The 288,358-nt window shown below is 43.0% G+C and overlaps 3 protein-coding genes and 3 pseudogenes across 4 annotated transcripts; 4 read left to right on the top strand and 2 right to left on the bottom strand.

Moving 5' to 3' along the window:
- Positions 1–62,305: 62,305 nt before the first annotated feature.
- FOXJ3 (forkhead box J3) lies at positions 62,306–199,733 on the top strand. 2 transcript variants are annotated; one of them, XM_075554646.1, is made up of 13 exons: positions 62,308–62,490; positions 95,371–95,431; positions 126,625–126,949; positions 153,520–153,594; positions 166,321–166,404; positions 174,310–174,411; positions 181,290–181,418; positions 184,921–185,095; positions 187,600–188,016; positions 191,990–192,091; positions 192,533–192,724; positions 195,352–195,459; positions 196,923–199,733. In XM_075554646.1, the coding sequence occupies exons 2-13, from the start codon at positions 95,388–95,390 to the stop codon at positions 197,036–197,038; spliced, it is 1,869 nt and encodes a 622-aa protein (XP_075410761.1). In that variant the 5' UTR covers positions 62,308–62,490; positions 95,371–95,387; the 3' UTR covers positions 197,039–199,733. The 2 variants fall into 2 exon arrangements, with proteins under 2 accessions (XP_075410769.1, XP_075410761.1); XM_075554654.1 differs by lacking the exon at positions 174,310–174,411 and having other exon boundaries at positions 62,306–62,490.
- LOC142424709 (small ribosomal subunit protein uS5m pseudogene) lies at positions 77,198–79,951 on the bottom strand (annotated as a pseudogene).
- On the top strand, positions 135,718–136,700 carry LOC142434773 (peptide chain release factor 1, mitochondrial pseudogene; annotated as a pseudogene).
- On the top strand, positions 158,923–159,050 carry LOC142438101 (small nucleolar RNA U3; annotated as a pseudogene).
- A 14,109-nt stretch (positions 199,734–213,842) lies between the features above and the next one.
- GUCA2A (guanylate cyclase activator 2A) lies at positions 213,843–215,639 on the top strand. Its single transcript, XM_075539378.1, has 3 exons — positions 213,843–213,917; positions 214,947–215,163; positions 215,575–215,639. Exons 1-3 carry the CDS (start codon positions 213,843–213,845, stop codon positions 215,637–215,639), a joined length of 357 nt encoding a protein of 118 aa, XP_075395493.1.
- A 14,265-nt stretch (positions 215,640–229,904) lies between these two features.
- GUCA2B (guanylate cyclase activator 2B) lies at positions 229,905–231,776 on the bottom strand. Its single transcript, XM_075530034.1, has 3 exons — positions 231,687–231,776; positions 230,367–230,553; positions 229,905–229,966 (listed from the first exon to the last, which is right to left on the bottom strand). Exons 1-3 carry the CDS (start codon positions 231,774–231,776, stop codon positions 229,905–229,907), a joined length of 339 nt encoding a protein of 112 aa, XP_075386149.1.
- Positions 231,777–288,358: the final 56,582 nt, after the last annotated feature.

The following is a 288,358-nucleotide window of genomic DNA, read 5'->3' as shown; positions in this document are numbered from 1 at the left end:
CAAGCACAGTTTCTATTCTTTCTGATAGCCAGGCACCATCTAGTTTCTTCACATCTCTGGTATGACCTTTAGAGTATGTTGTCTGCCTCAAAGATCCAGGGTTTAATGTCCCAGGGAAAATGTGTCTCTTATTATAAACAAGAAAGGGCTTTCTAAGAAGCTCTCAAGCAGATTTACGATAGTCTTGTTGGCTAGGGTTGCATCCTATGCCCCTGTGAAGTCAAAGGGCAGAACAGAACATTTCAAAGGGCAGCTCAAGAAGACAAAGTGAAATACTGAAATGTGCAAAGATCTAGAGTTAGGAAGAACACAGTTAAGAAAAACCTTAATCTGAGAGAAGTCAATAAAAACATCTAAGCCATGAGGTGCAATATTGAAAGATTCTATGGGCAAAATAATGAGGCAGGAAGCGTCAAAAGGAGGTAGAAGAAATACACAGAGTCACTGCACCAAAGGGAACTAGTCAACATCCCCCCATCCCAGGAACTAGCAAATGAGCAAGAACCAAATGGTATTGAAGGAAGAACTTCAAGCTGCACTGAAAGAATTAATCAAAAACAAGGCTCTAGGAATTGATAGAAAAGCCAATGAAATGTTTCAATAAGTTGATGAAGCTCTGGAAGCACTTACTCATCAATGCTAGGAAATTTGGAAGATGGCTACTTGGTCAACTGACTATAAAAGAGATTTATATTTGTACCCAACCCAGAAAGAGAATGTTCAAAGTACAGAATCATATCATTAATATAACAGGCAAGTAAAATTTTGCTTAAGATCATCGAATAATGGTAATAGGAATACATTGACAGGGAGCTGCCAGAGCTTCAGGCCAGATTCAGAAAAGGACATGGAAGAAGGGATATCATTGCTGATGTCAAATGGATCTTGGTTCAAAGCAGAGAATAACAGAAAGGTGTTCCCTTGTGTTTCATTGACTATACAAAGGCATTTGACTACGTGGATCATAACCAACTATGGATGACCTTAAGAAGGGGAATTCCAGACCCTTTCTTGTGCTCATGAGGAACTTGTCCATGGACCATGAGGCAGTTGTGTGAACAGAACAAGGCATACTGCATGGTTTAAGGTCAGTAAAGGTGTGTCAGGGTTGTATCCTCTCACCATATTTATTCAATCTGTGTGCTGAACATCAGAGAAGCTGGATTCTATGAAGAAGAATATGAAATCAGGATTTGAGGAAGACTTATTTACACCCTGCGATATACACATGACACAATCTTGCTTGCTGAAACTGAGAACTTGAGGCACTTGATGAAGTTCAAGGATTGCAGCCTTCAATATGGATTATGACTCAATGCCAAGAAAACCCAAATCCTTACACCTGGACCAATAGGTGGCATCATGATAAATGGCACATGGGGTCATTAGAAAGTTGCCAAGGATTTCATCTTGCTTGGATCCACAATTAATGTTCATGGAAGCAGCAGTCAAGAGATCAAAAGATACGAGGGGAACCCCCCCACCAAAAAAGTGGGGGAAAAGCTCCACCTTCATAGTACACATTTTACCACTAAGTGATCAACCAGCAACTTGCTCTGAGTTAGTGTGCCCAGTGGTGTTGCCTGGGAAGGTTCTCTCTGGTCACGGTGAATTTTTTTCATGAGTTTCACTTGAACTTCGTTTTTTTGTGATGGCTGATTAAAGAGAACAGTGTGCAACTGTGAAATTTTGTTTCTTGCTCTGGAAAAATGCCACAGAAACTGTTGTGATGTTGAACACAGCTTACAAGGACAGTGCTATGGGAAAAACTCAAGTGTACATGTGGTTTTCTCATTTCAAAAAGGGTGAAGTGTTGATTGGTGACAAACCTTGCTCTGGACATCTGTCAACTTCCCAAATGGACGGAGATGTCAACTCACAGTGGAGTTCGTTCCACCAGGTCAGACTGTTAATCAAGCTTTCTATTTAGAGGTTTGCAAAAGCTTGCATAACAGTGTGACAAAAAAGGCCTGATTTGTGGCAGATGGGGGACTGGTTTTGCCACCACGGCAATGCACCTGCTCACTCCATCTCAGTGGGTCAGTTTTTGGCAAAAAACAGCATGACTCACCTGACCTTGCTCCATGTGACGTTTTATTTCTGAGAATGCAGAGGGACATGAAAGAACAGGGATTTGATGATGCAGAAGCGGTGAAGAAAAAACAAGGGAGGTGCTGTCAGCCATCCAAACAGATAAGTTTGAAAAATGTTTCCAAGAATGGAATCTCTGATTTGACAAATGTATTAAGTGTAATGGAGAGTACTCTGAAGGTGATAAGGTTGTTTTCTAAAAAAAGAAAAAAAGTTTAAATACATAGCTTTGAAAAAAAATCTGTTTCGAGGGGATGCACCCCCTTGTACATTACAGTGGGTACAACTGCTGCACAAGTGCTGAAAAGCAAGGTGGTGACTTTGAGAACTAAGGTGTGCCTGACCCAAGCCCTGGAATTTTTTAATTGCCTCCTAGGTATGTGAAAGTTGGACACTGAATAAGGAAGCCCCAAAAAGAAATAATGCATTTGAATTATGGGGCTGGAGAAAACTGCAAGTACCATGGGCTGCCAAAAGAACAAACACATCTGTCTTAGAAGTACAGTCAGAGTGCTTCTTAGAGGCAAGGATGGTGAGAGTTCGTCTCATGTGATTTGAACATGTCGTCACGAGAGACCAGGTCCTGCAGAAGGACACCATCGTCATAGCGTAGACTGGCAGTGAAAAAGAGGAAGGAGCTCGATGAAGTGGCCTGACTCAGTGGTGCATCAGCGAGCTCAGACATGAGAACGTTGTGAGAATGGCGCAGGACTGGGCTCCGCTTCCCTCTGTGGTGCATGGCGTCATGGCGAGTTGCAACCATGTGGTTGCAATGAATAACAACCACAGACGGGCTGTGAATCAGTTCATTCTAGTTCAACTTCCTACTGAGAATTTGCATTTCCATCCCAGACATCCTGAACCAGAATCTACATTTTACAAGATAGTATGCATACAGAAAGGAGCCCCGGTGGCACTGTCGGATAAGCATTTGACTGTTAATTGCAAGGTTTGCAGTTCAAACCCACCAGCCACTCCAGGGGAGAACCATGAGGCTATATGTTCCCTTCAAAATGTACAGGCTCAACCCCCGCCTATGGGCAAAGAGACTCCTGATTGGTGGTGGTGGTATTCTTAATGAGTCAGCGGCCGAGCAGCCGTGTAGTCAGTCCTTAGTTCATCCTAGCTTGATGCCTGCCTTGTGGCCAGAGGTGTTTTATGCTTACGGCACATAAAATTCTAATGGTCAACTCTTAATTTCTGGGCAAAGGTAATCAAAGAATTATTGGTAGAATCCCATTCTAGGGTCCTTGTGTCCATAGTCCTTACCTGTCACCTGGCTCCAGTTCTGTGCCTAAGGAGCAGTGGATTGTGGATATGTATAAGACTATACTGGGAGGTGACAGTGGATTGCAAGTGGTTTCCAGGACGTTTAATGCATGGGTTCGACTCCTCTCTGGAGGACGAAATCATCTATGTTGGTAGCTTTTCTTCGAGAAGCAATATTTTGAACCAGCAGTCAGACTGAGTTTATGTTGTTTCTGCCCTATTTTATTGCCAGTATGATCTGCAAGGGATTTAATGTTCCACTTTTCCTCTGTAAACTGTTTAAGTGGTATTTATCTCAGTGTTGTTAGGAGGAGTACAGTAAACCTGGCACAGTTATGGTTAGTAAACACACACACACACATACTTATAGCCTTGGAAATCCTACATAGGATCACTATGTGTCAGAATGGACTTGAATACAGTGGTGAGTTTGGGTGGATATGCAAATTCTCAGCAGGGGATCAAAGCCCTGGTCTAACCTTAATCCTTGTCAAGGGGTAAACTGCCATCAAAATGGCCTAAATTAATTATGATTCCCCCCTTGTGGATGAGAATTGGCTTCTCTTCCTCCAAACAGATGATCACGTAGAAGTGTTCAAACTTGGGGCTCTCTTAGGAGGAAAGGAGCCCTGGTGACATAGTGGTTATGTGTTGACTGCTAACCACAAGGTCAGCTGTTCAAAACCACCATATGGGGCTTTCTACTCCTGTAAAGAGTAACAGTCTCAGAAACCCACATGGGCAATTCTACCCTGTCCTTCAGGGTCCGCTATGAGTCAGCATCAACTCAGTGGCAGTGAGTCTTACAAGGAATGCAGGAACTAATAGGTGTTGGGTGGACAAACAGTGGTGTTTGATCCAGATCATAATAAGGCAGGTGTAAGCCCTGTTAAATTGGGTTAGACTGTGCTAACACATGATCCCCCAGTGGCTTACAACAACAAAGGTATCAACACAACCTAGGTCCCAACGCACCATACATATCCATGGCAGGCCAGCCTGGCTCTCCTATGGGCTGTCTCCATCCTGAGCCCAGGCTAATACAGAAACCTCTCCCTGGACAATGCCAGTCTCATTGAGGAATAGCAAAGATCTTGGTGAACCACATGCTGGCTCTTAATGCTTTCCCCCGCAAGTTGTACATGCTAATCTAGCCACGGTTTCTTGGTCAGAACAATCTCACCTGGCTGAGATTGACGTCAAGAGACTGCTTTGATTGTTGTGCGTTGCTATTGAGTTGACGCTACTTCACGGTGCCCTTCAGGTGTTTATTTGTGTTTCCTCGAGTAGGTGACGGCATCTGTGATGTGGATAATCGCCCGTTACAGGTAAACTTTCCAAGACCGGGAATTGCCAAGCCCTTCGGGGTGCTCACGCAGAACCTTTGGCAGCGCTTCAGACTGCTTGAAAGGCAGCCTCTCAGCCAGAACAAGGGGCACGTGTGTGACTCAGAATTGGAACAGGTGTAATGTAGGGCTGTTTCTTTTCACATTGTGTGTTCCATCTGCATAGAGAACAAATCATCCGAGAGGCTGGATTGTATGAAGAAGAACATGGCATTAGGACCAGGGAGAAGACTCACGAACAACCTGCAATATGCAGCCAATACAGCCTTGCTTGCCAAAAATAAAGCTAAGTGGAATAAGGAAGAATAATGCTTCCTTAGGAAGGGCACTGAGAACAAATGGACAACTGTATATCCTGTCAAATCTTGCTCTGCCAATTCCCCCTCCTCTCCCTAGGGCTCCCAAGGGAATTATGGACAAGCGTGGGACTGGTAGAGTAACCAGAGGATCATATTATTCTTAAACGAGCTAGTACCTAAAAACCACAGAGCACAGCTTTGCCAAAAGATGAGTTGATTCATAGGACTCAGGTTTGAAGTTGAAGAGTAGCTTTCTGGTTCTGTGCTCCCCAATCCAAATCTTGGGGCCAGCATGCTTAGGCAAGGCATGCCTGCAGAAAGAGAGAGCATGAGTCTTTTAAGCTTGTGCTGAAGGGAGACTGGGCTGAGCCTACACGTAGGAAATGGGGACCATGAGTATCACACAAGAGCATATGACCTCTTAGCACACTGTAAAAGGTGGACTAATATATATCTGGACACTGACCAATCAACACAGCAACTTCTCTTTCAGAAAGTAAGCAGGGCAGAGGAGGACTTTCTTTGCAGTGTTCCCACATTTTTGCTTTCATGCCGAGTCCCTTGGGGAGGTGGGCGGGAAAGCCCTCTATTCAACAAAGAGCGTGTGCAGTGACTAAGCACCTCCTCAGCTACACAACGAGCTCTCCAAGAACGGGAACCACTGCAGCTTGACTGTTGCTGTACACCTCTTACTGTCCAAAAGTCACTGCCACCAAGTCGGTTTTGACTCATTGTGACCCTGTAGGACAGAGTAAAATGGGTTCTGAGATTTCATTCATTTCAGGAGAAGATAACCTCATCTTTCACCCATGGAGAGACTTGTGGGTTCCAACCACTGGCCTTTTGGTTAGCAACTCAATGTATACCCCACCATGTCACCATGGAAACTCTGTACGCTCAGTAGCTACTAAAATCAAGTAAAAGGAAAAACCAAACCAAACCAAAGAGCAGCCACAGAGTCAGTTGTGTCTCATAGCAACCCAATAGGCTAGAGTAGAACTTTGGCCACGGGTTCCTGAGGAGACCAGCTCATCTCTCTCCTCCACAGTGACTGGTCGTTTCCAACTCTTCCATTCGCAGCCTAATGTGTAACCAACTCTGTAGCCAGCACTCAGCATGTAAAGAAGAGGAGACATCATTGACATCACATCGCCTGCAGCAATATACTTGGAAATATGCTTTGAAACCTTTGCAGTAGAATTTTGTGACACAGTGAGCTACAGGCCAAAGTGGAACTGCTCCACGAGGTTTGCTAGGTGAAAGCTCTATGAAAACAGACATCTCACGAGGGCAGCTGGGACGCTAGAATGCCGACCTCAGAGTTAGCAGCCAAGCACTTCAGCACAGCACCATCAGGGCCCCGCATCACTTCCCCCACCGGACACAACTCTGATCCACCGAGCTCTCTATAGCGCTGCCTTTAGGGAGCCTTTTCCACTTTCTGCCTCCTTGCTCCCTCTAGTTTTGTTGCTTTCACTTTTAGTAAGATGCAGGATCTCAGTGCGTTTAACTCCTACAACCAGATCCCTAGAATTAGAAAATCAAAAGGGAAGAATACACTCAGAATATCGGAAAATGAAAGAACTCAAGAAAAAACTCAAGCCTTGAGCTGAAATCATGAAAGATTAAAATCTTGGAGATTATATATATATTCATATAATGATATATTATATATGTAATAAGGAAATCTTGAAAGAGTCTATGGGCAAAATATTTCATGATGCAGGATGCCTTGCTAGAAGATGGAAGGACTACACAGTCACTGAAGAACTGAAAAGAACTAGTTGACAGGAGGTAGCATATGAACAAGAACCAATGGTACTGAATGCATTAGCCAAAAACAAGGCTCCAGAAATTAATGGCCCAGCCACTGAAATGTTTAAGCAAGATGAAGAAGCAGTGGAGGTACTGGCTTGTCTATGCCAGGAAATTTGGAAGACAGCTACTTCTCCAAGTGACTGGAAGAGATCCATATGTGTACCCATTCCAAAGAAAGGTGGCCCAACAGAATGCACAAATTATAGAACAATATCACTGATAATCACACACAAGTAAAATTTTGCTTAAGTTCATCCAACAATGGTGGCAGTAATACATTGCCAGAGAACTGCCAGAAGTTCAGGCTGGATTCAGAAGAGGATGTGGAACAAGGGCTGTCATTGCTGCTGTTAGATGGATCTAGGCTCAAAGCAGAGAACACCAGAAAGATGTTTGCTTGTGTTTCATTGATTATGCAAAGGCATTCAACTGTGTGGACCATAATCAACTGGATAACCTTGAGAAGAATGTAATTCCAGAGCACATCAGTGTGCTCATGAGGAACTTATACATGGATGAAGAGGAAGTTGTATGAACAGAACAAGGACATTGTGGTAGTTACACAATCTGGTGTCAACTTGGGACTTGCGAGGATTAAGAGTGAAGGGCTGGAGTTTAGTCCGTCAATTAGGTTATAGCCATCATTATGCCTCTGTGTGGGCATGGACTTCCCCTGAAGATTCTGGGATTTCCTGTATTTTCCCTCCTTGGAGGTGACAGATACATTCTTTCTGCTCACTCCCTGTGACATTTCTGAGGAGAAACCACATGAAGCTACCCTGAGGCAGTCAGAGTTTGGGAACTGAATGAACCATGTGGAGACCCCTACAGGCGCTGAGATGCTTATGCCACTGGATCCACAAGACTTCCCACCCACTGGCCTGTGATCTTCCTGCATTCGGCATCATTGCATGTGTTTCGTGCGTCTGAAGAGGACTTTATAGATTGGTATTGGACATATGAGCTAATATCGGACTTATGGATTTGATCTGGACTAGGCTGGGATGTGTTCTCAATAATCAATTGCTCTTGTATATAAACCTCTTTCTTATATACATATAAGCGTCTATGAATTTGTTTCTCTAGTCTACCTGGACTAATACAGACATACTACAGGGTTTAAAATCATAAAAGGTGTATGTCACAGCTGCATCCTATCACTGTATTTGTTTAACCTGTATGCTGGGCAAATCATCAAGGACGCTGGCTTATATGAAGAAGAATGTGGCATCAGGATTGGAGGAAGGCTTATTAACCTGTGGTAGACAGATGACACAATTTTTCTTGCTGGAAGTGAGGAGGGCTTGATGCACTTGCTGATAAAGATCAAGGATTGTGACCTTCAGTATGGATTGCTCAATGTAAAGAAGACCAAAACCCTCACAATTGGACCAGTAAGTAACATGATAAGTGGCAAAAAGATTGAAGTCAAGAATTTTTTCTTGCTTGGATCCATAATCAATGCTCATGCAAGCAACAATTAAGAGATCAAACAATGCATTACATAGAGTAAATCTGCCGCACAAGACCTCTTTAAAGTGTCGAAGAGCAAGGATGTTACTTTGAGGACTTAGGTGTGCCTGAAACAAGCGACAGTATATTCAATTGCCACATATGCATGAGAAAGTTGGACATCAAATAAGGAAATGGAAGACAATCAATGCATTTGAATCATGGTGCTGGTGAAGAACACTGAAAGTACCGTGGACTGCCTAAAGAACAAACAAATCTGTCTTAGAAGTACAGCCAGAAGGATCCTTAGATCATTAGAGACTTTGGACGCATTGTCAGCAGAGACCAGTCCATCATGCTTGGTAAAGCCGAGGAGCAGGGAAAAAGGGACCCTCAACAAGATTGATGGGCACAGTGGCTGCAACCATGGGTTCAAACCTAAGAAGAATGGTGATGACGGTTCAGCGCTGGCCAGTGCTTCGTTCTGTTGTGCAAATGGTTGCTGTGAGTTGCAACTGACTCAATGCTTCCTAACAACAACAGTATTAAAAACTCCAAACTTACTACTGTCAAATTACTTCTGACTTGTAGTGATTCTATAGGGGAGATTTCAATTGCCCTTTTGAGTTTCCAAGTCTGTAAATCTTTTTCTTTCCTTTTTTCAATTAGAAAAAAAAAAAAAGAAGTCAGAAGCCAAATACATGCTTTCTTCTGTCAGGCCTAAGTAAAGTGTTGACCTTGGTTATGTCATTGTCATGGAGCTTCTTCACAGTCTGTCTGATCTTGTTGACCTTGACACCCACAGTGAACACACGTGTGCTGTAATCTTCACTCTTGTTCATGGCTGACGCAGTGGACAGGGAACTTGATGATGGCATAGTGGTCAAGGTTGTTTGTCTTCTGAGGATGTTTAGGCTGCCCTCTTAGCCTCAGCGTCTTGGGCCATCAATAGGTGGGTGATGTGTGGATCTTCTGTTTTATGTAACCGTGGATACCTTTCAGCACAGCCTTCTTGGCCTTCAAGGCCTTTGCTTTGACTGTGGTTTTGGGAGGGGAGGGGTCTTCCTTCTTTGTTTTCAGTTCCATAGGTGAGGCTGTAAATCCTTATGGAAGCAGAAAACCTCATCGCTCTCTCTCACAGCAGCTGGTGGGTTCAAATTACTGACCTTGGTAGCAGGTCAACATGTAACCCACTACAACAGCAAGGCTCCTCAATAGGACATTAATAATAAGGGAAGTGGGTGCTGGGAATGTAGGAACTTTGTATTATCTGTATATCGAAAAGTGTTCTACAAATACATTTTAAAAAGGAGCCCTAGTGTCTGATATAGCATTCCTTATGAGAACAAACCAAAGACAAGCAAGCCATTAGTTTTGTATCTCTAGAGAAGTGCACAGGGTTAACGCACTCAACTGCTAATCGAAAGATTTGGAGGTTCAAGCCTTTACAAGACACAGAGGCATTACAAAAGAAGAGCCTACTGATTTACATGGGGGGGAAACGCCATTGAAAACCCTAGGGGGCGCAGTTCTGCTCTGATACACGTGGGCCTGCCATGAGTAGAAGCTGACTATTCAAACACTCCCTTCTGGGAAGGTCCTTAGAATACAGTTCCTGTGGAAACTGGGGAAGAGAGCGTTTGTTGACAAATTCTCTACACTCACATCGTTAAGAGTCTGGGAGGTAGACTGATGGAGGGAGGCCTTCACATTTGTGAGCTGGAAATGAATCCCAGTCAGTCTCCTGCCTAAAATTATTCCCCACAATGTCCCCTCATAATGATGCCAACTTTAAGATGATCTTATCAAGCACATGGCTGCTCTCTAGTACAGACCGAGGTTATCAGAGCAATCAGACCCTATTGTCCGCCCAACTGAGGCACAGCTAACTCCCTTCTGATAAGGATCATGGATTGTTATCCTGGATAAGAGGTCAGGACACCTGAGGACAAGTCAGCTCAGGGATGGCCAAGGTTAAGCCACCATCTTAACTTCAGAACCGGCCTACCTTGTTATGCACGTGCTTTCCTGTCATGTGTGTACCCCTAGTACCTCCCATTCCTGTTACATATGTGCTTCCAGGACTTGCTAGCCCAAGACTATATTAGTGTGTTGGAGAATACGTTGGCCATCTCGCTTTGGTTCCAGTCTCCATGGGAGAGGTGAGCCCTTGCATGTCTTGTCTGATGTTTCTTTAATTTACCCTTCAATTACACAACCACCGCTTGGGACCCATTAGGTGTGGAGGCTGGTCCCCCACAATTTCAGTGAATAACTAACTCAATATGGCCCTTCTCACTGTACTCTACTGGCTGCAACAATGGGCTCTCCAACCCAACAACTATGTGGATGGTCCAGGACTGGGCAGTGTTTCACTATGTTGTACAAAGGGTCAGTACGAGTCAGAACCAACTCAATGGCACCTAACGACAGCAGCTATAGTCTTTGTAATTGCCACCAAATGACTGGTATGTTCAGCCAGGTTGCGTAGAGAAACAAATCTAGCGACACTCAGATATATATAAGGAAGACCTTTTATCAAGAAGGCACCCCAGTCCAGTCCGACCTAAGCCCATAAATCTGATGTTAGCCCATACGGCTCTCTTCAAGCTCACGTAGCGCAGGCCAGTGATGCAGAAAAGTGAGGCAGGAAGATCACGGGACTGTGATTGCAAAGCCGAATGGATCCAAGGTTGGTCAACCATGACAAGACACAGGCAGCTCTCAGTCTCAGTGGCTGAGTGCCAGCAAGCAGGAAAATGAAGTTACAGAGAGGTAGTTTCTCAGTCTCCTCTCCCAGCCCCACCCCTGCTTACAAGAAGGTTACACCCTCCAAGTAGCATCATCTGACCAGGTGGGATTCCACCCCTACACTTTCATACATCTTCATGTTGACACAAAATCATCTATCACAACTGGGTAGGACTATGTAACTGTGAGGTGTTGATAGCCTTCCAAAGGGACTGGATAGCTTGCTAATCATGTAAATCAGGTACATGACATTCTTGTGAGGTGTTCCAATCAACAGCAGTTCCATATACAACAGAAGGAAGCACTGCCAGGTCCTGCACCACTGTCACAACTGTTGTAGTTGTGTCCACGGTTGTGGTCATAGTATCAATCTATATCATCAAGGGTCTTCCTCTTTTTCCTTGATCTTCCACTTTACCAGGTTTGAGGTCCTCTCCAGGGACTGGTCTCTCCTGATGACATGATCAGAGGATGTGAGACAAAGTTTCATCATCTTAGATTCTAAGTAGCATTCTGGTTGTACTGCTTCTAAGACATTAATTTGTTATTTTGGAAGTCCATGGTGCTTTCAATACTCTTTGCCACACCATTAATTCAAAGGCATGAGTTGTTTATTTTTTCTAGGTCTTCCTTATTCAATGTCCAACTTTCACAATCATATAAGGTGATTGATTGAAACTACCATGACTTGGGTCAGTTGCACATTAGTCCTTGCTGTTCAACACATTAAAGAGGTTTTGTGCAGCAGATTTATTTACTGCCATACATTGTTTGCTTTCTTGACTGCTGCTTCTGTGAGCATTTATTGGGGACCCAAGTAAGGTGCAATCCATGACGACTTCAATGTTTTCTCCATCCATCACCATGTTACTTACTGGCCCATTTATGAGGATTTCTATTTTCTTTACACTGAGTCGTATTCCATACTGAAGTTTATAATCCTTGATTGTCATCAATAAGTATCTCAATTCCTCCTCATTTTCAGCATGAAAGGTTGTGTCATCTGCATACCACAGGTGGTTAATAAGCCTTCTGCCAATCCCGAGGCCACGCTCTTTTTCATATACGCTAGCTTCCCTAGTGATTTGTGCAGCATACAGATTGAATAAGCATGCGGAGAGGATACAACCCTGATGCACACCTTTCCCGATTTTAAACCATGCAATATCCTCTTGATCTGTTTGCACAACTGCTTCCTGATTGATAGGAAGGTTCCACGTGAGCACAATGAAGTGTTCTGGGACTCTCATCCTTCTCAAGGCTATCCATAATTTATCATGATCTACAGCCAGATGCCTTTGCATAAACATCCTTCAGGTGTTCTCTTCTTTGAGCCAAGATCTGTCTGACATCAGCAATGATATCCCTTGTTCCACGTCCTCTTCTGACTCTGACCTGAACTTCTGGCAGCTTTCATAAATATAGCATACAAAATATCTTAATAATTGTGCACATTATTGGTAAAGCTTCTGGGCTACCTTCTTGTTGTTAGGTTCCGTGGAGTTGGCTCCAAAGCATTTCTACTCTTTGTACAACAGAACAAAAACACTGCCTGCTTCTGTGCCATCCCCGCAATGGTTTCTGTCTTGTAAACATGCCTAAAGTATGTGAGATGAAGTCTCCCAATACTCATTTCTAAGGAGCATTCTGGTTGTACTTCCTCCCAAACAGATTGACCTGTTCTTCTAACAGTCCAACACTATAATTCAAATACATTCATTCGTCTCTGGTCTAGAATTTGTTACGTTTTGCAGGAGTCAACCATGGATGTCAGACTGTGCAGGGAGTGGGTGTCCAAACCCCCACATTGTAACGAGGTCAACCACACTCCAGGGCTTATTCCCTAGAGATCAGAGAGCAGACAAACACACACGCAGTCTCCAAAGTAACCCAAACCTAGATGGAATGGGTAGTTTAGTGAACCCACGACAAAATTACTTCCCCAGGACTACTTGTCAATGACCTTGGGTTCAATCCGTTGTGGAAAATAAATACACACTTTATAGCTGTTCCTCTGGCTTTTACCGGCTAGGGCCTGTTGCCTCTTAGTTTGGGGCTCATTTTGGCTCATTTGTGCTTGGCTCCTGCTGTGAGTCTGAGTTTCTTGAATAGCCTATTGACATTTCCAAGGAGACTGTGCAATCACAGCATTTGAGAGCAGTCTTAGAGGGTATCAACACAAAGCCTTCCTTTTTCAGACAAGGCTAGTGAAAGCTGTGTGATTTGCCTGAAGTCACATTGTTAGCTAATTAGGAGTTATAGGCAGGGCAAGTATGAGTCTCAGTTCTGTGCTCTTTCACTCCTTTTGCTGCCTCATATTTTCCACATGTTGCATGCACTGCACTCTCTGCTGCTGTCTGTGACTATGTCACCTGATGGCGCCTAACAATTCTGCTTAGGAGCCCCTAGCTGGCTTCCTGATTTAAACACACACAAAATACTCTAGTAGGACAAGGCAAAATAAACATATAATACTGACGATATGTTGTCAGATTTCCAGGAAAGGAGGGGCAGAACTAAACCCAAACTAAACCCATTGCTATTCACTTAATTCGGACAGAGGAATTTTCAGGTGCCGTTCAGTTGGTCTGACTCACAGTGACCTTCATGATGTGCAACTAAGGAAACACTGCCTGATTTAGCCCATTGAGGCAGCCACTGTGTGAGTGGCTTTTGCTGAGCCCCTTCCTCCTTTACATTGCCCCTTTACTTTACGGAGCATGATGTCCTTCCTCCGCCAGGGCTTAGGTTTCTGGGGTGGTTTAGCTTGGTTCTTGCTTCGCAGCGCTGAAAAAATTCACATGACACAAGCACTTTTGTAAGTCCAAGTAAATGTTATGAGGGAAAGGGAAGTTTCTGGTATCAGAGTCTCAAAAAGTACACGCTATCTCTGAAAAGGTAATGCCGGGACCACAAAAGAGTTTGTGTGTGAAGCTGATCACTTCAGGGGAGCGCGGAAAAACTAGGGCAGCAAGCGGGCACGCAGGTGCATGTGTGCCCCCATGCAAGGCTCTCTCCTTGCACCTGCAAGAACACATCCAAACAAGAGAGGAGAACACGGCCTGCCCACAGCCTGCTTTCCCCTTCTGTCCCCACTGGCTGGGAGGCGTGGTTGAGGGTGTTGGCTGATCTAATTGGCTGCGTTGAGGTGCACCTGTGGGATGTCGTGTTGCTGGTGCTTAGTCTGTGTGCCCAGGTGGACCTCTCACCTGGGCCTGGGTGACTTGGGTCTGAGCATACTCAGTTCTGGATTTTCCCACAGGTGTCTCATTAATGTGCCTGATTTCTTTCCAACTCTTTCATTAAGGCATGGACAGCTAATTTTCATTTAGCGTGGGCCTTTCGGGGAGACAGCCCCCTTTATCCCGAGTCTGGCTCCCTTTCACAGGGAGTGGTCTCTCTCAACATGTTCACAGTAAGTGAGATGAAGTTTTGCCATCCTTGCGTCTCAGCAGCGTTCTTGCTGGACTTCTTCCAAGACACATTTGTTAGTGCTTTTGGCGGTCCCTGTGACAAAATGAATATGACATATTCTCATTTTACTTTTTTTCTCATTAGAACTGACTCCTGGATGGCCAGTTTGAATTAGTCAACACTTCTATTATTGAAATTCTCTTTCATTCATCATTTTTTTTCCTCATCAACACAGTCAGATTTAAGGTTCCAAGGTTAGGGTAATCTATTGTTCTCATGCTATCTCTAGCTAAATTCTTTAAATCCTCTTTGCTTTATTCAGTAAACCTCCAGAACTTCCTCTTATGATTACCCTACCCTTGGCTGTAACCCATAGGACCCAGTTTTATTGAGGATCGATAACCCAAGAGAAAAACAAGACTGTCTCTGGATGGCAGCTATGAAGCATTTCTACCTAAATTTCAAGCCTGTGATATTTAGGTTTTGTGTCAACTTGGCTGGGCCAGCCTTCTCAGTTAAGGTATAGTAACCCCCCATGACATCACTCATCTGTCAGTTTGTCTGACTGTGGTAGCTTGTGTGGTGCTGTGATGCTGGAAGTCATGTCACGGGTATTTGAAATAAAACACAGATTCATCGAATGTGAAGGAGTTTTAACAGAGCTTTCAGAGTGAGAGCAGACTATAAAGAAGGAATCAGCTGTCCGCTTCTGAGGAATTAACCACTGAAAACCTTACAGACCACATCAGAACATGGTCCGATAAAAATAAAAACCCCCTAATGAATAGAAGCAGAGCTAGTGTCAGATGATGAGCCCCTCGTGTTGAAAGGCTCGCAACATATGACTGAGGAAATGCTGCCTTCTCCCAGGAGAGTTGTCAAAACTGACACGGATGGAGTTACGCCTGTGGGAGTAAAGCCTTTGGGTCCTCCATTTGCTGATGGGGCAAAATTAAAAGACACAGCTGCGAACATCGGTTAATAATTGGATCGTGGAATATACAAACTATGAATGCAGGAGAATGGGAAGTCATCAAAAATGAACTGGAATCCATAATGGACCAGAACTGACCGTTTCAAATTAGAAGCTCATATGGTTTGCTTGCTAGGAATAACATACTGAAGTGGAATGGCGTTGCATTCATCAACAAGGACACTTCAGATCTACCTTGACGCACAACGCTGTCTGTGGTACCTATCAACATACAGGGAACCCAGTCAATTCAACTAGCATTCAAATCATGCGTCAACCACTAAAGCCAGTGATGCAGACATGGAGTAATTCTACCAACATCTTCAGTCTGAGATTGATCAAATATGTGATTAAGATGCATCGAAAACACTTTTTTTGTGTGTCTTGGTTTTTAGGCCTGTTCCTGGGGTTACTTGGGGCGCTGATTCAGAAAATTGCTTTGGATAGACCACATCAGCTCTAGCTTCTTAGATGGTGTTCTATTATATGTACAGCTGCTGAGTTATACTACCTTATCATCCTCATTTTAAAGATGAGGAGAAGTCAGACCCACAAATTACAGGACAAGATCAAAAAAAGATTAGAAATACTTGAGAAAATTAGATAATAAGGGACATGCAAGAAAGTTGCATAGGAACCTTTGTGGCAAGTTGGGTACACATTGAACTACCAATCATAAAGTTACTGGTTTGAACCCAGCAGTCGCTCTACAGTTTTTAAAAGATTTAAAGGTTCGGAAAGCCAATGGACAGTTCTTCTCTGCCCTGAGTTACAATAGATGAGAGGGCAGAGTGTGTACTTTTGGTGTGGGAGGCTGTGCGGTATGTACAGAGTCTACAAGTGGGATCCTGCAAAGCCAGAACACAGCTTGAGACGCGAGGAAGACTGCAAAGGCACACATGGAATGCCTGAGGGCATCTAAGAGCATCAAAAAGGTAAGACTTCATAGCAATTTTCAAAAATGATGTGAAGATCTAAATTTTTCTTCAAGTCATGCAGTAAAGATTTCAGAGCATATTTTAATAAGTAGAAGTCAGTAGATAATTCATGTTAAATGTTTCAGAGGTGAGGTTGACTTCAAATTTCTTTTTAAAAAATCATTATATTGGGGACTCGTACAACTCTTATCACAATCCATCCATCCATCCATTGTGTCAAGTGCATTTGTACATTTGTTGCCATCATAATTCTCAAAACATTTGCTTTCTACTTGAGCCCTTGATATCAGCTCCTCATATTTCCCCACCCTCCCTGCCCACCCATCCCTCATGAACCCTTGATAATTTATAAACTATTATTATTTTGTCATGTCTTACACTGTCTGCTGTCTCCCTTCACCCACTGTTCTGTTGTCCTTCCCCCTGGGAGGGAGTTATATGTAGATCCTTGTAATCAGTACCCCCTTTCTACCCCACCTTCCCTCCACCCTCCCAGTATTGCCACTTTCACAACTGGTCTTGAGGGGTTTATCTGTCCTGGATTCCCTGTGTTTCCATTTCCTATCTGTACTAGTGTACATCCTCTGGTCTAGCCGGATTTGTACAGTAGTATTGGGATCATGATAGTGGGTGGGGAGGAAGCCTTTAAGAACTAGAGGAAGGTCGTATGTTTCACTGTTGCTACACTACACCCTGACAGGCTCATTTCCTTCACGCAACCTTTCTGTAAGGGGATGTCCAGTTACCTACAGATGGGTTTTGGGTCCCCACTCCACCCTTCCCTCTCATTCATAATGCTATGATTTTTTGTTCTTTGATGCCTGATACCTGATCCCTTTAACACCTCATGATCACAGGCTGGTGTGCTTCTTCCATGTGGGCTTTGTTGCTTCTGAACTAGTAGCCGCTTGTTTACCTTCAAGTCTTTAAGACCCCAGATGCTATATCTTTTGATAGCCGGCCACCATCAGCTTTCTTCACCACATTTGCTTATGTACCTGCTTTGTCTTCAGCGATTGTGTTGGGTAGGTGAGCATCATGGAATGCCAGGTTATTAGAGCAAAGTGTTCTTGCATTGAGGGAGTACTTACTTGAGTGGAGACCCAATGTCCATCTGCTACCTTAACACTGTGGGGAGAGGAGAGTCCCCACCAAATCATCACAGGTCCGGTAGGTGCAATTGTACAGTGATAAGTAAATATTATAGTAAAGCCATAGGGAGCATGAGAAGTAGAGGAGAGATTGGAATAATGGAGTCAGACACAATTCATGGTAGCATGCTCACCTCAGCCCCACTTGGTGGTCCTCATGGGGGGAGCCCAGCCGCGAGAGCAGGAGAGAGCCCCCACTTTATTGCTAGCCAAGGGTTATACCTCCTTAGGGGGTATGATTGCAGGTAACCACATGTCACAGGAAGGGGCAGTACAATAGGCACACACATCATAGGAAGGGGATGTATGATAGGCATAATGCATGACAGGAAGGGGATGAGCTAGGGGTGTACCCATAGGAATGGGAAGGTCTAGGGGTTTACATGTGACAAGATGGGCGGACCCTAGATTCATGATGGCAGCCTAACCTTGGTCATCCTAGGGCAGGTTTGACCTCTCTGGGGTCTCCTACAAGGAAACAGACAACTACTATCCTTATCAGAAGGGAGTGGGCCCTACTTGTTGTGGGATAAACAGTGGAGTCTTCTTGCTCTAGATGGCTGATAGCTCTTAGGGAGAATGACCCCCTGATCTACTCCTGATGACCTCCAAGTGTATAATCATTTGCAAGCAGCTAAGTTTGGCATATATTTGGGGGAGACAACTTGGGAGAAATCCTTCTGTTTCCTACATAATACTAAACCTAGAAATAAATGCACATAGATCAATTTCCCTATCATCATATATAAATATATTTACATATGTACATGCCTGTATTTAGACCTCTGTAAATGCCCTTTGGATCCTAGTTCTTTCCTCTATTTCCTTTTACTTTCCTCTTGCCCACTATCATGCTTAGCCTTCATTTGGGTTTCAGTAATTTCTCTCGGTTACATTGCCCTTGATCAAGTCCTACCAGGCCTCTCACACCCTCCTTGCCACTAATTTTGGATCACTTGTTGTTCCTTTGTTTCTGGGTTTGTTACTACCACTCCCTTTCTTCTACCTCCCCCTCCCCTTCTCCCATGTGCCCCCGGAACCATTGGTCTCCTTGTTTTCTCTTCCAGATAGTTTATCCAGCCTATCTTATCTACATAGACCTGCAGTGATAATAATATGCACAAAAACAAGACAGAGAAAAAAGAAGCAACCAAAGAAAACAACAACAAACCAATGACCAAAAAAAAACAAAAAAACAACCCTGCAAATAGTTTAAGGTCTGTTTGTTGACCTTTAGGAGTGTTTTCTGCTTGAGTCTGATGGGGAGCCAAGTCTGGTCCCAAAGTCTATTTTGGTATTCCCTTGGGACTTCCTTGGTCTGCTCCCCTTGCTGTTCTGTTGCACACCCTTAGTGTTTTGCTTCAGTGTGATGGGGCCAGATCGGGCACAATTCCCATACTGTGTCTCCAGTAGCACCTGTAGTGCTATGGGTCAGTGAGGGATGTCGTGTCTCATAGTGGGCCAGCTCTGAGTGGGAATATCATCCTCAAGGGTTGGTGGGTCAGGATGTGCTCCACTCTCTCTTCCTCCCCCTTCATTTGCTCTTGTGTGCTCTGATTAGACATGTCCCTCTCCCTGAGCTGTAGCGTCAGTACTGTCCTCAGAAGTAAATTCTTCTAGGGGGAGGAGTGGCTGTCCATAGACTCCAAATTTCTTTATGGAAAACTACTTTTTCTTTTAAGAGTTCTGTGTTTAGGTGGAGAAGTTGGGCCATCTTATATTAAAAACAAAAGACTGCAACTTTTTAATTTTACTAAAAGAATTCAAAGCCTGACAAACCCATTTTGGGTCTTGGAACATTGAAATCTCTATTTATCGTACCAAACTGACTACCAGTCAGTTGGTTACGACTCATGTTGTTGTTCGGTGTGATGGAGCCAGCTCTGACCCTTAGTGACCCCATGCACAACAGAATGAAGCAGTTCCCAGGCTTGCACCAGCCTCTCCATTATCCTGTCTGAACCCATGGATACAGCCACGGTGTCAGTCCATCTTGTGGAGGGCCTTCCTCTTTTTCGCTGTCCTTCCACTTTACCAAGCATGATGCCCTTCTCCGGGGAATTGGTCTCTTCTGACAAGATGTCCAAAGAATGTTAAGACAGCCTGTCATCCTGGCCTCTAAGAAGCACTCTAGCCATACCTCTTCCAAGACAGATGTTTGTCCTTTGAAGAACCATGATATTGTCAGTAGTCTTTACTGTGGGATACTAGCACTGTAGGGGAATAAAACTCGGACTTATTCCCTGACTCGAACGGAGGGAATCCGGAAGACTAGAATTCCACGGCTGGAAGACCGCCACTCTGGTAGTTGGGGATATAGTCCAGGTACACGTTCCTGCGGGTGTCTAAGTTTTCCACAGTTTCTCCCTTAAAGATGTGCTACAGAGTGAGCACATGGTTGATTCATTCTCCCTATGGAAGCAGACATTCCTATATGGCTCTATTTTCTTCCCGCAGCGGCATCCAGCCCCTCTCATACCTTCCTCCAATAGCAGATGGACATAGGGGGACTTTATCCTCCATGCCTGGGTTCAAAATGTTTGCTGTAAGCCTGAATTTTGGGCTATATTAATTGGATCATGAAGTTTTGCCTTGACAGCTTTTAATGTATAGAAAATAACCATATCGCCCATGTGGCTTTTGAATTTTATATATAAAACAAAAGGGGGACTTGTGGGGGGAGGTCAGATGCTTACAGACATCCTCCCTGAGGGCAGTTAGTCACCACACTATATGGCAGGCCTCACTCCCTGCTACTGGGGACAATAAACTATTCCTCCCTGAGGCCTGTGACCAAGTGTTCTAACCCTACCCATAATGATCTCTATCAGTTGAGTCAGGGAACAGGCCAAACTGACTCTGTGACATCCAAAGTTAAGTTATCCACCCATTTTATCACATGTATCCCCCCAATCCCTCCTCTTACTATTGCATGTATGTCCCTAGACCACCCCCTCTCATTACTGTATTACCTATGGCACAACCCCTTCCTGTGATGTATGTACTCACCTGTAATTAGGGGGCTTGCATGTCCCCAGAGAATATAAAAAGCCTGGGCTAGCATTAAAGACTCTCTCTCCCTCCACACGGACCACCAAGTGGGGCTGAGGTGAGCATGCTACTATGAAACGTGTCTGACTCCATTTATTTCTATATTTCTCTTCTATTTCTCATGCTCTCTATAACTTCGCTATGATCTTTACTTATTATCGCTGCAAATTGCGCCTACCGGACACGTAGTGATGTGTTAGGGGCTGGCTTCCCCTGACACTTTACCAGCACCAGAATTCAAATACATTGATTCCTCTTCAGTTTTCTTTATTCAACTTCTAACTTTCATTTGCAGTTGAAGCAATGGGGAATACCGTGGCTTGGGTCAAGGGCACCTTCTTCCTCAAAGTAACAACCTTGCTTTTCAATACTCTTAAGGGATCTTTATGCAGTAGATTTACCTAATGCAACTTGTCTTTGAGCTCTTGACTGCTGCTTCCAGGAGCACTGATTGTGGATCCAAGTGAGACAAAACCCTTGACAACTTCAACCTTTCCTCATTTTTATCATGATGTTACCTATTGGTCCAGTTGTGAGGATTTTGGTCTTCTTTGCATTGAGTTGTAATCTATACTGAAACCTGAAATTTTTGATCTTTATCAGCAAGTGCTTCAAGTCCACAGAACTTCTCCTGTGGGTTTCTGAGATTATAAATCTTTATAAAAGCAGAAAGTCTCATCTTTCTCTTGCAGAGCAGTTAGTGGGCTCGAATAGCTGACCTTGTGTTAGCAGTCAAACACATACTCACTACACCAGTGGCTCTCAACCTTCCTAATGCTGCGACCCTTTAATACAGTTTCTCATGTTGTGGTGACACCACCACCCCCAACCATAAAATTATTTTCATTGCTACTTCCTAGCTGTAATTTTGCTACTCTTATGAATCGGGTGACCCCTGTGAAAGGGTCATTCCCACAAAGGGGTTGGAACCTACAGGTTGAGAACCACTGCACTACACCATCAGGGCTCCTTATTGACTGTACAATAATTGTTATTTCTGCCCCTTTTAAAGATAACAGATTGTAACGGCCTGTTGTTTAGCTCCTAATAAAAATGAAGTGATACTTGGGGAAATTTCCAAGTTCATGTACAAATATATCTTTGGATCAGAGGATACCTTACATGTAAAGTACAACTCACCCTAAATATTTAATACAACACAAACTACTTTAAATAAAGCCAAAGTGCACATTCTCTATCTTAGGCTAGCTAACGCTACATTAAAATATCCTGATTTTTTAATGGGCATTCAGAGTGAAGAATGGTATGTGGCATAAGTTCTGTATCTCAAAAACTGGAACGTTGACAGGAGAAAACCGGTGCCATTTTGGGAAGAGCGTGTCAAAAATGTTAGACCCAGAAACTATTCTAACATTTGGGGCACCAAACTGTGAGTTGACCGATGTAATTATTGGTGTTTGGAATATAAAACTCCCCCATCTGCCACAAATCAGGCCGTCTGTCACATACTGTTATGCAATCTTTCCAAAACTGCTTACTAAAAAGCTTGATTAACAGTCTGATTGGTGGAATGAACTCCAAAATGCACTATGAGTTGACATTTTCATCCATTCGGGAAGTCGACAGACATCCAAGATGAGGTTTGTCATCAATCGACAGTTCACTTTTTTGAAATGAGAAAGCCACTCATACACTTGAGTTTTTCCCATAGTGTGTTCTTGTAAGCTGTGCTCAGCACCACAACCGTTCCGGCGTCACTTTTTTCCCGAGCAGTAAACAAAATTGCACAGCTGCATGTTGCTCTCTTAAATCAGCCTTCACAAAAATGAGGTTCGAGCCACACTGCTTTTACAAAAAATTCACTGTGACCAGAGAGAACTTTCCCAGGTGACGCCACTGGCTGCACTAACTCAAAGCTAGTTGCTTGATGCTCGACTAGCAGGAAAAATGCGTAGTATGAAAGTTCTGCCAAGCTGAGTTTTCCCTGCCTCCCCGACCTTTTTTGGTACTCCCTTGCAGTCTTCGTGATAGAAAGATAGAGACCGCATGATAGAATTGTGCAAGACCAACACCTTCTTCATAGTCATGCACTTCCCCAGATGAATACATAGAAACCAAATTGACTATATCTGTGGGAAGAGATAATGGACAATCTCAGTATCAGCAGTTAAAACCAGGTTAGGAGCCAATTGTGAAAACCATCAATTGCTTATATGCAAATTCAGGTTGAAGCTGAAGGAAATGAAAGTCCACGAGAGTCGAACTATGACCTCAAGCGCATTGCACCTGAATTTCGAGAGCATCTCAAGAAGAGATTTTCTACATTGAACACTAATGACACAAGACCTGATGAGCAGTGGGAGGACATCAAGAACATCATATTCAAAGAAAGAAAAAGGCCATTAAAAAGACAGGAAAGAAAGAAAACATCAAAGTCGACGTCAGAAGAGACTGAAATTTACTCTTAATCATAGAGTAGCTAAGGCAAATGCAAGAAATGATGTCAAAGAACTGAACAGAAAATTTCAATGGGCAGCTTTAGAACACAAAGTAAAATATTATAATGAAATGTGCAATGAACTAGAGTTAAAAATGAAAAGGAAGAACACACTCAACATATCTTAAAAAAATTCAAGCCTTGAGTTTTAATATTGAAATATTCAAGGGCAAAATACTGAATGATGCAGAAGGCATCAAGAGGAGGTGGAAAGAATACACAGAAATCTCCCTCCCAGGGGGACGAACAACAGAAAAGTGGGTGAAGGGAGACATTGGTCTGTGTAAGACATGAAAAAAATAATAATTTATAAATCATCAAGGGTTCATGAGGGAGGGAGGGTGAGGGAGAAAGGGGAAAAATGAGCTGATACCAAGGGCTCAAGTAGAAAGAAAATGTTTTGAAAATGATGGTGGTAACATATGTACAAATGTGCTTGACACAATGATGCATGTATGAATTGTGATAAGAGTTGTAGGATCCCCCAATAAAATGATATTTTTAAAAGGATACACAGAGTCACTGTACCACAAATAACTGGTTGACAGTCAATCGTTTCAAGAGGTAATATATGAGCAAGAACCATTGGGTATTAAAGGATAAAGTTCAAGCTGCACTGAAGTATTAACCAAAAAATAATCTCCAGAAATTGATGGAATACCAATTAATATGTTTCAACAAGCTGATAAAGCATTGGAAGATTAGATGTGAACATTAATTATTTGGTATACTTGGATATCATCACAGTCAACAGGCAGGCCTCTCTCTGGCTCTCCACTTATTGGCCTGGGTCTGTCCTCTTTGCCCAATGTTACAAAGATCTTTTAGGGTATATTAAAGAGCTTAAATTCTGAGCACCCTGTTGGCAGAAGGTTATGGATGGCAGTGAAAAACCATAATCCATTTGCAGAATCCCAGTGTGTGTTAAACCTCCATTGAATTCTTCTACCAAGGACATAGATAGACTTTCCCTCATAGCGTGCATTGGAAAGTAGATAAATTACCACCAGCCCATGGAGCCGCAGTCTATCTTAGATGGTTGTGTGGGTGATCACCACACTGATGGAGCTCACCTTACTGGGGACAGTACAGGGGGTTACATTACCATGAGTTATCCTCTCAGTCGTGCCCTGACAACCTTGGTTGGAAGGCCTGGACCATTCTTGTAAGCATTTCTAACATAATGTACATGTCTCGATCATGATCCTGTTCCCACTTCTGAAGTCTCACTTCTAACTGTAATGTACTGACTTGCCATCAATCATGAGTTTGTGACAGTTTCCTTTTTTCCCTGCCTTATTTAACTAACAGCCCAACTGTAAATCCTGAGACATCATGATCTCGTGCTAATGACCTCCCTCATCTGGATTATGTGTGTCTCTGTCTTTGAGTTGTCTTTATCCTTTTAATGTCTTAATAAATGTTCTCCTTAAATTGTATTTGAGATCGGGGTCTCTTTAGTACCCTAAAACAATGTCTCCCAAAGAGCCTTAATCCTAAAACACTCAGCTCCAGCTCCATGAGTCAGCAAACCCAGCACTCCCAATTAAGTGTTTAGAGGTACCCTACTCCACAAGCCAGTCTTCTGCCCCAAAGAACCCAGCTTTAGTTTTCTCTGGGCTGGGAGGTCCACCACTATGTTTCATGCTCTGGCTCGTCTTTCTGCTGTTGCTGCTCCTCTGCCACTCCTCAGAAGTCAACGCTGTCTCCTGGATCAAGGAGGTTAAATTCATAAGTATTTCAGGGTCCAAAGGAGACACACGTCCACTTCTGGCTCTTCTCACCTGCTGGTAGCTTCCTTCTGAGATGGCTAATTTTATACCCAGAAGGATGAAAAATAACCCTGCTAACAATTGCAAGTGAATCATATAATATAATGAGTATCTTCGCCCACCTTCTTACTAAGCACATCAAGAAAACAAAGATCATTTGGTGGGAGTGACAAAAGCTATGGCTAGAAGATCCATATTAAATAATTCACTGCCTGCATATCTTCCCATCACATGTAAATCTGTTCCCTCAGCAGATCTTGGCGGGACTCAGGTTTCCACCTAAGACCCACTGGCTTAAAATAAAGTTTGTTCCTTCTGGGCAATTCCTAACTGCTTTTAACATATCCAAATCAAACACAGGCTGAAGGTAAGCTTGCAAAAGCTCTGTAATCATGGGAATCATGTTTCTTCCCATCACATGTGTGGCTATTTTATAATACCAGGTAGGATAAACACCCAGTGGTCATATTGAAGTCTTTTAAGAATACGGGAGTTTAATCTTCTCCCCTCTACCCTTGGGTTGTGTCCATACATGTGCATATGGGCATCGCCTCCAGCAAGGTAGATCTACTAAGCCCTCGTTCCCTATTGCTTAACCAGCCTAGCTTTTGCTCCAAGTCACTCCAGAAGCAGCTTTTCTCCCCTCGGCTGTAGCATATACTTTCTTACATTCCTTTCTTCCGTTACAAGTAGCAACCAAAGTCATCATCTAAGAATCAAAACTTTTACTTCCCAAGGCCCTCGTTTTTTCTCTTTATATGAAATCCCATGCTTCCAGGTGTATTGATTAGAGTTTGGAAGGAAAAACACAAATCGAACTCTGAGGCAGAGACTCCTAAATAATCCCCCTCCCATATCCATTATTTCTTTCTGCCATTAGAAACAGAACTGCCACCACACCTATCTACCACTAATTTTATATTGGCATGTGGTCATAAAGAGATATTATACAGCGATGAAGTAGCAACCATAACAACGTTATGCTTGGGGGTCACCACCACACGAGGAGCTGTTTGAAAGGGTTGCGGCATGAGGAAGGTGGAGAACCACTGCCTTAGAAGATGGTAGCACCATGACACAGAAGGCACCGGGTCACAGGACATAAAAACAGAGTCACCTACCAACCTGTACATCCTACCTTTCTCTGGTGTGTTTTGTAAAAGAGAAATAAATCTCCATTGTATCTATGCTGCTGTATTGTAGCATCTGTTTATTATAGGGATGTACACTGTATCCTAACTAGTACTGTCACCTTTCAGTGCCTCAATTTCTTCTTCTTTGAAGTAGCAATGGGGTTATTCATTCTACTACATTGTTGTAAGGATTAAAAATAATATAAATAAGGCTCCCAGGCCATAGCTATTATATGTAATAGTTATTATCCTAGGTTTCATGAGTGGTTTCTTAAAAGCTGATTAAAGTACTTGGAGAAAATAAGCAGCATGCTGCCCAACCAGTATAATGGGGGAATATTATGTGTAATTGGATCCTTGACTTAGCAGCGAAGGCATAAGAACAATACGTTTCTGAGATTCAAATGTGAGTAAGCTAGTTAAAATGCTTTCAGGAAACACCTCCTGATGCATTTCCCGGTCTTATAAAGGTGGCTCATTTCCCTCACAGTCATTGTCTCAAGGTAAAAACCAGTTGCTACTGAGAAATTTCAACTCATGGTGACTACATCTGTCAGAGTAGAATGGAATTCCATAGGAATTTCAGTTGCTGATTTTTCAGAAGTGGATCACCTACCTGGCTTTTCTCCTCAGGCACCTACCTGTTGGCGGACTTGAACCTCCAGTGTTCTGGTTCCCATTGGTACCACTCAGAGACCTTCCCAGTTTCCAGCTGGGACATTGGGAGCCAGCTGCTGTGGGGTTGCTCCCAACTCACAGAGACCCCACTCACACTAGTACAAAAGTCGGCCTGAGCTTGCCCCGCTCCAGTAGCAGCTTGCACTGTTGTAATCCATAGAGTTTTATTGCCTGATCACTGGGTCTGTCTTTATAGTCCAGCTTCATCTGAAAGGTCTGCTGAAATCCTTCAGCATCATGATATTGTTGTTAGTTGCCATCAAGTATATTCTTGTGTCATGGAGCAGGGTTTTTAGGGTGGTGACCTTTCAGAAGCAGATCTTCAGGCCTGTCTTCCAAGGTGCCTTTTTCAGCTAACTGTTGTCAAAAATCATAGGAAAATGCAAATCTTCACTAACATAGAGTTGGTGGTTGCAGATGAGGTACCCTGGCCGGGAATCAAGTCCAAGCCTCCTGCGTGGAGGTGAGATTTTTAGCACTCCAGTTCTCAAAAAGCTCGCACTGACATTGAGTCAATTCTGGCTCGTAGCCACCCTACTGAACAGAGGAGAACTGCCCCATGGGTTTTCAAGGCTGTAAATCCTCACGGGAACCTTATCGTTCTCCTGTGGAATGGCTGGTGTGTTTCAAAGTGCTGACTTTGTAATTTGCAGCCCAATATATGACCACACTATGGCACCAGAGCTCCCTTTGTCACTTAAGGTAGGGGAGGGCAAAAGCTATTGTGGAAGGAAGAGGGTATTAGGTAAAGGGCATTACTGAGTGACAGGAAATCAGTAAGCCTTTCTAATCCGGAGAGAGCAGGTGAGTGTGTGAGGAGAGGCATCAAAGGCGAAGAACAAAGATTTGAAGCAATCTCAAAATATGACTAGAGCCCACATCCCAGGTTTAGTTTGGGAAGATTGTGAGTGCCTCCAAACAACCCTGTATTGGGTTTGGTACCGTGTTCAGTACAGACATTGGAACAATGGCTGAGAGTCCTGGAGTCCCCCCACACCATGCTGCGGAGAAAGCAGTCAAGAGCTCCTTGGACACCCTCACGGGACCTACAGGTGTTGAGAGGCATCGTTTGGCTGGAGGAGGCCTGGCACTGGTGTGAGGAGAGTGCTGGGTGCAGGGATGATGAATCTCAGTAATAGGCAGCAGGACAGGCTGGGAAAGGTAAGGAAGAACCAATCCACCTGCAGCAAGACAAGAGTGCCTTTAGGGGAGTCCATTAACAGTGTGGGGCTCCTCTGCCAGCTGTTATTGTGGGGGCTGGGCAAGGGGAATTGCCAGCGGGGAGCCTGTATTGACTAAACCAATTAAAATTCATTAAAGTGTATAATTACAAACTTCCCCTTGCTATTAGCAGGAATAGAGACTTGAATCTAAGGGAGAATGAGTTACAGAAAAGAATGAACAATATTACATTTTTTGGCACATCGAATCACATTATGCAAATTCCTTCCCTGCTACATGACACTTATAAAGTCAGTATTAAAAAGCGTATGTATAATGATGTTCCCTCACTGGATCATACCATGACAGAGGACAATACTGGGGACACACAGCAGATCAGCAACAGGAGCACAGCAAAACCACAAAGCCCCCGAAGAGTTCCCCCAATAGACTTCAGGCTAGGAGGGCCAGCACCCAGAATTCCCCAGGGCCAGTGGGGAGATAGTTATAAACGTTGGCAGACAAACCTGGAATTATGTATGCTTTTTTTTTTCTTTTCAATCGTTTGTTTTCTTTTTGTTCCATCTCTGTTAATGCTGGGTTGCCTACTTATATAAGATAAGCATGGGAAGCAAGCTTGAGGAGAAAGCAAGGGGACCGATGGTCCTTGAGGGACTGGGGGGAGAAGGAAGTGGGGGAAGGGGAGCAGTGAGAAGCAATACCATAAACAGAGGAACAAGGGAATTAAAAACAAGGAGAATGTAGAGATCCTGGGGATGTTGGAGCAATAGCAACTAGCTGAGAAGTATTAAGAGGCAGACGTAGGGTGAACTGGATAGTGGGGCAGGAGGAAGGTAAAAGGAAACAGAGGAATGATCTAGGATGCGAAGGTATGGATAGAGGTTTAAGCGTAGTATGTATATATGTAAATACATTATTTCATAAAAATAGAGGTAGTGACCTATGTACATATATTTATATGGGAATACACTGAGATAGTGGATGGCCTTCTGGGCTCTGCTCATGCCCTCCCTCAATGCAAGAACACCTTGTTCAAACAACCTGGCATTCTGTGATGCTCACCTACCTGGCACAATTTCTGAAGACAAAATGGGTGCACAAGCAAATGTGGTGAAGAAAGCTGAAGGTGCCTGGCTATCAAAAGATATAGCATCTTAGGTCTTAAAAGCTTGAAGTTAAATAAATGGCCAACTAGCAGAGAAGCAACAGGCCCACAGGGAGGAAGCACACCAGCCTGTGCAATCATGAGGTGTTGACAGAATCAGGTAGTAGGCACCAGAAGATCCAAAACAAACGAACAACAACAAAAAAACCATATTGTTGAGAAAGAGGGGGGGTTGGGACAAAGCCCACCTGTCAATAATGGGACATCCCCTCATTGAAGGGTCACAGAGAAGGGATGAGTCAATCAGGGTTCAGTAAAGCACTGATGAAACACACAATATCCTCTGGTTCCTTGAGACTCCCTCACCCCCCACTATCATGACCTCAGTACTGTCTTTCACTGTGGGCTAGACCAGAACATGTACATATATACAACTAGAAGTTAAGAGCTCATGACACACAGAATCCAGGAACAGGAATAGGAGTAGTGATACCAAAAGGGTAGGGGACAGGTAGGGAGAGGAGGGAAAGAAGGGGGAACTGATCACAATCGACACATAACACCACACACACACACACACACACACACACACATACACACACACACACACACACACACACCCCTCCAGAAGAACAAACAACGGAAACTGTAGAGGAAGGGAGACAGCAGTCTGTATAAGATATAAAAAAATAATAATAATTTATAATTTCTCAAGGGCTCGTGGAGGTAGGGAGGGAGGGAGAAAAGAGGAGGTGATACCAAGGGCTCAATAGAAAGTAAATGTCTAGAAAATAATGATGGCAACATATGTACAAATATGCTTGATACAATTGATGTATGGATTGTTATAAGAGCTGTAAGATCCCCCAATAAAATGATCTTTAAATTTAAAAAAGCATATGTGTATAGGTCAATTTCATTTATGAACATATAGTCTAAAATCTTCAATAAAACATTGACAAATTTAACCCATTAGGGTAGTAAAAGAACAATACTTCACATTCAAGCAGTATTTAGCTCACAAACAAAAGTGTAAACAAAGAAACAAACAAAAAGCTGCCATTGAGTGGATTCTGACTCACAGTGACCTACTCGGTGAGGGTCGAACTGCCCCAGAGGGTTCCTGAGGCGGTCACTCTGCCCAGGAGTAGAGAGCCTCTTCTCTTTCACCTGGAGCAGCTGGGAGTTTTAAGCTGCCGACCCTGAGGTTAGCAGCATAATGCATAGCTCTATGTCACCAGGGCGAGGGGGTTGAGGATTGTGTAACTGCTTTTTTATGATCTCTTTTGAGACTTCTGCAAGATAGTCTGCAGGCAACTTCATTATCTAATATCTACTGTCGTGGGGTTTCAGGATGAAACTTCCCATTTAAAACGTCTATTACATTCGCCCTCCGTGCTATAAAAGGTTGTTGGTGGAGGATTTTGTGAGGAGGATTTCTCTGAAGAGAACTGTGCTGTGAAGTGTCCCATTCTCCTTCTCCCAAAGGACGCAAACTAAACTCGCTACCAGCTGCTCCTAGGGAGAAAAATGGGACTACCCACTCCTGTAAAGAGTTCATCTTGGAAACGCACAGGGTCAGTTCTACCCTGTCCTGCAGGGCCACTATGAGTCAGCATCAACTCAATGCAGTGAGTCCCCAAGAACAGGCTGGGAATGCTTCCCCATTCTGTTCAAGTCAAGAAGGAGCCATTTCAATGGGTCACCTGATATGGATAAGCCTTGATGTGGAACTCTTCCAGGTCTCGTTCAACACAGTGGACCAGTATTTGACTCAACACACACTCACACACACTCACATACACACACACACACACTCACACACACACTCACACACACACACACACATACTCACACACACACTCACACACACACACACTCACACACTCACACACACACACACACACACCAGTTGTTGTCAATTCAGGGTCATAGCAAGCCCACATAAGTCAGAGTATAATTGAGTTCGATAGGCTTTTCAGTGGTTGGTTTTTTCCCTAAGATCATCAGACCTTTTTTTCCCCTAAGGTGCCTCTGGGTAGACTCGAACCTCCGACTTTTCAGTTAGCACTAAGCATTTAAACTTTTTGCACCAACCTGGGACTCCAAATTAAACCAAACTATCAAAGTTGATTTTTAAAATGACTTTCTTATTTCATTCCATGATTCCTGCTCACAATACACTATTCGTTGTGCATGATGGCTCAATAGTAGAAACTCCCTCAATGTAATTCACTTCATTTTTATATTAAATCCTAATAGCCGAGGCAAAAAAGCACCAGGATAAGTCAAACAGGATTGTTACTGGGGTTCTAATTCACACAAGCTTATTCAAAATAAAACATGGCTAAACATGTCTCTGTGGTCAGCGGATGGCTGCACATTCTCTCAGTGATGCACCTGTCTTAGTCTCATTAGTGTGCTTTCAAATGAAAAGGCTCAAGCAAACCATGCTTTTCCAGGGGATCTGCTGGGTCAATCAAACTCAAAGTAAGCAGATGGTTATGGCAACTGTCTGGGGGGAGTTCCACAGCAAAACCTTTATCTATTTTCTTGAAGGACAGGAGAACCATAGAGCTTAAGTTTCAAGAAACTCGAAAACTGCCCTGGTGAGAAAAAGACCCAGAAAGGTATGCTGAAGAATTTTTTTCCATAATGGACTGACAGTACTCATTCTCCAAGGGTAGCAAGGCTGTTCTGTGACACGATCATGGGGAACCCTTACCCCGTCCCGCTACTGTCCTGATCTTGCTCTTTCAGATGTTCTTTTGTTCTCTGAACTCAAAGAGCGGTGAACAGGACTAGTTTGCACACCTGGATAATGCTCATCTTTCTGCTTTGATGGAGTGTAATTCAAAGAGTACAGACTGCTTTGGGGACGGGTTAGAGAGATGGAAACAGGGCCTGCAGAAGTGTATAGACCTAGATGGAGGACTTGTCCAGAAACAACACCTTCACATTTTGATATTTTTGTTTAATAAGAGTATCTATGATTTTGTGGCAATTGTTTCTTATAATACATTCTCTTTTATAAGCTGAGTTTTTCAGCACATTTTTAATGCCATGTTTGTGGGAAAATGATGTGCCTCGGCTGATATTTGGGTCTGCTTATACTTGAGCATATGTGGTATTTCTAGTATTTGATAACATTTAAGATTTGTATTAGTTAGGAACCCTGTACACTATTGAAACAAGCTCTGAAGTCTCAGTGACTTAATATTCTCAAGGTATTTCTCTCTCAGACAGAAAAATGAATCTTCTGCAGGTTCTGCGACTCTCCATAGTAGTTTCCTTCTAAGAGATGATTCAAGGATCCAGGCTTATCATCACCTGCCTCTTGTCACGTCAACTTCTCATCTCCTCTCCACAGCAAGGGAAAGGAGGATCTTTTCAATTCCTCAGACTGGAAACAATGTGTCATTCCTACTCACAGCCCAGTAGTCAGAACTACTGACATGGCTCCATCAACTACAAGAGGGCTAGAGTGAATACTACAGTGCTCTGTGTACCCAAGAAAAGGAAAACCAGATATTGATGCCAAAACCCCAAACTCACTGCTGCTACTGAGTCAATTCTGATTCATAATGATCCTTTTGGACACAGCTATGAACATTTATGGGAGTAGAAACCTTCATTTTTCTCCTGAAGAGTAGCTGGTGTTGTTAACAGCCCAATGTGTTAGACTGGGATGGCTTGAGAAACAAATCCATGGACATTAATATATGTATAAGAAAGAGCTTATATAAAAGAGTAAGTGTATATTAGGAAAACATCCCAGCCCAGTCCAGATCAAGTCCATAAATCCAATATTAGCCCATAAAGCCATTACTACTTCATAACTCCCTCTTCAGACTCACACAGCACATGCAATGATGCAAAATGCAGGAAGATCACAGGTCAGTGGATGCAAAGTTTTGTGGATCTGGTGGTGCTGGAAGCATCTGCACACTGGTGTCAGTCTCTGTGGCTTCTCCAGCTCTCCAGTGTGTCTTCCCAACAGAAAGGGAAGCAGAGAGAGTGTGGACCGTTTCCCAGAAAAAAGAAAGGAATCCTCATGAGAAAACCACACCCCCAAGAAAGCATTATCAGGCTGTGGCTTGATTGACAGGCTAGACTTCACCCCTTCACTCTTAATGCATTCAAGTTGACACGAGATTTTGTAAATACCACAAATCACTCCTTGCCAACTTGACACTTTTATACAACTCCTTAGCGATATATAATTTTTAAACAAAACAATATCAAAATCATATTTGTACCTAATAGGACAAAACTAAAATGCATAAAACTCAAATTGTATCAGCCTCATTTAAATATAATATCCTATAAGTGTGCAAAACAAAAATATTCTATGCTTAACAATTGAAGTTATATGAACACTTACACCATAATGCTATGAATATATTCCCCTACCCAGGAAAGTTTGTAGCCAGCCACTTCATGCCCTTATCCTCCCCATTTTGGGTATCCAATTTCTATGCTTCCCACTTACATTAATCTAGTGCTCTGAGGAGACAATCATGTTCTTTGATGTGAAGACTCTTTATTTCAGTTGGAACCTTGTGAATCCACATCCATAAGCAAAGCCAAATCAGGATAGACCATCCACAAAGTCAGCAGCAATATACACTAAGTCACAGGCTCAAAAATCTTATCCTCATCTGGTTGGGTTCTGGTCAGCTCAATGTGGACCACCTCCCTTAGCCTCACAAGGGTGCCCATCGACTACCTTGCCTTTTGACCATGGGCCCCATCATAAATTCTCAACAGCCCTAGCCCTCTTGGGCTAGGTTATAAACTCCAGATCAACCAACCCACTCTCATTTTTCCTCTAGTCCCTCTGAACCAGGTCCATGGGTATCAGTGGCCAGATTCAACCCATCTCTATTGCTGCATTTCTCCCATTTCTATTCAAAAAGTGGATCTCGGTGTTCACCTCGCAAGCATTTCAGGCTTCCTGCAGGCTCCCTTTAACTTTCCATCCTAGAGAGGAGTTTCTTCATGTCTCCAGATTTTTCCAGTTTCAGGCACAAACCACTAGTTAAAAATTTAAAAAGCCAACGGGTTCCTTTCTTCCTTCAATCTGTGAACAGCCCACTAGGCAATCTCTTGAAATTCAAATATCCTCAGTACTCAAGATATTTAGTGGGGCTTATTTTTTCAGATCCTTCTTTGTAGGTATGTCCTATGTCCATTTAAAGAGCCAATTTATTGGCTAAAGGCAAGTAGGCTTACAAACTCTCTATTTCTACTTTCCAATAATCGTTTCTGTCGAGCATTATATAAATAACAATAGGCAGAAGAAAACAATATAAATCTAGTACAGCTAGATCTTAAACTCAATTCTTTAAACAGTTTACATTCAATCCTTGTGTATCTTATCTTAACCCTTACCCAATCTATTCCATTGATATAAAATATGGCCTCAGGCCTCTGCATCAAGCCAGGACTGGACCTTCTGTTTGCCATTTTGATTAAGCAGCATGGTCTCCGAGGAGAAGTTCATGGGGCCATTTTGCCAACTGAGCTCAAAAAAAACATTAATCACATTCATTTTCACCATTTCAAAGAGGAATAACCAAAGACAAAAAGCAAGGAAAAGAATCAAAACTTTAATTTTCCATGTCCTTTTCAGAAAATAATTGACTGAACAGTGTGGCTAACCTCTGACCTCTGGCTAGCCAAAGAAGAAAAACTACCATGAGGAGAGGTCAAACAAGCATCCACTCTCCATTTTCATGAGTTCTCTGGTACCCCACTCAAGGTTTTAGATATGTGGAGATATATATATATATATATAATAACAGCTAATTAGTCCACACAGCAGTACAAAGGGCTCAGCACAATTCACTTTCATGAAACAGTTACCAGACTGCTGGTCCAAGGTCAAGGAAGCAAACAGCGGAGTCTGCCTTCAGGCAAGACTAGAAAGGTGGGACAGCAACAACAGGAAGAGTAGTTGAGGCCAGTAGCTTGGGAGTGTAGTGAAGCAGTCCTGATGGATCCTCAAGAAATGTGGCTCAGCAGGTCTCCTTGGAATCTTAAACTCTAGCAATGCATGCCTGGGCAACACAATCCATGGGCTGGATCAGCCCGCAAGAGCACAGCACACAGTTGAGGCAAAGGACTTGCTCAGGCAGCAGAATGCTGGTCTGACCACCAGGGAGAAATAGGGAAGGGGGCTGACCTTGGAAATCCATTTATCTTGTCCTCTAATCAAGCTGATAAACTCCACCCACATGTTCCTATGGAAGCCTAATTGGCATAATAAACCTAACTATCATAGCTAACATATAACCACTAAACCACCAGCACGTCTTTAGATGGTAATAAGTACTCGGTGTATCTACAACAACATCCACACTTAAGAAGATCTGACTACTCTTAACACTCAGTAACTCACTGCCATCAAGTTGATTATGACTCATAAGAACCCTATAGGACAGAGTAGAACTTACCTTTTGGGTTTCTGAGGTTTAAATCTTCACACGAGTAGACAGCCTCATCTGTCTCCCACTGAATAACTGGAAGGCTCAACCATTTGTGGTTAACAGCTCACTGCATAGCTTGCTATGCCATCTGGGCTCCCTTTACTACTTTTATGACTCAATAATAAAAAAAAATAACCCAGTTTAAAAATGGACAAAATCTGAGTTGACATGAGTGAAATTCTTCCAACTCATCGTGACTCTATGTGTGCAGAGTAGAGCTGCTCCACAGTACTAGCAGCACACCTTGTAAAGAAAAGAACTTGAATCTATGTGTAACCTCCTCTCTGGGAGATTGGCAAGGGGGAGGCAGGTGAGGGGAGACGCCGGGGAGTGTAAGATAAGATATAATAATTATTTATAAACTATCAAGGGACCAGGGGTGGGATCGGGGAGGGAGGGGGAGGGCGGGGGAAAAAAAGGGAAACCGAGCTGATTCCAGGAACCCAAGTGGAAGATGAATTATGAGAGTGACGAGTGCAACGAATGTATAAGGGTGCTTTGCTCAATTGATGTATGTACAGATTGTGATAAGAGCCTTATGAGCCCCAATAAAAAGATTTTTAAAAATAAATTAAAAAAATAAAATAAAGAAAGAAAGAAAAGAGCTTGACATCATTAGTTATCAAAGAAATGCTAACCACAATCACTATAAGATGATCACTTCAGACTCACGAGAATCACTAACATAAAAAACATATAATAATAAGTATTGGCAGGGATAGGAAGAAATCAAAGCTGTCAAACACCATTGGTGGGAATGTAAAATGGTCCCACTGCTTTGAAAAAGAATATCGCAGCTTCCCAAGTGATCAAACATAGTGTTACTATGTTTAACCCAGCAATTTCACTCCTAAGTATATATTCCAGAGAAATGAAAACATGTATCTACTCAGAACCTTGTACATAATGTTTAGAGCTACATTATTCATAAAAGCTAAAAGTTGGACGCAATCCTAATGTCCATTGACTGGCAAATAAGGAGATATAAGACCTGCTAGAGCTATGAAAGGCTCTATTTTTATTTGCCATGAAGAGGTATGAACTATGGCAATATGCTACAACACGGATGGGTCTACCAAACCTTGTGCTAGGTGAGAGAAGCCGATCACAAAAGACCACATCCTCTAAGGAGGATTCCATTCACACTAGTCTGTAAGAGGGCAGCACGTAGAGGCAGACTACATAGTGATGGTAGCTTACAGTTAGGGTGGGATGTGTGGCAATGGGAGGATAAAGGGGTGATGGTGAAGGTGATTGGGTTTCTTTTTTGAGTTGATAAAAATACTGTGACGTTGACTGTGATCATAGTTGTATATATCTATGAATATACTAAAATCATTAAACTGTACCTTTGAAGCAGGTGAATTATATTGTGTGAATTATATAACAATAAATATTCTTTTTTTTTTTAAAGAAAACTAGAAAAGTCAGCCCATTGGTAGCCAACCGGACACCCCTTACTGAAGGGTTGTGGGGAGGAGATGAACCAGTCAGGGTGCAGGGTAGCAACGATGAAATATATAACTTTCCTCTAGTTCTTAAATGCTTCCTCCCCCGCCCCCTCCCCATCATGATCCCAATTCTACCTTACAAATCTGGCTAGACCAGAGGATGTACATTGGTACAGATAGCAACTGGAAACACAGGGGATCCAGGACAGATGACTCCTTCAGGACCAGTGGTGAGAGTGGGACAGCAGAGAACAAGGCGGGGGGAGAATATCGGACAGTGTAATATATGACAAAATAATAATAATTTATGAATGATGAAGGGTTCATGAGGTAGGGGGGAGTGGGGAAGGAGGGGGAAAATGAGCAGCAGATATTAGGGGCTCAAGTAGAAGGCAAATGTTTTGAGAATAATCATGGCAACAAATGTACATATGTTTTTGACACAATGGATGGATGTATGGATTGTGATAAGAATTGTATGAGCCCCCAATAAAATGATAATAAAAAGATGAGAAATCTAAAAAAACAACAACTACAAAAGTCTAGAAAATCATAATCTGAAAAAGGGTTCCTATTAAATCCAGTGCAAGCAGTTACTGATGTAACTTTAGAAGCATTCTTATGCATTTGGAAGGAAGAGCAAGAATTAGAGGTTGGCAAAGCAATTTAACCCATATTTTAAAAACAATAGCAGTTGTAGAGCCAAACACAACACAATGGAAGATGTAATCTAAAATAAATACTAATGCTCATATAGATTAAATATGAAAGAACAATTATGGTTATTATTTAACCAGATATCAACATATTACAAAGTTATTGTTGATGTTGGGTGCCCTCAAGTTGGTTCTGAGTCATAGCGACCTATGTTCAACTGAAGAAAACTCTGCCCAGTTCCTGCATCATCCTCACAACTTTCTGCGTGGTGAGCACATTGTTGCAGTCGCTGTGTCAGTTCATCTTGGTCCTTCTCTTTCTTTACTCTCTGCCCCTCTAACTTACCAAGCAGGATGTCTTTTTCAGGGACTCATCTCTCCTGACAATTTGTCTGAACCAAGTGAGGAAAAGTCTCACCATCTTTGCCTCTAGGAAACGCTCTGGCTTGGATTGTGTCAGGGACACCTTAGTCCTCAAAGGAACCTCCTGGCTTTTCAACACTTCTAAGAGGTTGTGTGCAGCCGTCCTCACTTTCAGCAAGCAAGGTTGTGTCATCTGCATGCTGCGTTTGTTAATAAGCCTGCCTCCAATCCCTACGCCTCACTCTGCTTCATATAAGCTGGCTCCTTTGATGATTTGTTCAGCATACAGATTAGATAAGTATAGAGAGAGGATAAAACCCCGACATCTTTTTCATCATCCTCTACTTTATCAAGCATGTCCCTCTCCAGGACTGGTCCTTCCTGACGTGAGGTCTAAAGACATGAGACAAAATCTTGTCACCTGCATTTCTGAGGAACGTCCAGGCTGTATTTCTTTCAAAATAGATGTATATGTTTCTCTGGTAGGCCATAGTATATTTAATGTTCTTCATCAGCATCATATTTTAAATGCATCTGTTCTTATTTGATCTATCTTATTATTAAATTTCAGTAGTAATGTGAACAAAATTTTTGAAAGAATGTGAAATTTTAATAATCTATTTTATTGTACTCAGCATACTCAAATAATGATCATTTCAACATGAAGTCAACATAAAATATGAATCAATGAATTTACAGCTAGTTTTCTTCCTTTTCCTAAATCTTTGAAATTCAGTGTGCATAAATTATACATCTTAGTTCAGACTAGTCATATTTCAAGTGCTCAGTTACCATCCAGTGGCACATGGCTACCGCATTGAACAATGCAATTTAGAGAAAAGTGCACAAAGAATGGAGCCTTGGGAGACAACTGCATTAAGGAGACAGGGGAAGGAAAAGAACCATTGAAAGAACAGACTGGGGAAAGAGATGAACCAGGATAGGGTAATGTCTTAAATGCGAGAGGAATTTGACTTAGGGAAACGTGGAGTAGGGTATCAAATGCTGTCTTTCTTCAGTGTGGGCTCATTCCATCCTTCCCGCGGGCTGGAGTGAAGCTCTACACTATGAAGTCACTTTCTTTTGCTCTGTCTTTAACAATCCCCCCTATCCATCTACCCACAAGTTTAGGGGCCGAGCACAGACGGCTAGAGATCAAGGGGTGGCTGAGGGTAAAGAAGAAAGGAGCACTGAGGTAGTGTGAGCTGATGGAGGATGCAGTGATTTAGAACAGGTGCCTGGTGGGAGTAAGATGGAGATCATGTTACCATGACAACTGATTATTTCATTGGTCCAATGATCAGTTGCCATAGTGACAAAATCTTTTTGTCGGTGTGACATGGATCCCAAGGGAGAGGATGCTTGTGCAAAGGACCCTTTCTCATTGGTAAACCTTTTTATTTGCAATGATTTCTGCATTGCTTGATGAAGCTTCCCCCAGGAACTTTAGTCAACATTGACATCCCACCCCTCCCCACACCCTTCCGTCTTGCTCATTTTGAGCATTTACCATTTGCAAAATGCACATATTTTCATTGTTCACATTCAGTGTTTTCTTATGCGACCATTTAAAAACTGTTTCGGTCATTTATTTTTCTTTCTACACAGAAGTAATTCTGTTGAAGGCAAGATTGCTTTTATTGCTCAATTGTGTTTCCGAAGGAGGTAGTGGGAAAATGTAGATATTAGTATGTCCCACTTCACTTTATACTATTTTCCAATTAGTTTGCCTTGGGATGATAAGTGATCATGTTGAGATTAAATTTTCTCCTATAAAATGGGGCAATGAAACTTGAACTGTAATGATCTAAGATATCCTAAACAAAGAACCTTCCCTATAGGAGGAATTCAATGAATAATCATCATTATTCTAGTGTTCTGTCCAGCTGGAGCTGGAGCCCATGAGTGTTGTTGTTGGGTACGATCAAGTCAGCTTTTTGACTCATAGCCATCCTGCGGAAACCAGAATGAAACATCACCTAGTCCTGCATCAACCTCGCTGTTGTTCTTATGTTTGGGCCCACTATTACAGCCACTGGCCAATCCATCTTGTCTACGGTCTTCCCCCTTACTTTACCAAGCATGATGTCCTTCTCTAGGGACTGGTCTTTGCTGACAACATGTAAAGTAAGTGAGAACTATCTTTATCCTTGCTTCTAACGAGCATTCTGGCTGGACCCAATGATTAACACTTAGTAATACTTGATGAACAATAAGATGATGACAAGTGATAGGATGGTAATAGTTGGATGAAATTTGACTTTCAGTTTCCTTAATGATCCTCTGATGGCAAAATTATAGATCAGCTGCCATCCGTCACATGCAATCCAAGTTGTGCTGATTCTTGTAAGAAAAAACTCATCTAATTAAGGGAAATGGAAGGAGAGGTAATAAAACCGTTGTGACTCCTAGTCAGAGGAAGAACACACTACTAATGAACTATTTATACCACCCCTCTCCCAAATGCACATAAATCTGATCCAACCTCTAGATCCAGCTACAGGAATAATAGAAATACATATTTAACACTTCCACAGGGAAGCAAGTAGCAAAATCTACACTGAGGGAAATACTACAGGAAAAGTGGTGTGGTTTCTTAAATATGTGTGGATCTTGTTTAACCTTTATTGAAGCCAGAAAAAAGATTCATAGAGTGAGCCCCTTGAAGTTTGGGGTTTAAGTGCATCTGGGAGCTGAGGGACCCTCTAGACACTCCTATCCTGCAGCTGTAGCAGCCATGGCTGGCAGCATGCTGGTCCTCACCTGCCCAGGCCAAGGGGACCAGAGCCATGCATTCCAACCTCAAGGACATGGTGTGGTGCTTGGGGAAGCACACAGACAAGCACAAGTGATCATGTGGGTGTATAGCCAGAGGACCGTTTTGACCCCGATCTCAGGAGAGCTAGCCATCTTTGGCAGCCTGGCTGGTGATGCCCTATTCAAATACTACCAGCATACTGTGGGGCAGCTGCCAGTTGCTGCTCACCTGACTGCTGAGGCCAGGGTGATGGACCCCTAGCCCTGGACCACACTAGAGGACGGTGTGCAGGATGGGCTGGGCATGTTCAGCTGGATCTACCAGGACGTGTCTGCTGTCACGTAGCACCTTCAGGACATCACCTAGAGCCTGCAGAGATATCTGCCAGCCATCAATGCTCGTGCTGGTGGTGACCAAAGGCCAGGTAGTACACTGAGGCTGACTTGCTGGAGTGTAGGAGCCAGCCCCTTGCCTCAAATCCTGCTTTGGTGCAAGCCCCCAGGCAAGGAGCTTCTGAGTTGACTGCTGAGTCATGCTGTCCCCCAGGTGCCAGCGGAGAAGAAGCCTACCAGATGCTCCTGGAGATGGACTTCAAGAAAGCCAGGTTTAGCCAAGGACACTGCTCACTCGCCACCCGAAGAGCAGTCCCTGCCTGCGCCCCACAACACAGCCTGCAGGGGAAGAGCTGTGCCAAGAGCATCAGTTAGGGTCCCCTCACCGAGTACTGGCACAGAGCACCCCATCCCTGTGTCCTGTACCAGGCCCTGCTGATGGCACGTGGGAGATGGACAAGGAGTGTGTGTAGGGTGGTTGGGAATTTGTCCTGAGACAGCCACAGTCAATGGACAGGCAGAAGATCATTGGCTCTGGGAGGGAGGGGACCCATCTTGATAGCCCTGAAACGACAGGTAAGGATGTCCATGGCCCACCACAGGGACGCACCTGGGGCCGGGGTGGGGTGGAAGAAGGAATATGTACTTCTGCCAGTTTAGCAATGTCCTCACCTGTGCCACAAAACACTACAGGGCAAGTGGGAAGACACGTAGAGGTCTTTTAAAATTTTTAAACCATTTTTTCATAGTACCTTAAGTACTACAGGATAAACCGTTTCCCCCCAACTGTCTCCTACATTAAATTATGTCCCCACTGGGAAGCTGACCCCTGATGCCCTGTAATTCACTGTGGTTAATCATCAGACTTGAACTTTTGAGGTATAGTCCTATGTTTGGGGTATCTCCTTGGCACCAAAGGCATGTGTAGAAGTAACAAAATAATATTACCGTTGAATAGAGGACAAACCCTGAGTTATTTTTTTATGTAATAATATCTTATACTTAAATTTTTTAAAAAGGTCATTGTTGTTTTTAGGTGTTGCTGAGTTAGTTCCTGCTCAGAGGGACTCTATGTACAACAGAACAGAACATCTCTTAGTCCCGGGCCGTCCCATAGTTATTCTTCGTTTGAGCCCATTGTTGCAGCCACTGTGTCAGTCCATCTTGTTATCAATCCAGGGTCATCCTCATTTTGCTGCTCTCTACTTTACCAGGCATGAGTTCTTCTCCAGGGATTGGTCTTTCCTGACTTATTTGACAATGTCTCAAATATGTGTGATGGGAAATTTAAACACAGGATAGATCCAAGACGCATCTTAATATTAATGACTTCAGAAATTTTCATTCATTTTTAGATAAGCTAATGCATGACATCATGATTTCATTTTGTTAAAATAAGTTTATTTTTAGAATAATATTTTAAAATACTTAAATGGAGTATGATATCTAGAACTTGCTTCAAAATAATACAGAAGGTACAACGTGAGGATGAGGGTAACAATACAGATGAAAAAGACTGATGACTTGACCATTGTTGGGCTCATTAATTATTTGACTGCTTTCTGGTTAGCAGTAGAGTGTTTTTAACCACTGCACTATTAGGGCGTCTCTGTAAAGATTACAGCCTAGAAAACTCAAGAGGCATTGCTACTTCATCACATGAAGTCATTATGAGTTGTCATCTACTTGATGATACCCAACACCTTGAGTCTAACCACTGTGGGATTTTTAAAATCATTTATTGGGATGTCTTACAGATATCATCACATTCCATTATTCAACCACATCAAGCAGTGTTGTACAATTGCTACCACTATCATTTTCAAAACATTTACTTTCTTTTAAAAAATCATTTTATTGGGATTCATACAACTCTTATCACAATCCGTACACGTTAATCTCTGTGTTAAACTGAAGGAGCTCTAGTGGTTCAGTGGTTAAGTGCTTGGCTGCTAACAAAAAGGTTGGCAGTTTGAACCCACAGCTTCTCTGTGAAGAAAAATAGAGTTTGCTTCTGTATCCTGTATAGCTTTGTATTCTACTCTGTTCTGTAGGGTCGCTATGGGTCAAAATCAACTGAAGGGCAATGAATTTGGTTTGGAACGCAATGTAGTCCAAACTTGGAATCATTACTCTGCTGTATTGCCTACTAGCTGTTGCTTTTGTCTTGTAATCTACACCTTAGCATAGTATCTGGCATGTTGTTGATTCTTAGCATAGTATCTGGTGCTACTGAATAGGTTCTGACTCATAGCAATCCTGTGGACAACAGAATTAAATAGTGCTCATTTCTGTGCCATTTCCATAATAGTCTATGTATTTCCCATTGTTGCAGTCGTGGTGTCAAGATATCTCAAGGAGGATCTTCCTATGCTGTCCTTTTCCAGGGATTGGTCCTTCCTGATAACATGTCCAAAGCAAGTGAGACAAAGTCTCACCATCCTTGCTTCCAAGGAACATTCTGGCTCTACTTTTTCCAGGGCAAATTTATACTTTCTTCTGGAAGTCCACGATGTATTCACTATTCTTCCCCAACCCCATAATTCAAAGGCATCAATTCACTTTTGACCTTCCTTACTCATGCTTTCATATGTATACAAGATGATTGAAAATACCGTGGCCTGGATCAGGCATATCATTATTATCTCCAAGGTGACGACTTCTGTACTTCTTCCAAGATAGTGTTGTTTGTACTTCTGGCAGTCCATGTTATAGTAAATGTTCTTTGTTAACATTATAAGTCAAATATGACAATTCTTCCATCTTTTATTTTTAAATTGTCCATCTATTGCATGCACAGGCAGTGGTTGAAAATTAAACAGGCTGTTCCAGGTACATTTTGATCTAAGTGTCATTTTTGCTTTTCAAGATTTTAAAGAAGTCTTTTGCAGCAAGTTTTTCCAATGCCGTATGCCACATAACTTATTAGCTGCCACTTCCATGGGCGTTGAGTTCTGATCCATGTAGAATGAAATATTTTGGCAACTACAAGTCTTAAGTTGCAATATTGAATGATTCTATGGGCAAAAATCTGAATGATTCATAAAAAGATGGAAGAAAGTAATGGGCTAGGCAGACAAGTTACCTAGACCCTCTATAACAAAGATACAAGAAACCAAATGAAATAGACATAGATGATAATACTGGAACCCTGAGCTTCAGAGAAAGAACAAACAAGGGCATTAAATACTGACTAGAAAAAAGAACAGAATAGATATAGCAAAAATAAAAGGAGGCAAACAGAATGGTAAATCGTCAACTGACCTAACATAGTGTGAGCATTTTAATTTTTGCAAGTAGCGTTCTGATCAAGGCAGCAGCTGGTAACAGGCTCTGTTTGCCCAGGATCATATGCATGCCAACATGGGTAGCTGCTAACCAGAAAGCAACCATGCTCACATTGTCTAGTCATACGTGCACCTCTTGCAGCTTCTTCCACTGGGTGAGGACCACCATAACTCTTGTGCCTTATGATCAGTGACAGATGGCAGCCAACATCAGCCCAACATCCCCTCAACTGCTCTACGGGAACAGTGAACAGAGAACTGCACAACCATTCCTATCCTCCATCATACCAATCAGAAGGTAGCTAGTGGATGCTTAAGTGCTGCTAAGCTGGCAAGCAGAGTAGGACTTGGTGCTCTTGCTCAGATATGGAAACAGAATAAAGCCAAAAAAGAAAGAAAAAGTCTCAGAAAAACCCTGGTTAAAGAATATACATTCACCAATGAAATACAAATACATCGCTACCAACTGCGGTTCACATGAAAGAACAAGAGAACAGTTCATACAAGTGACTCAAATACAGATTCAGAAAACTGAGAAAAAGATGGCATTGGAATTACTTGGTAATAAATTTAAAAGAATGCTATTTAAGTACCATCAGTAGATTAAGAGTAAGATAAAGAAAAAAAACACAGAAAAGATGAAGGAAAACACAGACAAAACTTAAGAAAAATGCTAAAAAGCACTATAAGAATTAACTGATTAAATTAATGAAAAATTAGAAACCATAAAAATCAGCATATATAAATCCAGAAGATTAATACTGAGATAGAAAATAGGTAGTACACTGAAAGGGCAAGAGGTAGATCTGATTCAATGGAAGACAGACTTAGTAAAACTGAAGACAAATACCTCAAAACTAATCTGCTAAAGGTACAATCAGAAAAATAATTTTAAAACATTTAAACATGAAGAAAGCCTAATTGTTATGTGTTACACATCAAGAGGAATAACCTACATATGATTAGAATTCCAGAACCGGAAGAGAGACACAAAGACAACAACAATCAGAGATTGTTAGAGCTTTGTTGAAAGAAAGCTTCCCTAATATCATGAAAGATGAGAAGACATGCATTCAAGAATCTCAACAAACTCTAAACAGATAACCCAGCCCCTTAAAATCATTGAGACATAGTATCATAGTAAAACTTTCCGAAACAAAGAGAGAATCCTGAAGGCAGCATGGGAAAAATGATGTTACCTATAAGGGAGAAATAATAGATTCTGTTTGTCAGCAGAAACTATGCAGGTAACAGGATATGACATCTGTAAAACACTGAAAGAAAACAAATGTCAATCAAGAATTACATATCCAGCAAATATGTCCTTCAAATATGACAGCAAAATCAGAACTTTCCCAGGTAAACAGAAAGTAAAGGAATTTGTAAAAATCAGAGCAACCTCACAAGAGTTCTGTAGGAATTTCTTTAGACAGAGAATCAGCAACGATAAACAACAAACAGATTAACACACATGACAATATCACACAAAAAATTTCAGATATAGAAATATAAAAGTAAAGTAAGTCCACAAGACTGACTGTAAGACACAAGAGATATAACGTTGTAAATGAGGATTACTACCAAGTAAAATGAGGGTAGGTAGTGTCATTACAGAGAGGAAAATAAGACCATTTTAAGGTAGAACAGTCTATTGTAAACTTGGGAAGAAAATAATAAATTATAGTGGAACCTCAAGGAATAAATAACTGTCAACAACAACAAATAATTAAGATTTAATAAACACTAAACCAGCAGCCACAAAAATTGTAAGACATTTGTAAACAAAGTGAACACACTATGTAACTTTTTTTATCATTTTATTGGGCGCTCATACAACTCTTATCACAATCCATAATCCATCCATTGTGTCGAGAACATTTGTACATTTGTTGCCATCATCATTCTCAAAACATTTGCATTATGCTTGAGCCCTTGGTATCAGCTCCTCGTTTTTCCCTCCCTCCCTGCCCATCCCCTCTCATGAACCCTTGATAATTTATAAATTATTTTGTCATATCTTACACTGTCTGACGTCTCCCTTCACCCACTTTTCTGTTATCCATCCACCAGGGAGGAGGTTATATGTAGATCCTTGTAATCCATTCCCCCTTTCCACCCGACCCTCCCTCCACCCTCCTGGTATCGCCACTCTCAGCACTGGTCCTGAAGGGATCATCTGTCCTGGATTCTCTGTGTTTCTAGTTCCTATGTGTACCAGTGTACATCCTCTGGTCTAGCCAGATTTGTAAGGTACAATTGGGATCACAATAATGGGGAAGAAGAAGCATTTAGAAACTAGAAGAAAGCTGTATGTTTCATCGTTGCTGCATCACACCCTGACTGGCTCATCTCCTCCCCACGGCCCTTCTGTAAGGGGATGTCCAGGTGCCTACAGATGGGCTTTAGATCTCCACCCTGCACTCCCCCTTATTCACAATGATAGGATTTTTTGTTCTGATGATGCCTGTTACCTGATCCCTTTGACACCTCGTGATCGCACAGGCTGGTGGGCTTTGTTGCTTCTGAGCAAATGGCCGCTTGTTTACCTTCAAGCCTTTAAGACCCCAAAGCTATATCTTTTGATAGCCGGGCACCATCAGCTTTCTTTGCCACATTTGCTTATGCACCCATTTCTCTTCAGCAATCCTGTCGGGAAGGTGAGCACCCAATTATTTGATTTTTTTTCCTTTGATGCCTGATACCTGATCCAGCACATAACATTTTATGGAACAAAGAAACTACCAGTACTGCACACACGCGCACACACATATACAATTTACAAAATGAGAACAATAAATTTATACCTATTGGTAATTACACTGAATGTAAGTATATTGAATGCATCAGTCAAGAGACAGAGTAGCAAAATGAATGAGAAAACATGACTCATCAATATGCCATTTACAAGAGACACACCTTATATACAAAGACAAAAATGGATTACAAATCAATGGAATACAAATACAAATATGAAGTAAATAGTAATCAAAAAAGAGCAGGAAAGGCAATTGATTTCTCACAAAATGTACATTAAGGCAAAAACTAGCATAAGAGATTAGGACTAAAGGGTCAATTGAACAACAAGACATAGCTATAATAAATATCTATACCTCCAATGAAAGAGCCCCAAAATATATAAATCAAATTTGAACAGAATTGAAAAGAAAACTAAGCATTTGCACCACCATGTTTTGGTTACTCTGAGCCACAGCGACCTTGTGGGCAACAGAAAACACTGCCGGCCTTGGCTCATTCTCACAACTGTTCTTACACCTGAGTCTGCTGTTGGAGTCATACACTGTCAGCTCATCCCCTTGAGGGCCTTCCTGTCTCTCACTGTGCTTCTGGTTTACCAAGCATGATGTCCTTCTGGAAAGGCTGGTCTCTCTTGACAATATGTCCTAAGTATGTAAGACAAAGTTTTGCCATCCTTGCCTCTAAGACACCCACTAGCCATACTTCTTCCAAGACAGATTAGTTTGTCCTTTCAGTTGTAGATGGTACTTTCAGTTGTCTTCTCCAGCACCACAATTCAAATGCATCGATTCTGTTTCTATCTTCCTTATTCAATGTCTAACTTTCATATGCACATAAGGCAATCAATCGACAGTATCACGGCTTGGGTCAGGCTCACTTTAGTTCTCACAGTAACAGTCTTGCTTTTCGATGCTTTTAAGAGGTCTTGTGCAGCAGATTTGCCTATCTCTTGACTGCTGCTTCTATGAGCATTAGCTGTGAATCCAAATAAGACAAAATCCATGACAACTTTGAGCTTTTCTCCATTTATCATGATTTTACCTATTGGCTTAGTTATGAGGAGTTTGATCTTCCTTACCTTGAATCGTAAGCCAGACCGGAGGCTGCAATCCTTAAGCTTCATCAACAAGCACTTCAAGTCTTCATTTTCAGTCAGCACAGTTGTATCATCTGCATATTGCAGGTTAATAAACCTTTCTCCAATTTGGATGGCACATTATTCTTCACAGAATCCAGTTTTTTCTGATGTTTTGCTCAGCATACAGATTGAGTAAGTATGGTGAGAGGATGCATTTCTGTTGCATACATTTCCTGATTTGAAACCATGCAAGATTCCCTTGTCCGTTCCCATAACTGCCTCTTGATCCATATACAAGTTCCACATGAACATAATCAAGTGTTCTGAAATTCCATTCTTTTCACGGTTATCCACAGTGTGTTATGACCCACAGTTGAATGTCTTTGCCTAGTGAATAAAACACAAGTAAACATCTTTCTGTATTCTCTGTTTTGAGCTGATCCATCTGACAGCATCGACCATATCCCTTGACCCACATCCTCTTCTGACTCCAGCCTGAACCTCTCGCAGCTCCCTGTTACCCTACTGCTGCAACTGTTCTTGGATGATCTTCAGCAAAATTTCCAGCATGTGATATTGCTGGTATTATTCTATAGTTGGAGCACTCTGTTGAGTCATGTTTCTTTAGAATGAGCACATAGTTTGATCCCATCCCATCATTTGTCCAAGTAGCTATATTCCAAATTTCCTGGCATAGGGGAGTGAGTACTTACTTCATCAGTGCTTCATCAGCTTGTTGAAACATTTCAATTGGTATTCTATCAATTTCTGAAGGCCTATGTTTTGCTAATGTTTTCAGACTTCTTCCTTCAGCACCATTGATTCTTGCTTATATGCTACCTCCTGAAATGGTGGAATATTGGCTAATTCTTTTTGGTACATAAGAAAACCTGATGTACAATAGTAGAATTTAATATACTACTTTTTATGAAGGGTAGAACAACTAGAAAGAAACTAAACAAAAACAAAGAATTAAAACAGCACAATTAATCAACTTTTTGTCATAGAAATATACTGGAGCCTATAACCAACAATAGCAAAATGTACATATTTTCCAGTGCCCATATAACATTCTCCAGAATAGACCATATATCAACCCACAAATCAAGCATTAATGAATTTTAAAGTATCAAAATGTTACAAAGCATCTTCTAAAATTAGGAATTATGTATAAAATTAAAAATCAACAATAGAAAGATCAAGGAAAAAAATCAAATATATGGAAACTGAATAACATCCTGCTTTAAAACTACTGGTTAATAGAAGAAACAACAACTGAAAGAGAAAATTCTTTAAATCAAATGAGAATGAAAACACAGCATATCTAAAACTTTGAGACATAGCAAAAGCAGTGTTCAGAGGTTAATTTACATCAATAAATGCACACTTTAGAAAACAAAAACAGCAAGATATGAAAATAATAATAACTTATCAGAGGTCCATGAGAGTGGGATAGTGGGGGTGGGAGGGGAAAAAAAGAGGAGCTGATACCAAGGGTTCAAATAGAAAGAAAATATTTTGAAAATGATGATGGCAACATATGTACAAATGTGCTTGATACAATGGATGTACAGATTGTTATAAGAGCTGTGAGAGCCCCTAATAAAATAATTTATTAAAAGAAACAAAAACAACAACAAAAGAAATTCAAAGTCTTAAAATAAAAACAAAAGGACAAAAGTCAATACCTTAACACAACATCTCTAATAATTGGGGTGTGGGTGTGGGAGAAGTAGCAAAATAAGCCAATAGCAACCAGGAAAAAAGAAATAATGAAGATTAGAGCAGAAATAAACGAAACAGAAAAACAATAGATTCCATATGTTTAGAAGTTAGTTCTTTGAAAGAATGAATAAAATCAGCAAACTACCGTCAAAGAAGGGTGGGGAAGATGCAAATAGTACCTAACCACAACCCACTGCCCCTGGAGTCGACTCTTACTCACAGCGACCTTACAGGACAGGGTAGAACTGCTCCAGTGAGTTCCAAGACTGCAGCTCTTTATGGGAGTAGAAAGGCCCTCAAATGGCTGGGGGTTTCCAACTGCTGACTTTGCAGTTAGCAGCCCAACCGATAGCCTCTACACACCAGGGCTTCTAACAACAACATAAAGGGGGCAAATTGATGAAGCCTCTTAGCCATAAACAAACTCCTCGAGGGAAGGAGGCCCTGGTCTTGGGAGACCAGGGCTATCATCTCAGGGGGACACCTGAGTCAATTAGTATAACGCCATCCACAAAGACCATGCTCTGTTGCCTTCTGCTTTGCTCAATAGCACCTGGAGTCTTTAAAGCTTGTGACCAGCCATCTAAGGTGCAACCATCGGTCTCGCCCCATTCGAAGAGTGAATAAAACCAAAGACATGTGGAAACAAGTAGTCCAAAGGAACCCCAGCTCCTAGAACCCTGAGACCAAAAGAATGAGTGGATTGACTGCCACTGCTGATTGCTCTCAAAGGGATTGTCAGGGAGCTGGCATAGGGACTGGGGCATCCATTACACATGCTCAGAGGTTCGGGCTTCTGGCCAGGAAGGGGTGGTTCACCTAGTGGGCGTTACACTTGGATTGGCCCATCTAAGCCAGGTGAATTTGATTCAGCCAATGGGGTCCACCAGTATTGTTGACCACGCCTCCCAATGGGTCCCTGAAAAGGCCAGAGGTTTTGCTCTGGGCCCTCTTTCCCAGTGGCTGCTACAAAATGTAGCACAGCCGGACTGCGGTCGGGAGTGGCCAGGCCGCAGTCCCGCAACTGTGCCGTGGACTCTGGCTTGTGTTCCATTTACTGTAGAACCTGAAACTGCTACTATTCTCTATAAACCTACTTGGATCACAAACCAGGCTTCAGTGTGAATTCTTTCTCACGAGGAGCCAACAACGGAGGTATATCATTCCCCTGAGAGATCTAACAGGATCACAGTAGGAAGTCTTGGATAGAGTGGGGGGAAATGGCACAAAACTCAAAATGATAAAAAAAAACAACAACAAGAAGAAGCAAACTCAGGCTTATTGGTCAAATAGAGATTAAGGGAAGCCTGAGGCTGGCCCTTAGCTATACTTTAGACCTGGAATTGGGCACTATTTTCAGACAAACAATAGACAGGCCTATTGGGAGGTAAATAGGTTAAAACAATCAATCATTTGAGATCAAAGGGATAGCATTTGCTCAAGGACAAAGTTAAGAAGCCAGAGGGTTAGAAAAGAGGGAGGAATTGAAAGACAAAACACTGGGTAACAGAAGCAACAAAGTCAACATGGAAGAAGCACACCAGCCTGCATGCTCACAAGGTGCCTTGCCACAGGGATCAGTTATGAGGCATCAAAGAACAAAAAATCATATCATTGTGTGCTCACCTTCCTGATACTATCGCTGAAAACAAAGTGGGTGCATAAGCAAATGTGGTGAAGAAAGTGGAAGGTGCCTGGCTATCAAAAGATGTAGTGTCTAGGGTAAGGTGGCCAGACGTTCTCTTTTGGGAGGACAGTCCCGATTTTTAACAAATTTTCCCATGTCCTGCAGCATTTCAAAAATGTCCCGATTTTTGGAAAGAATGCACGACACACTAGGGTATATGGTTTTTTGCTGCCGTGTGGCTATTTTGCCAGGATATGCGTTTTATCGATGGTGCCCCGCTTTACCAATATTAAAATCTGATCACCTTAGGGTCTTAAAGGCTTGAAGGTAAACAAGTGGCCATGTAGCTCAGAAGCAACAAAGCCCACATGGAAGAAGCACACCAGCCTGTGCGATCACAAGGTGCTGAAGAGATCAGGTATCAGACATCATCAGAACAAAAAAATCATATCATTGTGAATGAGGGGAAGGACAGAGTGGAGACCCAAAGCCCATCTATAGGCATTTGGACATCCCCTGACAGAAGGGTCTCAAGGTAGTGTAGCAATGATGAAACATACAATTTTCCTCTAGTTCCTAAATGCTTCCTCCTCCCCCCACCCCCCTGCCCACTATCATGATCCCAATTCTATCCTACAAATCTGGCTAGACCAGAGTATGTACACTGGTACAAATAGGAACTGGAAACAGGGAATCCAAGGACAGATGATCCCTTCAGGACCAGTGGTGAGAGTGGCGATACTGGGAGTGTGGAGGGAAGGTGGGTTGGAAAAGGGGAACCGATTACAAGGATCTACATATAACCTCCTCCCTGGGAGACAGACAACAGAAAAGTGGGTGAGGGGAGATGTCGGACGGTGCAAGACATGACAAAATAATCATTTATAAATTATCAAGGGTTCATGTGGGAGGGGGAGGGATGAAGGGAGGGGAAAAATGAGGAGCTGGTGCCAGGGACTTAAATGGAGAGCAAATGTTTTGACAATGATGAGGGCAATGAATGTACAAATGCGCTTTACAAAGTTGATGTATGTATGGTTTGTGATAAGAGTTGTATGAGCCCCTAACAAAATGATTTTTTTTAAAAAAAGGAAAAAGAAACACTTCAAGTTTTGTGTCAACTTGTGTAGACCAGGATTTTTAGTGGTTTGGTACTTCATAATTTCCTGTAATGAGATCTCCTTGAGTGTGTGGTTTGATTCTAATAAAAATAGACACTGGGGGAAAAAAACACGGTAAAAGTGTGATGAGTGATGTTGCATTGTGGAGATTGGAAAGAAACAAAATATCTATGAATTACTGAATGTAAAACAAATTATTTGCTCCGTAAACATACATTCAATTCATTAAAAAGTATTTTTTTAAAATAAAGAAGAGAAGAAGTTGGAAGGACTATACAGAGTTACTATACCAAAAAGAGGAGTTAGCATCTGACCAACGACGCTGGATACTACTAAAGGAGAAAGCCTAACCTGCACCAAAGGCACTGTTGGAAATCAAGGCGCCAGGAATCTGGTGTAGAATTGGTATTTAATAAATGCTTTCTGAGTCGTTATCCATTTTAGTGTTTTGAGCAAATTTTCTTTTAGAAACAAATCCAAACCAGGTACAGTTTATAGACACAGAGTGTCTGATATTCCATGGTTGCAAGGAACAAGGAAGTTTTCCAGAAGGATTAATGTTGGCTTGGTTGAGAGGGCAGCGAAAAGACCCTCCACAACACGGATTGACACAGTGGCTGCAAACAATGAGCTTAAACAATAGAACAATTGTGAGGATGGTTCAGGATGGGGTGATTTTCCTCCTTTGTACACAGAATCAGGCGGCTATGGACCAGAATTGCACCTAAGAACAACAACCTTTAGCATAGCAGAAAAAAGGGGTTGAATGAGGATTTTGTTGTTAGGTACCCATTGATAGATGATAAATGAACTGCTAAATGTTTAAAAGAGAAATAAGGGCTACTACTTAAATACCTAAAGAAAACACTTGATGTGTGTGTGTGGGGGGGGGGGGGGCTCTCTCTCTCTCTCTGGCCTCCTTTGCTCTGAGATCATTGCAAAACAGAAGTATTCCCCATTCCTTTTATCATGCTGAGTAGAGGAAGTAAGGTATAACTGGATCATGTATTGAATCGAAATGGAAGCAACTCATGAGCCAAGAAGTATTAAAAGTAGTTGCTAAAAGGCACAAATAAGAACCTGTAAGGCAAAATGTACAGGTATTAAAATAAGTTTCCATTATGAAAGAGCTCTTCTCTATTTCCACTGATGTAATTAGAATCTGAGAGAACTTATTTGCAGGGTCAGTGTGATATACTATTCAAAACAAGGATTTTAACAAGGATTGAGGTGCACGTCTTTACAGTTGCCATTAGTAGCAATGGGACTTCAGTGGCCTTTGCCTGTAGGATGGGCAATAAGCTCCAACTTTTAGGATGGTTGTGGAGATATATTGTGAGTAGCCCCAGGGCTTGGCAGTATTCTGTTGTACATAGAGCTGCCGTGAATTGGAACCAGCTTGATAGCATCTAACAACAATAGAAAAAGAAAAATGGAAAAAGTCTGCTTTGGTCAGGACACATTCAGTCTGCCATGAAAAAACAAAACACCCGTTGCAGTGATGTGGAACTGATTCTGACTCAAAGTGTCCTCATCAACTCGAACTGACCACCATCAAGTCCATTTCAACTCAGCAACCCTGGAGGACCTAGTAGAAGTGCCCTCTGGGTTTCTGAGACTAACCCTTTATGGGAGTAGAAAGACTCATCTTACTCCCATGGAGCAACTGGTGGTTTCAAACTGCTGACCTTGTGGTTAGCATCTCAACAAGGAACCTACTATGCCACCCGGGCTCCTTAAGCATTCCCACAGGCTAGAGGAAAATCTGCTTTATAGAGTTTCTTCTATGGAGTGGGCCGGGGGTTTGAATTGTTGACCTTTTCTTAGTATTTAACCACTGTGCAGCAGGGCTAGCAGGCAGTGGGCTACAATGATTATAACAATGTAAATGACTATGGGGTAGAAGATCTTTGAAAGTGGACGATGAGTTCAAATCCTGACTCTTCTACTCTCCAACAACTGAGCCTCCTTCTGGTCTTTAAAATGGGAGTGATCTTCTTTGTAATCTTGCTGTAAGACAAATTAAAATCATATGCAAAAGGCCTCTGTGTTAGTTTGGGTACTTTAGAGAATCAAATCCACAGAAACTCATGTATAAGAGAGAGTTTTATATAAACGTTAAGTGCACATCAAGAAAACATCCCAACCCAGTGCTGCCTAAGCCCACAAGTCCAATATTAACCCAAATGTCCTACACCAATCCACAAAGTCCTCCTGCAACTCACAAAACACACACAGGAAAGCTGAATCAGTGAACGTGTAAGCATCTCAGCTCTGGCAGGGGTCTCCACATGGCTGCTCCAGCATCCAGTGCTGCATAGAGGTAAGTTCATGAAGCTTCTCTTTGGGGGTGTCTTGCAGGAAGTGAGCTTTGCCAGCTGAAGCAGGGAACTGGCTAAGGCAGTTGCATGCTGGTCCGACCATCAGAAAGCAAGAGACTGGAGAACCAGAAAGTCGAGGCTCACTGAGCCATTTATCTCTCTGCCCTTCAATTAACCCCACATGCGTTTATCAGCAAGGTTGGCATAATACACTTTAACTATCTCAGCCTCTCACACAGGAACACTCAACAACTATTAGCCACATTTCCACTCTTCCAGGATTGAGATTTCTTGATAGTTCATAGTCAGTTCATTGCCAAGAATGTTACAATTTGCAATCAAGCAAATGTTTCCTACTATCAATTTTACACCGTTTACTTCAGATTCCTTTAGACGGTAAATCTTGGGCTACAAGCCTTAGATCAGACGTTCTAACCTCTGGGTCGTGAGCCCTTTGGGCCGAAGGACCCTTTCACAGGGATGGCAGGATTCATAACAGCAGCAAAATTAGAGTTACAAAGTAGCAATGAAAATGTTATGGTAGGGCGTCACCACAACATGAGGAACTGTATGAAATGGTTGAGGCATTAGGAAAGTTGAGAATCACGGCCTTAGCTGCTTTTTCATTTTTTCTTTTGGCTAACCAGCTTCGTTTCACTCTATCATTCCAAAAGATACTGCTAGCTAACTGGAAGAGTGGCGATTTCTCCTGCTCCCACTCGATTTGACATCCTCTGACTCACTCTTCCTTGCACCACCCAAATTTCATCTGCACCACTGCTTACACATACTGTAAATATGTTATTTAATCTACGCATTGGTTAATGTTTGTTCAGCTGTCTTGGTGCCATTGTGTCTTTCATTACGCTTTTAATTAGCTATATTGATTCGGAGAGTGGAGGCAAGTCAGGTCATTACACGAGAGAAAGGATGGTGTGGGGAGATGTGAGAGTGTACTAGTGCCAGGCCTGGGGAAATATTTAGGCTATTTATGGTCTCCCCGGGAAAATACATTTTTTTAAGCTAGGAAGGGATAAGTTAAAATGCTTTTCCCCAACAGAAGGCCTCAGATTGTGCAAACAGTAAATGTACTCAACTGCTAGCCAAAAGGTTGGCAGTTCAAGTCCACCCCGGAGCACCTCAGAAAACCCGGAGATGTGCTTTGAAAAAGCAGCCATTGAACACCCCATGCAGCACAGCTCTCCTCTGACACACAGGAGGGTTTCCACGAGTTGGAAAGGACTGACGCTAGTAACTGGTACTGCTTATTCTTTTCCACCGAGAGTGACTAATTTGTAGAGTGACTGTTTTGGAAAGTATCATATTTTGCCTTAGTCACACAATGCAACACCAACCTCCCACAGTCCAGGAACTCGATCTATGAGGCTTTTACAGACGGATGTAATTCAGCTCCATGGATCAGCCATGCCCATCAGCAGATAATATTTAATAATCACTTAAAAGGTGAGCCCTGGTAGTGAGTTGGGCTACTAACCTTTAAGTCAAAAGTTTGGAATCATTAGGCACTCCTTGGGTGAAAGATGAGGCTTTCTACTCCTGAAAAGCTTTCTAGCCTTGGAAACCCACCGGGAATTGTAGGCTATTGCAGGCTGGGAAAGCTCGTAGACAACACAGGGCAATAAATCACGATTTCTTTGCTTTGAATACTGAAATCTGTTACGCTTCAGGGTGTGTCCTCAGAATGGATGCTGCCTCATGTGTGAGAGCTCTTCTCTTAGGTCACTCCTGACACTGTGAATGACTTTCTTCTCTCCTGACATTCAACCTTGTCCATAGTAATACGTTTTCTTTAGAAAACCATCAACCACTGTGTAGGAGAAAGGAGAGTCTGCCTACTCCCTTAGAACGTTCGTCTCAGAATCCCTAAGGAGCAGTTGAACTTGTCCTACATGGCTGCTGTTGGTCAGCATTGACTCCATGATCGTGAGTTTGTGCTCAAGACACTTACTGTATGACAGCCTGTGCCTGATCTCTTTGGCTATTATTTTCATTTTATAAGCAAGGAGATAGAGACTAAGATAAACGAAAGAGCTCGACGTAGGCACATAAGGAGCAAACTGTGGAACAAGAAGCTTGAACCCAAGTCTGCTTCCTCAATCTGCATTTTAAGGTTTCCTCCCCATTAGCACCCCAGAATTCTCTAGTTGCTATGTTCACTACAGATGGTGTGTGTGTGTGTTTTAATCTTCCATGCTGTAATACTCTGGGGTTCCTGTTGCTTGTTTCCTTCCTAAAGGCTGTTGATTCCATCCCTTGTCTCTCCTCCCCTCACCCATTCTGGTACAGTTAAGCCCTATTTGCTTTCTAGCACTTTAAGGAAGTATCTTGGAATCCCAGACACTTCAGGATGAGACTCAAGATTTGTAAGGGGTAATGGTGGCCTTCCTACTCCCCCCACCCCTTCACTCAAATGGCTTAAATAGATCCTGGTGTGAGGCTCTGAGGAACTTGATCCCAGTCTTATGCTAAAACGTGGTGACTATGGGCCTCAGTTTCATTCTTAAACAAATGGGGATCATCACAGCTTTGCTTATTCCCTTGAATTCATGACTCAGGCAGTTGTTCTTCAGTAACCTTTTGCCTATAGCTCCACTCAGATGGTGGTGGGCTTAGAGACCTGAAGGGTGGGAAAGAAAAGCGTTATCCATTTATCAAGGATCCACTCAATGATCCAACAAAGAACTGGCAACTTCCACTTTCCTGGGTGACTTGAAATTCTGGGAACTTACACCTTCTCTCCATGTAGTGGGAAAGGTAGCCTCTTCTTGGGAAGACTGTTTTCCTTATCACAGTGCACTGTCATTATCTAGGTACTTGTTTCCCATTAGACTGTAAGTTCTAAAGTACAAAGATGGAATCTTATTTATCCTACTCACAAGCCATCTTACTGCACTTGGATAATGGAGCCTCTGATTTCCACCATTGTCCTCCCACACACTACTTACAGTACAGCAGCCAAAGTGATAGTTTCAAACAGAAATCTGATTATATAAATTTTCTGCTCAAAGCTCTGTTTCGGTCAAAATTTTTACAATGGTCTACATCAGGAGTATGGAAACTGTTTTCTGCCAAGGAACATTTGAATATTTATTAATGGCATTCTCAGATCATATGGGTCAAATATTTAATTAACTCACCCACATGTGATGGCTAAGAGTCTTGGTGGCCTAGTGGTTACACATTGGGGTGCTAACTTCAAGGTCATGGCTCAAAACCACCAGCCACTCCACAGGAGACAGATGAGGTTTTCTATTCCCATAAAGAGTTAAGAGTCTCGGAAACCCACAGCAGGAGTTCTACCCTGTGCAGTAGGGTTGCTATGAGTCAGAATCAATTATTGGCAGTGAGTTTTAGCATGCTGGCTGGAGTTACTTCTCTTTGGTGAGACGTGGGATGTTGGCTGAGACTGATTATTTTGCAGGCCCTCCATAGCCTGCAGGCTGGATGTTCCCCATCTTTGGTCTGCGAGACCCACTCTCTGACCTCCTTTCTTCATTGATCTATTTCTGACTGTCCTCTAGCCACCTCGGCTCCCTCACTATTTTTAAGGAATGCTTTTGCCACACAGCCTTTCCACTGGCTCTTCCCTTTGCCACAGGCACTTTCTCATTGACCCCACCTCTTTCAAGCTTCTTGCTAAATACCTTGTCCCCTCCCTTCCATATTTTTCACATTTTTCTCATATTTCGTACCCTGGTCTGTCCCTCCTCCCCGTAGCACTAAACACTTTTTAACACAGGAAATAGCTCTTATTATGCTTAACATCTATCTTTCCAAATTAAGAGTCAAGTGCTGAGAAGGGAAACCTACCTTCTGTACACTGGCACTTCTATTTTTTTAAATCGTTTTATTAGGGGCTCATACAACTCTTATCACCAGCCATACATAATCAATTGTGTAAAGCACATTTGTATATTCATTGCCCTCATCCTCAAAACATTTGCTCTCCACTTAAGTCCCTGGCATCAGGTCCTCATTTTTTTTCTTCCCGCCCCGCTCCCCCCTCTCTTGAACCCTTGATCATTTATAATGAACCCTTGATCATTTATAAATTATTTTGTCATATCTTGTCCTGTCCAATGTCTCCCTTCCTGTTGTTCGTCCCCCAGGGAGGATGTCACATGAAGATCCTTGTAATCGGTTTCCCCTTTCCAACCACCTTCCCTCTACCCTCCCAGGATCACCACTCACACCACTGGTCCTGAAGGAGTCATCTGTCCTGGAGTCCCTGTGTTTCTAGTTCCTATCTATACCAGTGTCCATCCTCTGGTCTAGCCAGACTTGCAAGGTAGAATTGGGATCATTATAGTGGGGGGGGGGGGGGAAGGGAAGGAAGGAAGCATTTAGGAACTAGAAGAAAGTTGTAATTTTCATCGTTGCTATATCGCATCCTGATTAGCTCGTCTCCTCCTCGAGACCCTTCTGTAAGGGAGTGTCACTGGCACTTCTTAAACAGCAAAATTCTGCCTGCAACCTCAGCGTTAGGTGCCACTGAAGTTGTTCCAACTCATAGCAACCCTGTGTCTCACATAATGAAACGCTGCCTGATCCTATGTTTGAGCCCACTGTTGCACAACTGGGGCAATCCATCTCATCAAAGGTCTTCTTCTTGTTCACTGACTCTACTTTACCAAGCATGATGTCCTTCACCAAGGACTGGCCCCTCCTGAAACCATGTCCATAGGAGATCAGATGAAGTCTGGTCATCCTTGCTTATAAGAAGCATTCTAGCTATGCTTCTTTCAAGATGGCTTTGTTCATTCTTCTGGCAGTCCGTGGTATATTTAATCTTATTTGTCAATGCCACAATTCAAATCCCCAAATTCTTTTTAATTTTTCTTACTCACTGTCCAGCTTTCATATGCATATGAAAGACTAGAACTGGAGACTGGAACATCATGGACTGGGCTGGGTGCACCTTAGTCTTCAAAATGACATCTTTGTTTTTTCTAACACTTTAAAAGGTCTTTTGTTGCACACTTGTCCAATGCAATAAAATATATCATTTGGTTATTTGACTGCTGCCTCCATGGGTGCTGAATGTGAACGCAAGTGGAATGAAATAGTTGACGCCTTCAATCTTTTCTCCATTTATTGTGATGTTGCTCAGTTGTGAGGATTTTTGTTTTAAGATGAGGTGTAATCCATACTTCATCAATAATTGTCTCAAATTTTCCTCACTTTCACAAGGTGTGTCATCTGAATACAAGATTCTTCAAACACATCCCTCTCCCTGAGCTGTAGCTTCAGTGTTGTCCTCTGAATTGAATTCTTCTGCGGAGAGGGTGGGGGCTGTTCACATAGTTAGGTGTGGGGAGAGGTCAAAAGCTTACGGACATCCTCCCCAGGGTAGTTAGTCACCAGACTACAGGGTAGGCCTCTAGGGCAGTTAGTTCACCACCTCACTCCCTGCTACTGGGGACAATAAACTATTCCTCCTTGAGGCCTGAGACCAAGCGCTCACACCCTACTGATAATGGTTCCTATGGAGATCTAGGGAATAGGTCAAAGTTAGGCCGCCATCCTGAACCTAGGATCCCTCCCCTTCCTATTGCGTGTATGTCCCTAGACCACCCCCCCTCTCATTACTGTATTACCTATAGGACTGCCCCTTCCAGTGACGTATGTTCTCACCTGTAATTAGGGGGCTTGCATGTCCCCAGAGAAGATAAAAGGGGCCGGGCCGGGGCTACCATTAAACACTCTCTCCCTTCACGTGGACCATCAAGTGGAGCTGAGGTGAGCATGCTACCATGAATTGTGGCTGACTCCCATTTATTTCTATACTTCACTTCTATCTCATGCTATGAATTTACTATGATCTTTACTTATTATCGCTGTACAATTGCGCCTACCGGACCCTTAATGATGTGCTAGGGGCTGGCTTACCCTGACAGTTAGGATTGGGGCCGGCCTCTGAATAGAAGATTCTTAATGAACCTTCCCCCAAACCTGAAACTGCATTCCTCTTCATGTTATTCAGCTTCTCTGATTATTTGCTCAGCATACAAATGAGTAAATATGGGGAAGGGATACAGCCCTGATGCACACCTTTCCTGATTTTAAGCCACACAGAATTCTGCTGCAGTATTCCCATTCTATTGGAACAACTGTCTCTTGGTCTTTATTACAGGTTCCATCTGAGCACAAAGAATCACAGCCATCAAGTTCCATTCTGACTCATAGAGACTCTATATAGGGTTCCCAAGGCTATAAACATTTACAGGAACAGATTGTGTCATCTTTTCCTACAAGCAGATGGTGGGTGAGTTTGAACTGTGGACTTTATGATGCCGCCAGGGCTCCCATTGGCGAGCAGTGCACTGCTAACCTTACAATGCCACTAGGGCTCCCATTGGCAAATGCTTGTTGGATGACTGAAGAAAGTTGTGTCTTCAAAACCTTCCCAGAGATTTATATAGAAAGGCACATGTGAATACTTTAGCTCCCCAGCCCCCAGATGAGTACTTGGCAGATGGCACATAATCAATGTTTGCTGAAGGACTTGCGTATTCAACTTTTTTTTTTCCTACAAGGTCTTTAATCCCTTTGAAGCCATGCCAATAAAGGTTCCCAGAGCAACTGACTCAGGCCTGCTCTTTCCTTCTCTTTCAATGAAGTATTCACCCCCTAAGTATTGAGGACCCTATTGTTTGTTCAAAGTTGTAATTGGTGCTGTGGAGGAGCATGAGCAGATGACTAAGGTGATTGAAGAACCAAAAACAATAGCCCAGTAGGTCACTAAGTGTGAAATTACAGAGCAGCTTACTAGTGCTAACACTTTATCAGAAGATAATTAGTTTAGATTGAGGTTGATGTAGATTTAAATTCCGAAGTCCACAAGTCGCTGGAACCACCTTAAACCCTCCAGTTGCTGATTGTTGGACAATCACCTGGGCAGGAAACTGAGGCTAAGCACAGCAAAGTACAGGTAGCCACGGATAAATTCTGCCTTGGTATCCTGTATGCCCAAGGCGCCCTTGAAAGGGGTGGGGAGGGTGAAGTCTCGGACAAGGGGTTCGGTTTCCTGGAAGGCTTAAGGTAGCTAGCACTACGGGTGGGGGGGGGGGAGGTGGCGGGAGGGAGGAGGGGAAATATGGGAGGAACGCAAGGTCACGAGGTCCCAGTCCTCCGGGGGCATTAAAGCCCCTGGGTTTGGTGGATCGAGTCTAAAGCCGCAGATCCCAGTTATCTTTAATTATCGAGCTGTCCCCGCCGGCCACACGCCCCGTCGTTCTCTCTGGGTAGTAAGGACACCAAAATATGGCGCTGCGTGCTGCTCCGAGACGCAGACTCCGGAATCCCAGAGCACTACTTATCCCAGCGGAGGAATCCGCGCGCTACCCCATAGTAGTGACCGCGGAGGGACCGTGACGCCGCTGACGCTTGGCTGGTGGCGCAGCGACGTCGCGGGAGGCGGGGGCAGGAGAGGGAACGAGTCGGGAAGTAGTTCCGGGTGCGCGGCCCCGGATGTTGGCTGCTCCCGCTGCCGCCGCCGCTGTCGGCGCTGCTCGGGGCCTGGGCAGCTCGCACCAGGCACCGTTGGGACTTTTCCCGGAGGGCGGAGACGCACGCAGCGGCCGGGGGCTCGGCCGAGCCGGGCCGGCCTACGCAGCCTGAGGTGAGCGCCCGCCGCCGGGGTGGCCGGGCCGGGCCAGCGGGCGAGGAGGCGGGGCTGTGGCATCTCCCGGGACGGAGGAAGGGGCTGCTCTCCGCGAGACGCCCTCTCCCTTCTTGGCCTCGGCTGTGTGGCGGGGCGGGTGGCGGGCGGGCAGGGGTCCCGGCCCGGGCCCGGTGTGGCGGGCGGCGTGGGCTGGGTCCCTCCCTCCCCCGCGGCGCGGCTCCTCAGCTGCTGCTGCCCCTCAGCCGGGAAGCAGCGGCTCCGCGCCTCCCGCCCCTCCCCCAGACGGGGCCCCGGGAGGCAGACGTGGTTACAGGGGGCGCCCCGGCCGAGGACAGCGGCAGTCTCCTTCACTCCGTGACCTACCCCTCTGGCCGGGACTAGCCTCTGACCTGGGCGGGATGCGGCTCCTTCCCTTGGAGCCTGGAGGTGCTTTTCGGCCGCCCAGGCAGACTGCCTTTCGCTTGGGGGTGGGGTGGGGGTTCCCTTTGGGGCGAGGGGCCCCCGGACCAGGGGCCTGCGTTCCCGCCCATCCTGTCGCCTCGTCCTTTGCGGGCATTAGGGCAAAGGCAGCCAATCCGTGCGGACGTGTTGCTCTTCTGTGTGTGTTGCATCCTGCCCACGTGGTAGGGCTCCCCTCCCTCCCACCCCCCATTTTTTTGCAGCTGGTGAGGAGGGAGGGTAACTGGGCGGTTTTTCCTCTGTGGTTTCCTCCGGGTGGTGTGGAAGGTGTTAGGGTCAGTTTGCTTTGTCCAGCCCAGTTGTCGGGTAGGTGGAAGAAGCAAGGTTTGTACTGTTTGAAAGTGAGACCCGGAGGGGACTTAACAGTTTCATTGATACCTTTTCTTTTCCTTTTCGCTGTTCTTGTCACCCCCCTACCCCCTGACCCATGCCTTACTGTTTAATCCTAAAGAGAATTGGCGCTTGCTACTGGTATATGGAGGCATATCGTTTTCTTCGTTCTACTTTTTGTGTGTGATTGGCAAAGATTTTTCTGACGTATATTGTGCAATCTACGCCTGGTGGAGCGCTAATTGGATCCCTGAATGAACTGAGTTGGGCTAGCTGGGGGTGGGAGGGTTGAAGATTAGATGGCATGGCATGTTTTCTTTTGTCTTTTTTGGGCAGGGAAACAAGCATACATGTCATAGGAGTGTTACATGCATAGTTGTTTACTTGCAAGGCAGCCCTAGAAAGTTTCACGTAGTCACTTATTTCATGGAAGCACTTTTATTTCACTTTCCCTATCTTTCTGTTCATTCTTGGCGATTTTGTTAACTGGTTTTGAAGTGTGCTTTGAGTTGGTGGTTTCTTTCCTTAATGTCTCTTTCAGGTTAAGGTTTCCATCTTCCTGTGTGTGCTTGGCCTATTGGGACCATGGATTGCTCCCCTCACAGGTTACAGGCCACAGTAGCATTGAAAGAAGCCGTCATTTCGCCTGTTAGATGCCCGGGAGCCCCTGGATTCCTAGGGGCCCTGTGTATAGCAGGATGGAGTGTGGCCTGATCCCGTGCATCCTCACCATCATCGCTGTGCCCGAGCCCATTGTTGTAGCCCCTGTTTTCATCCGTGTCCTTCAGGGTCATCTTCTCTTTCATGGAAGTGTTTTACCGTGCATGTTGCCCTACTCCAGGGACTGGACCCTCCTAAGAACATGTATGACGTTCATGAGACAAAGTTTCTCCATGCCAAGGAGCATTCTGTACTTCTTCCAAGATTTGATTTGTTTGTTCTTCTGGCAGTCCATGGTATATTCAGCATTCTTTACCAGCCACCACTGCTTCAGATTCATCAATTCTGTGTTCCTCCATATTCCATGCATATGAGGCAATTGCAGATAGCCTGGGTCAGGTGTACTTACGTCCTCATCAAGGTGACGTCTTTGCTTTGTAACACTTTAAAGAGATCTTGTGTAACAAAATTTGCCCACAACTTCCATGGCCTTAATTGTGCATGCTGCCTTACCTGTTGCCGTTGACTTGATTCTGACTCATAGTGGCCCTAAATAGGGGTTCTGAGGCTGTGCAGCTTTGTGGGAGCAGATAACCTCATCTTTCTCCCATGAAGGGCATGAAGGAGATGGTGGTAAACCAGCAACCTTGTGTTTAGCAGTCCAACACTTAGCCTAGAGCGTCACCAGGGCTCCTGTATGTTTTCTAACCCGGGTGTTGGAGTGGATAACTAGTTGGGCTGCTAATCACAGGGTCAGCTCTTTGAAACCACCAACGGTTCTGAGGAAGTAAAAAGTTTCTACTCTCATAAAGGTTTATAGTCTTGGAAATGCACTGGGCAGTTTAGTGTGTCCTGTAGGGTCTCTGTGAGTCTGAATGGACTCAGTGGCAGTGAGCAAGGCTCTAGCAGATATTTAGGGAATAGCAGTAACTCATTTCCTTTTTTCTTTTTGAGTGGAAGGTGTGATTGCTTTATTTTTTAAACCTTAGATAAACCCAAAGGGGAAACATTTCTCCCCTTTTGGGTTTTGTGACTCTTGGTTAAGGTAAATGTTGCTCCTGGTTTTGAAGACATTGGGGAGTCTCTTAGATACCTTTTGGGTGGGACCAGGACATGTTTTTTTGGTTTATTCGTATGGATGACATTAAGAAATCTAACTGTTTTGAGGTCACTTTTTAGATTCCAAAATGGCAGCATTGCCACTTTTTCTTGATTTGTATTTTGTATCATACAGTTTCTTTGAGTATATTTTTGGTGTACATTTTCTTTTTTTTTCCTTTTTTTTTCTCTTTTCTTCTTTTACATTTTATTAGGGACTCAAACAACTCTTACCACAATCCATACATATACATACATCAATTGTATAAAGCACATCCATACATTCCCTACCCCAATCATTCTCAAGGCATTTGCTCTCCACTTAAGCCCCTTGCATCAGATCCTCTTCCCCCCCCCCTCCCTCCCCAGGTGTACATTTTCTTTTATCAGGTGCAATTGTTAAAAAAATTTAGGATTGTTGAAGTGCTATTGTTGAAAGAGGACACTTCAGGGCTAGAATTTTTAGTTTGATATATTGCCTCTGTGTGTGTATTCTAAGTAAAGTGAATAATGTGATGCATATTGTTCCGAAGAAGGTTTCTGTATTAGTTGAGTGTGTGGAAAGTGGGAAACTGATTAAAATGACTATGGAGAATTTTAGGGAAAAAATGACCTAGGGTAGTTATTATGAGTATAAAAGAATAACTAGTATTTATTGAGAGTTTAGTGGGTGCCAGGTATTGTTCTAAGCTCTTCAAGTCTTTAAAGATTTAAATTATTGTCATGCTTACGAAGAAGCTGAGTTAAAGAGCGATTAAATTGTCCAAAATCCTACAGAAAAGAAGAACAGAATTAAGATTTGAACCCAGACTATCTGACCTTTGACGTTGAGCATTTAAAGCATTGCCCTTACAGTGCCCTAAGAGTGTGTGTGTGTGTGTATACATATACATAAAGCATAAGGAAACGCACCTGTGAGTAAACTTTACCATGAGGTGAGTGGTGGTTGAGTGTGGGGCAAAAGAAAGCAAGCAAAGAAAACATTAAAAAGTTGTAGCCTACAGTGCTGAGAGGATGGCTGAGTCATAATGAGGAAATTAGGAAAGTATCACTGTGAAGGAACATGAGCTAAGGTTGGTTGTGATCAACACTTAGATTGTGCACAACCAATTTTTCAGTATTAGGACAGTCTCCCCTGCCACTCACCTCACTCTTGATAGCTTTCTCTCCATGCTGGTTTGGCTCTGGACAGCACAGTATTATTAAATTAAACAAAACCATTAGAAAAAGATCTCTCTTAAAGTCTAAAACCACATACAAATTGCATAGCGATTATTTATTTTGGGTTCATTCATACCACTGGTTTTCAGCCTCAGTGAAGGTAATCAAGCATTACCTAGAGTAGGACTCGAGTATCTTGAGGTCTCTCACTGTAGGATGAATAGTTTGGTAAAATGTAGGGTGTATGCCCTGATCGGCCTACAGTGAGCACTAGACGTGGAGTAGATGAGATGAGTGTTGGGAGAGAACTAGTATAGTGGGGAAAAGCTCTTTGAGGCTTAGAGCCTTGTGTGACATTATAGGTTAATAGGTAAAAAAATAAATCACAAGCATTCTAAGAAGAACCAGGAAGTGCATCAGTGCCACAGTGGCAAAGGATAGGAAGAATTTTTAGAAGGTCAGGTTATGGGCAGTGTCAAATGCAATTGGGGAGTTCAGAAATGGAGACAGTGATGAAAACTGTTGTACTAGACCAGAAGTATGTAATTTGTAACTTTAGATAGACGTTTAAAAGGAAGGATGAGAACAGATGCAAGATTTGCTTTCTGAAGAATGATTTGTAAAGACATGGTCTAGCTAATGTAATATTTTGTATTTTTTGTAAATGCTTCCTTCAGTCTCATTTTTGTCTGTTGTCAGAGCTATTCAAACATCAAGATAACTCATTGAAAAAAATTTTTTTTGTATTCTACAGCCAGTGATTTTTTTACAGCCAGTGATTTAATACTTCTAAGTTATTTCCTTAAACTTTTCTTTTTACTCTTGATAGCTTTATTGAGCTATGATTCATGTGCCATAGAATTTACACACTTAATGTATAATTCCAGTGTTTTTTTAGTGCATTCATAGGGCTCTATAATTATCGCCACAATCATTTTTAGAACATTTTCATTGTCTCAGGAAGAAACCCCCTATCCATTAATAGTCACTCCCAATTTCCCACTAACCCACCCTCCCCGTCTGGCAACCACTATTGTACTTAACCATCTCTGTAGATTTATCTTAGTCTATGCATATAAATGAAATGAGGGAACATGCGGTTTTTTGTACCTGGCTTCTTTCAGTTAGCATAATGCTTTCCAGGGTTGATGTATCTCTATCGTTCCTTTTAATGCCAAGTAATATTCCATTGCAAGGAAATACTATATTTTATTTGTGTATTCAACAGTTGATAGACATTTGGATTATTTCTTACTCTCTGGAACTCTTTACCATTTTCAGCTTATTCCTTATCCTGACAACCCCAACCCCTTCATATTTTCTTTTAGATTTTAGCATCTGCCACATACTTTGCTAGGTTTTGGGGATATAAAGATGAGTAAGACATGGCTCTTAAACATTTGTGTAGTGTTTTTATGATTTGCGCATGCTTTCTTAGACATTATCTCATTTGACCTCACAGTAGCCCTGTGATGTAGGTAGAACATTTTTTAGCATGAGCAATTTGAAGTTTAGATTAGGTGATTTACCCCAGACTGCCCATTTCAGTCAGTGATGGAGCTGTGAGGCGTTCTTATTCCTGCCTGTTGTTACTTCCACTACTCTGTGCTGCTATTCTGTCTCAAAGGATCCCCAGGTGGATTCCTGGAACCTTAGAGGGATGGGGACACTCTTTGAGAATCACTGACTTTATTAGTTAGTTTTGGGGGCTGAAAATGAACTTTCTTACTAGATTCTGTTACTGGTTTTCTCCGAGACAGATTTTCTCTTTCTGTTTCTTGTCTCAACTTTAATGCTTCCATCATGTAAACTCTGACTCATGGCCACCCCACATGCCATCTTCATAATCATTGGCTTGTGCAAATCCATTGTTGTAGGCACTTTGGATTTTGAATGCCTTCCTACATCGGGGCTCATATTTAGCACTATACTTGACCACCTTCTCTTTAGAACTTTAATGGGGATTAATGTGATGATGATAATAGCTAATGTCTTATAAGGGCTTAGGATGGGTTCAGAAGTGCTCTATTCAGCTCACTGCCATAGAATCAATTCTGACTTACAGGACAGGCTAGAACTGCCCTTGTGTGTTTCCAAGACTGTAACTCTTTACGGGAGTATAAAGCCCCATCTTTCTCCCATGGAGTGGCTAGTGGTTTCTAACTGCTGACCTTGAAGTTAGCAGTCCAAAGTGTATTACTATGCCACCCGAGTTCTAGGTAATTTATATTTTTATTAATATAATCCTCAGAACTACAAGAGGGAAGTTTTTATTACCTAAATTTTACAAAGAAACAAGCAGAGAAGGGTTAAGTAACTTGCTAGGGATAGGAAAAGCTTGGATTTGAACTCCTGCGTTCTGTAACTAAAAGGTTAGAGGTTCTTTATTCAGCAGTGGCTCTGCTGAAGAGACCTGGTGATCTGTTCCTATAAACATTATCCCAAAACCCATTGCTGTCCAGCCAATTCTGACTCATCATGACTATAGGACAGAACAGAAAGGCCACATGAGGTTTTCAGAACTGTAAATCTTTATAGAAGTGGATTGCCACATCTTTGTCCCGTGGAGTAGCTTGTACATTCAAACTACTGACTTTCTGATTAACACTAGGGCTCCCTGTACCCATCCCAAGTCTTCAGAAAATGTTAACTTATTATCACCATCACCCCATTAATCTTCATTGAAATTCTGTGCAGAATATTATCCAATATACTCCTGACAGATGAGCCCTCTAGGTTGTAAGGTACTGGAAGGAAATGAAGACTGTATTTTGAATATGGTTATGAAAGCAGTCAAATAGCAAAGTTAACTTGGTTTTTTTATCAAGATTTATTTTATTTTTTTCCCGATCCCCGCCCGCGCCGCCGCAGGCCCCCCAAGATTTCTTTTAGACAGGAACATAACACTACAGTATGCAGAGGTAGATGTATACATTTTTGTCCCTGCAAGTGACCTTTCAACATGGAACATAAATATTATTTTCATTAATCTTTACGAGCTCCCTTGCTAGTTATTTAGCTTTCTTTCCACGTTGCCACTCTTTAGAAGCCTTGACTTAAGTCAGCTAAAGCTCACTTAGACTTTTCTCCTCAGCCTTTCAGTTCAGTTTTGTTTTCTATTTTGAACATTTAGGTTTTTACTTTTAGAGGATGGTACTCTACCTCCTCTACCTAAAACTCAGAAAATACCACAGTAGCATTTTTATAACAACTGCCAAGAAAATGTGACCCCTTTAATTGGACTAACTGGATGTTAGTACACAAATAACAAATTCTAAAAGTACAATGTTTTGGTTAAAGAGATTGACTTATACTGACATTGAAAAAGGCATCTGCTATATGGGATTTTTTATTTAATAGAATTTGTTATAACCAGATCAACCAAGCATTTTTATGTGGGCCATCTGTTGGGATATGGAAATAGCTTTGTTCTATGCAACCAGATGTTGTGCTTACATTTATAACAATGACTTTTTATTTAAGTAACCTTTTGTAGTTCGCTATCTTGGACTGCTTCTACTTGACATATCAACTGATAACCTGAGAATGTGAAGCTCTTCAGAGTGGTTATTGACCTACTATAGATTGCTTTGCTATATACAAAACAATTGAAACAAAAATAAAATGAGATTTTCATATGTGTATATTGTAAAATTTTCATACTATAATAAGATTAAGGTAATTTTGGGATGGGGGAGTCCTTGATAATTGTGGGATGAATGGGAGTTTTTGGAGAGTGTTTTCCGAAACTGCCCTTGTTGGCTATTTTTTCATTATTTTTAAATTATATACAGAGAGAGTCTTGGACCTACTGAAGAGTTGGTAAAAGGGGACTATTCAATGAACTTTTACCTGGAGCTATCTAGCTGAGCTAGAGCTTTGAATTAAAAGCTGTAGCTGAGTTTTCCTACTTAGGTAGAGTTTCATACCTAGTGACATAAGGATATAAGATCGAACTTTTGATTGATAGACTATGATGCCAAGTCAAACATATTAAAGTTGTCATAGAGTTGGCATCAGCTTTCTCTTAAGATTGAGACCTAAAAAAAAAAAAGATTGAGACCTGACCTTACTGTATGTTAGCTTATGAATTTAGGAGAGGAGTAGATGAGGGAGAAAGACTCTAGGATTCACTTATAGTAGTTTCAAATTCTGTTGACTATAGATACATGGGATGGGAGGAAGACTGGAGTGGGGGCTAGAAGTAGGTTATTGTTAGATTCTAGTTTAAGGTTGGTGAGTACATAGATGCTTATTATATTATTATATATTAAAAGTTTCTGTGGCTTGGCTGTAGACCTTTGGGAAATTAGTTACAGACACAGTAGCTACATACGCAGTCAGGTGCAGCATGGCCTTTTGAATGAAGATGAAGCAGATTGTCACAGCAGGAGGTAAATCATGTATGACTTCAGTTTCTTCCAGTGTGGTTGGATTTGTGGGTTGTGACATGCTTTTCTGTCTCCTCTTTGTAAAGGTGTACTTGATGGTACTCTCTCACCGTGTGCATGCACAGTAATCACATCAAAAAAGATGTCATTTACTGTAGGGCCTGTGTGCTTAGAAAGATTTCCACCTTATATTGAATAATATTTTCTCAAAGTTCTCTTTCCAGATGTTGGGTTTTGGAGTTTCACAGCAGCCCCGTGGTTTGGACACCAGTATTAGATACCAAAGAGTTGATTTCTCATGGTGGCGATGACTGTCTCTCAAAGTAGAACTGTGGGATTTTCAGACCTTTTCCTGATACACCTCTGAGTGGGTTCAAACCTCAGACCTATTGGCTAACAGTCTAGCTAGTTAACCATTTTTAACCATCCAGGGAGAAACTCTATGGTGTAGATGCCCCAGGTAATATTTCTGTTGATAGATGAGGGCATTTAGTTGTCCGTATTTAGTTGCAGCGCTCAGAACTCAGACCCAGGCCAGACCTCTATATCTAGTCTTGTACTTTTTTTAGTAGAAGCCTGACAAAGTTTTGATGAGGAATGTACTTTGGATTTCTGAGGTTAAACTTAGAGCAGAACTGTCTGTGATACCATTGGTTTAGGGACATAAAACGAGTGGGAGTAACTTCTTCCTTTGTTCAATGTAGTTCAGTTTTTTTGGCCATTGGATGTAGTTTTACTAGAACTTACGTTCTTTTGTCTAAGAAATTTTTGAGCATTAGTAAACATTAGATTTGGAGCTTATTTTAGAGAAGTGCACATTTATAAAATGTAGGTTTTGAGAAATTATACCTTGGATGTGATTCTATTGCGGATGGCTGGGTTACTTCCATAGTCCAGCATACGTTATAACTGCATAGAAAAGCAGACGGAGAGAATGCAGCACAAAGGATGATTTTTATTTTCTCCTTTGAACCTGTATACATGTTCCCAGTTTCTCTACAGAGAGCATCCATTATTATGATCAGAAAAAGTAAACATATGTGAGGGAGTGCCAAAAAACTCCTGAAAACTTCATTGGACGGAGCTTTTGTAGTACGCATTCTTCTTGCTAGGCGTGTATTGAGCAACTTGCTCTGAGTTAGTGTACCCAGTGGCGTTGCATTGGAAGGTTCTCTCTGGCACAGTGAATTTTTTTTGTAAAAGCAGTTTCACTTGAACGTCTTTTTTTGTGATGGCTGATTTTAAGAGAACAGCATGAGGCTCCAAAATTTTGTTTCCTGTTTGGGAAAAATGCCTCAGAAACTGCTGTGATGTTGAACACAGCTTACAAGGGCAGCGCTATGGGAAAAACTTGAGTGTATGAGTGTTTTTTTCATTTCAAAAAAGCTAAAATGTTGATTGAACAAACCTCGTCCTGGATGTCTGTATTGCATTTGGAGTTTGTTCCACTAGGTCTGATGTTCATCAAGCTTTTTATTTAGAGGTTCTGAAAAGATTGTATTAACAGTGTGTGAACAAAAAGGCCTGATTCGTGGCAGAAGGGGCACTGGTTTTGCCTCCACAACAGTGCACTTGCTCATGCAACCATTGCATTGCCCCAGTTTTTGGCAAAAGCCAGCATGCTTCTCCTGTCCCACACACCTTACCTGACCTCACTCCTTCTGATTTCTTTTGGGTTTCGTGAATGAAAAGGGACATGAAAAGACACTGATTTGATGACATAGAAGAGGTGAAAGGACACTGATTTGATGACATAGAAGAGGTGAAAGGACACTGATTTGATGACATAGAAGAGGTGAAAGGACACTGATTTGATGACATAGAAGAGGTGAAAGGACACTGATTTGATGACATAGAAGAGGTGAAAGGACACTGATTTGATGACATAGAAGAGGTGAAAGAAAAAAAAGGAGGGAGTTGTCAGCCATCTAAACAGATGAGTTTGAAAAGTGTTTCCAAGACTGGAATCTCCAGTTTGACAAATGCATGAAGTGTAATGGAGAGTACTTTGAAGTTGATAAGGTTGTTTTGTAAAAAAATTTAAATATACAGCTTTGAAAAAAATCCATTTTTTGGTACCCCCTCGTATTGCTTATTCAAATAAGAATTCTTTGGAAAACCATGAATCATAGGACTTTCGAAGAACAGTTTGCACACATGGTGCTATTGAAGTGTTTTTCTTTTAGGCAGTCACATTAATAAACCAGCTGGTTAAATTAATTACCTCTCATAGGTAATTAAGAGCTATAGCCTGGTTGTAATCATAGGGAGCAAGTTGTGGGTGCATTAAATGGATTGATTTTTTTTCTTGTTATCAGAATTTGGCCATTTATCTCTGCTGAACAAGAAATTAATTTTAGTCCTTCAGAAGTAGCCAAGAATGTAGGTTTAGTTAAGTAAGCCAAAATGATCCGATCAATAATTGAACTGAAAACAATACTTCGATTTTTAATGAAATTTAGACTTACAGAATTGCTCATATGCTTACATTTCCTAGCAGAATTCCAAGAAGCCAAGCTGTTAATGTGTCTTTAAAGTACTGTGCTTGCTCTAAGTACATTAGACTCATTCATTTATCTCACTTACTAGCTATTCAACATCTTTTTATGTTCCAAGCACAATACTAAATACTGGGATACAAGTAAAGGTCCTTTGCTAGCAATTTGGTTTGGGACAGACTTTACAGACATATTCTTGGCATATGGAAGTATACTGGGATTCCCTGAGTTCTGATTTTTAACTAGAAAGGCAAAATGACTAGTTTGTTTGAAAAACAATGCATTTAGTAGTGTGAACATATGACTTCAAGAGGAGTTGGTGGCTTTATATCTTTTTCTCTGCAAAAATGTCATTTTTAGAAAACTCATTTTTCTTTAAAAATTTCATTTAAAGAGATGACTTGGGCATTCATATTTCAGGTGTCCATTGGAGCATCATTAAGAAATCTTGGATTGACTGATCTAGGATGGGGACAATGTCCATTTTGTCTTTTATCCTCGCTATTTAGCACGGTGCATGACACATGTTCCTTACACCAAAAAAATTGAAAGGAAGTTTCGTGTTTAAGCTTCACTGAGAGAATTTTAATATCGATACAAAATACATTGTATTAAAACTTAATGCTTGTATCTTACTGTGACTGATAATGGCAGTTCCTAGCATAATCTTAGAGTTAATACTTAATCTAGTATTTCATTAAAACATTTGATATTCCCTCTGAACCACAAAAAGAAAACAAACCCTCTGAACCACAAAAAAACAAACAAAAATTTGATATTCAAAAGGGCTTCGAAAAGTTTGTGGAAAATAGAATTAAATGATAATGGAATTTTTCCATGAACTTTTGAAGCCCCCATGTATAGTCATTTGTCTATTGTTAGATATCCATAGTCACTGATGGTTGTAAGGCAGTCTGTTTATTGAGGTGAAATTTACTTTAACTTTTTCTGGTTAACCTAGTTCTTTTTTGGACAGTAGAGACCTAGTCTGCCTTCTTTTATGTGATCCCTTTACATAGTTGAAGGTGATTCAAGGTGCTATCCTGGGCCTTGTGAGAGATCAAAGATAATTATATAGCCTGGTTGTAAGGAACAGGTACAGATAGAGAGCCATGGGTTTGCTGAGAAGAGAGGTGGTTTTTGCCTATGATCAGTGGGAGTTGTATAGAGTATATGATGTTTGAATTAAGATAGAGAAGTGGGACATTATATAGAATATAAGCAAATATGTAGAGATGAGGAAGCATGATGCAAACTAGAGGAGTAGCAAGATGCTTAGGTTGACTGTTTCCCAAGCTGCCCTGTAGTCTACTAAACTGTTCTTTGTTGTCTTCTTAGCACCTGGAGGAGCTTTTGGAAAATACTTGAGACTCAGTAAATATTTGTTGAATGAAAGAATAAATGGTCACATATGTTTGGAAATACTGAAAAAGCCTCATAGATATATAAAGCATACTTGGTTATTGAACACACTGATAAAGTCCTGTAGAGAATAAAAGTTTTTCTCAAGCTGCTTTGACTATGGAATGCCTCTTAACTCTTTGAGTCCTCTGCAAAGTATTCTCTTGGGACCTGTATAGGAGAGGATGGTGAAACATCGCCTCACATACTTTGGACATATTATCAGGATGGCCCGAACTATGGAGAAAGGCATCATGGTTGGCAGAGTACCGAGGGTCATCCCCAAATAGGAAGACCCTTGATGATCTGTACTTAGGTATGCTATGAGTCGGAGTTGACTTTGTAGCACCTAACAACATATGTGGGGGCTTCCAAAAGTTTGACATAATGGAATTTTCCACAAGTTTTTGAATCCCCTTTTTATAGGGAGGTGATATGGAAAGCCGAGAAGTGCTTTCTTCTCTAAGCTAAGTACACTCAGGGTCTTCAGTTATTAGTTGACATTTGGTTTCTAAATTCCTTACTAGTCCGATATGATATCCTTCCCTGAAAACATTCTCATTTGTAAGTGTTCTTAAAATTTTATGCTGAAAACACAACTCACCACTCCAGTTGTGAACTGACTAGTGAAGAGTGCAGGGGAGTGCTACTCTCCTTGATTTGGACCCTGTTCTTTTAATGAAGCCTAAAATTGTATTTTGTTTCTTTTTAGTAGCTGAGTCACTCTCTTGGCTTCCATTCACTTCTCATGTTAATTTACAAGAAGTTCTTTCAGTAGATGCAGAGTGATTTCTTATTACTCAAGCTAAAAAGTGAATGCCCATTTTCTTCTGATTTGTTTAGGAGGTTTTCTCAGAAGGTCTAGTCATTATTAAGCTTCTTGACATCTGTGAAAGAAAAGAAAAAGAATTGTGCAGTGCTAGAGTTGAGCAAGTAATGCCAAAAGACTTTAGTCCAACTATCCTGCTGAGTATGCTCAAAGTAGAGAAAATATAATGAATTCCCATATAGTCATTATTGAAATTCAGCAGCTATTATGATATGTACTTCATATATATACTTCAGTATAGATCCCAAAAATTATACTTTAAAAATAACACTGTATTTTAACAAAATTGACAGTATTTATTAGCTGTTATCTACTATGTAATTCATAATCTAATGCCCTTGGTTATTAGGAACATCTTTTTATAGCTGGGTTTTAATTGAATCAAGATCCAGACAAGGTCCACACATCACACGTGGCATGTCTTACAGGTCTCTCTTTTTAAAACATCTTGTTTTAAGTTGAAAGTTTATGTAGCAAATTAAATTCTCATGTAATAATTTCTATATAAATTATGCAGTGATGTTGGTTACATTTTCTTTACAATGATGTGTTATTATTCCTATTAGTTTTGTTCTGATTCTACCATTTTATAATATTCTGGTGTCTATCTCCTTAAACCTTCCTATCTTTGCTTTAGAGCAGTGTTACCCAAAGTAGACAGCACTGCCCCCCTAGGGTGCACTGGAACTCTCTTGGGTCTGTAAAAATCGATAGCTACAATTTATCCTAGGAGCCTTCATGGTGTAGTAGACGCCGCTTTGGGCTGCTAACCACAGGTCAGATTAGGCTTTATACTCCAGTGAAAGCTAACAGTGTTGCAAACACCATATTCTATGTAGGAGGCAGTTTTATATTGTCCTGCAGAGTCCTATGAGTTGGAATTTACTCAATGGTATTGAGTTTTGGATACTTTATAGTACATTGTGGGTCATAGTGCAAAAAATTTTAATTGCTAAGGGGTTGGTGGTGAATAATTGTTTTCTGAAATAATGGAGGGTGGTAGACCAAATAGGCATGGGAACCTATGCTTTTAGAGTTATTTCTGACTATTTGGCTTTATATCGATCAGTGGTTCTCAACCTTCCTAATGTCACGACCCTTTAATACAGTTCTTCATGTTGTGGTGACACCACACCCCCCCAACCATAAAAATTATTTTCATTGCTACTTCATAACTGTATTTTGCTCCTGTTATGAATCAGGTGACCTCTGTTAAAGGGTTGTTTGACCCCCAAAGGGGTTGTGACCCACAGGTTTAGAACCTGATACAGATTTTTAAACAAAGCACATTCATTACTCATGGATGATACTCCAGTTTATGAGTGAATTTGTTAGTTAAAAGTCATGTGACTTAAAGAGATAGCTTCAGTTTAAGGCGTAAAGAGTATTTCAGGGTGATAGTATCAAGTAGTCTAGAAAATTTGGACTTTTTAAGAATTTGATTTCTGTTCCCTGTGTTTCTCCCTGGCCATCGCACGATCAGAACAGTCAGTAGTAGTAGCTGGTCAGGAGAATGTTACTCTTGTGGACTACTTATCTGAATCTTTGGCTTCCTTTCTCTTTTTTTAGACTAGTGGAGATCAGTAATTATAGCTCAGATGGCCATCCATAAGCTTTTAAGATCCCAGATACCCTCCCCTCCAAAAAACCCCACCAAAACCAAAACAACCCCCTTCCCCAAACCCATTGCTATCATATTGATTGCAACTCATAGCAGCCCTATATAGGGTTTCTGAGACTGCAAATTTCTTTTTGAAAGCTACAATGATTTATTATTTGTAAAGAAAGAAGATCTGGCATTCCAAGGTGTGAGGCACACAGTCTCTGGGAGGTGCTGGGCAGCACCAGACACTGTGGCTCTAAGGCCAGAGGGGTGCTTAGGCGGCGGCTCTCTCCAAGCCTGACCACACGGAGTGCTTCATCCCCTGGGCTCTCTTTATATCTTCCCACTTAAAGTTGATGTCAGGAACCTCATCTTCATCCTCATCTTTCTCAAGGCCCCCTGGGGGGAGGTGACCAGGATGGGCAGAGGGCCACATTCCTGGGAGACCCTTCTTATCAGCCAGCTGCTGGTGAGTTTCCTGGCTGGCAAGTCCATGGAAGAAGCCCCGCATGAGGTTGAGCATGTTGAGGGCCCCAGACACCTTTGCATACATGTCTTTGATGCCAATGAGTTGGGACATGGTAATGATGGCCCGGTGGCAGTGGAGGCTGTAGCCTCTAGGTTGTTTCTTCATCTTGATAGGCGTTCTTTTAAACCTTAGGGAAATATCGTGGAAGATTGGTTTTCGTGTCACACCAAATAGTGGACTGCTCTGTTCTTCGCTTTTCTGAAAGCGTCCATCCGCTTTAGCAGCTTTCCCAATGGCAAAACCTGCAGCACCTTTCCCGTTCCCCACAGCCACCAGGACATGGACCAATTTCTTCCTCTTTTGCTGTCATGTTGAAAAGATTTCTTACCTCTAGTATCCTGGTATCAAAATCATCATAGGTTTCTCTGTTGGGACCGGGGTCAGGGGTCCAAGACTGACCCCTCCCCAGAAGTTTCCGTTCCAATCTCGCTCCCATTTAATCTTAATTTTCCTCCTCCGTTCCCACTCTTCTCTTTGTTGGACTGTGTTGGCTTCCACCTCCTCCTACTCCTCCTTGCTCCTTTGTGTGATGGTCTGCAATGCTCCATTTCTCATCAGAGGGACATTCAGACCAGGCCAGAGGAAACCAGAACGCCCTTCACCAATGATATGACCCCTGTTCAAATCTTTTCTTCTTTTCTCAACTCTTTTGCCTCATTCTTTTCTTGCTCCAGCTCTGCTCTTCATTAAAGCATTTTTCCACAGCTCAACTACTGTCAATTTATTGAAGAAACTTGAGGGTCTACACTGTTGGCCCATCTAGTTACTAGGAGAATAAATACAGCCTTGTGTCCGTAGTACATGGGTCTGGATGGTGTAATGACAGTTTCCTCTGGTCCCCAGTGATGACAAAGGGCCATTACCGAGGGCAGTCTTCAATGCCAAAATGGAAGTTGTTGGGAAAGTGTTTAGGAAAAGTTGCTTGGCCCACAAATGACCCGCTGGCACGCCCCACAGGGCAGGAAGGTGGCTGGCAGCGTGGACTGCGGCAGCCATGGTAAAGCCACCCAGGAGCTCTGTCTCCGATCCGGGGCTGCAGGTAGTCTCCAACTTTCTCCCTTGGAGTGGCTGGTGAACTTGAACTGCTGACTTTGGGGTTAGCAGTCCAACACTTACCACTTGACAGCACCAATAGAGTTCCTCAAGACCTAACCATATTAGGATGTAGAACTTAACACTTTATGAACTTTATTATGCCTTTTAGTTGAGTTGTCCTATGAGACTATGATCATAATCCTTCAACCCTGGAAAATAAAAATTTAATGAGGTGTTCAGTTATGTCTAAGAAGTATTCACAACTATCCTTGTGATTTATTCTATATATGATTATACACCAATACACTGCTTAACATCTAGTATACTTTGTGTGAAAAAGAACACTTTGTGTGAAATAGAATAGTATGTGATTTTGAGGTTGTGCAAATATATGTGTATATACATTTGATGCACATATTTCAAAGTAACCCCTGTGTAAGCTACTCTGGCTCTCCATTGTATCTGGAGCCTTAGAGTTTGCAAATCTGTACCTGTAATTGGCTGCGTATGGTTGTGCAGAACTCTGAGAAGCCCCTGAGGAGCCTACACAGAATTGGCAGTCCCGAAGGATGAAGAAAAGTGGCCATAGCGCAGTATTACCTTGAAGGTATAGAACCTTCTTGGTGGCAGAGCAGGGCATGCACCATCCATGGAACCTGAGGGAGTGGAGCTATAGTTGGTGGGAGTAGAGATCCCAGCTGCCATGGCATTGTAAATCTGATGCTGGCCTGCCTCCTGACACCCTTCCAGGCAAGTCCTTCTTCCCTACCTCAAGATACAAGGGGGCTTTGGAAAATTTATGGGAAAATGGTCTATTAAAAAAAAACATTTTATTAGGTGCTCATACAACTCTTATCACAATCCATGCATATACATACATCAGTTGTATAAATTAGCACATCTGTACATTCTTTGCCCTAATCATTTTCTTTCTTTTTTTCCCTTTTTTTACATTTTATTAGGGGCTCATCTTGTATGGTCTTTTTGAGGTCCCTCATGTAGTCTGATGTTGCTGAACAGGTAACTTGTACCTGCACACACATATTTCATTTACATGTGCCTTTGGATACATCAAGGAGACCTGGTGGTGCTATGGGTTAGGTATTGGACTGCTAACTGCAGGGTTGGTGGTTCCAACCCACCAGCTGCTCTGAAGGAGGCAGCATAGACTATTTGCTCTCATAAAGACCCTATGTAGGGTTAATGAGTTTGAATCAACTTGAGAATGGTTGGCTTTTAAAAAATTTTTAGTTGCCTCTATTAGTGTACGCACACGTACCCACATATTCATACCCATATACATTTGATGCCTATATACATACTTGGGTAACCACAAAGTTTTTTTAGATTCTTAATATCTCTTTTAAAGTAACAGTCTTACCTTTTTGTCATAATTTGACACCTCCCACTCCCATAACCGTTCCTATCTGTGCCAAATTCTGTTACTGTTCCTTTGAAATACATGTCCAATTTCCTCTTTCTTACAACAATTCAACAAACATTTGGGAATACTTATGAGGGAGCAGCTTCACAAGTTTGTGGGAAAATTCCCTTCTCTTGTAATCCCATTTCCTCACAAACTTTGAAGCCCCTTTGTGTGTAAAAAACTTGTTAGGTTGTTGTAGGAAACAATAAAGATTAATTTGATTTGACATGTACCTGGTCCAGGGGGAGCCATTGATAGAGCTAGATATCCACAGAGGCAGTATCAAGCAGATCATTGGACCTCAAGTAGGTAATGCCTTGGTGATAGTAGTCTCCTAATTTGTTTCTTGGAAATGCTGTTAGTGGAATCATCTTAATGTTACTTTCACAATGTTCTGATCAGATCTTTCTTATAATCAATCCAAATGACACAGTTTTTGTCTTGGCATTCAGTGCTCCGCTTGGTGCCACTATTCCTGAAGTAGAACTCTTCAAGGTACAAAAGCCCTGTTTGTTTTTTAGAAACCAAACTTCTTGTATTATGTAGAATTTTCATTTCTCAATCAAGACAATAAATACTTGGGGGGCAGAAATTTATGTCATCTTAATTACTTTTGAAGCACATTCCTTTTCACTGCTTGCTACCTTCCTGGAGTCAGCTGGAGCCGGTAAAAGTTAATAACTCAGATCTAAGTCTCTACTTTTTGATTTCAAACAACAACAAAAACCCCAAACCCAAACAAACCCAAATTCACTGCCATTGAGTCCATGCCAACTCCTAGTGACCTATAGGACAGGGTAGAACTGCCCTTTTGAGTTTCTGTGAGTAAAACTGTTTTATGGAAGTAGAGGAGCAGCTGGTGGTTTCAAACTGCTGTCCTTTGTGGATCACAGTCCAATGTGTAAGCACTATACCACCAGGTCTCCTTTTGTCTCAAAAGCTTCCCTTAAAAAAAAGAAAGAAAGGAAAAAAGCCAGTTCATGGTAAGTCAGGGTTGACATACATGATTTGCAGGTTATCACTTTACCATCACTGTGTCCATGGCAGACTAAAAGCTCCTGGCCTTCTTTCTGGTTGCATTTCGACATAAGCTTCACAATGTAGCACTTCAGGTTGCTACCTACTGAGCACAATTGGCAAAAGATAGGAGATCTTTGTGCTATCCTGGCCCGAAGCCAATAGTTATTAAATTAACCTGTGTATCAGAATTAGCTGAGATAATTTTAATTAATAGATTCATTCTGGAACTTGAATCAGGATTTCCAGAAACAGGATAGAATTACAGCCATAATTTATACATCGGCCATCAAGTTGATTCCAAGTCATAATAGTACTGTAGAGCAGACTAGAACTACCCCTTTGGATTTAAGAGGCCAGAAGTCTTTACAGATACAGAAAGCCTTATCTTTTTGCCAAGGAGTACCTGGATTCCAGCTGCTGACCTGGTTACCAGCCCATCAGGTAAACCATCAAGGCTTCTTTTGGAAACCACACAGGTTTTGTAATTTGCTAAGCATCTTTAGCTGTGGGGACTTTATAGCTTCTCGTCTTTTAAAAAAGTTGCAGTGTAGTATTATATTCCTATGACAACTGGCCTATCTGTTTAATTTACATTTTAGGGATTGTGGTAGTTACATAATCTGTTGTCAATTTGAGATTTACGAGTGAATGGGCGGGATCAATCCTGCCAGTCAGGTTGCAGCTCGATGACCTCATTTGGAGACACCATGGAGATAAATAGTTTGCTGGGGGTGAGAGACAGACTCACTCCCTTGGAGACATGCTTGATGACAAGACACATGGAGCTATGCTAGAACCCTGGAGCTGAAGGAGCCACATGGAGACTCCTGCCAGCACTGAGATGCTTATACTGCCACTGGATACACAAGACTTTGCAATTACTGGCCTGTGATCTTCCTGCATTCAGCATTATTGCAGGTGCTTTGTGAGTCTGAAGTGGAGTTTATAGATTGGTATCAGACGTATGGGCTAATATTGGACTTATGGACTTGATTTGGATTGGGTTGGTATGTTTTCTCAATATACAAATGCTCTTTTTTTTTTTTGTAATTTCAGGAGAACATTTATTAAGTCTTTTTTTTTTTTTAACAATTTATTGGGGCTCATACAATTCTTATCACAGTCCATACATATACATACATCAATTGTATAAAGCACATCTGTACATTCTTTGCCCTATTCATTTTTTTCTCCTCTTTTCTTTTTTTACATTTTATTAGGGACTCATACAACTCTTATCACCATCCATACATATACATACATCAATTGTATAAAGCACATCCATACATTCCCTGCCCCAATCATTCTCAAAGCATTTGCTCTCCACTTAAGCCCTTTGCATCAGGTCCTCTTTTTTTTTCCCCCTCCCTCCCATCTCCCCCCTCCCTCATGTGCCCTTGGTAATTTATACATCGTTATTTTGTCATATCTTGCGCTATCCGGAGTCTCCCCTCCCCCCCTTCTCTGCTGTCCTTCTCCCAGGGAAGAGGTCACATGTGGATCCTTGTAATCAGTTCCCCCTTTCCAACCCACTCACCCTCCACTCTCCCAGCATCGCCCCTCACACCCTTGGTCCTGAAGGTATCATCCACCCTGGATTCCCTGTACCTCCAGCCCTCATATGTACCAGTGTACAACTTCTGCCCTATCCAGCCCTGCAAGGTAGAATTTGGATCATGGTAGTTGGGGGGAGGAAGCATCCAGGATCTGGGGGAAAGCTGTGTTCTTCATCGGTACTACCTCGCACCCTAATTAACCCATCTCCTCTCCTAAACCCCTCTATGAGGGGATCTCCATTGGTCGACACTTGGGCCTTGGGTCTCCACTCTGCACTTCCCCCTTCATTTAATATGGTATATATATATACACACACACACACACACACACACACACACACACACACACACACACATATATACATATACACATACATATATCTTTTTTTATTTTTTGCATGATGCCTTATACCTGGTCCCTTGGCACCTCGTGATCGCACTGGCCGGTGTGCTTCTTCCATGTGGGCTTTTTTGCTTCTGAGCTAGATGGCCGCTTGTTCACCTTCAAGCCTTTAAGACCCCAGACACTATCTCTTTTGATAGCCGGGCACCATCAACTTTCTTCACCACATTTGATTATGCACCCATTTGTCTTCAGCGATCCTATCATGGAGGTGTGCAGTCAATGATATGATTTTTTGTTCTTTGATGCCTGGTAACTGATCCCTTCGGGACCACTCGATCACACAGGCTGGTGTGTTCTTCCATGTGGACTTTGTTGCTTCTGAGCTAGATGGCTGCTTGTTTATCTTCAAGCCTTTAAGACCCCAGTCACTATCTCTTTTGATAGTCGGGCACCATCAGCTTTCTTCACCACATTTACTTGTTCACCCCCTTTGGCTTCAGCAGTTGTGTCGGGAGAATGAGCATCATAGAGTTCCAATTTAATAAAAGAAGGTATTCATGCATTGAGGGAGTGTTTGAGTAGAGGCCCAAGGTCCTTCCGCCACCTTAATACTTAACCTATAAATAGAGACACATAGATCTATTTCCCCATCCTCCTATATATATTTTTGCATGTACATGTCTTTGTCTAGACCTCCACAAATGCCCTTTGACTCCTAGCTCTTTCCTCCATCTCCCTTGACTTTCCTCCTGCCCTACTACCATGCTTCATCGCCACCTGGCCTAGAGTATACTTCTTCTCTAAGCAACCTTACCCTTGATCATTCCCCACCAGGCCTGCCACTCACCCCCCCTCTACCATTTTGGGTCCCATGTTTTTCCCTTGTCCCTGTGTTTGTTAACACCACTTCCTTACCCCCCCCTACCCCCCCACCCCAAGTCCCCCCGGAACTGTCGGTCCCGTTGTTTTTCCTCCAGATAGTTCATCCAGCCTGTCCTATTCAGACAGACCTGTGGAGACACTAACCTGCACGAAAACAAGACAGAGGAAAACAAAGCAACAGTATACAACCAGGCAACAAAACAACAAAAACAAACCACTGACAAAGAACAGAACAAAACAGTTCACAAGAGAAAAGCTTGTAGTTAGTTCAGGGATTGTTTGCTGGCCCTTAGGAGCGTTTTCCAGTCCAGTCTGTTGGGGCATCACGCCCTGGCCCCAAAGTCCACTTTCAGCATTCCCTGGGGACCTTGCCACTCCATTCCCTTACTGTTCCGCTGCACTCCCCCAGTGATTTGCCTCCGTGTGGTGGGATCAGGTCAGGTGCAACTCCCACACTGTGTCTCCGGTGCTGGCCCCTGTATCGCCCTTAGTCACTGATTGGCATCATTTCTCATAGTGGGGCCAGCCATGTTGTTCTCTCTGTGGACTGGCTGCTCTACTCAGGAACATCATCCTCACGGCCTGGTGGGCCAGGCTGTGCTCCACTCTCTCCTCCTGCCCCTTCATCTGCTCCCGTGTACTCTGATCAGATAGAACATTTATTAAGTCTTAAAAGGGACAAAGAGGACACAGAGACACAGACACATCATCCGAATGAGGGAGGCTGTTAGCACAGGACTACCCAAATGCTCTTTTATATAAATCTCTTATGTACATATGAATGTCTTTGAATTTTCATTCTCTAGTCAACCCAGACTAACACAGGGATATAGTAAAATAACTTACTCTGAATTACATCAGGCAACGTATATGAATCAAATGCATAAGATACAGATAAATAATTCAGAGAGATGGAATCTTGGTTTTCTAAATCTTAATAGTTTAAATTTAAACCCTCAAGCTCTTCTTCCTGAAAGCTTATTCTATATCGGTTTAGTGAATTACTTTAACAGTTAGTTCAAATGGAACAGTTCAACATTTTTTAATGTGGGTAATCTTTTTGTAAGAATTAAATTTTTTACCCATTTTTTCTTTAGTTATCACTTCATTCTCAAAAATTATTGCTACAGTTTCACAAACACAAATTAAAAGAATATATAGTTAAAAACCAGACATTGATAAAACCAGTGACTATCAAAACAGCAGCAGATGCTTTTGCATGCAGACAAAGATCATGTGATTCAAAGTATCATCGTAGTTCGGTGCTAATGACGGCTCTGACACCAGAACACAGTAGAAAATTCAAAAAGCAAATTAGCTCAGTTTTTATACCAGCCTTAAGCTTTGTAGGAAAGAGAGTTCAGGCTTAAATATTCTTACATTAAAACTGGTTGGTAGCATGTTTTTTGTTATCCTTTTGTGGCCCTCGCCCTATTTTAGGAGAGGCCTAGGTAGTTCATTTTTAAGATCTTAGAAGAGCAGTGTTCTTTATGGTTTTTCCAGATGATAAGAAATTTGTATGGATTCTTGAGTATATGTTCATTAATCACATTCAATGAGTATATACTATGGTTTGGGAATAATAAATACAACTAGAAAACAAACTTGCCTGAACTAATAGTGGATCAAGGGGCTGTAGATTTGAACATAATGAAGTGACTACTTGGACCCTGCCTTTCCTGGTACAGCTTTGATAGTGAAAAGGATATAGATCCTTTCTGATCCTCTGATGAAGTCATTACTTGTACCCTGTCTTTCCTGTTAGAGCTTTGGTAGTGAAAAGGATATCCATCCATTGGCACTAGTGTGGGACAAAGTTGGAACAAGAACATTTGTGTGTGATGGGGTTCTAATTTGATATGCCATATATACCAATTTAAATGATAAAATTTTATCTTCTTCATTGTATCCATATGGTTGTACACCTACCAGCTATCACTTTTTTTTCTCCCCAAAAGAAATCCCAAACTGGGTAGCATCCAACTCATTCCCCTTTTATCTGTTCCCCAGTCCCTAGCAACTGGTAATCAACTTTCTTTCTCTCAATTGACCTATTTTTGGCATTTAGTATAAATGGAATCATATGTGTAGTCTTTTCTGACTTTTTTAAAATTAAAAGATCATTTTATTGGGGACTCTTACAACTCTTTTTACAATCCGAACATCAATTGCATCAGGCATGTTTGTACATATGTTGCCTTCATTCTTTTCTGGACATTTACTTTCTATTGAGCCTTTGGTATCGGCTCCTCTCCTCACCCCATCCTCATACCCCCTTGATAGATTATAAATTATTATTTTCATATCTTACACCGACCACTGTCTCCCTTCCCCCATATTTTCTGTTCTTCCCCCCTGGAGAGGGGTGTATGGTTAAGTGTCGATCATATGATTGGTTCCCCTTTTCTCCCTTCCTCTCCTCACCCTCTGGTATTGTTATATCCCACTCCTGTTCCCAGATTTCCTGTGTCATGAGCACCCATCTCTTATCTATACCTGTGTACATGCTCTGGTCTAGTTTGAATTGAGAAGCAGCACTGAGGTCATGATAGTGGGGGGTGAAGAAGCCTCAAGGAACCAGAGGAATATAGCGTGTTTCGCTGATGCTTTATTGCACCCTGTTTGGCTCATCCCTTCCCTGTAGCCCCACTGTGGAGGGACTGTTCCATTGTCTACAGATGAGCTGTGTTATGTGTATTCTGCTGCCTGATGACTCCTCATGATCACACCAGCCGTGTGCTTCTTCCATGTTGGCTTGTTGCTTCTCTGCTGAACGGCCACTTGTTTAACGTCAGACCTTTTAAGACTCCAGACACTATATTTTTTTTATAGCTGGGCACCATCCGCCTTCTTCACCACATTTGCTTATGCACTTATTTTGTCTTCAGCGATTGTGTAGGGAGGGTGAGCCTCCCAGAACTGCTGATTTGTTAGAACAAAGTGTTCTTGTATTGAGGGAGTGTATGAGCAGAGGCCTGAAATCCGTCCACTACCTCAGTGTATTGCCATATATGTTCATAGGCCAATACCTCTATTTTTGTGGATTAATGCATTTGCATCTGTACACACCTCTGCTTATACCTCTATCCATTCTTTTGCTTCCTAGGTCCTTTGTCTGTTTCCTTTTACCTTCCTGTGACTTTGTTTTTGTTTTAATGTATATACAGTTTCAAGGGTTTTCCAGACTGTTTCAGTCCTTTTTATTGATGAGTAATGTGACATTATATGATGTCTTTTTTTGGATATATCTCTTTTTTTAACCCATTCATCATTAGGGCATTTGAGTTGTTTGCAGTTTGGCTATTATAAAATAATGCTGCCATGAATAGGAACATTCTTGTACAGGTTTTGTGTAGACGTGTGCTTTTATTTCTTGGGTATATGGCTATCCTAATTTTGGAACACTGGTGGTGTATTGGTTACGAGTTGGCCTACTAAACACAAGGTCAGCAGTTTGAAAGCAGTTAGGAGAAAGATGAGGCTTTCTACTTAGAGTCAGTCTTGGAAACCCGCAGGGGCAGTTCCACCCTGCCCTATAAGGTCACTGTGAGTTAGAGTTGACTCTAGGATAGTGAGTTGTTGGTATTTTTTGAGATGTGTGTAATTATTGGACCATGTGGTAACTCTAAATTTTAACTTTTTGAGAAACTGCCTAACTGTTTTGAAAAGTTGATGCACTGTTTTACTTTAAACAGTTATTTTATTACAGCCACCCTGATTGGTGAGAAGTGGTATCTCACTGTGGTTTTGCTTTACATTTGTCCAGTGACTAACAACATCTTTTCATGTGTGAATTGGTCATATTTCTGTCTTCTTTGGGGAACTATTGATTCAAATCCTTTACCCAATTTGAAATGGGATTATGTGCCTTTAAAAAATATGTTCTGGATACAGAACTTGCTATTTTTTTTTTTAACAATTTATTGGGGCTCATACAATTCTTATCACAGTTCATACTAATACATACATCAATTGTGTAAAGCACATCTGTACAGTCTTTGCCCTAATCATTTTTTTCTCCTCTTTTCTTTTTTTACACTTTATTAGGGACTCATACAACTCTTATCACCATCCATACATATACATACATCAATTGTATAAAGCACATCCATACATTCCCTGCCCCAATCATTCTCAAGGCATTTGCTCTCCACTTAAGCCCCTTGCATCAGGTCCTCTTTTTTCCCCCCCCCCATCCCTCCCCTAGAACTTGCTATTTTAACTGCAGTGGATAACTAAAATTATTTTGGAGGTAGAGAAGTAGTGTATACAAAGATTATATTAAGTGAAGATTTGGGGAATTTTCGGTCATATTTTTGTTATTATAAAGTTTTCCTCTTTTCAAGCTCTTGAAGCACCTCGTTTATTCATTTGTTAAACAAATATGAGTGCTTATTATGTACCAAGTTTTGGATGATGTAACAATGAAACATAATTCCTCCTCACAGAACTTGTTCTCTAGTGGAGAGAATAAGTAAACAAAAATAATAGTAGATGATGATAAGAGCTAAGAAGAATATGACGGTGATGGAGATCGAGTATAATAAAAGTTCTAGCATATCTTTAATTTTTCCTGAACTTTTAATTTATATCTGCTCTGATATATGATCTTAACCCTTTCCCCTTATTTCATTTTATTCAATTTGTGGCTAAACATTTTATTCAATTTGTGGCTACAATGAGTCAGAAATGACTTGATGGCAGTGAGTTTGGAGTTTTTACTTATTCTTAACTCCCCTGCAGTCTAATTTTTACTCATTATTCCATAAATTTTACCTTTGTATAGTATTATTATGTCCTTTTATATGGTTGCTTTGAGTCTACTGACTCCATGACAGTGTGTTATATGGTTGCTAGGAGTTGGAATAGATTTGATGATAGTAAGTTTTATTTTTCTTATTATAAGTCAGTATTATCTCAGTTTTTGCCTATGTTGAATAATTTAACACAAGTGCCTTTCTTCCTCACCTTGAATCACTTGATGTTATCTCCAGGACAATTCTTTCTCAAGTCTTTTTTTTAGCTAACTAAAATTCATTAAACTCATTGAGTTGAGTTGATTCATACTCAGAACCTGAGAGGGCAGAGTAGGGTCCCTGAAAGTTTACAAGGTAGTTATGAGCTAGATATTAACTATAAGGTCCTTAGTTTGAAACCACCAGCCTCTCCTTGGGAGAAAGATAGGCTTTCTACTCTGGTAAAGAGTTGTAGTCGTGGAAACTCACAGAGGCATTTCTATCCTGTCCCGTAGAGTTGCTGTGAGTTAGTATCAATTCAATTGGTAGTGAGTTTGGTTTTTGAGCAGACTGCCACATTTTTCTCCTGTGGGGCAGCTGATGAATTTGAACCACAGACCTGTTAGTTAACAGCAGAGAGTTTAGTCTCCGTGTCATCAGGACTCATGGCCTGCAATGGTCAATCCTCTTGGTAGGCAGTTTAAAACCACCAGCAGCTCCTAGGGAGAAAGACTAGATTTTCTACTCCAGGTAAAAGTTAAAGATTCGGAAACCTACAGGGGGTCTCTGAGTCAACACTAGTCATCTGGGCTCAGTTTTTTTATAATCATTATCTGTTGTAGTTTTCCAAAGGTAGCTTTTGGCTTGTTGCCTGTAATATCCCTGTGGTGAATTGATCATCCTCACATGCTTTTAACCACTCTCTCAAAGCAGATGACTCCAAGATACCCTTTTAGTGTAAGTTGTATCACTGCCTGCAGGTTTAGCTAGGGGCCTTGGGGGGAACCGGCTGACTGCTACTCAGCAAGATTCTTTTCTCTTCTTCTGACAGATTTCTCTGATTCTGGCTGATTAAGACAGAGGCTGTTCCCATGACTATTTAAATGATTGCCTGTGACTAATGGTATAGTAGCTCACAGTGTTCAGTCAAGCAGCCAGATTCAAAAAGATTGTTCCTTCATATGTGTTGTTTGAACTTTATACTTCACAGTTCTCTGAAAGATGGTGTAGAATCTGCAAAAATAAATAATTTGACCTCTAGTGCTATAACATTTGTTTTCAACAAACTTTAAATTTTTACCTTTTAAAAAAATCTTTTTATTGGGGCTCATAAGGCTCTTATCACAGTCTGTACATACATCAATTGAGCAAAGCACCCTTATACATTCGTTGCACTCGTCATTCTCATAATTCACCTTCCACTTGGGTTCCTGGAATCAGCTTGGTTTCCCGTTTTTTCCCCCGTCCCCCTCCCTCCCCTATCCCGCCCCTGGCCCCTTGATAGTTTATAAATAATTATTATATCTTATCTTACACTCCCCGGTGCGTCTCCCCTCACCCGTCTCCCCATTGCCCACCTCCCAGAGAGGAGGTACTCTGATGTTTTCATCCAAGCTTCTGTCACACTAACTAAGGCTTGGCTATTTCCTTTCTTATAGAGGAGACAATTAAGCCTCGGTGTATTTGCAAACTACATGTCTGTGATCCTTGGGTAGTAAAGAGGAAAGAGGGACTCCTAAGAATTACTTGAGAGTTAAACAAAATTCTAAGCCCCATTATATTTCCTCCCCAATAAGTTGCTATTTTATAATTATTAGTTGAATATGCCAGCTGTTTACAAGAATGCTGTATTTTCATGTGTTAACATATTCTTGTAAAGAGCATACACAAAAGAAACCAACATGGGACAGGCTGCATGGTATGCAAATACCACAGCAGTAATTTGTAATTCAATTTAATGTACACTTGGATACTGCTTATAATGAATGGAATTCCACATTCTTCTGTTGGTGATGGAATATTGCATAATAATAGCTTGCACTAGAGCATGCCCATTAATAAATGACATACTTTTACTATCCATGTTCTCGTGGTGCTTTTCAATACAGGCTTGTTGCATGTTGGTTTTCAAAATACTTGGAGAATAAGCTACTAAGTGCTGTTGGCACCACGTTAAGTCATGTAAATTATGAATGTATTTGAATGTAATTGTCCAAACTGCCATCAAGTCCATTCTGTCTTATAGTGACCCTGTAGGACTCCATCAGATTTCAAGGGTTGTATTTCTGGATATGATCAATCAGACAACCTCAATTTTTTCCTGTGGAGTGGCTGGTGGATTCAAACTCTTCAGCTTGCAGTTAGCCGCTCAGTACATGAGCCACTACACTATTCTGACTTCAAATATGTGAGTGTGTAATTTGGAAGAAAATTTGAGATTTTCCTGACTGCACTGTGAATTTTGGCCTCTTTTTTGAGTGCGATTTGTATGTTTTTCTGGTCACTTGTCTGGATGGAAAGATAATATATATATTCACTCAGTTAGCAAGTCTAGAGTTTAAGAAACCATTTGGGGGCAGTAATCTAGATGAGAAGTAGAGAAAACCGGAACTTCGGCGTTGTCTAGAGCAGATTAGAAAGGTTTAGGAGCTAGAATTGGTAGTATGTAAATGTTAACTCATTAGGATTCTGAGAAGTGTAGGTATTTGGAGGATTTAATATAGAATTTCCTCCCCCCCCCACACACACACTTGGTCTGAGTCTGAATTAACTGAGAATTAAGACAAAACATAAGAACCATCAGCTGAAGAAACTCTTGGCCCCTGAACAAAACAGAAATTAGGGACCACTCACCCACCCTGAGCAGTTGAAAATCTAAGTATACCTTTGAATCCCCAAAACTTACTAAAGCCCACTACAGTCTAAGTTTTTTATTGACATAATAAATTATACCTTTGTAAAGTGTTTAATTTAGTGGGTTTTAGTATATGAGAGGGCTTCAAAAATTTCTTGGGAAATTGGTTATTTTTTGATTCTTTGGAAGTCTTACCATATTGACAAGGTTGTGCAATTATCAGCACTATCCAACTTCAGAGCATTTTTCCCAACTCAACAAACAGTTCCCATTCCCCGCCCCCATCTGTTGGCAACCACTAACCTTTTTGTCTCTGTGAATTTATTTATTCTGGACACTTCATATAAATTGAATCATATAATTTGTGTCTTTTTTTCCATGCAGCATAATGTTTTCAGGGTTCATTCACGTTGTAACACCTATCAGTTCTTCATTCTCTTTTTATGATTAAACAAGGTTCTTTTATGTGAATATACCATATTTTGCAATGCCATTCATTAGTTGATGGACATTTGATTTTTTGAAAAAATGATTTTATTGGGCTCATAGCAATTCATACATCAGTCGTATCAAGCACATTTGTACATTTATTGCCATCATCATTTTCTAAGCATTATCTGTTTGAACCTTTGGTATTAGCTCCTGTTTTCCTTCCTTCCGCCACCCAACGGACCCTGGATAAATTATTATTTTCATATCTTACATCGACTGCTTTCTCCCTTCACCCATGTTTCTGTTCTTCCCTTTGGGGATTATATGTCAGTTCTTGTGATCAGTTCCCTCTTTTCTCCCCCTTCCCCTCCCACCTTTCCCTACCCTTTTGGTATCACCACTCCCATTTCTGTTCCTGGAGGGTTTATCTGTCCTGGATTCCATGTGTTGAGAGCTCTTGTCTATACTAGTAGAATTGTTTTTACTTTTTGATTATTAAGAGACTAGGGATATTTATGGAGAAGTCATTCCTCATAGAAACTAGGAGGTGGAATGAAGTATTCTGCCGTAACAAAGGAATAGGAAAGAATTAAGCCCCAAACCTGAAAGCTGTTCTTAGATGAAGGACATTGCCATTTTATCAAAATGGGACATGGTAAATTTAGGATAGTCCATTGGGAATGTTAGATACTTATATTTCAAGAATAGGAAGTTGAACTGGGTGCAGGGGTCCTCAATTTTTTTAAACAGGAGGCCAGTTCACTGTCCCTCCGACCTAGTGGAGGGCTGGATTATAGTTAAGAAAAAAAAAGAACACACTGCACATATCTTATTTTGAAGTAAAAAGCAAAATGGGGCAAAAACACCCGGTAGGCTGGATAAATGTCCTCTGCTGGCTGCATGTGGCCTGTGGGCCGTAGTTTGAGGACGCCTAGGCTAGAGACATAGATTTGAGATCCGTCAGCATGCAGGTAATTAAAACTAGTGGTTGTAGTTGTTGAATTGGTTCTGACTCATGGTGATCTGTGATAACATTGAAACCTTGCCCTGGCCTGTGCCATCTTCATGAAAATTACTGGGATGTTTTAAGTCCATTGCTGATTCAGTAAGATTCTATCAGTCCATCTCATTGATCTTTCTTCATTTTCATTGGCATTCTACTAGCCATGTGTTCTTTGATTGGTCTTTTCTGATGACATGCCCTGGATAAGTGAGTCAATAAAACACAGGGTCACCATGAGTTAGAGTTGAAAACAACAACAACAACACATCATCATTTCTAAGGACTTTCTGGTATTTCTTTTAAGTCTGATTTAATGGTTCTGTTGGCCATCCCAAATCTATTTGACTATTTAAAATCATCTGTAAAATAAAACCAAAAAGGTGTCTAGTAATTCTGTGTCTGGAGTCTTGGGGGTTTTGAGTTGGTCAGGTGATGGCCCTGCTGTCTCTTGCTTGTGGTGACTTGTTTCCTTCTGAATTTTGTGATTTTTGTTTTGAATTAATTTATTTTGCAATCTAATTAGAATTCTTTGAGGTCTGCATCAAAGGTGGGGTCCCCCAGGGAGATTTGCATTTGCTTTTGCCACAATTAAATAGGTACAATCTAGGTATCAATCTGTTTATGGTTGTGCAATACCAGGGGCCGTAACTGCTCTATTGCTGCCCAAGCTCCCTTAACACCCTGTCAGCACTGCTATGGTTAAGTGACAAATTGAAGAGAGAGTTTTTCTTGCAGTTCTCTTGGGTTAGGCTTGGACTTTGCCTCTTCTTCCCTAATTCCCAAGAAGCCTTGGAATTACAAGTTCATATTCATAGTTTGGCAAAATGCCCTGAAGGTGAAAAAAACATAGCTACATCTCTCTCTCATTTCATTCTTCTGCTTAGTTTTCACTTTCTGTCAGGTTATTGACTTCACTTACAAAGATTTAAATATGTATTTTAAAAAAACAATTTATTAGGGACTCATATAACTCTTATCACAGTCCATGCATATACATACATTAATTGTATAAAGCACATCCATACATTCCCTGCCCCAATCATTCTCAAAGCATTTGCTCTCCACTTAAGCCCTTTGCATCAGGTCCTCTTTTTTTCCCTCCCTCCCCGCTCCCCCCTCCCTCATGTGCCCTTGGTAATTTATACATCGTTATTTTGGATTTAAATATATTTTATCCAGCATTTTAGCTATTTTATGGCAGGGTGACTTAGCCATCCATTCTGTCATACTGGCAGGAATATAAGTATCTGTTTTTCTCTTCAGAATATGCAGGGATAGTTAGATGCAGGGAGTTCAGTCAGCTTCTACACCAAAAGCTATAAACTGGGGTCCTAATCCAATGTTTCCCTTGGCTCACATACTATTTGGAAACTAAAGTCTTGCGATTTCAAATAAAATTTTGGATTTATGGTATTTCTTGAAAAAGTGGAAGTTCTTATAATATTGGGCTTGCACTCTGCTATTCCTGGAACTGGGAATAATAGCTGATCTCTTCAGGTAGAGCATGTGCTCTCTCATTCCTTACCATCTCCTTCAATCATACAGTGTATGCACATGTGTATATTTACATGCATTCCAGCTTCTCCCATTTATGTTCTCCGTAGGCACTTGTGGAGCTTCCTTGGCCCTATTGACCATACTGACTTATTATCATGGTTCAGGAGTAGTGATAATAGACACATTCACATTAGTTTTTTATTTAACGGTAACAATAAATCTGCCATTTATCCCAAATTAATAAAGTTATATAGGTGACATTATCCCCGAACTACAGATAAAGAAACTGAGGTTCAGTGAGGTATATAAGTTCTTCAAGGTCTCATAGTGTCATAGAATTTGCATCTAGAACTTTTTTGTGTAGTCTACAGTCCTCCGCTCTACCAGCTGAGCTATCGAAGGGTGCCTCATCTAGAACTTTTTTATGCATAGCTTTTTTTCCCTTGCTTCACCCCCCCACCCTTTTAAATCTTTTTTTAAGCAGTGGAACTATTTCTGTAGATAGAGATTTTAGATCCAATATATGAAATCAGTAAGGGGAACAAATGTGGGGAATGCACAGCTCTGTGGTAGTTTAAATACTTCCCTGGAATCCCCTTGATTTTACTAAACATTTTACACATTCTTTCTCTGTACCAGGAACCATAACCATTTGTTAGATTTTATGAGGCCTCTGCTCATTTGGTTGTAACATTCTTCAAACTAAACAAAACTTAAACCCACTGCTGTTAAGTTGATACCAACTTAAAGTGACCCTGTGGAGTTGAGCCAGAACAGTTCTCGTGGGTTTCCTTGGCAGTAAATCTTGATGAGAGTGGAAGGCCTCACCTTTTTCCCATGGAATAGCTGGGGATTTTAATTGCTAACCTCGAAGTTACCTTAGTAATCCAGTGCGTACCTCGCTACACCACCAGGGCTCTTTGTTACCCTTAAGCTCTATGTCTGGTCTTCCTTTGTAGAATTCATTTCATTACCTAATAGCATTTTTGATTCATGTGGTTATGTGTTCAGATAATGGCAAGTCTTTTAACCATTTAACTTGATTTTTAGAGTGCTTTAATCAGAATTGTAGTGTGATTAATAGTTTATTTATTTTGGAGCATCTAGTAACCAATTCTCTTCTTTTTTTAGTTTCCCTTTGTGGCCAGATGGGTTTGTATGGACAAACTTGTCCATCTGTAACTTCATTAAGGTGAGTACGCTTCATTTTCATTCATTGGAACATGCAATTTTAAGTCATATAGGTCAGATCATATGACAGTGAATTTTAGGAGGTTCATAAAATATAGTTTCTTTTGTCAGATAGTACTATGGTGGGTATTGGGAGCTATTTTTGCTTACAAAGAATTAAAAAACAATTTCATAATGGGATTTATATCTGAAACCAATTCCCCATTTAATGAACATGCTCTTCATTAAATAACATTTTTATACTTGGTCATTCCTTTTTTATTTTTAACTAATTTGCTCTCATGTCTTAGTTAGAAAATGCATAATTAATTTTTAGCATGTCATTAAATTACATTTTGAGATAATAATTTTGAATCTTTTTCTAAAGGATGATGTACACATCATGCCCAAATGACCCACTCTTACAATAAACAAACCATGTAAAATATACAATGTAGGAACTAAGTAGTTGTATCCAAGCCAGTGGTTTCAGATTTTTTGAAGTCTCCAGATCTTCTCTACAAATGGAATCTTATCTGATGTCCAGTAAGTAAAATCAGTGAATGAGAGATTTTCCTGCTTCCTTAGACTTCAGTGCTCTACATTCAAGTGGATCCTGAGGAATCACTGAATTTCCACAGAGCACAGTTTGAGAAAGAACATAAATCTGATCATAATTGAAATCTTTCATACTAGATTATGAAGGGTTGTAACTAGCCATCATTGTGTATTCAGTATATTGATTACCTACTCTGTTTCCATACATTGTCCTCAAATGCTTGGGGCACCACGGCTAACAAAGCAGACAAAAATCCTAGAAGCATGGAGCTTATATTTGATGAAGGACAATGAATAAACAAAATAAGTAAAAAAGGAATAAATAAATAAGGTTGTGACAGTGATAAGGTTAAGGAGAAAAATAAAATAGGGAAGTATGGGAGGGTATGTTACTTTAGTTTGGTTAGCCAGGAGCAGTTTCTCCGAAAATGTGACACTTGAATGAAAACCTGAAGAAGTATTGGAAAGTTCATTTTTCAAATACCAGCATTCCAGGCAAAGGAACTCGGGAAATACCAAGAAAAGCTTCTTGTATAGTCCTGAACAGTGAGGAGGTCAGTGTCTTTGGAACTGAGTAAATGATTAAAAAAAAAAAAAAAAAGGATTGCTTACTTCGCTTTGGAGGGAAAAGAGACAAGAGGAGACTGTGAAAGTCATTCTCTTCATTTAGAATATAACAAAGACAAATGACACAATGTAATTGTCTCTTTTTAACGAAGAAAATGTTTCTTTGTAAAAAAGTTTCTTTGTGTGCTATTATGACATTTATTTCCATGAGAGTGCATCTTCATATCATAATGGAAATAGATTTTTATATTGGGAATCTTCTAATGAAGAGATTGCTTTATTACTTGGCTAGGGGTTTTCCTCCCTATCCTCCAAACAAAGGACACCTGTATAGTTCAGAAAATAACCTTGCTTTTTAGAAAAATTAAATCTTTAATTTTCAAAGTTTCTCTAGGATTAACTTGACTACACAGTGATGTCTGCTTAGTATGAAGGGAAATCTTTACCTTTTTAGGGATATTTAAACCTCGAGGCATGGTCACATGGATATTTTTCGGACTTGGATCTTCCTTGCATTGAATGTTATAAAAGACAATTTAGTTGTAAAATATGCTGGATTAATTATTAATCTGAGATTTTAAGCCTTTTAATTTGAATATCATGTTTAGGTTAAAACTGCGAGGGACATTGGGTTAGGGAAAACATGCCTAACTTTTTTGCTTCATTGAATTAGATAGAAGTAGTACCATGCAATTATTCCTTAATATGCTCACTTGTGTGCTTTAATTCTTGCACATCATATTCTAGAATCAAATTTTTCATAGATGTAGGTATAAATTTAGTATCGGTAAACTTCTTAAGTAGTTTGAATCCTGATTAAAAAAATATATATACATCTGTTGTTTCTGCAATATTGTGTATGATTTATCCATAGATGTTTTGGGAGGATCATTGTCCTTGAGTTTTCTAAGTGGAAGTCAGCATTGATTTGAGATAGGGGAGAGCAGAGGAGAATGGTTCTTTTGGTGAAATAAACTGTATTACTTAAAATAAAACCACAATAAAATTTAGTTTGCTTCTTTCCCATAGATTCTCTCCCAAACCAGAAGTAGCTTTCGCAACTACACTACCCAATTATAAGATGAGAGCCAGAACTCAGGCTCTATTATTTGAACAGAGACTACATGTAAAGCTTGCCTCTTTAATGTATATTCTTTGTTTGAGGGAACTTCAAAAAGTTCCTGGAAAGATCCATTATCTTTTAATTCCATTTTCCCATGAACATTCTGAAGCTCCCTTGTATGCTTAGAAAGTGTCCAATCTTAAGGCAGAAAGGATATAAATTGATGAATAAGTAGACGTGGTTGGGAATGAGTGAATGATAAGGCAGGTGGAGGTTTGTCTGCAGACAGGTAAGAGTGGAGTAGAGTAAACAAACTTATGGGTAATTAAAGGTAAGAAGGACATTGAAGGTAGATAATACATTTAAATAACTTGGTGGATAGGCGAAGTGGTTATAAAGTGACTTAAAACTCCTGGTAGCCCAAATATATAGATTAAACAAATTAGGTATTGTTTCCATTTGATAATGTTTCAGTCTAGTTTGAATGTGTTTAAGTTTAATCTAAATTTAAGATTGTTTTAAACATTATACTTACTGTGTTTTTATAATTAAGAAATAATACATGTTTATTGTAGAAAAATTGGAAATAAGATAGTCATGGAGTTTTATACCAGTAACTATTACATGTGAATTAGAAGAAAAGTCCTCTTTTTAAAAAAATGAATGGTTGCCAAAGGTTTTGGAGTGAAAGCTAAGCATACTCTTTAATTTTATTATAGGTAACTTTTAAAATAGCTTCACTAACTTTTATTTAACTCACTATAGCCAAATAATTATCTTAAAATTTTTATTTTCATACTGTCGTTAAAATTAGGCATGTATTACATCGTTATATCACATCTCTATTTGAACTGGTCACATTTCAAGTGTTTCACATTGTACATGACAATGTAGTTCTGGAACATTGTGACAGTCTTTAAAATTGATTTGTTAATTATATTCATCTAAAGCTATTAGGGATTTACAGAATTGCATTTTCACAAGTTAGTCTATATAATGAAACTATTACTTTGTATCAGTAGGAATTGTCAAGGGGCAGAAATCATACCAATTATTTGAGTAGAGACTAATAAGTAGGAAAAAATCATTAACTAGCTATAAAGTTGTAAAGGGTAAAAAATAAACCTCTAATGGAGGCAGAGGAAGACACTGGGAAGAGAGTAAGAGTTAAAGTCAGCAGAGGTAAATGATGTGTCATATACAATCCTGCAGTACAAGTAGATGCATGGTTAGACGCACAGGCTGAACGGGCATGGGAGGGATAGTCGGAGTATACCCACAAATATTAACAGGCTATTTTTACATAGTATTATCCTTGCTACAAATATAGCCATGAATGTGGTAGAGCATAAAGGTGGCAAAAGTTATGAAAACTTCTTAGACATAATCAAACACCTTTAGGGAATGAGTCGTTGGATATGGGGCTCAGGACCCTAGCCTCAGTACACCTAGATCAGTTGGAATAAAATAATCCACAAAGACAGTGCTCTGTATCCTGGTTTGATGAATAGCAGCTGGGGTCTTAAAGTCTTATGAGCGGCCACCTAAGGCTCTCCCTGCCAGAGGAAAAGAGTGATGAAAGTAGAAACTACATGGAAACAATTAGTCCAGTGAGCTAATGGACCACATAAACATCTGTCTTCATGACCCCGAGACAGAACTAGATGGTGCCCAGCTACCAGTACCAGCTACTCTGAAAGGGACCACATTTGAAGGTCCTAGATGGAGTGAGAGAAAAATGTGACGCAAACTCAAAGTGATAAAAAGACCAGGCTTACTGGTTATAGAAACTGATGGAATGTTGAGACTATGTCCTTTAGTCACCTTGCAGGTCTAGAAATGATCTTATCCCTACCCCACCTCCTGGCTCTGTTTTCAGCCAAAGAATAGAGAGATCAATAAGGGGAATAGAGAGCCTTGAAGGAGCAGTAGGGTAAATATTGGGCTAGTAACCACTAAGTTGGTGGTTCAGACCCACCAACTGCTCTGGAGGAGAAAGATGAGGCTGTCTATTCCTGTACAGATGTATAGTACATAGCTTAATGGTGATGAGGTTGTTTTTTGGATAATGGGAATAGTAACAACTACTGAGGTGTGCAAACATTAGAACATTCAGCCATTTGAGGTAAATAGGCAGCATTTACCCAAAGGTAAAGCTCTGAAGGGTTAAGAAAGAAAGAGTAATTGGAAACAAGCAAAGTTAAAAAAAATAAAAAACAAAACTCTAATATGGACATAGATACTTAAGGAAGCAGTTACCAACCCAAGGGCCCAGAGAAAAAAAAAAGGAAAAACTTGGAAGAAGGGCCCAATAGAACTGAAACTCAGTCCTCTGAGGAAAAGGCATTACATAGCTGGTGTTATCTGAGCTCTAAAGAAGGATCTCTTGGGCCTGAGACTCAAACCTTGGCAGGAGAGGCACTGGCTTGTTGGTGCTGGGAGTGGGGCATGGTGAATCAATTTCTGCAAGTGTTGGAAAACTGCAAACTGGATTCTGTTGTTGAGCAAGAAGCTCTTGCTGGGATTTGCTTTTTAGGAAGCCCAAAGACTAGATAGGAAGGTGCGAGCTTCTTACTCCTTTTCCCATCTGGTCCATTTGACTGCCCCCTCTTAGCAGACCCTTACAGGGAGCTAACTGGAGAACAGGTGTGGGTGGCAGAGTCCTGCCTCTTGCATCATATACAGGCCATAGTAGGGTAGGTTTGGAGCTGAAGGGCAATAACTTAATAGTGGCCACATTTATTCCAACAGTGTTAAGAAATATGGTATAAACCAAACTCACTGCTATCGACTCAGTTCCATCTCATAGTAACTATAGAACAGAGCAGAACGGCCCCATTCAGTTTCCTAGACTAAATCTTTATGAGAGCAAAATCGTCTTTTTCCCTCAGAGTGACTGGTGGGCTCGAACCACTGAACTTGTGGTTAGGTCAGCCACCCAGGGCTCCTACAAAATGTGGTAGAAAGATGTTTCCGCATATCTATTTTGTAGTCAGTATTTATGTGATTTAGCAGGTTGTCTGTTGTAATGTACCATCAAATAGGTTCTGTTACCATATGCTTAACAGAATGAAACACTTCCTGGTCCTGCGCCATCCTCACAATTGTTCTTATGCTTGAGTCCATTGTTGCAGCCACAGGATCAGTCCGCCTCCTTGAGGGCCTTCCTTTTTGTAGCTGCCCTTCTACTCTACCAAACCTGATGTCCTTCTTTAGGGACTGGTCTTTCATGATAGCATGTCCGAAGTACTTAAGATGAAGTCTCGCCATCCTTGCCTCTGAGAAGCTCTCTGGCCTTACTTCTTCCAAGATAGATTGGTTTATACTTTTAGCAGTCCATGGAACTTTCCATATTCCTCCAGCACCACAATTCAAGTGCATTTATTCTTCTTCATTTGTTTTATTCAGTGTCCAGCTTTCTCGTGCATATGATGCATAGGAGAATACTAGGTGCACCTTAGTCCTCAAAGTAGCATCCTTGATTTTTAATACTTTAAAGAGGTCTTGTGCACCAGATTTACCTAATGTTTTTAAATTACTTGCATGTTTACCTCCATGTTTTTAAATAATCCTCTTATATTTTTTGTTAATCTTGCAAACTCATATTAACATTCACAAGTATTCTTTGTAGTTTGCATCTACAGTATTCACATTATTTGGATATTAGCAGGCTGGGGAGTGAGTGATGGCCAGGGTTCATTCACATTGGTTCACTGAGTTCGATAGCAAAGCACGTATTCAGGTGATGATGGAGATGATTTCTGTCATATAGTTGAATTTTAAAAACTTAGCTAAATCTGGTTGCTGAGTTTAGATAACTTGAATTTGAATAGTGAAGTATCCTTGTATTTTATTTTTAAGTATGGAGTCACAGCAAAAGCTTACAGAAAAAGTATTTTCTTTCTTTTCTTGTTTTTTCTTCAGAAAAAGCATTTTCCTTGAACATTCGCTTTATGTAGATAAGTAAATATGCACATACATATCACATGTTCACATATTAATAGCAATGTAATATTTTTATAACTTGATTGGGCCCAAACAAAATAAATTTTGATATTTTTTTCATACTTGTTAAGAGGGGGCCCTTTCTGCAATTCAGAATTGCCTAACATTTATTTGGAGATTGATTCTATGTTACACAACTATACACCCTTGTGCCCTAGGTTATCAGGTAGTTTGCAGGAGGTTTTGGGGACATTTATGTTACCTTTTGCACCCCTTGAAATGGTTTTTATGTTTCTTGTAGATCCCTTTTATTATTGGTGTAATCTGACTGTTTGGGAGATACAAGGTCTCCATGAGCAGGGAATGGAGAGAAATATTTTAGTGTCAGAGGTTTATATATTTCATCATTTTCCTTCTTGATAGTGATCACCTTGCTCTTTAGTGCCACCAGAAAAGAGATTTATTTCAAGGATTAGTTCTGCCTCGTTCCTAGCAGCAAGCTTGGAATTGATATGCATATACCCAGCAGGTATTGCATGTTTCCAGACCCACCAATAGTGTATGAGAGGTTCAATCTCTCTACGTACGCTCCGGCATTCTCCCTCCTCCCACCCCCCTCCCCCTGGTAATCCAAGTAACTTTTATGAGTGAAAGGGAAGTTTAGGATAGTACAGTCTCAGATAGTGCATGCCATCTCTGGAAAGTGTGCAAGATTTCATGGTGGGACCCTGGGAAAGTGTGTTGCTAAAAATGGCCGCTGCAGGGGAGTGTGAAAAACCACATGGAAAAATGGCCATTAAGAGGAGTCCACAGAATCTAAAGAGGAGCCCCGGAACCAAAAAGGGAAGAAGAGAGTGTGAGCCCGAAGGGCGCTACGCACACGGGAGAGAGATCCTATCCTTTACTGAAAGAGACTTTAATGTTTGTTTTTTTTAATTGGTTTGGCATTGTCAGTGTAAGGTGATAGCTCATTGTTGTTTTTATTTGTATATCTTAGATGGCAAGTGATTGTGATCCCCCCCCCATGTATTTAATAACCATTGGCATGTAATTTTTGGTGAACTTTTGCTCACTTTTTAAATGGATTGTTTTTTTTCTTACTGAGTCATAGTATTCTCTTGATTTTAGAAATTTAGTCCCTTGTCTTTTGTGTCATTACTAAAGATTTTCCTCAGTCGAGTACGTTCCTTTTACTCTTGATGAAGTCTTTTGCTGTATCTGTGGCTTATCTTTAATAGGCCACAGTCCTCTATTTTGTCTTCTACTATGTGTGCTTCCTTCGTTACATTTGGTAGTTTGTGTATGCCCTGCATTGGGGTCCTTAAGTTTGCTCCTGTTTTCTCATTGGTGATCTTTATAGCTCTGGGATTTACATTTCCATCCTTGTTCAATTTTGAGTAGCGTCATGCATAGGGTGAGGTATGGGCCCTGTTTCATTTTTCTGCAGGTGGAGGTCCAATTTTGCCAGCACCATTTATTGAAAAGAGTACCTCTTTCTCATTTAATATTTTTTGGCCCTTTGAGAAAGATCAATTGTTAGTAGGTAGGTCGATTTATTTCTGGGTTCTCTATTCTGTTCCCTTGGTCTGTCTTTTATTGAACTAGTACAAGGCTGTTACAAACTCCTGTGGCTGTGTAGAAGTTTTTGAGATCGGGAAGTAAGAATCCTCCTGTTTGCATCCTAAGAAGTTCTGGGTTGTTTCATTCTTCATATGAAATTAGTCATTAATTTTCCTATTTCTTTAAAGAATAAAGTTGGAATTTGAATTGCATTGTATTTATAGATTGCATTGGGTAGTATTGACATTGTCACAGTAATAACCCTTCCTATCCATGAACATAGGCTATTCTACCATTTGTGAGGGTATCTTGGTTTCTTGTGATAGTTTTGTAGTTTTCTTTGTATTGTCTTGTTTCTTTGATTAGACTTATTCCTGAGTATCATTGCAGTTTTAATTTGCATTTGAATACTAACTGAAAGCTTGCTGATTTGAACCACCCTTTGGGACTGGAGGAATGGCCTGGTGATCTGCTTCTGTAAAGATTTCAGCTAAGAGAATCTATGATTGCAATCAACTCCATGGTGATAAGGCTTTTTTGGTTTTGTTTTGGTTCCGTGATTAATAATGTTAAGCATTTTTTCCATATGTGTCTTTGCCATCATTTGTTGTCTTTGGTAAAGAATTTGTTCAACTCTTTTTCCCATTGAAAAGTTTTGTTTGCTTTCTCTTTTTCCTGTGAGATTTTTTCAAATGCTTTTATTGGGGTTCTTACATTCTCTCATAACAATCCATACATTCATCCAGTGTGTTAAGCACATTTGCACATATGCCACCTCCCTTTGAGTTTTGAGAATTCGTTTTTTATATAAGCCCTCTCTCAGATTTTATATACTTCTCACACTAAAAAATTCTTATTTGTGGCTTGCCTTTTCAATCTCCGAATAATAAAAATAGTACAGCATTTGAGTAAATTTTAATTTTGATTAAGTCATATCTTTTAAAAATATGGATTATACTTTTATGGTGAAATAGCAAAGAAATCTACCCAATCATTTTGCAATTGTTTTCTTATATGATTTCTTCTAGAAGTTTCATAGTTTTAACGTTAATGTTTAGGTGCAATCGTTTTTCAAGTTTTTACATATAGTGTCCAGTAAAATTTTCTGTAAAATTTTTGCTATGCAAAAATTGTTTTAACATGATTTCTTTTATTCTTCCATTTCCCTATTGACCTGACTCACCACTTTTGTTGAAGGTCACTGGAATCCACCGAGTGTTCGCTCAGAAGGACTTACCTTGAGCTTGCTTTTAGGAACATCTCAGATTCTGAACAGAGTAAAAGGGAGGACCTTTGCCCATACTGGCATGGTGTCTTGGCTATATCTGTTTTATTATGTTCTTATTCATACGCTTTACCTATCCACTGATGAGGCCTCTAAGCCCCATGGAAATGCCACTTGGTGTTTTATTAGCAATCTAGTAATTGATTCACTGCTATTTAGTCGATTACAACTCATAGTGACCCTATAGGACAGGGTAGAACTTCCCCAGTAGGTTTCTTCAACTGCAACTTTTTCTCTCTCGCTTGCTCTTTTTTTTTTTTTTAAGACTGCAACTTTTTACGTGAGTAGAAAGCTTCATCTTTTTCCTGAGTTAAGTGACAGTGGCTATGGAATGAGCTTCTTTATTGTTCTTTAAGGACAGGAGCAGGTCAAAAGGGAGAGTGGTGTTTTTGGCCTTGTTATAGCTCTTCTGAGCGACAGGGCAAGCATTTACTTATCCAGTAAAAGTGGCTACAAAAACCAACAAATCTTTGTACTCTCCAGGTGCTGGTGAAGAATATTGAAAGTGCTGTGGAGACTACCAAGGGAGCCTGGTGATGTAGTACTTAAGTGTTGGGCAGTGATTTGCTTTGTTACCAGTTCAAAACCACCAGCAGCACCATTGGCGAAAAACTGGGCTTTTTATTTCCATAAACAAGTTACAGTTCTAGAAACCCACAGGGGTCGTTATAGTGCAACCAAAATGCTCCTTATAAGCAAAGATGATGAGACTTTGTCTTACATACTTTATAACATGTGCCTGGAAAAGGACATCATACAACCAAAAAATGGTGGGCCCCCAAGGAGGTGGACCGACACAGTGGCTGCAAAGATGGGCTCAAAGTTAACAATTGTGAAGATGGTGCAGGACCAGGCAGTGTTTCCTTCTATTATATCTAGGGTCACTAAGTGTCAAAACCAAATTGATGAGGCACTTGATGTTACTGGGATGATGATGTTACTAATTGCAACTGTTCTTACATCGGTCAGTCTAGAGTACAGTTGACTCTGATGGTAAGTTTTGAAAAGAATTACTCGTAGACGTAAGCTGTTCTGAACACAGATACATCAATGCATGTCTCCTCAATATGGGAAATTCATCATTTTTGTAATGCGTATAGAACTCAAGCAGTAGGAGGTTGTTGTACCTAGTTTTCAGCTAATCATTGTTTGCAGCTGAATAATTTCATGTTGTAGGTGATCAGGTACATAAGTTGGTTCCACATTGATCAGTGTGGTTAAGATGATTAATTTCATTTGTTTACGTTTTGCATCCTTGAATCTTTTTTAAATGGCTCGATTTATTTCAAACATTCACGAATGTATTCAAGTGTCTCAGAAGGTTTTTGTCCTTCCACAGTGGGGAAATGCACTGTGTTATTCCTTTCAAGCCATACTTTTTACAACTGTGATGTAGCTTCAAATTATTTCATGTTTGAAAACGGGGAACCCAGGAGCTGATTCAGCTCTGAGTAATGTCTACTACGAACCCTACTTCCACTGTCAACCCTAAATTACAGCCACTCGCTATCATGGAATTCCCTGGTTTTCTCTTCATCTCCTTTAACCATATTTTTGGCTTCATTCTGCAGTTCGTACAACCTCATGAGTTTGTGACTAAGGCTTCGCACTTTGATGAAAAGGATCACCACAGTCAGAGTCAATATCATTCAGTAACTCCTTAAACTGGGAGCTGTTAAACCCTTTGTTTTTGACAAAATTTATGGATGACCCTACTGTTGAGCTGCAATGGCATATATAATTGTCACTAGGATCAAGATTGAGACAATTCAGTTCTTTCTTGAAAAATGCAATGAATCCTTTTTTTGTGAGCCAACCATGGCTGGAGTTGTATCGGTAGTAAGGCCACGTAACTCTCAAATGTTAACCCAAGTTTTTTCATTGATACAAGTCTCTCAAACAAGTCCTCTCCTCTTAGAGTGCCATGTATGGATGGCTTCCAGTGACAGCCGAACTCTGTGGTTTCTCCAGTGAGGACAGTGGCCAGTTGGGCAGTACTTGTTATGTGGGTTGTCTTGTCACAAGCCAGAGAGAAAAAAGTAGAAATCTGTAGAATCCTTGTGTTTTTCAGTGTCTTGTGCTAACTCAGTAATCCGATCTGAGATGGATCTCCGAGACAAACACGTACTCTGAGACAATTTCACATTGGTGCTAACAGCTTGGCAGCAGCCACCATGTACTCTTTCACCAACTCTCCCTCTACCCGAGGATCCAGCTTCTTTGTGATCAGCCTGCTCACTACATGACTCGTCTGAATAAAACTTCTCTGTCACAACCAGATCTAGTGAACCTGGCTTGTGATTCCAAACTCCACGGAAGGGCAATGATTTTGCCCAGAGGCAGTTGGCCTCCCAATTCATTGAGTTCAGCGTGTTTTGAGGTGTAATGACATATCAGATTGGCTTTAAACATATATATATCTAATGCATCTCTATTTATCTTGGATTTGGAACATATCCAGTGTTAGTGTCATTGACTCCAAGTCTTTTCTATGTACTATAATTTTCTTGCTCTTCATCATAGTAAGTTTTTGTGAGGATTGTTGATCATGGACACGTGGTTAAAGGTTGGATTTGAGTTCTTGTCTGTGGCAAGGTCATCAGAGGCAAGGTCATCAGTGTTGCAAGGAATCTTCTTATCACCCGGTTGGTGTAGTTTCACCAGTGTGTTAACACTTGCAACGTGTACACTTCCGCCCTGCCTGGTACTCAATGTCCTCTGAGTCACAGCAATACAGGTAGAAGGACTGTGGGCAGCTGCTGTCCCTTCATGTACTCACATGTGTTCTGTCTATCATGTAGTGGACATTCCTTGCTTGTCTTTCAACATTCTTATGATTCACTTAATATAAATTTGTGTTCATGTGATATATTGAATCCTAAATTTATTGAATTTTGAGCCTTGCTTGCAGTTTCCTAGGCAGGGTCAGACCAAATGATTATGTGGGCCTTACAGGGCCTGTTGGGGGCTGGATGTTCCCTACCCTCATCTAAGCATGGTCTCTGTGCTTAAATACTGCACCCCAGTATGCTGGGATTATTTGCTCTCAATGTACAATGAATCCTAATGTACTACGGATTGACTCTTTAACATTTAGATTACAGCCACAAATACCAGAGATTCAAAATTGAATAGGCTTTACCTGAAAATTAGTGTTTATCTCTACTTTCAGTGGTTCCCCATGGGGCCTGCAGGACTCCTCCAGAAAATCTTGACTGACTGTTCTAAAGGCCCTTAAAGAGACCTCCTGACTGACTGTTTTGTTTTGAAATCTGCTAGTCCAAGTACTTTGTGCTTTGCAAAGTGAGAAAAGATCCTTATATCCCATATCTGCTAGTGGTTATTTTTATTTATATTTGTAAATTACCAAATACATTTTTAGAAAATGCTAAATCACTGTGGCTCTTTTGAGCATGTGGAAGGAGATGAATAGTTTCATCAAGTAACGATTGTGAAGAAGTTACCATGCTTGATGAGAAGAAAAGGATAAAGACAGAAAAGTTGCTTTGGTAAACTTTGACATGATGGTGGCAAGAAACAAAAATATGGAAACCTCAAGTACAGGGGCATTAGAAGATAGTAGTGGACTATAAAAAACAAGTCTAGGCAGAGCGACTCAGAGACTAATAATTTAATAGATAAACGAGTTTGAGCTGTAGTATCTTTGCAGGTTGATTATTATTTATCTACCCATTGTTGTTTGACTCGTAGCAATTTTATAGAATAGACAAGAACTGTTATAAAAGGATTTCCAAAGTAGTAAAGTGGCTTTCAAAGTTTTTGGTTTCTTACAGCAAGATATGACAAAATAATAATCTATAAATTATCAAGGGCTCATGAGGGAGGAGGGAGCGGGGAGGGAGGGGAAAAAAAAAGGACCTGATGCAAAGGTCCTCTCCCCCCTCCCTCATGTGCCCTTTGTAATTTATACATCATTATTTTGTCATATCTTGCTCTATCCGGAGTCTCCCATCCCCACCCCCCCCTTCTCTGTCGTCCCTCTCCCAGGGAGGAGATCACAAGTGGATCCCTGTAATCAGTTCCCCCTTTCCAACCCACTCACCCTACGCTCTCCCAGCATCGCCCCTCACACCCTTGGTCCTGAAGGTATCAGCCACCCTGGATTCTCTGTGCCTCCAGCCCTCATATGTACCAGTGTACAACCTCTGCCCTATCCAGCCCTGCAAGGTAGAATTCGGATCATGGTAGTTGGGGGGAGGAAGCATCCAGGATCTGGGGGAAAGCTGTGCTCTTCGTCGGTACTACCTTGCACCCTGACTGACCCATCGCCTCTCCTAAGCCCCTCTATGAGGGGATCTCCAGTGGCCGACTCTTGGGCCTTGGGTCTCCACTCTGTACTTCCCCCTTCATTCAATGTGGTATATATATAAATATATACATACATATATATATATATACACACACATACACACACACATTCTTTTTTTTTTTTTTGCATGATGCCTTATACCTGGTCCCTTTGACACCTCGTGATCGCACTGGCTGGTGTGCTTCTTCCATGTGGGCTTTTTTGCTTCTGAGCTAGATGGCCGCTTGTTTATCTTCAAGCCTTTAAGATCCCAGACACTATCTCTTTTGATAGCCGGGCACCATCCGCTTTCTTCGCCACATTTGCTTATGCACCCATTTATCTTCAGCGATCCTATCATGGAGGTGTGCAGCCAATGATATGATGATTGTTTGTTCTTTGATGCCTGGTAACTGATCCCTTTGGGACCACTCGCTCACTCAGGCTGGTGTGCTTCCATGTGGGCTTTGTTGCTTCTGAGCTAGATGGCCGCTTGTTTATCTTCAAGCCTTTAAGACCCCAGTCACTATCTCTTTTGATAGCCGGGCACCATCAGCTTTCTTCACCACATTTACTTGTTCACCCACTTTGACTTAAGCAGTTGTGTCGGGAGAATGAGCATCATAGAGTACCAATTTAATAAACGAAACTATTCTTGCATTGAGGGAGTGCTTGAGTAGAGACCCAAGGTCCTTCCGCCACCTTAATATTAAACCTATAAATGTAGATAATTAGATCTATTTCCCCATCATCATATATATGTTTGCATGTACACGTCTTTGTCTAGACCTCCATAAATGCCCCTTGACTCCTAGCTCCTTCCTCCCTCTCCCTTGACTTTCCTCCTGCCCCACCACCATGCTCCCTCCCCACCTGGGCTACAGCTATACCTCTTCTCTACGCAACCTTACCCTTGATCGTTCCCCATCAGGCATGTCACTCCCCCCTCACTACCATTTTGGGTCCCATGTTGTTCACTTGTCCCTGTGTTTATTAACACCACTTCCTTACCCTCCTCCCCCTCCCCCACCCGGATCTGTCTGTCCCCCCGGAACTGTCTGTCCTATTGTTTTTCCTCCAGATAGTTCATCCAGCCTGTCCTATCTATTTAACAATTTTTATACAAATTATCTTACGACATTGGTTATAATTTTCACAGTTCATAATTTCCATTGTGTATGTTCTGTTTCCTCAATCCTCCCTTTGTCTCCCTCTCTTCTCTGCTTTTGGATAATTGCTACCACTTGGTCTTAGATTGATTAAGAGAGCTCTTTAGTCATGGATGATAGTGTTTATTTTATAAACCAATCTATTATTTGGTTGAAAGGGCACTTCCAGAAATAGCTTCATTTGTAAGTTTAAAGGCTATCATAGGGTTGAATGGGTGTCTCTAGTATAAATAGAAGGCCAACTCAATTCTTGTATTGTCACATGTCACAAAGAGTCTGAACCAGCACTGTTGTATACTTGGGAGAAAATGAGAAAGAAAAATGACAAGTATCATCTTATTATGAAAAAAAATTTGGCCTTTCAGATCCCCGAAAAGTTCCCTGGATCCCACTTTGAGAATTGCCTACCATAGGCATTTTGTGTATCAACTTAAGCCATTTCTTTAGGATTTCCTGTAAGTACTGTATATACTCGAGTATAAGCTGACCCGAATATCAGCCACAGCACCTAATTTTACCACAAAAACTGCATTAAAAATGTGCAGAAAAACTCGGCTTATGCACGAGTATATAGTAATTCTTAACACTAAAAGATAAGACCTGGTCTCTGACAGTAGCAATGCCATGTTTCCTGGTGTAATTTCATGTAGACTGAAAATAGGGGAGTAGTATCTTAGCAACACACAGGCCTTAAATGTTGGATGGATGGTGGCAATACATTGAAGAGGAAAAGCCTAGGCTTCCACATGGAAGTGAAAAATTCTAGAGACAGAATCATTAATAGACAAAATTATTGAGTGCTACTATGTAATAGAAACTGTTCCAGGTCCTTTGTATTAATTCATTTCATCTTCACAGAGGTGCATTTTTATTCTAGTTTTTAAAAAATCATTTTATTGAGGGCATGTACAACTCATCACATTCATCCATTGTGTCAATCACATTAGTATGTTTGTTGCCATCATCATTCTCAAAACATTTTCTTTCTACTTGAGCCTTTGGTATCAGCTCCTCATTTTTCCCCTCCCTCCCCGCCCCCTCTCCCTCACAAACCCTTGACAGTTTATAAATTATTTGTCATGTCTTACACGGTCCAATGTCTCCTTCACCCACTTTTCTGTTGTCCGTCCCCCACGGGAAGGAGGTTATCCTAGTTATATAGATGAGAAAATGAGGCATAAAGTGCTTGATTTATTTGCTCCAAGGTTGCATAGCTAAGAGTTGAAGAGTTTGGATTTCAAGTCAAGCGGTGTTGTCTTAATCACTGTGCTGTACCTTTTCTGATATAGCATAGTGACTGTGATTTTGCTGAAATTGAATTGAGAATAGAAACTTTGATTTTACTGGTATTTGATAATTAATTTTGGGGGAAAAAAGCGATTCCAGCTACTTTTGGTTGGAATAGCTTGTTACATCATTTATAAAACTTTAGTGTTTTCTATTTTTTAACAGTACATAATGACAATGCAAAGTTAGTATGTACTAGATTTTATTTCTTTCTGAGTTTTGGCCATAATCTGCCTTTTTGGGTACCCAAATATCTACATGCACGTTTCTTTCTATATGTAGAACTTGTTCTTCCTCAGGGAGATAACCTAGAGGTTTACCTAGTTACTATATCTAGGTGAAATTTTAAAACATGTCTGGGTGTAGTTCTTTTTGTCAGAATCCTGAGTGGCTTCTTGTGGCGTAAAGATCTATAAGCTAAAGGTAAATTATTCACCCTCAACATATCTAATATAAGTGAAGGAATAGAGTAAGAGCAACAAGAGCCAGCATTGAGAAAAGGGAGTAAGGGGAAACATGCAGTGGTCCACATGGATTATAATAAAACTTGATAAGTATGATGGGGGAAGGCAGTATACAATGAGGGAGGTTAACAAAAACGATTAAGGCAGAGGGAGACCATGGGAGGAGAGCAAGAGTTAAAAGACAATGGAGGTAAATGTTTTTACATAGTCCTACAATATCTGATCTACAAGTAGATACATAGATAAACATGCAGGGTGACTGGGTGTGGAAGGGTGAGTGCTAGTAGGACATCCATGCATATTTATTGGATTGACAAGATATTTGTACGTTGATATCTACCTATTCTTCAAATATATCCATAAATGTGGTAGAGCATACAGAGGGCAAAGTTACAAACATTTTTCAGACATAATCAAGGAGCTTGATCAAATTAGTTGATGGGCCTCAGCAATCAGGACCATAGTCTCATGAGACAACGTGATCCACAAAGTCAATGTTCTATATTCTATTTTGACGAGAAGTGACTGGGGTCTTAAAAAGACTTGTGAGAGGGACCATCTTAGATGCATCTACTAGTTTTTCCTTTTCTGGAGGAAAGAAGAGTGATGGAATCAAAGATGAATGGAAATAATTCAATATATGAATGGACCAGAAGACCAGAGGAATGAGATGGTGCCTGGTTACCAATTCCAGCTACACTGAAAGGGATCACATTAGAAGATCCTGGATAGAGAGGGAGAAAAATATAGACCAAAATTCAAAGTCCAAAATGAAGACCAAAACTCAAAAGACCAGGTTCATTGGTCCTACAGGAGCCCCTGTGGCACAATGGTTACGCTTTGGACTGCTACCCACAAGGATGGCAGTTCAACACCACCGGCAGCTTCTTGGCAGAAAGATGAGTCTTTCTACTCCCATAAAGTGTTATAATCTTGGAAACTCACAGAGGCAGTTCTGCCCTGCCCTTTTAGGGTCACTATGAGCCTTAATTGACATGATGGCTGTGAGTTTTGTATGATTTGAGTTTTATTGGTCATATAAAGACGGATAGAACCCTGAAACTATGGCCCTTAGTCACCCTGTTGGTCTGCAAATGAACCCACCTTCAAGGTTCAATTTTTAGCCTAAGGGGAACAGTGAGACTGGGAGGTATGTATTTCTATGACTAATGAACCATTTAAGATCAAAACAGCAGCAATTACTCAACAACCAAGTTCTCAAGGTTAGCAAAGGAGGAGGAGGAATGGAGACAGAAAACATAGGGAGAAAGTGGGAAACATTTCATTGTGGGGATTGCTGTGAATGATATGAAATAAAGTGTGTGAATTGTTGAATAGAAAACTTAAGTACTATGCTTCATCCAATTAATTCACAGTAAAAGTTCAAAATAAAACAATGCAAACTTGATGAGCAGGAAAGAGAGTACCAGACAGTATAATAAATTCCTGTAATAGCCCACTCTGGCTCCAGCATTGGCCCCTGATAGGTCTTCCCTTGTCTGTCTTTAATAGCCACGTTTGAGATGGGTATTAATGAAGATACCCTTTCTAGACAGTGCACAGCTTTTGCAGCTCTCTTCTTGTTGGTAATCATTGGGATGTACGTTAGCAATTTAAAAGCCTTTGCAGTCAAGACTCTTTCCTTCCCACCTACCCATTCAGTTATCTCGAAAACTTACCATATATACTTGTGTTTAAACCGAGTTTTTCCAGCACATTTTTAGTGGTAAAATTAGGTGCCTTGGATATTTGGGTCGGCCTATACTCGAGTATATGTGATACTATGTTTCTAGACTTTCTGCTGCTGTAATTATAGCCAAAGGATTTGCCTAAATAGAATTTTTCACTTTGAAGATTCTGGTCAGTTACTAACTACCATTTTTGCTCTGCTTGTCCCAGGAATGTCTTATTTTTTCTTAATTCCATAGTTCATTTTAATATCTGGTGAATTCTGTGACCCTTCTCAGAATAATATTTATTTTTTTTAAAACCATTTTATTGGGAGCTACTATAGATATATCATTCAATAGTTGATATATCTGTTGATATCATATCAAGCAGTATTGTACAGTTATTACCATAGTCAGTTTCAAGACATTTTATTCTTCTTAAATTCTTTGATAGAAGGTCTCCTTTACCCTTCCACACCTCCCTCACCCTACCTCCTAGAAACTCTTATTCTACTTGTCGACTCTATAGGTTCATCAATCCTGGTTTCATACACTGAAAAACAAAAAACACGTAACAAAGATACAAGGAAGCTATCCACAATGACAAAGTACATCAGAGATAAACCCCAATATGAAAAATGAAAAGAGAAAACACATAAAAAATATTGAAAATCAGATCAGTCCCAGAGTGGGTGGGTGGGTTGGTGGGGAGTTATCAAACAACAAGGTTTTAACCATTCAAGTCAGGCTTATCAGTTTGATCTCCTATAGTCATCTCTCTAGTACTCTCTGTTTGGTAATCAATTTATTCTCATCTATCAATTATGGTTAGAGGGAAATCACTGGAGGCGTATTTCCTGTGTAGACCTTGCTTATGTTATCTTGGGCCTCCACTGTCATCCACAGCCTTCTGCACACCAGAATCTCACAATTTAGGCTCTGATGCTATAATCCTCCTTTGGCTTTGGATTATATGATTTACAGTCCTTGGGTCACAGATTTTGGTGTGTTTCTTCCATGTGGACTAAGTTGACATCTCATTTTGATGGCTGCTTGTGTGGAAATAAGACTTTAAAACCCCAGATGCTATTCTCTCCGATAGCTGGGCACCATTTCATTTCTAGCACAGTTTGCTATAGCATTCATATCTTCTGTCTTCCCTTCCTGAGTGCTAGTATTGAGCACAGCCGTGTTGTAAGAACTAAATGTTTTAAAATTGGAATTAGAATTTAGTGCAAAGCCTAAAATCTATTCCTGGATGTATGCTTTTTATTTGCCTCTAGGTGTCTTTAGAGACCTCCTTGTTAATTTGTGCTAGAGAATCTTAGCAGTCATCTCTCTGGAGCAGAATGATCTGCTAATAGTGTCATTGATTAGCCCATGGTAAAACACTGTTAAGAGAGCGATATTGAACTATGGTAGCAAACTACATGTCCGCAATACCTGGATTTGTCACTGGCACAGAATAAATTCTTATGTGGCTGGACACTATTTACACAAATAATGGGAGTTTGTTGTCAGGCAAAATTTACAATAATATTCACTGACAATGTCAATCACAGGTCTGCCAGAATAATATATGTCTTAATAAAGCAAGTAGGGCATTGATGTATTAACTCAATGTTTATCTGCCTACTGACATTGCAATACTCTTGGTATAGCTGTTTTCTGCTTCTTCATACACTGAACTTTCAGACTTAATTCCTCAGGTTGCAGGATTTTTTGAGGTAGAGTCTAGTTTACCTAGTGGAGTTTCCACATTGGAACTCCCTGATCTGGCTTTTGGAGCATGTTGTGTGCCTTGAAGACCCAGGATTCAATGCCTCAGTGTTCTTTGGCACTTGTTCTGGGTCCCCAGGTAGTGTCCAGAAGCATTGGCCAATGTGGCTTATTCGTTGGCATATTACCAGGGGTACCCCTCCCCGGGTCCTTAAAAGTGTTTTTAGTCATTTTTCCCCACTTGGAGTTGGTCCTTACCCTTTTTCTACAACAGAACATGCACTTCTCTTCTCCCAGATGTGTCTTCTCTCTTCCCCTCTCCTGACTTTCCAGTTAGTATCTTTCATTCTGCCTGCCTGGGTGGACCTCAGCATGACTTTGTATGGCAGCCACTAGGTGATCAACATCCCCTCTCCTTCCTTTGACAATTTGTTCCCAGCTGATGTGAGAGCCAAAGTGATCTTTAAGATACTTTAAGATACACCCTAGAGAGGATGGTGTATGGTTCATTGGCACCAACTGGGCTCTCTACCAGGCTGTCTGGCCACCCTGGCCAGCAGACTGGATGCCCTGAAGGCCCAAACTTACACCTGTCAGAGTAATATCATTGACATCAAATCTGTGGCAGGGACCCTATAGGACAGGGTAGTAGCCCCTGTAAGTTTACGAGACTGTAACTCTTACAGGAGTAGAAAACCCAGTCTTTCTCCCTCTGAGCCACTGGTTGTTTTGAACTGACCTTGCAGTTAGCAGCCCAACACATAACCACACACCACCAGGGCTTCTGTTAGGGTTACAAAGAAAACCAACGAAAGATACAGTGATAAAACTAGAAAAGTATAGCTTTAAAGTTGATGAGTTTAAATAACATTTTGTGATATTTCTAACATTTGTCATATGATGTTAATGTCTAAATTTTTTGGAGTGACAAAGCCATAACCTCAGCTTCAACTTCACCACCATTGGATCTATTCCAAATCACAAGAACCCATAGAGAGTAGAACTGTACCACGAGTCTCTGAGACAAAACCACAGGTACAGTTAATGCTATTGTGATTTGTTGCCTACTTTTATAATTAAAGGAAAAATCTTTATAAGCTACACAAGTTAGTGAAAATAAAGAATTTTCCCCCATCCGAGGTGACTTCCATGAGACCATTTAAAATAATAGCAAGTCTTTGGCAAGACTTTCCAATCTGCAAAATCAGAGTTATTATTTGTCTTCTCCTTTAACTGAGTGTTTTAATTTAGGCTCTTTAACTTATATCACCTCACTTTTTCCTAAATTCTCTTCATAGTGAAGAATTCTGCTGACCTATGATGGGGCAAATAAATGCAAGGGGGCTATAACAGGTTTGTGGGAAAATTTCATTTTTTTAAATTCCCATTTTATACTTTTTGAAAGCCCTCTTATATAAGAAGCCTTTTGTAGCACAGTGGATTTTGTTGAACTGCTAACAATAAGATCAGTGCTTCAAATCTTCCAACGGGAGAAAGATGTGGCTGTCTGTATCGGTAAAGATTTACAGTCTTGGAAATCCTAAGAAGCTATTCAACCCTGTCTTATAGAAAGAGTTGCTATAGGTCTGAATCAACTTGATGATAGTGGGAATTGATTGTTCCAGTAGTTCAAAATAGTAAAACACATAAAAATTCTAGAAGGCAGGCATCCCAGGACTGGGAAAAGGGAACTTTTTGAAGTCCCTTTGCATTTGCCCACTAAGTTGCATGTGATCAGAAGCATGGAAGAATCATTGCTGAGATAATTGCAAGGATTTCTTCTGAGTTCCCAGGTGGTCAATTTTTCACATGCCGCCAAGTGTTAAGATGAAATACCTAGTACCAAGAACAGAATGGGAGGATTCAGGAATGTCTAGGTCACAGCATACTGCCCGCATGGTTCTTACTCCTTTCATTTCTCTTGTTCTCTTTCTCTTACAGTCATGGAGGAAGCCAACAGTCTCTTCCTCTCTCCTCTTTTCTTTGGAGTAAGCTTTTGTTAATGTCTGCAGTTAAGGAAGTTGCAGAAGCAGTATGCTAAGGTAGCTACAAAGCGTATTTGGGATCCTGTAAGTGGCAGTTTTTCATAAAATGGGTCTAGAAACCCAGTGCCATGACTTTAGTCTTGAGTTCGTGTTCCTTCTGCTCTTTGGTATTTGTGCAGGACACATTCCTCATGGACTACTTCTAATCAGCCTATTTTCTTACTTTCCCTAACAGATATCATCATACATAGATTAAGAACTTCAGGTGGAAGTTGTCTGTACTGTTTCTTCTTGTTTTCATCTATAAGTAGCATCGTGTTATTTATGTCTTTGCTTTCATGTTTCTTTGTGATTAAGCAGAGTTGGCTCTGACCCTCTGTAATGTTGCCTGTCAAGTTACACTTGAGTCATACTCTTTTTTTTCTCCAACTCATGAAGGACTTATAGGATCCTGTGCTTAATTTTACCTGATGTTATTGAGTCGTCCTCCCTTTTTTGAAGGAACGCACTCACACTTTTCATTGGACATTCAATTTCTGTCATTGGAAAACATATTGTCCTTTCCCATTATGCACTAGACACTGGCAACGCAGAAAAGAGTAAGTTTCTTCTTTCAAGGAACTTTGTCTAGTAGGAGAGGTAGATAATTATAATTCTGCATAAGTCTATAGAAGTATGTATATTCCACTGTAGGAGCAGCAGGGGGCCCTGGTGGTGCAGGGTTTAAGCACTTAGCTGCTACTAACAGGTTGGCAGTGTGAACCTACCCAGTGACTGAGGGAGAAAGAATATGCACTTATGAAGATTACAGCTTAGACAACGCTGTGGGATAGTTCTGTTCTGTTATATGGACTCATCACTATGAGTGACTTGATGGTACCCAACAACAGCGTAGGAGCAGAATCTAATCCAGTTCAGGAGATGGAGGGAGGGGAGTATGGATTGACCAGACTCTAAAAAATTATTTTATTAAAAAATCCTTTTACTTTGAGAATGATTGGGGCAGGGAATGTGCGGATGTGCATTATACAATTGATGTATGTATATGTATGGATTGTGATAAGAGTTGTATGAGCCCCTAATAAAATGTAAAAAAACAAAAGAAAAAATTAATTTCTTTGGAAAAAAATCATTTTATTGGGGACTCTTACCAACTCTTATTACAATCCATACATCAATTGTATCAGGCATATTTGTACATATGTTGTCATCATTCTTTTCTGGACATTTACTTTCTATTGAACCTTTGGTATCAGCTCCCTCCCTCCTCGTGCCTTTTCATAGATTATAAATTATTATTTTCATATCTCAAATCGACTGCTATCTCCCTTTCCCCATGGTGTCTATTGATCTTCTCCCCTGGAGTGGTGTGTCTAGTTATGTGCTAATCATTGAGTTCAGTTCCCCCTTCCTCCTACCCTTTTGGTATCGCTATTCCTGTTCCTGGATTCTGTGTGTTGTGAGCTTTATCTCTTATCTATACCTGTGTACATGCTCCGGTCCAGTCCAGAGTGAGAGCAACAGTAGGGTCATGGCAGTAGGGGGTGAGGAAGCCTCAAGGAATATTGAGTGATCCATCAGGGCTCTAATGCACCCTGGTTGACTCATCCCTTCCTTGATCCCTCTGTGGAGGGACGTTCCATTGCCTACAATGGGCTTTGGGTCTCTGCTCTGACCCTTCTCGTTCTCAACAATGTGTTTTTTGTTTGTTGTTTTTATGAATCTTCTGATGCCTGTTACCTGGTCCTAATGATACCTCATGATCGCACCAACTGGTGTGCTTCTTCCATGTGGGATTGTTGCTTCACTGCTGAAGGGCGGATTGGGTAACTTCAAGCTTTTGAGACCCCAGATGCTCTATCTGTTAATACCCGGGCACCATCTGCTTATGCATCCATTTTGTCTTCAAGGATTGTGCATGCGGCAGGGTGGGAGGTATGCATCACAAAATGCCAGTTTGTTAGAACAAAGTGTCCTTGTATTGAGGGAGGGTATGAGCTGAGGCCCAAGGTCTGTCCACAACCTCAGTGTGTTGCCTTATAAATATATGTACTGTATATACTCATGTCTAAGCCAAATTTTCCAGCACATTTTTAAATGTAGTTTCTGTGGTAAAATTAGGTGACTCAGCTGATATTCGGGTCGCTTTATTCTCCAGTATATATGGCACATAGACTAATACCTCTATTTTTATGGATTAATGTATTTGCATAAATACACAGCTATGCTTATACCTCTAACTATAGCTTTGATCCTAGACCTTTCCTTTGTTTCCCTTTGCCTTCCTTCTGCCCCACCATCCCGTAGCCCCTTCTTCCACCTAGCTCTTAGTACTTCCTCTCAGCTAGATTGTTTTGCTTCAACACCCATAGGAGCTCTACAACCTCCTTGTTTTTTTTTTTTTACTTCCAGCTTTTTTTTTATTTTAACAATTTATTGGGGCTGATACAATTCTTTTCACAGTTCATACATATACATACATCAGTTGTATAAAGCACATCTGTACAGTCTTTGCCCTAATCATTTTTTTCTCTTTTCTTCTTTTACATTTTATTAGGGACTCAAACAACTCTTACCACAATCCATACATATACATACATCAATTGTATAAAGCACATCCACACATTCCCTGCCCCAATCATTCTCAAGGCATTTGCTCTCCACTTAAGCCCCCTGCATCAGGTCCTCTTTTTTTCCCCCCCCCCTCCCTCCCTATTCCCCCCTCCCTCATATGCCCTTGGTAATTTATACCTCGTTATTTTGTCATATCTTGCCCTATCCGGAGTCTCCCTTCCCCCCTTCTCTGCTGTCCCTCTCTCAGGGAAGAGGTCACATGTGGCTCCTTGTAATCAGTTCCCCCTTTCCAACCCACTCACCCTCCACTCTCCCAGCATCGTCCCTCACACCCTTGGTCCTGAAGGTATCATCCACCCTGGATTCCCTGTACCTCCAACCCTCATATGTACCAGTGTACAGCCTCTGTCCTATCCAGCCCTGCAAGGTAGAATTCGGATCATGGTAGTTGGGGGGAGGAAGCATCCAGGATCTGGGGGAAAGCTGTGTTCTTCATCGATACTACCTCACACCCTAACTAACCCATCTCCTCTCCTAAACCCCTCTCTATGAGGGGATCTCCATTGGCCGACACTTGGGCCTTGGGTCTCCACTCTGCACTTCCCCCTTCATTTAATATGATATATATATATATATACATATATACACATACATATATACATATACACATACATACACACACTTATATCTTTTTTTTGCATGATGCCTTATACCTGATCCCTTGGGCACCTCGTGATCGCACTGGCCGGTGTGCTTCTTCCATGTGGGCTTTTTTGCTTCTGAGCTAGATGGCCGCTTGTTCACCTTCAAGCCTTTAAGACCCCAGACACTATCTCTTTTGATAGCCGGGCACCATCAGCTTTCTTCACCACATTTGCTTATGCACCCATTTGTCTTCAGCGATCCTATCATGGAGGTGTGCAGTCAATGATATGATTTTTTGTTCTTTGATGCCTGGTAACTGATCCCTTCGGGACCACTCGATCACACAGGCTGGTGTGTTCTTCCATGTGGACTTTGTTGCTTCTGAGTTAGATGGCCGCTTGTTTATCCCTCCTTGTTAGTTTTAATTCCCTAGTTGTTCCCCTGTCAATGGCATTGTTTGCTCACCACACACACCCTCTTCCCCCAAGACCCTCTGTCTGGGGCTGTTGGCCCCTTTGCCTTCTCCCGGAGCTTGCTTCCCCTGTCTCTCTCACATAAGTAGGCAAACCCACATTGTCATAGACCAAATAATAAGAAAACCAAAGATTGAAAAAAGAAAAGGAAAATTACAAGGAACAAAAAGAGAAGAGAAAAACATACATAGTTTCAGATCTGTCTGCTGGACTTTATGACTATTTCCTCTCTGCTCCTGGGGGAGTTCCTGGAGCTGCCCCTTGTAGCCTGAAGTCTGTTTTGGGCTCTTTCGGGGCTTTGTGATTTGGCTTTGCTCCAGTTGCTGCTCTGTTATGCTCCCTTCTTGATTGGCCCCACTCCAGGGGTTTCAGACCACACTTATCTCCCAGCTGTGTGTCCCCATTATTGTCCTCTGTCGCAGTACCCTCCAGTAAGGGGACAACATGTTTTGAGTTGTTGGTGGCCATACTGTCCTCTCTGCGCCTTAGCAGCTCCGTGTAGAGACATCATCTTCTGGGCCTGGAGTGCCAATATGGGGTCCAGGCTGACACTCTTTCTCTTTTTCCTTCTTGGTTTGCTTCCATGTGGTCGTGACAAGTCGGCCCCCTTCCCCCACCTGAAGGTTTAGTGTTTTCTGTCGCACATACTTTTAGGGCAGATTGACCAGATTTTTGAGGGTGAGAATTTTGACTAAGGTCTTCAAAGGTGGATGAAGATCAGGTTTCCTAGTGAAATTCTCCTACGATGGCCCTTGTCCTCACGGAACAAGCAGGTGCATTTTCCCATCATGGGGAAAAATGCCTCAGCACAATTTTTCTGGCCTTTTCCTCACCAACACAGTTCAAAAGTGTTTTTTTTTAAAAAAACTTCTTCGTAATAAGCCCTCACGATTGTCTTCTCTCCTTCAAGATCTATAAGATTACTCCTTCAGAATCCCACCAAACAGCCACCATAACTTTTTTGACCTCTGTACTTTGAATTCAACTGGCTAAGCAGATGCTATCAGAAGTCACTATTTTTATTGAACATTGCTCTTTGGATTATATTCTAAGTCCAAGGTTTGCTCCCAGTTGTAAATTATTCTATAACATCATCTTTATTAACTTTGATATTGTTTTAAAAATGGGTGGAAAAATCAGCACTTTGAGCTGGTTGATCTCAGAGTGTTTTTGGCACCCATGGAACCAAAGATTTATTTTTGAAGCCAAAGTTTTTGCTTAAAATTTAAAGTGCTGAACCTTGTGAGATCATCAATAATTCTATGGTCATCTTCCACCATTTTCTGGATTTTGGTCTTCTCTATCTTAATTTACCTTTGAGATCTTTCCAACCTTCTGTAAAATTCTTACCCATATACAAACTGATGTTTTGTGTAGAACAGCATTCCTGTATACTTCTTGTAACGCTTACAGTGATTTGGGATGATTTCCACTTGGGTTTTGTTAAAAATCTAATAGTAGCCCTGACTTCAAAATAGTTTGGTTTTTTTTCCCCGTCCAAAAAGAATCCCGTATTTTTAGGGCACTGATGAAACGAAGATAGAAGTGTATTACTGAGAGAACCTATATGCGACCATCCTCTGATTGCCGAGTCATGTCTAAACACAGTTTATTGGGATTAAACTGCACATTATGAACTGGAACCTAGTAACAATACTTTTGAGAAGGGTTTTGGTACGATAGGAGATAAGAATTATTGAAATGTTTTGTGCATAATTCTGTGAAAGCAACACTTACAGTGTTCTCTTGAAGGGTATGCACGAGCTGAGGTGGATGGAGAAGTGGTAAGAAATCAGAGTCCAAGAGACCAGCTAGGAAGCTTTTGCAATGAAGTGAGGTAATGAGGGCCTGACATTTCTTAACCAGATTTCCATAACCAGATTCCTCAGCCTCCTGTGCTGTTTTTAAATTTACCATCTGTTCTCTTATACAAGTAGACTTCTGTCATCACAATTCCACTATTAGGTATCTTTCTAAAGCTACTGATGATCTGGCCAAATTTAATGTCTTTTGTGTTCTCAATGCTTAATAGTGAACTACTGCACTCAGTCTAAGCCCCAAGGTACTCTTTCCTTGATATCAGGGATATATAATTGAATTAATTGCAAACAAAGCAGAACGGTCACATTTTCATACTTTAACTTTTAAGATACATATTTTATAGTGTTAAAAAAAACCTCTTAAGTCTGTTCTGGCACAACTGGTGGATATAAGCACCACAATAGAATAAGAGAAGTGTTTTTATGACTGGTTTCAAGTTTTTTTTTTGGTTTCAAGTTTTTGCTCATGATGTCTTTGAAGACCAGAACCTTTTCCTTCTCAGCCTATTTCTATCTTAACTTTCTTCAAGACTCTTTTTATTCCTCAAGGCTCCAGTGCATGCCCTTCTTTCCCTCCCCCTTTAAAACATGCCAAGTCCAGCCTTGCATTTTTATTTAGCTTTCTTGTGTCTAGGAGACATACATTTTATGATACTTCCTTTAAGGAGCCCTGGTGGCACTGTAAGGTAAGTATTGGTCAGCTAACATCAAGATCAGTTGTTCAAAGCCACCAGTTGCTTCAGCAGACCCAGTAGATGCTATCTGCTCCCTTGAAGATTAACAGCTTTGTAATCCCACTATAGGTTGCTGTGAGTCAGAATCAAATGGATGGCAGTGGGTTTTTGTTTTGTTTTCTTTTGGGTGTGATTGTGTATATGTGAGAGGCCTTCAAGAAGTTTGTGGGAAAATTCCATTAATCTTTAAAGCCACTTTTCCATGAACTTTTTAAGGCTCCTCGTATATCTTACCAAAGCATAGCCTTGCATATATGTGTAATTATAAATTTTTAATTATAAATTTGTGTAATTTAAGTATTACAGGATGTTTTAATACCTACTTAAGTATTCACATTACTGAAATTATCATAAAGTCTCAATAGTTGGCACTTGTGGAAGAGAAGAGAGGGTAAAGATGACTCAATAGGGACATCTGCAGTATCAATTCTATTCCAATTTAGGATGTGCTTTTTAATGTTATTTTTTTAAAATATAAATTTGGAAAATACATGTGACTGGCTGCTTTAGTAACTTGAACAAAAATAAGTTACTTAGTAGAGGTGCGATTGAGGCAAATAGGATGACCTAACCAAAAAAACACACGGCCATTAAGTCAATCCTGGCTCGTAGTGGCCCTATAGAAGAGAATTGCCCCTTTTGAGTTTCTGAGACTATACATCTTTACGTGAGCTGAAAGCCTCATCTTTCTTCTGCTGAGTGGCTGGTGGATATGAACTGATGACATTATGCTTATTAGCAGGCTATCTCAAAACCTACTATATCACCTGGGCTTATTAGATAGGGTGATAATAATAGCATGGCATAATAATAGCCTGCTTTGATTGAATAAAATGTGAATAACAATAGCACCAACTCTATTACCACCACCATCACCACCACCACCAATAATAGTGGGTATTGTTTTGAGTACTTTACCTTGGTGAGGTATGCGCTATTCTCATGTTACCGATGAGGTGTGGTGGAAAAACTACTGAATTAGGTATTCTGGCTTTGACTTTTACAGCTAACTACCTGTGTGATTTTGGGCAAGACTTTTACCATCAATGGACTTCTGTTTTTAAAAAAATTGTGGCTTGAAAATATGTTTGTGATTTCTATAGTACTTTCTTCTCCACCTTCTAAACATGTGCTCTCCAAATTATCCTGTTTCCTTACTCCACAATTCTTTCTAGTTTACTTCATTCTGGGAACAAGTATCTCTGGCTGAGGCTCTAGAGGAAGATAATTTATTATTATTATTATTTTATTCTTTTTCAATTAATAAATCTTTTTAACTGGGGCTCATACAACTCTTATCACAATCCGTACATACATCAATTGAGCAAAGCACCCTTATACATTCATTGCATTCGTCATTCTCAAAATTCACCTGCCACTTGGGTTCCTGGAATCAGCTCGGTTTCCCTTTTCTTTCCCCCTCCCCCTCCCTCTCCGCTCCCCCCTTCCCTCTGGTCCCTTAATAGTTTATAAATAATTATTATATCCTATCTTACATTGCCCTGCGTCTTCCTTCACCCACCTCCCCATTGCCCATCTCCCAGAGAGGAGGTTACACAGAGGAAGATAATTTGTTTTTCATCTCTGAAGATTAAAAGTTCAACTTCCAGAGGATTTCATGCAATCGAGATATAGAGGGAATTTGAGAAAACAGGGAACATCAAACTATAGACCAAGTCTTCTGAAAACAAAACAGCACAGTAGGATTCTATGTGCTCGAAATGCTGTTGCTTAATCTGGTTTGTGTTGTAGTATATTAATACACTCTCCCAAGATACTCCTGAAGTAATAATAACTTATCAAATGCTTAATTCTGTGCATGTGCTACTAAATTTAATTTTCAAAGTAGTATTTTAACTATACTTCTTTCATTTTATAGATGAGAAAGTTGGCATATAAACATACATACTCATATTTGCATGGTCCCACAGCTAGAACAGTTCTATGGCAAAATCATTATTTAAACTCTGGTTGGCCTGAGGTCTGTATCAATTCTGCATTGCCGCCAGAAGTTCACATCCTAACTACAGATTTGCTTTTTGGCAACTGCTATTTAGGATGAGGGACCTGTATGGAGTTTCTTTAGACAGAATTTTGTTTTTCTTTGAACTGAGGTATTTAAGTTTCTTATGTTGATTTCTTTCTTCATTTTATTTTGAATTCAGAAATTTCCATTGCTTTCTACTTTGTCAGTTCACTGCTATTGCTTCTATTCTCGGGATAGCCAGGCCTGCCTTGGGTAGCAGTTAGTGGGAGTGTCCAGCTTTGTTTTTATATTCTTAACTGCATTTCCTAGAACTTTCCCCCTTCAGAATACATGTTAATCGGGAAGAGTATGCTTTTCTTTACTTGGGTGGTAATGATTTAGCTTTGGAGAGAAATGTAGTGCAGAACCCAGGAGAGTAGAAGTTGCCCCATATCAGTTCTTAAGCTTTTAATGCTTCTGTTTTTGTTCAGTTACGTGATTTGACCCTTTATTACCTGTGTCTTTAATTAGTTTTTGTAAGCTTGTCTCTTGATTTTTATTTACTTATAAAATCATTGCCTGGTGTGCTGCCTGTTCTCCGTTTCTCTGTTCTTCAGTGTCCTTGACTTTGCATTCCTCTTGGTGGTCACCTCCCCCAGTCAGCTTGTCGTTTGCTATTCTTGTCTACCCGACTTTATTCCTACCTCCCACCTGCTCAACTCCACCTTCTTTCTTCTATGCAAATTCCTCTGCCCATTTTTTCATTACTTTTTTCACTGACTTTTGGTATTCTTTTGTTTATTTGAATCCCCTAAATTTTGTTTAAATGAATGCGGATGTACAGACTGAATGTTTTTAAAGGCCTGTGGTGTTTGTGAAAGAAATGCTTAGTGGTGAGGAAGTTAAAGCTCTCAAAGGTTAACCTGCAAGGTCGATTGTAGCCCAGCTGTTCCAGGGAGAAAGATGAAGCAGCCTCCTTCTATAAAGATTTACAAACTTGGAAACCCTATGGGGCCATTCTACTCTGTTTTTTTAGGTGTTGTTAGTTTTGGTTGGTGTTGGTGAGTAAAAAGCTGGGCTACAGATTGTTTCTCACACCAACATTCCTGCTGTCTTGTTTAAAGAGGCAGGCCATCTTGTCTAGAAAGATCGGCATCAATCAGTTTATGCATATGTATGGTTCTGTACCTTAAACATATTTTAAAAACAAGTTAGTTATGTTTTGGAGAGAAAAAAATTAAGAAAGTTTGGAAACGTTGGTCCCATAATATTGGTGAGGTCATTAACATACTCAATCTTTTCCCTCCAGTTTTAAACTCAGGCTTTCCCTCACTTTGGAACTCCTAGATTTGTGAATATTGGGTATTTTGAGGAGCAGGGGCTATTTCCTTGATATTGACTAAGGAGTCTATTTACCTTCAGGATGACATCTGAACTGGAGAGCAGCCTAACATCCATGGACTGGCTACCACAGCTTACCATGAGAGCAGCCATCCAAAAATCTGATGCTACACAAAATGCACACGGAACTGGGATTTCCAAGAAGAATGCGCTCCTTGACCCAAATACAACGCTGGACCAGGAGGAAGTCCAACAGCACAAAGATGGGAAACCTCCATACAGTTATGCCAGCCTCATTACATTTGCAATTAATAGCTCGCCCAAAAAGAAAATGACTCTAAGTGAGATTTACCAGTGGATTTGTGATAACTTCCCATATTATAGAGAGGCTGGCAGTGGTTGGAAGGTAAGGATTTTATTTAAATTGTTACATTAATATCATAAGCAATAGTAATATTGACTTCTATTGAAAATACAGTTTTGTGGAACTTAACATAATTGAAGATGAAATTCTGATTAGTAGCCATTTCAAGCACGTCATAAAATGAAATGCTTTTAATTTAGATAAAACCTTTACTTTGGTAAAATGTTAGATTTTTTTAGAGCTTTATTTTATGGATAGTCATATAGTAAGAGCAGAGATAATATGACATCAGAAAATAATTAGATAAGTTGGTAATCTATGGTTTAAAAGAACATGTATTTATATACTAAAGTGTATCAGATAGCTTAGAAAATATGGAGTGAAAAGACAGTGGAATATCTCCATGAACTTTTTAAAGCTTTCTTGTATATAAAATAGCTGAATTTATACAGACACTTATACATGTATTTGCATATATAGAAATTATATATAATCGTGTGTATGTAGGCTATGTACATATACACAGTATGTGTAGGCATTAATAGCTGATGTGTATATGCATATATCACACACATATTAGCTATTGCCTCTGTCATGCAGGAAGTTTTTTTTCCTTTTTAATCATTCGGGGCTCTTATAACATTCCATACATCATTTGTTTCAAGCATATTTGTACATAAGTTACATTATCATTTTTTAATATTTACTTTCTATTTGAGCCCTTGGTATTAGCTCCTCTTTTTTTCCCTCCTTCCCCTCCTCCCACTTGATAACTTATAAATTATTATTGTCCTCATATCTTATACTGACTCCTGTCTCCCTTCACCCATGTTTCTGTTGTTCACCCCCCTGGGTTTGTGTGTGTGGGGATTATGCATCAATCACTGTGATCGGTTCCCCCTTATTCCCCCCACCCCTCCTCCTTACCCTCCTAGTATCACTACCCCCAATTCTGTTCCTGGGGTGTTTATGTGAAAGGCAGGACTCGGGTAATGATAAGTGGGCGGGGGGTGAGGAAGCCTCAAAGAACCAGGGGAGTATTGTGTGTTTCATCTGTGCTATACTACACCCTGGTTGACTCATCCCTTCCTTGTGACTACTGTGAGGGGATGTCCTATTGTCTACAGATGGATTTTGGGTCTATGCTCTGACCTTCCGCTTCTCAACAAAATGTTTTTTGTTTCGTTTGTTTGTTTGTTTTGGGTCTTCTAGGGCCTGTTAGCTATTCCGTTGACACCTCATGATCACACTGACTGGTGTGCTTCTTCATGTGGGCTTTTTACTTCTCTGCTAGATGTCCACTTGACCCAGATGCTCTATCTTTTGATAGCCGTGCACCATCAGCTTTCTTCACCACATTTGCTTAAGTACCCATTATGTCCTCAGCGATCTTATCGGGAGGGTGAGCATGATAGAATTCCAGATCATTAGAACAAAGTGTTCTTGTGTTGAGGGAGGACCTGAGCAAAGTCCCAAAGTCCATCTACTTTATCAATGTACTGCTATATAAATATATGTACCTAGGCCAATACATTATTTTTATGAATTAATGTATTTACTTAAGTGCACACTTATGTTTATATCTGTATCCATATATTTGCTTCCCTCTGTTTCGTTTTACCTTCCCATGCAGGAATTTTTAAAACACTTTATTGGAAAGAATTTTAGATTTATAGAAGTTATAAGACCAGTACATAATGTTTCCATATCTCTCATTTATTTCTACAAATGCTATCATTTTCTATAATTATAGTATAATTACTGAAACTAAGAAATTAATGTTGGTGCAATACTATTTAAGAAAAAGTGCTATTAAGTGAATTATAGATTCCAATACCCTTTTATGTTCCAGGATCTAGCCTAGGACCCTAAATTGCCTTTAGTGGTCATGTACCCTTAGTTTCCATCACTGTGTATCAGTTCTCAGTCTTTTCTTATCTTTTATAATTTGCACATTTTAAGAGTGCTTATGTCTATAAATCAGTGGGGTTTGTCTCATGTTTTTTCATGATTTATTTAAAAATCATGCATATTTGAAAATTATACTGCAGAGGTTGTATGTCCTTTTCAACACATCTTATTAGAACTCTGCTGTGTCTTTTTTTCTAATTATGTTAACTTTGACCCCTTGGTTAAGGTGGAGTTTTTTAGCTTTTCTCTTTGTAAATAATAAATATATTGGAGAGAAAAAATTTTAATTACATGCACATTCCTGTTTTACTTTAAACTTCTGCTTATTAATTTAGCATTCATTAGCATATGTTAACTCTTACAATTAAAAAGTTATTTTTATTTTTGAGGATATATACAGCAGAACAGTCGTTTGTATCTGCAATTTAGTGACAATGATTACATTCTTCAAGCTGTACAACTATTCTCACTTTGATTTTCCAAATTGTTCCTTTTCCTTTAACATAAACACATTGCCCTTTGAACCCACAAGTGTTTTTGTTTGAACCAGTATGTCACAAAAGAATCCTAGTTCATTTGTTTTAATGTTTCCTCCTTTTATACCCACTCAGACCAATGTTTAGACCTGATGGGTATGAAATCTGGAGCATTTTTAAGGTTGTGACCCTTTTCTCTCTAAAATTTTAGCTTTGTTATTATTTTTGTTTATTTATATATGAGGGGATACCCCAGAAAAACCCTTCGGCTGAGCATAGCCTTCATAGTATACATTTTACTCCGCCAGGTGAGTATTGAGCAACTAGCTCTGAGTTAGTGCACCCAGTGGCTTTGCCTGGGAAGATTCTCTCTGGTCACAGTGAATTTTTTGTAAAAGCAGTTTTACTCATGTTTTGTGATGGCTAATTTAAGAGAACAGCGTGTGGCTGTGAAATTTGTTTCCTGCTTGGGAAAATTGCCGCAGAAATGATTGTGATGTTAAGCACAGCTTCCAAGGACAATGCTATGGAAAATACTCAAGTGTTTGAGTGGTTTTCTCATTTCAAAAAAGGTGAAATGTTGATGGATGACAAACCTCGTTCTGGATGTCTGTCAATTTCTGGAATGGACAAAAATGTCGACATTTGGAGTTTGTTCCATTAGGTCAGTCTATTAATCAAGTTTTCTACTTAGGGGTTCTGAAAGATTTCTGCCTTATTTGTGGGAGATGGGGGACTGGTTTTGTCATCACAACAATGTACCTGCTTATGTAGCCATCATATTACTCCAAATTTTGGCAGCAAACAGCATGCTTCTCTTGCCCCACACACTTGACTCACCTGACTTTGCTCCTTGCTTGTCTTTTATTCAGTTTTACATGGTCTTTGCATATTTTGTGTATTAAATCATTATCAGACACTTCTTGTTGTTAGGTGCCATTGACTTGGCTCTGACTTAAAGCAGCCCTATGCAAACAGAATGAAACACTACATGGTCCTATGCCATCCTCACAAATGATGAAGACCAAGTTTGAGTCTCTTATGGCATTCACTTTGATCTTTTCTTTCTTTCCTCTGTTTTTAATGACATTTTGCTTTCTTCATGAATGATGGTCTTGATGTCCCCCCATAAGACTGTGAATATTGGTCTTGATGTCCTTCCATTTAATATATATGGCACCCTTAATTTTCTCCGAGTCTTTATACATTGTTTCTAAAATCTTTTCAAGCGCAAAATTTCAAATTTTCATGTAGACTAGCTTTAGTTAGTTCGTCTTTTACTGCTTATGCTTTTGGTAGTCCATTTATGGATTTATTGTTAAAAGTATTGTTGAAACTCATGTTTTTTTTAACCCCCTGAGGACCTTGATCCATTTTGTAGTAGTTCTCATATGTGTGGAAACTTATGTTTCTGCAAACTTTTAAAAGTCTCCTCATATGCTGTGATGTCTTTCTCTAGAGATTGGGCCCTCCTGATACCATATACAAAGTATCCAAGACAGAAATGTTGCCATCCTCATTTTTATTAGTACAACTATTATTACAGTCAATTTTGTATCCATTAGTAATCATCCCCCTTCCTGTCAACCTCCCCCAAAACATAAGTAAGCATGAATCCATTTTCTGCCTCTGTAGATACATAAAAATATACCTATTCTGGACATCTCATATAGATAGAAGAGTACCATTTGGAGCTCTGGTGGGGTTAAGCACCTGGCTTCCAATAGCGAGATTGTCAGTGTGAGTCCATCAGTTCCTCCAGGGGTAAGATATTTGGCAGTCTGCTTCCGTAAATATCACAACCTTGGAAACCCTATTAGCTAGTTTTACTCTGTCCTTTGGGTTCACTGTGAATCAAAATCTATGTGATGGCAATGGGGTTGTTCTTTTTGGTTTGGGGAATATACTTTGAAGTGTCATGTAACAGTAGGGTAGTGGTTCTCAACCAACCTAATGCAGCAACCCTTTAATACAGTTCCTCATTTTGTGGTGACCCCAACCATAAAATTATTTTCGTTGCTACATAACTAATTTTGCTGCTGTTATGAATCGGACGACCCCTGTGAAAGGATTGCAACCCACAGGCTGAGAACCGCTGCACTAGGGAGTTCTGGTGATGCAATGGTTAGGGGCTTGCCTGCTAGCAGAGAGGTTGGCAGTTTGAACCCATTGGTGGTTCTTGAACCCTGGTAGCAGAGTGGATTATGTGTTGGGCTGTAAGGCCAGCAGTTTAAATCACTGGCCACCTCCTCGAGAGGAAGGTGAGGCTTTCTATTCCCAGAAAGATTTACAGTTTTGTAAACCCAGGGGGCAGTTCTACTCTATCTTATAGGGTTGCTATGAGATGTAATCAACTCTATGGCAATGATTTTTAAAAAATTTGTTCTCTTAAGAGAAAGGAGCGAGACATTGCTTTCTGTAAAGATTACAACCTATAAATCCCTATAGGCCATTCTGTTCTGTCATGGTCACTGAATCAGAAATCTATGTGACAGCACTTAAATATAACATTTGATCTTTGATGATGTGCCAGATTATTTTCCAAAGCAATTGTACAAATTTCCATTTCTATCAGCATTCTAATTTTTTCATATCCTTGCTAATACATTTTAGTTATTGCATTTTGGATGATAATGATTGTAAAGTTGTAGCTCATTGTATTGTGGGTTTGATATATTTCCTCTGGAAAGATGTCCTTATTTTCTTTGTCCATTTTTAAAGGGGATTGTCTTTGCATTTTAAGAGTTACATCGTAGATACAAGTCCCTCAGTAGGTATATGATTTACAAATTATTTTTTCACATTCTTATTCTGAGAGCTGCCTTTCTCCATTAAAAGTCATTTCTTTAACTTTCCATGATTACTTTTAATTTTATTTTTGTAAGTAAAGAAATATTTTCATCACTTCAAATGGCAACGAGTAGGAACTTAAGTTTTTCTCTCATGAGGTTCCATGTAGTTTTTTATTTACTTTTTTTTTGTTTTAGCTGCTCTCATAATATTCTCACTATTTGGCTTTCATATTTGGGGCAATGATGGGGTTGGGAACAATGCGGTGATCATTTGGAACTTGTGAAAACAGCTAGTCTTAGTCAAAGAGACCACCATTCCCCCCCCCCCCTCAAAAAATCCCATAATTTGTTTTTCAAAGCTATCTATTTAAAATATTTTTTTACAAAACAACTTTTATCACCTTCGAAGTACTCTCTATTACACTTGATACATTTGTCAAATCTGCAATTCCGTTCTTGGAAACATTTTTCTTTTTAAAAAAATATTTTTATTGGGGCTTTTACATCTCTTATCACAATCCATACATTCCTCCAGTGTGTGAAGCACATTTGCACATATGCCACCATAATCATTGTCAAAGCCTTCTCTTCCCACTTGAACCCCTGATACCAGCTATCCATTTCTTCCCCCTCCCTCCCCCACCCATCCTTCCTCATGAACCCTTGAGAAGTTATAGATTATTGTACACTTCTTGGAAACATTTTTCAAACTCATCTGTTTGGATGACTGACAGCAACTCCCTCGTTTTTTTTTCCTTCACCTCTTCTACATCATTACACACTGCTACCCTTTCATGTCCGTCTGCATTCATGGAAATAAAAAAGTCACATGGAATGAGGTCAGGTGAGTCAGGTATGTGGGGCAAGAGAAGCATGCTGTTTTTTGACAAAAACTGGTGCACATAGATGTCTTCATGAGCAGGTGTATTGTTGTGGGAAAATCAGTCCCTCATCTGCCACAAATCAGGCCTTTTTTGTCTCACTCTGTTAAGCCGTCTTTTCAGAACCTCTAAATAAAAAGCTTGATTAACAGTCTGACCTGGTGGAATGAACTTAAGTTTTGGGTTGATAGACAGTCTCTATCCTCAGGGGTCTTACATTTTTGTAGAGAACACTATAGAGACACTTAGCAAATAATTGGCAGTGTGAGGTGAAATCGAGGTGGTATGGAAAGCATTTGACCATGTGCATTGTAACAAACTAGAGATGATAACATTGTGAAGTATTGAATTTCCAGAGCACTCCATTGTGTTCCTTCAGAATTACTAGAACAGACAGTCGTCTGAACAGAGCAAGAGAATATTGCCTGGTTTCAAATCAGGAAAGATGTACATCGGTCAGGGTTGGATCCTTTCACTGTACTCATCTGTTCAATCTATTAACTGAACAAATAACCTGAGAAGCTGTCTTTGAAGAACATACCTCCAGGCTTAGAGGAAGGCATATTACCAACCTTTGATATGCAGATGACACAACTTTGCTTGCTGAAAGTCAGGAGAGCTTGAAGCAGTTGGCTGATGAAGATCAAGGACTGTAACCTTCAGTATAGATTACAATTCAATGTAGAGAAAATCTTCACAACTGAACCAATAGGTAGTATGGTGATAGCATTATAGTTGTCAATGGTTTTCATTTGCTTAAATCAGCAGTTCTCAACCTGTGGGCCATGACTCCTTGGGGGTCAAATGACCCTTTCACAAGGGCTGCCCGATTCATAACAGTAGCAAAATTACAGTTATGAAGTAGCAACAAAAATAATTTTATGTTTGGGGGTCACCACAACATTGAGGAACCTGTATTAAAGGGTTGAGGCATTAGGGAGGTTGAGAACCACTGGCTTAAATCCAAAACACCAGTCAATAAGTCAAAATGATGCACAGCATCGGTCATTCTGCTGTAATTGATCTCTTCCGTGTTGAACAACAGGGATATCACTTTGAAGACAAAGTCGGCCTGACCCAAGCCATTGTACTTTCAGTTGCCTCCGATGTATGAATAAGTTGGACAATGAATAAGAAATACTGTGGAATAATTGCTGAATTTGCCTTATGGTGTTGGTGAAGAGTATTGAAAGCACTAGAAGAAGAAAGTGCTAAAAGAAGAAACAAATCTGTCTTGGAGGAAGTACAGCCAAATTGCTTAAAAGCACAACCTCGTCTCTAGTACTTTTTTTGGACATGTTATCAGAACAGACCAGTCCCTGCAAAAGGATATTGTGACAGTTACATAATCTACCAACTTGAGCAAAGGAGTGGAATTAAGCCTGTTGATTGGGTCACAAAGTAACACCCACCAGGAAGATTCTGAGAACCTCCTCTTTTTCTTTTGGGAAGAGGACCACACACATTTTCTTCTGTTCTACCTTCCTGTTGACAAGCCACGTGAAGCCATGTTGATGTCAGCGTGAAGCCATGTTGATGGCCTCCTGGAGCTGGAGGAGCCATGTGGAGACCCATACCAGCTCTGAGATGCTTCCACTACCACCGGATCCAGGAGACTTTCCACCCACTAGCATGTGATCCCTGCATCCATCATCATTGCATCTGTTGCGTGAGTCTGAAGAGGAATTTATGGACTGTTATTGGACGTATGGGGTAATATCAGACTTAGGGACTTATTCTGCACTGGGATGTTTCTTAATATACAGTTACTCTTGGATATAAAATTCTCTCATAAACACAAATGAATGTCTCTGGATTTGTTTCTGTAGTCAAACCAGACTAACACAGATACCATGCTTGGTAAAGTAGAAAAGGGCATCAAAAAAGACTATCCTTGAGATGAGTTGACAGTGGCTACAGCAGGAGACTCAAACATGACCTGAGGGTGGTGCTGGGTTTTGTTTCGCACATGTTTATCTATGAAATGGAACTGACTTGATAGCACTTAATAGCAACTGAAGCTTATTTTCCGGAACCTGGTGTCCCAGTAAACCATATTTACTGGTCCCTCAAGGAGATGGATTGTAAAAATGACTGCAACAATAGGTTCAAGTACAGGAACAGTTGTCAAGATGTTGCAAGACTGGGCAGTGTTTTCTGTTGTGCATAAGGCCACTATGGGCTGGAACTAACTTGATGGCACTTAACGACAACAACAAGATAACCTGTGGGAGTTAGAGAAGGTTTACCTTGGACCACTGACGTTTAAACCAAATTGAAAGTTGAATAAGATTCATTTAGATCAGTGGTTCTTAACCTGTGGGTCGTGACCCCTTTGGGGCTCGAACAACTTTCACAGGGATCTCCTGATTTGTAACAGTAGCAAAATTTCAGTTATGAAGTAGCAATGAAAATAACTTTATGGATGTGGTTACCTGTAATTAGGGGGACTAGCATGCCCCTAGAATGTACATAAGTCTTGGTTGGAAATCTGGTCTCTATGCGTGGATCTGGCTCCTGAAGTCATGATGGTCCTGGAGATGCTGAGATCAACCGTCATCTATGTGTTTGGCTTTTTAAATCTCCTCTTAATGGTTACCACCAATGGCACACCCAGCTCCCTTGTAAACTGTTTAGACAGATACATCTTAACACAAGAATGTGGATTTTTAGACAAAACAGGTATCCCATCCTCTATTCTCTGTTAAATAAGATTTGGCCCAGAAGATATTGGCATCGAGACACCAGAGTACTGTGGAAGCAAAAAGCCCTCCAGAATATATGGAAGATCTCAACCAAGAGTACCAAACATTTGATCAGTGTTTACAGCATAACTCTGTGAATGAAGGTGATCGAAGGTCCTGGAACCAAAGACATGCGGAGTTAGCACCACTAGCAGCCATTTATCAAGAAATCCAGGAGGCCAAACATGCAATTGAAGAATTAGAGTCAATATGTAAAAGTCTAACTAAACAAGATGAAAAGCAGTTACAAGGACTTGCACTCGAAGAAAGGGAAGCTCTTGATAAAAAACTCAACATTTTATACAATGAGCTTTTCCAGAGCCTAGTGCCAAAGGAGAAATATGACAAAAATGATGTGATTTTAGAGGTGACATCAGGAAGGACTACTGGAGGGGACATTTGCCAACAGTTCACCGTGGAAATATTTCACATGTACCAGAGCTACTCCTGCTGTAAACACTGGGGCTCTGAGCTTCTGAATTATACACCAGCTGATTACGGTGGCCTACATCACGCAGCTGCCCGAATTTCTGGTGACAGTGTCTACAAGCATTTGAAGTATGAAGGTGGGATTCACCGAGTTCAACGGATTCCTGAGATTGGCCTCTCATCAAGGATGCAGCGCATCTACACAGGAACGATGTCAGTTATTGTCCTTCCTCAACCAGACGGGGTAGATGTGAAAGTAGACCCCAAGGATTTGCGAGTGGATACCTTTCGAGCCAAAGGAGCGGGAGGGCAGCACGTTAATACCACCGATAGTGCTGTCCGACTTGTCCATCTCCCCACAGGGCTAACAGAATGCCAACAGGAACGATCACAGATAAAGAATAAAGAAATGCCCTTCGTGTGCTGAGAGCTAAACTCTACCAGCAGATTACTGAGAAAAAGAAGTGTCAACAACAAAGTGCTAGGAAGCTGCAGGTGGGAACCAGAGCCCAATCAGAGAGAATACGGACATATAATTTCACCCAGAATAGGGTCACCGACCACAGGATAGCATATGATGTTCGTGATATCAAGGAATTTTTATGTGGTGAGAAGGCCCTGGACGAGCTATTTCAAAGACTCCTTCAATCAGCTGACGAAGAAGCCATGGCTAAGCTTTTGGATGAAAACCTTAGATCAGCAAAATAAATGTCCATTTATTATTTAAAAAAAAAAGAAAATAACTTTATGATTGGGGGTCACCACAACATGAGGAACTGTATTAAAGAGTGGGGCATTAGGAAGGTTGAGACCCACTGATATAGATGAAAGGAATGTAGTAAGATTGGAGGCCACAATCTTTATAGAGTGAACAGCATATGAAAATGTCCAGAGATGAGAAAGAACACTGGAAGGAATGAAGATAGCAACTAGATAGGATCCCATTAGGAAGAGTGTTTGGGGATTTGTTCAGGATTTTATATTTTCAGTGAATACAAGGTAATTGAAATGTTTTAAGGAAAGGCATAACAGATAACTGCTTGCTGTGTAGAAAATGGTAAAGACAGGTATTTTAAGCTGAGTTTTCTAGAGATAAAAACCGAGGTACACTTAAACAGGCTTAAAAAATAGCTTTATATCAAGAAATGTGTATGAAAGAAACCTCCCGCCCAGTCTAACTCAAGCTCATGGGTCAGATGACAGCTAGAGTCCTCCCCAGACTTATGCAGCTGCTGGTCATTGAAGCAGGAATTGGGAGAGATCACTGACAGGTGTGTGTAGAGTGAACGGATTTAAGATTGGCAGGGCACCATAGCTCTCAGGTTCTGCAGGTCTTCTGGACCACCGATCCCAGAGTCAGATGCAAACTCCAGGGAACCGGGAAGGTAAAGTAGGGCAAGAGACAAAGTTCTCTATAGTATCTCTTTTAAAATGGTCACAACTCTAAAGAGGCACCATTAAGTCACCCATATTTTGACACAGGTACTTCAAATTGCCATAAAATCCAGTTGCCACAGTAGGTTAAAGTAAAGATGGGCACACCAGTTAGGTAGTTGTGTGCTGTCTTGGGGGAACTGTTACATAGACTACGATTATATAAAAGAAATAGAGTGGAGAGTAGGTAGACCTGAAGTGGATTTAGTAAGATTTGGGGAGAGATTTTAGAAGAGGGAGGAATTAAGAGTGTTTCAAAGGTTTGTGGTCGGAGCATTTAATGTGAATAATGTCTCTAAAGTGAAGACAGGGAAAACTGGAAGAGGATGACACCAAGATAAAGATTGAACTTAGTTTTTTAAGCTTGTTGAGTTTGAGGTTTTTGTGGAGATGTTCAATTGACAGTTGCAAGGCAATATATGCAGGGAACTGAGGAGAGAGGTCTAGGTTGGAGATCTAAATAGATTTAATGGATACAGACGGTATTTAAGCCATGGCTATAGATGGAATTGCCTATCAGCAAATGTAGAAATGAAAAGAAATGGGCATAGGACAGAGCCCCGAAGATTTCCTATGTTTTGTCAAAGAAGAGGACCAAGTAGTGTTCTCCTGGAGTAAGAAGTTAGTACTAAGCCATTTACAAAATAGAGTTAACTCTGGGAGCCAAAATTCAACAAATCTGCTCCCTCTACCTTGTCCCCCTCACCCCCCAATCCGGCTTTAGAGTTTTCCGACTCTTGATAGGAAAAAGGTTTAACTTTCCTAGTGCTCATTTTGATTTGGTGGAGTGAGTTTGTCTTATATCAGTTCTAGCTTTTACAAGTTTTATAGTAATCTTTCTTTTACCCATCTTGTTTCTAGAAGACTGTTGGGGGCGTGGGGGAGGGAAGGGGAGAACAGCATCCACCTTGCACTTTTTTTTTGAAGGATAGATGAATTCTAGCTTGTCTGGCATTTTCTTCCCTGACTCCTTTAAATTGAATGAGATTTTGTTGTTTTTGACTGTATATTTTTTACGATTATATTTCATCTTCACTATTTTATTTAGTTTTACTCTAATTAAAACAAAGATTTCCAGTGAGTGATCCATCTAGGGTGTACCATATACATCTTATACTCTACCTGCAAATAATATTATAATATTACGCATGTAATTAAAGAACTTTATAAACAGTGCACCTTAATTTCCTCTAACTCAGCCTTTTTGATATTTACACATTTTATATTTACATCTTATAAGCCCCATAATTATTTTTACCTCAGGCAGACAATTGCATTTAAGGGAATTTTATATATAAGGAAAAATACATGTTTTAATTCTCCTTAATTTTTACTGTTTCTGGAAGTCTATTTTTCCTTTTTATAGATGGTGGGGTTCATTTGGTCTCATATATCTTTATAACTATATCTTCAAAACCTTCTTTACACCTTGCCAGCTGAGCTGCAAGAAATAAAATTAGCTTTTGCTTCTCTGAAGTCTTTATTTTATCTTCATTTTTTAAAAAAAGAAAACATTTTCACTTTGTGTAGAATCAACAGTTTTTATTTCAACATTTTAAGGATTGCTTTATGGCTTGTAAGGCTTTTGAGAAGTGTTGCATTTACTCTCCCTATTCTTTGTAGGTCATATTTCTTTTTCCACTGGCTTACTTAAAGATGTTTTGTTCATTTTAGTTTTCAGTTCTATAATGAATATAAAATTCCGATGCTATTGGGTAAGACTCACAGTGAACCTATAATAGTATAGAATAGGACTGCTACCTAGGGGTTCTAAGACTTTATTTAAATCTTAGAGCAGACAGCCTCATCTTTCTCTCCTGGTCCAGCTGGTAAGTTGGAACCACTGACCTTGTAGCCCAATAAATGTATTGCACCACCTGGACTTCTTTGTATTGGTTGTAAAGTATGTGAATATTAAAATGTTTTTCACTCATTTTGCTTGGTGTTCATGGAAATTCTTGAATCTGGTTTATATCTTGTATTCTTATTTTTAACTGTTGAATATATATTTTTAATCATTTTATTAGGGGCTCATACAACTCATCGCAATCTATACATACATCAATTGTGTAAAGCACTTTTGTACATTCATTGCCCTCATGATTCTCAAAACATTTGCTCTCCACATAAGCTCCTGGCATCAGCTCTTCATTTTTATCCCTCCCTTCCCGCCCCTCTCCCTCATGAACCTTTGAGAATTTATAAATTATTATTTTGTCATATCTTGCTCTGTCCGACATTTCCGTTCACCCACTTTTCTATTGTCCGTCCACCAGGGAAGAGGTTATGTGTAGATCCTTGTAATCGGCTCCCGGTTTCTAACTCACCCTCCCAGTATCGCCACTCACACCACTGGTCCTGAAGGGATCATCCACCCTGGATTCTCTTGTGTTTCCAGTTGCTATCTGTACCAGTGTACATCCTCTGGTTTAGCCAGATTTGTAAGGTAGGTTGGGAACATGATAGTTGGTGGGGTGGGTGGGTGAGAAGGTAGCATTTAGGAACTATAGGAAAGTTGTATTTTTCATCGTTGCTACATTGCACCCTGACTGGCTCGTCTCCTCCCTGAAACCCTTCGGTAAGGGACTCTCCAGTGGCCGACAAATGGGCTTTGGGTCTTCACTCCGTACTCTCCCCCATCATTCACTATTATAAGATTTTTTTATTCTGATGATGCCTGATACCTGATCCCTTCGATACCTCGTGATCGCACAGGCTGGTATGCTTCTTCCATGTGGGCTTTGTTGCTTCTGAGCTAGATGTCCACTTGTTTACCTTTAAGCCTTAAAGACCCCAGACGCTATATCTTTTGATAGTTGGGCACCATCAGCTTTCTTCACCACATTTGCTTATTTACCCGCTTTGTCTTCAGTGCTTGTGTCAGGAAGGTGAGCATCATAGAATGCCAATTTAATAGAAGAAAGGATCCTTACATCGAGGGAGTACTTGAGTGGAGTCCCAATGTCCTTCTGCTACCTTAATACTAAACCTATAAATACATGCACATAGATCTGTTTCCCCATCCGCATATGTAAATATATCTGCATATGTACAAGCCTTTATTTAGACCTCTATAAATGCCCTTTGCCTCCTAGCTCCTTCCTCTATTTCTTTTGACTTTACTCTTGTCCCACTATCATGCTCAGTCTTCATTTGGGTTTCAGTAATTCCTCTTGCTTACATTACCCTTGATCACGTCCTACCAGGCCTCCTATACCCTCCTCACCACCAATTAGGATCATCTTGTTGTACTTCCTCCCCACCCCTCCCATGTCCCCCTGGAACTGTCAGTTCCGTTGTTTTCTCCTCTGATTGTTCAACCAGCCTATCTTATTTAGAAAGACCTGCAGAGATAATAACATGCACAAAAACAAGACAGAGCAAAACCAAGCAACAATATACAACAAAATAACAATAAACCAATGACAAAACAAAACACAAGAAAAAAAAAAGCTTGTCGTTAGTTCAGGGTCTGTTTTTTGGCCTTTAGAAGTGTTTTCCAGTCCAGTCTGTTGGGGCACCACACCCTGGCCCCAAAGTCCACCTTCAGCATTCCCTGGGGACCTTGCCTCTCCATTCTCTTGCTGTTCTGTTGCACCCCCTTAGTGTTTTGCCTCGGTGTGGCAAGATCAGATCGGGTGCAATTCCCACACTGTCTCTGGTGTTGTCTCCTATCAGGCTATGGGTCAGTGAGAGGGGGTCATGTCTTATAGTGGGGCTGGCCATGTGGTCCTCTCTGACTGGTTGCTCTAATTGGGGTCATCGTCCTCAAGGCCTGGTGGGCCAGGATGTGCTCCACTCTACTCCTCCCCATTCATCTGTTCCTGTGTGCTCCGATCAGATATGTCTCTCTCCCAGAGTTGCAGATTCAATGCCGTCCTTTGAAATACATTCTTCTGGGAAAGGGACAGGTGTCCACTTAGTAGTTGGGATTGGTGCCAGCCCCCAGACCTCTCCACTGGTTCCCTATTCCATGCCGCCATGTTGCATTCAATCTTGAAGCACTGGGTTGAAGTTTGGTCCCTTTTTCCCCGTGGAGATATAAACAATACCCTCCCCTTGAGTGGGTTAGTGTCCTGTGCCCCCCCTCCACCCATTTCTTTATTATTATTATTATTATTATTTTCCTTTCCCCACCTCCATTTTAGTTGTCTCCCATGTGTATCCCTGTATTTGCTCTGCTCCCTGCCATATTACCTGGTCCTCACCCCAGGAATATTTGTATACAGTAGCTTTTTCCCTGTGTCCTTTTTGCATTTTTTTAAAAGCTTACCTCAGTGGACTCTTGTCATACTTGTCCTTTTGTGCTTCGCTTAGCATGATTTCCTCCAGTTCTTCCCATGCAGCGATGTCCTTCGTACGTTCATCACTGCTTTTTAGCGATGCGTAGTACTCCATTGTATGTATATACCACGGCTTCTTAATGCAATCGTCAGCTGATGGAAATTTGGGTTGTTTCCAACTCCTTGCAATTGTGAACTATGCCACAATGAACATTGGAGCACAGATGTCTGCCCTTGATTTGTCTCTTGCCTCTTCTGGGTATATGCCCAGTAGTGGGATTGCTGGGTCATATGGTAACTCACTTTCCATCTGTTTTAGATATCGCCAGATTGATTTCCATAGTGGCTGTACATACTTACAGGTCCACCAGCAGTGGATAAGAGTTTCTGTTTCCCCACAGCCCCTTGAACACTTTCTGCTTTCTCATTCTTTGAATTGGGCTATCTTTGAGTGGTAGGTGGTATCTCATTGTTGTTTTAATTTGCATTTCTCTTATGGCTAAAGATTGGGAATATTTTCTCATATGTTTGTTGGCCATTCGGATTTCTGCCCCTGTGAAACTTCTGTTCAAGTCATTTGCCCACCTCAGAAGTGGGAAATTAGTTTTTTCTTTTTCTTTTTGGAAGCTAGCAGAGTATTGTTGATTTTAGTAATAAGGCCTTTGTCTGATGTGTGTTGCTAAAGATGTTTTCCCAGTCCATGGACTCTCTTATTACTCTCTGTGAATTTTTCGATGTACATAGTTGTGTTATCTTCAGTATATCCCATTTGTCAACTTGTGCCTCCTCTGTGTTTGTGTCCTTCCCTGTTTCTGATGGCCGATGTATTCCCTGTGCCAGAGTTCTCAGGTTAGTACCAATTCCCTCGTTGATGTTCCTCATAGTTTGGGGTTTAACTTCAAGGTCTGTGATCCACCTTGAGTGTATTCTTGTACCTGGAGTGAGTGTATCCATTTGTTCCAGCACCGCTTGTTAAAGAGGGCATCTGCTTCCTATTTGATATTCTTGGGGTCCTTATCAAAGATCAGTTGTCTGTATGCTGATGATTTCATTTCTGGGTTTTCAGTTCTTTTCCATTGGTCTGAGTATCTGTCATTGTACCAATACCATGCGGTTTAGACAATTGTGGCTGTATAGTATGTGCTAAGTCAGGTAAAGCAAGCCCTCCCACTGTGTCCTTCTTCTATAGGAATTCTCTGCTAATTCTGGGCTTATTCCCTCTCCATATGAAGTTGGTAATCTTTGAAGAAAGATGAGGGTAAATGATAGGGATTGCATTAAATTTATATAGTGCCTTTGGCGGAAATGACATCTTGACTATATTGAGTCTTCCAATCCACGCGCCTGGGATATCCTTTCATTTGTTGAGGTCTCTCTTGGTTTCTTGTAATAGTGTTCTGTAGTTTTCCCCATATAGATCTTTTGTTTTAGTCAGGTATATCCCTAGATATTTCTATTGTGTTTGGTTATTCTGAAGGGTACCACTTTTTTGATCTCCTCTTCTTTGGTCTTATCCGATGTGTATAACAGTCCGATGGACTTCTGTTTGCTGATCTTGTATCCTGCCACTCTGCCAAACCTCTCTATTGCTTCAGTATGCCCCTTGTGGAACTTTTGGGATTTTCCATATATGAAATCATATCATCCGCATATAACGATAGTTTCACCTCTTCCTTCCCCAGAAAAATAACTTTGATGTCTTTTCTTTGCCTTATGCTGCTAGCTAAAATCTCCAGCATGATATTAAATAAGAGTGGGGACAAGGGGCATCCTTGTCTGGTCCCCTTTTTCAGTGGGTTGTGTTAGTCTTTTCTCCATTGACTACCACGTTGGCTGTTGGTTTTTCATATATAGCTTGTATTGTCTTGAGGAATTTTCCTTCCATGCCTATCTTCTCAAGTATTTTAAACAGGAATTGGTGTTGGGTGTTGTCAAATGCTTTTTCTGCGTCTATCGATATTATCATGTGATTCTTGTAGTTTTTCATGCCCATGTGACTAGAGTAATACTTATAGTCTTTCGTATGTTGAACCATCCCTGCATCCCTGGGATGAATCCCACTTGGTCATGGTGAATTATTTGTTTTATATACTTTTGCATTCTGTTGGCTAGTAATTTGTTAAGGATTTTTGTATCAATGTTCATTAGGGATATTGGTCTGTAGTTCTCGATTCTTGTGGGATCCTTGCCTGGTTTTGTTGAGTTATGCTAGCTTCATAGAAGGAGTTCGGGAGTTTGCAGTCTTTATCTATGTTCTGGAAGAGTTTGTGTAGGATTGGTGTTAGTTCTTCCCTGAATGCTTGGTAGAATTCACCAGTGAATCCATCTGGTCCAGGGGATGTTTTTGTTGGTAATCTCTTGATAACCTTGTTTATTTCTTCTATTGCTGTGGGTCTGTTGGGATTCTTGACGTCCATCGAGGATAGTCTAGGGTGGGATTGTTTTTCCAAGAATTTGTCCGTGTCTTCCAAATTGTTGAATTCTTTGGAGTACAGTCCTTTGTAGTACTGTGTAATTATCCTTTTTCGATAGGGTCTGTTGTAATTTACCTTCTTTCATCCTTTTTCGTGCTATTGAGATTTGTCCCTCCTTTCTTTGGTTAGGTTTGCCATCGGTCTGTTGATTCTGTTTATCCTTTCAAAGAACCAACTTTTAGCAGGATTAGTTTTTTCCATAGTTTTCTTATTTTCCCTCTACTGAATCTCAGCCCTCATTTTTATAATTTCTTTTGCTATTAGTAGGATTGTCCTGCTGACTCTGCTGTAGTTGTGAATTTTGTGCCAGCATATCAGTCATGGAGTCTCTCTTCCTTTCTCAGGTGTCAATGTATTGCTATGAAATTTCGTCTGATAACTGCATTTGCTGTGTCCCATACGTTTTGGTACATCATGTGCTCATTCGCATTAGTTTCCCGAAATTTCCTAATTTCATCTCTGATCTGTGCCAGTACACACTCCTTTTGCATTAGAGAGTTATTCATCCTCCAATTGTTTGCTCTTATTTTCTTTGTCTTCCTTTTGTTGATTTCCAGCTTTATGGCACAGTGGTCAGAGAGGAGAGGTATGTATGATATCAATGTGCTTAAATTTATGTAGATACACCTTATGCCCCAAAATGTGGGCTATCTTCGAATATGTTCCATGAGGGCTTGAGAAGAATGAATTTTTTGGAATTTAGATGAAAAGCTCTGTAAATATCTGTCAGGTCAAATTGCCTAATTGTGGTGTTTAGATCTCTAGTCTCCTTGTTGAGTTTCTTTTTCTGTGATCTAGCTTTCTCATAGAGCGTTCTATTAAAGTCACCTACTATAATTGTTGAGGCTGTGATACCTTTTTCATCTTCTGGAGTGTTTGTGTGACATATTCAGCGGGTCTCTCATTCAGGGAATATATGTTTACAATGCTTAGTTATTCTTTGTCTACTAATCCCTTGAGCATTATATAGTGTCACTCATCTCTTTTTATAGTTTGCACTTTGAGGTCAATTTTATCCAAGATTAGGATTGCAACCCCTGCTTTTTTTGAATTGTTTGCTTCAGATGCCTTTCTCCAGCCTTTGATTCTCAGCGTATTTTTTCTGTAGCCTTGAGATGTATCTCCTGTAGGCAGCAGATTGATGGGTTGTCTGTCTTTTAATGTCTCAGTTCAGGCCATTGATATTCAGTGTTATTATCTCCATCTGCGGACTCTGTGATGTCATCTTATGTCATTTGTTTTGGTTGTTGTCCTACTTTGGGTGTTGTGTGTGTATTCTTTTTGAATTCTTTCCATCCTTAAGCCCATGCTATCTTGGGGTCTGTTTTCTCTTTGTTGTCCTCTGGGTGAGGTTGTTCTATGTGGCGGTCTCTTATTTATGCTTGGTGAGTGTTGTTCTTCTGCCCATACTGGGTCGGCAACTATTTTTTGTAGTGCTGGGTATCTTCTATCGTATTCTTTGAGTCTTTCCTTGTCTGGGAAGACTCTTACTTCTCCATCTATCTTGATCAATAATTAGGCTGGGTAGAGTATTCTTGGATTTGCGTTGTTTTTCTTCAATTGTTGAAATGTGTTACTCCACTCTCTCCTCTTCTTCATAGTTTCTGCTGATAGGTCTGAGCATATTCTTATTTGTGAACCTTTATATGTGATTGCTTGTTTTTCCCTAGCTGTTCTTATGATTTTCTCCTTTTCCTCAAAGTTGGATAGTTTAACTATTATGTATGTGCCTTGGTAACTTCTTGGGATTCAGTCTTGCTGGTGTACTTTCAGCCTCCTGAGTACTTGGCTGGTTTTCATTCATGAAGCTGGGGAAGTTTTCCTCCAAGAATTCTCTCACTGTTGTTGCAGATGACTTCTTTGTAGTGTGTTCCTCCAGTAAACCAATAATTCTAATGTTGTTCTGCTTCATAACATCAGACATAGCTCTTAGGTTTTCTTTAGCTCTCTGAAGGTCATATTAGATTTCTGTTCACGTTTGTTAAAGTGTGCTTGGCTGTTCTCCAAGTCAATCTAGGCTATTATTTCAAAGTTTTATTTTACCATATTCTCTCTACTCATTCTAGAACATGATTTACATGTATTGCTCCTCAGTTTTTGGAGGATATGGTTGTGTTTGTTTTTTTTTTTAACTTTCTCTGACACAGGCGTACAGAGTTTGGATATTTTCAATTATCTAACCTCAAGTTTAGAGTTTTGTCTTAGTTGTGTCCTACATTACCGATGGGCTTATCTAAGGAAGTCTTTATCTTTCATTATATTTTCTATTCCTCTCATTTTTGCTGTCTCAATACTTTTCAAAGTTACACTGAATTCACTAGCCAAAAACAAGGCTCTAGAAGTAGATGAAATACCCAGTGAAATATTTCAGCAAGCTGAAGAAGCGCTTGAAGCACTCATCTATGCCAGGAAATTTGGACGAAAGCTACTTGGCCAACTGACTGAAAGAGATCCATATTTGTACCCATTCCAAAGAAAGCTGACCCAGCAGAATGCTCAAACTGCAGAACAATATCATTATATTGCATGCAAAAAATTTTTTGTATAAGATCATCCAACTGCATGTCTGTAGTACACTGACAAGAGAACTTCCAGAAGTTCAGGCTGGATTCAGAAGAGGATGTGGAACATGGAATATCATTTCTGATGTCAGATGGATCTTGACTCATGTTTACTTATGTTTCATTGACTGTGCAAAGGCATTACATTAGACTGTGTGGACAATCATAAATTATGGATAAGCTTGAGAAGAATGGCAATTCCAGAACACTTCATTGTGCTTATGAAGAATTTGTCCATGGATCAAGAGGTAATTATGCAAACAGATCAAAGGAATACTGCATGGTTTAAAATCAGGAAATAGACTTTTTGTTGTGTTTGGATTCTGCCTGTGTCTGGTAAATCTTCAGTTCTTTGGACTTGATCCAGTGACCTGCTATATTGCCTGCTGGTCTCAGGAGTCATTTCTGGCTTGCAATCTGGCCTACTGATTTTTGGTTTATTCACCTCTCCAGTTACAAGCCTGACCTGCTTGTATTCATCTCCACCTTGGTGGCCTGTGGTATACCTGTCAATCTGAATTCATCAGCCTGTGAAGCTATGAAAGTTAGGAGAAGCTGCCATCTTAACATCTTGCCCATGGCCTTGAAACCGCCTACTTCCACACTTGATTATGCTCTGTGAGGCACAGCAGCAGGCCAGTGTCCTGGCCTACGGATGCCCACAGATGCAGAAGCCAAAGGGAACCTCATGACTGAGAGGCAGGCTGGGCACTAGAAAGAGACTTGACTGCTGGCTGAGAAGAGGCGCTGTTGTGGATCAGTGACAGTGTCCTTATTGTTTACCTATCCTGATTTGTGGTAACCTGTTAACTTCCCTAAGAAATTCCCATAATTGTGTTTTGTTCTCTAAGTTCTCTGTGGCCATTGCAGTGAAACCAGCAGAAAACTATAGACTGTTATGGGAATAACATTTGGTCTCAAAAAAGGAGTTAGCAAAATAAAAAGGGTATATCTGACCTCTGCCTTGTGGCAACAGGGAAGCCCAAAGAGGCCATATATGGCGTCAGTGCTCTTTCAGGTCCTGCTCTTCCACTGGACTAGAGCAGCCTTATTGAGACATCTTGGAGGATCAGGCAAGATGATATTTGTGGGGCTGGCTCGTGGACCTGGAATCAGGTGAAGAGTGGCCTTAAGGGGGCAGGTGTTGGTTGATTATAAGGAAGAATTTTCTAACTTAAGAGCTTTCCAAAAAAATGCAAAGGGTTGCTTATAGGGGGTAGTGAGTTTCTTGTCCGGCAGGCATCCAGCCAAAGATGATGACGATCTATGAAGAACGCGATGCAGATCTCTGTGTGTGTTGTGTTGTGTGTGGAGTGGGAGGAGAGGGGAGGGCGGCAGCTCCCGAGATGGCTTCTGACTGGCAAACTCTGACCCATGATTGGCTCTTCTAATGCTGGCACCAAGTGTCCCTTCAATCTGTGTTGAGAACGGCGCAGGAGGTAAAATGCGGTATTGCCTCCCAGGGGCTCTAGCTCTTGAACTTTTGAGTACATCAGAGCCACTTGGAGCATTTGTTGAAATACAAGGAAGTGTGCCATTGTCACCAGAGCTTCTGATTCACTATGTTTGAGAGGGGCCACCGATTCTACATTTCTCACAAGTGCCCCAGGATACTAACACTGCCGATCCAGGGACTCATTGAGAGCAACCTGTCTCCGGAGTCATCCATTTTATGAGTGGCAGCTGGTAGGCAAGGTCACAGGCTAGGGGTTGGAGACCTGCTTCTGGACATGTACCTACCACTTCCTCTAGCTGTGAACCCTTAGGAAGTCACTTACCCACTCTAGTCCTCACCCCCCGCCCCCCAATCCTTAAAATGTGACAAGTTAACCGCTAGTTCACTGGTGCTTGCCTTTTCAATAAGGGGACCTTTAATCAATTTTCCTTTTTGTGGACAGCATACTTTGAGATTTTGTTTTCCCAAAAATTCATTGTGAATTTAAACAACCATCTAAACCCACAACCATTAAGTCAATTCTGACTCATAGCGAACCTATAGAGCAGGGTAGAACTGTGAGTTTCTGACACCGTAACTGTTTATAGAAGTAGAAAGCCCCATCTTTCTCTCTGAGTAGCTGGCGGTTTCAAATTGCTGACCTTTCTGTTAGCATCCCAGCCCGTAACCACTGTGCCACTAGGGTTTCTAAAACAGTCTAGCCTTTGCTTCTGACAAATATAAGACACCCCCTGAATCTTTTGAGATAAGGGCAGTAGTATAGGAATCTCTAGACCCATAGTTGCCAAATTTGATGATAGTTAAGGCTTTCCCTCTTACTTCAAAGAATGTGATCATCCAGGAAGGATACTCAGGGGTAATGTTGGAGAAGTTGCTGAACGAACCTACTGGAGTTGGCCCATGGCCTTTTTGGGGCACTTTGAGACCTCACTGAGAGTTGGATAAGGTAGCTTCTGAGGCTCTCACAGAATCCCTGCGTCGTCTCTTAAATCATCCCATTGCCTTCAAGTCAATTCTGACCCATAGAGACTTTACAGGACAGAGTGGAACTGATTTCCAAGGCTGTCTTTTCAGAAACAGTCTGTTTCATCTTTCTCTAGTAGAGAGACTGGTGGGTTTGAACACTTAACTTTTTAAGTGGCAGCCAAACACTTAACCAGCATGTCCCCAGGGCTCTTTGGTGATCTCTTGGGACTCCACAATTGAGAGACTGGGGCTGGGACTGATTCAAGTTTTGACGTCCAAGGCTCAGAAATGGTCTCCATGAGACTCACTCATTTTATAAAGAGATGGATGAGCTACATGAGCTCAGATGCTTCCTATTACAGTTGGGGTTGATTCTTGTTAACCTGAATGAGTTCAGATATACCTTATGTTAATCAGTGTATAAAAAATCAGGAAAGATATGCATGAGGGCTGTATTCTGTCTCCACACTTGTTCAATCTGTGTGCTGAACAAATCATCAGACTGGATTATATGAAGAAGAAGGTGTCATCAGGATTGTAGGAAGACTTTTTAGCAACCTGTAATATGCAGATGACATAACCTTGTTTGCTAAAAGTGAGGGGGAATTGAAGCACTTGCTGATGAAGTGAAGATCAAAGATTGTAGCCTTCGGTATGGATTAAGACTCAATGTAAAGAAAACCAAAATCTAACTGGACTAGTAGGTAACATGATAATTGGAGAAAAGATTGAAGTTGTTGAAGATTGCATCTTACTTTGATCCACAATGAGTGCTCATGGAAGCAGCAGCCAAGAGATGAAAAGACATACTTCATTGAGTAAATCTGCTGCACAAGACCTCTTTATAATACTAAAAAGCAAGAGGGTTTCTTTGAAGACGAAGGTGTACCTGATCCAAGCCATGGCATTCCTGATTGCATTATATGCTTGCAAAAGTTGGACATTAAATAAGAAAGACCGAAGAAGAATAAATGCATTTGTATTATTATTATAGTACTGGAGAAGAATATTGAAAGTACCATGGACTGCTAAAAGGACAAATTGATATGTTTTGGAAGAAGTAGGGCCAGAGTGCTCTTTAGAGGCAAGGATGGCAAGACTTTGTCTTACATTCTTTGGGCATGTTACCAAGAAAGACTAGTTCTTGGAGAATGACATCTGGCTTGGTAAAGCAGACGGGCAGTGAAGACCCTCAAAGAGATGGATTGACACAGTGGCTGCATTAATGGATTCAGGCATGGGAACAATAGTGAGGTTGACCCAGGACCATGCAGTGTTTCATTCTGTTGTGCACAGGGCTGCTATGGGTTGGAGCCAACTTGATGGTATCTACCAACAACCGCAAAAACAATAACATACTTTTCACGTCTCTGTTGGAATTCTGTTCGTGCAATTTTTTTTCCTTTTATAGTAGATTTTTTGTCATAGTTATTTTAACATTCCCATCTGATAGTTCTTAAAACTTAGTTATCTTTCAATAGTTTTTTTTCCAACCTGTGAAAACAAATATATTTGCCAGCACCATTTTCACTTGTATAATTCATTGACATTGATTACATTTTCACATTCTTCTACTATTAGTGTTATGTTTAAAAAAAAATATTCTTCTACCAGAGAAAATGAGCTGCAGATATTAAGGGCTCAAGTAGAAGGCAAATGTTTTGAGAATGATGATGGCAACAAATGTACATATGTTCTTGACACAATGGATGTATGTATGGATTGTGATAAGAATTGTACGAGCCCCCAATAAAATGATTTTTAAAAAAAGAAAATATTCTTCTACCATTAAAATTATTTTAGTGCTGCTGCGTTTTCCCTCAACAAAAACTCCCCTTGTTTCCCTTTCCGTCTTTGGTAACCGTTACAAATCTTTTGCCTCTATATATTTATTCATTTCATGTAAGTGATAACTTATAGTAATTGTCCTTTTGCAATGGACTTGTTGGCTTAATATAACATTTTCAAAGCTCAGCCATGTTTTGGCATCATTTTGTTTTCTGTTTGCATAAAATTTCATTGTATTATGTACACATTTTGTTTATCCATATGATGGTCATTTCCGTTCTTCCCATCTATGGTTGTTGTGAAGAGTGTTGCAGTAAATGATTGTGTGGGGGTTTCTGGTGGCATGCTTGCCTTCCCTTCTGGATCTGAACTTAGAATTGGCATTGATGTCATGTGTTAAATCTATGTCCAATTTTTTGAGAAACTGATAAAGCTGTTTTTAAGTACATGCATATAATGGATGAAAGTTCCAGTTTCTCTACAAATTCACTAATCTTTGTTTTTGTCATTTCCACTCTAATGAGGGTGAAATGCTATCTCATTTGGATTTTGCTTTACATCTTGATAATGGCTAACTATGCTGAGCATCTTTCATGAGCTGTTGGCCCTTAAATATCTTCCTTGGTGATCATTGGTCAAGTCCTTTCTTGGTTGTTTTTTTTTATTTGCTTGATCTTTTTGCTGTTTGATGGCAGCTTCCAAAAGTAATGTGAAAAAAATAGAATTAAGAGATAGGGAACGTTTCCACTGACTTTTTGAAACCCTTGCATTTATTTTCGATGTCAGGCACTTATCTCAAATATCCTCTCCTAATCTTTAGATTATCTTTTTATTTTGTTAATTGCTACTTAGATTTGCTTGATTATCGCTTGTGTATCTTGCAATTTTTTACTATCAGATACATGTATGTAGAAGAACAGATTCTGAGGTAAATAATATTTGTACGTACTAATAGGTAAGCATCTTATTTCTTGAGCTATTGTGTGAGGGTTTGAGTTAGTCTGTCATTTAGTTGAACTGGGTTCTTGTTGATATTGCTGGTATCTTTTCTCCCTCCCTCCCATCAAGTCGACACTGACTCATAGCGATCCTGTAGGACTCAGTAAACTGCCCTTGTGAGTTTTCAGATGGTCACTGTTTATGGGAGTGGAAAATCCCATATTTCTCCAGAGGAGTGACTAGTGGTTCAGAACTACTGACCTTTCAGATTGCAGTCATTGTGCAGCCAGTATGCTGGAGGCTTGGTGCCAGCTCTACTCACAGGTCCAGTTCTACTCTGACCTTCAGGGTAGCTATGAGTTAGAATTGACTCGATGGCAATGAGTTTGGTTTATCTTCAGCACACCAAAGGCTGAATTTGAAAAGGAGTAGGCTGCTTAAGCTTAGGTTAGAAGACTTGGGTAGATTTTTCTCAAGTTTTGTTTAATTTTTTCATTAGATTTTAATTATACCCATGTATCTCACTACAGGTGAGAGTCTCCCTCTATGCTCTTGCCCCTCCTCTTTCAGTAGACTACTGTTGGTGTTATTCAGTAGTAAGCTTATGGTGAGGGCAGATTTTGTTTACCCCCGTTACAACCCCCTCATTGTCTTGGTCCAGACTTGGCTTGGGGTAAGGCCTTTTCAGTGTTTCTTCCTATCAGCCAAATTCAGCCTGTGTCTGTAGTGTGTTGCTCCTGAGTGGGAGTTTCTTGCTATTTACTTGTAGCAATCCTCCTCATAGTGTAGGTGTCCAAAGAAGCATTCAGCAACAATCCTGGGAAGGTTTGCTAAAACTGCCTAGAGACAGAAAGGTTATGTATACTCCTCTTTTTTACCCCCCAGAAGTAGTGGATCTTTGCCAGAATCCTCTGGATGGGAGGTTTGCTGCCCCTATCCCAGCAACTTAAGTTTTTTTTTGCTAATAAAAACATTTATTTTGCATTTTATACAGAACAACCTGAAGTCTGCAACAGGACAGTTACCTGGGGGTGCAACTTAAGTTTTTAAGTTTGTAAAATCTATGGAAGGAGGCAGGGCTTTGCTTTCTTTGGCAGAGTACCATGAACGTTATAGAGATCTTGCATCATTAAAAGATGTTAGTGAATGTTTAAAATACGTGTGAGGCCACTTCAAAACCTGGAATAGAAAGCTAACAAATTTTTTCCACTTTCTGAAGTGGCTTCATATATTCCACTATTACAGACTTCCGTAAAACAACACTAGAAATGGTGTGATCCAAAAACCATTTTGTCTATTATAGCATCCATAATTTGACAACCAGAAAAGGTTAATTTGAAGGTCTCATTTAAAAAGTTTATTGTTTTATTTATATTGTATTCCACTGTACAGATACACTTAGTTTTCCGATTCTGTATAAAAGTGAGTTGTGATTTTTGGATTCCATTGACCCTGTGGCTTTTCTTCTTCAATTTCAGAATTCAATACGACACAATCTGTCACTGAATAAATGTTTCCTTAAAGTGCCTCGATCCAAGGATGACCCTGGGAAGGTAGGATTCTATTTTTAAAATATGAAATAATTGGGTTCTTATGTCTGTGTCATGTTGTAATATGAGCCATATTTATAACATGAAGATTTAAAAAGTATGCAGAAAATATCAAATGAAAAGGTAATGGACTTTTTCCATGAACGTTTGAAACCCATTCATATAAAAAGATTTTCATGAAGGGCATACAAGAGCTTGTCCATTGTATTGATCAAGAACCTTGTGAAATAGCACCTATCCTTCCATACACCAAGGAGTCCTGGTGGCACAATGGCTAACTTCTCAACTGTTCCCTGGCAGGTTGGTGATTTGAGCCTACTCAGTTCTAAGGAGAGACCTGGTGATTTGTTTACGTAGACTGCAGCCTAGAAACCTCATTTTGCTCTGGCAACATTTTATTTTCTCATGCCGTATTCTCTGTTCTCTCTTAAAAATGGAAGAGGACATTTTGTTGTTGACTTCTGTTTTCCTTTGTGTTTACCCCCCCCTCCCCAAGTGCTAGACTATCTTAAAAAAAAGTAACCCATAATTTTAATAATTATATACAGGAGCATGTATTTGATACATAATTCGAATTAGGTTTTGACAAATACAGTATAACCATCACCATGCTCAAGGAAATATCTTTGTTGCTGTTAGGTGGTAGTACTAATGACCTTGTATACAACAAAATAAAAATCTCATTTTCTGCTGCCTTCAAAACTGTTGCTGTGTGAGAGCCCATTGGGATTCATCCATGTTGCGGCTTTCAGACTTTGTTCCGCTTTATTGTTGAGTAGTAGTACCTTTGACAGATGTACCTGAGTTTAATCATTATTTGAAAGACATGTTTCTGATAATAAATTGTTTTTACCATTTAGTTCTTGCAGGCTTTAGGTTCAATGATTGATTTGATTAATAATATTGAGATACAGTTGAATTGACTTAAACGTAATAATCATACTATGCTGCTGTGTGAGTAGATTATATTAAATATAGGTGAGTATTTGGGTCTTGGCAAGTCTATTGTGTTATAATAAGACCTTATTTGTCTTTAATTTAAAAACAGTTTTTAAAGGATTAAGTAAGCTCACTAGTGATTTAAACACAGGCCATGGCTATTAATCACTTCGTGTAGTACACATGGTTTTAAGTTCCTTAATATTTGGAGAAACCATTTACTATAATATGTTAATTATATATTTTAATTTATTGAGTCAATTCCTTAATGGTTTCTGCCAAGCATCTTTTTAAAAAAAATCGTTTTATTAGGGGCTCATACAACTCTTATCACAATCCATACATACATCATTTGTGTAGAGCACATTTGTACATTTATTGCCCTCATCATTCTCAAAACATTTGCTCTTCACCTAAGCCCCTGGCATCAGCTCCTCATTTTTACCCCTCCCTCTCTACCCCCCCCGAACCCTTGATAATTTATAAATTATTATTTTGTCATATCTTGCCCTGTCCGACATTTCCCTTCACCCACTTTTCTGTTGTCCGCCCCCCAGAGAAGAGGTTATGTGTAGATCCTTGTAATCGGTTCCCCCTTTCCAACCCACCCTCCCAGTATTGCTGCTCATACCACTGGTCCTGAAGGGATCATCTTCCCTGGATTCCCTGTGTTTCCAGTTCCTGTCTGTACCAGTGTACATCCTCTGGTCTTGCCAGATTTGTAAGGTAGAATTGGGATCATGATAGTCGGGGTGGTGGTGGAGGGAGGAAGCATTTAGCAACTAGAGGAAAGTTGTATTTCTCATCGTTGCTACATAGCACCCTGACTGGCTCGTCTCCTCCCTGAAACCCTTCGGTAAGGGAATCTCCAGTGGCCGACAAATGGGCTTTTGGTCTCCACTCCACACTCCCCCACTCATTCACTATTATAAGATTTTTTTATTCTGATGATGCCTGGTACCTGATCCCTTCGACACCTCGTGATTGCACAGGATGGTGTACTTCTTCCATGTGGGCTTTGTTGCTTCTGAGCTAGATGTCCGCTTGTTCACCTTCAAGCCTTTAAGACCCCAGATGCTATATCTTTTGATAGCCTCGCACCATCAGCTTTCTTCACCACATTTGCTTATTCACCCACTTTTTCTTTAGTGGTTGTGTCAGGAAGGGGAGCATCATAGAATGCTAATTTAATAGAAGAAAGGATCCTTACATTGAGGGAGTACTTGAGTGGAGGCCCAATGTCCTACTACCTTAATACTAAACCTATAAACATATGCACATAGATCTGTTTCCCCATCCTCATATATCAATATATTTGCATATGTACATGCCTTTATTTAGACCTCTATGAATGCCCTTTGCCTCCTAGCTCCTTCCTCTATTTCTTTTGACTATTTCCTCTTGTCCCACTATCATGCCCAGTCTTCGTTTGGGTTTCAGTAATTCCTCTTGCTTACATTACCCTTGATCACGTCCTACCAGGCCTCCTATAGCCTCCTCACCACCAAATTGGATCACTTGTTGTTCCCTTGTTAGTGGTTTTGTTAACACCACTAACTTTCCCCCCACTTCCCCTCTCCTATGTCCCCCCGGAACTGTCGGTCCCGTTGTTTTCTCCTCTGATTGTTCAACCAGCCTATCTTATTTAGACAGACCTGTGGAGATAACATGCACAAAAACAGGACAGAGCAAAACCAAGCAGCAATATACAACAAAACAACAACACCAACAAACCAATGATAAAACAAAACACAACAAGAAAGAAAAACTTGTAGTTAGTTCAAGGACTGTTTTTTGGCCTTTAGGAGTGTTTTCCATTCTAGTCTCTTGGGGCACCGCGCTCTGCCCCCAAAGTCCACCTTCAGCATTCCCTCGAGACTTCGCCTCTCCATTCCCTTGCTTTTCTGCTGCACCTCCTTACTGTTTTGCCTCAGTGTGGCATGACCAGATGGAGTGCAGTTCCCACACTGTGGCTCTGGTGTTGTCCCCTGTAGGGGTATGTGTCAGTGAGGGACGTCATGTCTCATAGTGGGGCCGGTCATGTGGTCCTCTCTGTGGACTGGCTGCTCTGTTTCGGAACATTGTCCTCAAGGCCTGGTGGGCCAGGATGTATTCCACTCTCTCCTCCTCCCCATTCATCTGTTCCCATGTCCTCCGATCAGATATGTTCCTCTCCCAGAGCTGCAGATTCAATGCCGTCCTTTGAAATAAATTCTTCTGGGGGGAAAGGCAGGCGTCCACCTCGCAGTTGGGTTTGGGGCTGGCCCCCCAGACCTCTCCACTGGTTCCCTACTCCACACCTCTGCCAAGCATCTCTTAGCCCAATTTGATAACAAAGTATCTTAAAGTTATAAAAACAGGTGTTTACTTTAAAAGGATGCGCAGGGAACCTGAGTTGGCATTTGAATTGTCAATACATTCACTCTGGGAGGAAGCCAGTAAAGCAGCTAACCCGCTTTCAGTGTACTTTGACTGCTTATAACCTGGTTTTGTGGTCTACATAGAGCGACTCTGTAGTTTCTTGTCCAAAATGCGAATGAAAGGGGTCATTAATTCCTAATTTTGCTCAGGCACCAGGCATAAATCAGGACTGAAACAGGGAAGTATAACCACTCTATCTGAAGTGTATGGGCTATGGCGCTATAGGAAGTTACCAGGGGCCATTATCCTAAGATGTTCGGGGAAAGAGGATATACAAGCCTGGAGCTGGATCGCCAAATTTTAACTGGGAGAGAAATACAAAAAGCTGCAAACAAAAACTAAGTAAGCCAGGTGAAAGGGATCACACAGTTGCTATCTGTGACTTTTTAAATGGATATGTTTTGAGAGAATCAGAGAACTTTCTATTGATGAACCGAGCCACTTTACCAAAGGCTATATACTTGGTAGTGGGGTTAGTTAAAACATAAAATTCATAGATTAAGTTGGAACCCTTTGTTACTTATGACAGGTGTGATTGTCAAGTTCTGTTCCTGATTCTGTAAGACATTAGCTTTAGACCAGTGGTGCCACTAGAGTTAATGTCACCCAGTGCGGTAACTCATCTTTTACTGCTGCCTTTTCCCCATACACCTCATCAAATATCAGACTGTAGGGAATCTTACGGGATGATTATTATCAATTTTAATTACAGAATAATATGTGATATAGTTGTAAATTGCTCACATGTAGTATTTCTTAGATTATGTAAATAGCAGCAGAAACATTGTTTTGTAAGATCTTTCTACATTGAATTACAACATTATTAGTTACAGTATTAGTAAATGAGTGGACACAGTTTTTCTCCTTTTCCTTTAACTGAGGAATCCTGGTGGTGCTATTGGTTGGTAGCACTGGACTGCTAGCCACAAGCTCAGAGCTTCAAACCCACCAGCTGCTCCGAGAAGGATGAGACTATCTGCTCCCATAAGAATCAGCAGTCTCAGAAACCCTACATCGGGTCGTTTTGAGTTGGAATTCATTAGTGGCAGTGGGATTTTCTTTAATTAGCTTAGTAGTGCTTTGGGTTAAGCATTGCATCGAGCTGCTAGGTTGGTGGTTCAAGTTCCACCAGTCAATCCACTGGAGGAAGATGAGGCTCTTATAAAGAACCTAAAGACTCAAAAACCCTAAAGACCAGCTTTATTCTATTGTATATAGTTGTTGTGAGCTGGCAATGAGTTTGATTTGAGCTTTTTTTTAAGTTACTACTAAATCCTTAAAGTTATTTATAAAGTTTCACAAATTCTAATTATCACAATATTGTAGTTAAAGCACAGAATATCTGACAGAATTAGCAATATAAAACTACCAACAGTCATGAAAACAACAGCATGTGCTTGTAGCATGTCCAGACAGAGCCATGTGATTGAGTATTATTAAAACTGGTTAAAAATAGCAGTTCTGACTGGAGTACATTAGAAGGTTCAAAGCCTGGTTAGGTATATTGATACATGTAAGCCTGGGTTATGAAAATTCTTTGTTGTGTCCCATAATTAAGTATAATTAAATAGCAATATTATTAAAAAAAGAAAACATTTCTACTGAAACACTACGTAAAAATGTTATAGGCGGTCATTTTGGTGTCACATCATCTGACAGTGTAGGCTAGTGTGGTCTGCACCCCAGCACCTCCTTAGTGACATTGCTGCATTCTATTCTTGGGCTAATTAATCAAACATAATTAATTTTAAAGTATATATATCTATACTTATATATGGAAAATTTTATTGTTATTGTTTGAAATGAACTTCTTTGTCACAAGACTCCCAGCCCATTTCAGTTTCACTTTTCCCTCTTTTTTTCTTTAAGCCACTGCCACCACTGTGTAGGTTTGAGTGCTAGTGGCACTTTTTATTAATGTTTATCAGGTTTTTTTCAACCTGTATCCTTCTTAGAAAAAGTGGTCACATTAAGACTATACTTTCAGGGATCATTTCTACAATTGGTTACTAGAGAAGTTTCTCTGATCGTGTAGAGCACCGAAACCCACGAAGAGGAGGCGCAGCATTAAAAAAAGAAAGAAAGAAAGAAGAAATGGTCACATTAACATATGGTAGAATAAGAATTCTTTGGGCTCAACCAGAAATGAGTTATTGGAATGACTAAAGTACACTTTATTTAAAGTGATCTATAGTTTGTAATGATTTGAATAAAGATACTTAGACCCATCTTCATTCTGATTTATCTTTATATCTTGCTTGTCTTAATTTTTCTGGTTTTAAGAATTATCTCTATTGTTTGATCTTTTCAGAAAGCATTGTTTAGAGTGAGATTATTGTTTATTTCAATGAGATTATTTCATTGTTTTCAATGATATTTATTTTTCTAGAATGAATGTTAGGATCTCTTGAGGTTGACGGTTAATTGACTTTGGGGGGAGATATGGTGAAAGTTGTAGGATTATGGTTTGTGATCCTTCTTTAGGTTTTTGCAAACTAAGCCATTACAGTCTCTTCCCATAGAAGGACATTAAGTTACAATATCAGAGTTGTTTATGTGAATTAATAATAATAATAATAATGTCTTATTTTTAATAGTGCTTTGCAGATTACAGCACGATTTTACACTTACTATCTTGATCCTCAAAACAAGCCTGTAGTCAAGTGACCGTTTTTGATAATGGATCTTTGAGTCTTGTTATTTTTGAGTATTTATTCCTACTTTTCAAATTTTTTTTCAAGGTAGGTTTTGCCTTTGCTGGAACTTGACATAGATGGAGTCATCTTGTCTGGCTTCATTCATTCAGGATGTATTCGATATTTGTCCAACATGCTGTGTTTGTTTCTTATTATTAAGTCATATTCATTATACATAAAGACAGTGAAAAGGCCATTAGAAAGAAAAAACTGAAATTAATGTCAAAAGAGATTCTGAGATTTGTTCTTGAGGTTTGAGTGGCTAAAGCAAACAATAAATGATGAGATAGAGAGTTGAATTGAAGATTTCAAAAGATGACTCAAGACAAGGAGTAAGGTATTATCACAATGACATGTGCAAAGACATTTCTCAAGCTGAGAACTTAAGAGAACATTCACGCCCCATGTTAAAATGTCGAAGGGTTCTCAGGATACACTATTAAAAGGCACAGAAAGCATCAAAAGATGATAGAAGGCATACACAGAGTGAAAAATAATTAGTTGATGTTCAACCATTTCCAGAGGTAGTATATGATTAAGGATCACTCAGACTAAAGAAAGAAGTTCAAGTTGCATGTAGAAATTAGCAAAAAACAAGGCTTTAGAAATTGATGGATATCAGAGCAATTACTTCAGCAAATAGATGCAATGCTAGGAACACTTACTCATTTCTGTTAAGGAATTTGGAAGACTGGCCAGCTGAGTGGAAGAAATCCATATTTGTGCCCATTCCAAAGTAAATTGATTGAATGGAATGTGGAATCATCAAACAACATCAATATTGCATGCTGAAGATAATTCAAAATGGCTACAGTTGAACAGACAAGAAGGAGCTACTAAAAATTGAAGCCAGATTCAAAAGAGGTGTAACAGGGGGTGTATTATTGCTGATGTCAGATAGAACTTGAATAAAAGCAGAAAACACTGCAAAGATGTTTACCTGTGTTTTGACTGTGCCAAGGCATTTGTCTGAATCATAAATTATTGATAACATTAGGAAGAAAAGGAATTCCATAATACTTATTATGCTCTTGTTAAACCTGTACATGGATCAAGAGGCTGTTGTCCAAACAAACCAGGGGATACTGTGTGGTTTAAAAATGGAAAAAGTAAGGTATGTGTGTGATAGGGTCAATTCTCTCATCCTAGCATATAATCTGAGAAGTTGGGCTATATAAAGAAGGATTTACCCCTTTAAAGTGTATGCAATCGTCACCACCACTGTCTAATTTCAGAACATTTCATTTTTTTTCTTTCTCAAAAGATGCTTCATACCCACTAACAGTCACTCATCATTCCCCAAAGAAACCCATTCTTATTAGTAGTCACTTTCCATCCTCTTTCTCCTAAACCCTAACAGCCATTACCAAGCATGTTGTCTTTTTCCATGGACTGGTGTCTTCTGATACCATGTTCCCAAGTGTGAGCCTCACCATCCTTGCTTCTCAGGAGCGTTCTGTTTCCATGACAGATCTGTTCTTCTTTCCTTCTGGCTCCATGACCGTGCCACCCCCCCACGCCAGATTTGTTCTTTCTTCTGGCAATTCATGGTACTTTCAATTTTCTTTGCCAAAACCATAATTCAAACGCATCAGTTCTTCTCTAGTCTTGACCAACTTTTACGTGCATATGAGGTGATTGGAAATAATGTGACTTGAGTCAGGTACACTTTAATATCATTGCTTTTGAACATTTAGAGGCCTTTTACAGCAGATTTTTAAAATGCATTATGTCATTTGTTACTATGAGCATTGATTGTGGTCCCTTGTAAAATAAAATTCTTGATAACTTCAGTCTTTTCTCTGTTTATCATGATGTTGTCTTTTCATCCAGTTTTGAGGATTTTTGTTTTCTTTACATTGAGGTGTAATTGATACTGAAGGTTGTACTCTTTGATTTTCAGCAATTACATTGTCGTCTATGCTCTCAGCAAGCAAAATAGAAATACCAAAATAGACCTTTAAATTTGTGATACAATAATGTATATGTCTTCATTAATGCATTAAGTAAAATTAGTGCATTCATCCCTTAACATTATCAGACATTTTACATTGAAAACAGTAGGAAAAATTCTATTTTGTGCATTAATGACATACATTTGGCAGGAACTAATGCTGAGGTGCAAGACAAGATAATGCTGACTGATGGTTTTGTGTCAACTTGACTACACCATGGTTTCACAGTTAATGTGATGTACGTATTCTGACAGTTATGTGATGATGTAATTTAGCAGTTGTGTTAGCTTCCATTTTGTGATGTGATGATGTTTTTACACAATACTGAATATTTTGCATAATGGCCTTTGGAAGTTAACCATGTGAACAAGTGAGGAGTGGGTGCATTAGTAAATATATTTTTAAATAAAATTTTGAGTTATGTCCATAATTTGATAAAGTCACTGATTTTCAGGTATTGCCAATCCTACTATGGTGAATTTCTTAATTCATAATGAAAAGGAATATGGAATTTCAATATTTTAAAATTTAACCCTGTTTGTAACCTCTCTGAGTTCTTTCCTTGGACCTCCTAGGACTCCATAAACTCCAGGATATTTTCCTCTGTCTAAAATGCATTTTCTCTCCTCTCTCTCACCATTTATGAGCATCATAATCTACTCATTCCCCAAAATTCATTTTTGCTGTCATAACAATATTGTAATTGTGTACTTAACCTTTTATTATTCTTTCCCCACTTTTTTCTTTTTAAAAATTGTTTTATTGATATAAAATTCACATTTAATACCCTTTTATATTTAAGTCACTTTAAAAATTGTATATACATCACAATCTGTTCTAGTTCTCCCTCCTCCCATCTTCATTCATTATTCATTCTCCAATTCTCCTTATGCCCACCCCCCCATTCCATCCCCAATAAACCATTGCATCAGTTATTGTCTTTGTTCATCCTTTGCTCCTATGCTTCATAACTGGGAAACCTAATATAAAATAAAAAAACAGAAAGAAAAACAGTAATATAAAGATAAAGAGTAAGAAAAACAAATCACCAGTATTATTTATTTAAAAGAACCAGAGAAGAAATTTCTGTCATGGAACAAGTGAGAACTATTTCAGTCAAGAGGAAATTCAGGTTGGATCAAGAGAGGCCAATTGACCAAGTATCATATTATACCAGAGTTCCATCCACTATAATCAAGTTTATAATAATCTGTGTCTGGTTGCAAAGCTGTTTGGGTTCTTTGCCTGTGGCCAGATGCGATCTGCCAGAGGCTTAAACTGACTAGATACTCTGCAAGTGGATTTTGGGCTCCTGTTACCTGTCTAGCTTTCGACTAATTAGGTTTTCACAATTTCAGCTCTGATACTTTCCCCTTCATTACAATTTGGATTGTGTTATTGTCATCTTTGGAGCACATAGGCTGATGTGCTTCTTCTATGTGGACTTAGTTGACACCTCACTTAGTTGGCTGCTTGTTTGAATACAAGTCTTTAAGACCCCAGACATTATTCCAGTTGATAGCTGGGTACCATCTACTTTCTTCACCACACTTTGTAGTAGCACCCTTATTTTCAGTGATTTCTAACTAAAGGCAGGTATTTGCCTTTTCTCTCTTAGCTGTTTGGGCATTTGGGATTCATCAGTACACAAAACAAACAAAAAATTTATGCACTAATGGAACATTACTAATATATGCCAGATTGTTTTCAATTGTTACTAGGTTTCAGTTCATACATACACAGTTCATATCAAGCAAAATACCTATATCAAGTTGGCACATAATCTTACCTATCACAGCTGCTGACAAGTTCTGTCAGTAATAAACTTGCCTAATCTGGTCAAGGTGCCTTCAAAATAGATCCATCCAAAACATGGCCCTTTTATTCAAGTTAGGTCAGTTCACAAGATTATGGAGGCTGTTTTCGGGATTCCTAAGGAATAATAGTGAGTCTCTCAGAAATGCCAAAAGAGCGGTTTTGATATGGTGGTAAATGAAAAGCACAGAATTCTTCAGGGAAGATTTCTAGAAATCACCATTATAACTGTGTAGACCTAGAATGTAGAGAAAAAAATAGCCTCACAAGTTGATATTTTAGCTTAATAAAAGTTTCTCTAATTTTATAGCAATACTTAAAAAATTTAACCTTTATAGTCTTAAGAGGGAAGGATGTAAATGTAATAGATGCATATACATATAAATTTGGTTAATTAACACATGTAGAAAAATACAGGGAAGGATAACTGGCTTGGTAGTATGGAATGCAGCATTTTTTAAAAGAGTGAGCAAGCTAGGTTCAATATGAAGGTGACATTGAGTCAAGATATGGCAGTGGGAAGACTTCATTGACGAGCCTTGGTGGCATAGTGGGTCATGTGTTGGGCTGCTAAACTAACTACGAGGGTAGCAGTTTGAAACCAGAAACTGTTTGTGGGAGAAATACTAGGCTTTCCACTCCCATAAATATTACAGTCTTGGGAATTCACAGGGACAGTTCTGCCAGCCTTAAAGGGTCTCTAGTGAATTAGAATCGACTGATGGCAGTAAGTTTTGTTTCAAGAGTTAACCTTGTAAGTGTCTTTTCTTGGCTCCCTGACCCCACCTAAAGACTAAAATTCTTTTCTGTACTCAGTATTCCTTTTTCATTGTCAACACTTTATGAGTGCCATTTAAAGAAGCGCTGTTTATTTTCCATGTGTCTACCCAAAGTTTAAGAAATTTAGCCAGTTGGCTAGTGCAACAAACTCTATTTTTCAAGTTATTGGATTTAGTAATATTCAGGATTATGCTCAGTGTAGCCTGCTTTCCGTGTGTTTTATCTTTTTGATAAGCCTCACTAGAAATATTTTAGCTATTAGTATTCACCTGAAGTTAATGTTAATTGAATAGAGGTGGTCAAATTATTTAGCTTATTTAGGCATAACTATCCAGTCATTAAGTAAGAGTTATAGTTGATACGTTTAAAAGCCCTTTTCAGGTTTACAGGAGCTTTTTTGATTGTTAGGCTATTAACTGTAAGGTTGGTGGTTCAAGCATATCAGCTGTTCCTTGGGAGAAAAAGTGAGGCTGTTTACTTTTCACTTTTTAATGTATTTAATGTATTGTTTCATTACCCTTAAATAGGGTTGCTTTGAGTTGTTGGTTTATGAATTATATGCGAGTTCATAATGTGCTTGGATTATATGTGAAAAATAAAGTATTTCATATAGATCTATGTAAAGGACAATGTTTCATTACTTTCATTCTTAGACATCTTCTGAAGAACAAATAGAAAGCTTATGTATTTTTCAGAAATGAGTAAAACTTAATTCTGTCTTAACAGTTACATATGGGATTCTTTCATAAATCTAAAAGGCATTGTTACCTTAATTTTATTTTAATGCCTAGAAATGATTTCATCAACAGAAGCATTTCATCATAAACCCCCCCCCCCCAAAAAAAAATAAAAAGCTAAATCAGTTACCTTCAAGTTGATTCACACTGAAGAGTTCTCATGGCTGTGACCTTATGGATGCAGTTTACCAGGCCTTCTGAGGTGCTTCTGGGTGGGTTCAAGCTGCCAGCCTTTTGGTTCGTAGCTCAGGGCTTAATGGTTTGTGCTACCCATGAGTGCTCCCTGTTTTATCATTACTCCTTAGTATTCTCTGGTATGCCGACACACTAAAATAAAATGAATATAGAAATATGATTGAATGGCCTAGAAGGGTAAAGCAACAATGAAATTATCTTAATTATTAGATAACCTCCTCAGTTATTAAAATTGTTTAGCTCAAATTGTGTTTAGCCCAAATCCATCTTTCAAGAAGGAATACAAATATTAGAGACTTCATATTAAATTTTATTAAAAATTGAACATAGTTGAGAATTTACAGTTTTTTCTTTGTTTACCTTTAATAGCAGAAAGAAAATTGACAGCAAGATGATTCGCCATTATCAGTCAAATCAGAAACTGACTGCAGACAGATAGGTAGTAAGACTCTAGACTTGAATTATGATTCTTAATGTTTTAAAAACCAAGAACTCTTGAGAGAGTTCGTGGTTTATTTTTCAGGACAAAGCTGAGGTATGCTATTCTCATCTATCTAGTCATTTAAAAGAACTGTTTCTCCATGCAGTATTGTGACTAAAACTATATGTGGCAGTTAATTTTTATCTTTTATTATATTTGAGCATCAAAGTTTACTTGATGTGATTTATAAGTTGATATCCTGAAGTTGTTATGTCTATAAGAATGCTTATAAGAAAATAAATAAAAAAAATAGATCATTCTGCTTCGTTTTTCTATGTCTAAATAAGTTTTGCATCTACAGAGCAGGAATTGCTATCCTTCAGCAGAGTTATGAGTAGTTGAAATTGAAATATCAGCTGACAATGCAAGGACAAGAAGAACCAGAATCTATTAGGCATACAGTTACATTCTTAAACTGGTATTACATTTAGATCGTAAAGACATAAGAAAAGGGGCCAAAAGTAATACATTTAAGAAACAGGAAATTTGGAGTCAGTGTTTACAAGATGGATAAGTTTGTTTTGGATTCCTACATGACAGTTTTTTTCTGCATATAACTTTTTCTCAGTACAGAAGTATATTTTCATTGCTTTCTACTTTTCCATTCTTTAGCTTGCTTTTTTTAAACCAGAGGATTATAAAACTCAAATTTAATTTTATGGAGTTGTATAATGTATTATTAATGTAATATTTTTATTTCTAACCTTTAGGGGTCTTACTGGGCAATAGACAACAATCCGAAGGAGGATGCACTGCCTACTCGGCCAAAGAAGAGGGCGCGGTCTGTAGAACGGGTAAAAGCGCTTTATTGTAGCTTATGTAATTAATGGTTAAAATGTCAGAAATACAGTTTATTAGGTTAAAAAATTGTTGAGCTTATACACAGCAAAAAGTATACCAACACAACCATTTCTACCAGTACAGCCCAAGACATTCTTACAGTCTTCAAGTTGTGCAACCGTTCTCACCCTTTCCAGTTGTTCTGTCACTAACATAAACTCACAAGATTTAAACTTTTGTTTGTTCAAGTTGCTGTGTTGTCACTTTGAGCCCACATAGATAGTTCTTAAAAGAGCATAATGCTCAAGGAATGCAGGGAGAGAAGGGTCCCAAACAAATCACAGGTCCGGTAGGCGCAATTGTACAACCATAAGTAAAGATTATAGTAAAGTCATAGAGAGCATGAGAGATAGAGGAGAGATTGAATTAATGGAGTCAGACGCACAATTCATGGTAGCATGCTCACCTCAGCCCTGCTTGGTGGTCCTCATGGCGAGAGCCCCGGGAGCGAGAGCAGGAGAGAGGCCCCACTTTATTGCTAACCAAGGATTCTATCTCTAGGGCAACCACACAGGCAATCACACGTCATAGGAAGGGCAGTACGATAGGCACACACATCGTAGGAAGGGGATGTATGATAGGCATAATGCATGACAGGAAGGGGATGAGCTAGGGGTGTGCCCATAGGAATGGGAAGGTCTAGGGGTATACATGTGACAAGATAGGTGGACCCTAGATTCATGATGGCAGCCTAACCTTGGTCATCCTTGGGCGGGTTCGACCTCTCTGGGGCCTCCTACAAGAAAACAGACTACCACTATCCTTATCAGAAGGGAGTGGGCCCTGCTTGTTGTGGGATAAACAGTGGTGACTGCTTGCGCTAGATGGCTGATAACCCTAAGGGAGAATAACCCTGATCTACTTCTGATGACCTCCAAGTGTATAGTCATTGACAAGCAGCTAAGTTTGGCATATATTTGGAGGAGACAACTTGGGAGAAATTCTTGTGTTTACCACAAGATATTTTTCCTCAAAAACTATTTTATTGGGAGCTAATACATGTATCATATTCTATAATCCAATCACATCAAGTTAGGATTATGCAATTGCTACCACAATCTATTTCAAAACATTTTTTTTTCTTCTTGACCTCATTGATACACTATATTCCCCAGAAACCCTTATTCTACTTATTGTACCTGTAGGTTCATCTACCCTGAGTTTCATATACTGAAAAACAGAAAAACACACAAATTCAAGAGGGTCACCCCCAGTGACAAAATACACCCGAGATAAACCCCAATATGATATGATAAAACCCAAACAAGAAAATAGGGAAAATTTTGAAAATCATATCAGGCCCAACATGCATGAGAGGGGGGAATTCAACTGACAAGGTTTTAACCGTTCAAGTCAGGTGTGTCATTTTGATCTTCTGTCATCTCCAGTGCACTCTGTTTGGTAACCAGTTTCTTTCCTTCTTTCGATGATAGATAGAGGGAAATTACCGGAGGCTTGTTGTTCCTATGTAGGTCTCACAAATGTCTCTTGGGCTCCCACTGTCACCCACACTTCTCTAGAAGCAAATGAGGTTCTCAGAGTTTAGGCTCTGATGCTTTTCTCTCCTTTGGCTTTGAATTATATGATTTACACTCCTTCCTTCACTGATGTTGGTGTGCTTCTTCCTTATGGACCTAGTTGATATCTCACTTTGATAGCTGTTTGTTTGGAAACAACCCTTTAAAAACCCAGACTTGGTTATCTGATAGCCAGGCACCATGGAATTTATAATTTTATTGGGGCTTGTACAACTCTTATCACAATCCATACATCCATTCATTGTGTCCAGCACATTTGTACATTTGTTGCCCTGATCATTCTCAAAACATTTTCTTTCTACTTGAGTCCTTGGTATCAGCTCATGTTTTCCCCTCCTCCCCACCCTGCCTCCCTCATGAATCCTTGGTAATTTATAAATTAATATTTTTTTTCATGTCTTACACGGTCTGATGTCTCCCTTCACCCATTTTTTCTGTTGTCCGTCTCCCAGGGAGGGGGGTTATAGATAGATCATTGTGATCAGTTCCCCCTTTCGCCACCACTTTCTCTTTACCCTCCTGATACCACCCCTCTCATTATTGTTCCTGAGGGGTTTATTTGTGCTGGATTCCCTGTGTTTTTGTAAGGTCTCTCTCTCTCTCCGGGACTAGATTTCAGCCTCGGTCCTTGGCTCCGCACGAGAAAGATTTCATGCCGAAGCCGGGCTCGTGATCTAAGTGAATTTAATGAAAGTTCAAAGAAGCATCAGGTTTTACGCGGCACCCATAGGATTCCTTTGACCATGCGGCCTGGCAGAGACTGCTCCGGGACATGCAAGGATCTCTCCCCTCCCACGAAGAGGACCAGACCACCCAAGCAAGACAAGCCAAGCCAAGACAAGACCCCTCTCCCTCTTGGTCCCTGCCTTTTCAAGGGTTCCTGGGGGAGGCGTGGTGAACGACCCCAGGCGAGCCCATTGGCTGAATTGCAATCACCTGGCCCAGGTGGGCTGCTCCAGGTTTAACGCCCATCTCCACCCACTGGCGGGAAAATCCAGCTTTGTCCTTAGCTGGTTCTCCTGGGCATGCATAAACGGACTTCCCAATTACCTAGGCTAAGCTACCTAACATTCCCTCCTGAAGAGATATTGACCCAAATCTTTGGGGGTACTGGACGACGACATCTCTAGCTGCTTCCTGCTGACAAAGGGGCGTATTGGGGTTTTGGGTCCATATCCTTCCTACTCTGTTAGAAGGGGTTGTCCATTAAGAGCCCAGGATAGATAAATAAGGTTGAGGTGGGTTTAGGAGGCGGTAGTCCTGGAGCTGGCACACTGGGTTTAGAGGCCTTTGTAACCTGAGAACTGGAAAACAAACAAACAAACAACAGGTGAACAGATTAAGTGAGACATGGGTAAGATTGTAAGGTGGCAGTGCCCTTGAAGTTAGGTTAGTGTCACAGACTTTGGTCATTGTAAACACAGGAACGGAGGAAAGGTATTCACTGGCCTAAAGGCTGTGAGGGGTCTGAGGTAGACTCATCTGTGCAGCCCTCATCTGTCCTGGGGTGGCAATGAAATATCAACCTCAGACCATCCAGTGGCTCACAGGAGTATTCATCTGTTCCCACGGTTCCTGTGGGGGAATCTGAGGCTCCTCCACTGTGAGGAACAACTGGAAGCTGTAGAGGGACTTGGATGAGGCCCGATGACTGCAGGTGTGCAGTTTGGACAGCAGGTCTCGGCCTATGAGAGGAGCTGGACATTCAGGTATCACTAGGAAGCTCTTGCTGCTGGGCGTCCGGACCAGGTGCCTTCAATCACCCTCCTCCATTGTTAGGTGCCAGCTGGCCTGTGGGTGCCTCCCCTCCAGGTTTTGGGCCTTAGGACAGAGGCCAGCCCAGTGACCAGTCTGCTTACAATGGACGCATGGCGTCTGAGGAGGCTCGTTCCGGTTAGGGCAGTTCCTAGCCCAATGACCCGGTCGCTGGCAAATGTAGCACTTGGTACCTGGTTTAAAAGTCTGGAAAACCTGGGAGGCATTCGATGGGCGTCTGCTATTGAGTGCAGCCAATATCTTGGCATGCCTAATGTCCTTTCTTTTCTCCTTATCCCGGGCTCAAGCCTTGCTCTCCTGATCCCAATTGTAAAAAGCCGTGTTGGCACAAGCAACCATCTCCTCCAGGTTAGCTCCTTCATGCCGTTGCACTAGTTTTTGTACTTTCTTGGGAATGTCCTGTGCAGCCTGTGTGAGGAATTTGTCCTTGAGCAAGACTTGCCCCTCATAGGAATCAGTATCTACAGCAGTATGATTCTTTAGGGCTTCCTTTAGCCTCTCTAAGAAGCTTGCAGGAGACTCGGTAGGTCCCTGGTGAATCACTGTCACCTTGGCATAATTAATGGCCTTTTGCCTGCCTGACTTTAGTCCACCCGTGATGCATATCAGGAAATGTTCCCGTGCCAATTTGTGCTGAGGCTCACTGTGACTCCACGCAGGGTCTGTGAAGGGTACAGCAGTTTCCCCTACAGGTTATTTTTCTTTTTTTTTTTTCCCCTACAGGTTATTTTTCATTCATCACATGTAACTCCTCTGCAAACTTTCTAGCACCTTGGAGCACACACTCTTTCTCGAAATCCGTCATGGTCTGTCCTAGTATGATCATGACATCTTTCCAGGTTAAATTATAGGGTAGGGTGAGGTGCTGGAAGTGTCCTATGTACTGTTTGGGTTTGTTAGAGTAACTGCCTAAGTCACTTTTAATTTGCTTGAGTTCAATTGGGGTGAAAGGTTTGTAAATTGCTTGGGGACCAAGCTCCCCCGCTGCCTCTACTACAGGTAGAATACTCTGGGCTGCTTCAGGGTTGAAGCAACAGTTTCCCTCTGGTCCAGGGTCCCTCAGGGGGTCCTGGGTGCACTGGGCATAGAGATCCCTATTTCTCCTTAAAAGGAAAAATGCTCTAATATACGGCATCTCCCACCACTTTCCCAATTGAACAGGATGCATTCGAGGGGGCAATCCCTGGGTCTCGGTATCGAGCTGGCCTGTCCCATCCGGAAAGCAAACAACACGAAGATTACCAAGAGCTCGATGCCTCGAGGTTGGGTAATCGCAGATTCAGCGCCCACATCTGGCTTGTCGTGAATCTGAGGCCTCAGGCAGGTGCCCCCGCCCAAGGGAGGAGTCAGAGACCAGTCACGACATTTCTAGTCTGACTGCTTTCCAGATTACAGCTATGAGGGCCACTGCATGGCGTGGCACCCCGGCCTTCAGAGACGCCTGCTGGCAGGAGCAGACTTCCAAATCTCTATCCGGCAGCTCGGGAACCTCTAAAGGTATCGGTATAGAGCTGGTCTGTCCCATCTGGAAAGCAAACAACACGCCCTGGCCCCAAAGTCCACTTTCAGCATTCCCTGGGGACCTTGCCACTCCATTCCCTTGCTGTTCCGCTGCACTCCCCCAGTGCTTTGCCTCGGTGTGGTGGGATCAGGTCAGGTGCAATTCCCACACTGTGTCTCCGGTGCTGTCCCCTGTATCGCCCTTAGTCACTGAGGGGCATCATGTCTCATAGTGGGGCCAGCCATGTTGTTCTCTCTGTGGACTGGCTGCTCTACTCAGGAACATCATCATCACGGCCTGGTGGGCCAGGCTGTGTTTCCACTCTCTCCTCCTGCCCCTTCATCTGCTCCCGTGTGCTCTGATCAGATATGTCCATCTCCCGGAGCTGCAGAATCAATGTCATCCTTTGAAACAAATTCTTTTTGGGGGAGGGGCAGGAATCCACTTAATTTTTGGTGCTGGGGCCAACCTCCCAGACCTCTCCACTGGTTCCCTACTCCACGCCGGGATATTGCATTCACACCTTGCGGCACTGGGTTGAAGTCTGGTCCCACTTTCCCTGTGGAGATATAAACAATACCCTCCCCTTGGGTGGATTAGTGCCCCATGCCCCCACTTCCCTTTTCTTCCTTATATTCATCCTTTTGTTTTCCTTCCTCCCCCTCCTCCACCATTGTCTACCATGTGCATCCCTGGTTTTGGTCTGGTCTCTGCCATACTACACAGTCTTCACCTCAAAAATGTTTGTATACAGTAGCTTTTACCCCTATGCCACTTTTGCTTTTTGAAATATTTTTTAATTCTTACCTCAGCGGGCTCATGTTGTACTTATCCTTTTGTGCCTGACTTACTTCGTGTAGCATGATTTCCTCCAGTTCTTCCCATGCTGCTATGTGCCTCATAAGTTCATCACTGCTTTTTAGTGATGCGTAGTACTCCATTGTATGTATATACCACAGTTTTTTAATCCAATCATCAGTTGATGGAAATCTGGGTTGCTTCCAACTCCTTGCAGTTGTGAACTGTGCCGCAATGAACATTGGAGCACAGATGTCTGGTCTTGGTTTGTTTCTTGCCTCTTCTGGCTATATGCCCAGTAGGGGTATTGCTGGGTCATATGGTAACTCGATTTCCATCTGTTTTAGATATCGCCAGATTGATTTCCATAGTGGCTGTACGTACTTACAGTCCCACCAGCAGTGGATGAGAGTTCCTGTCTCCCCACAGCCCCTCCAACACTTGTTGCTTTCCGATTTTTTGAATTGGGCTACCTTTGAGGGTGTCAGGTGGTACCTCATTGTTGTTTTAATTTGCATTTCTCTTATGGTTAAAGATCGGGAACATTTTCTCATATGTTTGTTGGCCATTCAGATTTCTGCCCCTCTGAAACTTTTTGCATTTCTCTTAGGGCTAGAAATGTGGAACATTCTCTCATATATTTATTGGCCATTTGGATTTCTGCTCTTGAGAAACTCCTGCTCAGGTTCTTTGCCTACCTCTTGAGTTAATAAGGCCTTTGTCTGATGTGTCATTAGCAATTTCATTTACACACACACACACACACACCCCTCCAATGTTAAAATCTTTATGGCAGCAGGCTGCCATCTCATTCTGTGAAGCAGCTGGTGGGTTTGAACATTGACCGTTTGGTCAGTAGATGAGCATTTTAACCACTGTGCCATACCTTTCTTGTGGTCTTTTGTGAGTCAATATTTGATTACCTCCTAAAAGTAGAAATCTTCTAACCTTATAGACCCCTTTCCCCATCCCACCATTCCCTAGAATGTCCATATATATTAAAATTGCACAACACAGAGTTTTAACTTTTCCTTTAAAGAATCATATAATTTTTAAGACCTCAGATGAAAAGTGGTCTTTTACACTTACCCAGATTTTTACCATGTCTGTCTTAATTCATTCCTCGAGGTCCAGGTTTCCTTTTTGGTGTAATTTCTTTTCAGCTTAAAACTGTTTCTTTGGGTTTTGAATGTATCCTGCTTGGTGTTCACTGAGATTTTGATTCTTTGTCTTTCACTAAATTTCCAAGATTTTCAATCATCATATCCTCATATTTTTCCCCTTACCTTTCTCTCTTTTTCTTCCTCTTTTGATCTTCATTTTAATATTAAGCCTATCCAGTAATATTTTCCCCCAGGAATTTTTCCATTCTAAAATTTTGATTTTGTTCTTTTAAAATATTTTTTATGTCTTGACTAAAATTTTCAGTTATGCTTGAATTCAGGTTTTTATTTTATTTTATTGCACAATAATTCTGATAGCTACTGTAAAGTCTTTGCCTCATAATTCTAACATCTAAATCTTTGAGTGGGGACCTACAGATTACCTTTTCTTTTTAAAATGGATTACAACTTTCTGTTATTTGTATATCAAGTAAGTTTGACTTCTATTGTAACATTGTGGATATTCCATTAGATAGGTCCTAGTTCTGTTAAAATTTTCTGAAGAATGTTAATGTTTTGGCTCTTAAGACTCAAACTACAAGCTGTGTTTGCCTTTTCTAGGCAGTAGTTCCAATTTCAATACTTTGAGCCTTTTGTTTTCTGCTGGGGTTAGTGTGAAGACTTACAGTGCAGAATTTGAGGTTCATGTGCAGAATTAGAGGGTCTCCTTTTGTATTCTCCCAAATTTAATTCTCCTTTCTCTCCTTGGTGGCTATCTCTTCTCCCCAGTTCATTCCTGACAGTGGGGCTTTGGTGAACTTTAACTGGCCGCACCTCATATCTACTGCTCATTCTGGGGCAACACTTTAGTTACGTGGTTATAACTAGCATAGATGAGTCTAGAAAAGGTAATTTCTAGCTGGATGACTTTTAATCAATGTAGAGTTCCATTACAGAAAGAGAGGAGAGAATGTATATTAAGGGACCATTGATTGTTGCCACTACAAGAGTGTATCAGTTTTTGTTAACTTGTCACTTAACGCACAGAACTGGATGTTGATGAACTTGCTAAAATCCTTCAAACTATGTTAAATTTGCTGGATATATGAGTTAATAATTTTTCATTTTGTTCTTGTATTTTAGGCCTCAACTCCATATAGCATAGATTCAGATTCTTTGGGAATGGAGTGTATTATTTCGGGAAGTGCCTCTCCAACTCTGGCAATCAACACTGTGACTAACAAAGTAATTTCATTTTTTAAATGATTTTGAAAATGTTATTGAGTAATGCATTTAATTTGCATTCAACATAAGAATAGAGTTCTCTATATGATTGAGTTTAAAGGTGATATACTTTAGACTGAAAGCTGAATCCGTAATGTTTTTAGATATGTTACAAATTAGGAGAAATCATAAAGTACTTAATGAGAAATTTTATATTCAAATTCTTTAAAAAATACAAATCAATTTTATTGGCACATACTCCATATAGTATACAATTCAATAGTTCAGTCATATCAAGAAGAGTTGTACAATCATTCCCACACTTTTAGAATACTTGCTTCTTTCTTTACTCCTTGTTATTAGCTCCACATTTTCTTCCAACCTCTCCTGCCATACCCCCAAGAAACCAGTTATTGTCTGTATAGATTTACCTATTCTGGATTTCATATATAGAAAACCATACTAAAGAAGCAGCAAGAAGACTTACAACAGCAACAAAATAAAACTGAGAAAAAACACAATGGAAAAGAAATAACATTAAAACAAACTACAACAGATATAAAAGTGGGTCAAAAGGAAGACCAAATGATAAAGTGTACATTTTAACCTCAATGCATCGGCAACAATCTGCTTTTCAATGCACTCTGCTGGGATAGCATGGCTACTCACATCCCTGGTCTGTGAGGAAGTTCTCCCCCCAAAAACGAATTGCACTGGGTGGAGTTAGCTTTTGTAGTAGGCATTTTTTTCTGCTAGGCGAGCATCAGGCAACTCTGCACCCAGTGATGTTGCCTGGGCAGGGTTTTTTTTGGGGGGGTAACTGGATTTTTTCATAGAAGCAATTTCGTTTGAACCTCGTTTTTAGTTATGGCTGATTAAGAGAACAACGTGCGGCTGTGAAATTTTGTTTACTGCTAGGTAAAATGCCGAAGAAACCATTGTGATGAACACAGCTTATAAGGACTCTGCTAAGGGGAAAAGGTGAAGTGTTGATTGAGGACAAACCTCATTCTGGATCCATCAACTTTCTGAATGGACTAAAATGTCGACTCGTAGTGCATTTGGAGTTCTTTCCACCAGGTTAGACTGTTAATCAAGCTTTTTATTTAGAGGTTCGGAAAAGGCTGCATAACTGTATGACATAAAAGACCTGATTTGAGGCAGACGGGGCACTGGGTTTGCCACCATAACAATGCACCTGCTCACGCAGCCATCTCAGTGCCCGTGTTTTGGGGCACAAAACAGCACGCCTCTCTTGCCCCACACACTTTACTCATCTGACCTTGCTTGGTGCGACTTCTTTTTGTTTCTACAAACGAAGAGGGACATGAAAGGACAGCGATTTGAGGACATAGAAGAGGTGAAGAAAAAAGGGAGATACTGTCAGCCATCCAAACATACAAGTTTGAAAAATGTCTTCAAGAATGGAATTGCAGATTTGACAAATGTATTAAGTATAATGGAGAGCACTTTGAAGGATAAGGTTGTTTTGAAAAAAAATTTACATACATAGCTATGACCAAAAATATTCTGGTTTTTATTGGGTACCCCATGTATGATCAAAGAGGAGTCACCAGAGGCTTAATCCATAGTGCTCCTTTACTTTTTCTTTAAAAAGCCAAACAGTTTTAACATGAGACAAAAGGGAGATCAAATGATATTACATTTTAACCTAACTATATCTGCCATAATTGACTTTACAGTGCTCTAGTCTGATAACAAGGCTGTTCACATCCCTTGACTAAGGTCAGAGGGGATTCATTCTGAGGCTTATCTATGTGCATACCCTACATATGGATTTTGGGCATCAGAGCCTTTTGAAAAGCAGGTGTTCACAATTTAAACTCAGATACCATTCCCCCCTATGGATTTTGATTATATTATTTATATTCCTGAATCACACAAGCTTCTTCCATGTGAGCTTAATTGATTCCTCGCTTAGATGACTGCTTGTTTGAACTCAACCCATTAAAGATCCCAGACGCTATTCTTTCTGATAGTTGGGCACCATCTAGTTTCTTCATCACCCTTTGCTAGAGTACCCACATCTGTGATCTCTTCATGAGGTCAAGCATCAAGCAGGGCCATGTCAAAAGAATTAATTGTTAGATTGGGACTAGAATTAGGGTGAGCCCCAAACCATTCATTTATCTATGATTTGTATATGTCTCTGATTCACCTTAGAGCCATCATTGTCATTTTATGTTAGAGAATATTATCAGTCCTCTCCTTGGGGCATAAGGGTAATTCTATTTCAGTATAAAATTTGAAACTCAGTTCAGAAAAAGAAATTATACAGGTGAGACCAACTATGAACCACTATACACAAATTATTGATGTACAAATTAAACCCTTAAGTAATTGGACACTATTTACCAAAACAAGGGAACTTGGTAATAGGGCAAAACTTTCCGTTGTATTCATTGACAGCAGAACCATGCCTATCAGAGTTTATATTCATTCACTCACATTCTTGACCCTGCCAGCACAGTAGACATCTAGTAAGGTATAAATGCATCTTGTTTACAGGACAGTTTATTGATCTCATATCTTAAAACCCTAAAAAGACTTTTGAAAGTTCATTGATTATGTTTGGACATCTAATTTCCTCTCCTTCTAGACCATAAGCACCTTGAAATCATAAACCTCATACACACATCGTCACACGCTCTTTCAGTCTTCTTGCCTTTTCCTTAAACTTTTTGCCCTTTCTTGCTCTTTCACTAAACTTGCTTTATGTCTCTTTCACTTTTGCATTCACATAAATATACCTATCCATTTACTAGTCCAATAAGATCTGCTACTTTGTTAAAAAACACATAGAGGAGAAAATGTAATCAGGATAGTGACATAATCATATTTTTAATTTAGAAAGGAAATTTGCATCTGAAGTAATGATTCTTCCCAAACACCAGTCCATACATGAAATGACTCCATCAGAATTACCTAGAGAGCTGTACTTGTCACCCTATATGTCTGTTTACTGGTCTGTCTGTGTGTCTGATGGTGGTAGGAATTGTATGATTCCATTGCAGGCCAATCATAGCAGACAGTCTGTTTTAGATGGATAAGGTCCAGCAACCTGTACTTAGAAAAAAAAAATCACTCCTAACAATGTACAGCTAGAGTGGAGAAGTGAAAGGATTGAAATCAGGAATTTCTTTTTTTTTTAATTGTCCCCCCCCCCCCCGGAATTTCTAATAGTACTTTTTGTATAGCTCAGTTGACAGATACCAAGGACCCAAGTATGATAGTGGAATATTTCTGTGAACTTTTTGAAGTCCTCTTGTGTAGATAGTGGAGGTGCTTAAGAAATACTTAGGGGGTAATGCTTGGACTTCATGATCAAACGAATAGGGGGTTGAAGAAACTTGAGTTATTAGACTTCTGTTTCCAGGTATGATAGAATAACCAGTAACAGCCTAACACTTGTTCTTGGACACTGAAAAACATACACAAAGTACCTTAAATTAAACAAGATGGGAACTCTACAAACTCTATTGGGGAGAAATTACTAAGACAAAACAATGAAGGTATAAAAAATTGTATGTGGTTTGATGAAGAGAAAGACTTGTTAAAAAGCCATTTCCCCCAAATTGTCTAGAGATGCAGTAGAATTCTAATCCCAAACCGAGCATGCTTAAAAATTGAAAAAGAAAAGAAACAAAAAAGCTAGTCTTAAAATACAGTTGGGAATCCAAAATGACCATTAAATAAAAGGACTAAATCTCAGTTACTGAGTCTGGAAACTGGGATACTGAACTGGATGATGAGTGGCTGGCACAGGAGAGAGGAGAGTACATGCCATTAACTAAATAATAAACAGATCCATGGAACAATGTGGGAAAGTTATCTTTTCAATAAATAGTGCTGGATCTGTTATCTGGAATAATAACATTTTCTATGTACAACATTTAATTCCAGATGGTTCTAAGACATAAATATAATCGACAAAATAAGTTATTCGTTGGACAAAAAGGAAGAATAAGATGAATAGTTTTTGGAAAGGAAATAATGATAGATTAATACAATAGAAAATAAAGCTTTATGTAATCTTTAAATGGCTTACTAAAGACAAAAGGATATAACTTTATTTGTATTTAGTTCAAAAACGAGCTAACTAATTGATAGTGAAAGTGTTTATGTAGTGGTGACTGCAGCTTGGAACTGGGAGGGGGAATGACTGGCTGACCTAGGAAAGTGCATGAGAGAGAGCCCTCGTTACCCGCTCGTCTCAGAGTGTGGTCTATTGAACCTCTTCACCAAGGGACCCTTTTAGGGAATCCATTAGGGCAACATTTTTCACAGTAATACTAGAATACCATTTGCTTTTTTCCCATTATTTTTACATTTGTACTGATACAGCAGAAGGAATTGTGTGTAAAATTGCTGACACCTTAGCACAAATCAAGGCAATGGAACCCAGCTAGGAAGTCAGACTATAATATTTACTACTACATATCCTCAGTTAAAAACAAAAATAAACTCAAAAGCTAATTTACTTAAGATATTCTTGGTGAAGCAGAAAAAATAATTTTATTAAGTTGTGAACCTTAAGTATCGATCTTTTGTATGCTGAAGTAGGGGGTTCATAAGCATATAGCCCTTTTACATACTAGAACACAGTGATTACCTCAAGGAAACATATTCCTTGATAAATCGGGAGCTGAACTAGCTGCTTTGCTTATGGAGCAGTGATTTTACTTGAAAGAATAAGATGTTTTCTTGAAAAGAACCAAGTGAGCCTGTTACTATTAGATAATTGACTCTGTTGCATGCGATCCGATTTGGACTTGAAACAGTAAGTAGAGTTTTTAAAAGTGTGTATGCATCAGAGTGACCTGCTGTTGCTTTTCTTTAACAACTTTCTACGAAGATTGTGGTAGTGTTAGCAGCTGTGATTTTTTTTTAAAGTTTGTGTAATGAAATATATCAAGATCTAGAAGAGCTACATAACTCAGTATTTTCTCAAAAACCAATGCATGCTTTGCAAAATCAGATTCCACATTGTCACTAATATAGGAAAAGACTTTTTTTGATGTGCTGTGTGTATAGTATCAAAGAAGACTCTACATAATTACTTGGAAAGTGGATTAGACTAGTCCTTCCTTTTCCGAATATTTACTTGAGTGGCGTCCATACCGACCACCTCATCTTTCTGCCACGGAGCGGCCGTTGACCCAGTGCGGACACATGCTGCAGCACGCTGAGTGCTGGCGCAGAAACGAGAGCCCGGCTGTTTTCTGTGAGGCCACACTCGAGATGGGTCAAAATATAAAGCAATGCCACTCTTCTGATTTTATTTACTAGAAAAATTTTATATGAACATATAACTGGGCTTGTAAATGTTATCTTTAAATGAAGTAATAACATTTTTTCAGTTTTAATTTTCAGTGTGCTAATAATTAATAGGCATATCAACATAAACATTTCTTCTTGCCTCAGTTTTTAAGACCGTAAAAGGTATTCTGAGACCAAAGTTTAAAAACTGTTTTTGTTTTTTTTTACTTTTATCTAGGGAGTGATTACACAGCTATTCCTACTTTGTAATAAATAATTGTTGTACTTTATTCATTCTGTTTATTTTAATAAAAATGTTTCTTTGCCTCCAAATAAAAGGGATTATCAAGGGTTGTGGAGAGTATTTCTGATTTGAGTAATAGGAAACAATAAGCAGTCAAGAAAAACCATGGTTGTTTGCAATTTTTTAAATTGTGTTGCTTTATAGTTTTGAAATTACTTTTAGGTATCAATAATGTGATTTTTATCAAAGTTTAATGTGAAATATGAGGGGGCTTCATGACATTCATGCAAAAGAATGGGATTTTCCCATGAACTCTCTGAGGCCCCCCTTGTGTTTACTGGAAAAATCCTTGCCATGTTTATTGTTTTTGTATCTCAGTTTTCTTTTCCCTCTTACGTATTTCTTAGATACATAATTGCTCTGATGTGAATGTGAGTTTGGTTTTGTCCTAAATATAGATTCACATAGCTTAATTTTCTGCATATTCTGTCATTTGGCAAAAGCATTGAGTATAATCCCATTTTCTGCTCAGAGGAGCATAAAGATAGCTCAGTTGCTTACTAAATTGAGCAAATACTTAGGTAATGAGCAGAAAGCACTGTGAAGGGTGTGGTTACTTACTGAGGATTCAAGGAGCTAAAAGTCTAGTCGGGGTTGAAAGCTATCTAGACCACAAAGCCAAACGGCTCTCGTGAAGCAGGAGAGCAGAAAGGAAAGTTGCTAGTTGTATCTGAACAGAACCTTGAAGGATAATTAGACTAATTTTTAGCTCCTTTTTTTGGTTTCTAATTAAAAACTAATTCAGCTTACAAATAAGCAGATTGAAACATTGTAAAAATACACGATCAGTGGTAAAAATTGAAGACCATTCTTAATACTTTGATAGGTAACTCCACATCTACATAGATTCACATATTGGTGTGTTACTTTAGAAGATTAGATTGCACTTGGATTTTACAAATGTGTTTCCAGTTTTCAAGATTCTAAACTATGATACCTATAAAAATACCTAATTCAATTTTTGTTTCATCCCCCTTTTTAAGCCTGGGATTCTAATTGAAAAATGCACCTGTTTTTCTTAAAGGCTGAGAAAAAACACGTGTGCATTGTAGAAATATTTTGCAATCTAAAGTTTCTTTATCTCCCATTCATTGTGTATTGATGGACCAAATATACCAGCTAGTAAATTGAATTTATGTACCTCTAGTTTATTTCCTTTAGTGAGAAAGTGAGAAAATTATTCCATGGTGAACACAATATTAGTGATGGGAATACACATGACAGAAAAGGCCACTAGCATGTTTATCTTCCTGCCATTGTAGCCATACTGAAAAGATACTCATTGTAATTGGTACTACTTTTCTTTTCCTTCTAGGTAACGTTGTACAACACTGATCAGGAGGGTAGTGATAGCCCACGCAGTAGCCTTAACAACAGTCTCTCAGACCAGAGTTTGGCATCTGTTAATTTGAACAGTGTTGGAAGTGTGCATAGTTATACACCGGTAAGTCTTTGTGGAGTTAGTTAGCTTATTGTTAAATACTCATTTTGTGCTTAAAACTAAATAAAATGCAATTAAAAAGTAAATAACAAGAAAAGATAGTATTTCTCACTTGTCACTCATTAACATAGATAAATATATTAACGCTTAACAAGCAAATTTCTGCCTTGTATTTTGAATACTTTGATCAAGTTAAATACCAATATGTGGTTTGCTATGGCGTGTGTGCTCATTTGTTTTACTCCATCTATTGGTTATGCGTTGGGCTGTTAACTGCAAGGTCAGCAATTTGAAACCACTAATTGATTTGTGAGAGAAAGATAGAGTTTTTTATTCCCATAAAGAGTTTTAGACTTGGAAATTCACGGGCAGTTCGTAGGGTTGCTATGAGTTAGCATTGACTCAATGGCAATGAGTTTTTTTGTATTCAAATGATGGTAACTGGAATAGAAAAAAATTGTACTTCCATCTAACAGAGCTACATTGATGAATTTCTAAAGTTCTTGGGGGAAAAAAAACATAAAGGATGTTAATGTCAACTTGTTTTCTAGCCATAGATCAAAGAAGGCGATTCTGCAAACTCCAAAGTTAGGATAGATTGGTATTCAATTCTTACCTGTTATCTTCAATTTTGGTCTGGAGAATAATGGTATACTATTCTTGCTCCATGCTGATTTTGTCACCTTATTCTCGTTCACTGTGATCGAGTTGATGCCGACTCATAGTGACCCTATAGGACAGGGTAGAACTTCCCCTGTGAGTTTCTAAACTGTAACTTTTTATGGGAGTAGAGAGCTCCATCTTTCTTCTGTTACCCGATTATAGGAACATTACCCTTGGGTTTCTTGATACGTTTTTGAAACCTCCTGGTAATGAATCCTTCTCTCCACTGGACAGAGTACCGAGCCCAAGAACCACACGTGCTGTTAGTCAGTTTAAATTTGATATCATCATTCTGTTCCAAGATGAGTATATAGAAAAATGCTTCATGGGCCAAAAGATATAGAAGGAAGGCCTTGACATATAAAAACACCAGGAATTAAAAACTCAGCAGAATTAGAATTCATAGGGAGTGTAAGAAAAAAGAACATTGATTCTACAAAACTGGTATTAATGCTGGTAACTGGAGGAGTGGAGGGAGCCATTTGTTCAGAGTGCATAAGAAGTAGATACCCCGCCCCCCTTCCAAATGTGAAAGATGATGTACAGAACTGAGACTCTTAAGTGTTCCTGTGGAAGAAACCCCAATCATTGGTAAAGAAGCAGTTTTCAGAAGAAATGTATATTTAAAGAATTACTGAATTTAGGAAAAATGTGTTGGGGTGGGCAGTCTAGAAATATGGGAAATTTTAGAATTGCCAAGATAATCACCAAGAAAAATACTCTGATTGAAGAAATGTTACAATTAAAAAAAACCATCAATCAGACTTCTCTTCCATAACACAAAATTGCAGATGATTGTATTCAGTTTTGAGAAAATAGGTTTGAAATTAAAATATTTTCAGCCAATTTTTCATTAATTTGTGAAAGCCAGAGAAAAAAATCTTTTATGTGCAGATCTTAGAACATATCCTACTTGTTTTCATATGTGCTTCCTGGAAAAAATTAGTTTATCAAGAGATAATCAAAACACTCAGTAATGACAAAATCATGAAATAAAAAGAGTAGTTGGAGCATTTAAACAAACTAAGCAAAGGTTTAATGATTCTAAGTTGCTTTTAAAATAATGTAAACATTTAAAAAAAATCTTAACCCAAAGAAACCAAGGAACTCAACAGGATGGTGCCCCAAAGTCTAATAAAAGGAAAAAGTAAGGAAGCACCGATACAGCTAGATGAGAGGGCTAAAGAAAGCATATTCATTATGCCCAATAAATGTCGACGGGCCAAAGACCTCTACTAAAAGTTGGAGATGTCATAAACTGCTTTTCCAATGCCAAGCATGGTAGCAGCTGCTGGTTGGGCATGCCACATAGCCTTAGATTCTACCTGTAAGGACACAGCCCAGATGGATTGAGATAATTTTATTATTTACACAAACAGCCCAAGTCAGATCAGCATATTAGCTCCCCACTTCCCACTGAAAGACACCAACCCAGAGGACCAGGTGACAGGTTTTCATGAGAGGTAGCTCACTCTGTACTGAAAGAACAAGTTCCAGACTGGATCGAAGCAGTTTTAGAACCTGCAGCTATATTCTTAGGGGAGACGTAGAAAGTCTCAAGTGTCAGTAGAACCCAGGAGGCAGATGTCTCCCCATCGAACACTAACTAGTTGCCTTCTGCGAGATTCAGAGATGTATGAGACACTGCTCCGTGGCCATCTCTTGCATGTTTGGGAGGTGCATGAGAAACTCAAAAACTCAATGTCATCGAGTCATTGCCAACTCATAGCAAACCTCTAGGATGGTAGAACTACCCCTGTGAGTTTCTGAGACTAACCCTTTAAGTTAGTAGAAATCCTCGGGCTTCTGCACAGCAGCTGGTAGTTTCGAACTGCCGACGTTGCAGCTAGCAGCCCATTGTGTAGCCACTACACCATCAGGGTTCCTAGGTGAGAAATAGCCATGAGAATTTGTTCCTCTTACAACGTCCTGCCACCCCCCATGTTCTGGGTTACACAGGTGTTGTGTCAAAGCCTCGGTTAGCCTGCTAGTTACTACGCCTTGTCTGTATGGCCCATGTTGAGGTGGGTCCCAGGTGCCATGTGGCGCTGTTCCCTATAAAAGTTCACATTTTCCATGTCATTGCAGACGCCTTACGTGCACCATTGTGAATGGCTGTATACATTTCAATGCCTGTTCATACCTTAATCTTTCAAAGCACTAATCAAATATAATCTTAAATACAGCTAATCTTATATTAACTTTTAGTTATACCACTTTGAAAGATTTCAAATATATTTTTTGTGTTTGCCTTCCCATGTAGGTCAAGGCTATAGTTTATTCTGCTTCCTTAGAATTTCCTTATTTAAAAAACATTTTAATTTAAAAAATTTCTTTTCAATTCCATATCTCTCCACCCCCCACCCTTAAAAAAAACTTTCCTAGCAATGAAGAGTTTGGTGTACTGAAACTCACGGTGCTTTGGTTGAGCACTGTCCCACAACCCGATTCAATACTCACAGTATTTAAGTTTCTTTGAAAAAATGAATGGAAATTGTTAGTAGCACCATGGAATGAAGGGACTTCAACATTTTTGTGGAAACGGCATTAAAAGACAATGGAACATTTCTATGAACTTTTTGAAACCTCATATAGTGAAATTTGAGATTTAATTGTTTATGTAGAACCAAGATGAAGATTCTAGAGAAATAGAGTTCCAGACCCAACTCATCTCTTGTGTTCTGTCCTCCATGTGTACCAAAACTTAACAGTGGGGGAAAAAGACCAAGGACATTTTTCCTTTGGACTTGACTCTTCGCACTGTTTTCACTTGTATGTTTTGTGTAACGATGCAATTCTGACACAGAACCGCTAAATCAATAGTGTTTCCTTTTCATGTTAGGTGACCAACCATCCAGAACCAGTTTCTCAGTCCTTAACTCCTCAGCAGCAGCCGCAGTATAACCTGCCGGAACGAGACAAGCAGCTACTTTTCTCAGAGTACAATTTTGAAGATCTCAGTGCCTCATTTCGGAGTCTTTATAAGTCAGTCTTTGAGCAGTCTCTTAGTCAACAAGGTGAGCTTTCTATTGAAATGTTACCATCTCTTAGTAATTATTTTTACGGAGTAGCTAGTATACTTCCTGAATGTTAAAGCATTGTCATAATCAGTGTTGACGTAAGCCTCTTGTATTTCTGTTGTGCTCTGTATATGTTTATATCACAACACAAGAATGGCAGATTTGTTACATACTGCCTGCTTACGATGAACTGTGGTGACCTGGGAACATTGTGTTTCAGGATTCTGACCTTCACCTGTGCCACATGGGAAACATGGCTGCATGTTAATTGCATCCAAACCAAATGCTAGATTGTTTGCTCTGGTATATTTTTATTCCACTAGCTGTTGTTTTACTGATTTAGTCATGTTATTGGATCAGAATATCACACACAACACCAGTTCATAGTTGTTGGAAAGTCTACTATTGAAGTATTTTCTAGTTACTTTACTTGGCAGATGAGCTGTTTATACCTTTACTCAGAGAGCTTGCCTATAGCTTTCTACTATAATGAATGGTACAGCTTTGTAATTGTTATTCTTATAGCATCTACACATTAATACTTAATATCACCAGATATATGGAAGTTAATATTATAAATTGTGTATATGTATTTACTTTATATATGAGGACATAGAAGAGTTGTACCTCTATCTAGTATAAGGAAAGGGCTTTTTATGGTTCACGTTTGACTTATCTATTTTCTCTAAACTTGTGTTTAATTGGGTATCTATAAAATAAAAATTTTAAAAATCTTACAAGGCTTTTCTAAGTCTAACTGTAGTTGATCATAACAGAAATAACTAGCTTTGCAATAGCAATGATGGTAAATAATTTCTAAGACCATTTCATCCTATTATAATAAAAAGTATTGATAGGAATTCTGGGTTCCAATCCAGGCTCTACCATAAATCAAACAAGCTAACTTTACCTGTTGGGTTCTCATCTTCCTTAAATGTGAACTGTAAAGAATTGGATTGAATAGCTGATTTTCAAATTGTTCTTCACAGAGCCCTTGTCTTTTGGTACAGCTCGGGGACTGCTGTGGGGAGACATGTGTGGTTAACGAGGAGACCTAGCAGGCTTCTTGCCCCAGCTTGAAAACAAGCAACTTTGTGTTTATCAGTCCTACATATTGGGCTTCTGAGACGCTTTAAAAAATAAGAATAATAAGATGAACTATGTTTTCATAGATCCTATCAGGGTTTCAATGTAAAATGCTAGGGTTTTCATGGAAATCATTGAATTATTGTTTTCTTTTATCTTGCTACAATATCCCTAAGTATGCATTTTATTGACAGATTGTCAGGGCCAACACAAGAGTTCAATCGACCTTTTTCCCTATGAGATAAGATATTAGGATTATCAGTGATATAAACAATACACTCAAATACAATTTTACTGTTAGTGACATATCAGAATAATTTTATCTCTGTTAAAAACTTTGATCCTTGCACTGACAGGGATTATCATGTGGGATTCTCCTATCCCGCATTTAATGAAGTTTTCTGTGTTTGGTTCAGCAAAATAGTGTATGGGCCATATGATAAATAGCCTAGTTTCATAGAAGCAAATGTTGCATTAAGCTTTATTAAAATGAGCATTTACCTGCAAACCAAACATACGTTATTTTTAACATTAGGCACTTCTGGCCTAATCATCATCAGCAGCAGCAGCATAGCAGCTAACTTTTACTGAGCTCATCCTGCATCCTGCACTTGCACCTTGGCATTTAGTCCTCACAACAACTCTATGAAGTAGGTACTATTATTATACCCATTTATCATTGAGCTGATTGTGGCTCAGAGAGATTCAGTAACTTTTTAAAGGTACATGTTGTGTAAATAACAGTGCAGAGACGTAAGTCTTCTACTTTCTGCTGCTGTAAAGTGTGCACTCTTTATGCTTAAAACTCCATGTCTCAAGAATGTTCCATAAAGTAATGAAATGGAGCAGTGGAGATACTATTTTGTTTTACTTAATCCTAAAGATCCTGGCCACTTTTGTTAGACAAAGAAAGAACAGAAATACTAGATGGACTTGATTGAGCCCGCTTCTCCTGATAAAGCCTTGGTCTTCAGGCCTACAGAACACCATTCTGAGCTTGATCCAACACCTTTTCTGACTTCCCCCAAGTATTTATTCATCTTTCAATACTCTTACTCAGACACTGCTACTATCGTGTCAAAACTTTCAGGTACAGTTTCTTTATACTGAACAAGCAAGAAGCACAGTTGATCCTGCAATTTTCTCTATACCTTAGCATCGATAGTGTTGTCTGTAATCTCATTAAATGTCTTTCTTAAGTGGACAAAGAGCTTCTGTAAGTTAGGGTATGATGTTTCTTACTCTTCTCAGTAACCTCAGAGCCCATTGTATGGCAGGCAGTCCATAAACACTTGTTGAACTGAACCAAAGTGGCTTCCTGACAACGTAATATCTTTGCTTTGTGTATAATTTTGCAAATGTCTGTCATAAAATGCAGCTGAAATCTGCATTTTGATCTCGCTTTCTGTTTCTAGGTTTGATGAACATCCCTTCTGAACCTTCCCAGCAGTCCCACACTTCCTGTTCCTATCAGCATTCTCCTAGCAGCACAGTGAGCTCTCACCCACACAGCAACCAAAGTAGTCTATCCAACAGCCATGGCAGTGGCCTCAGTACTGCGGGCAGTAATTCAGTTGCACAAGTCTCGCTGTCCCACCCACAGATGCACACACAGCCGCCTCCACATCCGTCCCACCGACCCCATGGCTTAGTACAGCATCCGCAGCGTCCCCAGCACCCAGCACCACACCCACAGCAACACAGTCAGCTCCAGTCCCCTCACCCCCAGCACCCATCCCCTCACCAACACATGCAACACCATCCGAACCATCAGCACCAGACGTTAACACATCAGGCACCCCAGCCCCCCCAACAAGTATCCTGTAATTCTGGTAAGTTTTTGTCTCATAGCTTTTGTTTGCGTAACAGTGAATTAGGATCTGTTTTTGGCTTTTAAATTTGGAGTTCATGTGATCATTAGCACTTAAACTGGTCTTGTCTGACTCCATTTGTTTCCAGGCTAAAATCCTGTAGTTCTCTTTCTGTCTATAGATTGACTTGGACTCACTAAGTAATCCTTTCAGGTCTTGGTTCTCTTTCATCCATTGGAGGGGTTTTGCGAGCATTTGAAAGGAGAATGGAAAGCAGCCTTGAGATACAGTGTGGTATAGACGAAAGAATGTAAATTTATGCCAGAAAGATCGGTTTGAATTCTTAACTGGCATTTATGACGTAGGGCAAATTACCTCCTTTAGTCTTGTTTTCTCATCTATAAAAATGGCGCTGAAATGCACTGCTCTAAAGTGTTGTCATGAGGCACAACGTGCGGTGACAATTGTGAGATGCCTGCACTATTCTCTTGCCTTTAGTTATTCAGCAAATACCCCCCTTCCCTTCTTTGCTTGTCCTTGTCAAGTAGCGCAGTTTAGTAATTTACAAGGAAGGTGACATTCTTTATAACGTACATCTATCACTGTTGAGCTAGGATACGGTGGTTTCTAGTGAGTGCTTAACCAACCCTGGGCACAGACCTGGCAGAACTCCAAGAGTGTCTGGACAAAGACATTTTAAGGTGAATGGGTCCCTCGGAGGTGCCCACACTTGCACCACTTGCCTGCCTGTCTACTTCCCAGCCATGCCACTGGTGAGAGTTGTTTTTTATCTTGAATGCACAGTTTCTAAAGGTAAGACATCCTTAGTTTTTATTAACCAATTGAAACTCAAACATTGTTTCAGGCAAGGAAGTGAGTTGAAGAGAATGCCTACAGTTTTTGTATTGTGACTTAGCTCTAAAGCTTTTCATGAACCTTTCTGAAGATGCTTCTTAATTTATAAAATAGAAAAAGTAGGGTAAGGTTTCTGGAAGTCCAATGAGAAAAAAGTACAAAAATCAGCAGGGTACCTGAAACTTTGTAAGTCCTTAGTAAGAGTTAATGTTACACCACCTACCTACCCTGCCCTATATTCATCCATAAAGATACTTGGGTTCTTAAAAATCTGAAATTAAAACTATCATCATAGTAATTTTTCTTACTGTTGATATTGTACCAAAATAACAAAGACCAGCGCACATTAAAATTGTAAGACACCATATTTTAGTTTTTCGTTAACGGAATGGCCACAGAATCAAGTTGAAATCAAATTGAAAGTTGGTTATGGGTTATAGCCTTGTTAATCTGACATTTTACATGGATTACCACAGTGAAGATTTACTGCCTTAACAGTTTTGCACATTTAACAGTGGGATGTCTAGGAGTAGTCACTGCCAAGATACCAGACAACGGTAACGCTGGCTGTGATGGTAGGTGTGTATCACCTTAGCTGGAGCATAGGTCTCATGGTTTGACAGTTATGTAATGTTATAGTGTGGTGTGTTAGGGCAGCTCTAGTGCTGTAGTCATTCTTTGTGTGGGCTGATGTGCTTATCCTTCATTTTCGCACAATGACTTGGTTTTAAGAATCTAACCATGTCGAGTGGGTGTTGAGAGTAGTGGGTGTCATATAGTAACTGGTGAGAGGGGATAGCTCCTAAAACATCCAAGTTATTTTTAATCGCTTGTCTAGAGAGAAGGGTAGAGATGTGTAAAACACAGTGGCCCCTTTGGTAATTCTGTTTTAGTGTTACCCAGTCACCATTAGCTGCCATTTAATGTTAATTTGTTCTTCAGAAATTTAAGCCTGTTGATAGGATTTGGGGGAGAGACTGCTGATAGTAGAGATAGGGTATCTGTGGGTGTCTGTTCCAAGGAAGGGAGAGATATCTTTATAGCTGGAAACAATGTATGATTATAGAAACATATTAAGCTGACAGAGAAAGAAAATGGACTTCCACCTGGGGGGTTAGGGATCATCATGGTAGTGGTTATAATAATGAATCTCTTGAATTAGGACTTTCTCCTCAGGTGGGACCGACAGGCTGTCTTCACAGAGGGGGATGGAAAAGAGGCACAAGCAGCAATTGGAGTGCCTGTCATCTCATATTCGCTTCTTAAATCATGCTAGACAAGTACAACTCAAACAAACCACACACTAACGTAGTAGAACTGAGATTTATACCTTGCTTTGTCTTACTTCAAAGCCTGTATCACTAGTTAATCCAAAAGGAGTAAAATCAGCAAGCATGTACACGTAGAGGTAGGGTTTGCCCTCCCACTCTCTGCAGATTGCTTTGTTTTCATATTGACAAGTCAGTTTTTATTAAAGGACACCCAATTTAGTAACAACTGAAATCAATTATGGCCTTAGCTCTTTGAAACGATTTTGTTTTAGGAGACCAAGTTTTAGCATGACCTTCTGACTGTCTATGCTGTATTTACCTCAGGAGATAGACACTTAGTGCTCCCTTGGCTGTTCCTTGTAACCTCAGTTTCTTTGTTTGTGGTTCATTGTAACATCAATTCATTATCTCTTCCCCACCTCCCCTCAGTAAGTTTCTCCTTAAATTATGAATTGCCAAGGGTCAGGGTTCATGTTGTTTTTATGACTGATTTTAAAAATCCACAATTGGTAAGATTGTGTAAGCCAAGTAGTCAAAAGCTGGCCGATAAAGCTGAGAGCTATCTGATGTAGCAAAAGTACGTTTAATTAGTTCTTACCTCGTCCAGGAAAAGAGGGCCATTGGAAACGGTCTTCGCCATCGCGTGCTGCTGTAACAGAAAGACCGCATATGGGTAGATCTAACAAACGAATGTGTTTCTCGCAGTGAAGGAGGCTACACGCTAGAACTCCAGGTACTGGCTCTAGAGGAAGACGGCCTCTGAAAATTCAGAGGAAAGGCCTCATCTCTTAGGAGCTCATGCTCCTGGCCTTTCTCCCCCCCCCCCCCCCAATCCATCGCTTGCTTGTTAACTCTTTTAAATCACAAAAGAGCTGGCCCATTACCAATTCTGCCCATAGTGTACTTAAGACAACCCAGTTCTAAATGGGATGATAACCACAGTTTTAGAGGGTAGGATTCATACCACTGACTGGGGGGAAACATTACTTTATAATAGGCAGCAGTCACAAAATGGGGCTTTCTTCCCTTAGAGTAACTCTTGCCCAGTGGCCACTTGACTGGCGGCCACTGCTGGCACACGGGAGTACCCTAATGCTGTACCACATCAGAGGATACCATTCCAGACTGACTAGAAATGCCCTACCTGGGCTTTCCATTCCTTAGAAAGTTTATCCCTCTCCCTTGCTCCTTTGCCAGGAAGATTGTTTTAAGACATTTCTTTCTCCAGGTTGCCTCGTAAGAAGCATCCACTCTTAGTATATGCTGTACTTTACCTCCCATCTGTTCTCCTTAATGTTCGCTCTCTTCTGATGATTTTATTTCCAGTAGCATCTGGGGGGAGGGGTGACTTATCTATTAAACCAGTGCTTTAAGTTGTGCTCTGTGCTGCTCCTAAACATAAACCTCCTGCTGTATGCTACGAAGGGCTTGTCCTTACGGTCTTAGGGTTTATGAGGGATATGGATTTACATGACATGCTCGTATGTGTGCATACTCTGCAAATGTACAGAATTGTATCAGATTTGACATCATAAGATGGCATGGAAATTTGCAAGTTGCTCTGGTTAGCAGTGCTAACAGGACTTAGAAAAACACCTTAGGCTGATCAGGGTAGCTTGCTAATTTATGTCTCATCTTTGGGGTCCATTCCATTTTCTTTTGTAAAATGGAGAGAAATGATGCCCTTCTTGTCTGCCTCACAGAACAGATCATCCCAACACAGATGAACTTCTTAGTGTGAATTCCTTTGTAGACCTGGACAGGAAGCTGCCTTTGTGGGAACAAGGCTGGCCCATTGTCTTCCCTCATCATACACTTCAGACATCCATCATCCAAGACTGATAGTCTTGTCAATATTACTTTCACAGGGGTTTCAAATGATTGGTATGCAACACTTGATATTCTAAAAGAGAGCTGTCGAATTGCCAGCAGTGTTAATTGGTCAGATGTAGACCTTTCACAGTTCCAAGGTGAGTGTGGTTCCTTTTGGCATATAACCAAATTATATACAAATGTTATTGTGTTTTTTCTAGTAGATGATAAATTTCTTTGTAATAGAGATACTGCTTTCTTTGAAGTGGAACTAAGTATCCTTGATGTAGAATTTCATTTACAGTAAGATCATAAGTATACTTGAAAACGTTAACTTGAAAGATTCACAGTAAAATTCCTGGATCATTTGGTGTTAACGTAGGGTCACAGATAAGAACTCTGAAAGAAATTTGTGCATATGTAAAATAATCAGACCCAAAACAAAAAAAATCAGCTGCTGTTCATTGCATGGCCAAATCACTACCATAATCCTCAACGTGGCAGTAGGAATTCTGTGGGCTCAGCACGTTTGCCGACCTCCACTGTCTTGCAGTACTTGCAGAACTGTCCTAACGGGGTTCCTTCTGTCTTTCCCCCAGGTTTGATGGAGAGTATGAGACAAGCAGATCTCAAGAACTGGTCTTTAGATCAGGTCCAATTTGCAGATCTCTGTTCTTCTCTTAATCAGTTCTTTACACAAACTGGCCTTATCCACTCACAGAGCAATGTTCAGCAGAATGTTTGCCATGGGGCTGTGCATCCAACCAAACCCTCCCAGCACATGGGGACAGGTATGGCCTCATTACCTCTTGTCTTTCTTCCTGATTCATTCATGAGATGCAGCTCCATGTGGGAGTAACACTAGGTTTATGGACATTTCTTATATATCCATCTCTGTGGACACACAAGGAGCAAATTGACATGTTGATGAAACCACACATTTTCTTTAAACAACTTACTTAAAAACAACATAATTAACTACTATTAACTTGTAAACGAAACTATAATGCTATATAGTTATATGAAATTGTATACAGCATTTGAGATACTGGGTTTGACAGTAAAGGGGTTGCTTGGGTCAGTCAGTGTGACAATCTCCGTTGCATTGTTTTTCTCTACATTTGATGTTTACTTTTTAATTGATCATTTTCCTGGATATCTTACAAATACTATAGAAATCTATACATCAATTACATCAAACAAACTTATAGAGATACTGCCATCATCATTTTTAAAACATTTTCTTTCTACTTGAGCCCCTTGATATCAGCTCCTCGTTATTCCCTCCCTCCCCCACCCTACCACCCTCATGAAACCTTAATAAATTATATATTGCTATTTTTTTCATATCTTACACCGTCCAGTGTATTCCTTCTCCCACAGTTCTGTTATTCTTTCCCCTCGAGGGGTATGATGTTTACTTTCTAGGAAATTTTTGATTTTTTCATATTTATTAATGAATCGAGCCAAATTGACGGGTTTCTGTAGAGATAGGTATACCACACAGAGAATTTTGTGTTTAGAAGGCTTGGAAGAAAATGAATTTGGATATGTATTTGTCTCATTAAATGGAAAAAGTCGGCATAAATTAAAGTAGGGGGTAAATGTAAATGGTTTCTGTAATTTCCATTGAGGAGACCTAGTGTTAATATTGGCAGTGAGCCATTGACATTTTTTACTTGTAAAAAATGAATGAAAACAAATTATTATCTAAGGTACATGGTAGAAAAGTTTAAGTTAATAGGCTGTATCTTTGTAGTGGGTTTACATTCTTGTTTTATTGTTCACAGTTTACTTTTCTTAACTTTTATTAACTTACTCAACAAAATTTACATGTCTTGGAGACATGGCTTAAATTTCTATAGGAACATACTTATAAAGTGATAATTAAGTTTGTATAGGCTTAAAATTAAAATGTCATACTTTATATATCTGTAAGAATCACAAATAGTCAAGTTCAAAGTCCAGCTTCTTGGATTATTTGCTCAGCATACAGATTGAATACGAGAAAATTAAGCCCACAGTCATTGAGTCAGTTCCAACTCTTAGCAACCCTGGAGGACAGAGTAGAAATGACCCTTTGAGGTTCTGGGGCGTCAGATGTTTATTGGAGCCCAGCAGCCTCCTCTTTGTCCTGTGTCCAGACTGCCAGGTTTTGTACTTGGCACCGCATGCATCACTCATGACACCATCAGGGCTGCTCACAGATTGGATAAGGATGTTGCACCAGTATGAACCTGACACGTGTGTTCCTGATTTGAAACTACACACGTCTCTGTTCTGTGCGGACGGCAACCTCTGGTTTGTGCAAAGGCTCCTCATGACCACAGTTAAGCATTTGAAACCCTCATGCTGGGGAAAATTCATATTATCCATAGTTTACTATGATCCGCACAGTCAAAAATGACACAGGGAATATCTGCTTTCAGCCAGGATGCTCCCCTGCAACCATTTTGAGTTATTACCAGTGTAATTAGTTGATTAAAAAGCTTTATTCTGATTGCCAAATGTATTACAAAAAGAATGTTACCTTAGGAGCCGGTGGTCCAGGGTTCTGTTCTTGGTCCTGTCCTCTTTTCCCCTTTTCCTTTTTAGTTTCTTCAGGGAAAATAGCTGCTGTTTCTTCGTTTCATTACAATATTGCTGGGATGCGAGTGTAATTCATTTGCAGCACTAGAACCCCGTAGTAACACAGCATTTCTAAAATTCCAGATGGTCCTTACAACATAAACCAGTTTTTAGGGTTGTGTCATTTTATTTAGGGTAGGGCGAGTGGTCATAATGTTTGTTCCCCTCCCTGTCTGCTATGCATTATGGCGCAGTGTAATTGGTTTTAGCGTTGAATGGCCCCATCAACTAACACATATCAACGGTCTGAAATGCCACTTGTGAGGTCCATGTTTCCCTAGCCCGATACTCGCTACTTCTACCCCTTGTAAGTCTTTTCTATGCTTATACCTCGTAGCCACTGAGGCACACGTAGTCAGGAAAACCAGGCTAATAGAGACAGCACTTTATAAAAAGAACTCATGGATTAAAAAGATCTGGTACTAGCCTTCTGTCAAACTGATGTCTCATTAGACAAGTCCCTTTAGCCTTTTTGAGCTTCAGCGGTCTCATCCATAAAATGGCAATAATCATCCCTGGTGTTGCTCTCATGGCAGGATTTAGAGAGAGGCTTAGATGAAGTGTTGAACAGGGAATGCTTCTGCACTGTAATGAAATGCATGATGACAGACACTTACTAGGAGAGCCAGGGTTAGTACCAGTGTGCTCACACAGTATTTCTTCCCCTCTCCTCCCCACCTTACCTGCTTAATTAAGTTACAGATAACAATTCTGCTAAGCTTTTAATGCGTGATTGGTTTAACTGTGTGCTAACATGTTTTCCTTCTTTCTGCTTTTCAATCTGATTAAGGCAATTTGTACATAGACTCTAGGCAAAATCTTCCTCCTTCAGTGATGCCGCCCCCTGGTTATCCTCACATCCCACAGGCACTCAGCACTCCAGGAACAACGATTGCAGGTAATTTGTGTGAACGTGTCCACACTGTGAAAAGTCCAAGAGTGAGTCCAGACTGTCTCAGGAAGGAAGTGAACTTCCTGTCATGGATAGCGATTTAGTTCCAGTGCTAATGAAAGGGTTTAAAGATCATATGGCCTCAAGTCTCTTTGAACCAGGGAGTCTAAGAGTCTAATTGTCCTGCTTCTCTGAGAGTCATAGTGCTGTCCTTGGTTCTTAAGTTTCCTTGGCTACTCTATTTTGAGGGGACTCCAGGAACTTAAGTAGATTCACTCCCGTCATGCCAGCGGAGTTCCCCAACTGCAGTGTCTAGGGAAATACCTCCCAGAGCAAGTGCGTAGTAGCCATTGCTAAGTTCCGAGATGGAGGAAAGTACTTGTAGTGGGAAGAGGACCATGGGAAGACTGGAAAGGCTGTAAGGCTTTCCTAGATGAGGACGTGAGGTTCTGAAAGAGAAAGAGCATGTCCCAGGCCCGCCAGTTGATAAGTGATGAAGATAAGACTCGGACCCAGGTTCAGAGCCCATTGCTCTTCTCTTATCGCCACCCCCCTTTCTTTAGGGGATATGAGGAAGAGACTCAAGTTAATGTGCATGAGCTGGAGGGGGGATTAAAAAATCCCAAAAAGAATGGTGTGCCAGGCAGTAGTGAAGGCAAGTTGGGTCCAAGTGAGAGGCGATATGGAGGGGAAGCAGGAAAACTAGATTGCCAGGGGTTGAATCCTGGAGTTTCGCACTTAGCTGTGTGATAGTGGACACACTGCCACACCCTCTCATTGTCTCTGTCTGTAAATGGCCATAAGAACGCTGCCTACTCATGAGGTTGTTAGGAGGATCAAATGTAAAGCACTTGTAAATGAATACCTGGCACATAGATGGGGGTGGGGGGGTTGTTATACTTTTTAGTTAAAGTATTTTTGCTGTGAGGTAATGAAAACCTGTAAATTGCTTACAATGTCAGGGCATAGGAGGAAAATCAGACTAGTGGCAGACTACTCAATTTTGGAGTCCTATTACTAGTAACAGTAGTAATCCAGGAGGGGAAACTAGCTCGGTTTAAAGGCTATACTTAATTTTTAGTAGCAGAATAAACTCTTCAAGTGATTATAGAACTTTATTTAGGAGGGAAGGGAAGGAAGGAAGGAAAGAAAAAAGGAAGGAGAGGTTGGTGGTTTGGGGACAAGGGCAGAGTGCAACAAAATGGGGCACACAAGCGAAGTCCCTGCCCGACTGCTTCAGAGAGAAGGTGGGGGCAGCGGGTATCTTGCACTCAATGTGCTCTAGGGGCGGGAAGGCCCTGTTGTTTTCTGCTGGGTTCGTGTGCTCTGTGCTTATCTGCTGTTGAACTTGGTGGCCCCAAGAGGAACTTGTTGGAGATTCTCCCCTGTGACCCAGTGTGACTTCAGAGTTAGCAGACATCAGTCTCTGCTTACCATTCTCAGCTTCCTACCTGCCTCCTTTCTTCCAGGCCACCACGGGGCCATGAGCCAGCAGCACATGATGCCTTCCCAAGCCTTCCAGATGCGGCGCTCCCTGCCTCCAGATGACATCCAGGATGACTTTGATTGGGATTCAATTGTGTAGGCTTGTGTCTATGAGGCACCAACCCCCAACGTCACCTTTCTGAGCAGCGAAGGGAAAGGTGGAAAAGAATCCAATTGAGAAAACAAAGTTGTTAATCACTTTGCCAATGTTATCAAAAATTTCTTTTGAAGACAATCACAAAGATTTGAGCTGGAGAACATACTGCTTCTGTCTGGCCCAGACAAGTACTACATGTTTGTCTCCCTGCCAGCTGCCCTGTGTAGCTCCTCCCTGTGGTGTGACGTGGGCGCTCGTGCGTATTTGTGTCAGTTTGATGTTGACCACAAGTGCCAGACTGATTTTTCTGACAGAGCCTATTTTGCTGCAAGCAGTTTATAGACCCATATGTGTAAATACATGTATAAAAATTACTGAAAGGTTTCTTTTTTAAAAAATTGGATTATTGTGTCTTAAAAAGAAAAAGTTACTGTGAGTTTTTATTTCTTATTAGGCAATTTTCTGCAGGATACTTTTCATTGATGTAAGCAACTGAAAGGAAACTGGTTTTTCCAAAGTTCATTTCCTCTTGTTGAATCCTTTTCAGAAATTTGGGTAGTGAATTTGACCCAGTAAGTCAAGGAATCTCAAGTTTGATACTGTCTAAAAAATCTGAACGGGCATATTGTTCCTGAGCAGCGTGAAGGAAGTAACCATTTCGTTTTGTACTTGGGGCTGATGGCGTTTATGTGTCCCTTGTCTCAGTCTGTGTTTCTCAGTCAGCATTGTGGTAGTCTCAGATGTATTGGATCAACTAGAAGCTGGGCTTTGTTTGACTCTCTAAATAAATCATTGCCTCCATACTCACTTATGTATTTATTATTTTAAAGTGTTATTTTAATATTTATTACTACCTTCCATGAATGCTCAGCTCCCGTTGGCTTCTTTAAGAAGAATTGCAGTATCTGAAAGCACAGAATCATTTTTCTTGATGAGAGTTTACAGACAAGACAATCAGAGAGTGGTGTGATTTTCTGTATCGCTACTCCTTTTGCTCTCAGTTCTGCCCGAGGCTGACTCGTTGAGGAGGGCTTACTGGGATGTGACTTGGAGTCCCTGTGGACAACAGACCAGCAGGCAGTGTGAGTGAGCGCTTCCCACTCGCTCCCCTTCCACGGAAGCAGCACTGAGATGAGAGAGCGCCACGTGGCCGTGATGGGCTGCCCAGGGGCCACTGTGTCTGTGTGCGCCACACGGTCATAGTCTCTGAAATGCCGCCTGCCTCTGAGGGTTCGTTGATTGTATTAACTTATTTCCTGTCACCTCCTTTGCATAGGTTTAGTTAGTTTTTCAATAAAACTACAAGTGAGACATTTAAACGAGTAGACCAAAAATAAAAGGCAAGAACATAATAATAATTCTAATGGGAAATTGATATTTCATCAAATCAAGGAGTAATAACTACTTGTGGTTGCTTTTTAGCATCTCTGGTTTCAGACAGCCATGCTCAGATTACTTTCATTAGCCTTAGTGATTCTGTGGTTAAGTAACTCTATTTGAACTAAACAAGCATCTTGGTTTCTGTGTGTGTATTTGTGAAAGTTGTGTGTGTGTGTTTTTGTAATGGAGTGCTCCCCGAGTGAATCACTGGGAAACTACCCACCACGTCGGGGCTCGTGAAGTGTAGAGGAGGAGGAGGAGGAGGAAGGCTTTCAGGTCCTCCATTGTTTGGACCCTGCTTGGCTTGAACCAGGTGACTTGGTTCCTGCCCCTTAGATCAGCGCAATTGGAGGATTCTGGAAAGGCCTCTCTTAGAAGGACCAGAGGCAAGATGAGATCGTGGCCTGCAGAGTGACAGCTTGGGGAGAAGGGAGGGGTTCTCAGTAGTCTGCTCAAGTCACTGCTTTCTAGACCCAAAATGGTGGAGTTGAAACAGTTTGACTGGCTTTGGCAGCAGTATGCACTTTAAACCCTGTGGGTATGGGAACTTGGCCTGCATCTGAGGGATGTGGATGGAAACCACTGATGAGGAGTTTACAAATTGTGTGAAACCAATTTCCCACTTGTCAATCATACGCTGACTTGCAGTGATGGGTCAGATTATGAGAATTTAAACGTCACAAGTCTGCCCCTAGAGGCAGGACCTCTACTCAGACCCTTCCCACTCTCCTGTAATCTGGGCGGCCTAGGAGGCCCAGCAGGGCCCTTGAGGGGCCATTTCAGTAGGTGGTGAGTTCTGTCCTGAGCTTACGTTGACTGAGACTTTAGGGACAAAGACTAATTAATGCATGCAATCAAATGGGGCACTCTGTCTGGGAAAAAATCCGCCTGGCATTTGTGGCAGTTTTTGAAAATGTAAATGTGCTCATGTGTGTTCTTGTAAATACACGTCTCTCAGATGTCCTTTGAAGTGGGAGGGACTCAATTGGGGATTATTTCAAATGGAATAGAGTATTTTGATATTGTTATTCAGAGGGTGATGTGTACATATCTCTAGTGTATATATGTGATGGAAATGCATTGGCTTTTTGTGCAGACACAGCCTGCTCTCCGTACTGCTGTTGGACAGTCAGTGTTTTAATGTTTCTACAGTTTTGCTATTGCACGCTTTCACATCTCGCCTCTATGATGAACTCACCCTCTCTGTCCTTGTTTAGTGGCTGTAAAGAGATACTCCAAGTGTCATTAAGGTGGCTGCTGCCAGAACTGATATGCATGAATGGCACTTAAAATAAATACATTATGTTCACTCTCCTCCTCCCGCTGGGTTTGTGTCATTTGTTCTGGTGAGGAAGCAAGGCCGGGCTGTCCTTGACGTCTCCGAGGTGGATCCCCTGCTGGCGCATCACAGTAAGGGCTGCCCTTTTCTGAGGAGCTTACTAGCTCTGCAGACTTGGGGACGTTATTTAATTTCTGAGGATGAAACTGTCTCCCTCCACTTGGTAGCAGGTTAAATTAATGAACACATTTAAATAAGTAGAACAGTGCCTGGCACATTAAACAGCAGCGTGCGTGAGCCTCTTATTATGGTGGTTTCTAGTAATAGTAGCAGTGGTGGCCTCTACTTGTCCAGGTGCTGTGTTCCTCATTTGGGAGATGTAAGACAAGGACTGGCCCACACTGCTCTTTGAGCTGGCAGGTGGCAGCACAGAGGCCTGAGATTAGATCACCTGACGTAAAGCCACCTGCATGCTCATGAGTTCGTCACATTATGCCCAGGGAACCGCTGGCCGCACCCCACCCAACTAGCTGGACGCCTTTCCAGGACACTTTCTCAAAGTGGTGGTGGAGCCTTTTCGTCACACTGCTGAGCCTTTATGCTGTGGGACCCTTCCATGAGAGAGCTGGAGACAAAACAGCCTAATTCTGCTTTGGGGCAACATGAATGGGAAATCGGATTTGCCTGAGACAGGTAGTAAATGCCAGTCAAGGAAACTTCCCAAGGAGGCTGCTCTGCATGAGCTGCCCGGCTTGGTGAGGCAAGGGCAAGTGCCTGGGCAGTGGTTAGGAAGGCTTGCTGCTGGTGCTGGCTGTGTGAGTCTTCTCCAGGCCCACACAGGCGGGAGAGGGAGCTGCGTGGGCTGAGCATGGAGAACCAGTGTCCAAAGCAGTGCTGTGAAAGCCCGGTCTTGCTAGTAAGGGAGAAGGCCCGGGGGCTAAGCAGTGACCTGGTCAGCAACATGGGGCGGCATGCATTTGAAACACAGGGCTGCCCAGGTGAGCAGGGGGAGAGCTTGTCCACCAGTGGTCCGTCCCTGCCTAGGGACTCTGATGGCTTCTGACTTCAAGCCGTAGGCCTTTGCCAGAAAGGCCTGCATACCTGTTTTTCCCATGGGAGAAACAGGTTAGAAAGGTTGACTTGCTGAAGTTAGTTCTGGGATTGAGTTAGTCTTGGCCTGTCTCCAATGCTCATCTGCTTTTACCTCTGTTTCCTAAAACTAAGAAGTTGCCCTCTAGGGCTGGCTGCCCCTTGCTGTCCAGACCCCAGGACCTAGATAGAGGGGTTCTTAGAAATCATACAGCTCCTGCATTCTGCTGTTAGAATACAACTCAACAGGTGCTAACTTCCCAAAGCCACGCAGCTGGTTGGGGAGGAGATGGGGAATGTCATTCACCCACAAGCAATTTAAGATGTTCCCACACATTGTTGCATTTTATCTGCACAAGAACCTGAAGGGGTGGTACTGTTGTCCCATTTTACAGAGAAGGCAACCACTCTCGAGAGGTGGGGTGCAATGGGGGTTACATGATTGCATCCAAGCACATCATATGCAAACAGTCATGCACACGTGGGCTGACAACGGAATGCACATGTTAACCCAGGGCTCATCCATCGGATGAACTGGCTGCAACAGGAGACAGCAGATTCAAACGTGAGAGCCTCCATAGTACGTACATCTGTGTTGTGTTGTGTTAGATTCACCTGCGTCAGACAGCATTGCCCTTGGAAGCTAGCGACTTCCTCCAGTGTTCAGATTCTAGCCAAAAACTGGCCAGGCTGGGCTTACTGAGACCTGGTGCATTTCTTTTCAGCATGGTACCTTCCTAAAAGCCTTTCTAAGGTAATTTTGAGCGTGCCCCCCCCCCATGTGATTGTGACCATGTGCACTAGTGATATGCTAAGTGACAGTACCAGGACCGGAATTCAAGCCCAGGTCAGGGCTGTGTCACACTCCCAACTCCCAAACAGTGATGTCCCCAAAGTACAGAATCCATCTCTCAAAAAACTCACTGCCGTAAGTCCGTTCTGACTCATCGTGACCCTGTAGGATGGGGGGTTAGGGGGGATTGGCCCCATGGGTTGGGTTTCTGAGATGGTAACTCTAAAGCAGTGGTTCTTAACCTGTGGGTCACAACCCCTTTGGAGGTCGAACGACCCTTTCACAGGGGTCACCTGATTGATAACAGCAGCAAAATTACAGTTAATTGGCAACGAAAATCATGTTATGGTTGGGGGTCACCACATGAACTGTATGAAAGGGCCGCGGCACGAGGAAGGTGGAGACCCACTGCTCTAGAGGAAGAGCCCAACACGTAACTAGTGTGCCGTCAGTTCCCAGGGACTCGTTACTGCTAGCATTCAGTGGAGACCATCATATTTGCTGTTCCAGACAACTTCCTGTGGTAGATCCTACCTTGAATCTGAACCACGGTGAGGTTGTCACTTGTCCAGGGTCATTGAGCTCGGGCAGAAGTAGTAATGACAGCAATGCCCCATTGCTCATGAGTTAATTCAGACTCCCAGTGACCTGACAGGGTTTCCAAGACTAAATCTTCAGGGCAGCAGACAGCCTCTTTGTCTCCGATGGAGCCACAAATGGGTTTAGGTAGACTAGAGAAACAAATTCATGGACACTAGTGTGTGAGAAAGAGCATTATATAAAGAGTAATTGTACAGTAAGAAAACAGCCCAGCCCAGTCCAGAAAAAGTCCATAAGTCTGATATTAGCCCATAGGCCTGATACTAATCTATAAAGTCCTCTTCAGACTCACGAAACATGCAATGACTCCAAATGCAGGAAGATCTCAGGCCAGTGGGTGGGAAGTCTTGTGGATTCAGTGGTGGTGTAAGCATCTCAGTGCTGGCGGGTCTCTGTGGGCCCTCCAGCTCAGGGCACTAGCGTAGTTCCATGTGTCTTGTCAGCTGCCATGTCTCCCAGGGAGTGAGTCTGTGCACCACCTTAAGGGAGCTACTTACCTCTGAGGTGCCGCTAAATGAGGTCATCAAGTTATTACCTGATTGACTGGCTAGACTTCACCCCTTCACTCTGAATCCTCAAATTGACACCAGATTATGTAACTACCACATGGTTTGAAGCACCAGCCTTGGAGTTAGCAGTTTAATGTCTAAGCACACTGCCACCAGGTCTCTTTACATAGAAGCAGTGGAGCTGGGATTTCAAACCAGTGCCTGCACTCCTTACCACCGCACCGGGCTGGCCTTCATGTCCTCAGCATTGGTTCAGGAGTTAAGTCCCTGGCAGTGCAAACAGCTTAACACACTTTTGGCCAATAATAGAGGCTGGAGGCTAGGCACCTTGAAAGAGAGGCCTGGCGATCTCTATTTGGAGGGCCACAGGCCAGTGAATGAGGGCCTTAGCACAAAGCCACAGCCACTCACCGTGAAGCTGCAGTGAGCACCTGTGGCCACCAGAGGGTGACTGATGCCAGGTGTGCCCCTCTGCTCTTGGCCCTTGGGACTGCCCTTTCTCTGCAGCCCCCCGAGGTGGGAGCTCCCAAAGAAAGACAGGGATACCAGTATCCCGCATTCACGATCCGGTTGCCTCCTCTGCCTCATCAGAGTCGGATGGAGAAAGCCAGGGGCCCCTTGCAGTTCTCAGACACAAATATGTGGGCGGTGGTGAGGTATGGGTCTGTGCTTCTGAGCCTGCTTCCTGCTCCCAGCCCTCGCCACTCCCAGGGCAGGGGCTCCACTGTCAACTCCGGGCACCACTGGAGGCTGGCGAGTGGCACTGTTTCGGCAGGTGCGGGGAGGGCCACCCAGTCACGTGGACCCCAGCCCTGCCCCCACCCCCACCCCGGCCTAACTCTGAGCCTGCCCCGCCCATGCTGCGCCCACACACCGCACACTCCCACCAAGGGCATTCGTGATTGCCACCCTTGCTCCACGCGAGCCCCCCGCCGCCAGTGCTTGGCAGGCATAAACTGAGGTTCTGGTCCCAACTGCCTGGGGAGCTCGGCGCCCTCTCTCCCTCTCACTACAGGACAGTATCCCAGGGAGCAGGACAGGGCTTGGCCCCAGGTCACAGCTAGGGAGGGAGGCTGGGAGAAGAGCCGCCCGCCTGCACATACATGGCTTTACAGCCTCTGCGTGCCTGCCACCACGCCCCATTCCCACTCACCCTACCCGGGCCTGAGCTGATGTCACTGTGGGCAATGACGCCCCTCACCCCCCTCCGCCCCCACCCCTCCAGAGGTCACTCAGACAACTTCCTGCCCCAGACAATGGCAATCAGATGCCGAGGACACTTCCCACCCTTCCCAGGGCCGGTGACGTCCATAGGCTGAGCCCTTCCTGGGAATAGTCGGCTGAGTGCGGGATCTTGTGTGAGACTGCGCGTGCGCGTGTCGTGTCTGTGCGCGGGCTTCTCAGGCAGGAGTGTAGGTGCTTGGGTACGGATGACTGGCTGTGTGGTCACGTGACTGTGACTATGTGACTAGCGCCGCTGGCTGTGACCCGGTGACGGCGTGTGTGTTCTTGTGACCTGCAAATGGGCAGCAGGCACTCGTTCTGCTTGGGCCATAAGCTGGCTCTCGATGTGCCCCTGGCTCCTTCTGGCTCTAGTGGCTCCCTAAGCACGCCCTCTGCCTCACAGTGCCTGAGCCCTGGGAGACACATGCCCCAGGGCCTTTGTGGGTTCCCAGGCACTGTCATGCTGGGCCCGGTGAGGCTAGCACACATGATCCCTGTTGCCTATCCCATCACTTCCCTTGTTCTCCCTGTCACTCTGTCTCTGCTCCATCCCTTAGGGCTGGTGCCCAGATCTGTCTTCTCCTGTCCTGCCTACTCAAGCATCTGTGGCCAGTCCACCAGAGCTGGCCAGCCTGCAGCCAAGCATGCCCCCCGCTGGTCCCAGAGGCAATGAGAAGAACACGGAGTTGGAGTCTGAAGGGCCTCTCATTCCATCTGGAAGCTCCCTGACCTCCGCACCGCTTTGTCCTCATCTGCAAGACGGAAGGGAAGGGATGGTGTGACCATCCAAGGGCAGGCATTTGGACAGCAGCCAACATGGCCCTAGGTTTCCTCTCTGACCCTATCCCACACGTCTGTTACCAGTGCCAAGACCAGTTGATTCTCCTGCCCCACCATTCTTCTGCTCCACCCCCTGCTCTCCCAGGGCATTGCCAGGGCAAGGCACATTCCTTCTGGACTGGTGTGGTCACCCTATCTGGACAGCCCATGTGCAGGATGCGTTGCCATGGTGGCCTCTCTCTCGTGGTCTCCCCTGCCCTGAAACCTGCTGTGACTCCTCTTGTGACCAGGTTGACGGCCAGACTCCTTAGCCTGCTATTCAAAGTCGTCTCCTTGAGACCGCTTCCCACACACTCTGTTAGCACCCAGTGCACAGCCTTCCTTTTGCTTCTTGCTAGTAGCCCCGCCTTTGCCTGGCACATGGAATCCCCCCACCCCCGCCCCGTCCAGATGGGCCCACCAATCAAGGCTCAGTTCAAATGCCAATGTCCATCAGACCTGGCCCCAGGGGGCAGACAGCCCTGATGTGTGCCTCTGATGGGGTGGCCCCTCACAGATGCCTGCACCTCTGAGCTCCTCTCTGTGGGCCCTCTTTAGAGGTCAATAAATTGTGGGTTTTGGGGGTGGTGGGGGGAAGTCAGCACCTCCTGTCCCAGGTGGGGACCAGGTGGTGAGTGGAGTGTCCCCATCGGCTCAGCTTGGTCAGGCCGGCAGGGAGGAAAGAGGCATGGCCAAGCAGATCGACTGTCCGGATGCCCCTTTGGCTTCAGGAGGAAGCTGTGGCCTCTCAGGGCTTGGAGGTAGCTGTCCCCTCCACCCGCCAATGACCTAGGGCTCCGGCTAATACAGTGGGGGCATCACAGGGCCTGACTCAGTAGCCAACTCTGGGACCAGGAAAGCAGCACAGCAGGTGTGACTGAGGAAAAAAAGCGCCCCCATCCCCGTGTTGGAAAGATCTGGCCTAGCCTTGATCTGGAATTTACGGGTGCGGGGCTTCAGCTGCTGCAAGGCTTCCTGGCCTTGACACTGAAAAAGTCAGGCCTTCCTGTAGGCCAAGATCTCCGCCCCCTCCCCCCAGCCCCCCTGGCTGTGGCTGGGAGCCCCCGTGCAGGGTGCAGCCAGCACAACAGCACAGGGTGGGGCTCTGTGGGACCGAGGTCAAGTCCTGGCTCCCGGGCCTCTGTGTGTCATGTGCCTAAGGGCAATACGTTCGCAGGTGGTTCTGGGTTCTCATCGGAACCAGCAATTGTTAACCACCATGAAGACATATTTACAAGTATGATGAGGAGGCTGTGAAATTCGGACCACACCCCCTGCAAGGTCACCCAGAGCAGCATTGGAGCCTGCTGACCCTCTGGGCTCAAGTCCAGGATTCTGCTGAGGTCAGCGGAAGCCTCGGTGTCATCAGGAGGGCGGAGCCAGGCCTAGGAGGATGGAACCAGAGTAGACCCACCGTTCATGTGCACACTGACCTGCCCCAAGGTCACCCCAACCCCAGCAGTACATCAGAGCCTCACAGAGACCGGATGCTGCCCCAGCTGCAGAGCAGAAAACTGGCAACTTCGGGCAGCAGGGCAAGGGGCAGAGGGTTCTGTGGGGGCGGGTCTGGCTCCCAGGGATGTGAAGTTCTCAACACAGTGAGAGACGTTAGCTGTCACTGTTACTGTTACGATTATGATGGATTCCATCAAGTGCCAGACCTTGTGTGGGGACTGGGCCCTTGTGACCTCCATCCTCAGGTGCTCACAGGCTAAGGGGTGGGACAGACAGCTCGGTGAGTCCTATCATGGGAAAAGTAGAGGGGTCCGGTGGAGCCCAGAGAGGGTCCCACATAGCTCTGGTTTGCTGGGGGCAAGTTAGCAAAGCAATTTTTTTTTAAATTTGAAATTTGTCATATAGCTGTTACTGTTTCCATTTTTCAGATGCAGAAAGTGAGGCTTAGAAAGGTTAGGTGGCTGACCGGGGACACATAGCAGTTACTGGAGGGAGCTGGAATTCTGCCCCTGGGCTACCTGGCTCCAGAGCCTGAGCTGCACACCGGACTTGGGGTCCCTGAGTCCCGTGGAATGTCTGTCAGTGAATGTCAGCAAAGACTTGATCATAAAGGCCCCTAAATAAAGGGACAAGGTGCCTGTGCTCACTCCCGGGGGCCCGGGCAGATGGAGAGGCAAGTAGAACTGGTCGGGTCTGGACGGACCACCATGGAGGAGCAAGGGTTTTCCGAAAAAGGTGACCTCGGTAAAGTGGGGGACCCTAAAATCAGCCTCAGACACACCACTGCCCTGGGTGGGGATGGTGAGGGGCTGGGGGTATTTGGGACCCAGACCTCAGGCCTCAGGGTGTAGGCTCGTGGAGCAAGAAGCTTGGTGTTCTGGGAAGACTCCAAGCTCCACCTGTAATCCTCCACCTGACATCTTCCACACAGGTTCCCGGGGCTTTAGAGCCCTGGAGAGCAGTGGAGGAGCCTGATATGGGCAGACATGGGCAGGGAGGTGGGGGCCCAGGGAAGGGGAGTTGGTTCTATTTCCCAGGGAAGAGGGAGGGCTGGGTGGGTCCAAAGGCTGAGGTCTAGGAGCCAGTTCCTCTTTCCCACAACAGGTACCAGCGTCATCCCGCCCGCTCCTCACCCCTGTCTTGCACCAGGTAAAGCCCACGTTAGAGACTGCGGGAGGAAGAGAGATTTCAAGAGCCGAATAAAGTTCATTCTCTTTAGCCTCAACTCCACTGGACCTTAGAAGACAATGGGGGCCAAAAAAAACCTAACTGAGCCAGGAAAAAGGCCCACCATGACACCACCTTGAACGCTAAACGCAATCCCAGCCCTGCTTCAGTCTCACGCCAAACCCCAGCCCAGACATCACACCCAGCACCTCCAGACACCTGGTTTCTGATAAGAGAAGAAAGCACCTTAATAGGGAAGAGAGAGTCTTTTTAACAACTGGTGCTGAAAGTTTGGCTCTCCATCAGCAACAGGGTGAGACAGGATCCATACCACATGCACCACATACAAAAGCAAAGTCGAGGTGGATGACAGGCATGACGGTAACCCTCGAATTATAAAAATCATCTGTGGAAAATTAGCGACAAAGGGCCCTAATGCAGTGCACACTCCCCCCCCCCCCCCCAAACAAACAAACAAACAACAGCTGCCAAACCAAACTCACTGCCTTCAAGTTGATTCCGACTCACAGGGCAAGGTAGAGCTGCCCCTGTGGATTTTCAAGATTGTAACCCTTTATGGGAGTAGATAGTCTTGACTTTCTCCTGCAGAGCTGCTGGTGGTTTCGAACTGCTGACCTTGAGGTTCAGCAGCCCCACTCAGCAACTACACCACCGGGGCACCTGTACAAGGTATAAACATGCTACCAAATGTAGTGAAAACACTCCCTCTGCAGAAGACAAAACACGGCCGAGACCTTTGGAAACTATGACATCTTGATACATCAAAAGATTGCAGTGAAAGAGTTAAAAAATAATCCACAGATTGGAGGCAATTTTGGCAATGATCTATCATAAAGATTCGAAAATCTAGAGTAAACGGCAACACCAATAAGAAAAACACAAAGAAGTCCATTTTAACCGGGGCAGAAGACAAGAATGGACAATTCACAAAGGATGACACCCAGGGCGAGGCCCACGATCCCAGGAAGAACTACTTGAGATCATTAGCTTTAAGAGAAATGTAAATCAAAACAATGATGAGCTATCACCTCACAATGGAACTGATAGCAAAATTAAAAACAAACAAACAAATGGAAAATAACAAGCCTTGGAGAGGAGGTGGAGCCGCCGGGGGCCCTTGGCGGCTGGTGGGATTACAGCCACTACGGAAAACAGCATGGCGCTTCCTTTACATGGGAAGAAACTATCATAGGACCCAGCGATCCCTCTACTCAGAATATTCCCCAAAGAGATAAATAATGAAACGCAAACGGATAGAAGGCACAGCCTGGCTCGCCGCAGTGTTATCGACAACAAATGGAGAATCAACCCGGGTCCATGGACACGCTGGAATGGCACACATCTTTACAAGGCGATGATTCAAGGTCAAGCACCTGATGGCACGGGCTAGTGTGGGAATGGCCCCTAAGCTCAGCAAGCTACTCAACGGCCTCATCAAAACAGATGCTGAATGAACCTACTGCTAGAAAAGAAAAGAAAAGGGGAAAAAACGGTTTGCACACCGAAAGACACAGATTTTGAAGGCTCCAGTGAGGCTTTAGTGCAGGGGAAATGGGGGAGCGAGGGGAAACGATTGTCATTTCAACAGATGATCATGAAAAGGATTATATTTAAAGAAGAGAGAGCCAATCCAACCACACCTCCAACTTCAACAGCAAACTCAACACCAAATCCAACTATCAACGAACCCTAACTTAATCTCAGACCAACCCTGACCCTCACACAGCCCAACCCAACAGTCCCCCACTCCAGTCCTATCCCTTGCCCCAGTCTCAACCTCGGCTCCAGAGTCTCATAACTGTTGCTAGGTGTCTTTGGGCCCATTCTGACGCATAGCCACCCTATGTGCGATGGAGCGAAACCCGTGGGTCCTGCGCAGTCCTCACCATTGCTATGAAGTTTGAGCCCAGGGTTGCAGCCACTGTGTCCATCCATCTTGTCAAGGGCCCTCCTCCTTCTCACTGCCCCTCCACTTGACTAGACATGAGGTCCTTCAATCAACCCAAATCCCAACTTGAACCCTAACTTCAACTACTATCCCTAACACCGACCTCAATTTCCCCCTCACTTCATCCCGACCACACGCGGTAGCCTAGTGCTGATCTTAACCCAATTCACATCCTAACCCCAGATCACTCCACCCAAACCGCTAATCCAATTCTAGTATCAACTTCAGTTACAACCGACCTGGGCTGGAAGTCCACCCTAATCACAATTCACCTTCACCTTCACCTTCCATTCAAAGTCCCTTCATAAATTCCAAGCCCATCCCTTCGCTGTCCCCACTCACTCCCACCTGATGCCAGGTCAGCAAGAACCACCCTGTGGCTTGATGGACTACACCGCTGACACCAAAGCCTACATGCCCCCAGGAAGAGGAAGAGGTCCATCCCGGCCATCCCGGCTCTGGGGATGGGGGAGATAAGGTATTTCCTGCCCCCCCCCCCCCCCCCCCGCTGAGGTCAGCCGCCTTTGGAGCGCCTGTCTGATCAAGCTCAGCTCTCTCCATTCCTCCTCCAATATTGACTCTCCACACCCAGCACGCTCTGCCCTCCTGCCCTCCCAGGAAGTGTCCTGGCATCCGCCCAGCAGCTGGAATGCCAGGTAGATTCCAAAAGGATTGCTATGAAATCATAGACACTTTCCTTCAGCAAAAGTGTCAAAACGCAAAGCGATTGTTTCTCGGGATAGTCTCCATTTAGAGAGAGACTCTCCTGAAAGCAGTTTCCTCTTGCTAAACCTTCTCAGGACTGTTCGCTTCCGCTGACTCTCCGTCCAAACGGCAGTGGGGGCCCCTGAAGGGGCCTTTCGATGCAATTTTCATTTGGGGCACACAAAGGAGCAAGGTGAGGGTTGTAGGGGAGAGGGGCCAATTTTCCCGATAAAATTTCCGTAGGAAATTTCTCTGCCACTCTGGAGGATGAGCAGGCGCATTGTCACGGTGCAGGACAAAGGTTCCCCAGTACGACTTTCCTTTGCTGAGTGGACTCTGCCTTGCATTCAGCAGAGCCCAGCGGATCCCTGAGAAGCCCCTGCTGGGATTGGACTCTCTTTTGAAGGCATCCCAATGAGACCAGTGCTTGTCTGCTTCCGCCCACCAGTCACAGACACACACTTACACACGTTTGGTCTGGAATAAACCTGTGTGTGTATGAACGGGAGCACTGGTAGCAGTACTTTCGGATTTTCCTGGTAGATTAGACAGTTGAGGGGTCTTGAAGGCAGTCCTTCCTGTGTGTACTGGGACCCCCGCTCACAGCAGCAATGGCGGACACATGGTGTTGGGAGCACAGTCTTAATGGGCCTTAATGCACCCTTAGTGGGGTGCAGACACACAGTTGAGTCAGCCGGCCCCAACTGGCGCATGGTAGGGGGGAGGTGCCCTTGTGTCTATGAGAACTGAGATGATTTTAATTAATTAATTAATTTTTAAAACATTTTATTAGGGACTCAGACAACTCTTATCACAATCCATACATACATCAATTGTGTGAAGTAAATCTATACATTCTTTGCCCTCATCATTTTCAAAGCATTTGCTCTCCACTTAAGCCCTTTGCATCAAGTCCTCTTTTTTCCCCTCCCTCCCCACTACCCCCTCCCTCATGAGCCCTTGATAATTTATAAATTGTTATTTTGTCATATCTTGCCCTGTCTGATGTCTCCCTTCACCCCCTTTTCTGTTGTCCATCCCCCAGGAAGGAGATCACAGGTAGATTCTTGTAATCGGTTCCCTCTTTCCAACCCACTCACCCTCTACCCTCCCAGTATCACCACTCACACCTCTGGTCCTGAAGGTATCATCCGTCCTGGATTCCCTGTGCCTCCAGCTCCTATCTGAACCAGTGTACATCCTCTGCTCTATCCAGACTTGCAAGGTAGAATTCGGATCATGATAGTTGTCGGGAGGAGGAAGCTTTTCTGACTGACTCATCTCTTCCCCTAGACCCCTCTGCAAGGGGATCTCCAGTGGCCGACAAATGGGCTTTGGGTCTCCACTCTGCACTTCCCCCTTCATTCACTATGGTAAGATTTTTTTTCTGATGATGCCTTATACCTGATCCCTTCGACATCTCGTGATCGCACAGGCTGGTGTGCTTCTTCCATGTGAGCTTTGTTGCTTCTGAGCTAGATGGCCGCTTGTTCACCTTCAAGCCTTTAAGACCCCAGACACTATCTCTTTTGATAGCCGGGCACCATCAGCTTTCTTCACATTTGCTTGTTCATCCGCTTTGTCTTCAACGGTTGTGTTGGGAGGGTGAGCATCATAGAATGCCAATTTAATAGAAGAAGGTATTCATGCATTGAGGGAGTACTTGAGTAGAGACCCAATGTCCTTCCACCACCTTAATACTAAACCTATAAATATATGCACATAGATCTATTTCCCCATCCTCATGTATATATTTGCATATGTACATGTCTTTGTCTAGACCTCTCTAAATGCCCTTTGCCTCCTAGCTCTTTCCTCTATTTCCCTTGACTTTCCTCCTGTCCCACTATCATGCTCTGTCCCCACCTGGGTTTCAGCTATACCTCTTCGTTACCTTACCCTTGATCATTCCCTACCAGGTCTGCCACACCCACCTCACCACCAATTTGGATCCCTTGTTGTTCCCTTGTCCCTGGGTTTGTTAACACCACTTCCTTACCCCCTACCTCCCCCTATCCCATTCCCCCCAGAACTGTCGGTCCCATTGTTTTTCCTTCAGATAGTTCATCCAGCCTGTCTTATTTAGACAGACCTGTGGAGATAATAACATGCATAGAAAAAAGAGGAAAACAAAGCAACAGTATACAATGAAACAACAACAACAAACCACTGACAAAGAAGAAAACAAAACACATCAAGAAAGAAAAGCTTGTAGTTAGTTCAAGGATCATTTGTTGGCCTTTAGGAGCATTTTCCAGTCCAGTCTGTTGGGGCACCACGCCCTGGCCCCAAAGTACACTTTCAGCATTCCCTGGGGACCTTGCCGCTCCATTCCCTTGCTGTTCCGCTGCACTCCCCCAGTGCTTTGCCTCGGTGTGGTGGGATCAGGTCGGGTGCAATTCCTACACTGTGTCTCCGGTGCTGTCCCCTGCAGGGCCATGGGTCAATGAGGGATGTCATGTCTCATAGTGGGGCTGGCCATGTGGTCCTCTCTGTGGACTGGCTGTTCTAATTGGGGTCATCATCCTCAGGTGGACCAGGATGCGCTCCACTGTGAGAGATTATTAATCGGCAGGTGTGGAGGGGATTATTTGAGCTGGGCCTTAACAGTTGAGTAGGAGTTCATCTAATGGCAGAAAGGAAAGGCATTCTGGGTCTTTGAAGAACACACCTAAAGGCCAGAGCGCATGTTCAGGGAAGGAAGTGGGCCAGACAGAAAAGAACCAGTCAGGGCTAACTAGAAGAGACCCAGAAGAATGGACACAGTCTGTTGGCAGGACCAGCAAGACTAAGGAGGTTAGGAGTGATAGGGACCAGGAAGTCAGGAGAGGTCAGGGAGGAAGGAGCTCATTCCAGGACAATCAGAGACTGGAGGGCAGGCAGCACAGCGAGGTCAGCACAGGGTGAGGGCAGACTTGGCTCAGGTGACAACAGGGACCAGTGGGGACCTGGAACTGATGTAAGGATGAAGACAGTAACAGCCAAGTGACTTCCGTTCATGCTTTCTGTGGGCCTTGTGCAGAATTATTCCGTTTATAACCTCATTGAATTCTCAGGAAGCCCCATGTAGTAATAGTGTGAGTCCCCAGAGGAGACACGGAGACTCAGGGATTGGAAAGGAAATGTGACTTGACACACATCACAATTGGGCAGCAGCAGAGAGCTGCAGCAGGCAGGAGCTGAGAGGCCTTCCTCAGAAGGCCCATGCACCAAACCCTGTCTTGATCTGCAGGCTGGCCAGTCACAGCCAGGCCCTTCCCTCGTAAGGGATGGAGTCCCTTTGACTCACGCTGCCTGGACACACCACGCCGGCCCATGCGCAGTGTCGTCTGCAAGAAATGCTTGTGTACTCATTGGCCCCTCTCCAGACTTTAGCTGGGGGATCACCCCCTTTGGGCAAATGTGGGGACCTCCTCTGCCCTGGGCCTGGTGAATGACCACTCCATGCTCAGACTAGCCTGTCCCTCCCTGGCCTCTGGTGAGTGGCCATTTCACGCTCCCTGAGCCCCAGTGCTGCCCTCTTGCCTAACCCATCCTTCTCATTGTGGCCCCAGCCCCTCACAGGGTCTGGCCCAGAGTGAACATGGGATCAAAGTGGGTTCCCAGAGGGTGGTGGGGCTTGGCTAAGCTTCAGAAATGGTCTCTTATCTCCCAGGGTTGTCTTGATACTTATCTGATGAGGTCTAAATTGACTAAAGACTGATAAAACCGAGAAGGAAGCTCGTAGTTACTGAGTAACCCTGGCCTCTTTAAAAGTCCCACTGTTCCGCATCCTGCCATCCAGAACCCCACACTTCTGCCTCTCAGGCGCAGCTGCCATGAACGCCTGCCTGCTGTCCGCGCTGTGTCTCCTCGGGGCCTGTGCTTCCCTGGCAAGTGGAGTCATCGTGCAGGTACGGATGACCCCTGTCGCCACCCTGGCCAGGGACCTCTGGCTCTGGAGGGCAGCGCTCATTTCCTGAGAGAGGAACCCCACCCTCTGGGGGACCTGAGTGGGTGAAGGGGCGGGGCTGGCTCTTTCTCAGGGACCTTTTCTCCGGTCTTTCCGCACACACCTCCTTTTCCAAACGTGGAGGAGGAAGAGAGGAAGGAGGAAGAGATGCCAGGAAGAGAGAAGAGAATTAATTGTTGGGAGAGGTGGTGGGAGGCCCAGTTTTGGAGTATTTGCAGGTGCTAGATAACACACACCCCCATCCAGGGGCCTGCGAGGGAGGGATTATAAACTGTGTTTCCAGAGGAGAGAAGCTGAGCTTCGGGAAGTTCTATAGCTGCCCTTGGCCATGTGGGTGGGAACCCGGAGCAGCTGGACTCCAGTTCAGAGTTTACTCCTCTGTCTTATGCAGGCCAGAGCAGCCACTCGGGGGCCTAGTGGTCACCCTGGATGTGCTGACCGATGAGTGTGTCCACCAGGCTGATGTCAGGGTCAGGCCAGTCTGGGACCCGCCGGCGACAGGTTCTTCATCCGAGCCACGCCCCTGAGCGTTTATTGCTTCCCAACAGTCAGTCACAGGCCTGTGCTGGGGGTCCCTCCCAGGAGAGCTTCAGAGAAGGAAGGCCCACACGCGGGGCCTGGCTGGCCACGAGGAACCAGGGCCCCCAGAGCGTGCCCTGCCGCCCTCCCTGGCCATCCGCACCATGGCTGCCCACCGGGCACCTGCTGGGTCCCAGACACTTCACACCTGTTTTCTTCCATCCCTCAAGGAGCATGCAGACCCCCGGCTCGGGCGTGCCACGGCCTTCTAAGTCACGGGGCAGAAGCGGGTTCAGGCCCAGGCGCTGGCTGTAAGGCGTGAACCCTGACCTTCACGTGCTGCCTTGAAGGAGGGGCTTGCACCCACACACGGCTGGAGAGCCAGTGGGCGGGAGAGAGACTGGGGCGGGGGCGCCAAGAGTGCCCACAGCCTCGGCTGGGTTTCTTTCAGGATGGAGACTTCTCCTTTCCGCTGGAGTCCGTGAAGAAGCTCAAGGGCCTTCAAGAGTTCCCACCGTCTGGGGGCGGACACCACAGGAAGGCCATCATGCTGGCTGAAGGCATGGCCGAGCCGGGGGTCCCCATCTTGTGTAGCCACCCGGGGTTCCCCAAAGAGCTCAGGCCCCTCTGCAAGGAGCCCAACGCCCATGAGATTCTGCAGCGGCTGGGTGAGTGCCTCCGGGCGGCCGAGGGTGCTAGAAGGGCTTGTCTGATTGGTGGCACTTGCGATGGCGACGTGCTCTGATTGGCGCCTGGAAGAGGGGCTCTGATCTCTGATTGGTGAGCTGGGGAACTCGGCCCCATCGGTGGGTCCTTAGCACGCGGCTGTCATTAGTTCTCAGCTGCAGTTGGTGGCGCTCTCAGAGAGGTCTTCGCTCTGATGGGGGGGGCTGGGGGTGGTCCTGAGCGCCCTTCCTCTGCTCTTGGGAGATTTCCTATCTGCTCAGAATCTCAGTTCCCACTGGTCCACGCCCTCCTGTTTCAGGGGTCTCCGGGGTCTCTCTCCCAGGGCCAGGAAGAGGAAAGGGTGTGGGGGGAGGGGGAGCGGACTCTCATGAACCCCCGTTGCTCTCATCCAGTGGCCATCGCTGAAGACCCGAGTACGTGTGAGCTCTGTGCCTACGCGGCCTGCGCCGGGTGCTAGGGCTGCCTCCTTCCCTTCCCCGCCGGAAGGAGCGCTCCTTCTCCAGCCCAAAGTCACCCAAGCGACCCCACCCTCGCCGCTCAGCTGACCTTGCTCCAGGATGGAAAGTGGGAGGAGAGATGCTCAGCCCCTTCCACCACCTGGGCTGCCTGGTGCTTTCAGGATCCAACCCAAGCCACAGCTAATAAACCAGATTCCAGAATATTCCTGGTGTCGCCTGCATTCTTTTGTTAGACCACCCATCCATCCAGTTTATTGATACCTGCACTGCTTCCCTGACCCCCAAGGCTCAGGATTTAGTGCTCAGAGAGGGAGGGCCCTACTCTCGCGGCTGAGCCTCTCTCTGACCCCAGACACAGGCACTGAGGGGACCGCCTGCTCTTCTTTCCCTTCACAGGGGTCACCAAGGCCCAGCCATCTGTCCTGCTTTGGATGGTCAGCAGAGGCTCTTGGCCTTCTAGGAGACCATCCTTATGCCCCTGGGCATGGTATTCAAGGTCCCTCAGAACCTGGCTCCCACTCCCACTCCAGCATGACCTCCTGCCGTCATCCACTGCCCCCATCCACACTTCTCACTGTCTCCTCTGCTCCTGGTCACCTCTGCAGCTGACCTCTTCCCACATCTCAAACCAGCTACAGCCCTGCACCGGCTTGAAGGTTCCCATCCTGTGTCTGTGCTTGTGTCCAGGAGCCCTTGATGCCCTGGAAGAGGCTTCGTGCTCCTCGGGTGCTTCGGGGCCCTGGCGGCCTTGCTCAGGGCTGGCCAACCTGGACTATCAGGGCTTCCCTGTCTCGGGGGTTCACTCTGACTCCTGAGCCACATGAAGTCTACCCACGTGGTTGGTTGCAGGGGCTACACAGTCCCAGGCCTGGGTTCGAACCACAGTCTTTCAGGATTGTGTGAGGTTAGGAACACTACTTTCTCTCTCTGTCCTCGATCTCTTCCCAAAACAAGGTTAATAGTAAGATGTACCCGGCCACCTGGATAAAACACCACATGTCAACCCTTCCATTCAAGCCTGTCGAAAACCTGTGAGGAACTCAACCAGTGGTGGGAGGTGGTATGTGCCTGGGGACCCAGGGGCATGCTTGGAGGAAGCCAGGAGTGGCTGCATTCAAACAGCTTCTCATCCTGGCCACAGTCCTTGGGAAGCAGAAGAAAGTGGCCAGTGAACCTGAACTTGAGCTGTGGGGTATCAGCCCCCACAATCAAAAGGGGGTGGTTGTGTAATTGAGGGGTAAAATTCAAGAGACATCAGATGAGATAAAAATGCAAGTGCCCACCTCTGGGACCACCATGACTTCAAGAATCAGGTCCGCTTGGAGAACAACTATATTTCCAACCAGGGCTTATATACACTCTAGGGGCCTGTAAACACCACCACCGCCACCACCACCCCAAGTACAGGTAACCACATATGTAATAAAGTGGGCTGTACCCTAACCCTAAAGGTCCCTGAGTTCATTAGAGGAGTAACCTAACACCAGTGTCGGGGCATGGGCAGGTAAGGGGGAGTAGCTGTCTACAGAGACTAGAGAGCAAAACACCTGTCTCTATAGTTACAGCTGCCGACTAGCTAGCAGTCAGCCATGTGCTTGCAAGTGGTAAGCTTACAGTAGTTCCATTATGGGAGGATATTGTGGGTAACAATATTAATTATGAGAATGTACTTGGGACTCCCTCCATCCCAGAAACCCAGCCTGCCAGGCTTCTTCCTATGGGAGAATAAAGGATTCGTCCGTACACACTCTTCCTGTCCTCTGCTTCCCACAGTGAGCCACCTGTGGTTCCAGGGAGCTCCTCTCCAGGCAACCAGGGAGGGACTGTTTGGAAGTGGTGGCCAGGGGTAATTGAGGGGTCTCTAGACTAGAGTCTGGAACTTTAGAAGCTGAAGGAGGTGCTCGCGCTCAGGTAAGCTGCCAGGTCTTCTCCGCGTGAGTGTTGAAGAGGCAAGGCCTGGGCTGGAGTCATCCCTGCCTGTTGCGTGGAGGAAAGAAGACCCACCTGCAGGCTTGTTCTGCAGAGAGAGTACACACAGCGGGTGCTCGGCGGGTGCTAGCTAATCACTGCCCCGCCTGCTCAAGCCACCCCAGCACTCAGATTACAGCTTAGACGTCATCTGCTCTTGGAAGCCCATGGAGCGAGGCTGGGCACCAGCTGGCCCTCCACGTCACTCAGCTTCTTCATCTCTTCCAGCTGCACCTGGACACCAAGGTCCCAGGTGGAGGGAGGGATGGGGGGAGAAGGGAGCATGGCCACAGCGGGTCCAGGGTAGGCTCTACCACACGATCTAGGATTCCCGGGGTGCCTATGTCCTCTGCACCCTCTGTTCTCCTGGCAAGGCCAGGCCACATGGAAAGACCAGCCTGGGGTGTGACGCGTGGTGTCTCATCTCCTCCTCCCAGACATGTGCCACACCCCATGTGCCACGGGTCCTTGATCATAGCAAGATGAAGCCAGCTCAGAGCTTGGGGTTCAGTGGGTTTTTGCGTGGACTGTAGAGACAGGGAGACCCTGGTTCAATTGCTAGTGCTAGTCTCAAGCGTTGCCTGTGTCTTCTCCACTCTGAACTTCATTGTCCTTTATGAGTGCAGATCATCAGGCTTCATTACACCTGGGCATTGTGAAGGTCAAGTAAGTCCCCACACAATACCGGGCACTCAGAGTGCTCTCCTTGAGCTCACAGGGCAAGGGGATGGACTGAGCCCCAAGCCCAGGTCATGGGGAGGTTGACTCTCATGCATCTCTCTTCTCTCCTTCCCTGCAAGGCGCTGCCCAGATTGGGGGATGTGGCTCCCAGCCTTGTGTGGGAACCCTGCCTAGGGCCACACTCATTCCCTGCCAACCTCCAAGTGCCCAACAGGCAGACCCGGCTTCCTCAGATCTGTGATGCCCCCCCCCAGTGGCCTGGAAGTGACTGACTCCCTGCTGCCTTCTCTGAAGGACGTTGCGTGCTGTGCCCTCTGCGTGAGACTGCTTCCCTCCTGCTCTCCCTTGCAGTACCTGAAGAAGGGGTGCCTCCCGGAAGATAGCTTCCGCTGACTGTGTCCCCCCACCAGGCGGGACTGAGTGCACAAGGAGAGCTGGGAAGCAGTCAAGTGGGCCTGAAACCCAGCCATTTGGGTTCTAGTTATCTGATCGATCTTCCAGTGTCAAAGTTCTTTGAACCTAACTGACTGTCTTGTGGTCTTATCTATGTGTTTTGCCATTAAACTAAATGAGTTTGTGTATGATAACCTTGAACATTTCTTTAATTCTGAAATAAAATCCCACAGGACATTATCCAATTTAGCCTCAATAGGTACCTTAATTCGAGTTTTACCCTCACCCCAACGCAACCATGGCCAAAGGTCAAATCCAATCCCAGCACCAACCTGAGCTGTACTTGACCCTTGCTGGAAGCTCATCTCTATCCCAAGAGTGGTCAGTTCGACTGTTAATGGTATCTCTGGCCTCACCTGCAACCCAAACCCCATCCACAGGCCTGCTCTTAACCCAATGCGTCCCCGTCCTCCCTTAACCATCTGAGCCCCGATCTTTCCTCGACTTTCCCATGGTTCTCACTAGCACCCGGAACTCTGCCATTAGCGGTCAGCTTGTGTTAGGTGAACAGTGCTCATGCACCTCACAAGTGCATGTGTGCAAACGCACACACACCCTATATCAGGAAGAAGAAGTGGGGGCAGTCTCCCCTTGAGGACAAGTCTGGGTGGACAGATGGGGCAGTTACATAATCTCCTGTCAATGTGAGTGAAGGGGTGGGGTCTAGCCTATCAATCAGCTCATAGGCAATCATGCTTCCGTGTGGGCATGGCCTTCTCCTGAGGATCTGGGAACTTTGTCTTCCTCCCTGCAGGCGGAACACACACTCTGCTTCATATTCCTGTTGACAAGCCACATGGAGCTATGCTGATGGAGCCAGAGCCCTGGAGCTGGAGGAGCCACGTGGAGACCTGTGCCAATGTTAAGATGCTTCCAATGCCCCTGGATCCACAAGACCTTCAACCCACTGGCCTGTGATCTTCCTGCATTCAACATCATTGCATGTGCTGCGTGACTCTAACGAGAAATTTATGAACTAGTATTGGACATATGGGCTAATATTGGTCTTATGGACTTGGCCTGGACTGGGCTGGGATGTTTTCTCAATATACAATTGCTCTCTTATATAAAGCTCTCTCTTATACACATATGAGTGTCTCTGGATTTGTTTCTCTAGTCACCCATACTAATACAACAGATAAATCAAGTGGTTCTTGCTCCTTTTGTGGAGCTAGTAATTCTCTCATCTGGCTCTGAGTGTGGTGGATGAATGAATGCAGGACCCAGCCTAGCTGTGCGTCAACTGGGTGCCCTGGGAGAGGCCAGACCCTAGGCAGCTTCAAGGACTGAGAGCCTGTCTCCCAGGGCTTTTTGGAGACTTGCTGATGATCGAGCCTTCTTGTGTTGACAGGAGAGCCCGTGAGGTGATGACTGGTGCTCCCAGGTTACTCCGAACCTTGCCCTTTGGAAATTCCTACTGGTCTCCCCTGGCATCCAGACCCATCTCTCCTCTCTCTTGGGCACTGGCACCATAAATGCCATAAACACTGGCACCATAAACACCTTCACCTGTTCAGGGTCTGGGATTACCTGGCAGACAGGGTCACTATGCAGGTCACTGGGGTCACGCTGGCCCAGTGGTGCTCTGGCTCCAGATCCTAAGCCCTGCGATGACAGAGGATCCTTTTTGTGGCCAGGAAGAAAGGATATGGCTCTTTTCCAGGGATCCTCTTGTCAGTCCTGCTTCACATACCTTTCTCTTCAACTATGGCAGGTATTGAGAAACCACCATTATGGAGAGTTAAGAATCAGCCCACCCACTAAGTGCTTGTGGGCCGGGCTCCTGCATTAAGACCTCATCACAACCCTGGCTGGAGGGTATTATTAGATGCAGTGTACAGAGGAGAAAAACCAACCTCAGAATCTGGCCAAGACCCCACACTGGGGCTCAGAGGGGGGCTGACTCTCCTGCAACCCTCCCAGGACTGCCTTGCTTCTTCCCCACATAGGCTTTCCCAGGGTCAGAGATGTGACCCCCAGTCTGGGTGGCATGCTTGCCAGGGCTACTTACTACCCTGCTGAGCTTGGGGAGTCAGTGCTGTCCTGCCCACACATGCTGCCATGGCTCCTTCCAGCCACACAGTCACCCTGAACTGTGCCCTGTGTCTGGGAGAGTTTTCCCATTCTCTGTGCCTGACACAGAAAGTACTGGAGGCACTTTGGTTTCAGTGTTGACCTGGTAACCAAAGGGCCATTGGTTCAAACCCACCAGCTCCTCTGTCGGACAAAAATGAGAGAATCTGCCTTTTGCAGAGATTCCTAGCCTGGAAAACTCAATGGAATTAGCAGTTCTACTGTATCCTATACGATTTCTACGTCAGAAACAATTCCACAGCAATGGCTTTGTTTGTTTAGGGGTATTTTTTGGTGCCTGATCCCATCAGCTGATCCTATAGGGAGGAACACCCTTCAAGGGTTATCCTTAAGAACATTTTGTGGAGATGAACCTCCTTATGAGGGGATGCATGACTGCCAAGGAGAAGAAACAGTTGCAAACATCCATTGATTGTTGGACTGCCCGACAATTGTTTGAATCTCCGTCAATTGGAGGTCATCAAAAATGGAATGGAGCGCATAAAGATCGATATCCTAGGTAGTGGTGAGCTGAGAAGAACTGGTCTTGACCATTTTGAATCGGGCAATTCTGTGAATTTCTATTCTGGGAACAACAAACTGCATAGAAATGGCACCTCAGTCATCATCAGAAAGAACATTTCAGGATCAATCTTGAAGTACAATGCTGTTCGTGAGAGGATAATACCATTCCACTGACAAGGAAGACCTGTTGGTTAATACAACGATCCAAGCTTACACACTCGCCACGAAGTGAATAATGAAACATTGAAGACTTCTATTGACTTCTTTAGTCTGAAATTGACAAAAAGCCTGCAGTCAGAATGCATTGATAGTTATTTGTGGTTAGAAGGTGAAAGCTGGAAACAAAAATGACAGGATCATAGTTGGAAAAGATCTTGGTGACAGAAATGCAGCTGGAGATCCCACGACAGAGCTTTGTGAGATGAATCGCTTCCTCTCTGCAAATACCTTTTTAGCAACCTAAGCGGACCTGGCCCGATGGAACAACCAAGAATCAAATGGACTACATTGGTGGGAAGAGATGATGGAGGAGCTCAAGATCATCAGCCAAAATAAGGCCCTGGGCTTGGAATAGATATGAATTGCTTATATGCAAGTTCAGGCGGAAGCTGAAGAAAGTTAAAACAAATCCACAAGAGCCAAAACTATGAGCTCACCTGCATTTGGAGACCATATCAAGAACACATGTGTTGAATTGAACAGCAATGACCAAAGGCCAGACGAGTTGTGGGGTGACATCCAGAACATCAAAAGGGAAGAAAGTAGACGGTCATGAAAAAGACAGGAAAGAAAGAAAAGGCCAAAATGGATGTCTGAAGAGACTCTGAAACTTAACGTGGAATAGCTCAACTGAATGGAAGAAATGATAAAGTACAAGAGCTGAACAGGAAATGGCAAAGGGTAGCTCCATAAGGCAAAGTAAAGTAGTCCACGGAAACATGAAAAGCCCTGGAGTCAGAAAAGCACAAGCGTGTCGGCCAGGATTTCTCAGGCTGAAACCTTCAAGCCTTGAATGGAATACAGAAGGGCTCTGTGGGAAAACTATCGAAGGATGCAAGACACCAGGCTCGGAAGAAGGCTTACCTACAACCTGCAGTATGTGGAGGCACGGTCTGCTTGCCGAAAGTGAGGGGGACTTGAAGCACTTGCTGATGAAGATCAAAGACTGCAGCCTTCAGTCTGGATGACAACTCCATGTCAGGAAGACCCGAATCCTCACCACTGGACTGACAGGTGACATCAAGATCAATGGAGAAATGACTGAATGCTCATGGAAGCAGCAGTCAAGAGATCACATGACACATTGCTTTAGGCAAATAAGCTGCACAAGACCTCTGTCGAATGTTGTTAAGCCAGGATGTTATTTGAGGACTAAGGTGTGCCGGATCCAAGCCATGCTAACGTTCAATGGTCTCCTGTGCATATGAACGTTGGACGTTGAGTAAGGAAGACCGAAGAGAAAGCAAAGCTTGCACGATGGAGCTGGTGAGCAATAGCGAAAGCACCATGGACTGCCAAGCGAACAAACAGCTCTGTCTCAGAGGAAGCACTGCCACGGTGCTCCTTAGGCAAGGGTGAACCTGGGGCGTGCTATTAGGCGAGACCAGTCCCTGGGGAAGGACATCCTGCGCAGTAAAGTGGAGGGGCGGCGAAAACGAAGAAAGCCCTCAATGAGGGGGCTGGGCTGCAGTATCAAAGTAGCTGCGAGGGTGGCGCGGGACTGGGCGGCACTTCGCTCTGTGGCACGGAGGGCCGCCAGGAGTTGGAGCTGACGCGATGGCACCTGATAGGAAGCATCGGAAGAAAAGTGACAGAAAACTGTCACACAACGCGTTGGCTGAGGTTCAAGCATTTCACGAGAGAACATGATCGAGTGCTGACGGCACTGGAAGAAGAAGCCCAAGCTGCACAGAAGGCATTTGTGAAAACAAGGATCCAGGAATTTATGATTATTGGTTGAAGTGTTTCAACAAACTGTGCAGCACTGACAAGAAGTGTGGGAGGCAGCTCCAAGGCCAATAGACTGGAAGAGAACCATCTGTGTCCATTCCCAAAAATTTGTGCCCATTCCATGAATAATTCCACAAATTATTCAACAATATCATTAGTGGCACATGCAAGTAAGATCTTGCTGAGGATCATTCAAAATCTGTTACAGCAGTGTACTGACAGGGAGCGGCCAGAAATTCCTGTCAGATTGCGAATTTTAGCTGGATCTTGGATCAAAGCAAAGAATACCAGAAAGATGCTTACTTGTGTGCATCAAAACAAACTGAATAACATTGTGAAAAATGGGAATTCCAGAACATTCTATTATGATTCTGTGGAATCTGGACATAGATCAAGAGGCAGTCACGCAAACAGAACAAGAAGATACTGTATGGTTTAAAATCAGGAAACGTGTGTCAGGGCTGGATCGTATTGTGTTAGTCTAGGTACTTTAGAGAAACAAACAGAAACTCATGTATAAGAGAGAGTTTTATATAAAGGGTAAGTGGACTTCAAGAAAACATCCCAACCCAGTGTTGCCCAAGCCCACAAGTCCAACATTAACCAATATGTCTGACACCAATCGACAAAGTCTTCCTCCTTCTCACAAAACACACTCAATGATGCTGACTGCAGGAGGAAAGCCAAATCAGTGAATGTGTAAGCGTCTCAGCACTGGCAGGGGTCTCCACACAGCTGCTCCAGCACCTGGGCTGCATCGGGGTAGGTTCATGTGGCTTCTCCTCAGGGATGTCTTGCAGGAAGTGAGCTTTGCCAGCTGAAGCAGGGAACTGGCTAAGGCAGCTGCACCCTGGTCTGACCATCAGAAAGTAAGAGAGCTGAGAACCAGAAAGGCAAGACTCACTGAGCCATTTATTTCTCCACCCATCAATTAACCCCACACGTGTTTATCGGCCAGGTTAGCACAATAAACTAACTACCTCAATTGTGAAAAACGGGAATTCCAGAACATTCCATTATGATTATGTGGAATCTGGACACAGATCAAGAGGCAGTCACTCAAACAGAACAAGAACATACTGTATGGTTTAAAATCAGGAAGTGTGTGTCAGGGCTGGATCGTATCACTGTGTACTTTTACACAGGGAGTGAATTATCTGAGAAGAATTATCTGAGCGAATTGTCTGAGAAGCTGTGCTGTGTGAAGAAGAATGTGGCATCAGGATTGAAGGAATTTTCAGATGACCCAACCTTGCTTGCTGAAAATAGAGAGAACTTAAAGCACTGATAGATCAAGATCAGAGACCACAGCCTAAGGATAAGTTACAACTCAGTGCAAATAAAAATAAAATCCTCACAACTGGACTAATAGACAACATCATGATAAGCAGAAAAAGATTGGTGTTACCAAGGATTTAATTTTATATGCATCCTACAATCAAAACTCATGGAAGAAGCAATCAAGAAATGAAAACATGTTGCATTGAGCGAAGCTGCTACAAAAGGTCGTTCTAAAGTGTTAAAGGACACGATGTCACGTTGAGACGTAAGCACCGCCTGACCCAAGCCGTGAGATTTTTGGGGTTTCATATTCATGTGAAAAGCGGCCAGTGAGCAAGCAAAGCCGCAGTAGAAATGATGCAATAGAATGATGGAATTGGCATGGGATAGTGAAAGTACTGTTGAGAGAATAAATAAATCTGTTTATAGAAAGTACAGCCAGAATGCTCCTTAGAATGAAGGGTGGCAAGGACTTCATCTCACACGCTTTGGACATGTCATGTGGAGGGACCAGTCCTTGGAGAAGGACACCCTGCTTGGTCAATGAAGACGAGGAAGACTCTCAACAAGATGGATGGACACAGGGCTGCCGCAATGGGTTCAAACGAACAATCGTGCGACGGATACAGGACCAACGGTGCTTTGTTCTACTGCACACGGAGTTCCTGTTTCCTTCTGCATCCACAGGGCTGCTGTGGGTTGGAATTGGCTCAGCGCCACTTAGCAATACCCCACACTCCACCCAGCCGAGCTGCGTGAATACCAAGAAAGATGGGAGCACAGGAGGAGCTACCCGCCCCACAGGCCTCACACAGCCCACTGACACTAAGAGCCTGGGGAAGCACAGTGCTCAGTGAACAGCAGCCTATCAGCGTCGTCACCATCCTCATTGCATTCTGGCTACTTCCTCCTACCTGGGTGTGACAGGCCCTCATCCATGATAAGACCCATTTTAATACAGCCTTACTCTTACTCCATTTTAAACCCCAACCATACTACGCCCAGCCACATTCAACCTCAACTCTACTCCAATTCCAAACCGAACTCAAAACTCTCTTGAATCTGCACATGAAATGCCATCCCTAACTGCTCCCTCCAAAGAATCCAATGTCATCCCAATTCTTCCTCATACTTTAATGATGATCTTAATCCCACTTTCATCTTGATCCCAACTCCACCCAGTTCAAACCACACATCTAATCTGGGCAGCAACCTCAGTGGCTAACTGATCTTCAGTGGGAGTGCATCTCTATCTCAATCACCCTAAATTCAACTGAATTATACCTTGCTCAGATCTGAAATCCCAAATCCATCCATAGTCATGTTCTCAGTCCTAATGTATCCCTGTCATGTTCCTAGTGTCCCCCTCCCCCCACAACCATATTCCTGACCTTGACCTTTGTCTAGTGCTCATGCCCATCCTGCACTTAGCTAGTAGAGGCTACCAAGTACCTGGATGGACTATACGCATAGATCTCAGGGTGTACACACACACACACACACACACACACACACACACACACCCCAGGTGAGGACAGGCTTGGGCGGGCAGGTGAACCAAATGTTTCCCGAGGACCAACCAAAGCCCTTTGGAACCCCCTCCTCATCGGGCTCCTGGGAGGTTGGTGAATTAGGTGCCATCGTGTCAGTTCTGCCATGTGGCAACCCGGAGTACAACAAAATGAAACGCTGCCTTGACCTACAACGTCCTTACAATGGTTGCTAAGTCTGAGACCATTGCTGCAGCCACTGCGTCAAGCCTTCTGATCGTGGGACTTGCATGTTTTTGCCTATCCTCTACTTTGCCAAGCATGATGCCCTTCCCTAGGTCCAGGTGCCTTCTGATAACATGTCTAGTGTCTGTGAGATGGTCTTGCTATCCTTGCTTCTAAGGAGTATTCTGATGGTACTTCCTGCAAGACAGATGTGCTTGCTTGTTCTTCTGGGAGCCCATGGTATAGTCACTGTATTTGCCAACACCATAATCCAAATGCATCGAGGGATGACAGAGTCGGGCCAGCCTGGTACCGGCAGGGCTCAGGTTCTCTCCCAGAGTCAGACCCCTGGAGCCTGTTATTGCTTCTTAGCAACAACTGGGCCACAAACTGGAGCTGGGAGCCTGTTGGGTTGAGACATAACTAAAATGGATTCTGCACATAAAGGAGTCTGGGATTGAGCAACTCATATCAGGGTTCAACAAGGATGCCAACCAGGTTCCTCTTTCTCTTCTTCCCCCACTGAAGCGCACAGCCACTGTTGACCTGCTTTTAAGGGCAAACCCAGCAGTCAATGGCAAAATAAAGTCCCTCAGATTAGTTCCCCAGTGGCTGGTTTCCAAATGGTACTTCCTCTCCCGCCCCTGCAGCGCCCCATCACGTCGATTCTCCTCTTTGTCATCCACCCACTCTTTGAAGTGTTACGGCAAAGGGCCTGAGTGTTCTTGACAATGTTACCGAGGCAATTGATTCATCGGTGCGATTCAAAGCTGCCCGTTGTATGTTAAGTTTTGCCTTATTGAAAGTCTTTATTTTGATCTGCTCTGGGCACATAGGAGTTACTCCCTTGACTGTGATCTGAAAGGGCGGCAGTTCCATATCAGCTGCTCCTCGGGAGAAAGGTGGCACTTTCTACTCCTGTAAATTGAGGAGAAAACTCAACATTTCCCAGGGGGCAGTTCTACCCTGTCATATAAGTTCGCTATGAGTCGACATCGATTTGATGGCAGTGCGTTTTGGTTCTTCTGATCTGCCTGGATCTTATGACCTCTTTTTTGCTAATTCAGAATTGGAACCAAACCTTTTCGAGGGTGTCTTGGGGCTAGGCTACTCATCGCCTGTGGCTTTGGCACCCATTCTTGCTTTTGTCCAGACCCCTAGGCCAGTGGGCACCACTGGGGAAGGGTTCGTCTGATGGCATCAGTCTCGGGTGGATGATGGAACTCAGCCTGGGCAGGGCCACAGCAGAGGAACTTGGGTGCTGAGATCTGTCCTGCGGCTCTCGGGAATCACTGTGCTGACCATGCCCGCTTTCTCCATCTTCCATAGAGCACGCACACGGACCGAGGCTCCTGTGAGTGGCATGGCCTTTCCAAGGTCTCAGAGCAAATCCAGGCTCAGGCCTAGGGCCTGGCTCTAAGGTCTGAACTCTGACCATCTGGTGTCACCTCTCAGTTGAGTGTCTTGCTCCCGTGTGTCAGATACACTGCGTGAGGGTCACTAGGATTGAGAGGGACCCAAGGTGCGGAGAGCACCAGGAAGGAGCTGCGGCCTGGAGTCAGGCTCAGGACCCAACAGAGATGGCCCTTTCTTTCGGAGTCAGTGAAGATGCTCACAAGTTTGGTCATGGAAGACATATGCTGCAGGATCTTCCCCTGCCTGCTGGATGCCATCCTCTCTGCCTACCCTGACGTTTCCCTTCAGAGGCTGGGCGAGAACCACCGTCTCCTGTCTTGATGGCTGGGATTTTGGAAGTGGGTCTAATTGGTGACACCAAAGAGAGCTGAGTTCTGATTGGTAGGGTTTAGAAGCGGGGTTCTGCTCTGGTGTGCTGGTTGAGATGGGGAGCTCTATGGGTATCACTAGCAGATCTAGGGAACGAGGACTGTGCCCTCTGACACTGTTAGCGAGGGTGACTCTCAATGACCCCAGCGTCCATGCTGGGACAGCAGCAGGCAGCCACGACGCAGGGGAAGGGACTGCCAAAGCATAAAGGTTGATAATGTGTCATCCCTTCCCCTCACCCCTCCCCCGCCAACCCTACGACCCACTCTAACATGCCCCCTCCTGGGATATGCCAGCCAGGGTACCAGAGGGTGGGCCAAGGTCACTCTTGGGTGCATGGTCTCTCTCTCGCCACCAATGGGATAGGGGAGGAGCCACCAAGAACTTTGAGGGGTGGAACCAGGGGGGATAAGCCTGTGCCTTGTGGTGGGGTGGAGTGGGAGAGGGGGTTTACTGGCTGGCCTCACCCATGGTGGGTGTGTGTGACCACGAGTTGTCGTTGCACTGGGTGACTCCAATCCAAGTGATGTCACTGGGGACCCTGGTTGAGTCAGCATGGTCTGCACTCTCACTGCTGGGGCCTTGGTGCTGAGTCCTTCCTCAAGCCTTCCAGAACTTTCTGGTTAAAGCTATGCTCTGGTTGGCTGCTTTGAGCAGTTCCTGCACCTCCAGGTTTGGGTCCACAGGGAAGCCAGTCAAAGAAACAGGACCGCTGGGTCTCTCCTGGGCTTGGTAAGGGGGTAACCAAGCTCTGACCCCAGGGAGGCGCCTCTCTCATTCCAAGACCCCCGCACCCCACCCGCTCAGCCTACCCTGCTCCAGGATGGAAAGGGTGAAGAGAGACGGAGGCCCAGCCCCTGCCACCACCTGAGTGGCTGGGTGCTTCCAGACTCCAACCCGATCCCCAGGGAGTGAACTAGCCAGCCAGCCAGATGACAGGCAGAGAGGCAGTGGCATGTTGGCTGGTGTGAGCACTTAATCCACTAACATGTGCGAAGTGTCTAGAGCAGTGTGAGGCCAGAGCAGCTGTTCAGGAAGTGCTGGGTGCTATCATGATCACGGTCACGATTCCTCAGGGCACACCCAGGGCTGGGCTGAGAGAGGAGCGAGGAGCTGTCATTAGGAGGGAGCCAGAGTGGGCGGGCGACAGTGGTCCCCCGGGCACTGAGAAGGTAGAGGCTCACGGATATAGGAGGGGGGGTGGAGTGGAAAGGCACCATTTTTGCCATCAGAACTTGAACAGGGTCAGCCCTGATCTGCCTGTGGAGGGCAGGGACCTCATGATTCTCCCTCCAGTCCATCTGTCCTCTCTGCCTCCTCCAAGAAGCCCAGATGAGTTGGGTCAGGAGACAGAAGTTCTGACTTTGCCATTGAATTGGGCTTGAGGTCAGATCGGAGGTCAACTGGGTCATGGAAGCTTTTGGATTTCTTCGGTCTGTGACCTGGGGTGAGTCATGCCCCTGCCTGGACTATGGTCTCCTTCCTATGTGAAATGTGAAATGAACCCACTCCGCAGGCTGGGAGACTTCAGGGACATTAATGGCAAGTCTCATTGGTCCACCCATCCCCTCATCCGACTTGGAAACTCAGGCAGCTCTGGGGCCCCGATGAACAAGTGAGCAAGCACATGGCTTTGTGTTCGGCAATCTTTATTCAGCAGGAGGGTTGCCTCAGGGGCCGGCCTTTCCTCAGCCCATATGTCCAATGACGCTGTATCAGGCCCAGCTTCCTTGGCCGTGGAGGTTGGGGATGACGACGGTGGCTGGTGACCCTCACTGTGCTCTTGTGAGGTGGGAGTCAGTGGCCAGTGTGGCCAGAGCACCGCGGACGTGGTCAGAAGCAGCCCGTGCAGGCCACATTCACACAGAGCTCACAGTCATCGCTAGCAATGGCCTCTGGGTCAGGGGAGAAAAACACACTGTGACTCTGTGCAGGTCCTCCCCTCCCTTATGTCCTGCTTGGATGGCACTGCCTCTTGGAAGCCTTTCCAGAGTCTCTCCCTCCAACAGACATACCACCTGTCCTTTGTTTATTGACCTGTCCCTGTACCGTTAGTCCCATTGATGAGGTCCTCGAGCTAGGTTTACCAGCCCCTTGGGCACCCAGTGCAAAAGGCTAGGGGGTGCTGGAGAGGACAGGAACTGCTCTTTTGACATCCTCGGACCTCAGCCTCGAGGTACCCAGTAGCAATTGCATAAGGTGGAGGAGGCGGGTTGAGCAAGAATTGGGAGAAGACACTCAAGGTTCTCCCCGGGGGCCAGCTAGAACAGCCAACCGGGGCAGGGCACAACTCACGCAAGGCCCCGAAGATCCTGGCAGCGTCCGTGGAGGCACAGATAGGCTGGAGATCCCGAGGCAAAGCTGGGTGCTGGCACACGGAGGGCAGGAGGCTCTTTACATGCAGGTGGGTGCTGGATGCCTGCTGACGCTCCAAGTCTCTCATCTTCTTCACGGATTCTAGCTGCACCTCGAAGCCTTGGTACTAGGTTGTGGAGAGGGGGGCGGGGCAGAGATGGGAGCCTATGCAGCCTGGGCCTGGAGGAGGCCCCATCAGGAGACTCAGGATTCCTGGGGGCCCACAGTTCTCTGCTCTCTTCCCTGTTTTCCTGGAAAGGCTGGGCCATATCAAACGACCTGCCTGGGTATCAGGGTGGTGACATCTGATTTCACCCCAATACCCCCAGACACATGTCGCAATGCCAGAGGCCCTGGCAGCCACTGGATGAAATCAGGTCCAGACTGTGGGGCTCCGTTGTTTGATGCTCAACTTTAGAGACAGTTGGACCCTGGTTCCAATTCCTGCTCTGTCCTAAGTGGCTGCTGTGTCTTGTCCACTCTGAGCCTCACATCCCTCATCTGACAAATGAAGATCATCATACTTCGTTTGGAGTCACGAGGGTCAGAGAAGCTCCTGCAGTACCAGGCAAGACGTGACAACAGATGATGCCCCCAGGTCGCTAAGGCTCAGGCCCAGAGTTTATGTGAAGCTGACTCTTCGGGACCTTTCCCAACTCCCCCATTCCCCCCATCCCGCCCCTGACTCTCCTTCCCTGGAGGACTGCCTGAGTGAGGGATGAGACACCCTACCAAGACCCAGTCCTTGGTGGGAGTCTCCCCAGGGCCCTAAACTTCTGCTTCCTTGACTCCCAAGACTGTCCTCCCACCCCTTGTCTCTGGCTCCTCCTGCTCATCCACAGGGAGAAAGGCAGCTCCGGTACCAAGGTCCCATGGTAACTGCCTGCAGCAACTCCCCCACTTCCACCTGGCTGAGCTGTTGGACCATTCAAGGAGACTTCCTCCCTGCCTGGCTCATCAAGGGCAGGGGCCTCCTCTGACTCCTAATTACCCTGACCTCTGTGATGAGGCCGACCTTGATGGAGCGTGGCGCTCAGTCAACAGCAGTTTATTATTGCCATCACCCTCATCCTGGCTGTCAACCTTCCAACTGCCACCAGCCACCATCTGCCTTTATTCTTGGAGAGCATTTGGGTGTTGGGCTGCGCACTGAACCACATACACCCCCTGATCCCCATGAATTTTCCAGCATCCCCTCTTGAGTCAAGTGTCCTTATTTGGGGACCCCTGGTAAAGGGTAGGCTGGTACAAACAACTTACCTTGATGTAGACTGCCTGTGTGCCCTGCAGCAGTGCCAGGAGGACCACAGCTGCTCCTGTCAGCAGCTGTGCCCCGGTCCTGCTGCCCATGCTGCTTCTCTGTGTTCCTGCCGCTCCTGTCCACCTGGCTCCCACCTGCTCTCCTTATAGACCAGGTTAGCTGCTCCTTATAGACCAGGTTCCAGAACTCTGGTCACTCATTAACTGGACAGCTGGGGTGGGGTTGACAGCTGGTTGACAAGGCCAAAGCTGTTTCCTAGGGAGGGGGTTGGTGATGATGAGGAAATGGCGACCCAGAGCAGGCTGGGATATGCCAGTAACACGCACCCACCATGTGCTGGGCTCTGTGTGAGGGACTTGTCCACACACCACTTCCATTTGCCCCTCCAGATGACCATAAAAGTCAAATGATCCCATGACCGCCTCAATAGGGGAGGCAGCGTACCCAGGTCACAGAGCTGGTCAGAAGTAGAGGGTGGACTCCAGCCAACGCCAGTCCACGAGTCTTTCTCCGGGCAAAGGGTGGAGACAGGCTCATCTCTGTGTCTCCAGATCCGTGTCTTTCCCACCCCTTCTCCTTGGTTCCATTTAGGACAAGCCCTCTGATGGATCCTTGTCTAGACCCTCCACCTGCTCTGGCTTGTTGTCGACCACCAGTGCCGGGGCACCCTCAAGTCATGGTTAACTGGCAGCGACCCTCCATGCCCTCCAGGAGTCAAGGACCTTACCCAGCAACCGGAGGTAAGAGTCCTTGGTGTCAGACTGATGTGGGTTGAAATCCTTGTCTGCCGTGTCTTGTGTAATCTTGGACAAGTCAAGTCAACTCTGACAGAGACTTGGCATCCTCTTCCAAGCAGTGGTCACAATAACAGAACCAGCACACAAGGCTGCTGCGTGGGTGAAGCCTTCATGTCCTGGATGACACATGCTATAGCAGGTCCTTAGTTTGCAGTCACCTTCCATGGTAATGCACAACCACCATCCAAGTGATTGAAGGTCGGGTCAGGGAAATGAGGGCAAAGTACACGAGGTGTTATCATCACTGCCAGCTGGGCAGGTGTAAATAGTGCCGGGGCCAAGGCTTAGCCCTGTCAGGCACAGCGCCTAGCATGTGGCAGGGGCCCCACGAACAATGTTGAACTGAAGTTGAGTGAGCCCATCTTGACATTCACTCATCCTCCGACTTGCTTGAAGTCACTGCACTTCCTGATGCTGATCCTCCTCACATGTTCTACTTGCCTGAAATTCCCATCTCTTATCTTCCGTTCAAATGGAAGAGGCATGGATGAACTTTGGCATTTTCTATATCTGCCCTTGAATCCAGACTTCAGCCTTTGCTGGCTTTGTAGTACAAAGATATTCATCAGGTGTCACATGCTTGCTCATCCCTAAAATGAAAACAATAAGAAGATAACATCGCTTCCATTCATTGAAGATTCACCATCTGCTAGACCCAATGTTACACTATAAGTGTTTCTAATCATGCAACCAGTTTAAACCATTTACCATTGGCTTGATTTTGACCGCTGGCAATCCCATGGGAGCAAAGTGGAACTCTGCTCCTTTTAGAGGCAGATCACCAGGCCTTTTTTCTGCAGTTCCTTGGCAGGGGTATTGGTGTTGTTGTTGAAATACCAATCTTTTGGTTAGTGGTCAAGTGCTCAGCCACTCACCAGCCAAAACCAAACCCATGGCCACTCAATCCACTCCCATCTATAATGACCCCTCAACAGGGTTTCTGAGATGGCAAATCTTTATGGGAGCAGACAGCCTTTGCTCCCCATGGAGGGGATAACTAGTGGGTTCGAGCCATTGACCTCATGGTCAGCAGCCCAACTCCTAACCCATATGACCACCCAGGCTCGGTTTAATCACCGGGAACCTTTACCGAGTCGTATTGTTATTATTGCTGGGTGTTGGCGGAGTCGGTTCTCACTCACATCGATCCTATGTGCAACAGGACAAACACTGCCCTGTCCTGCACCATCTTCACCATTGTTCGTCTGTCTGAGCCCTTCACTGCAGCCACTGTATCAATCCATCTGCTCGAAGGCCTTCCTTTTTCACTGCCCCTCTACTTTACCAAGCATGGTAACCTTTTCCGAGGCCTAGTCTCTCCTGCTAACATTCCCCAAATCTATAACGGTTGTCCTCCATTTACAAACAAGATCGGATGAAGTCCAGCACCAGGCGCATCATCGCAGCCTGAGCACATGCAGGGAGCAGGCTTCCCAGCTCCCTCACCTCTATGCAGTCTTGGGTGTTACAGCGGCAGCATGGAGACCTGCCTGCCTCCCCAGCTCGGCCACCAGGGATGGGTCGCTCTGCTTGTCTGCGCCTCGGTTTCTTTATCAGTAAAGTGGAGGGAAGTCACTGTACCAAAAACAATCAGTTGACATTTCAGCCATTTCAAGAGTTGGCATAAGATCAAGAACCGATGGTTGAAGGAAGACATCCAAGCTGCGCTGACGGCATGAGTGAAAAACAAAGCTCAGGAATGGACAGATACCAGTCAAAATGCTTCACCAGACTGATGAGACACTGGAAGCACTCCTTCATCTACATTAAGAAATTGGGAAGAACACTGTCTAGCCAACTGACAGAAAGAAATCCATATCTGTAACCATGCCAAAGGAAGATAGAATGTAGAGATTATCGAAAAATATAATCCTATCAGATGCAAGAAAAATGCTGCTGGAGATCATTCAACAACGGTTGAGCAGCACGTTGACAGGGAGCCACCAGAAATTCAGGCCGGATGCAGAAGAGGACGTGGAACAAGAAATATTGCTGGTTTCAGATGGATCTTGACTTAAAGCAGAGAATAACAGAAAGATGTTTACATGTGTTTTATTGACTATGCAAAGCCATTCAACTGTGTGGATCATAACAAACGATAGCGAGCCTTGAGAAGAATAGAAATTCTAGAACACTTCATTGTGTTCATGTGGAACCTGTACATGGATCAATAAGTAGTCGTTTGAACAGAACAAGAGAATACTGCGTGGCTTAAAAATCAGAAAAAAAACTGTGTTTCAGGACTATCTTTCCACCATGTGTATTTAATCTGTATGCTGAGCAATAATCCAAGAAGTTGACCTCTATGAAGAACATGGCACCAGGGTCAGAGGAAGGGTTCTTAACAACCTGGGATGTGCAGATGGCAAACCCTTACTTGCTGGAAGTGGGGTGGACTTGACGCACTTGCTGGTGAAGATCAAGGACTGCAGCCCTCAGTCTGGATGACCACTGAATCCAAATGTAAAGGAAACCAAAATCCTCACCACTGGGCCAATAAGTAGCTTAATGATAAACAGAGAGCAGATTGACATTGTTAAAGATTTTAGCTTGCTCGGGTCCACAGTCAGGGCTGTAGTGCAGAAATCACAGGGTGCGCCGTGTTAGGCAAACCTGGTGCTCAGCACCTCTTAATCGTCTTTAAGAGCAAGGATGTCACTTCGGGGACCAGGACGCTCATGACCCATGTCATGGTATTTTAACTCACTCTATATGTGTGTGAAAGTTGGACACTGAATAAGGAGGACTGAAGAAGAATCGGTGCATTTGAATTATGGGTGCCGGTGAAAAATGTTCAAAGTATCACGGACGGCCAAAAGAACAAGCAAATCTGTCTTTGCAGACAGAATGCCCTTAACAGTGGGGATAGTGAGACTTCGACTTGCATCCTTTGGACACGTTGTCTGGAGAGAGCAGTCCCCGTCAAAGGAGAGCGTGTGTGGTAAAGTAGAAGGGGTCGGGGGGGCGGTGGTGGTGGAGGAAGACGTCAAGGCGAGGGATTGCCACAGGGGCTGTATCGGTGGGCCCTAACATAACAATTGTGAGGCGGGCACGGGACCTGGCAGTGCGTCGTCGGGTCGCGCACAGGCTACATCAGGACCGAACAGATGGCCCCTGGCAACAGCAGAGTGGAGAAACTCAGGAACGACCACTTAGGAAGCTTTGACCCGGGATGGAGATCTGTGAGGTCTTCTTTTGCCATCGACTAATATCGCGATCTGGGGCAAGTCACTTCATTTCTTGAGCCTTCGCTTTCCAGTCTGCAAAGTGGTCACCCTGGTCCTAGAGCCATATAACTCCCAGCAGATGCCTGGCATGTGGGACACATTGGGTAAATGATAGGCTCTCTGCACCTTCTCCGAGACTATTCCAAACGCTTTTTCTCCATGGACCTCCTTAACAGCCCCTTTCTCTGGCCTGATCCCTGGAGCGGTTCTGATGTTTCACTGCCCGGCTTACACTTGCTGCCACCCTCTGTTTGGCACACTGGAGGTGCCCGTCAGAGCTGGGCTTGGGAAAATGATACGACCTCCCCGAATCTCATTTTCTGATTTGTAAACAAGGAAACCAGTTTCCAGCTTTTGAGATTTTCATGAGACTGCTTGATTCCAAAATCCAGTCTCTTTCCACCAAAGCAAACTCAGCCGCCTTGGTCCCGTAGCAAGGGACAAGAGACAAACCCAACGGGGGTTGGAGACCCCAATGGTATATGGTGGAGCCCTAGGGTGGGGTGGAGTAGTTGCTGGGCTGCTAACTGCAAGGTCAGCAGTTCGAAACCACCTCAAGAGAAAGTCCAGGCTTTCTATTCCTGTCCAGAGTTTGTCTTGGGAGCCCACAGGGGCAGTTCTACCCTGTCCTTAAAGGGTCACTCTGCGTCAACATGGACTCGATGGCAGTGAGCTTGGTGTTTGAGTATGGTGTGCAAAGAAGAGGTACATTGACATTTGGGGCAGGTGGAGAAGATGGAAAATCCCACTGAGCGCCAAAGAACAAACACATCTGTCTGGTCAGAAGTACCGCCCGGACACTCCTGAGAGGCAAGCAGGGGGAGACTTTGTCTCACACACTTTGGCATTGCTATGAGGAGAGGACCAGTCCCTGGAGGAGGACGTCGTGCTTGGTAAAGTGGCGGGGCATCTAAACAGGGGAAGGCCCTCGATGAGGCGGGTGGGCCCAGTGACAAACAATGGGCTCAGACGTGAAACCCATGGGGAGGCTGCCGTGGAACTGGGAGGTGCTTGGTTCTGTGGCACACGGGGATGCTACGGACCGGCACCGCCTCAGTGGCACGAACAACAGCAACCACAGCACCAACACCGGGGTGTGAGCTCCTTTCCTTTCTTCCTCCTGGGCCACTCTTCCCCTAAGAACCAGGTGGGACTTCCCCATTGGCCTCACATAACTCAAGTTCATGTTCAAGCCCAGCTCCTCCTAATCTCCCCATGAATGAGCCACCCTCCGTCAAAACCAATTTGGCCCCAGATGAAAATTCTCACCGTCACTCCCTTTGAGCCCATTGCCAGCTCATTTTTCACCAGGTCATTTCCCTTTTAATGCACAGGACAGGCGACTGTGCCACCAGCCCAGACTCTCGTGTCTGTGTGGAGCCTTCCTCCTTGGATGGAAGGTGGGGAACAGTTTGGGCTTGGGCGTGACACATGGGCTGTTCCTCTCTCCACGCTGCATGCTTTGTCCAGTGCCTACGAGACCAGCCTCTTTCTTCCCCTTCCCTGACTACCTCCCAAGCAGCATTGTCTTGTCTTTGGGGGTTTTTTGAATAAAGAATTCTCTGAACATAGCTTCTGCCCCATCAGGCCATGCTTATTGTTCTCCTGCATCTCGGGAGCAGCCCCCAAAAGATCTGCCTGGACTCCCTCTTGCTCCTCTGCAGGCTTCTCTCTGTGCAGCAGCCAAAGGGAGCCCTGGAAGCTCTCCCATCACGTCCTCCCCCTGCCCACAGCTGCGGATGGCTTCTCAGTTCCCTCAGAGGAACATGCAAGCTGAGCTACAAGGTTCCTTGATCTCTTCTGTTGGTCACTCTGGGCATCAGCATACCAGGTCCCTAGCTGTCCCTACAACATGCAGAACATGGACTTACGTTGCTATCTTGGCTCTTCACCACCTCTTTAGGGCCACTCTCTCATGTCACCCAGAATGCTCCGCAAATGTCACTTCTGCCAAGGGGTCTTTCCCAGTCATCCGACCACAGAGAGCCCCCACCGCTCCTTATTTCTTTCATTTGTTTTCTTTTAAAAAAGACACTTTTGGGGCCTCTTACAATATTCCATACATCAATTGTATCAAGCATATTTGTACATATCTTGCCATCATCATTTTCTAGACATTTACTTTCTATGAGCCCTGGGTATCAGCTCCTATCCCAGCCCCCGGAACACCCTCATGAACCCTTGATAAATTACACAGTATTTTTATTTTCATAGCTTACACTGACTGCTGTCTTCCTTCACCCATGTTTCTGTTGTTCATCCCCCTGGGTGGGTGAGTGGGGGTCATGCATCAGTCATTGAGATCAGTTTCCCCTTCTTCCTCTTTTCTCCCCACCTTCCCCCCATCCTCCTTGTATCGTTGCTCCTATTTCTGTTCCTGAGGGGTTTATCTGACCTGGATTCTGTGTGCCTTGAGCTCTTATCTGCAAAAGTGTACTGCTCCCGTCCAGCCCGCAGTAAAAGGCAGGATTGGGGTCATGATAGTGGGGGGTGAGGAAGCCTCAAAGAACCAGAGGAGTATTGTGTGTTTCATCGGTGCTATACTGCATCTTGTGGTCCTTCTGCGAGGGGATGTCCCATTGACTGCAGATGGATTTTGGGTCTCTGCTATGATCCCCCTTATTCTCAACAATATGTTTTTTGGGGGTCTTCTGATGACTATTACCTGATTCTGTTGACACCTCATGATCACACAGGCTGGTGTGCTTATTTCATGTGAGCTTATTGCTTCTCTGCTAGATGGCCTCTTGTTCAACTTCAAGCCTTTAAGATCCCAGACACTATATCTTTTGTTCGCTGGGAACCATCAGCTTTCTTCACCACATTTACTTGTGCACCCATTTTGTCTTCAGTGATCGTGTCAGGAGGGTGAGCGTCACAGAATGCCAGGTTATTAGAACACAGTGCTTTTGCTTTGAGGGAGGGCCTGAGCAGAGGCCCAAAGTCCATCTACTTCCTCAGTGTATTGCCATATAAATATATGTACCTAGGCCAATACCTCTATTTTAAGGAATTAATATATTTACATAAGTGCACACCTATGTTTATACCTCTGTCCATAGCTTTGCTTCCTAGATCTTTCCTCTGTTTCCTTTTACCTTCTTCCGGCCCCACCATCACGCTCACCCTTCTTCTGCCTCTTAGTGATTCCTCTCAGCTAGATTGCTGTTGTTCCAACACCATCAGAATCTCTACATCTTCCTTGTTATTGCTTTTAATTCCCTAGTTGTTTCCCTGTCTATGATGTTGTTTGCTCACCACTCTTTATGCCCTACATCCTTCTTCCCTGAATTCTCTTGGGAACCATTGGTCCCATTGCTTTCTCCTCAGGCTTGCTTCCCATGCCTGTCTTATATAGGTACGTAGGCAAAACAACAATAACAGAGATAAAACAAAAAGAAAACAAAGAATTGAATAAAAAGAGGGGGGGGGGAAAGAAGAGAAAAAGAAAATAAGACCCCCCACATAAAAAACAAACCAAAACAAACCCTCGAGAAAGCATACATAATTCCAGGTCTGTCTGCTGACCTTTATGACTATCTCCCCATGGGTCCTGGGTGGGGGTGGGGTGGGGTGGGTTGTCCGGGAACTGCCTCCCCTAACCTGAAATCTATCTTGGGGATCCTCGGGGCCTTTGTGGCTTGGCTTTGTTCCCATTTCTGATCTGTTATGTTCCCTTCTTGGTTTGCCCCACTGTGGGGTGGTCAGACCGGACTCGCTCCCTGCCGGGAGTCCCCAGTAGTGTCCTCTGTCTCGGTGTGCTCCAGCGAGGGGACATGATGTCTTGAGCTGTTGTCTGCCATAGCTACAGTCCTCTCTGTGCCTTAGCAGCTCCATGCAGGGACGTCGTCCTCTGGGCTTGGTGTGCCTGTCTGGGGTCTAGTCCCTCACTCTCTCTTTCTCTTTCTTGGCTTCTTCTGTGTGGGCCTGGCAGGCCGGCTCCTCTCCCCAACCTGTAGGTTTAGTGTTGTCCTCTGCAGCGCAGACTTCTACCTGGCAGACAGACACCTTCCACTTCTTGAGTCTCTCCCTTCCTCTCTACTAGAATGCTAGCTCATTCAGAGAAGGAAAATTCATCTGTTTTGCCCTTTTCAATCATTATCTGGCCTATGATCAGGACTTTAAAAATATTTGGTTAACTGAAAAATTAATATAATTCAAATTCCATCTCTAGATATGTGGCATTGGACCACTGCCTACTCTCTGAGCCTCAGTCACCACATCTGAAGTCTTTCTCTCATTTATAAGCGACCTGGTCCATGATGAGAGTCCAAAAATAAGGTTTGCTTTTATGGTTTTCCTCGTTGTGAAATGATTTCTTTTTGGGGAAACAGAATCTGTGTGTGCCTCGTGTGCCCAACAACCCTGAGGACTTCCAATGATGTAACCAGTGGATATTACTGGCGGCCTAGTAAGATCCCAGCATCAGTCTAGGCACAAGAACACAGCAAGTAGCAACACACAGAGTGAGCTGATGTCCACAGAACTACGGTGGCTGGACCAGGGAAGAAGTAACAGGACAAGTGAAGCCAGGGCGGGCCCTAGACATTCTATGAAGTTAGACAGCGCACAGGTAGCTGCCTAGCAAGCGAGAACACAGAGTGCAATCGATGACAACTCTCCGGTTGTCCCGAGTCCATGAAGCTGCCATTTACCAAGAGCAGAGAGCTGAGCAGGTCGGGCGAGAGCATGAAGCGCTTGACTTGGTTAAGTTTGTATTATCTGCTGGTCAGATGAAATGTTTGGGGTCTTTAGGGGGTAAAGTCTGGGTCTGGTTCAGTTAATCTACTCCAGTGGATGTGGAGGGAGAAAACGAGAGGTCCCAAGACTGAGCTCTGGGCCACTGCAACATCTGGAATTTAGGAAGAGTAGAAAGAACCGGCAAAACACATCTTCCAGGAGCAAAACCACGTTCACCTGAATTAAAGGGTGCGGCTAGATCTCAGAAGCGAAGACAGACGGTTCCTGGCTTTCCAGAGCAAGGTAAGAGCGAGCCTGGTTGCAGTGTGTTCAAGAGAGGATGGGAGTATAGGAAGTAGAGCCAAGGAGAACGGAGGTCTGGCTCTAGACCTAGAGCTGTTAGTTATTTCAAGGGAAAGGGTGAAACTGAAAGAGGACGGATTTAAAGGAGGCCCATTGCTCTGGTTGAAGTTCAGAAGCAGTGTGGACCCGGGATAGCCTACGTGGGAGTCGGGATGGGGGCGGATGTATAAACCAAGTTGTGGTGGGTTTCCCAGCAGTCCCCCAAATAAAATGTTGGCCCTTTCCTGGGGAGCCGGGTGAGGCCATGAACTTCGCTATGGCTCATTGTCTGCATTGCCCACCAAGCGACTCAGAGCCCAAGCTTATCTGCGCTCCAAGATTCACAACTCGGAAGAATCTCATTTCATCTCTGTTTCCCTTTTGGATTGCGTTTCTCCATGGAGCCCGGGCTGTGCGGCTCACCCGTTGGTGGTGTTCCAGCCTCACCCAGCGCTCCCTCCGTGGGAGAAAGAAGGAGCCATCTGCCGCCGGAAAGATGTACAGTTGTGGGAACCCTAGGGCTGTTATGACTCATGGACCCATGGCAGTGTTTACACACCCACATTTTCTTTACACACTCCACACACCACCCAGGTGCACACACACGGACACTGCCCTTTCAGAGTCCTGTTCCTGCCCACCTTACCGACTGCCTGTCCCCAACAGCTTTTGAGGACTAGGGCTAGGTACCTAAGAGGGGTTTGGACAAAAATAAGTAAGCCCGTGCTGCCGCCAGGTGGTAGGTAGGAAACACTACAGGCAGCGACATCCTCCTAGCCTTTAAGACACGCATTTCTCTGAGAGGTCCCACCTGGGAGCAAGGACATGCCTGGGGATCCTACACACGTTCCTGTCACGGCCGCCACCAGGGGTGCTCCTCAGAGGGGTGAGGAGGGGAAATTCATAAGGTCATTCTGGGAGAGCTCGCTGCTAGCTGGCTGACGCCCGAGTCCTGTGATTGCAGTGAGGCAAAATCAGGCTGAGATGAGGAGAAGTGGGAGGGAAAGAGATTCCTGGATGGGGCCTGACGTGGAAATCAGGTCTTGGGGGGCATGTCTGGGACAGAAGGCGAACTACAGTGGGGAGAGTGTTGGCCTCCAGAGACCGACTTTGTCTGAGCTGAGGCTGCTGCTCTGTTAGGAGGAGGTGGGGTGTGACTCTGATCCCGACCCCAGCCTCCCTCTCCCTCCCACCCCGTGTGTGTGTGTGTGTGTGTGTGTGTGTGTGTGTGTAAGGGCAGGGTAGTAAGAGTGCATGTAAGCTGTGTATGTGTGTTTGTGAGGGTCTGTGTCTGGGTGTTCAGCTTGTGTGCACACAGGCTGTGCTTGGGAGAGTGTTTATAGGAACATGTGCGTACCTGTGTACTTTGTGTATCTGTGAGAGTGTGTATTGACTGTGTGTGCACAAAAGAGTGCGTGTGCATGTTCATATATGTGAGCATGGTGTGTGGGTATATGGGTGTATATGCACGTGTGTGCTTTTAGCATCTGTGTGTATATCTATGGGTGAGTGTGTGTTAGCGGTGTGTGAGTACATGTAAGCAAGCATGCGCACATGTGTGCGTGGGTGTGTGTGTGAGTGGGATAAGGGAACCTGTCTGTGCGTTTTGGTGTTTGTGTGCATGAGTGTGCATATATGAAGGTGCAGGGGTATGGTTGGGGTTGCTGGAAGGAAGATCATGCATGCTTGGCTGTGGAGCTTGAGTGTGACAGGGGCTGTTCTAAGGCAAGAGGCCTCAGGATTTGGAGAGGGAGAGTGGGGAGGGATTGCAGTGCAGAGAGATGGACGGTAGGAGCTGAGGGAGGAAGGCCTTAGCACAGTTGCCCCCAAGCCGGGGGACTGACTGGAGAATTGGAACAGCCATGGCAGCCTGGGTCAGCTTGCCCTTCCTTCTGTAGCTTCCTCACCCGCCTCCAGCGGCTGCATGAATGCGGTGACATTGGCCTTAGGCCGAGCTCAGGCCCATGCTGTGAGGTTCGCTTCCGTAACCATGAGATGAAAACAATATGCATCAGTTGAGAAACGGGGGTGATGATGGACCTGATGGACGGCAACTCCAGTCATGTCTGTGGTGTGCTGATGACTGACCTATGGACTTCACTGGTGTGGTGGCAAGTGTGATGGCAAGCCAGCCTGGCTAATAGGAACATGTGGGATTAATAGGGTCAGTTTGATTGGAGGGCAAAGAGATAAATGGCTCAGCAAGCCACACCCCCTCTCTCTTCCTTTCTTGTGATTGGACCAGCATGCTAGTTCTCTGCCTCAAGTTGTGAGCTACACTACTTGTGGGTACACTACATGATCTAGGGATCATGTCCCTAGAGCTTGAGGTTCCTTTGAGACCCATTTCACCTACTTTTGCCTGAGTTGAGGCCGCTGCTCTGTTAGGAGGAGGTGGTGTGTGACTCTGATCCCTGCCCCAGCCTCCCTCCCTCCCACCTTGTGTGTGTGTGTGTGTGTGTGTGTGTGTAAGGGCAGCGTGGTAAGAGTGTGTGTAAGTTGGTGTGTACATCGCTTGAGCCTGAGGCTGTTGGATCCGGTTGTCTTGCATTGGTTGAGTTCAATGTCCCATCCCGGCTGCTTCGCTAAGCTCCTGAGCTGCTGACTGTTGGTGACCCGCCCTGCTGTTTGCTGCCTGTGACTGGACTGTCTACATTGTCCTAGGGAAGACTCATCTGTCTGCTTCCTTGACCTTGGATTTAGCAACCCTCACGAGATGAAGGACTTACAGCATATTAACTGTTCCACAGAAATGCGTTGAACTTAGTACTGCTGTGTGGACTGATGAGCTATTATATTCCTTTGTGAAGTATCTATCTATCTATCTATCTATCTATCTATCTATCTATCTATCTATCTATCATCTATGCATCCATCCATCCATCCATCCATCCATCCATCCATCCATCCATCCATCCATCCAATCGTAAGTGTCCTGGTTTTGTTTCTCTAGAGAACCCTGTCTAACCTAACACGGCAAGGAATGGTGCTAGGTGGTTGCTGTGAGGTGGATTCACCCAGGGCAGCCCCACGGGACAGAAGGAAACTGCCGCACAGGGTTTTCGGAGGAGTGACCTTCGCAGAAGCCCAGCCCTGGGCTTTCCCCACCGAGCAGCTGGACTGGTGCAGTCAGCCACCGAATGCCTCACGGTTCCGCGCCCAGCCGCGTTCCCACGCCGTTTCTTTGTCGCTGCTGTGAGTCCGTGCCGACTCCTGGCGGCCCGGTGTGGGTTTCCGAGATGGCCTCTGTTTACCGGAGTAGAAAGCCCAGTCTGCCTCCCGTGGAGCAGAGACAATAAAACACGGCAAAAACAACATAGCTCAGGCAGGTGCAGCTCAGTCTGTTCCAAGTCCCGTGACGCTGTGTGAGCGCCCCGGGCCCGCAGGGTCCCCAGTGCTTTTTCAGGGAGAGCAGGCTCTCCCGGAGGGACTGTTGAGTTGAGTGGGTTCTGCTGCGTGGCGCCCTAAATGCCAGCAGGGTTTGTAAGCGTGAGTAGGATCCACGAGGGCTGCTAGCCTTAGAAGGGACGATGGAGAAGGAGTAGGTCCTCTTCAGAGGGATTAGCTACTGAAAACCTGATGAGTAGCACGCCCTGTTTGACAGAGACAAATTCCCAGGCACAGAGAGGTTTGCTAACTCGATTGAGGACAAACAACTTACAAGTGACAGAGTTTCAGAACCAGAGCATGAGCAGTATAATCCCTGCCTGTCTGAGCCATAAGTAATTTAAAAAGCAGAGCTACAAAGTCATCGATACCTTTATTAAACAAAAATATCAAAACGGGAAGTTACTGTTTCTTGACATATCCTCCGTATAAGTCCACACACTCCTGAAGGCGCTGTTCCACTCTCTCTTGCTGGCCCATAGGAACTGGGCTCATTGATGTACACCACACCCAAACAGCAGCTTTGATATCCCCCAGGGGTTCAAATCATATTCCTTTTAAGTCCTCTTGAGTTTTGACAGCAAAAGTAAGTCTGAAGGGACAACACTGGACTTTAGGGTGGACGAGGTAAGGCTTCCCAGTAAAATTCTTGTCAGACTGCCCGTACTGTCCTCGGAGAAAGAGCAGGCTCGTTGTCAGCAAGGAGTATTCCTGGTGCCACTTCGTTTTCCTCACCAAAGCAGTTTTCAATCTTCTTCAAACTTCTTCCTAAGAACCCTAGTGTGCTCATTGCATGTCCTCAGTGAAAATCTATTAGGAAGACCCCTTGGAAGCTCAGACACAGTCGGTAATGTTCCGAATGGACCCGTCTGCCTTCAATGGAACTGGCCCAGCAGAGCCCCGGGGAAGTCGCCACATTGGCGGGCTCTCTTCACAAACAAGACTGAGGTAAAGGTGTTACTGAGAGAAGTTGTCTGCAGCCACCACTGATCACATAGGCATGTGTAAACATGTTTTGTTTGAAACAAAACCCCGAACAACCTGTGCATGTGTACACTGGGAGCCCAGCAGCAATGCTTTGGCCTTCTCCACATTTAGCACCTGCCATTGTGCTGCGACTCTCACTGGGCCCACCAACCCTCCAGCCCCCGCTGGTCCCCCCCCAGGAGGAGGGCCCGAAAACAATGGAGGGGAAGAGTGAATTTTTTCCACGGCTCAGTCTCCCCACCTGAACACGACTCCTGAGTCTCAGATTCCCCGCCCCCAAACAGGGATACTGGTTCATGAGACTTCAACACCAATGGCAATAGTGACAACCACAAAAACAACAACAACAATGCATCGTTGTGGGCCCTAAGATGGGAAAGTGAAAGTCTTCATGCATCCCACAGCATTTATTGGACTCTGACCCTCTTTGGTACCAGCACTCAAAAGGATAACACAATCTGCCCTCAAGGGGGTTCTGTTCTATGGAGACAGAGGGGGACAATGCAGTGTGGCAGACAGGGGATGTGGAGAGGCCCATGCAGCAGCGGGAGCCTGGGAAACTCGCCAGTGTGTGGAAAGGCCTCTCCCAGTCTATAGGTTGACTCTGCACCAGCAAAAGGCCACATAGACACAAGACAGACCTGTAGACGACTCGAAGACAGACCCATCGGCTACTAAGAATGATAAGGAGCTTTTGGGTCTCCAAGTTGTTAATTGCTTTTCCCTTGACTACTTGGCAAGAAGTGGGGTGCTTTCAGGCAAAGCCTCACCAGCCCTTTACAGCGAATGCCTGGACCCTCCTCGGCCCCCTCCCACACTGGGCTCACGCGCCCCTGGCCCTGGAAATGGAGACCACAGTCCTCTCTACTTTCCTCTCTTGTCAACCCTGGCAGCCCTCGAGGCCCACTGTGGACGTGAGCACCTGCCACCTTCCTCGGTTCTCTCTTCAGTGCCAGGGACTCATCTGTGCAGTTAGCCTGTGTTCCCTAGTGGGCACAGCCTCAATCTCACATGCCTCACAAGCTTTGGAGCTTAGGGTGGCCCGGCACAAGATGGAACACATGGCACCTTTGCCAATGATCAAGTTACAGGCTCTTTGTCTGCAGCACTGAACTGCTGAGAAAACCCTAACTGCTGAGTCAGGGACCCCAATTTGCCAAGCAGGATTGAGCACCATTGCATGGGGATGGAATAAAAATCCCACCCCCACTGCATTCACAGGCTTGATGTCCAAGGCACAGCTGCCATCGATGCTCTAAAATCTGCAGTTGGGGATCATTGTGAAACTTGATTGCTCTGTCTTGGGGACTTCTTAAAGGCCAACTCCACAATAAAGCCAATCAGGCGCAGCCATCAGATGTCAAATAGGAACTAATGAACCATTCACAGGCTTGGGAGAGAAATCAGGCAATCTCTTATTTCAGGATTATCCCTTCCAAATATTGAATCTGAACTGTAAGCAGATTTTGCTGTAATTGCGTCCCCCTCCTCACGGGTGTGGGCAATCATTGACATTCACTTTGCGTCTCTGCTAGCTGAATAGCGGCTTGGCAAGCTGGTCCACTGCTTTCCCAGCAGAGCACACGGCTGGGGCATCATCAGAGAGGGAGGCAGGGCCAGGATGCTGGGATTCCTCCTCCAGTGGGGCCAGCAGCCTCATGCTCAACCTAAAGCATCAACAGACAGACAAACAAAACACCGCACGCACTGCCGTTGAATCCATGCTGACTCAGTGGCCTTGTAAGACAGGGTAGAACCGTCCCTGGGTTGTCTTTTTTTTGAGACTGTAACTGCTGACAGGAGCAGAAAGCCTCCTCGTTCTCTCTCAGAGCAGCTGGTGATTTCCAAGTGCCGACCTTGCGGTTCGCAGCCCAAAGGCATTACCACGACACCACCAGGCCTCCTCACACAGCCCCGCCAGGATTCCTTCACTGGAGCCCGGGGATAATGGAACGGGTCCTCTGGCCTCCTCTATCTGCACCCACCGCTATGCATTTGCAAAGACTAGCAGATGGCGGTGTAACTGGTTAAGCGCTTGACTACTGGCCCAAAGATTGGCAGCTTGAACGCACTCAGGAAATTCAGAAGAAAAGCCTTGCCGTGAGAACCTTGACAACCCTATGAAACCATTCTGCTCTGTCCACACGGGGCCCCTGAGATGGCACTGACTGGATAGAAACGAACAGTAACAGCAAGCCTGGTGGGAATGGTTAATCTGCTTGGCTGTTAACCAAAATGGTTTGCGATTCGGGTCCACCCAGAGACACCTGGGAAGAAAGGCTGGTGATTGACTTTCAAAACAATCCGCCATGGAAAATCCAGGTGAGCACATAGAGTCACCGGGAATTGGAGCCACCTGGGTAGTCACTGGGTGAACATCTCCCAGTATTCCCACAGCCCTGTGTCCAAGCATATAGGCTGCTCTCTGGTGCCCTGGGTCATGCCTGGATGGTCGAGTCAGCTGTTAATAGAGGGTGGGCCTTCATTTCTGCCTGGGGATGTGCCATGGGGCAGAATGTTTTGATTCTGCTCCTTAGTCCCTTAGGAATCCAGGGTAGTCCAGTGGTGGGTCATTCCCCGTGGCAGAGATGGCCGATTCATCTTCTCCTTCTTTCATAGTCTACACCAGTGGCTCTCCACCTTCCTCCTGCCATGACCCTTTCATACAGTTCCTCATGTTGTGGTGACTCCCCCAACCATAAAATGATTTTCGTTGCTACTTCATCACTGTCATTTTGATACTGTTATGAATTGGGTGAGTCCTGTGAAAGGGTCATTTGACCACCCTCCCCCCGCCCCAAAGGGGTCACAACCCACTGGTTGAGAACCACTGCTGTACAGGAATAGGGGGTAGCAGCTGTCTGACCAGGGACTTGCAGCAAAGGTGGGCCACGTAGCTTGTTTTATGGCTAAAATGTGGGGGGAAGTGTTGCGTGCCACTGGTAGTCCAAGGGTCTAAGGGACAGTGTGCCTCCCCCATCATCCCCTTTGCTGATTGATTTCAGATGACGGCAAGGCTCTAGGAAATGGGAGAGTCACAGGATGGAGGCAGTCGGGGTTCCTGAATGAACACATTGATGATAAGGCCCATCATAGAGCAAATGCGCTGATGGTACTACTTCGCATTGCCCCTCTCTCCATGCTCGTAGCGATGTGAACTTGGAGTCCCTCCCATAAACATAGAGTATATGGTAGTTACATAATCCGGTGTCAATTTGGGACTTGAGAGGATTAAGAGGAAAAGGGTGGAGTCTAGTCTGTCAATGGAGTCATAGCCAATGAGGCCTCTGTGTGGGCATGAACTTCCCCTGAGGATTCTGGGAATTTCTGGATTTCCTCCTTGGTGATGGGAGAGACTCTCTCTCTGCTCACTCTCAGGGAGACTCTCTACTGACAAGACATATAGCGCTACACCCTGGGAGCTGGAGAAGCCACATGGACCTACCCTAATGCAACCAGACCTCTGGAGCTGGAGAAGCCTCACAGAGACCCCTGCCAGTGCTGAGATGATTACAACGCCACTGGATACACAAGATTTCCCACCCACTGACCTGTGACCTTCCTGAACTCAGCATCATTGCACATGTTTCATGAGTCTGAAGAAGACTTTATGTATTGGTATTGGACATATGGGCTAATATGTCCCATCAGATTTATGGACTTGATCTGGACTGGGCTGGGATGTTTTCTCAATATTCCATTGCTCTTGTATATAGACCTCTTTCTTATACTGTTGTCAATTTGTTTGTCAATTCTGTTGTCAATTTGTTTCTCTAGTCTACCCGGACTCACCCAGAGTATATGTCGATACCCTATTGTTGCTGTTATTGTTGTTAGGTGGTGTCAAGTTGGTTCCAAGTCATAGTGGTCTATGCACAACAAAGAAACACTATCCAGTCCTGCACCACCTCACCATCGTTGTTGTGTTTGACTCATTGTTGGAGTCACTGTGTCAATCCATCTCCTTGCCAGTCTTCTTCTTTTTCACTGACCTTCTACCTTACCAAGGATCATGACCTTTTCCACACACTGATCTCTCCTGATAGCCTGTCCAAAGTACTTGAGACAAAGCCTTACCACCCTCGATTCTAAGGAACATTTCAGATGTACTTCTTTCTAAACAGATTTTATTGTTGTTCTTGCAGTTCACAATATTTTCAATATTCTTCATTAGCAACATAATTCAAATGTATTAATTTTTCTTTGGCCTTCTTATTCAATAACCAACTTTCTTAAATTTTTAAAAAACATTTTATTAGGGACTCATACAACTCTTATCACAATCCAACTTTCACATAGATTTGAGATGATTGAAAATACCATGGCTTGGATCAGGTATACATGAGGACATGGTGTATATAATGTGATTTTCCAATGTCATCGCTCAAAGCTAGTGATGAACAAATGGGAGAGTTCTAGCAACATCTTCAGTCTGAAATTGATAAAAAAATACAGTCAAGATGCATTGATAATTATTGGTAATTGGAATGCAAAAGTTGGAAACAAAGAGGATGGAACAGTAGTTGGAAAACCTGGCCTTGGTGATAGGACATTGAACTGGAGATCATATAATAGAAATGTGCAGGATCAACAGTTTCTTCATTGCAAGTACAACATAAATGGTCATCGTACATGTGAACTTCAGATGGAATGCACAGGAGTCTGTGTTAGTCCGGGTAGACTAGAGAAACAAACTCATAGACAAACTCATATGTGTATAAGAAAGAGCTTTATATACAAGAGCAATTGAATACTAAGAAAACATCCCTGCCCAGTCCAGATCAAGTCCATAAGTCCAATATCAGCCCATATGTCCAATACCAATCTATAAAATTCTCTTCAGACTCATGAAACACATGCAATGACACCAAATGAAGAAAGCTCACAGGCCAGTGGGTGGGAAGTCTTGTGGATCCAGTGGTGGTATAAGCATCACAGAGCTGGCAGGGGTCTCTATGTGGTCCCTCCAGCTCAGGGGACTAGCACAGTTCCATGTGTCTTGTCAGTTGCAATGTCTCCTAGAGAGTGAGGAGAGAGAGAGAGAGAGAGAGAGAGAGAGAACGAGAGAGAGAGAGAGAGAGAGAGAGAGACTGACTCCCACCTCCAAGGAGGAATACAGGATGTGTTGTTCTGGGTATATTAGAGAAACAAATCCACAGAAACTCATGTATATAAGAGTTTTATATAAAGGGTAAGTGTACATTAAGAAAGCATCCCAACCTAATGCTGTCCAAGCCATAAGTATAACATTAGCCCATATGTCTGACAATGATCTACAAAGTCCTCCTTAATCTCACAAAACACACACAATGACACAGACTTCAGGAGGAAAGCCGAATCAGTGAGCATGTAAGTATCTCCTCGCTAACAGGGGTCTCCACACGGCTGCTCCACACGGCTGCACCAGAATAGATCCATGTGGCTTCTCCTCAGATGTGTTTCACAGGAAGTGATCCTTGCCAGCGGAAGCAGGGAACTGGCTAAGGCAGCTGCACCCTGGTCTGACCACCAGAGAGCAAGAGACCCGAGAACTAGAAAGGCAAGGCTCACTGAATCATTTAACTCTCCACCCTTCAATTAATCCCACGTGTGTTTATCAGCCAGGTTGGCACAATAAATGTTAACTATCTCTCTCACAGGAGTACCCGAATCCTCAGGAGAAGGCTATGCCCACACAAAGGCCTCATTGGCTGTGACCTGATTGACAGCCCAGACTCAACCCATTCACTCTTAATCCTCAAATTGACAAACGATTATATAATTACTACAGAGTCAAATTTTCTACATCTGCCAGAAGGGATGATGCTCAATATTAGCAGCCAAAATGAGGCCAAGGGCTGACTGTGGAGCAGACCATCAATTGCTCATATGTAAATTCAGGCTGAAGCTGAAGAAAATGAAAGCAATTTGCGGCCTTAGTATATCCCACTTGAATCTTGAGAACATCTCAAGAACAGATTGTTATATTAAACACTAGTGACAGAAGGCCTGACAAATTGTGAAATGACATCCAGAATATCAGACACAAAGAAAGCAAAAGGTCATTGAAAAGACAGGAAAGGCAGAAAAGACCAAAGTGGGTGTCAGCAGAGACCCTGAAACATGCTCCTTGTTGTACGGCTGTTGGCTATACTTGTTGGCTAGTACTCATAGCCTTCTGGGGTAAGAAGAGCAGTGTGGGGGGACGGTTGACAGCATGCCTTTAGGGCAAGACAGATAGAAATTCTAATTGTAGATCAGCGACTTCCTCACAACACTGGGTCTCAGTTTCCTTTGATAGCAGATGGGGCGAATGATCAAAGGTAAAATGAGACAAAACATTTTGTACAGGATCAGCCCAGGGAAGTCTACAATATAAACATTTTCATGGAATGTCCAGTTATTTTTTCCTACATGGTTCATTACCCCCACCCCATTGTAGTTCAACACAGTGCATCTAGCTTGCATGTAAATCTTTGCTGTGCAGTAATACTATTGTTTTTAGCTGCTCTTGAGTTGGCCACTTGACTCATGGTAATTCCAAGAACAATGGAATGAAGTGATGCCTAGATCAGCTCCATCCCCATGACCAGACCATTGTGACCTGTAGTGTAGTAAGACTAGGGAGCATTTACTAGGTAATGTGTACTAAGTGCCAGACACTGTGGTAAGAGCTTTCCATGTATTCAGTTCACTCCTACCTTAACTTTATAGAGTAGGTATTATGATTGGTTCCATTACACAAATGAGGAAACCGAGGCACAGAGAAGTCGCTCCTGGAAATCTCTGGAAAGGCTCCCTCTATCATACCATTGTGAATGAGGGGGAGTGCGGCGTGGAGACCCAAAGCCCATCTGTAGGCAATTGGACATCCCCTTACAGAAGGGTCCTGGGGAGGAGACAGGCCAGTCAGGGTGCAGTGTAGCACCAATGAAACATACAACTTTCCTCTAGTCCTTTAATGCTTCCACCCAACTATCATGACCCCAATTCTACCTTACAAATCCAGTTAGACCAGAGCAAGTACACAGGTACAGATAAGAGCTGGAAACACAGGGAATCCAGGACAGATAAACTCCTCAGGACCAATAGTGAGAGTAGCCATACCAGGAGTGGAAAAGGAAGGTGGATAAGGGGAAGGTGGGGGGAGAAAGGGGAAACCGATTACAATGAGCTACCTATAACACCCTCCCAGGGGGATGGACAACAGAAAAGTGGGTGAAGGGAGATATCGGACAGTGTAAGACATGATAATAAAATTATAAATTATCAAGGGTTTGTGAAGGAGTGGGGGCAGAGTGGAAGGGGAAAAAATGAGGAGTTGATACCAAGGGCTCAAGTAGAAAGGAAATGCTTTGAAAATGATGATGGCAACAAATATACAAATGTGCTTGATACAATGGATGGATGGATGGGTTGTGATAAGAGTTGTACGAGCCCCCAATAAAATGATTTTAAGAAAGAAAGGCTCCATCTATATTGGTTTGGGATAAATGAATGAACATACTCAGTATCATCTAGTTTCTTGGTCCTAATAGATTATCCAATCAATATCTGGGAAACCACTGCATAATAAGTTGGGTCTTTTTTTAAATGAAAAATTAAAAAGTATTGTTCTTTGAAAGATATTGTTACAAGATAAGCAACATAGAGGGGGAAACATTGGTCAACCACACCTCGGATCTCCTGAAAGGCCATAATACGAAAGCAAACAAGCCAAGTTCTTAAGAAAGGCACAAGAAAGATATGGGAGTGGAAAAACAGCACATGAAAAAATGCCCAACATCAATTTTTCACAGTTTTAATAAAAGTTAAAACCTTAAAATATTAAAACTATAATGTGATATCAGAACATACCTGCTGGAAGGGCTAAAATGAAAAAAGAGAGGGACCACAAGTATTGGCAGAGATACGAAGCAGCTGGGGCTCTCATCATATAAAACGGTGCAACTACCTTGGAAAGCATTCCTATGGTCCTGCCATTTCCCAACTAGGTATTCAGCCAAGCGAAATAAAAGCATGTAGCACACCCAGGCATTGAAATGCTACTCCATAGCAAAGAGGAACGTGGACTAACCCGCGGGAGTCTCAGAACAGTTGTGCTGAGTGAGGCCAGTCTCACAAACATGGGCACATCTCTATGGCTCCATTGATATCCAGCTATATCAAATGCAAACTAACTTGGAGTGACAGAAAACAGACCAGACAGAATGCCTGGGGTGGTGGGAGAGAAGCAGAGCGGGCCAGGGAGAAACGTTCAGATGGATGGATCTGTTCCTTATCCTGACGACTTCATGGATGTTTCCATTGGTGAAAAAGGTATCAAGTTGCGTATTAAAGAAGTTCGGTTTCTGTATGCCAATTAAACCGCAATAAAGCTACAAACATTAATAAAATTCACGTGTGCAGAGTGGGAGACGTTGGAGTTATGCCACCTGTTATAAATCATGAAGCAAATTCAATCTCGAATACAGGCCAGGCTCCGTACTAGTCACCCCCACTGTTTTCTCAGGACTGAGCAGAGTCTGGGCGAGCAAAGGAAAGGCGATGTAAGTCAGGAGTGGCTGCTCAGAGGACGGGTGGGGAGGTACCGTGAGCTGAAGACATCTCAGCTCTGACTCTTAGCTGGATTCCTTAGACCTTCTCAAAAGAGGAGTGAGTTTCAAGATGATTGTGTTTCAACCACTCCATCTGTTAACTGGCTCCCACTCCCCAGCACAGCACAAGGGGCAGGGAGGGGCGTCTTGGGAGAGGGGGCCAAGTCTGGGGTGTGTTCTCTGCTCCAGCCTGTGACTCATCACCCTCCAGCTCCCTGGAGGAGCCAGGCTGTCTCATTCATATTCCAGCTTGTCTCCCGTGGAGGCAAACTCAGCAGACAGGGTTAGGCTAACAATGTGTTTGTTCACGGTCTGATGTGCTTTCCCTCCTTTCGTAGACTCAAGGGAAGATTTTCAGTGATTCTCAGAAATAAATTCAAATCAAAATAACCACGGACTCCCACCTTTCAAGCCTCTTGGATGCATGTGTGCTTCTGTGTGCAGAGAGTACAAACTCAAGGTAAGTGCCACTTGGACCCTTGGCTACCTACCTGCCTAGAGGAGGCAGATGTGGAGTTCCCTCCTTTCCTGGATTTGTTAGGTAGCTAGAGGCAGAAACTAGGGGTTGTCCCTCTACATGCTAAGGCCTCCCTCCGCCCTTTATAGGAAGTTGGAAGCCAATAAAGGCTAGAGAGCATGCACACATTCAGGCCCTTGAGCCAGGAAGCCAGTACACTTGGGAGGGTCCCAACTAGGCCAGGTGGGCTTAATTCAGCCAACAGAGTCAACCTGTACCACCGACCATGCCGTTCAGAGGAAAACCCCCACAGCTGAAACTTCGAGCCCACCCTCCTTTTTTCCAGCTGCTGCTCGGCAAGCTGCGGGTTCTCTGGCCTCAGGTCTCCACGTGTGGGTGTGAAGTGCCCTGCGGGTGCCGTGTAAAACCTGAAACTTCTACCTTTTATAAAAACTCACTTGGCTCACAAACCAGGCTTCGGCATGAATTCTTTCTGGTGAGAAGCCAAGGACTGGGGCATTTCCAACCTCGGAGATACCAGGCAAGCCAACTCCAGGCATTTTCCTGAAGTGGCCCCTGCATCCTGGCCTCCCCTTCCAGACTTTCACCTCACCACCTTCGGGAGCTGGAAAGGAAGCCTTCTGGACCTTTCCCGCTAAGACACGGCTTCAGTTAGTCCCAGGACCATCTCTTTGGAGCCACGCGTGATGTATTGCAGGAGCCCCTTCCCCTTGTGTGTGTCTGTCTTTCTGTCTGTGCTCCCTATTGGTATATGGGTCTGTGGGTCTGTCTTTCTGTGTTTCAGGGGGCTCACATGCTCTTCCCAGCCTCGATTCCTGGCATGGGATGGAAATGCCTGCAGGATGGGGGGGCGCCTGGTCCCCAAAGCCTTTTTGATTTTCTGTGGTCTGCTTTGTATCCTGGCCAGCTCGATGGCCGGCATGCACCAGTAAGCCCTGTTGGTCTCTGCAGGACTCTAGTTTCAGTCGCTGGCCCCCACTGACTCTTGACTATACCACAAGCAGCGGCTGCCATTCTCCTGGCCACCCGACTCTCCGCTTCTGGGCAAGATGGCACCTCCCAGTGGCCGCCACCATTTTGTTTGGGACAACTGAGCATGTGACCCTGGCCAAGAGGGTGCCCTCTGCTCTGAATACATGGGGTGGGGTGGGAGCGGTGCTGGGCATCTAGCCCCACCTAGTCCCGGTGGTTGCATCCATCCCTTCCCTTTAGCTTTCTCCTGGTTTCTTGAACAAGCCGCTTGGTCCTGTTGGTTGTTTGCTTTAGCCAGTGTGCTGGTTTGGGTTTGCTTGTTGCCTACCTGCTGGTTTTCCTTTGCCAAAGCCTGGGCCAAAGGCATTTGGGAGCCAAGCCCCTAAGTAACTGTTAACGTTTGTCTCCAGAAGGCTTTCAGCAATACCGCCTTCAGCACATTCCTGGGACAGCTCCTAGAGTTCCACTTTGACAGTGTGTCCAGCTAAAAATGAAATTTCCCTAAAAGGTTCCCGAGCCACTGACCAATCTCTCCTCCCCTTCGTAAGTTCAGGAGCCCACTCCTGCCAGCAGGCGCCTTTCAACGCGATTGGGAGGCCGCTCCAAGCAGTAGTCTCAGCTTTGGAGTTTGGCGAATTACTGTGCCAGTATTTCCCCCCATAGGCCCTGTATGGTCACCATACCGGTGGCCATCGCTTGCTGTCTAGAAACCAGGCAGGGCCCAGTTTGCCGACAAAGACTGGGGTCCCCAATCCCTCCCTCGAACAGGGGCACCTGCTCGAGGCCCCAGATTCACGGCACTCTAGGGGCGCACACTTAAACTGCAGTTACTGACCTTGAGACATCGAGCTCTCAATAATTTTCCTGTTGTGTTTTCTAAATGGGGATCATCAGTTCGGTGCCAAGGGGACCCCACTTGGCGGTATGCTATCTAATTGGGATAGATTTGACCCGGAGACGCTGGAGCCACAGAAGCTGATTTTGTTTGGCAATTCCATCTGGCCACAGTACATTTTGGGGGAAAGAGAATCATGGCCAAAGAATGGCACCTTTTCCCTTCCAAGCCTGATTCAGCTAGAACATGTCTGTGGAAGGATGGGGAAGTGGGCGGAGTTCCCTTATGTCACAGCATCTTTCCTTTAGAGCATCATCCCCAGTGCACCCAGGACCCCCTAGGGGCCCTGGAGCTAGGGGCTACTCTCCCCGAGCCCTAAACCTGCCTATGTTCTACCCTGAGTAAAGACAGCTGGGGAGTTTGGTCTCCAGGCAGTCCACAAGCCTTTCACTCTAATGGAACTCAAGCAGATTAAAAGTGACCTGGGCAGTTACTCTGACAAACCCGAAGAAGACATAGAAAGCTTCCAGTCGCTCCCCCTAGCCTTTGATTTCACCTGGAAGGATGTGATGGTCCTACTGGGACAGGTCATGACGGACTTTGAGAAAGAACAACTGCTCAGAGGTGCTAGGAAGTTTGCAGAGGAGGTCCATGTGATGGCTGAGAAGTACCCAGCAGGGGAAACGGCTGTGCCTTTTACTGACCCTGCTTGGGATCACCATGACCCCGAGGACAAGTAGGCATGGGAACATTTTCTGGTGCATATCACAAGTGGACTAAAGTCAGGTAGGCAAGAGGCCATTACATTAATTATGCTAAAGTGACAGTGATTCACCAGGGACCTGAGGAAAGCTCTGTGGGCTTCTCAGAGCGGCTAACGGAGGCCCTGAGGAATCCCACTGCTATTGACATAGATTCTTATCAAGGGCACGTCTTACCCAGGGACACATCTCTCATGCAGGCTGCACCAGACATTTGGAAGAAGCTCCAAAAGTTAGCACAGGAGCCTGAAGGAGTCACCCTAGAAGAGACGGTTGCTGGTGCTAATGCTACCTTGTACAGTAGGGAACAGGAGGGGGAGGTGCAGGCTCAGGAGAAGGAGGGAAAGACATCAGGCCATGATTCTCTTTCCCCCAAAATGTACTGTGGCCAGATGGAATTGCCAAACAAAATCAGCTTCTGTGGCTCCAGCGTCTCCGGGTCAAATCTATCCCAATTAGATAGCATACCGCCAAGTGGGGTCCCCTTGGCACCGAACTGATGATCCCCATTTAGAAAACACAACAGGAAAATTATTGAGAGCTCGATGTCTCAAGGTCAGTAACTGCAGTTTAAGTGTGCGCCCCTAGAGTGCCGTGAATCTGGGGCCTCGAGCAGGTGCCCCTGTTCGAGGGAGGGATTGGGGACCCCAGTCTTTGTCGGCAAACTGGGCCCTGCCTGGTTTCTAGACAGCAAGCGATGGCCACCGGTATGGTGACCATACAGGGCCTATGGGGGGAAATACTGGCACAGTAATTCGCCAAACGCCGAAGCTGAGACTACTGCTTGGAGCGGCCTACCAATCGCGTTGAAAGGCGCCTGCTGGCAGGAGTGGGCTCCTGAACTTACAAAGCAAGCACTTAGCACAGGCCTAGCAGACGTGACCTGCTCAGTCTTGTTTGATGTCAAGTTCCTGAAAGTGGAGATTTGGTCTTAGAAACTCTGACTTCCCCCTATCTGGATGCACATGCATGTAGACATTGAAAATGATATTTATTATGTGTTTCTGTTCATTATCAGCGTTTTTACCTCTCAGGAGGAACTCGTAGCCAGGTGAGGAGTCTTGTTTCCTATCCACAGGATCTGGAAAACATAAGCAAAGGTGCTGGGGTGCAGCGGGAGAGGAACACAGGGAGTTAATTCCACTGACGATCTTGATTTCAGCTCCTCTCCATTGGAGGAATTCCTTACAATTTGTCCAAACACTGCTTCCTTTTAAAGCTAGTCTCAGCAACGTGGTGTTATCTTAACAAGAAGGAAAAAGAAAAATGAGTTTCCCTTGGCTCTCACACATCGGAGTATCCCGGCTGCTAGGACAAGGCAGGGTAAGGCACAGCCTTCAGAATGTTATGCACATATTTGGAGAGGTCTTGATTGCTAAATTCTTTGACCCCATTCCAAAAACCCATCAGTGCCTTCTCACAGAGGTGACCACTGGGAGCCAAGACTGGACTAGGATATGTTACAAACTGCCCAAGGCTTTATAGCAATGTTGGCGCCATGGCATGCATACACAAGAATTCAAATCTAGACACACCATCTGGGTACTGAGCTGGCTAAATAAACCCAAGACCTTTTGCAGCTCTGCATGATACTTGAAACAGAGCTTTCATAAAAGTGCTTAGCCAAGAGCCCGGCTTGCCATCAGTGGACAGGTTTGATGGCCATCAAACGAGTTTGTTTCCTGGAGAGATATTCTCCTTCTGCATGCACAAGGGACAGGGGAATAGAAGTTGTTACCAGCCAGGGCGCTCTGGACTTGTCAATCCATCTTACTGCTCTCTATACAACTGAGAACCGATTTTTGGTCCTAGCTGTTTTAGAAACTTTACTCACCATGGGATAGACCCGTCAGGGCTTCCAAGGGACTTTGGTGTAATACATTCTCTATCAGGCATCATTTAGGAATATTGACTCAGTGCGCTGTTATAGGTACAGGAATCTCATCCGTATACATCAGTTTCCCAAGCAGAAAAAAAAACAGGGTAAGAAGAAACAAACATTCTTCTCATATGGTCTCTCTTATCAAGAGAAGAACTTCCCCTAAAGCCCCCAGCAGACCTCTCATTGCATCTTGTTGGCCAGAATTATATCATGGACCCATTCCCAAACCACATACTGGCATACAATTGTCATGATTAGCTTAGTGATCAGCGGTTCTCAACTTGTGGGTCATGACCCCTTTGGGGTTCACCTGATTCATACTAATAGCAAAATGACAGTTATGAAGTAGCAACGAGAATAATTTTATGGTTTGGGGGCGGGGTCACCACCACATGAGGAACTGTATGAAAGGGTCGCGGTTTGAGGAAAGTCGAGAACCACTGGCCTAGTCCAGCTGGGATACATCCCAGTGACTGGACCCACTGGATTCACTTTTGGAAGAAGGAAGAAGTGGGGAGTGACTTGGCTAGGAATTTCATTGTCTTGTAGAATCTTTATCCTAAGAGGAATGGGGAATCATCTTAAGACTTTAAGTAGGATCGTGACACAACAGATTTAGACGTTTGACACACATTCTTTCAGGAAAGTGATGAATAGGTTGAAAGAGTTCAGAATAAAAATGGGAGACCAGTTTGAAGCTGTCCAAGTTTTTATAACAATGAGTAAAATCAGACAGGATTCCATTTTCTATGTCACAGTGTGTGTGTGTGTTTTAAGGCTTTGCTGTATTGCAGGATGGTGCTTTGGAAAACTTCCTAATGTGTTTTCCCTTCTTAGTAGTTTGCCTTTTGTTTCCTTGCCTTTTACCGTTGCTTCTTTGCAGTCCTTAAGCTGGGCACTACCGAGCTTATTGCTCCAGGCAAGGAGAGATACCACCAAGACACCACCAAGAACGAAATCATTGCTAACTCTGGATTTCATATGAGACTTTTCAAATCCATAAGACGGCAATAGTCCCGGGCAGTGGTTATAAGACTATGCGGTCTACCCAAATCTAGTGCTTAGCTTTATAAAGTTTTATTATAACATAGTTATTCTCATTTGTTCATGACTGCTTTTGTACTACAATTACAAAAATAACCCAACCCAACCCTAGTGCTAAAAGGCAAACTTTGATTGAAAAGGCATTTTCTTGGAACATCTGAAGCTGATTAAAATTTTTTTTCCATTGTACATTAGGTGGGAGGTTTACGTTTCAGATCATCAACTTTGTCTTCAATAGTTTAGACCATTAATCAAATCCTCTAGTAGTCCACCCTCCAGCCTTCCCCTCCCCCCTCTATTTCACCCACCACACCCTTCAACAGCCCATGCCACTGCTCACATCTGCTACCCTCCCCTCCGACCCCACTGGCAACCTCCAGAATCTGATCCCTTCTGTATGAGAGTCTTCATCTTGCTCCCTCCTTAGAGCAGTAGTCTCATAGAATATTCATCCTTTTGCGATTGGCTAATTTCACAAGGGATCTATAACATTGCTGATGTCTGGTGGATCTTGGCTCAAAGCACAGGATACCAGAAAGAGGTTTACTTGTGTCTTATTGACTGTGACTGTGGGCACCATAACAAACTATGGATAGCTTGGAGAAGAATGGGAATTCCAGAACACTTCATTGTGCGTATGGGAAACCTGTACATTGGCCAAGAGGCAGTTGTGCACATAGAAGAAAGGAATACTGCATGGTTTAAAATCAGGAAAGCTGTGCATCTGGGTGTGTCCCCTCACCATTCTTACTCAAGCTGTATGCTGAGCAGATCTTCAGAGAAGTTGGATTATAGGGAGAAGGATGCTGCATCAGATTGAAGGTAGGCTTGTTAACAACCTAAGGTATACAGATGACACACTATTACTTGCAGAAAGTGAGGAGGACTTGAAACACTGGCTGACGAAGATTCAGGCTTGTAGCCTTGAGTACAAATTACAACTCAGTGTAAAAAAGACCAAAGTCCTCCCAACTGGACCAATAGGTAACATCATGATAAATGAAGACAAGATCAAAGCTGTCAAGGATTTCATCTTGCTTGGATCTACAATCAGTAGTCAGGGAAGCAGCAGTCAAGAAATCAAACAATGCATTTCATTGGATAAATCTGCTGCACAAAGCCTCTTTAAAGCGTTGAAAAGCAAGGCTATTACTTTGAGGACTATGGTGCACCTCACCCAAGTCATGGTATTTTCCATTTTCTCATATGCATGTGAAATGGGCACATTGAATTTGGAAGACCAAAGAAGAATCAGTGCATTTGAATTATGGTGCTGCTGAAGAATATTGAAAGTACCATAGACTGCCAATAGAAAACCAACCAACCAACCAACCAGCCAGCCAACCAACCAACCAACCAACCAACCAACCAACCAAACAACCAACCAACCAACCAACCAACCAACCAACCAACCAACCAACCAACCAACCAACCAACCAACCAACCACAAATCTATCTTGGAAGAAGTACAGCAAAAATGATCCTTAGAGACAGGGGTGGTGGGACTTCGACGCACATAGTTTGGACATGCTGTCAGGAGAGCCCAATCTCTGGAGAAGGACATTAAGCCTGGTCAGGTAGAGGGGCAGTGAAAAAGAGGAGAGCCCTTGACAAGGTTGATTGACATAGAGGCTGCATCAAGGTGTTCAAACATGGAAAGAGTTGTGAGGATGGTGCCTGACTGGGCAGTATTTCGTTCTGTTGTACATAGGATTACTATGAGTTGGAATTGACTCTAGGGTATCTAACAACAACAACAAAGCAATGACTGGAACTACTTCTCTTTGGTGAGGTATGAGACATTAGCTGGTATTGATGATGTTGCCATTCACATTGGCTTTTCCAGCATGGTGTTCATCAGCCTGGAGCACAACCAATTCTTTGTAATGGTAAGTCTTGAAAAGAACTACTCACACAAGTTGTTCTGAACACAGATGCATATTTCTGTGCATGTCTCCTCAAAGTGGGAAATGCATCATTGCTTTTGTAACTCTCTAGAACTCAAGCAGTAGGAGGTTGTTGTACCTAGCTTTTAGCTCATCATTGCTTTGCAGCTGAATAATTTCATGTTGTAGGTGATCAGGCACACCAGCTGGTTCCACATTATCAGTGTAGCCATCCCATTGGTTTACTTTTTACTTCCTTAAATCTTTTAGTAACTGCCTCATCCATTTTTTCCACATTCACAAGCATATTCAAGTGTCGTGGGAGGTGTTTGTCCTTCCAGAGTGGGGACATGCACTGCGCTATTCCTTTCAAACTGCACTTTACACAGAGTTAATTAAGCTTTAGATAATTTCACCTGAATTCAGGGAGCTGAGGAGCTGGTTGGGGCTCTGCAGCCTGATGTCCAGCTCTGAGTCATGTCCACTGTGAACCCTGAATCACAAAGCCATTTGCTATCATTGAGTTCTCTGACAGGGTTTCCCTTCATCTCTGAGAACTCTTTGACTTCATCCCACAGTTTGTCCAGCCTCGTGAGCATGCTCCCATGACTCAGGCACCATCTTTCACAATGATAAGCAAGAGCACCACACTCAGGGTCAAGATCATTGAGTAACTCCTTAAACTGGAAGCTGATAAACCCTCTGTTTTTGACAAAATTTATGCATGACCCTACTGTTGAGCCACAATGACATATATAATTGTCACTAGGATCAAGATGGGGATGATTCAGTTCTTTCTTGAAAAATGCAATGAGGGCCTCCATTCAAGTACTCCCTCAATGCAAGGATAGTTTGTTCTATTAAACTGGCATTCCATGATGCTCACCTTCCCGACACAATCACTGAAGACAAAGCGGGTGCTTAAGCAAATGTGGTGAAGAAAGCTGATGGTGCCTGGCTATCAAAAGATATAACATCTGGGGTCTTAAAGACTTGAAGGTAAACAAGTGGCCATCTAGTTTAGAAGCAACAAAGCCCACATGGAAGAAGCACACCAGCCTGTGTGATCATGAGGTGTCAAAGGGATCAGGTATCAGGCATCAAAGAACAAAAATCATATCATTATGAATAAGGGGGAGTGCAGAGTGGAGATCCAAAGCCCATATGTAGGCAATTGGACATCCCCTTATGGAAGAGCTGCAGGGAGGAGATGAGCCAGTCAGAGTGCAGTGTAGCATCAATGAAACGTACAGCTTTCCTCTAGTTCCTAAATGCTTCCACGCTCCCCATCATGATCCCAATTCTACCTTACAAATCTGGCTAGACCAGAGGATAGACACTGGTACAGATAGGAAGTGGAAACACAGGGAATCCAGGGCAGGTGGTCCCTTCAGGATCAGTGGTGAGAGTGATGATACTGGGAGGGTGGGGTGGAAAGGGGGAACTGATTATAAGAATCTATATATAACCTCTTCCCTGGGGGATGGACAACAAAAAGTGGGTGAAGGGAGACGTTGGACAGTGTAAGACATGACAAAATAATAATTTATAAATTATCAAGGGTTTATGAGGGAGTGGGGAGTGGGGAGAGAGGGGAAAATGAGGAGCTGATGCCAGGGGCTTAAGTGGAGAGCAAGTGTTTTGAGAATGATGAGGGCAACAAATGTGCGGATATGCTTTATACAATTGATGTATGTATGGATTATGATAAGAGTTGTACGAGCCCCTAATAAAATGATTTAAAAAAAAGAAGAAAAATGCAATGAATCCTTTTTGTGAGCCAACCATGGCTGGAGTTGCATCGGTAGTAAGGCCATTTAACTCTCAAATGTAAACTCAAGTTTTTTCATTGATACAACAAGTCTCTCAAACAAGTCCTCTCCTCTTAGAGTGCCATGCATGGCTTCTAGTGACAGCTGTTCCTCTCCGTCAAACTCCGTAGTTTCTCCAGCAAGGACAGTGGCCAGTTGGGCAGTACTTGTTTTTAAGGTTGTCTTGTCACAAGCCAGAGCGAAAAAAGTAGAAATCTGTAGAATCCTTGTGTTTTTCAGGGTCTTGTGCTAACTCAGTAATCCGATCTGAGATGGATCTCTGAGACAAACACACACTCTGGGACAATTTCACATTGGTGCTAACAGCTTGGCAGCAGCCACCACGCACTCTTTCACCAACTCTCCCTCTACCTGAGGATCTTTCACCAACTCTCCCTCTACCTGAGGATCCAGCTTCTTTGTGATCAGGCTGCTCACTACGTGGCTCGTCTGAATAAAGCGTCTCTGTCACAACCAGACCTAGTGAACCTGGTTTGTTGTGATTCCAAACTCCACGGAAGGGTACTGATTTTGCCCAGAGGCAGTTGGCCTCCCAATTCATTGAGTTCAGTGTGTCTCAAGCTGAACGGACACTCCTGATTGGCTTTTTAAAAAATACAGCTAATGCATCTCCACATAGGCTTGCCTTTGACTTCATTTTAAAAAAAATCATCTGTTGATTTCTCATGGAAAGATTGACACCCTGCATCAACTTTTCTTTGTAATTGCCTTTGGTGGGAAGTTACATTATTTAACGTTTTAATAACAATCCAGTGTGCGTGTCACCAGGGATGTGTTTATTATGCCTTGATTCCTGTTCTAATCATGCATCTTGAATTCAGAACATATTCAGAACATATTCAGAACATGTTTGTATCATTGACTCTTGAGATCTTCTCTATGCACTGTAATTTCCTTACTCTTTACCTGAGATTCTGTTTTTGTGAGAACTATTAATCATGGATATAGGGATAATGGTTGGATTGGAGTTATTTTCTGTATGGACAAAGACGTCGTATTCACAAAGATGTCGACATCTTTGTCAGTCATTAGAAGCCAAGGCACCAACGTGGTGAGGGATCATCTCCTTGCAGCTTGTCTCATCATTACCCCATTGGCGTATTTTTCCCATAGTGAACTAACACTTTCCTAACATGTACACTTCCGGCCTGCCTGGTGCTAACTGTCCTCTGAGTCACAGCAATACAGGTAGATGGACCAATGGCAACAGATGAGCAGCATATGTGTCTGTCTAGTCATGTGCTCATATATGCCTTGTCTGACCCTTAATGATGTTCTTTGCTTGTCCCTCAACACTTATACTATGATTCACTTAATATGTTTACATTCACATGAAAAAGCTCTTAGATTTACTGAATTTTGAGTCCTGCCTGCATGTGTTTAGTCTGGGTTGGCTAGAGAACAAGCCTGTAGACACTTAGATATGTGTAAGAGAGACCTTTATATCAAAGCGCAATTGCATATTGAGAAAACATCCCAGCACAGTCCGGATTAAGTCATATATTAGCCCATATGTCCAATACTAGTCTATAAATTCTTCTTTATGCTCATGCAGCACATTAAGTTATGCCAAATTCAGGAAGATAATAGGCCTATGGAGAGAAAGTCTTGTGGATCCAATGGTTGTGGAAGCATCTCCAGGGTTCTGGCTGCCATCAGTGTGGCTCCATGTGGCTTGCCATCAGGATGTGAAGCAGAGAGAGAGTATGTAAACTGCCTCCCAGGAGAAAGAGAGGAAGTTCCCAGAATCCTCATGAGAAGGCCATACCCACAAGGAAACATCATCAGACTGTGACCTGATTGACAGGCTAGACTCCACCCTTTCACTCTTATTATCCTCAATTTGACATGAGATTATGTAACTACCACAGACCACCACCCCTTGTCAACTTGACACTTTTATATAACTGTTTAGCCACACATAATTTTTAATAACAAAGACAATAGTAAATTCATATTTGTGCCTAACAGGATAAAACTAAAATGCATACAATTAAAAATGTGTCAGCCTCATTTAAACATAATACCCTATTAAAGAATCAAAAATATTCTATACTTAACAATTGCAGTTATGTGAACACCTGTGCTCTAATCCTATCAACAAATTATCCCACCTATGAAAGTTTGCAAGCCAGTCACTTCATGCCTTTATCCCCCTAATTTGGGTATCCAATTTCTATCCTGGCCACTTCTATCAACTCAATGCCCTGAGAAGACAAGCACGTTCTTAGATGTGAAGAATCTTCATTCCAGTTGGAACCTTGTGAGTCTGCAAAGTCAAATCAGGATAGGCCTCCATAAAGTCAACAGCAATATGCACCAAGTCACAGGCTCAAAAATATTTTCTGCATCTGGTTGGGTTCTGGTCAATTCAATGTGGGCTTCTGCCTCGCATAGCCTCACCAACATTGGCTGCCTCACCTTTAGACCATGGGCCCTGTCACAAATTCTCAACAACCCTAGCCCCCTTGGACTAGGTCATGAAATTCAGACTAGTCAACCTGCTCTTGTCTTCTCCTCTAGTCCCTGCGAACTAGGTCCATGGGTGTCAGTGGCAAGATTCAGCATGCCTCTCTATTGCTGCATGTCTCCTGTTTCCACTCAACAAATGGATCCAGGTGACCACCTAGCGAGCATTTCAGGCTACCTACAGGCTCCCTTTAACTTTCCATCCTAGAGAGGAATTTCTTCATGACTCCAGATTTTTCCAGCTTTAGGCACAAATCACTAGTTCAAAATTCAAAAAGCCAAAGGGTTCATTTTCACTTCTTCAGTTTGTCAACAACCCCCTGGACAAGTCTTTTTGAATACATATGTCCTGAGCACTTAAGATACTGGGTGGGTTTATTGTTTCAGAGCCTTCTTTACAGGCATATCCTAACCCATTTAAAGATCCTATTTAATGTCTAAAGGCAAGTAGGCCTAAAAATTCTTTATTTTCACACTTCCTAATCATTTCTATCAATCATTATATCAATAAAAATAGGCAGAAGAAAACAGTATAAACCTAGAATACCCTGATCATAAACTCAATTCTTAAAATGGGCTAATTCAATCTTACCTAAATTATCCCTGAAGCCCCTGACTATATCAAGTCAGAGCAAGGCCTTTTTGTTAGTAATTTTGACCTTCTGCCACCCATTTTGACCCAAGAGCATGGTCTCAGAGGTAAAGATCAAGGGGAAATTTCTCCCTTTAACTCAAAATTTATATCACATTCCTTTTTGCAATTTCAGACAGGATTAACTAAAGATAATGTCTTTGAATCAAAACTTTCACTTTCCATGTCCTTTCCAGAAAACAACCGAGTAAACAGTGTGGCCATATCTGACCTCTGGCTAGCCAAAGAAAAACTACCATAAGGCAGAGGTCAAATAAGCGTCCACGCTGCATCTTCATGGTTTGTTTACCTAGTACCCCGCTCCCAAGGTACCATAATGTGTTAGTCCGCGTTGACTAGAGAAACAAATCTATCCGTACTTATATATACCTGTAGTGGGTCATTAAATATGTATTTTGCCTATGAGACTGTAAGTTCTATGATGGTAGGGCCATAACTGGTTTATTACTTTGTCTTTGGTCTGCAACTCAAGGATAACACTTAGTGGGTGTGCATGAATAAATGATTGTGTAATAACTCCTTAGTTTACCCCTATCTGTTTTTTTTAATCTAGTAGCTCTTGGCATCATCATTATAAAAGACAGGATCCCCAATTAATACAGGAGATGAGAAAACTATTCAACTTGGTGGCTGCATTTCCAGGCAGCACTCGGAGACCAGAGAGGACATTTCCTTGTCTTGACGGCGAGGTGTCTACATAGACCCACACCCATTACCGGTCTCTCCAATCTCCTGTGCCCAGAATCTTCAGGAAATAGAGAATTGCCCATAGAGGTGGGGAAGTGAGACCAATGGCTGCCATTGAAATGAAGCAAGTAGACGGAGGTGTGATGACTGCACAAATGGACAGGAACCACATGGTGCAAGAGGGATGATGTGGCAAACGTACCTTTGGACACAGAAAAAGACCATGAGAGCTCAAAATGATGACTTCCAAATAATTTTGTAGATTTTTTGGTATGTGCATTATACTTTAATCAAGAGATTAAAAAAGAAAAATATCAATAATCACAGTAGTAGGAAGATTTGTTTCATGTTTCATGATGCTCTGGTCAACTCTATTAATCCTTATGATAATCCTGTGAGACACATGCATTCATTGAGAAAGCGTTTTATGAACACTGACCTGAATCAGTCATTATAAAGTTTCCAGAAATAGAGCAATAAATACGACAGAGAAGTCCCTGATTTCATGGAACTTATATTCCAATGAATAGCTATCTATCACTATTGGCTTCATTTTCTAGTTATGGAAACTGAGGTTCTAGAAAGGCACATCCTGTGCCCAAGTTCTCTGTCTAATAAACGACCAGGCTGAGATTCTGTGCTGCATGTCTCTGCCTTCAGCTCTCCCAGCCATGCTACCACGTTGCTTCCTTTGGGCTGATAACCCACAAGGCTGTGCAGAGAAGCCTTTTATTGGCTCAGGAGTTCTTTGTTACATAAAAGAATAAGGCAGAGTCCATAAAAAATAACAATAACAATAACAACAACAACAAAAAATCCCCCAAAGGCCTGGAAAATTCAACTCATTGCCATCGAGTCAATTCTGATTCATAGCAACCCTATTAGACAGACTCAAACTGCTCCTGTGGGTTTCCAAGACTCTTAATTGTTTACGGACATCGAACGCCTCCTCTTTCTCCTGAAGAGTGGCTGGTGCTTTTAAACTGCTGGCTTTGTGGTTTGCAGGGCAAAGTAGAACCCACTATGCCACCAGGACTCCCCTGGTAGGGTAGATGAACGTGCATGAGGAATTTCTTTTGTGACGGCTTCCTGGACAGAGCTCTGAACATGTATGTTTAGGCCTCATGACTGGTAATCCTGAAAGGAATCCTGACCTCTCTCTCAGGACCTAGTAATAATGGGACATGTGCCTTTCCCCTGCCAAGGATATGAATAATTCATTTATAATTTTATTTATTTTATTTTTTAAAATTAATTAATTATTTTTTTAACATTTTATTAGGGGCTCATACAACTCTTATCACAATCCATACATATACATACATCAATTGTATAAAGCACATCCATACATTCTTTGCCCTAATCATTTTCTTTTTTTAAAAAATCTTTTTATTGGGGCTCATAAGGCTCTTATCACAATCTGTACATACATCAATTGAGCAAAGCACCCTTATACATTCGTTGCACTCGTCACTCCCATAATTCACCTTCCACTTGGTTTCCTGGAATCAGCTCGGTTTCCCTTTTTTCCCCCCCATCCCCCTCCCTCCCCGATCCCACCCCTGGTCCCTTGATAGTTTATAAATAATTATTATATCTTATCTTACACTCCCCGGCATCTCCCCTCACCCGCCTCCCCCTTGCCCATCTCCCAGAGAGGAGGTTACACATAGATCTCCGAGATCGGTTCTCCCTTTCTACATGCCCTTCCCTCCCGGTGTCGCCACTCCCACCGCTGGTGTTGAAGGGTTCGTCTGTCCTAGATTCCCTGTGCCTCCAGATCCCCACTGCACCGCTGTACATCCTCTGGTACAACCAGGTCCGCAAGGCAAGGTAGGATTGGGGTCATGATGATTGGGAGGGGAGGAAGCGTTCAGGAACTAGAGGAAGGTTTTGAGTTTCATTGTTGTTACACTGAACCCTGAGTGGCCCATCTCCTCCTTACTACCCCTCTGGAAGGGGTGTTCAGCTCTCTACAGGTGGGCATTGGGTCCCCATCATGCACTCCCCCTCTTTCACGGTGATGTGATTCTCACCACCACCCCACCTTTGATGTTGGAGACCTGGTCTCCTCTGTCCTTCATGATCACCTATGTTGGTGTGCTGCTTCCGTGTGGGCTCGGTTGCTTCTGGGCTAGATGGCCGCTTGTTTGCTTTCAAGCCTTTAAGTCCCCAGACGCTGTATCTCTCAGTAGCCGGGCACCATCCGCCTTCTTCACCACACTTGCTTATGCACACTTTCGTCTTCAGCCATTATGTGAGGAAGGTGATCACACAATGATTGTTTTTGTTCCTTTGTGTCTGCTACATGGTCCATTCAACACCTTGTATTCGCTTAGGCTGTGTGCTTCTTCTCTGTGGGGGCTTTGTTGCTTCTGAGCTAGATGGCCGCTTATTTGCCTTCAAGCCTTTAAGACCCCAGACGCTATATCTTTTTTTAAATTTATTTTAAAAATGTACATTCCCATGGCTCAAAATTCAATTTCTAAAGAAAGGGTTACACTAAAACATTCCCTAGACATTACTTTCCTTTCCTGGAGGTAACTCATGCTGCTTGTTGTTGTTGTTAGCAATCAAGTCAGTCCTGACTCATAGTGACCCCATGGGCAAAGGAAAGCAGGATGGATCTAAATCACTCTCACAATTGTTGTTATGTTTGAGCCTGTTGTTTCAGCCACTGGGTCACTCTAGCTACTTGATGATCTTCTTATTTCTCACTGACGTTACCAAGCATATGTCCTTTCCAGGGAGGGTCTCTCCTGGTAACATGTCAAAAACACATGAGACAAAGTCACTGCATCTTCACTTCTTTAAAAAAAAATCACTTTATTGGGGGCTCGTACAACTTTTATCACAGTCCACAGATACACCCGTTGTGTCAAGCACATTTGTACATTTGTTTCCCTCATCATTCTCCAAACATTTGCTTTCTACTTGAGCCCTTGGTATCAGCTCCTCATTTTTCCCCTTCCTCCTCGTTCCCCCCTCCCTCATGAACCCTGGATAATTTATTAAATTATTATTATTTTGCCATATCTTACACTGTCCAACGTCTCCCTTCACCACTTCCTGTTGACTGCCCTCCAGAGAGGAGGTTATATGTAAACCCCTGTAATTGATTACCCTTTTCTACCCCACCCTCCCTCTATGCTCCTGGTATCACCCCCTCACCACTGGACCTGAAGGGTTCATCTGTCCTTAGTCCCTGTGTTTCCAGTTCTCATCTGTACATCCTCTGGTTCAGCTGAATTTGTAAGGTAGAATTGGGATCATGATAATTGGGGAGTGAGGGGGAGGAAGCATTTAGGAGTTAGAGGAAAGTTGTATGTTTCATTGTTACTACACTGCACCCTGACTGGTTCGTCTCCTCCCCACGGCCCTTCTGTAAGGGGATGTCCAGTTGCCTACAGATGGGCTTTGGGTCCCCAATCTGCACTCCCCCTTATTCACAATGATGTGATATTTTGTTCTGATGATGCCTGATACCTTATCCCTTTGATACCTCATGATCACACAGGCTGGTGCGCTTCTTCCATGTGGGCTTTGTTGTTTCTCAACTAGATGGCCGCTTGTTTATCTTCAAGCCTTTCAGTCCTCAGACACTATATCTTTTGATAGCCAGGCACCATCAGCTTTCTTCTTCACAATGCTCAGTTCTAAGGAGCTTTCTTCTAAGACGTATCTGTTTGTTCTTCTGGCAGTCCCTGACATTGTTAATATTCTTTGCAATGCCATAATTCAACTGCATAAATTCTACCGCATTCCTTACTTATTCATTGTCTCACTTTCACACGCATATGAAGCATATGAGGTGATTTCAACACCATGGCTACAGCTCCTTGCATGTCCTTTCCGGGGCTCCCATAGCTAAAGTATCACAGTGGATAGCTTTAATAACATGAATTTATTGTCGCACCATTCCGAAGGCTGGACGTCTGAATTCAGGGCACGGACAGAACTCCACTATCTGTCTCTCTGTTGGCTTTCGGGGAAGTTCCCGGTGTCTTTGGACTTCTGTGGCCCCGGGAGTTTCTTGGTGGTCTTTGGTCACTTACATGGTTGTTCTTAGGTGTTGGAGAGTCAGCTCCAACTTGCAGTCACCCATTGCACCAGAACACTGCCCACTCCTACACCATACTCGTTCCTGTTCTAATGCTGCAGCCATTGTATCGATCCATCTCGTCAACTGCCTTCCTCTTTCTCGCAGCCCTTCCATTTTATCAAGCATGATGTCCTTTTCCAGGGACAGACTTATTTTGTTTTTCTGACAGTCCACATATTCTCAATGTAGTTTGCCAACACCGTAATTTGTCATAGTTTCCTAGTGGCACTACCACTAAAATATCACAATGAATGGCTTTAATGGACATGAAATTATTGATCTCTCCTGATAACATGTCCAAAGTATGTGAGACAAAGTCTCCCCACCCTCTTATCTAAGGAGAATTTGACTATACTTCTCCCAACAAAAAGCTATTTGTTCTTTTGTCAGTCCATGGTATTTTCAATATTCTTCACCAGCACCATAATCCAATGCATTTGGTTTCTCCTTGGTCTTCCTTAGTCCAACTTTCACAAGCATATGAGGCGATTGATGATCCCATGGCCTGGGTCAGGCACACCTCAGTCCACAAATGACATCTTTGCTCCTCAATACTTCAAATATAATGTGTCAGTTGATCTCTTGAGCATTGATTGTGGATGTAGATATAGAGCAATCTGCCCTCTGAAGTTTACCCACTGCCAGCAAGTTACTTTCAACTTACAGTGACCTTATAAATCTTTATGGGAGCAGACAGCCTCATCTTTCTCCCTCAGAGTGGTTGGTGGGTTTGAATTGCAGACCTTTTGGGTAGTAGTCCAATGCTTAACCCACTGCGCCACAAATCTCCTCCACTTAGGTCACCACTGTTCACTACCCATATGCTTTCTTCTAGGGAGTGGCTGGGCTAGAGCCCATTCCCCAGGATCACTGACCGGGCAATGATTTGCTGGCTTAGTCAGGCCATTGGGCAGGACAAAGCAATTAATATCGTTAATGCCTGCTGAACCTGTCTTCCCTCAGTTCCGATAGAAATAAGAATGCATGCTAGAAATGGTTATCCTTCACCATCCTTTTGAGATTATACATAGTATTTTAACTCTGATGTATAATGAAATAAGAAGTATCCAAGGCTATACAGTCGACATGTTGTTTTGTTTTATCCTTTATTTAAATGAATAATTTCCTATACAATGAAACGTTATTGCCAAAGACCATTTGGCTCTGTTTCCATGCCCCCATCAAATTCTCCAGAATTTTGCTAACCCAGACCCTACATGAATTAAAAATATGCTTGTGGGATTCTGTGGGAGCTGGGCTCAGAAAAAAAGTTGCCCATTTTCTATTTGTGCCAATCTTCAAACCCTCTCTGAATTCCTTCTCAATGGGTGAAAACTATTGACAAAGCAGCATTGAGGTTTGAATATAGTGAGTGGCTCATCTTTTCTGGAGTTCACCAATGACTAACATGAAAATTACTCAGAGACCAGCTAGAGACCCATGGCTCCCACCAGGTTGGATAACATATTGGAAGTGAGCAGTGGATGGATCTTAATGTGCCTGTGTTAGTCTGGGTAGAATAGAGAAACAAATCCACAGAAACTCATATATGTATAAGAGTTTTATATAAAGGGTAAGTGTACATTCAGAAAGCATCCGAACCCAGTCCAGTCCAAGCCCATAAGTCCAACTTAGCCCATATATGTCCAACACCGATCTACAAAGTCCTCCTCAAACTCACAAAACACACACAATGATGCTGAATGCAGCAGGATCACAGGCCAGTGGGTAGGAAGTCTTTGAAACTAGTGGCAGTGTAAGCATCTCAGGGCTGGCAGGGGTCTCCATGTGGCTTCTCCAGTACCAAGGGCTGCATCAGGGTAAGTCCATGTGGCTTCTCCTCAGGGATGTCTTGCAGGAAGTGAGCCTTGCCAGCTAAGGCGGGTCACGCACTGGTGTGACCATCGGAGAATAAGAAACCAGAAATGCAAAGATCACCAAGCCATTTATTTCTCCATCCTTCAATTAATCTCACATGTGTTTATCGGCCAGGTTGGCACAATAAACTTTAACTATCTCAATCCACCTCTTGCCAACTTGGCACCTGTACACAAATTTTTAGCCTAACAACTGGTTAAATAACACCTACACCTTAATCCTATAATCCTATGAATATATTCCCCCCACCCCCCATGAAAGTTTGTAAGTCAATCACTTCATGCCTTTATCCCCCCAATTTTGGGTATCCAATTTCTATACTGCCCACTTACATCAATCCAGTGCTCTGAGGAGACAATTATATTTTTTGACGTGAAGAATAGTCTTTCCAGTTGGAACCTAATGAAATCCACATCCATGAGCAACGTCAAATCAGGACAATCCATCCATAAAGTCAGCAAAAATATGCACCAGTTCACAGGCTCAAAAATTTCTTCATCTGGTCAGGTTCTGGTCAACTCAATGTGAGCTGCCTCACTCAGCCTCCCCAGGGTGCCCATTGGCCATTTAGACCATGGGCTCCCACAAATACTCAACAAGCCTAGTCCCCTCATGCTAGGTTATGAACTTTAGACCAGTCACTCCTCTCTCATCTTCTCCTGTTTTTTCCAGCAAACCAAGTCTACAGGTGTCAGTTGCCAGACTCAATCCATCTCTTTATTGCTGCATTTCTCCAACTTTCACTCAACAAGTGGATCCAGGTGGTCACCTAGCAAGCATTTCAGCCTGTCCATAGGATCCCTTTAACATTCAGTCCTAGAGAGGAGTTTTCTTCATAGTTCCAGATTTTTTTCCAGCTTCTGACAAAGACCACTAGAGTTCAAACTTCAAATCCAAAGAGTTTCTTTCCCCCCCCCTTCAATCTGTCAACAGCCCCTAGATGTCCTTCTAATGTCCTGAGTACTCCAGATGTATCCTAGACCCATCTAAAGATTAAATTAATGGCTTGAGGCAAGTGGGCTTACAAGCTCTCTATTTTCATGCTTCCCAATAAACATTTCTATCAATTATTATATTAATAATAAGCAGAATAAATCAGTATAAACAAAGTAGAATTAGATACTAAATTCACTTCTTAAAACAATCACGTTCAATCTGTATTTAGCTTGCCTAAATCCTTATGTGTTTTATTTATACAAGCATATGGAATTAGGTCTCTGAGAACATTCAACCAGATCCAGGCTTTCTGTCAGGCATTTTGACCTCCTGTCAGCCATTTTCCTTAAGCATCTTGATTTCTGAGAAATTCAAATGGCAATTTCTACCCGTGAGATCAAAATATACATTAACAACATTCATTTTTGCCATTTCACACAGGAATAACCAAAGACAACAACCAGGCATAATAATAAAACTTTAACTTCCCATGTTCTTTCCAGAAAACAACCCAGTAAACGGCATGGACATATCTGAATTCTGGCTAGCCAAAGAAGAAACACTACCATGAGGCAGAAGTCAAATAACCTTCCACTCTCCATCTTCATGATTTGTTCCTCCAGTACCCCACTCCCGGTACCATAATGTGTTAGTCTGGGCAGAATAGAGAAACAAATCCACAGAAACTCATATATGTGTAGAGAGAGTTTTATATAAAGGATACATCCAGAAAGCAGTGCCGTACTAGGGATTCTGGGACAGGCGTCCTCAAACTATGGCCCGCTGGCCACATGCGGCCCACCGAGGACATTTATCCGGCCTGCCGGGTGCTTTTGCCCCATTTGTTTTTTCACTTCAAAATAAGATATGTGCAGTGCGCATAGGAATTTGTTCGTAGTTTTTAAAAAAAATTATAGTCCAGCCCTCCAATGAGTCTGAGGGACAGTGAACTGGCCCCCTGTTTAAAAAGTTTGGGAACCGCTGGTAGGATGAGAGATGGGTATTTATTTGAGAAATATTTATTGCACATTAACTATGCACTAGGCATAGCGACTGGGCAGATAGAAATCCTCTTTTCCTATAGCTAATGCAGTGGGTTATGAGTTGACCTGCTAACTGCAAGCTGCTTTCAACTCCTGTAAATATGTGCAGTCTCAGAAACCCATAGGGGAGTCTCCTGGGCCCTATAGACGCCCGGTCTCCATGTGTCAAGGTTCACCCAAAGGCAGTGAGTTTGGTTTGGGATTGGTAACGTGGTGAGGAAATGGATGTGTGAACAGAGAACTGACGTCCCAAAGGAGAATTAAAAGGAAATATTTTTGGAAGAATGAACGAAAACATGAAGGAGGAGGCAACAGAAGCTGTAGAATATGCCTAGGAGTTGATCAGGCTTCAGACAGGAAAGATATTGAGGTAGGGAGGCTGGGAGAGAAAAATATAGGGCATAAAAGTAGGAATGTTTCAGGAATAATAGGAATGATCGTGCTAGAAAACACTTATGTAGCACCATCTTCAAGCCTGGATTTTAGATTTTAACATATTGGCTCAGCTAATTCTCCCAACAATCCTGTGCACAGATGAGGAACCGGAGGTGCCCGAGCTCCTTGCTGCCGACCTCACTGTTTGTTAGTTGGTTTGGGGCCAGGATTCAAGCCTGGCAGTCTGGGTCTGGAGTCTGCGCCCTTCACCACCACACTGTCACCACTTAGGCAGGAGTGGGAGATGCGGGAGTCGGTAAGCTCTGATGGGGTGTTAGCCTGAACAGTGACAAGCTTTGCATGCCATCTACTGGAGCCCAGATCTTATTCCTCACAGAGAAGGTTTCTGATAGAAACTGGCAACTAGATTTAGAAAAACCACTTTGCCTGCTGCACAGAACTGGAACAGAACAACAAAAAACAAAACAAACAAAAAAACAAACAAAAAAAACCCCAACCACTGGAGCTCAGCCTAAGGCGACAGCAATTGTGCCTATGACACTTGATTGAGGTTGAACCTGAAGGGCGGTGGTGGTGGGTGGAGGAGAGAGGAAAAATCAAAGAGCTCTTTACAGAGTAAAATTACCAGGACCAGGAGTGTAGTTGGTGGGGGGCGGGGCATGACAAGAGTTGTCCAGGGCTGGTGTGTGTAGCTTGGGTACTGTTTGAAGCTGTCTGCTCCGAACGCCTGTTCTGCTAGGAAGTGGGGCCACCCTCCTCTATTGAGATGCTGCTGCCCCATTCTCATGTTGGCTTGGCTTCAAAGGCGGGTGGTCCTCACTAGACTGTCCCACATGTGGACAAAGGTCCATCCCTCAGCTCTGGTCAGGACCACAAACACTGGACTGCCGAGAAAACAAGGGAGACGAGGCCTGACTGCAGCGCAGATGGATTACTGGCCAGGACTAGCTGTGTGCTCTCACAAGGGCCCTGAAGCACCTCCTTACTGTAGTCTGCCAAATCGTCCTAGAGGAGCCCCCTCTCCCTCTTTCCCCCATGCTTTGGGTGTGGGGCCATCAAATCTCCATTTGTCCCCAGACCCCCGGAGGTGAAGTGAAATTACTTAGTGAAGCCTTCTATACAGAGTCCTTGTAAGTTGCAGCCAATGATTGGGTGAACGCCTACAAATAGCTTGTATGCGACTAATATGAGGGGATTGGCCTAAGTTGCCATTCAGCTGGGTATAAAGGGAGCCATCCCAGAAGCAGGAACGGAGAATCCCACAGCCAGCAAGAAAGAAGCGCCATCAGCAGAGGAAGTACAAGATCCCTGTGTGAAGTGGGGGCTTGAACAGAGACACTAGAAGCAACTGCAGACCATGAGACAAGGCAGGAGGTTCCCCGGCCCACTGAATGAATGAGCCGAGTGCCTTCAGACAGGAAGCTGTCTCACGGAATGGGGTGCCTTTGGGGGGCACTTAGGAGCACTGCTAGAGGAACTTTGTAACACTGGCCTAAGAAGAACAAAGATGAATGGGCCCGTGGTTGAGGTCGGGGACCAGAGGGAGGTGTGCTTGCCAGCCTGGCTGAGAAGAGGCACTGCTGAGGACAGAAGCACCTGATCATTTCTGGTCTTGACGTGTGGCAACTTTGTAATGTCCCTGATACATCTGCAGAAAGGCGAGTTTTGTTTGTGAGTTCTGTGTGGCTACTGCGACTGATGAAAGAAGACAGCCGAGAAGGGGAGTGCTGTGGGAAGGACAGTTGGTGTCAGAATAGGGTTAAAGAAATTGGAAGAAGAAGGCATGCCTGACCTTGGCCTCAAAGGAAGCAGCCTGTGGCTGGGGTGGAGTTGCAGTCTCCTTCTCAGTGGGCAGCTGGGGGAGGGCAGAAACCGCCTCCACATCATTTCCTCATCTTCCCCAAATCTACCCTGCCCTCGCGGCCCCAATTACCTTGTATCATTGCACCTCTGCACCCCAGGAAGACAACCTTTTTTTCTGTCTTTTTACCACATTTCCTGGCAGTGCAGTGATCTCGCCATTGTTTCCGCCTCTCCCTGCAGACTAATTGCTCAGCCTTACCTTTGCATCCTCAAGAGCCTCATTAGAGCATTTTCCCAAACAAAAGAACAATCTTCCCCCAAAGATAGATTGTTGCTGCCACCCCTAGAATGCAGAACAGCTGCAGGCATCGTTGGAAAATGCAGTTTTCAATTCCCTTATGATGCTCAATACTGCAAGAAGGTCGGAAAATGGAGACCATTAGATGGATCTCGTGTCTCATTGGCCACATATTTATTGAGAAATAACTTCCAGCTCTGGCAATAGAGGGTCAACCCTCTATTATGAGATTTTTCTTGGGTACTTTAAATAACAAGAAAAACTGTATGTAATATTAAACAACAACAACAACAAAAAAGACTGCTTAAAGGTGCCCACGAGCTCAGGAGCCCTTGCCGAGGCTGCAATGCGGACTGCCATCCAGTTTTGAGTAATTTTGGAGATTTAGAAAGAATTTCAATGCCTGCAACTGGCTACACGTTGGACTGCTACCTCAAAGTCAGCAGTTTGAAACCACCAGCCACTCTGAATGAAAGTTGGGGCTTTCAACTGCCATGAAGAGTTAACCATCGTGGAAACTCACAGAGGAAGTTCCGCCCTGTTCTTTAGGGTCGCTATGAGTTTGAATCAACTACTCCAACCCCTGGCTGGCACAAATGGTTTTTGCTCATCTGTTAACCTAAAGGTTGGTGTTTCAAATCCAACCTTAAGGCACCAAGGAAGAAAAGGCTTGGCGATCCCCTTCTGTTAACATCACAGCCAAGAGAACTTGATGCTGCAGTTCTGTATAACACAGTTCTGTGTTATGCAGTTCTGTATAACACATGGGGCTGCCATGAATTGGCAGAGAGGTTTTACATTTTTTTGCATGCTGCTGCTCCCTCATGTATATTCGCTTCTGGCAGAAGCAAACATCAGTCTTCTCTACTGAAACACATAATCTTCGAGGCCTCAAGCGATGTCACTTTTTTTCTAATACAAATGTAAAACAACAAAAAATGGAGCATTTTAGTAAACATGACAATATGACTGACATCCATCAGAAAGACGTAAGTAATAGAAATACTTCCAGAAGCTCAGAGGTTAGGATTATTAGACATGTATCTAGAATAGTTATGCAAGGGATTTTTAAAATGTTTGTGGAAAACGTTCAATTTTTCAAAATCCTTTTTGAAGCCTCCCTGTATGTATTGAGACATATACTTCAAGGAAATGGCTCATGTAGTTGTAAGGAAGTGGTTTAGAGTTGTTGGGGCTGAAAAGCCCCAAAGCTGCGGGTCAGGCAGTAGATTGAAGACCTTTGCTAGCTCATGTGGTTTCATGTGGTTGGCGAGCCCTAAATACACATGACAGACGGAAGGTCAGAGCCGTCTGCAAGGCTACATCCCAAGAATCTGAGATTAGTGTAAAGTCAAAAAGAAGAGGGAGCTTCGCCAGAAAATCTATTTCTGTGCCGGAGACAGGGTCACGGACACAAACCCTCCTTTCAGCTGACTGGCTGCTCATATCAGACTACGGCGTGGAAGGTGGTTACACAGCGTCTGCCCAACTGAGGATCACAACCTTGCCCAGTGGGCCCAACCACTGACCTGGCGATGAAGAGAAGGCTTCCCTGCATAGTGATGCTGGACGTGAAATCCCGAGGATGAAGACCGTCAAATGAGCAAGAGGACAGTTTTCCAGGCAGAGAAGAGCCTGTGCAAAGACCTTGAGCAGGGAGGTAGCACAGGCCTCTGAGAGCCCCGAAGGAAGTCAGTGGACGTGGAGCAGAAAAGAGGCAAGCAGCTCTTTGGTCAGGACAGCCTCTTCTCAGCCGTGCCTGTCAGCACACCTCTCTCTGGCTCTCAACCCTTTGTTCTGGCCTCTCCCCTGCTCAGACAAGGGTGGCAAAGCTCGTTTAGCTCTGCCAATAAGTGTCCAGAAGCACTTCACTTTGCCAGCAAGCTTCCTGCCTGAAGGCCCCCAGCGTTCTCTCTGTGGATCAGGATGCCATCTGCGCTATCGCGTGCTGGTTTCTTGATCCAGGTACCGCTGTGTTTGCCATGTCTCTGCTACTGGTCCTTGATGGCTCCCACAACATCGGGTGTCACAGCTCTGTTTCCTGGATCAAGGAGTTTTCCAGGGCAAGGATTCTGGTTCTTCTTTTTTGATTTTAGTGAGATGGTGTATTTTAAGTCCAGCAGGATGGTAAAACTGAGCAGTTCTCCGTTAAAGGTCCGGAGGCATCATCTGCATGGCTCCACTCCCACAAGGGTACCTGTGTCATGTTTACATTATTAGCAAGTTATTTAATCCATTTGGTGGAACCAAAGCACCTCATATTTGCATAGCCCTACCGAGTCATCTGGTGGAAGTTATGAAGATGATAGCTCGAAGAGCCATTATCAAGCAATCTACTGTACCGAATAATTTACCATCCAAGCGCATAGTCTTAAATTCCATAGCTTTGCCTATTCTTAAAATTAAATGCATTAAGAAAAAATATTGGGGGCATCATTCTTCCATTCGACTTTATGTTTCTGAGAATATTCATCTGTTTATATGTGATATCATCACATGAGCATAAGACTGCAAACCTCAAGGTTTGTGGTTCAAGGCCACTAGCTGCTCCCTGGGAGAGAAGCGAGGCTGTCTGCTCTCAGAAAGATTTACAGCCTCAAAAACTCTGCATAGGGTCTCTACGAGCTTCAATAAACTCAATGACAATGACTTTAGTTTATAGTGTTCCAACTGTTTGATAAGCCTCAATGGATTTATCCATTCTATTGTTGATGGACATGTAGGCTTTTGCCAGTTTTGGGTCAGAAGAGATGGAATTGCCATAGAGTTTTTATACATGTGTAGTGGTATACTTGTCTGATAGTTATAAAACAGAACATGGAAGTACTTATAGGTCTTGATTTGTTTTTCTGTAGTGACTGCTGGATTTACTTAGAACACTTTGATTCTTTATGGACTTATTTTTCTATGAATATGCTGCTCAATGTCCTAAGGTAAAATCCTGGATAGGCGTTCCTTTTGTAAAGGACCACATAGGAACTATTTTTGGCTTTATAGGCCACATGTGATTTCCATCACTTCTTTTCTCTCTCCTCTCCTTCATCAACAACCCCTTAACAATGTAAAGCTACTTTTTAGTTTATGGATCTTTCAAAAACAGACTATCGGTTATATTTGACCTTAGCGTCATATATTGCTGACCTTTGCCTTAAGATAAAGATGTCTTTCTTCAAAGAGATTATTTATATTTTCTTTCTGTTGGTTGTCCAGGGAGACTACTAGTCTGAGACCATTTAAAAATTGATTATGGTCATGATTGTACGACTCTTATTGATATGATTGAACTATTGAATTGTATGACTAGTGGATTGTGTGCCTATAAAACTTTTTTTTTTGCTTTTTTAAAAAAAGAAACAGATACAAAGTTTATTTTCTCTCTAGGATCAGTTTCTTTTAATTAATTAATTCTTTACCTTTTTTATCATTAGTTGGGGTTCAATAGTTATATCATACCATACCATACCATATTTCAATCATGTCAAATAGGATTATACCATTTCTACCACAATCAGTTACCAAACATTGTTTTTCTACATGGACTCTTTGACATGGTCTCCTTGTTGTGATCCCCCCCTCTCGCACTGTAACTCCCTCCCCACTTAGTCTACCTGCTGTCCCTACAGCATCATCAATCCTGGGTTTCGTCTACCGAAAAATGGAAAAGCATATGACACAAGTTCAATAGCGTGAACTTCATTGACATAAACACCTCTGAAACGCACCTTACTATGTACAAACAAAAACCAAACGAAGTATTGCAAACTAAAAATAAAGAAAATTTTGGAAAGCAGATCACTTCCAGCCTGCATCATAGTGGGATCCAATGACAGTTTTAACTGTTCCGGTCAGATCGATGCCTTCGATCTTCTGTACTGCTCGTTCCCAAGCGCTCTGTTTAGTAGCCACGTTCCTCTCATCCCTCAGTCATAGAGGGAGTTCTCTGGAGGCTTATTTCCCAGGTAGTTCCACAAATGAATCTTGGGCTCCCACTGTCCTCCATCCCCTCCTGCACATCGGATTCTCACAGTATAAGCTCTCACACTGGTCCCTCCTTCAATTTCAGATTATATGGATTCTAATCTTTTGGTGGCTGATGATGGTGTGCTTCTTCCATGTGGTCTTAGTATATGGCTGCTTGTTTGGAGACAAGCCTTTAAGACCCCAGACACTATTCGGATTGGTAGCTGGGCACCATCTGTGCTTTTCACCACACTTTGGTGTAGTATCCTTGTCTTCAGTGATCATTTTAGAAACGTGAGTGTGGAGAAGGGCCATGTTACTAGAACTAACTAATCTTGCATTGGGGCTACCTGGGGAACATACCTGGATAAACAATCTGGAGGAGAAAACAACCAGGCTGAATGTTTAGGGGGATCACAGGAGGAGGTGGGTTGGGGTGGGGAAGGAAGTGGTGTTAAACTCAGAGACAAGGGAACAACAAGTAGTCCAAAATCAGCGGCGAGGAGGGTGTAGGGGGCCTGGTAAGGCTTGAGCAAGGGTAATGTAACTCAGATGAAATGCTGAAACTCAAATGAAGGCTGAGCATGATAGTGGGGCAAGAGGAAAGGAAAAGGAAATAGAGGAAAGAACTAGGAGGTAAAGGGCATTTATAGAGGTCTAAATACAGGCATGTACATATGTAAATATATTTATTTATGATGAGGAAACAAATCTATGTGCATATATTTATAGATTTAGTACTAAGGTATCAGGTGGACATTGGGCCTCCACTCAAGTATTTCCTTAATGCAAGAACACTTTGTTCTATTAAACTGGCATTCCATGATGCTCACCTTCCTGACACAATCACTGAAGACAAAAGCCCACACAGAAGCACACCAGCCTGTATGATCACGAGGTGTCAAAGGGATCAGGTTTCAAGCATCAAAGAAGGAAAAATCATTATCATTGTGTGCTCTCCTTCCTGATATGATTGCTGAGGACAAATGGTGGCATAAGCAAGTGTGGTGAAGAAAGCTGATGGTGCCTGGCTATCCAAAGATATAGTGTCTGGGGTCTTAAAGGCTTGAGGGTAAACAAGCAGCCATCTAGCACAGAAGCATCAAAACCTACATGAAAAAAGCACACCAGCCTGTGTGATCGTGAGGTGTCAAAGGGATCAGGTAGCAAGCATCAAGGAACAAAAATCACATCATTGTGAATGAGGGGGAGTGCAGAGTGGGGACCCAAAGGCCATTTGTGGGCAACTGGACATCCCCTTACAGAAGGGTCTTGGAGAGGAGATGAGCCGGTTAGGGGGCAGTTTAGCAACAATGAAACATACAACTTTCTTCTAGTGCTTCCTCCCCGCCACTATCATGATCCCAATTTTACCTTGCAAATCCAGCTGGACCGGAGGATGTACACTGGTACATATGGGAACTGGAAACACAGGAAAAACAGGACAGATGAACCCCTTAGGTTCAGTAGTGAGAGTGGTGATACCAGGAGGGTGGAAGGAAGGTGGGGTAGAAAGGGGGAACGTATTACAAGGATCTACATATAACCTCTTCCTTGGAGGTCGGTCAACAGAAAAGTGGGTGAAGGGAGACGTCGGCCAGTGTAAGATATGACAAAATAATAATAATTTTAAAATTATCAAGGGTTCATGAGGGAAGGGGGAACTGGGTGGGAGGGGAAAATGAGGAGCTGATGCCAGGGGCTCAAATGGAAAGCAGATGTTTTGAGAATGATGATAGCAACACATTTTCAAATGTGCTAGACACAATGGATGTATGTATGGATAAGCGTTGTACGAGCCCCCAATAAAATGATTAAAAATACTTTAAAAAAATCAAATTTATGGCTCATTTAAACTCAAACCAAACTCACTTCCATTAAGTTGCGTCTGACTGATAGAGCCTTGACAGGACAAAGTAGGAGTGCTCCGTGGGGTTGAAAAGGTTTTAATTTTTTTTTGACACAAGGAGACTGCCACATCTTTCTCTTATGGAATGGCTGGTATGTTCAGACCACGAAGCACAGAGAGTGCTCGCTGTGTCTCTGCCAATACACGAGAGCAGTGTGCTTTTGGCTCATCCTCACCTGGAGGAAACAGTCTCTTGGACATTCTGCCAGATACATGAATAATCTCCTGTTAAATACCCCACCTTAAGTTAGCTTTGGCTTCTGACCTCTTAGCCTCAAAACCGTAAAATGCAAAGTTAAGTTTTTCCATAATTTGAAAATGTCCTGGGCAACAAAAACTTCACCACTTGATGCCCCGCTCCCTGACTTTCTTTGAGTTTTGGCCACAGTACAGATAGCGCGCCCAGAGACTTGTTGTACGTGTCTCTTTGTACACCCCTGTCTAGTTCCTTTCTTTCCTTGTTAGCACTTCAATGCATTTAAGAAGCTTTAAAAATATTTTACGTATTGCTTTTGGTTGTTTATAGCAAAAGGGATAGTGCAAGAAACCTAGCCTGCTATAATAGAAGCAAAAGGTCAGGGAAAGAATTTTCTTTCCTTCTAAAAATTCTATCAGATGACCCTTATATGAGAAATGACTTCTTCAGACACAACATAAATTTTCTTTGTTCAGTTTTGTGAGTCTTATGGTAAATGAACCATTATATTATGAACAAAGTAGAGTACATCAAACTAGTAGGTCTAATTGAAAAATAATCAGTATGAACTTGGAACCCTAAACAATGTCTTTTCTGCCTTTATTAATAAATGTTGGCGACAGTAGTAGCAACACTTTTGCCTAGAACTGGCATCCGTAACTCTAGTACTCAGACTGATCTGCAGTCCCAGTCTCTAAGAAAGAATGCTCTAAAACGGAATTGTTCTGGAAAAATCTTATTGCTTGACAGAGACAAGGATAATTTCAATTGTTGTTGAACTTAAGGGACCTGAGTCTTCTATTCAACAAGTGTGAAAACATTGAGCATAAGGAACACAGAGCATTATCATGATTATTACTATTTGTGCTAAATGAAGCACACGGAAGGCTAGAAGCTCACAGTGACACACAAAAGAGAGCAAGCAATGTAGAAATTTCAAGAAGTAATTATAATGTGGGAGACAGGATGGAAGTAATTTTTATTGCTTCAAATGAACAAGAAAATCTTAATATTTAGAGGGTTTGGTGCTTTTAAAATACATGTCTGGCTATAAGACAAACATATATAGTTTTAGAATCTGTAGAAGCAAGCAAAGCGTATTTGAACACATCAAGGAAAAATAAGAACGGTACGAACACCAGAGAGACTGTTTGAAACCATGGTCCAACTCAAATACCCAGGAGGGGAAACCAGCAATTGCTGTACAAGTGCTCAACAGTAAGCTCAAAGTGAGCGAGCTTTACCATGGCAAAGTAGCCAAATATTCCAAAGAAGAGGAATAATAGCCTGGATTCATTCATCTCTCATCGGGATGTTCTTGTGAATTATAACGAGATTCTGACAAGGCACTTTTAAATTTCAGTAATACTAACTGCCTAGGTCAATGGACACAACAGTAGTCAATTAATTAAATAGTTCTGACCTTGTAAAACTTAAAAACTATCCCACTCCAGGGAAAGATGTCAAACGTTAAAAATCCACATTTTACATGAAACACGAAGAATTATAAGTTATGTAATGAGTGAAACTTTATTATAAATGAAGCTTAGGGCAATAATTGGGGGCTCTGATGTGAATCTTCCTGTACTATCCCCTCAGAAACCCAGAGGGAGAGTTCTGCTCTGTCCTCTAGAGTTGTTATGAATAGGAATCAGCAGTGAGTGAGTGCTTTGGAAGGTACAACCAGATCATATGTCTCGACCCAAGGTACAGATAAGAGCTGGAAACACAGGGAATCCAGGACAGATAAACCCCTCAGGACCAATAATGAGAGTAGCCATGCCAGGAGGAGAAGGGGAAGGTGGCGGGAGATAGGGGGGAACCAATCACAATGAGTGACTTATAACCTCCTCCCTGGGGGAAAATCAGCAGAAAAGTGGGTGAAGGGAGACATTGGTCAGTGTAAGACACAAAATAATAATAATAATTTATAAATTATCAAGGGTTCGGGAGGGAGGGGGTTGGAGAGGGAGAGAAAAAATGAGGAGTTGATACCAAGGGCTCAAGTAGAAAATGTTTTGAGAATGACGATGGCAACAAATGTACAAATGTGCTTGACACAATGGATGTGTGTATGGATTATGATAAGAGCTGTATGCGCCTGCAATAAAATGATTTTTAAAAAGAAAGAAATGTGTGCACCTGTTCTGACTGATTAAAAACTTTCTAAAGACAGGACTGAATCTCCTTTGTAACCCAGAGGCTTCCTGTACTGAACTGAATATTTACCTAACCAGCTGTTCCCAATTTCCGGTGAGTGAGTTTGTTTCCTGGTTTATTGCTTCTCTTCTATCCTCTCCTCTTTCATGCTTCTTTCTCTGTGCCCTCAATCCTCATGTTCAGAGAAAGCAGAAGTCATCAGAGGAGAGCTTGCTTGGATTTCGTGCATCACCCACCAGCATCTCCCACCATCCGTGTCTTTGTGCTCTGCTGCCCCACCCTTCTGTTGCCGTGGATGAAGAGTTTGTGCTACAGAAAATGTCTCTGCAGGTGCGATGGAGCCCAGCCTCTCTCACCTATTCAAACACTCCTGTTTCTCTCATTTGTCCTTCCTCTCTCCTGTCTGCATCATCAATTTTTCTTACTTCATTGCTCCTATCACCATGTAAATGCTGCAATGTCTCCCTTCTCTCCTTGGTAGCAGCACCCTCCTGAAGGAGCTGTACACACTTAGTGTTCCCATGTCTCTTCAATGCACTCCCATCAGTTCCCCGCTCCTTCCCTTCATGAATATTGCTCTTGAAAAAGTCATCCATGAGCCTCCGCATCACTACAGTCTAAGGTCAATTCTCAGGCCCGGTCTTCCTTGGCCCTCTAGCAGGATTTGATGCAGTTGATTGCTACCTCTCCTGAGATGCTTTCCCCCTAGGCTTTCAACACTTCCACAATCTCCTTAATCTCTCACGAGTCACTGTTTCCAGGCCTCTTTCACTAGTACCTTTGCATGTACCCAGCCTCTAAGTGCTGGAGTGTCACAGGGCTCAGCCCACAAAGTATTTCTCATTTCTTTCTCCCCAGTGGAGTCTTAACTGCCATCCATCTACAGACTGACGCCATGTTTCATCTCTTGTCCCCTCCTCTCTCCTTAGCTTTACATGCCCAACTCCTTACTTGATATTTTCACTTGGACGTCTAACGAACACCTCAAATGAAAGATGTCCCAAAGTGAACTCTTAATCTTCCTCCTGAAACCTGCTCTTGCTCATCTCAGTAAATAGCAATTCGATTTTTTTGTTTGCTCCAGCCAAAAGTTTTAGACTCACCTTTGTCCCTTCATGCTCATATCCAGTCTTACAGCAAATCCTATTGCCTTTACCTTCAGAACATATTCAGAAGCAGACCACTTCTCACCACCTCCCCAGCTCTCTGTCTCTCCAGAGTATTCTTACATAAGCTTCTTGTCTAATCTCCCTATTTCCATCCTTGCTCCCTAGCACAGAAGCCAGGGTGTTCCAGTTAAAACCCTAACTTAGATCTCATTGGTCTTCTGCTCAAAACTGTTCAAAGGCTTCCCTTTAAATAGAGGAAAGAACTAGGAGGCAAAGGGCATTTATAGATGTCTAAATAAAGGCATGTGCATATGTAAATATATTTATATATGAGGATGGGGAAATAGATCTGTGTGCATATATTTATAGGTTTAGTGTTACGGTAGCAGATGGACATTGGGTCTTCACTCAAGTACTCCCTCAATGTAAGAATACTTTGTTCTATTAAACTGTCATTCCATGATGCTCACCTTCCTCACACAATCGCTGAAGACAAAGCAGGTGCATAAGCAAATGTGGTGAAGAAAGCTGATGGTGCCTGGCTATCAAAAGATATAACATCTGGGGTCTTAAAGACTTGAAGGTAAACAGGCAGCATCTAGCACAGAAGCAATAAAGTCCACATGGAATAAGCGCACCAGCCTGTGCGATCACGAAGTGTCAAAGGGAACAGGTATTAGGCATCATCAGAACAAAAAGAAATCATATCATTGTGAATGAGGGGGTGTTCGGAGTGGAGACCAAAAGCCCATCTGTAGGCAATTGGACATCCCCTTACAGAAGGGTCTTGGGGAGGAGATGAGCCAGTCAGGGTGCAATGTAGCAATATACAACTTTCCTCTAGTTCCTAAATGATTCCCACCCCCACCCCACTATCATGATCCCAATTCTACCTTAAAAATCTGGCTAGACCAGAGAATGTACACTGATACATATAGGAACTGGCAACACAGGAAATCCAGGACAGATGTTCCCTTCAGGATCAGTGGTGAGAGTGGCGATACCTGGAGGGTGAGGGAGGGTGAGGTGGAAAGGGGGAACCGATTACAAGGATCTACATATAACCTCCTCTCTGGGGGGATGAACAACTGAAAAGTGGGTGAAGGGAGACACTGGACAGTGCTAGATATGACAAAATATGATAAATTATCAAGGGTTCATGAGGGAGGAGGGAATGGAGAGGGAGGGGGCAAAATGAGGAGCCGATGCCAGGGTTTAAGTGGAGAGCAAATGTTTTGAGAAGTATGAGTGCAATGAATGTACAAAAGTGCTTTACACAATTGATGTATGGATGGATTGCGATAAAAGTTGTATGAGTCCCTAATAAAATGATTTAAAAATATATTTACCTCACTGAATTGTATGGGATGAGAACTACATGTCAATA

This window comes from Tenrec ecaudatus, chromosome 1 (genome assembly GCF_050624435.1).
Source record: "Tenrec ecaudatus isolate mTenEca1 chromosome 1, mTenEca1.hap1, whole genome shotgun sequence".
In the NCBI taxonomy this organism is placed as follows: domain Eukaryota; kingdom Metazoa; phylum Chordata; class Mammalia; order Afrosoricida; family Tenrecidae; genus Tenrec; species Tenrec ecaudatus.
Note: the sequence above shows the minus strand (reverse complement) of the source record. Positions and strands in the feature narration are given on the sequence as shown.

Bases quoted from the DNA above. Each gene is read 5' to 3' on its own strand.
- GUCA2A (XM_075539378.1), top strand. From the start codon at position 213,843: ATGAACGCCTGCCTGCTGTCCGCGCTGTGTCTCCTCGGGGCCTGTGCT. The intron at 213,918-214,946 runs GTACGGATGACC...GGTTTCTTTCAG, and splicing joins CAAGTGGAGTCATCGTGCAG to GATGGAGACTTCTCCTTTCC. The intron at 215,164-215,574 runs GTGAGTGCCTCC...GCTCTCATCCAG, and splicing joins TGAGATTCTGCAGCGGCTGG to TGGCCATCGCTGAAGACCCG.
- FOXJ3 (XM_075554646.1), top strand. From the start codon at position 95,388: ATGGGTTTGTATGGACAAACTTGTCCATCTGTAACTTCATTAAG. The intron at 95,432-126,624 runs GTGAGTACGCTT...ATTTACCTTCAG, and splicing joins CCATCTGTAACTTCATTAAG to GATGACATCTGAACTGGAGA. The intron at 181,419-184,920 runs GTAAGTCTTTGT...TTTTCATGTTAG, and splicing joins GTGTGCATAGTTATACACCG to GTGACCAACCATCCAGAACC.
- GUCA2B (XM_075530034.1), bottom strand. From the start codon at position 231,776: ATGGGCAGCAGGACCGGGGCACAGCTGCTGACAGGAGCAGCTGTGGTC. The intron at 230,554-231,686 runs GTAAGTTGTTTG...TCCACAACCTAG, and splicing joins CACAGGCAGTCTACATCAAG to TACCAAGGCTTCGAGGTGCA. The intron at 229,967-230,366 runs GTGAGTTGTGCC...CCCCTGACCCAG, and splicing joins CAGGATCTTCGGGGCCTTGC to AGGCCATTGCTAGCGATGAC.